The following is a 219,761-nucleotide window of genomic DNA, read 5'->3' as shown; positions in this document are numbered from 1 at the left end:
GATTGGTAATGGCTCTTGACAATTTGTTAACGATGATTTGCACTTGAATGAATGAAAGGAAAGGTATTACATGAAAAATCCATCTTTCCACTTTTCCTTTTGTCCTTCCTCATTCATTCGTTCATTTATCCATTCATTCATTCCCAGTTTCCTTCCCAACAGGAAGGTTAGGCCAGAAAGTTTGGAAAATAAACAGGAGCACCTTGAGATTTTATAGACTCAGAGAAGATGACCAGGGGAATGGATCTCTCCACCATTCTTTGAGTTCTTCTTCTTTCTCATTGTCAATTAATTGCAGGTGTGAATATATTCATTTTCCCAGTCTGTTGTATGTTTAATTTTAAAATAGGAATATTTCCATTTCTGTGAAGGGTAAATATTGATAAAGCTTTACATTTTTTTGAACTTTGAGAATAATCTATTTAAAAACATCTCCAGATTTTACTTTTTTTGAGTTTTTTTCCTTCTTTGCTTTTGCACCTTGGAATCACTCTATTCTTTCCCTTTGCAAAGTTACTCAATCTAGTCTTTTTTATATGCTATTGCTCAAATTAAGATTTGTTTGCCTAAATACAGGAAGTCTACCTAAATACAAAATTATTTATGACTTAATACAAATTAGTCATACATGACTGTAATCTAGTGACTATTTTCTTTTTGGTCAGAAGAATAAGAATGTTTCTATTTTCAATTCTATAGTACCTTTTGGAACTTAATACCGCTACTTAGTAATGATACAAGGAGGACTTAGGAGTACCTATAATGTAGCTATGAAAACAAACTTATTAGAACACAACTTGTGAAATGATTCAATGTCATACTGACCCTCTTTTCTCTTGACCATTCCAAGAGGGTTAAAAAAAACCAGTGATGAACAAATGATACTAGGAAAACTGGATATACAGATGCAAAAGAATAAATTTGGAGCCTCACCTTATACTTTTAACTCAAAATGAATCAGATCTAAACATAAGAGCTAATAAAACTATGAGACCCTCAGAAGAAAACATAGGAGAAAAGTTTCATGACATTGACATTGGATCCAATAATTTCTTAGATATGTCACCAAAAGCACAGGCAACAAAAGGAAAAGTAGATAAAGTGACTTCATCAACATTAAAAACTGTTTGTTCATCAAAGAACACTATCAATAGAGTGAAAAGGCAACTCCCAGAATGGGAGAAAGTATTTGCAAATCATATATCTGATAAAAGATTAATATTTAGAATATATAAAGAACTTCTACAACTCAAAAACAAAAAACCAACCTGATTAACAAATAGGCAAAGGAGTTGAATAGACATTTCTCCAAAAAAGATGTACAAAGGGCCAATAAGGACATGAAAAGATGCTCAACATCATTAATCATTAGGGAAGTGTGAATCAAAACCACAATGAGATATCACTTTACACCTGTTAGGATGGCTATTATACTCAAACCCAAAAAACAAAACCAGAAAATAACAGGTGTTGGCCAGGATGTGGAGAAACTGGAACCCTTGTGCATTAATGGTAGGAATATGAAACGATGCAACTGTTGTGGAAAACAATATGGTGGTTCCTCAAAAAATTAAATATAGAATAAAATATGATTCAGTAACTCCACTTGTGGGTATATACCAAATAGAATTGAAAGCAAGGACTCAAAGAGATATTTGTACTGCCGTGTTCACAGCAGCATTATTCCCAACAGTCAAAAGATGGAAGCAACCCAAGTGTTGACCATTAGAGGAATGGATAAACAAAATGTGATATATATATACACAGTGGAAATTATTCAGCCTTAGAAAGCAATGAAATTCTTGAAGATATTACACTAAGTGAAATAAATCAGATGCAAAAGGACAAGTGTTCTATGATTCCACTTAAATGAGGTACTTAGTCAAATTCATAGAGACAGAAAGTAGAATAGTGATTTCCGGGGGTGGGGAAGTAGGGAATGAGAGTTATTGTTGTACTTAATGCCACTGAACTGTACGCTTAAAAATAGTCAAATGGTAAATTTTATGCAATGTTCATTTTGCCACAATAAAAATAATTACCCCTTAAAAAAAGTTACTGAGCCTACTAATTATTTAGAGGTGAATACTAAGCCACTCTGCTATATACCATTATCTTCCATTTTCAGATTTAATCTTCTTGGCCATCTAATATCACAACAGTTAGAGTCAGATTTGGAGGAATTTATATCAGTGGGCTTGCATATAACAATGGTAACAGCTGCCATTTATTGCTTGTCTTTTAGATGCCAAGGTCATTATATGCATTATCTCAATGAACCAAAGTAACAGTTCTATGAAGGAGATATTATTACCCCTGGGCATGTCTTGGGGCTTAGTAACGTGTCTATTGTTAAATAGCCATACCCTTCTCTTCTCTTGGACCATTTCACTGCTCTTCGCATGGTAGTGGATAATGATCATGAGAAGGGAGTGGAAGGGCCAGGGGGTGGTGGTGGGCAGAAAGATAGATGTTTGTCCTGTGAATTATTTATGTGGGTGTGTGTGTTACCAAACCAGGTTCATTTTTGCCCGCCGCCCAGAAAGCCAAACACCGAGACGGCAAGATTGCAACAGAGAGAGGGTTTAATCACAAAGCAGCCATGAGAGGAAGCGAGAGCATGAGTCTCAAATTCACTTCCCAGAAAATAGGGGCTCAGGGATATTTATGGGATGGGGGGCAAGGTGGTCCGAAATGTGGAGGTAAGTGATTGGAGGTGAGGTAATTGATGATCTGTGCAAGTGTAGTCAGACTCTATGCCTCTTCATAGGACCCATGTTCAGAAAATGGCAGTACTGGCATGATCTGAGGGTGGAGTTTTTAGCCTCTTGATGTCAAAAAGTCGCCTATGGAACATCTCTGTGGGCCCAGTTGATGAGTTGGTGGTCTCGACAGGCCTGAAGTGGACAAGGAGTTCTAATTCCTGAAGAACAGCTCACACACCCCTTACCGTGGTGACCCAGGCTCCAGGAAGGTGTTGTCTATAGGAGGCTAGTGGGACTCAGGTAGCATAGTGCCTAAGCAGCACAGTTAACAATGGGCGGGTTAAACAGCTAAATGCCATAATCAGTAGTTGAAAAGGAAAAAACCTTCAGTACCTAGATACTTAATCACCAATGGCTGTTTGCCCGTTTCATGTGAGAGAGAGAGAGAGAAAGAAGGAGAGAGAGAAGGAGAAAGAAAGAGAGAGGGAGAGAGAAAAAGAGAATGCAAAAGAGAGAGAGAGAGAGGAAGAAAGAGAGAGAGAATCATTTCCTTTTTGTTTTAAATCAACTAAGCTGAGACTAGTCTTTTATTCACCATTCTGGGCTATTTTTCATAAATAATTACTATTGGGAAACTGACTCAGAGGCTGCTGTTATGGGCTGTTGTGTGCAGTGTCTTGCTGTGTACACAATCAAATGACCTTGGGGAGACAATGATGTGAGGCCAGGTGTACACTGGCAGTCAGCAGGCATGTGTTGACTGTCTACCATGTGATCAGCAGAATGAATAAGCAACCTGAGTTTTAAGTATAAAAAAGGAAAAATGTAAAAACGTAGCAATACTGTGAAGCTTCTTTTCCCATTAGGCCCAAGGGAACATGAATGCATGCATTCAGCTTCTCCAGGTCCTTTTGATAACGACTGAGGTTCAGTATAATAATCTGAATGTACAGTCTGAGTGTCTGAGAATTATTTTCCCCACATGTCCCTTTCCTTGAATTGTGATGTGCCCCCTCAGAGAGCACGTGGGGGTGACAGAACACACTCTGTCTGTCGGACTAAGCTACGACTTCCCTTCTCAGGAGCCTGTTTTTTCCAAATCACAATTCAGGCTGAGCCGTGTAATGCCTAGCAACTGGGAGGTACTGATCTCCCCGAAGTTCTGGTGATTCTTCCTCGGTTTAGGTCCAGAGACTTTCCTCTCTGTGCTAACTCCAGTTGGGCAGATCTGGTGTCTCAATGGTGCACCCTGCTGGAAATGCTCTACCAGATACGCCACCTAAGAAGGAAGTTGGAGGATCTCGTCGTCAACTTGCACTCTTGCCCCCAATTCTAGTAGAAAAGACTCTGATAAACATTAAGCCGATCCTGGGGGTTCAGCTCTTTTCTTGTTTGACATTTGTAATTCACAAGCGCGCAAGGAATTCTCAGTAGTTACTAGGATAACTCCTCCTGGATCCACATGCTCTTAGAACATCAAAAACTCTCTCAACAGTGGATTTTCTAAGAGTAGAGTTCAGTATTTGTCTGCATTTAACAAATCCTAGTTCTTTCTGATTCACCCAGACTTCTGGGCGCAGGGAACAGGAATCCTCTTGAGCTCCCAGGGCTATTTTAATATCCTAAATGACCTGGCACTTTTATTTTTAGAGCACCATTTCCATATCATACTTAAAATGCATCTGATATCCAATAATCTTGTTCTTTGCTGTTAAAAATAAACTTGAAAATTATTTTTAAAATTGTGCTTTTGAATTTATTTGCTAATAAGTAATTTATTTACTGTGATTTCTCAGCATTCATGTGCATTCTTGAAAATTTCTGCAAAGTGAGAAAAACACTTAAATGTATTCATAAATGCATGAAATGTTTATTAATAATAAGAATAACAATGAATGAAGCTGACATGATACATGTTGACATTTAATTAAACATTTATTAACTTTGATTTTGCATTTTTCCCTTTGTGTTTTGGCCCCTTTTTTTCCTTTTATTTTCTTTTTATAGAGTTCTCAGACCTTTTCAAAAGCTCTCAGGCCTTAAGTACTATACTATCTAATGGATAAAATTGTGCAGCCAGTTAATCATCTTCCTACGTGGGTAACCTTCCCTTATACAATTCATAAAGCTAGATATTAAGTTGGATCATATGAAATTGCTGGGTTTTTTTGTTGTGGTGGTTAAATATGACTGAATAGAGGGAATTTCACATGATTTAACCTAATACATCTTGGTTACAAATACAAAATGGTTTTTCCCTTGGAGACGTAGAGCTAAAGTGGAGAGCTAAGACTAATGAGCAGAGTGCTGTGCCTGTGGCGGGTGCCCGGTAGTTACTTGCCCAATGAATGCATGCCCGTGTCAACAAAATGACCAAACAAGACACAACTATGTAAACAAGAGAGAAAGTAAATGGCACAGACTGGTGGTAATGGAATTGGCAGAAGATATTAACCATACAAAGCACTTTGGTAATTACTTTAAAGTGTTTTTAACCAACATCCTCTTTTAAACTTAATTTTGTTTTGTTAGCAAGAGATTGGCATTGCCTGTGGGAGAAAGCAGTCCTGGCATATTTCAGCGCTGACGCTCCTTATTAGGGAATTAAAAAATGGAAACATCATAGAAGTTCAAGGAGGAAAAGAAGCATTGTGGATCTAAGAGAGAGGAGACTTCAGACATTGGCAGGATTTTCACGAAGCTTATTGCTTTTCATTTGGCAGCAAGAATTATCTCCAAGGGCAGGGTCTTAACTTGGAAGGTCCTGATGTTTTTCTTTCCATACAATCCCAGGGAAGCAACAGCTCTGTTTTTCTGGTCTGGCCATCCTAGAGAAAACAAAAGATTATCAAGTTTTAGTGATTAATAGGACTTCAACTTTGAGTTCATCCACCTATCCATTTATTCATTGCCTTATCCTGTTGCACTGCCATGTGCCAGATACTGTCTAGGTGCTGGGAATAGAATGAGGTTTAAGATATAAGACACATTTCCAAACTAGAGGGGATATTTATCTTGTGTAGGGAGAGTAAATGCGATCAGTGCTGGAAGAGCAGAGGGAAAAGTGCTCAGGGAGCATAGAGAGAGAACTGATTCCTATAGAAATTGGAGGAGATTTCACTAAAGAGATGTTAATTAGCCTGAGTCCAGAATAGAAATTTTCAACCCTGGGTGTAGATTAGAATAACCAGAGGATTAAAAAGAGAGAAAGAAAAGAGAAAAAGAACCATGCCCAGGCAGGATCCACGACAAAGGTTCTGGTTTTATTGACTTGAGATAATCTGTTTTGTTTTATTTTTGATTTTGTCCTTTTAAAAAAAAATCTAACCAGGTAAATATAATGAGCAACTAGGTTGAGAACCACTGGTCTAGAAGGAGTAGAAACAGAGAAGGTGAATGAAGGAGAGTGAGGTTGAATTGGTTGAGGGAAGAGAAAGTCAGAGTGCATTCCACTTTAAGTAAATAGTATGTAAAAAGAAAGATGATGTGCTAAGGTTTTCAACCTCATGATGGGGGTAGGCCCAGTTTAAGTGGGAAGCTGAAACTGAACATTCTGAAGAAAATTGGATGCCTGTAAGAACTTCCTTAAGGGAAAGATTCAACAAGAAAGATTTCACATGGTCTAGTGTCTCAGTGAGGAACTGGTGGCCCATCATTGGTCAGGTACGACAAGTCTACCAAAAGACACTAGTGGCCTCAAAAATGCTATATATATAGAAGGAGAGAATTTGATTTCCATTATCCATGAAACACAGAATGTGGAACCTGAATCAAGAAATTTACATAAAAAACTGGGTGCAAATGGATGAAAACAGCAAGGCCTCCCAAGAAGCAAACTAACCCTAGAAATACCTTCACTACCCAGAGTCAACAGAGTTCCCACGGGAAACAATTTCTGCTGAAGACCAAGCCTGTGGTCTACTTACAAAAATTACTAAGTACTCAAGGAAGAAAAAATGCCACGAGAATGAGTAAGCAGACTAAACAGACAAAGAATTATAGTGCCGAAACTGTATATTCTGGAGCAATCTGAGAGGGACTTCCATATGAACATGCTTACCATATTCAAAGAGATAAAAGTAGGGGAAAAAAATCCAGTAGGCTAGGAAATAAAAATAGCAGACTTGAGAAAGAACCATAGAAATTTTAGAAAAATAATTTTTTAAAAATTCTCAATAGATTGGTTAAAGGGTAGACTATATGTACCTGAAAAAACAGAACTGGAAAATTCAAAGTTAGAGCTGATGAAATCACAGAGAATGTTGCTGAATATTCCACGCAGAGAGAGATGGGTAGAAAACAGGGGTGCTGAGTGCCAACAGCAGGGAGTTTTGGAGCATGCAAATGCTTTTTGGAATAGAAATCATTAGAGCGACACTTTAGATCGATGAGACGTTAGCTAGAGGAGCATATATTTCTAAGTCAATTATCCCAATATTGAAGACAAATTCTACCATGTATATTGTTACCATATTGCTGAGTTTCTAAGTGTGTTTGCTGAGAGGGCAAAAGACATTCTTGTAATATTAAAATTTTTGTTGTAAGAGTTGAAAGTATGATTGAATGATAAAACCGAGGCTGAGTCCTTATTTGAGGAAACTACATGATTGTCTCAGAAATTTTGTTGTAGAAAACTGTTCAATCAAAAATGTAAGCTATGATTTCTATAGGAAATTAATCTTACTAGTTAATCTTGTGAGAATTAACACTTGAGCTAATCTCCTTTATCTATTAGGATTCTACTTAATTCTACCAGAACGAAAGACTAAGCAGATCCTCTTAGTCTCAGAAATAAGGCTAAAGTCACTCTTCCTTGTAAAAAGCAAAATATGATTTCAGATGATTAGCTTAAAACTGCAGAATCTCAGTTTTCTGAAACACTAGTAAAGATAAAATTGCAAAATTAAAATTCAGTAAATATCATTCACGTAAATTTTAAAAACATCTAAAACAACATCGACTTTTTTTTGTACTTATATATTTAGTACAAGTACAAAAATATGGACTGGTGGGATGCACACTAACAATGAAAGTGATATGTCTGAGGTGTGTGGGAGAGAGGAGTGGCACCCGGGCTTTGGGGGAAGAGGATGTAATGCAAAGTATCAGTAATTGTCTTTCTTATAAAGGGGCTCTGAAGTATTTACGCATATGTATGTGTATGCACACACACACAGTCTGTGTACTATATATGGATATATAAAGTATATTTGGTATACATGTGTTTAGCATTTGTTAATTCTGGATGATGAGTAGCTGGATGTTTGTTATATTTCTGTAAACTTTTCTCTTTATATGAACATTTTGATAATTTAAAAGTAATACAATCATTATAATTTAATATTTGCTTATAATTTTGTTTAAATATAAACATAGAAGTGTTCAAACTGCATGCTAAATGGCACGTAAAAACTGATTTGTCCATTTTCACTATTCATCCCATTTTTATTCTCTGTTTACATAGATAATCTAGCTGTTTAGGACAAATTAATTCAAGAGCTAGTTTTTAAATTAAATAATCCCAGAATGCATATTTTTGTTCTTAATAATTTCAAATAAGTTGTTCTCACCTTAAGAGATCTTTTTCTTTCCGGTTTCACAGGCAATTCCCTCAAATGCGATTGGGCAAGAGCACAAACATTGTCCGTCCATCTGAATCACTGTACCTCCATTTTGGCAAGGATGGCATTTTCTTACACTGAATTCATTGATATAATCTTCAATGGCTCTTTCCAAATTTTGTTTCTTTTGGTGTGCATCTTTCATTTTCACTGGAATCAGATTATATATAGGAGACAGCTGCAAGAAAGCAAAACATTTAATTTGAGGTCTTTTTCTACTGATGGAACTTGTGGAACATCTTCACTTTATTTATTTATTGGTTCATTAATTCAACAAAGGTGTATTGAATGTTGTTGCCAGATATGATGTTAGCTTTTAAGACTGTACTAGTGATGTCAGGAAGATCACATTATGCAGGTAAGAAGACTGATACTAAATAATCTTACAGACAAACTTAAAATGAAAACTGTGATAGTGCTACAAAGGACGGGTATGCGTGTTTCAAAATTGAGCAATCGTGGATTTAAACTTTTGGCAGGATAATTTATTGACATACTTATTGTGAGTTGTTTCTGCTGCCTTCTTCCCTCCTCCCCTCTTCCAGAAGGTAGCCAGGTGCTTGCCATCTCTTGTCTAAAAGGAGGTTTGTGTGCAAGGCCAGGTCCAGAATGCCCCTGAAGGCAAACTTTTAATTAGCTTTTTTCTCTAAAAGCCTAAATTCATTGAAACATTTTCGCTGGGAGGAGTGTGGGTGGAACGCCACGGAGGGAGGTATTCCTCCAGACCAGGGAAGGGGACAGAATGAGTATGTACTGCAAGAAGCAAGAAACCATAACTAAATCTTTAGCAGCTATTTTGGGAAGTCACAAGCCCTGTGGGCTGCCTCTAGGGAAGCTGGATATCAAGGACCAGGGCTCCAGTTCTATCAATGATTCTCATGCACCATCTTGGCATGGAAGGCTTGGAACCACTTGACTCCTAGTGAACACGTGAGCTTGAACAACGAGGTTATCAGGGTGACCCCAACGGACTAAATTCTTACATGTATCATATCCCCATTTCCCAGAAAGAAGCATCAGGATTCTCATACTAATTTAGACAATGAGGAAAGATCTCCCTGAATCCCATCCAATACATAAATGAAGGATAAATTTTCCAGCAACTTGAAGGGGTGGGATCTCAAAGTCAAATTTAATTAGACTTAAAGAAAATGAAGTAAAATGATTTATTTTACACACAAATTCCTGGAGCAAGATACATAGTTGCTAGAACTGAGTCAGGAAAGCTTGGAAAGGCTTTTCTAAGAAAATGACTATTAAACTGAGATTTGAAGGTGTTAAGGCAGAAAGAAGAGTATTTCAGTCATACAATGCAGAATTCAAAAAGTTTTTTAGTGGAGGGACCATAATACATTTAGAAAACTTGCCTCATATATCCTTGTAATTTAGATAAATTCAACTGTGTGACTATAAAGAACTGTTTGAGTAAATAAGTTGTTAGAAATCGAGGGCCTTTGGTAGAATAGCACTTTGAAATAAGAGACCACAAAATTTAAAAGAAATTGGAATCTAAGGACTCAGGAAAGAGGAGATAAAAATATACCACAAATTCCTGCAAAAGACAGGAACTTAATAACAATTAAATAATGTCAACTAATCCTTCTTCTGAGCATAATGAGAAAAGCTGGACCAAAATTAAAAATGTGCATGACAGCCCTGGAGAGCTAACCAGGTAATAAAGAATGACCAGGCTATGATCCGGGAGGAGATGGAAATTCATTGAGGTGAGCCTGGTATTTTTGGGCCACCAGTCCCCTTGACGCATTCCCTAATTCAGGAAGAGGCAGTCAAGAGGCTAAGAAGCAGAAGAGCACATTACTGGACTGGGGAAAAAAGGTGGGAATTCAGGGACAACAAAGGTAAACAAGTTGTGCTTTGGGTTCGACCCAAAGGCCTACAGCCCTAGAAGGAAGAAGGAACCAGAAGTGGGGGAAGCCTGGAAAAGACTGCGGCCTGGTTTGGATTAAAGTGGTCCTGAATCATTAGTACCAGAGAAGCTTTCCAGATGTAAATAAATACTTTCTTTGGAGGAAAATAAAATCATGCCAGGCCTCGAGCTACTCCTCTAACAATTTTTTAAGTATAATATCCAGACCACAATAAAAATAGCCAGGTACAAGAGGAAACAAGGCAATATGAATCAGAACCGGTAGAAATAACAGAACCTAGAAACAGAGCTATATTTGAGTTATCAGATATAGACTTTAAAATAACTACATTTACATAAAAGACAAGATTGACAATTTTAGCAGAGAATTGGAAATTATTTTTAAAAATAGAAAGTTTGTAAAAATGAACAAATAGAAATAGTAGAACTTGGTATTGTAATACACATTTAATGGACTGGTTAAATAACAGATGTGAGACAGCTGAAGCAAAGTTAATGAATTGGAGTATATAGATTAGAAGAAAATATCGACAATGAAGCATGAAAAGATAAAGGTGGGGAAATATAGAAAGAGAGTAGGAAACACAAAAAATAGAATAAGAAGGTAAAAGATCCATATAATTTGAGTTCCAGAAGGAGAGAATATATAAGAGCAATATTTGAAGAGCCAATGGCTAAGAATATTACAAACCTGGTAAAAGACATCAAGATACCCCATTAATGAAAAGAAAGTTAAAAATTTTTCCCTTCGCACCCAGGCACATCAGAGTAAAATTGCTAAAAAACAAAGGCAATGGAGAAAATCTTAAAAGTAGCTTAGTAATTTGAAAGTAGACTGACATTTGGTTTCAAGAGATATAATCAATAATACAATATAAATTGTTCTGGGGCAACGAGATATTCATAAAGAAATTTTCAAAAAAAGGGACCTTCTAACTATTACCCCCCACAAAAAACAACTCAGGGTTGATTGCAGATCAAATGTAAAAGGAACACAATAAAGCTTCTGGAGGAGAATATATAGGAGAGTATCTTCAAGACTTGAGGTAGGGAAAGATTTTAAACTAGGACACAAAAGCACTACCTATAATGAAAAGGAACATACATTTGACTACATCAAAATAAAAAAAAACTCAACATCATTATTCTTGATATGATGCACTGAGAGGGACACACATCACTTCTGCGGTACCCAAAAATGCATAACCTCCCTCTACTAAATTGAGAGACACTTGACACAGTCCCTGGCTCATACTCATCAAAAGTGTCAAGGTCATGAAAGACAAGGAAAGTCTGAAGAACTGTCACAGATTGGAGAAGACAAAGGAGATGACAACTAAATGCAACGGGGGGTCCTGATTGGATCCTAGAACAGAAAAAAGGACATTAGGGGGAACACTGGTGAGATTTTTAAAAGGCCTATGGTTTAGTCAATGTCAGTTTTCCGATTTTGCTAATTGTATTATGGTTAGGTGAGTTGTTAACATAAGGGGCTGCTGGGTGTAGGGTATTTGAGAGCTCTGTAGCATTTGTGCTATTTTACTGTGTGAACCATTTGCGCAGTTTTATAGTAAGTCTAAAATTATTTCAAAATAAAAAATAAAAAAGAGGACTTCTGTTATCAAAAAATACCATTAAAGGGTGCAACTCCCCAAGCGAGAGAAGACATTTACAACACTTTTAAGTGAGAATAGGCTCATCTCCAGAATATATCGAGAACTTCTACAAAGCCAACACAACTGTCCACCAGCGTAGCCCCTTATGAATTAGTATGTAGGATTCAGATTTCAACTATGTCATATTCATTTGGAAGAAAGAAACCTCTTACCAACGTTGCCACATTGGCACAAACAACATAAGCCTGTGGTGGAGTTATTTTGATTTTTAAGAAAAGAAGTTCATCTTATTTTAACTTTCAAAGGAAAGGCAAGGCCAGATAATCTAAGATACAGGAATAGAGGATCATGGGGAAAATACAATTTGGACGAAATGCATAAACAGTGTTCAAAGAGATGAAGAGGAAGGAAATTCAATGGCAGCAGTTTCAGTGGCGCCTCAAACCCTGGAGTCAAAAGTCCCACAAGAAGACAGAGAGCAATTAAAATGTACTTAAGTTTTTCCGAAAAGCCACATCTTTTTCTGGTGAACTCTGGCCTTCTATTAAGTAAGAAAACAGTTTTAATTTTTCTCCTCTCCTGGCTAACTCTTTCTACCATTTGTAGATGCATTTTCAGTGTATGTAATCTATCGTGAAACTTGCTAAAATACAAATGCATTGGCAATATAGTTTAATATAAAGTACATTTAGGTTTCTTACAGGCTTCCAAACTAGTTAAACTATGTGTACCAAATATAGTTTGTTGATAGAATGAGTGTTATTTTTATCTGTATACAAGAGAGTTAGGAATGATTTTCACTATGTTGTTATCACTCTAATGACTGTACCACAGAGCTCTAGTACTACAGCTCTTTATTGTATTTTATTTTATTTTTTGTTTTTTGAGGAAGGTTAGCCCTGAGCTAACATCTGCTGCCAATCCTCATCTTTTTGCTGAGGAAGACTGACCCTGAGCTAATATCCGTGCCCATCTTCCTCTACTTTATACGTGGGATGCCTACCACAGCATGGCTTTTGCCAAGTGATGCCGCGTCCACACCTGGGATCCGAACAGGCTAACATGGGGCCGTGGAGAAGTGGAACGTGTGAACTTATCGCTGCTCCACAGGGCTGGCCCCCACAGCTCTTTAAAATACTGATACTCTTTAACATCTGGTGCATCACTGCTCAGAGTTACACAATATAACAAAAATGGTAGTTTACTTAGTCCATTATTACCAAAGTTGCTGAAGAAAGAGCTTAATATATCTTGACATGTGGGTGGATAAGTTGAGGGAAAAGAGAAACAGGGAACTGAGAATGGAAAAGGCAAGATGAAGGCAAAAGCAACACAAAGCACAAAATTCACACCAGGAAGACCCAGCCAGTTGGGTCACAAATTTGGTTATGTTGTCTAGTGCATTGAGTAAGACAACTGAATTTAGTGATCTCATGAGTATGAGAAAAACTGGATTCCAAAGAGAAACAAAATGATCCTTGAAACTGAGATTAAAGAGTAATCTCTCCCATGGGGCCTCATAAAGGAGATGTTGCACTAGGTAACATCCTTTTCATAAATAAAGCAGGGAGTTACACAACTTTGTTTTTTATAACGCCAAAACCAGACTTCGCAGGAAGCGAATATGGTCTATACTAGCTGTACCAATCTCTGCTGCTATTGTTCTGGAGGAAATCATAAACTTTATACCTCTCAGGCAATCATTAATAAATATAATTTCTCTCAGCTGACGTTTTTATAGCTAGTTTATAGCAGTAAGCTTAAGAAAGAAACCAAAGTTCAGCTATTCTGTTGAGATAAAATGTGGAACCATTTGTGTTAACATTCAGGCAAGCTGGAAAGAGAATCAATCTACTTCCAGGGAAGTTGAAGCCTATGACAAAAGTAAATACTCAGTGAAAGGCCCAGTCTACCTCCTCTGCATGGAGAGGGCTGAGGGAAACTTCCTCCAGCCAACACATTCCTCAAGAAGCAGTTTGGGGTCTGCTGAATCTCACAGACAAGGACAGAATCAAAGCCACAGGGTTCTCCTGAATGGAGCATGGCCATAATTACTTTAGTATGGGAAAAATATATTTATATATTATATCATATCATTATCTTTCATTTCTATTATACTATATCAAATATGATGTATGGAAAAAATATATCCAAGTGTTTTACTTAGAAAATCCCAGTAATATATTTATACAGCCTTTAATTTAGAGTAATATAATCCAGGGCACCCCAGTGGCATAGTGGTTGGGTTCATGCGCCCTGCTTTGGTGGCCTGGGGTTTGCAGGTTCGGATCCCGGATGCGGACCTAGCACTGCTCATCAAGCCACGGTGTGGCGGCATCCCACATAATGTAGAGGAAAATTGGCACAGATGTTAGCTCAGCAACGATCTTCCTCACACACACACACACACAGAGTAATATAACTTCACTGTGTTTCCTCCAAGATAAACTGTTTGCAACATAAATACCTAGATAATTGAATTAATTTGCTACAGAGGATTAAATATAAAGCAGTTAATAGTTTAGTGTGGGTGGGGAGCAGTGTTACCAATTCTTTAAATAATTAGATAGTAGGGCCAATTATTTTAATATTAAGACCATCCCTACTGTTTCCACAAACAATAGAATGATTCAACTCACCAAAGAATGAATTAGTGATCAGAGATTGTATAATTACCTCATGAAAACAGCTTCCCATTAACCAAAGGATCACTTCTACTGAATTTATGTGAGTAAAACAACTTGGCATTTATTTTGAGGTCAAACTATACTATATTTCCTATCTCTTTAGAGATTTAAAAGCTACACAAAGTCAATAAAAAATGTCATGTTTCATCATTTTTCTGAACTTTATCTACAAGAAGATAAATTTAAAAAATGGTTCATGGAGCCAGCCCAGAGGTGCAGTAGTTAAGTTTGGAGGCTCCGCTTTGGCGAGCCAGGATTTGCCAGTTCAGATTCCACGTGTGGACCTATGCACCAATTGTCAAGGCATGTGGTGGCAGGCATCCCACATATAAAGTAGAGAAAGGTGGGCACAGATGTTAACTCAGGGCCAGTCTTCCTCAGCAAAAAGAGGAGGATTGGTGGCAGATGTTAGCTCAGGGCTAATCTTCCTCAAAAAAGCAAAAAAAAAAGGTTCATGGTGAACTATCTATAGCTGTCATTTTCTTATGTAGAACATTGATATGAAATGTCCAGGCTTCCAATGGATGAAGAAAGAAACTTATATAGCTATTTTAGATGGAATGACTACTAATCTAAGAATCTAGAGGTCAATATTTGCCCTTAAAAATAGGATAAACTATATTTTGCATCCAGCCAGTAGGAGTGTATGAGTGGATTGATGAAGGTCTTTGAAGACTTCTAGTAAATTTAGTAGTAAATATTTAGCAGATGATTTATTTACTCGAGATTTTTAAAAATCAGCTCTAGAATATGCTAGACCATTACTGAGACCTTCTCAGAGAACAATCTTGGATTCACTCAAGGACAGTGGAACTTCCTTTGTAGAGATGAGAAGACAAGCCACTTTGGGTGTCCATCTGGATGGAAATATCCACTTAAATCAATTCCTTCCTTATTTAAGACCTTTTGACATAGATTTATTTCAGAGTTCAAGACAATGAATTTAAATATGATTAAAATCTAATAAAATAAAAGAGGTCTCTTCTGATTTTAATTTTATATATGGAAATGCTAATTTAGCAAACTTTTTCTCCCTCTTTGTCCTACTTTTGGGGCAAAATATTTGAAGTCTCATAGATTTATGTGCACATCCATGAATGGCTAAATTTCTGTAACCTAAAGGGAGAGTAGACTACAATATTCTGGCGTCTGAGTGCCCTTCCCATGAATGAGGTAGTTTTGGTGGCTTCATTCACTTTACAAAGACAATAAAATAGAATGAAGGAACAAAATTTTCCAATAATAAGTCCTATCAAAATGGCAACATGTCCATAGCTCAAGTTAATAAAACTGAAGTAGGCCATAGTCAAAGATAAATTTGACCTGAAGGAAGAAAATTGTGAAACATACAGAGAGAACTGAATGCTATAAAATGAAGTAGGAAAAAATAAGGAATAAAGAAAAATATACTCTTTTTAGCTAGTTTGGGGAGAGAACAATGAGGGTAAATAATATCGACATTTATATCTTACAATTACAACACACTTTTTATCCCCTTGGAATAAGTACTAAACTGTGAACTCCCAATAGGTTTATAAATTGAAGACTATTACAATCAACATATAAAAGAAAAAGAAAAGAAAAAGAATTTCCAGACCATAAGAATTACTCACCCTTGGTCTTATTTTCTGAGACCTTATGAACTTGCCTTCCACAAGGGCTCTTAATACAGTCATGTGTAGCCTAACGATGTTTTGGTCAACAATGAACTGCATATATGACAGTGGTCCTATGAGGTTAGTACCATATACCTAGGTGTGTAGGAGGCTGTACCTTCTAGGTTTGTGTAAGTACACTCCATGATGTTCGCACAATGATGAAATCACCTAACGATGCATTTCTCAGAATGTGTCCCCCTCATCAAGCAACTCATGCCTGTAGATCCAACTCTTCTGGATTGGAAGTGGTAGTGTAATGGAAGGCAAGGGATTATTAAATTCTCCAAATAAGCATGGAGCCCTGGAGAATTTAATGGTGCAGAAATCAGAAAATGTTACACATCTAGTGAGAGACGGAGACTCAAACTCAAGCAGGCTGACCTTTCTTCTGTGCAGTGCTTCCCTCCAGGGATGAGAGAGGAGTGCATTTGAAAGTGCACATCTCTTTCAGATGACGTTAACTGTTCATCTGAACCAACAGGGACATTTAATAAGAAAATGACAAACTCTTCTATTTGAAAATAAACATTTCTTACTCTTTGACTTATGAGCACCGGAGCGTCATTTAAGGAAGAGGCCCAATTTACAAAGTCAGCCACATTAACCGTCTTGGCTCCTTTGAGAAGCTTCTCTTTCAGTTCAAATGCATATTTTCTGGTTCCTCCTCTTATGAGTGAAATAACATCATCTATGAGGCTACCATCCATGATGTTTACTGAGGAGAGAAAGAAGATACATTGAGGTATATATAGTTCTGTGATATTTGATAAACATTTATTGAATCCCTTTTGTAAAGTGTATTCTACTATATTTATTCAATTTTAATTATAGATGTTACTTATGTAAGTTTTTCACCCAAATCTCCAAGGGCAATTTTTATTAGTAGCCAATTGTAGACTTCAATCTTTTGAAAAAAATAGTACGATAATTGAGATACATTGATAATTCAAAGTTTATGACCATGTACATGTACACATAGGAACCAAACATGACTTTTGGATGTTCTATATATTTTTTGTTATATACTTAACTTCATAATCATATTTTGTATAGGTTTGCTTTAAACTATTTTAATATTGTAGAAAATCAAAAAGTACAAAAAAGAATAAAGTGAAAAGCAAAATTTCTTTCTACCCCAAATTCCTGTCTGTCTCTCCCTCATTCTCTCCAGACTAAACTAGTTTTAAGAAACTTTTGTGAATCTTTTAGACTTGTGAATTTTTTGAACTGGAAAGGAATTTCAAGATGATTTTTGTTTATCCTTCCTTATTTTCATGGATGTGAAAACTGAGGCTCAGAGAGGTAGAGTGACTAGCCCAAGATTCCACAGTTAGCTTAAGGGCCAAATATTGAAATTATGATATTTGGTGGCAAGTTCAGTTTTCTTTTCACTTCATTAGTGGTTTCCAATCATGGCCACATGTCAGTGGTTGGTATGTTTTTTAAAATATCAAGCTTTCCTTTCTTCTGCCTCCCCACTATCAGTTGACCCTTTAACAAAGTCTCAAGCATTTGTATTTCTAAAAATGCTCTCAGCTATTTCTGATTAGAGTAAAAACTGAGAACTCCAGCATCACCTCAGGCTTGTAAATCTGCTAAAGATTAACAACAGAAGCAATATTTATATTTTTTAAAAGTTATGCACTGCTTTAATATTAAAGGTGTATTAGGGATTTCTTTTTTTCCCTTAGTTTTATTGAGATATAATTGACATAGAACACTATATAAGTCTAAGGTGTACAGCATAATGACTTGACGTACATATATATTGCAAAATGATTACCACAACAAGTTTAGTTAACACACATCACCTCCTGTAGTTACGAGAAGAAATTTTTTTTTTCCTTGTGATGAGAACTTTTAGGGTCTACTCTCTTAACAACTTTCAAATATACCATATGGCAGTGTTAACTGTAGTCATCGTGTCGTACATTGCACTCCCAGTTTTATTTACTTTATAACTGGAAGTTTGTACCAAGTTTGACCAATTAGGTGACGTGGATTAGAGATTTCAAATCAGGTGGAAGGTTGAGTTAGGGAGATGATTTTGGCCCTCTCCTTTCTTAACGGACATGCACAGTACTGCCACTAGCCCATTTGGAAGCTTTGTTAAAACTGAGGGGAAAAAAAGGAATTTTCCTCAAGATATTTTTCTATCATGGTCGCGATAAATATACAAATCTCCAATGACTACAATGTGAATGGCGCTCACTAAAGCTGCGCACTGTACAATTGTGTGATAGTGATAATGATGAGTACAGTCCACGGGTTACTTGTGTTTATAATGGTTTGGAAACTGCTGTAAAGATAAAACAGTGTTTAAGCACTCTTCCTTCTTTTAAAAATAAAGAGAGGGCTCTGAGTGACAGGGCAGCACTCATTGATCCCTCCCTTCTGGTTTTTTTTTTTTTTTGAGGAAGATTAGCCCTGAGCTAACTACTGCCAGTCCTCCTCTTCTTGCTGGGGAAGCCTGGCCCTGAGCTAACATCGTGCCCATCTTCCTCTACTTTATATGTGGGACACCTTCCACAGCATGGTGTGCCAAGCGGTGCCATGTCCGCACCCGGGATCCGAACCGGCGAACCCCGGGCCGCCAAGAAGCCGAACGTGCAAATTTAACCACTGCGCCACAGGGCCGGCCCCAACCTTCTGTTTTTAACCTCATAAGTTAGGCCATACTTACCAATTTCCTTCTCATTCCTCTTTAAACAATCATTTTTATCAATCTTTGCTGTGACTTCATATTTATCCTTCAGAGATAAGTCCAGATTAAACCCAAGGCATCTCTGTATGTCCCTCAGTTCAACACCTGTTTAATGTATTTAGTTGAAAATAATTAGATAATGTTTATTGACATCATAAATAAATTCCAATTTTGCTATTTTTTAAGAGACATACTTACTTGGATTCCTAGACATTATTACCCAACTCAAATGCATTGCGGTCATATTGTCCCTGTTTTGTCTCCCTGTTAGAATTTACTGGCCTCTTTTGGACTTTGCTTGTTAACTTAATGGCAAAGGACATACAAATTTACCCCTTGTTTAGAAGGTCATGGGTCAGAGGAGGGTGGTTATAGTAAAATCCTTTACCTCTAATGCCGTGGAAGGGAGACAATAATGTCTAACACGTATTGAATACTTACTTAGCATATGCCCAGCATCATTCTAAGCATTTTGTATGTGTTAACTAATTTAACCCTCACATTGACCTTTTGAGGTAAGTTCTATTATTATCCTCATTTTATGAATGAGGATACAGAATTACAGAGCAGTTAAGTAACCTGCTGATGGTACTCAGTTAGTAATGAGCCAGGTTGGTATTTGAACCCAGAGCCGTCTGGCTATTTGGCACTTCTCTGCACTGACTTTATAATTTGGTCATGGAATGCATCATCTCCTGATCCTCTTTGGAAGACTCAGTTTGTCATTAAGGTAGGTAGTTCATTGCTTTGTGCAGGTGGCTTGTGTATAGGACAACTTTGTTTCAGTCCTATGAATGCTATTTAGTAGACATCTGTCTTGGAAGCTGATTCATTGTGGTGTGCAGATGCTCCTGTTATTAGAAAGAAAAATCCTAATGTCTACTCAAGTATATAGTTTATTGTCTATTTCCCTGATTTAAGAGAAGGAATGATTCCTTTATTTTAAGAGTATACTGCCCAGGCCTCAGCTCATTGACCACGTCAGTTTTTGCTCTTAGTTTTCATTTTGGATCACATGTGTGTGCACACACACACAAATATGTGGTTGTTTGTCCTGGAAGCCAAAATGCTTTATGAAAAAGAAAAGGGAGAAGTTTTCCCACTTCTCCCACTCCCACTGTGGGAGAAGTTAATCCCTATGGTCCACGGTGAGATTTAGAAGCAGAGATTTGTGGACATTTAGGCATTCGTTCATTCAACAAATATTTTTTGTGCACCCACAATTAGTGAGAACTTGAGAAGTATCAGGTGACATTTCCCATGGGAAAGGAAGGAGAAGGATAAAAATGGAAGACAATGCTAGAAATCCAAAGTACTACATTTCCAACTTTAACCTAAGAAGGATTACTCCGATTCCGAGGATGAGGATGAAAATACATAAGAGACTCCAAAGAGGTAAGATTCTCTGCCTCAGCTGTGGAACTTTCCAAGTCCAGACAGAGTCTGGACATCCCAAACTGAGATGGAGGACATGGCTTGGTCCTCAGGTATTGCCACTGGAGAAGTAAGAAAGATGACTTCCTCTTCAAGGACACCAGGATTGACCTAAGGATCCTTGTCTACTAAGGCTAGAAGGTAAATAGATTTAAGTGGGTAGCTCTGAGTTGTCCAAGCTCTAACATATAAGTCTCCTCCCTAAAAGGAAATTTAGAACATTTCCCTTCCAATACTGAGGAATACTTGGGAAGATAATTGTCATACATATAACTGAATCAGTCTACTGATGAAAAGATAGATCACATAAATTATGTCCTTTGTACTTTCTTTCACCTTTAAATAGTATTTCACAGAAAGCAGCATCACCAAATAACATTAAAGTGCAATACAATATGACTTTGTGCATTTCTCAGTCGTGCTGCCGAGTTTACGCATGACTAAATCATCTTGCTTGAGGTGGAACTCAATTTGCTGTTCGATAGGGTTTTAGATGCCAGTGGTCACGGAGAGAGTTCTCTCAAAGAAGCAGGTTACATGACTCTATTCTAAAGTTTTTAACCACTGAAAGAGGTTAGCAATAGGAATAATTGTAGGTTAAAGCAGCATTAGAAGTAAGAACTTTATCTCTAGGTATACCTTTCTGGTCCATGGACGCTTTATCCAAAACATATATTAGTTCATAGAGGCCTCCTAGAGACCCAGAGCTACTGTAGTGGGTGCCATAGGTTTCCAAAAATGCAAAATATTCTCCCTTTTCATAGGCAGTTGGCAGAGCTTTTATATCATCCAAGAAAGTTGTTGTCAGAACAACATCCCGACTTCTCATCACAAATTTTCCCAGTTGAATTACTCCTTTCACATGCAGAAACATTTTTTCCTTTGTTGTAGAGCAGAAGAAAAATATAAGTTTTATCACCATTACTTTAAGTTAAAAAAATCACAAAATTTAGAATTTCCATGGGCAATAAATTTTTTAGTAGTGACTGTAAGATACCACTGTAACCCCCCAGAATGGCCAACTTAAAATATTATCAAGGCCAACTGTTGATGAAGATGCGCAGCAACTGGAACTCTTGTACGCTGCTCGTAGGAGTGTAAATTGGTATAACCCCTTTGGAGAACGGTTAGGCGGTTTCTTATAAGAATAAACACCCATCCATCCTATAGCCAGCAATTCCACTTTACTTATTTACCTAAGATCAGTGAAAAGAGAGTCCACAAAAAAACCTGTACAAGATTTTTATAGCAGCTTTTGTCAGAAGAGCTTAAAATTGGAAACAACGCAAATGCCCATCAACAGGGGAATTGATAAACAAACTGTAGTATATTCATGCAAAGGAATACTAGTTAGCTACAGAAAAATCCTAAACTACTGATTGATATATGCAACAACATAAATAAATCTCAAAAATATGATGCTGAGTAAAAAAGAGACACAAAAGAGTATATACTGTATGACTGCATTTATATGAAGTTCTAGAACAGGTAGAACTAAGCTATGGTTAGAGAAATCTAGTCAGCTACCTTTCAGGCTGTAGAGAATTGACTGCAAAGGGCATCATGGAATTTTCTTGAGGTCATGGAAATGTTCTGTACCTTATTTGAGGAGGTCGTTGAACAGGTGAATACAGTAGTCAAAACTCATGGAACTATATGCTTAAAATTTTTGCATTAGTTGCATGTAAATTATACCTCACTAAGTTGATTTAAAAATGCTAACAATGGAAGGAAATGTAGACATTAAATATGAGGCCCAACCTTCTTATTTTGCAGATGAGAAAACTCAGATCCAAAGGTATCAAATTATTTGCCTCAAATCACACAAATCGTGTGTGGCAGCAATTTGAACTAAAAACCGAGATCTGGGTTTCCCCCTTCTTCCACTATGTCCTCTCAATCTTTGGTCACAGAGAGAGGACAGACAATATTTTAAGACATGGATCTCAAGTCAGCCCAAACAGCTCAACAGTTAAATGTTCTCAGAGATGATGGCTTAAATTTCCAAGAAAATACTGGGGCAGAGACGAACTATGAGCTTCCATGCCAGAGTCTCTCCTAGCCAAAACTAAACTAAATTGACACCTGTGATTTTGTAGATGGTTCTTTTGAGGTTCTCTTGCTGTAGTTGTGGTTAGCACATGTTGATTGCATGGGAGTTTAAAACACTTTATTATTTTTTTAAGGGTACATCTTAGCAGATATGAACATCACACCAAACTTTCTGTGTTTTAGAAGCACAACCGTTCACACTGCAGACTTAACTTCAGATGATAGTGGATGATTCAGTCTCTAACAAAAGTCTTAAAGGAACTTACTCAATATATAATGTCATATGAGTTCCCTGTCTGATGAATTGCCCAATAATTTTCAATGGAGTCTCAAAGGTGTACAAAACATACTTGGATTCCTTTTCATTGTTGTTAAAATTAGGAGGAATATCTTATCAGAAAGATGATATGTTCTTTGGCTCAGCTCATTTTAGATGTAGATCTTAGATCATTCCCATCTATATATACTGTTGTTTCTTCCATTTTAAAGGAATAAAAGAAATCTCTTGGCCTCACTTGTCTGACCATTTGCTACTCATTTCTTTGCCCTCATTAAAAGCAAAATTCCTTTAAAGAGTTTTCTATACTGGCTGTTTCCAATTCCTCTCCCCATTTTCTCCTAAATCTAATCCAGTTATACTGCTGCCTTCACTACTCCAACAAAGCTTCTCACGTCAAGGTTGCCAGTGAACTTCATAATGTTAACGCCAGTGGTTGCTTCTTGGTCCTCATCTTCTTTGACATATTAGCACATTTCACACAGTTCATCACTGATTTCTCCTTGATAGAGTTTCTTTTCTTGTCTTCTAAGGCAGTTCTTCTCAAAGAATCAAGTGCAAACAAAATCACCTAGAGAATCTTGTTAAAACCAAATTCTGATTCAATAGGTCTAGGGTAGAGTCTGAGGTTCTACTTTCCCAGAGATGTTGTTGTCGCTGGGCCATGGACCACACTTTGAGTAGCGAGGTTCTAGGCCATTACATTGCCTTGCTTTACATTATATTATATTACATTACGTTACGCTTGCTTTCCTTTGCTTGTTCCTCCTCTTTCCCCAGACCTCTTGCTACTCAAGTTCCTTGAGTTAAGTCTTTGATCTTTCTCTCTTTTCTATCTACATTAACTCTGTTAGTTGTCTCACAAAACCTTATGACTTTAAGCATCATCTATGTATCAACAACTCCCAAATTTATAGCTCAAACTCAGACCTCTTTCCCAAACTCTGGACTCATAACACCAATTTCCTACTTGATGTCTCCATTTTAATGACTGATAGACATCTCAGACTTCCTCTAAGACTTAACTACTGGTCTTTTTCTCCAAACCTGCTGTACTTGAACTTTTCTCCATCTCACTTGATAGCAACTCCATCTTTCCAATAGCTCAGGCCACAAACCTTGGAGTCATGTTTGACTTTATACTTGTCCTGTAGAAACTACTATCATCTCTCACTTGGCTTCCTACAACAGTTTTTAACAAATCTTTTTGCTTCTGTTCTCAACTCTCGTAATCTCTTCTCAGCAGAGTACCCAGAGTAATCATTTAAAATATATTAGGGTATGTTAGTCTTCTATTCACAACGTTCCAATGACCTCCCATGTCACTCAGAGAAAAAGCCAAACTCTTAGAATGGGCTGTGAGGACCTTAATGATCTGGTTCAAGGTAACCTGTCTAACCTTTTCTCCTTCTGGTTCACTTATATGTCATCCCAAATATAACTATTTGGCTATGTCTTCTCCTTCAAATCTTTGCTCAAATCTCAGCTCCTTAATGAAGCCTACCTTGAATCAAGGAGTAATTTCGACTCTCAAGTCTTATTATTTAAGAATATATTTCATAAGGCAATAGCTGGCATAGATATTGATTTCTCTGATGGATCTGAGCAAAGTAAATTGAAAATCTTCTGGAAAGGATTCACCATTCTGGATGCCATTGAGAACATTTGTGATCCATGGGAAGAGGTCAAAATATCAACATTAACAGGAGTTTGGATGAAGTTGATTCCAACCCTCATGGATGACTTTGAGGGGTTCAAGATTTCAGTGGAGGAAGTAACTGTAGATGTGGTGGAAACAGCAAGAGAATACGAATTAGAAGTGGAGCCTGAGGATGTGACTGAATTGCTGGAATCTCATGATAAAACTTTAACGGATGAGGATTTTCTTTTTATGGATGACTAAAGAAAGTGGTTTCCTGGGGCTGGCCTGGTGATGCAGCAGTTAAGTTCCCATGTTCTGCTTTAGTGGCCCAGGGTTCACCGGTTCGGATCCTGGGTGTGGACCTATGCACCACTTGTCAAATCATGCTGTGGTAGGCATCCCATATATAAAGTAGAGGAAGATGGGCACGGATATTAGCTCAGGGCTAGTCTTCCTCAGCAAAAAGAAGAGGACTGTTGACAGATGTTAGCTCAGGGCTAATCTTCCTCAAAAAAAAATGTATTAAAAAAATAAAAATAAATCTGAAAAAAAAAAAAGTGGTTTCCTGAGATGGAATCCAGTCCTGGTGAAGATGCTGTGAAGATTGTTGAAGTGACAACAAAGGAGCTCTATTTCTTCTAAATGCTTAAACTTAAAAAAGGGGAGTTGGTTAGTTTGAAAATATCCTGTTATAGTCTCTATATTAAGTGTTTGGCCTTACCTTCTTAGAAGAATATGACAAGAACAGTTGGTAAGTTTCATTTTTGGAGTATGCAAATCGAAATATTCTATTTTCTGAGGCGTCTGTTCCATTAGAGGATTCTTCAGGTTCCTGTTTAGACTTTTTTGCTTCAGTAGGTGTAAATTTTAGTGTGAAATCTGCATTAAAATGTGACCTCCTCTCTTCGATGACACTCCTGAATGCTTGAATCTGTTGTTCATAATGTTCAATTCTAAAATTTTTATCAGCTTTGGTCTAGAAGAGAATAACAAAGTGTTGAAAACGATATACAAGAAGCCACCCAAAATAGACACAGAAAGAAACAAAAATCAAGCAGCTATTTGAAAGGCGGTAGAGCAAAGGAATTAAGAGCAAAGGCACTGGAGTGAGATGGTTGGGCTCCAAATACAGATTCCATGACTTGGAGGACATTACACATTAACCTCCTAGTGTCTTGTCTGATTCCTAGCCTGTAAATGGGGATGCTCAGCATATTATCCCAAAGGTTGCTATAAAGATTCAATGAAATAATGCATATGAAGGGCTTGCAATACAGCAAACTTTCAAAAGTTAATACATTAATAATTAAAAGCAAGTTTTGAAACAGATGCACAATGTACTACCATTTGTGTAAAAAAAAGAAAGGAAAAAAGAAATGATAAAGCTAACACTTATTGAAGGCTTATGGTTCAGGCACTGTCTTGAATATTTTACATATGTTGATTAACTTAAGTAGAAAGGCAAGGACTTGAACCTGAATTGCCTCTTAAACTTTGTACTCTACTGCCTATAAAAAAATAGACGGGGCCAGCCCGGTGGTGGAGTGGTTAGGTTCACATGCTCCGATTTGGCAGCCTGGGTTTTGTGGGTTCAGATCCTAGGTGTGGACCTACATGTGGCTCATGAAGCCATGCTGTGGTAGTGCCCCACATACAAAATAGAGGAAGAGTAGTACAGATGTTAGCTCAGGGTCAATCTTTGTTTTGTGAATTTTTTTTAGACAAACCACAGAGAGTGTTTGTCCTTGAGAAGGAGAACTGTGAAATGGGAATCTCGAGTGGCGGGGAGGCTTGCTTTTGCTTGCATAGTCTTTTGTGCTGTTTAGACTTTTTGAATATTTTTTTACTGCATTTATTTCTGCATTAAAAAAACCTGAACAGCCTACTTAAAAATTAAAACTTTCAATTAAAGCATTTTTTGCTAACTTGGCTATTGTTAGGTATCAGTGAAAAGGGTGTTAATTTCAATGGTTCAGCTCTTTTTCCAGAGGTCCTCTGAAATAGGTTATAACTCTCGTCTGGGGAGGAGACACCCAGCTCTTCAGTTAGTGGCATAGACTGGGTTCAGTAGCATACACTGGGGAATTGTTCTGCACAGGGGATGCTGTGGTCTGAATGTTTATGTCCTCCCCCAAATGCATATGTTATAATCCTAATGCCCAATGAGATAGTATTAGGAGGTGGGCACTTTGGGAGGAACCATCATGAATGAGATTAGTGCTCTTAGAAAAGTGACCCCACAGAGCTTCCTAGCCCCTTCCCCCATGTGAGGACACAATAAGAAGTCTGGGACCTGGAAGAGGTCCTCACCTGACCATGCTAGCACTCTGAGCTCAGACTTCCAGCCTCCTGGACTGGGAGAAATAAATTTCTGTTGTTTCTAAGCTATTAAGTCTCTGGTATTTTGTTATAGCAACCTGCACAGACTAAGACAGGGAACCTAAAGTTATCATCAAATGGGAAAGACTAAAATGCGTATAATTTTCTTTAGAGCAAAGCATGCTTGGAAAAGTGCTCGATGTAAAGGAGAAGAGTAACCTAACCATGTCACTTCCCAGCTTAAAATCGCTCAAAGTCTTTCCTTTGCCTTTAAGGTAAAATCTAAACTAGACTTCTTCCGAGTTAATCTCTTCCTGACTGTACTCCAGCCCTCTGGCCACCTTTCTATTTCCACAGCCCATGCTTCTTTCCACCACGGGGAGCTTTTGTGCTGCTTTTACTTTCTGGAATGTTCTTTAACAACCCCGCTCCCATTCTCCCACAACACAAACATTATACACACTCACACACATACACAGTCTCTCACACACATACCATATCCTCTGGCCTGGTCAATTCCTACTCCTATTTCAAGTCTTAGCTTAAACATCACTTCCTCAGGGAGGACTTTCCTGATCCCACAGATTAACAAATCCATTTTGTATAAGCTCTCCTGGCTCCTCTTTTAAAATAAAACAAAATGAAAAACACTTCCCTTATATAATTGCTTATTTAATAGACCTTCAGACGGTAAGCTCCAAAAAGTCAGGGACCATGTCTGTCTTACCAACCTGCCACTATAGCCTCACCACTTACTAAAGTACCTGGCATATAGTAGATGCTAATAAAAATTTATTAAATTTAATATGCAGATCCAATATAGCTAGCAATAATAATTAATATTCATTGAGTGCTTACTCTGTGCCAGGAGCTCTTAAAAGGGTTTTATGTAGAATAACACATTTAACTTCCTACCTTTAAGGTAATTTCTATAATTATCTCCATTTTGCAGGTAAGGAAATACAGTTTAAGAAATTTGTTCAAGGTCACACAGCTAGGAAGTAGCTCAGCCAGCGTGGAAGAATGATTCCAGGGCTGAGTTGTTAATTCTTATGCTACACTGCCAAAGAGGGCTTGACAAACTCTGACTGGTACAATCAAGAAGGGCTTGTGGAAAAGGCTGCTTTGAACTTGGCCTTGAAAAATGAATAGGATTTCTATTGTCCTTAAATATAAGGTTAACGGAAGCAATTGAAGAAAATTCTACTCAGTCTTCGAGGAGGAAAAGTGCCAAAGTTGAGCAAAATGGCACCCAGAAAACACCTCTCTTTAACTCTCCTGGTAGGCTAGGGTCTTCTTAGCTTACTGTCTTCTAATCGGCTGCAAGATGAGGGGGTGTAATTTGTTGGCACCTGCATTTATACTTGAAATGGCTAGAAAGGAACTGGCACAGGGCAGAGATCAACTTAGCAGTGGCGAGGATCACTTGCAGGCGTAAGAAGATGCTGGTCAGGGCATCAATCAGGATGCTGTTGAATGGTCCTGTCTCACTATGCCAGGTTGGTAGCAGTGAGTAGAGTTTCACTTGCCCTCACAATGAGGGGGGAGTCATCCCAGAAAGCATAGAGACAAGAGCTGGATTGAAAAAGGCAGGAATCTATGCATCCAAACAGAAGTCTGAGCTCAATGATAGGCATTCAGAGGTGGACCAACATTTGGAATCATTATGGAGAGAAGAGCAAAAGTCTTTGAAGAGAGGCCAAAAAAGTAAGATTCTAGGAAGCAGGAAGGTCAAGGATGGAATCAAGTTTCTTTATGAGAACGAAATAGATGTGGAAGGGATTAATCTGATCTGAACTGATAAAACGTTATGTATAGTCTTCATTTCTCCCACTTTGAGTGAACATCGGTTGGTTTTGCTACAGAAATATTAATGTATTTGATAATGGATGCTGCTTCTAACTGCATTGGGGTTGTAAGTAACATACAGGGTAAGGACCACATCACCTTTGTAAAATCCAAAACATTCTGAATGTGGAAACACATCTGTTTCCAGAGTTGTAGATAAGAGAAAACAGCAGTTTACTCTCCAAATGTGGCCTCAAGATCAGTCCCAGGCAACCTCTAGCCCTCACCATCTTGTGTCACACCAGTTACTACCACAAAAAGAAACTAAGGGACTGGTCACAGTGACAAAGACAAGCGAACTGTACAACACAGACTTGAGAACTAAAAACCAAATAAAACAACACAGCAACCACTCTTCTTCCATCAGCAATGGCAAGGGTTACCTTGTCTTTGGTATATTCTTTCTAAGAAAGTAGAACATATAGAATACTTTTTAGAAAGATTATGATCTTCCCCTCAAAAAATATGCTTAAAGAAAAGGTCAATAATCCAAAATGTTACCTGAGATTTGTGGGAAACTGATTCTATTCTGGACTTACAGGTACAAAAATACGACAATGTGGTCACATGTGAAACATACGCCAAATAGTCCAGACATTAAAATCTTTAACACTCAGGGGAGAGCATGATCACTTCAGGCTGCAGTGGAGAGGCACTGATTTACAACATGGTTAGAAATAACAGGACATACTTACATACTTATTTAGCCATATTTATTTAAAAGTAAGTATGTTTTTCAAACTGGTGAGAGTGACCACAATTATAAAGGACTTTGTAATAACTCAGTGAGGCAAAGTTTACGGGTCACAAATGGGACCATTTAAAGAACAGATTATGCAGCTCCTGCTTCAGAATAAGCTAGTTATTATTCTTTATTGTTTTGCTTAGACCAAAGAAGGTATTTCTAAATGTGATAAATATTAATCCTTTGAATGAGGGGTCCAATTTGTGGATGGTTCTAGAGAATTTAGGTGACTTTCAGGAAGGTGGTAAGTTTGGGGTGGCATGGTGTAGAGTAAAAATCACTTTAAGAAATAGTTTCAAAGAGCTGGAAGGGTTTTAGGTGAGTGGAAATAGCCGTCTCATTAGTCAAGCAGGCTTTACAAAGAGGAATATGGAAGGAAACTAAATGTAAAGATGTTTTCCCTGGTAGGCTAGCAAAAACTGAGCTTGAATTGCATGGAAGCAGTGTAATCAGTACTTAAATCAGCACTAGTTTAGCTTTTGGTTGTATCAGAATCTTCCATTATTCTTTTTATGGAGTCTAGGTATCACTAGGTACGTGTTACCGAGGATGAATTGTAGATGACTATGTTTTCTAAAGAGAGCCAAGCTACATCTCCCCTTTAAGTCAATCTTGTATTCACATGAAATTCTTATTCTACTGAGTTTTTTGTGTTATTTAATATTAAACTGACGGAAACAGCTTTCCAACTAAAAGCTGAACAATGCATTTTCTTCTGAGGAGACTTACTTCATAGGCCAAAGAAGCCAGGTTCCAGGGTTTGCGGTAGTAGGTCAAGGTGTTTCCATCCCGAACTCGGTCACAGAGTCCATTGTAGTACTCGTTGTCAAAAGGTGTGCTTAGGGGATCCATCCCTAAGATGTTGATCCTGAGAAGGCACAGAGTGACCTCAGGTATGGAGATGCCAGGAGCTAATGCAAGGCAGCCCTCTGTGGCTGGAGAAAGCGAGAGCCTCGGCTCATGTCCCCATCACCCAATACGTGTGTGACAAAATCAGGAATGGAAGCAAGGGCCTGTTCACCTCTGCTCTGTGTCTCTGACAGAAAGAATCCCTTAGGAAGGCCTTATAAACTCTCTTAGGCAAGTAGGGCACTGTCGAGAGCACAATGAAAGAAATGCTGTCAGCAGAGAGTAAGGGGCCATCTGGCTCCTAGAGTCTTAACTCCTCTCCTGTAACTCTTAGCTAACCTTCCTTGGTGAACTAACAGCCAAAGCTGTAATACCATATATTTAAATTATTTGAGAACAGAGCGTCTCAGGGGGGCAGTATAACATATGTATGTAATTTTTAATCTATGAATCAACATTGGGGCTCTTTCTTCCCCCATTCTCTTTAAACTTAAACCTTTTCCTCCAGCTGTCTCATTGCTTGTCAAGAATCTCATGCCCTCCAGGCTTGTATTATTCCTATTATACTTTCCAAGAGGAACACAAAAATTTCAGCAGCCCGGCAAGGCATTCTCAAAAGTTCTACTGTTTTCTCCCAGCAAAAATATTTTTATTTGGCAAGCTTTAATTCAGAAACAGAAATTTTGTTTAGCTTAAAGAAGTTAAGTTTAATTTGTAGACCTGAAAACAATGTATGAACAAGAAGAAGTTCATTCTTTGTGAAGCATACCTTTGCTAATTGGAGGAACAGGCCTTGCTTTTTAGACTGTATCTGAAATAAATGACCCCACGTCAGGGAGACCAAAATGGAGGTTTGATCTTCACATGTATAACTTAGCTTGGCACAAAAGTATAAATTCTTTCATTGTTCCAGACCACATCCCTAACTCCAATGAGTTGGATTACAAATCTGGATGTTGGTTTCAAGAGCAATTTGTCAAAGGGTGTGGATGGCTTACTGTAAACCCATTGCTAACACAACAAAAATAATTGAAAGAATATCCTATTGCCAGTGGGTTAGCTAAAAACAACATCTTTATATAAACAGCACATTCTTAATAAACTTTGAATCTGCAAAGAAAATGAACATTAGCAAAGAAAATGAACATAAGAGCTCAACTTCAGTGGAAGGCAAGTTAAGGAACTGATTCAGGAGTATCTTTCCTAAGACTGCCCATATAGGTCAAATTAACCACTTCTCACTTTTTGCTCCACTAAAAATACCTTTCTTGAAAAGTGCTGTGGCCCTATACGTCTAAGATAGGGCCAAAAATTAGACCTAGTAACTTGAAAAAGAGAGAGAAAAAAAGAGACTTTATATATTTGGTTTGCTCTCTTGAACATCTTCTTTCTTGTGGTAGAGTAAAATTTGGTTTTAATTTTTCACCTATCCCTGCATCTATAGACATTTGAGCAATAAATACTTTTTTTTTTGTATTAGTAAGGTTTTGATGCAAATACATAGAACACTGGAAACAAATGATTTGTATTTATTTTTTAAACAAGACCTCAAGTACATTTTCCTTGTTCCATAGTGAATTTGTCCTCCATATATCTGCAGCAACAGAGACCATGTACCTCTTCACTTTCAGTGAACAATGATGCTAATCTTTCTTTATAATAATGATGAACTCTTAGGTGACTGTTATATCTATGTGTAGTGTTTGTAATAAATAGTAGGTAATATCAAGACAGTTAATACATAGTCTTTGATCTCATGAAAATTATAACCAATTTAGGAAGCTGGACACACAAATCACCAATTTCCAAAAGTAGTCCAAGGACGAATATGCGTGTGCTAAACGAGTAGTACAGGTAAGTGCTGTCCATGTTCCCAAAAGGAAGAGATCCCCACGGTAGGGTCATAAAAAAGAGTTTTAGAAGAAGTAGGATTTGATGTGGATTTTGAAGCACGGGGCTCAAAGGACAGGAGGAATGGCGTGCAGGAAAGCCTGGAGGTGGAAATGAGCGTGGCACATTTTTATGTAGCACCCTTCAGATTTTCCGCTAGTTTACTCTACAAAAATTTTTGATAAACTATGCCTTCCTGCACAGTTTTAGTTTGACATCTAAAATTTTTCATCTTCAGTTTAAGTAGTTGCAAAGGATATAATTTCCTAGTGTGCTGTAAATATTTACACTTTGAAATATAATTATATCGTCTCTTTTAAAAATAAATCCAATGGAATATAAATGCTATAGTGAAGGTGGGTATCAAATCACTACAGTGCTTATATTTCTTTAATAGCTGGACATTTTATAACACTCCTTTTGATTCTTTTTTTGTAATAGTCTTTATTTTTTAGAACAGTTTTGGGTTCATGGAAAAATGAGTGAAAGGTAAGGAGATTTCCCATATGTCCCCATCTCTTTTCATTCTTTTTTTTTTTTTTGAGGAAGATTAGCCCTGTGCTAACTGCTGTCAATTCTCGTCTTTTTTGCTGAGGAAGACTGGCCCTGAGCTAACATCCATGTCCATCTTCCTCTAATTTATATGTGGGACACATCACAGCACGGCATGCCAAACAGTGCCATGTCCGCACCCGGGATCTGGGCTGGCGAACCCCGGGCCACGAACGTGTGCACTTAACCACTGTTCCACCAGGCCGGCCCCCTCTTTTTATTCTTGAATCCACATTTCTATTCTATTTCCACCACAGAATTTTAATCTAAGGTAATGTTATTTTATGCTTAGAAGTTTTAATTGACCACTTTTTCATAATTTAATGTACAAAAAAGGTACTAATTGAAATTTTTAAATATTAAATATCCTTTGACCATAGAGTCTAAGTACTTAAAAACTTCGTCTGGATTGAGTGATCATTTATTAGTATTATATATGAGTCTACTAAAATTTTTAAAATAGTTAATAGATGTAAGTAAAATTTTATTGGAAAAGCATCTCTCAGTGAAATGAGTGGGGCTTCTTTTTAAATTAATTGATTAGTTCCAGCATCCATGGATGACTATTATTTACTGTTAGAAAAAGACAGGGTTCAGTATCAATTTTATTCCTCCTTTGCATTCTTATAGATGTAGATACTGAGGAACTTTCCTCAAATAAGTAGATAAGAATAGAAGGAATTTTGTCATAGCAATGTCACTCACTCTTTGATCTTCTGAGTTCTACGTAAAAGAAATCACATACTATTCTGTCATCAAAAATTATTTTTACAGTCCATTATCTGACAATTGATTAGGACATCTTGTACTGCTGTTGATGAAAAATTGGAGACTACTTGACTTACGAGGTGTTAGAGTTGAATTGAGTACCAATATTTGAAGTTGTTTCTTGGTTTCTCCACCCCATAGTAAAATGTGAGATGGGTGAAGAGTGTACTTTTCTTCTGGAAAGTGAGAGTTAGGTGATTGTAAAAGGGGAGAAAGGGGAATGGACTTAACAACTTGAATGCCACTGAGCTGTCAAGCTTATCAATTTTATGAAAAATATGTACATATGGAATTGAGAATTTACTATTAGTTAGACAGATTAGTTAAGTACCTAATAGTTGAGGAAACTAATATCTTAAAACTTACCTGTCTCCCCCTTGGAAAGTGTTTTGCACCCCACGGTATGCATTCCCTAGTTTGAAGGTTATTGTTTTACAGAACAGCAAATTGACCAGTTGGCTGGATCCATCTGGAAAGTTACTATGAGGCTGATCCACAGTCTAAAGCACAACTAAGGAAGAAATGTTTCAAAACTTTTGACTTGGTTCCACTACTACAGAGACAGCCAGTCTAGTACAGAATGAGCCAATATTTTTCTGCCAAAAAACATGAAAACTTCTCATGGATGGAATGTCATCGCCTGGGAAATAAAAAACATGTGTTCTTTGGTAGCGCTTACAGATGCCTGCTTTCACACCTGCATCTAGAACCACAGGCAGTTCCCCTCCGCCAGGTGAACTGAAGAGACAGCTCCCTCCACAGAAGTGGTGCTGTGCTCAGATCACACAACAAAGGTAATTTCTTGCATTTTGTACAGCATTTACAGCTGGTTTGGATTTATGTTTTTTCAATGAAGGCAAGATGAATTGGGGATTTCCTTAAACACTTCTAGAGAATCTCAGATGCCTATAAGGCAAGAGGTTGAAATATTTGCGATACAAGTGAATTCCCTTGGCATGAGAATTTAAATGAGTCCTTCAAATGAAAGAAAAAGTATAAATTAATTACGATGAGTACTTGTGATGTTCATGTGCAAAAGAATCTGACTGTATATGACTGCTGATAAGACGTGTTGAGGCTTTCTAGAGGGGATTGTGCAGGAGCAGTTGATAAGCACGTTGCTATGATTAGGACGTTGACTCCAGTTACCTCGATGTCAACATAGTCCATAGCCCCATATAAGAGTAATGGAGATGTTCAGCAAATAAGTATGTATTGCTAAGGGTTTCAAAGAATATCACACGTGTAATAGACCATGCTATTTTGAAACCTCTCCTTAAATACTACTGATTTATACTACTCTTCTATACTCTTGATTCAAATATTCAGGTAATAGATAGCTACTTAAGGAATTTCATTTTATAAGATTAGTTTTACTCTGAAGTTACAGTATTGACTTATGGGCTTTGTCTTGATGTGGGGGAAGCGACGGAAGGGGTGATGGGCATGTGAGGAGAAGGAGAAGGAAAGCTGGCATGGAAGAAAAAACATAGTTTTACATAAACCAGAGAAATTTGGGTCTCAGTTCTACTAGAAAGTAACAAGCCGAGTGGCTTTATTTACTTCTTTCAGTTCTTATCTGTAAAATGAATATAATACCTCCCCTAACAATCTCAGAGGATTATTATGAAAATTTAGAGAGAAGGAACGTTCAAAAAGATTTTGAAAACTTCAAAGTATTATGCAAATGAAGGCTGTCAGAGAATAATAGGCTTTATGAAGCCTAGATTCGTTATACGTTATTGCTCATGGTGATGGGGAATTTAATAAAAGCCGATGATGGACTGATTCTACCAGGACCTACTTCATCGTCCTCCTCTGCAGCTGACCTTTGCCCACAGCTGGGGCCCCAGCCTCTGACTCGGTCCTGAAGGCTGAGCCCTGTGCTGCTGCCCACCACCAACCTAGACTGTGGTAAAGCATGAGGTCTGTAAGGGGTCCTAGCCAGCTCTCTGGGATGCCTCATTATGAAACTCCCTGGCAAATGTTACACAACAAATTTTCTTTTCCGCGAACAAAGGAAACCAGTAGACTACGAACCATTGTTTTTCGGCCAAATGGGCCAAGATTTCTGTATCCTTTTCCTATAAGACAAGATGTAAATTTGCATTGAGTGAGAATATATAACATCTGCAATTCCCTGCTTCAAGCTCGTTTGTTTAGATTAGGGAGAAAACTGTTTCTTGGATCCCAAATAAAGCAAAATAGAGTAGTAATGGGCTTTCACCGTAGACTCACAGTCTCTCACAGTCTCTCTGCGAGGAAAGTAGCAAGGAGAGTCAGAACTCATTGGAGCAGGCAGTGATTGGGTTACAAGGTTGCGGACAATCCCGTACAACATACTGCCAACTGTCAAGAGGGCCTGCTGAGTTTGGGGACAAAGACCATCCAATTGATTCAAGATTCCTACCTTCAGGCTAAGGGCCAAAGGCACTGTGGGTAATATTTGAATGCTGCTAAGACAAGATTTTATCAAGTGAATAAAGGGTGTGTGGAATGATTTATCTGGTACCTGACTCTTGGTAACCTGGAATATTCTCCTTACTGTAATTAAAGAAGTCTCGTCTGCCTTAGAGAGAGGAGACATCTCTATTTTTATTCAAATCAAATACAGAGGTCTTATCGTAGGAACTGCCCAGTTCCTTACTGTGGGGTTTCTCAACCTCTGCCTACTAACATTTTGGGTGTGACTGTCCCGTGGATTGTAGGATGTTTAGCATCATCCAGGGCCTCAATCCACTGGATGTCAGTAGTGCTCCCACAGTGCCACCCTCTCAAGCCCTCCACCCCTATCCCCCACCGTTATGACCGCTAAAATGGTTTCCAGACATCACTAAACGTCCCCTGGAGGGAAAATCACTTCTGATTGAGAGCTACAATCTTAGTCCCTCTATCAGCCTTACTCTTATCATTGCCTCCATCTTCTTTCCTCCCATCGCCATTCCCAGGACTGGAGTCTCGAACCTGAATTTCTTTCCAGGGACCGAGGTTCAATCTTACCTGATGCCAACTGACAGTATTTTAGAAGCACTTATTTTCATTAGTTAACTAATTAATTCACCTGTTTATCTACACACCAGCATTTATTGAGTGGCAACTATGAACCAGGCACTGGGATTATGAGGATGAAGTGATCCATTGCATCATAGGCAATGAAATAAAGCCATGTACCATGTTTAACAATATACTACTGGATGGCGGAACACTTGGTTCTCTGTTGGGGACAATTTGCCAACAAATCCACCGAAAATATTACCGAAAACAGCTCAGAACAACTAGTGGAGACTGTGCTGTGGACATCCCTGGAAGGTTCTCGGACTATGTGGAACAGAAAGGGACAGCACCTCAGGCCTATGCCACTTTCCTAATTCTTACAGCACAGATCTCTGCATAGTGGTCTCTATTCTGTATAACTCTGAGTTCTAAACTGTCCAAGACTTCTCATCTGAGCTTACCTGGTCAGAGCCCCTAAGTTTTGTGTGGAAAAGGAGGGAAGCTTCAGCTCTGCAATGAGAACCAAAATCTCAACACCATACCCACCTGGCATCAGCACTGCTTCCTCTGTCCTGTTCCTCTTGGGTCAACCCCACAATACTGGAGCCCCCTGAGAACTTATAACCAGGTATAAGTCCAGAATTTCCAGTGGAAGATGGCCTTCCTGGCAATTCAAATATTTGAATCGAATCGCCAGACCTACTACTAGCAACTCAATTTCAAATGTTAACATGTCATTTCAACATTGCTGTGGTCTTCCAGAGGTTCACAAGTGAGGTGTTTCATCTCTTACTGGGCTCAAAAGTAATCATCTATCATCCTGATAGGCTCATCCATTCTATAGACCCCTACTGAGGCCAGGCAGTGTGTCCCAATTATCTTGAGATACTTATTCAGCACTTACCTTCTTTCAAGCTCAAATATAATTCAAGTTTTTGCACCAGCTCAGACTCCCACCAATCTAGCACAGCAGGAGAGATGGAGATTGTTTTCACTCATCTTCATCTAGAAACATTCAAGTGAAATACAAACCCGTAGCCTGCAGTCCGCGCCAGCTCGGATTCCTCCACCACTCTCTCCCGGCATGGGGGACGGGGGTCATTTTCACAATCATCCTCATCTGAAAAGTCTCCGCAGTCATTGTCACCGTTACACAGAAGTTGCTTCTTTATGCATCTGCCTGCAATCAAAATCAGGAAAGATGCCATGTGTCTAACGCAAATTTTCTCCCTCTTTCTGAAGTTATCAAATGGACTTTAACGATAGATGGCTGACATATATATTTGAATTCTTTGTATAGAATATATATGTGGCCCTCTTTTGGGCCCCTTTCACTCTTGGAAATATGAGCATCTGGAGCACATTTCTTTCTTTTCCCTTATGAGTGCACACGGAAACCCACAACGAGCAACAGGAACGCCAGGATTACCTGTACCGCACTGAAAGTCATTTCCACAGTCATCCTCAACCTCTTCGCAGGCCTCAGTGGGTACACACTGTCGTCTGTCTCCCACAGCATCCACGCACCTTTGCCCATTAAATTGTCCAAAGACTTCAATGCTTCTTGAGCGAAACTGCACAAAACCAGCTCGAAATGTTAGAATTTCTAATGCCAAAAAGGGATTATAACCTAAAACTGCCTCCATACCACTGCAGCCCTCCAAACCCATGTGAGTCAATGGTTTTAAGATGGAAGGCCTCAACGCAGTCACTAATGTTACTTAAAGTAACACCTCACTTTCCAGGTTGGCAGTCTCTTCTACAGAATGTGGCTCCTCATCACACTGATTTAATATACTGTGCAACATTCGCATTGCTCAGCAAAGTTAGCGTCATCCATTTAGATACTTATCTTTCCCTCTTGGAACTCAGCTGGGGGCCTTCCTGCCTCATAGTCAATCCCTGGAGATGCTGGCAATACAGTTTCCGTTTAGGGACATCAGAGGTGAATGTCAACGAACGCTTACCATTTGTCTGAGGCAAGGGTCACATTCCGACCATCCGCTCCAGGAGCTCATTCTGCAGTCTATGGGCAATGGAGTGCCACTCTGTTGCTCTGGCTCTGGGGCATAACTAAGATAATAGAACATGTCAACTTGCATTGACCATTGTGCCTGCCTTGTTCCAAGAAGTCTTCACAAATCAATTTAATTTATTTACTGATTTTTCCCATTCCAAATTATAGTACTTATCCTTTCACTGTATCTCTCATTTGACATTTGATCACACACTGTTTTGTATTTTCAACTCATCTTTTTGTTTAATTCTTGTACCGTATCGTAACTTAACTTTCAACTTAACAACAACAATAATAATGGTGATGAGAAAAACTAGCAAGTCATCCTCTATGCGTTTTACATTGATCAGTCTTACATTGCCAACTTGCTAATGAACTCATTGAAGGTAGAAACCTTGTTTCCCTTTGCACTCGCCAGAGAGTCTGGGAAAGCGTCCAGTTGCCTGGTTCTCTTGCAGATTTTTTTTTTCTCCCGGAATCCCCCCAGTATGTAGTTGTATATTTTAGTTGTGGGTCCTTCTAGTTGTGGCATCTCTTGCAGATTTAAGTCAGCTGACCCAGTCATTCCTGTAGCAGCACCTCATAAGTCAAGCTTTCCCACCCCTGCATTCTGTGTATCTCGAACTGGAAGCCTTACCACTTCACACTCCACTTCAGGACGTAGTCCTCATTTTTCTGAGTTTTAACATATATATTTTGGCACTTATAGCTTTCTCTCCCACCCCCAGACCCCATCCTGGGCAGTGCCTTTCTGATTTTGATCTTTTCTTTTTCTCTTGGTTCACCATTTGGATCTCTTCTGGTTGCAACTCTACATTGGATTTATTATCTCATTCCATGACAGAAAAAACCTCAAAAAGCAAAAGCCACCAAACAAGAATCTTATAAACTTCCTGCCCCACTTGCCTGAACAGGCACCTATCCTTTGTATGTGCAGCCTCTTGCTCCAGAGGGATGGCTAGGTAATGCCAGTGCCTCCACAAAATCTCCAGAGTCCAGCTCCTCTTTGAGATCTTGAGCAGTTGATTATACCCTCCATTTGAAACTTTCCCTCACTACCAACTCCTTTTCACCTGTAATAGAATGTGTTCAAGTCCTTCTCATCAAACATAAACAAGCAAATGAATGAATAAATAACACACTTTCTGAATTCTACATTTCCTTCCAGCCACCACATCTCCCTCCTGCTTTTCACAATGTCACTTCTTAAAGGAATTGCTGTAAATATATTTGTGCTTCTCTCTCATCCAAAAAAAACAGTTTCATCTTTTCCATCAATTCTACATGCCTCTTTAGCTACCTCTCATCATCTCAGCCAACTTACTCGAAATAGTAGTTTGCACCCTGGTTTCTTGTTCCTTACCTCTCAATCTCTGCTCAACCCTCCAGCCCCAAGGACACTGCTCTTGCCAAAGTCAACGATAACTGCCATGTGGCTCCCTTGGCTCCTTTCAGCCCTTATCTTATTGACTTCTTCACAGCAATCAATGCAGTTGACCACTCTTGCTGTTTAAAACACTCTCCTCCCTTGGACTGAATGACACTGGATTCATTTCTTCTTTCTTCTCTGCCCACTTGTCCTACTCTCCTATGCAGGCTCTTCCTCCTTTGATAGTCTCTGAAGTGCTGTTTTTCCTCACGTTCCTGTCCTTGGATCTCTTTTTTTTATTCTCTACACTTTTTCCAGGGCTTTGGTTTCCATGTGTATGCTAATGACTCTCAGAGATAAGTCTGCACTCCAGATATCTCTCCTGAATTTTAAACTCTTGGATATAACTCCCAGTTGGACGTCTGCACTTGGATGTCTTCATGGCTCATTGAATTCAATGTATCCCAAAATGAATTCATTATTTTTCCTCTTGTCTTAAAGCTGCTCCTCCCCCTGTATTTATAGTCACAGTAAACGTTAGTTTCGTTTATGCAGTCACCCTAGCCAGAGACTTGGGTGTTACTTGTCTTGTTCTGCATGCCCCATTTTCATCTCTCATATCTAATCAACCACTAAAACCTATTGTTTACAGTCTCGTACATGACTCTCAAATCTGTCCATCCTTCATCTCTTTTAGACATTTCTCTGGTCTACGCTAACACTATCTCTCTCTGGGAGAACAATAGTTTACTTCTAATCCAATTTCTATGAATCATCCAAAGGGACCTTTTAAAAATGCAAATTTGATTGTACCATTCCCCTGCTGAAAATCTTTCAGTAGCTTCCCATTACTCTTATGATAAAGTCCAAATTTTCTAACATGGTGTGGTAGACAGAATAACGACTCCCAAAGATGTCCATGTCCTAACTCCAGAATCTGTGAATATGTTACCTTACATGGCAAAAGTGACCTTGCAGATGTGGTTAAGAGATTATCCTGTATTATCTGGGTGGTCCCATTCCAAACATGTGAGCTCTTAAAAGCAGGAGTTCTTCAGAGAAATGTGAAGACAGAAGAAGCAGGAGAAATTCAAAGCGTGAAAAAGGACTCTGCTGGCTGTTGCTGGCTCTGGAGATGGAAGGAGGTCATGAGCCAAGGAATGTAGGCAGCCTCTAGAATCTGGAAGAAGCAAGAAAATAGATTCTTCCCTAGGGCTTCCAGAAAGGAACACAGCCCTGCTGGCGCCTTGATTTTAGCCCAGTGAGACCCATCTCAGACTTCTGACCTATAGAACTATAGGATAATAAATTTGTGTTGTTTTGGGCCACTAATTTGGTAATTTTTTACAGCTGCAATAGGAAACAAAGACACATGGTCTAGAGAGCTCTCCATGGCCTATCTCCTTTCTAATTCCTCAACTTCACTTCTCTACATCTAAGCTCCAGCCACGTTAAACTTGAAATTCCCACAATAAGCAACGTTTTCTAACGTCTTCAGGCTTTGAAACCTCCTGTTCCCTATTTACCATGCTGATCTCATATTAGACATAATTTCTTTTCCCAAGAAACTTCCCTAACCTTGTGTAGTTTACTTTTCTGTGTGCACATTCTTATAGCATCTTGTTCTTCTCCATATCATAAGCTCCTTTGCAATGATTTATGTCAATTAATTTACTTCTTCACTGATTTATCCACTCATTCACCAAATATTTACTAATTGTCTACTCTTTGCTAGGCATGGGGATATAATGGTATGCAAAACAACAAAACAAAATAAAACAAAAACTGAGATCCCCAAATAAACAAAGCTTATATTCCAGACAAAAATATCAGTGAGCTAAGGAACTTTCAGTCTTGTTCAGCTTCCCTATCAAGTACCTGGAATATACCAAATGCTCAGTAAGTGTTTTTTGCATGAATAAATAAGTAAATGCAATGAAGGGGAGGAAGTCCTTGATCATATTGTCTGGGACAGACCTAGGCCTATATTTCTCTAGATTATGGTCTCTTGGTGAGCCATTCACATCATATTTGTGCAAGATTTGCTTGTCATTAAGGATGGTTTCATGACTGGAGACACCACTTTTGTAAGCCTGACTCTTGCCTACACCATCCAGAAAATCAAGAGGCCTCATGAGCTTCAATCTTTGAAAAGTACAGGTTGAAAGTGTACTACACAAGCTGCCAAAACTCCCTTGAAGAACCTGCTTTTCTGGAAGTCTGAGTATTAGTGTATATCTGAAACCACACGGCTGAGAAATTCTCTGCTAGAACTTTTCCATAAAACTAAGGCCTCATCTGGAATAGACAGGCTTCATCAAGAGGCATTGGCAGATGCACCTTTATGATTTATAGCAGTGGGTCTCAATACTGATTGCACATCGTAATCCTCAGACCTTAAAAAGGGGAATTATAAAATTGTGATCCCCATTCCAAACCAACTCAGTTAAGGTTTCTGAGGATAGGCTCCAGGCATCGATGTTTTTAAAAAGTATTCCAGGTGATCTCATGTTCACACGATATTGAGAAACACCGTTTGACAACATCTGGGTGATTATCCATGAACTCTGAAAGGGTGGAATTCAAGTAGATGTCCGGGTGCTCTTTATACCAATATAATCTAAGCTGGAGGCCACTATTGACCTGAAAATGTCACTGAGCTGGCCTTTCATTTGTTTCAGGAATTACTCTAGGCTCTACGTATTAGTATCTATATGGATCTTTTCAATATCTTCTAGTTTCTCCAGTATTAGTCCTGTTGCCTTCAAGTGGATTATCTGCTCCTGTCTATCTTTTTTGTATTCATCACTTACTTAGAAGATCATATTAGCATTTTGTTGTAACATCTCCCTCTAAGAGATTACTTCCTTGGTCTAGAAACCACACCCTATAGACAATAGTATGACATCTTTATCTTTCTCACCAGCCACTGAGACCACCTTCAATGAATAACTAGTTCCGAGGGTACAGTACAGACTGGAGGAGCATGTATGGAAGGTAAAACCCACTGCAAATACTCCAGAATGCATTGCAATCCTTTGCTGGTCAGGCTAGAACCTAGCCAGTGATGGGGGCTGACGAGAAAGGCTGTTCATCTGTCTCACACGTAAGTGACCAGGACCCTGCTCCAGGGGAACTGGCATTGCCTGTAGACTGTTCTCTCACATCTTTTCATTAATAATAGCCCCACATTAACTAGGGGCAAACTAATTCCCTTCTTTCTTAGCTTCTAACTTTAAGGACTCCTTTTCTTTTTTGCAGATTTGACTCATACTTTGGACTTAGTACAGAGCACCAGATCTTTGCCTTTGATCTTTTATTGCCCTCCTAGACCATAATTTGGACTCATCACCTGAATGATCCAACCTGGCCCCATAGGAAGGTCCTCACAGATCACACTCTTGCCCTGGGAGCAAGATTTACACCCTTCTAGATATTAAGCTCAGGGTATTTATTAGTGGGCTAGGGCTGCCATAACAAGGTACCACAGACTGTGTGACTTAAATGTCTGAGTGACTTTTATTTTCTCACAATTCTGAAGGCCAAAAGTCTGAGATCAAGCTGCCTACAGGGTTGGTTTCTTCTGAGGACTCTCTCCTTGACTTGTAGATGGCTGTCTTCTCCCTGTGTCTTCGTATGGTCTTTCCTCTGCACTTGCTTATGTTCAAATTTACTCTTCTTATAAGGACACCAATCATATTGGATTAGAGCCCACCCTAATGACCCCATTTTGACTTAGTTACCCCTTTGAAGACCCTATCTCCAAATATAGTCACACTGTGAGATGTAGGAGGTTAGGACCTCAACATGTGAATTTTGGGGGAGCACAATTCAGCCCATAACACTCAATAACTGTTTTTTGATTAAACAATTCCTTAAATTTTTCCACTATTTTTATTAGACAATTGTCAAAGCTCATTTCCTCATTAAACCTTTATTCTGCCACTGAGGGATAAATTTTGTAGGTGTTATCAATTCTCTTTTACAAATGGAGCACTAAAAACAGGGAATTACACTACTTATCAAAGTTGAACAGTTAATGGTAAAACTGGATTGGGAATCCACGTCTCCCCACCCCAGTGCACTGCAATTTTGCCCTGTCCCCACTGCTGACTTTTTTTTTCCAACTCAGATCTCCTTTGAATAATCTAAAAGGTCATAGCTCATTCAATAATTTTTGGATGTAATAGTGTCATGATTTGTAGACATTTTGAGATACAGGAAGTTAGCAATGATGGATTTATTTTTTTTAATATAGTAGCTTCAGGTAAAGCACATCAATTGGACAACGTGGCTCTCGCCTGGATCTATTTTAAGCTTACACCTAAATGATGTCAAATCAGGCAAAAATAACCTGAAAACTGGCTGTTTTGCCTTCACTGCACCAGGTACCTGGATACTTGGAGGCAAAAAATGGCAAGAGTCTCAGGATCTATTAGGAGTAAATAATAGCTTATGCAAAAGGAATGTGTTATTGAAGTGAATGCACTAAATATATTAAGAAATGAGATGAGTGGTCTTGGATAGCTCCTTCTGAGCCCAAGACCCTCCTCCCAGCTCCTTAGACTCACTGGGCCGATCATCTTTCATAGCTCAAGGACTGGGTGTGTACAACACTCACCACCTGCCTTTCACCCTGCTGAGCTATTAGGCTGAGTGGAGAAGTATTTGTAAAGCACTTTCTGGATTCTTAGATGAAATGTGTGTATCGAGTAAAACGTATCTCTCAGTGTTTCACTCTCAGCTTGAACGTGTCTTCCTAGATCAAAGTGATGCACATCAGCACAGCAGGAAGTCTAACTCTGGGCCAGACAGGCACTAAATGAAGGGCCATTGATGGACACCTGGTTCCATCTCCCTTCCAGGAAAAAAGTTTCCAGCTTTAGAAAAAGAAAACCTTGAGTGCAGCTCACACTCCAGGACACTTTGCAGCAGGCCCAGGCAAGAAAACACCTGCTGTAGGAAGGAAAATTTTGGTCAATAAATAAGACAACATGGCTCCTTTGAGTGGAGAAATATAAGCTAGTTAGCACTGCATTCTTAACACATGGATCTGCCAGGTTGTTTAGTTCACGCAATTCCTCAAGATGAAAAGATAATATAACACCAGTGTCCAACACTTTAGTATTTTTCAGGACCTTTCTTGATTTCCCAAGTCTTAGTTAGGGGCTTATCTCATGTGCTTCCAATGAGCCAACATTCAACTCCCTTTATGGAGGGCCTGCTCTGTGTCAGGAATTGTTCTAGCCACTGGGGCTACAAGATAGTATCCCTTCCGTCATGGAGCCTACCGTCTAGTGATGAGATACAATAAACGAGTATACTAGAAAATATAACATGCAATATCAGTTAAGACCTGTGAACTATGAAGGGAAATAGAGCAGGGTAAGAGGTCAGGGAGAGCCATAAGGGTAGGAGTGGGAGGCTTCACAAGGTAGGGAAAGAACTCTCTCAGAGGAGGTGTGCTGCTTTAAAAATGTGTTCACAAATTCTTTGACTTTCTTCCCATTAAAGGTAGGGTCTCTGCACCCTCCTCTTGAAGCTGGTGGGATCTTTGTTAATGCCTTGATGAATAGAATGAAGTGGAGGTGAGGCTGTGTGACTTTTAAGGCTGGGTTAGCACAGGCCTTCCAAGTTCTGCTGGTTTATATAAAGATTCTTGCTCTGGGAGCCTTTCACCACTAGGTGTGAAGCCAAGTACCCTGGGGTCTACGAAGTGAAGAGCACAGAGAGAAAGAGAGATTCCCAAGGAGACTCAATTGTTCCAGCCGCCTAGCTGTTTGGATCCTTCCAACCCGGGAGACGGATACATAAGTAAAGAAGCCACCTTGATGATCCCAGGCCCAGCCACTGACTACATCCATGTAGGAGACCTATGAAAATGGCTCCACCCAGCCCAGTCAAACCTCAGATTCATAAGCCAAAGAAATAATTGGTCTTGTTTCAAGCTATTGTCTTGGAATGCTTTGTTAGACAGCCAAAAATGACCAGAACAGGAGGTGATATTTGATTAGGCACTTGATTGAATTCAGAAAGAAGCTCTGTGGTTGTCTGGAAAAAGGGTGTTCTAAGCTAGGGAAAAGTAAGTGCAAAGGCCCTGAGGGGACATGCTGGAGGCACAGCAGGTAGGATGACACCGCAGAGTGAGCAAAAAGGAGAATGGCAGATGTGCCTGGAGAAACAGATGGGGTGTCGCTCATGCCTTGTAATCTGTGGGGAGGAGTTTGAATTTGATTCTGAGCTTGATGGGAACCCTTAGAGGAGTATGAGCGTAGGAGTAACACTTGGACTTATGTTTTCAAAAGATTAAAGAGATCTCTGGTTGTTAGATGGAGAACTGTTGGGGAGTGGACAAGAATGAATGCAGCCAGAAATGACAGCGATTTGGGCTAGAGCAGTCGCGGTGGAGATAGTGAGAAGCGGGCAGACTGGGGATATATTTTAAAGATAGTCCAACAAGACTGGCTGGTAGACTGCATGTGAGAATGACTCAGAGGAGTCAAGTATGACTGCCAGATGGTTATCTGAGTAACTTGCAAATAGTGGTGCAGGTTGGGTGACGAGGGATGGAGTAACCAATAGGGATGTTTTGGACGTGATAAGTTTGGGATGCCTGTTAGATTTTCAAGAGGAGATGTTGACTAAGTAATTAGACATTGGGCTCAGGGGAGAGGTGTGAGTGGTGGATATAAATTTGAGAGTTGTCAGAATATAAGCAGTATTTCACACCATAAGGCTGGCTGTGAGCATGTGTGTCTAGAATAAGGCTGAGGACTCAGCCAACATTTAAAGGAAATGTTCCAACATGTCTGTATGCTGATTGGAGTGATTGGGTACAAAGGGAGATATTGACGCAGGAGATGGGGGGCAGAATTAAAGGAGCAAAGTCCTTGATGAGGCTAGAGCAGATGAGGCCAGTGCTCAAGTGGACTAATTAAGCTCATGGGAGCTTGTCTCCCTTATCATCACGGGCTTCGCTCAGAGAACTTGGCTGAGTTGCAATTGCTGTTTACTAGTTTATATTCCTCACTAGACCGTAAGCCCAGTGAGGTCAGGTACCCTTGCAACATGCTCAGTCTTACACTGCAGCTCCTGATGTAATGTCTGGCCCATGTTGCAAACTCAATAAATATTTGCTGTATTAAATGGATGAATAACCAAATGACCATACTTAACCAATAGTGGCTGATAAAGAAATATCTGTTCACTTGTGTTGAATATGGATGTCAAAAACACAAGTGGATATAACCAAAGAAGGAGAAAAGTCTGACATTTTGGTTATCTTCAACCTAATAGTCAAGCCCGACTTCTCTATTAATGGGTGTTTGGGTATTTTTCCAGATTGTTGAAATAAATTTAATTAAAATAACTTGAATAATAATTGCTAACATTTATGAGTGCTTAGTGTACATCAGGAACTCTTCTAAGCCTTTATACTCATTATCTCACGTAATTTTTACATCAGCCCTCTGAGATATCCATTATGAGTGCTATCACACTTTAAAGATAATGAACTGAGCTACAGAGATGGTAAGTAATTTTCCTCAGGTTACACAGCAGAGTGTACTTGGTGGCCGAGTTGGGACTCAAACCCAGGCAGTTTCTCTCCATATGCCTAACCACTCTCAAGACTTCCAGCTCCAGTCTAATACTCCTTCTTAACTATTTGGAAAGGGAAAAATAAAATAAATATGAAAATATAACTGCATTAAAAACATACCACATATACAGTCAAAATATGAATGACAAACTGGGAAAAATGTTTGTAATTCACACTAGAGACAAAGACTATAAGGTGGTCATAGAAATCCATAAGAGAAAAACAAGAGACTCGCTAGGAAAATAAGCAAAGGATAGGGACAGTTCACAAAAAGGAACGTACACATGGCCTTTAAACGTAAGAAAATATGTGCAACATGACTCAATGAGAGAGAGGCACATTAAAACTATTTGAAGATAGCATTTTTTTTTTTTTGAGGAAGATTGGCCCTGAGCTAACATCCACTGCCAACCCTTCTCTTTTTGCTGAGGGAGACTGACACCGAGCTAACATCCATGCCCATCTTCCTCTACTTTATATGCGGGACGCCTGCCTTAGCACGGCTTGATAAGCGGTGTGTAGGTCTGCACCTGGGATCCAAGTTGGCGAACCCTGGGCCACTGAAGTAGAACATGAGAACTTAAATGCTGTGCCACTGGGCCAACCCTGAAGATACCATTTTTTTGCCTATGAGATTGGCAAATATCAAAAAGTTGGCCAGAGCTCCTGTTGGCAATGCTGTGGGGAACAGACATTCTTTACACTGCTGATGATGTGCAAAATAATACAAACCCATGGGGCAAGTGGGCAATTTTAGCAAAGTCACAAAAGTGATTACCTTTGACCTAGTTATATCACTTCTGGGAATTTATCCTCAGGTACAATTATCCACCTGCGAAATGATATATGAATAAGGGTATTCATTGCAACATTGTTTATAGTACAAAAGATTGGAAACCATCCAAATGTTCATCAATAAAAGACAGGTTATCTGACCTGTGTAGCCACACAATGGAGAATTAATCAATCGTGTGGAGAATGAGAAAGTTCCTTCCATACTGACACAAAAAGGTTCCCAGGATGTATTGTAAAGTAAAAAGAAAAAGCAAAGTACAAGATAGCATGTAAAAGAAAGAGGAGAATAAGTTTATATATGTCTCTATGCTTTAATTTACATTAAAAAATACTAGAAGAATGCACCAGAAACTAATAAACGTAGTTACCTATGGGGGTAAGGTAGAGTGGGAGGGGGTAATAATCTAAGCACTGTACATATAATAACACAAATCTCATGAAAAGTTATGAGTGGGGAAATCAAGATTCTCAATATATGCTTTTTTATATGCTTTGATCTTTGAACCATGCAAATATTTTGTTATTTACAAATTAAAAAGAAAAACTAATGATAGCTACCCTCCTAGATTAGTAATTTTTGTGTGTCACTGTGCTAAGCACATTGTATGTTTTATTCAGGGATTTCTCACTGTAGGTCACGTTTTTATTCCCATTTTGCAGGTGAGGGACAAGTTTAGTGAAGTTAAGGAATTTGCCTGGGGTCACAGAGCTAGTAAATTGTACGGACCCTGGAATCCAACTCAGGCCACCTGGCTCCAGGACTGAGTTATGAGCTGTTGCTCTCCTTGCACAGTGGTTTTTAACATTTCTGTTCTACCTTGAGAAACATAAGAGATGATGTCCCCCTCATGACCTGTTCCCATGGGTGCACTCATGTTTGCAAACAAATGATCACTGAAAATCCCCAACAGTTCGCCAGTAGCAATGGCCCACTGTAGCTGTGGCTTAAGATGAAATGTCGACAGCCACATAATATCCCCTGAAGGCTGGTTGAAACTCCATCCCTTCCTGTCCTAAACCAGAGAGCATATCAAAGCGAAAGTAATAGCAAGGTCATTATTTTGAAGAATACTTCACGTTTATTGAGTTCTTACAACGTGCCAAGCACAGACGTTTTAAGGACCTTATATGTATAATGAATTAATGGTCACCAAAAACCTTATTAGGTAGAGGCTATTATTGTCACTGTGATGGGCTGAATTGTATCCCTCCATAAGATACGTTGAAGTTCTAACCCACGTACCTCAGAATGTGACCTTATTTAGAAATAGGATCTTTACAGAGGAATTCAAGTTAAAAGGAGGTCATTAGGGTGGGCCCTAATCTAGTATGACTGGTATCCTTATAAAAAGAGAAAATTTGGAACCAGGCAGACCTGCAGAGAGGGAGGATGAGAGCAGATTGTCATGTGATGACAGAGGCAGAGATCACAATGATGTAGCTGCAAGCCAAGCAATGCCAAGGGTGACCGGCCACCACCAGAAACTAGGAAAGATCCTTCCCAGAGTCTCAGAGGGAGCGTGGCCTTGTTGAAACCAGAGGCTTGAACTTCCAGGCTCCTGAACTGTGAGACAATAAATTTCTGTTGTGTGAAGCCACCTAGGAAGCGGTATCAGGAAACGAATACAACGACCATCTTACAGATGAGGGACCTGAGGTTCAGAGAGGTTGAGTAACTTGCTCAGATTTACATGGTCTGATGGTGAGTAAAGGCACCGTGACCTGAGCTTGGGTGGCTGAGTGCTAGAGAGGTGCTCCATTCTGATCAAATTTGTATTTTAAAAATCATTTGCAAACTTCAATTCTTTGGCTGACCTATGTGTCTCACTTCATGACTGATCTGAACACTCTGTTTTGACCTCAACCCTTAGTAAAGGGCAGAGCACGGAGTGTTTGGAGCAGGGTGACCCTACCAAACTCGCGAGGGCATGGCGGTGGGAGCCCCTGAAGCTGAGTCCAACTCATCAGGGCAGCTACGGGAGCTGGGGGCCAGCCAAGGGGGCTTTCTGGTCCTCCCTGAAACAACTGAGCGAGGCCAGGACCCAGGGGGTACACACTTCCAAGCAGTTGAAACTTCTCCACAGCCTCTCATTTTTGATCAGCAGGAGTCACCATCCAGGAATGTGAGTTGTTTAAATTATTTTTTTAACTTGAGAAAGGGTCGGGATAAGTAGAAGAGGACTAAGGAAACTTTCCGTAGCTGCCGTTCTGAATGTCCTTTGTACCTGATGCTCAGTAAACGAAAATATTTTCTGCATGGAATGATGTTTCTTAGATAATGAGGGATGAAGGAAAGCCTGGAGGAACACTTGACCCAGGGCCCCGTGCTGGTCTGCCCAGCACCTCTGGGTGCCCCCTCCTGGAAGATGCAGCCCTGTGAGTAAACCATGCATCGAGTGGGGCCCAGGCAGAAGGGCAGCCTCCACTGCTGCAAAGATGTGCTTCAGATGGCCATTAAGATCCAAAACAGAACTCGGTTAAACCAAGAGTCAAAGGACCAAGGGGAATTGGATGCAGGTCACAGTTATGTCTGAGCAGAGGGACAGTGTTTGGGCAGATATTTTCCCCCGGCTATACTGTCAAAGCCCAGAATATTTCAATACCTTCACTAGATCGGATCACGCTGTCTCAGATCACACAGGTTTGTGTGTGCTCCAGCAATTCCGGGTACAGTGTACATGCTCGGAAGCACATAGTGTCTGGTTGGTTTATTTCCTGAATCAACTTGCCCTGGGCTTTGTGTTCCCAATTAGGATCAGAACAAAATGAGAGAATATAACTGTGTTTGCTGGATGCACGGCTCACAGGTCTGCATGAGGGCGATTATTCTTAAATGGAAGAAATACAACCGTAAACCTAAGGACAGGACATGCGCCTCTGGGCACAACTTGAGATGTCAAGGAGGAGAAGCAAAATGATTCACCTTTCCTAATGCGGGTGCAAGAGAGTGATGTATCCAGTCATTAAGAATGTTAGACGTGGAGGCAGTGAGGGAAAGCTTAAATCTGCTTAATTTTCAACTTCTCAGATATTAGACCCTGATATATGCAAGTTTATCATACTCTGGTAAAAACCAGCTTTGTTTCATAATTCCAAGTGTTTAGAGTATGTCAGCCTTAACATTTGAAAGCCTTGTTTAAAAGAAACCCTTGGAAACAGCAACAGGATTCCTCAGAACATGCTCAGAGAAACACCCCATGCCTTTTCTCACCTTTTTCAAAGTTTAAATTCTGGGGCTACATATCTCAATGGGGGTTGAAATTTTTTACCCACTTTGCCGTCAGAGGTAGACCTTGAAATATTAAAGCCCACAGTGAAATTCCAGAGACAAACAGAAAAGCGACTCACTTGGGAGTGGGCCCGGCTGTCAGGACACTCACTTCTAGAATGCATATGGCAAAGGCGAACATCCGGCCCGCAGACATCTGCTCTAGTGCGGCAGCCCCCGTGGAACGGCCAGACCGGTCCTGTAGGGCACTGATTTGCAAAGGGCCAGAGGACTGGGGGAACAATTATTGTTTGTTTTCACTTGGGATTTTTGTCGAATTGGGCTTCCTGGATGCAAAGTCCAATCAAAGGAGAGTCATTTCGTAATTCTTGCACTGCTGTTCTCACATCAACAAGTGTATTCAGATAATGAACCTGCGAGTGCTAAATCAGCTGAAATGAGCAGTAGTGCTGTGTTGAAAACAAAAACAAAAACAGGACAAACAAAAAATCCCCAGTGGTTCTCATCTGGGGATCCTCAAGGAGGGAGGCTGAAGGAGTGTGTAATTTGGGAAAAAAAGGCGTATGGATGATTCTCATAGAGGGCTAAACTCAAAACTAGTAAAATAACTACACTGGCTGGAAAGGGAGGCACAGATCTACACGTTCCCACTAAAAGTGAGCTGCGTGGGTTATCGCCACCTGGGCAAGGCCAAGTGTAGGATGCCTTTACAAACCTGGCCTTCTTTATAGGCATAGTGGATCATTTTGAAGAATCTAGGTAAACTCCCTAAGGCATTTGCAATATCCTGCAGGAGGATCTGGTCTTCTTATTCCAGAAACACACCTGTTAGCAGGATAGATTCTGAGAAGGAACAATGTACTCCACCCCATCATAAAGGATTCCCCTGACACGTACACACGCATTTGCACATTCTCTAGGACTTGCGCAAAGGGTAAGTTGTTTTGCAAGTACCAGAGAATGTGGATGTCACAGCTGCTTTCAAAACACTGATTGCACCGTAGAATGATCTGGGGATCTGTGAAAAAAACATTGATCCCTGCCCGCCACCTACCTCCCGATTCTCATTTGACTCATCTGGGATGGGACCCCGCATCACTGTTTGTTAAAGGTTGCCAAGTCATTCAAATGAGTGGCCAGAGTTGAGATTTAGAATGACCACCTCAAGAAGAAAGACAGGAGATGTGATATATCATTGAATTTTTTTTTTGATTTGCTGACACAGGCCTTAAGAAGACTTCATGAGTATTTATTAATTACAAATAGGCAAATTTCAAACATTAGCACACACAAAGACATAAAATGGCGGGTGGGGTTAGGTAGGTAACAAATGCACAGCTGGTTTTTCCACTAGCGCCTTACCGTTCCACTAAGGGTCCTACTTATAGTAAGTCTATCTACTCTCACCACCATGTCTTGCCCCCTCTCATTTTTATGCAGAGAGCTTGAGGTCTCTAATGGGACTGATTTCATTAGTTCCTGAGCTTGCTGTCAATCTACAGACCATGCAGAATTGCCAAGCAATAAGATGATTTGACTGTGTACAGCACACTTGTAACTACATTAATGAATAAATTTATGCCCAAAGATACTTCTTGTGAGACTCGGCTAATGACAAATGGGCTTCATCCAGCTACAGTACGAATCTGTCAAATATGATGGAGCAATGCTGAGGATTCTTACACAGCCTCTCTGAACCCTGCAGGATACCTGCAGAAAGAAGAACTTGGAAGCAGGCAGGATAAGATGACGTTTTATACTAGTTAGACTTGATGCTAATTGATTAGATTTTGTGATGCCTGACTTGATAATTAAGTGCGAAGGGAGATTGAAAACCACCTCTCTCCTTGGAGACTGGCTCACTGGAGGGGGTCTGGGGGAGGCGGGGAATTTCTTAGCAGACTGGTTGGATGCTGAATTGCTCTGTAGAAGTTATATTTATTTTATCCCTCATGGTTCAGGCTAAATGTGATGTAGCAAAGTAATGGGAGCAGTCAAATATAATATTAATAATATATTAATCACATATTAGTAATATGTATTATATAAATAATAGAATATGCCTTATTTTTATAGTGCTTTTAACTCTTCTTTTCCCTTGGCATCTATTATATATCTGACATGTTTTTAAATGAGGTTTATATTTCAGTGTATATCTAGGGGAAATGAAGCATGATGCACTAGACTAGAGAAGTAAAATAATAATATTTTATTTGTATAACACTTAAGGGCTTCCGAAGAACAGAAAGGATAAACATTTGTTGAACTTTTGTAATGTGCCAAGCTATATATATAAGGTGTCATAGTAAGGTATACATATGTATAAAATCTCATTTACTCCTCAAAATAATCCATTTATAGTTGAGAAAACTGAGATGCACTGAGATTACATCGTTTGTCCGGCATCACCCACCTCCAGTGGTGAGTAACTGGAATATGGACCTGGTGAGTCTGTCTCCTCATCTTAGGCTCTTCCTACTGCACTATCAGTTCTCTTGTTGTTATTATTTTAATTATGTCATGTTAAGCAACATGAAGCTATAAGATTCCTCACTAAATCCTCTCAACTCCATAAAATATAAACTTCTAGTCTAGTCTTACAGATGAGGCTCAGAGAAATATAGCCAAGGCTACATGTAAACAAGTGGCAGAGGTGGGATTTGAACAAACCATGTCTTCAAACTGTAATTCCAGGGTTTTGCATTCTGCTGTGGGCAATCAAAGTTTTCACCACTCAGGGGCTTTAGAAAAAAATTTTTTTCCCCCTTGGTTTCAATGTGCTGGGAGCTAAATTATATTTATTGCACAATGATAATACATTTTTCCATTTTTAAAGCAGAGACATCCACATGTGTACATTAGAATGTGTGACCATTGGGCAGAAACACAGTTTTTACTGAGGTGACATAAATGTGTTGAGTGTAATTTCCATTTGGCTTTCTTAAAGTGATAGAAACAGTTTAAAAAAAATTTATTAGTAGTCATTTCATGGACTCCCTTAGCGTCCAAGGATCTCAAGTTGGAAACCACCATCTCATTCCGTATCTGCTTCTAAATGAATCTCAAAAGGTCCTTGGGTCTCAGAACACTACAATGAAATCGTAGGGCTTCCGCTTGCTACACATGCCCTTGCTGGAGATAATTGGAATCACTGAGTAAGGAGAACTGGGAGATGACTGTCGGTTGCACGCCCCTTGGTTTTAGGTGTCTTGCTTTCTGCTATGTCCTAACATCTAGGATTGTGCCTACCACATATTAGGCTTCCATAGATAATGTGAATTACATGTATTAATAGATAAATAAATGAATACAAGTGGGGAAAATGATGTCCAGGAAGGAGAAGTGATGCTCCCAAGGTCACAGGGTCAGAGGCAGGGGGGGCATCAGATTTCAGCTCTCTTCACGGCTGGTTCTGTGCCATTTTCATTACAGTATTTTCAGATGAGCTCTTTTATAATGAAAGAGAAAAATTTCTCTGTCGAGTGGTTCTGGGGCAGTTTGTGGGGGTGACGTAAGTCTGGCTGTCCCTTTAAAGGATTCCTGTGGCTCAGATCTGTTTACAATCACATGGAACTATTTAGGGCCCACTTGATCACATTACAGCACTTCATTGAAGGGAAGATTCCATACAATCCCTTTCTCTTTTGCAGTTCACAAAATCTGTGTATGCCACCTCCTACCATTCTTTTTAACCACACTCTTGACTGTCTACATTCACAGAAGACTTTTGAAACTGCCTTATTATCTCCCTCGCCACTCAAACTCCAGCCCTTACTTTAGTTATTTCAGTATTCCCATAGACACTACCCTGCCTCACTCATTCATGATTTCATCACTTCTATCAACATTTATATGAATTCCATTCAGCCCACTACCCTACCCAGCTTCATACCAACACCCATATGGCTTTACCTTTGAAAATGTCAATATCCTACTCTCTGACTACAACTTCCAATTCTTCCAGCTACCTCACTCTCATACTGTCAATATCTCCTTTCTTTGGCTTTATTGAGACATCCAGCTCCTTGATCTCTCCATTTTCCTCCAGATTAATACCCTCCTGCTGGCCTCTCTTCCTTTTATACTCTGTCTGGACTCCTGCCCATTAATGAACTCCTCTCTCAAGCTCAGCTCCCTCCCACCTCTTCCACCCTTTGTACCAACATGTACAAAGTCTCATGTTGGGATCAGTCCTACCAATTCAGTTTTCCACTGCTTTGCCTAAATCTAGCCAGATGCTCATCTCTGTTTATTTGTCTTTTCTTCAGTCTTTGGTCAAATTCTCCCCCCCTTTCTCTTAATGGCTCCTTCATCTCTTACTCCACCAAGAAACTCAGCTTCTCTGCATCTCAGTCAATTCTCAGAGGAAGAGGGATCCTGCTTTTATTTAGGTAAATCTGGTACTCTCTACTCACACCTTGACTTTCCAGGATTCTGTTGTATTAGTTCCCTCTCTTACATCCTCAGTTTCTCCATTTTGATTTGTTCCTTCTCATCAGCTTGTGAATATGCTCAAGTATCTTTTACCTTTAAAAATTCTACCCTATTCCTTATTTTTTTTAAATTACTACTACCCTTGTTAGCCAAACTTTTGCAGTCTGTATCAACTTTCTTCCTTTCCTGCATGGTTATGTTCAACCTATTGCAGTCTGTATTTTGCCTTTATTACTCCACTGAAGACCTCCTTATTGCTAAGTTTGATGGATGCTTTTTGGCCGTGATCTTTGCCTCAAAGACTCATTTGACCTTATTGGCCATCCCTATGCTTTAAAACTCTCTGTTCCCTTAACTTTTGTGATACAGCATTTCCTGTCTTCTGCTTCTCTTTTGCTAGCTCCTCTCCGTTGCCCATCATACATATGCTGGTATTCCTCACGGGGTCTGTCCTCTGCCATCTTCTCTTCTCAGTCTATACTTTCTTTTCTTACCACTCTTAAGATTAAGCCGAACATTCAGAACCGGAAGTCTCAAAGGGTAGTCTGTTGAAGTTCCTTTACCAGAATATTCTGGATTCTTGTTTTGAAAGTATAGATATTGAGAAGTGATACTTTTCAAAAAGTGCAAAGTTTGAGTGTTACTTTCCAGCCTAACAACTTGAAGTACTTCTAGAAGAAATCTCCAGGTGGACTTTGATTTGTCTGTGGTAAGTTGAACTTGTGATATCTAAAATCAAACACATAATTCTTACCCTGTCTCTGTCAAGGAAGCTCTTCTTTTTTCCTTATTTTCATTAATGAGACACCACCTGCCTGGTCCTTCTGATTTCTGTATCTGAGTGTCATCTTTGCTTTTGATTGTATTAATATGTTGACAGGACACAAAGTGTTAAGCAGGCTCATGATGGTTACTTCAGAGTTCTTTCATAGTTACTGGATGATCAGTTGATTTCATTCAGTTTAGGTATAGTTGGCTTCTGAAACTTGGGACTTTGACAAAAAGAAAGTAGTATTTGAGAATGAATCTATATATAGATTTATCAGTTAATGTGTAAACTCAACTAGATATAGTAGGAGATGATGCTTTGCAAATCTTAAATGTTCTCTTTTAAAATTATGTTTTCTAGATCTTCTGCAACTTTATGGCTGGACCCTGAGCCTTATTGCCTAGGAAAGGACGTGGTGGAATAAAGAAGCAATTATCACCTGTCAATCTCAAAGCAGTGGGGACAACATAGGTTACGATGTAGATAACATAAAAAGACTGCCTCTTTGGCTCAAAGAAATTGTGAGAGGGAGACTAGAGGTGGGAGAGGCAAGCCTGGAGATATGAATTCTGAGTAACTCTTTCAGGCCAAATTTCAGAATGGGGCCAGCATGTTAAGTAGGTTGAGGTCAAAGACAGATGTTTCTGTCCTTGCCATCTGAAAATCTGGGAGAACAACTTCCAGACTTTTCCAGTGTGGGGGAAGCCAAATCAGAATAAAAGTGGTTGTCCCATGTAGTTGGGCAGAGAAGGAGGGACTGAATTCACCTTGCTAGGTTATTTGGCTGTCATGTGCCATAGAGAATACCAAGAAGTTCTTCTCTGCCCTAATAAGGGGTAGAGGGTTTGCTAGCAGGCTTGCTGGGGGGTTTGCTACATCAAGGACAACATGGCCCTAGAGCTGAGGGCAGGGATGGAAAGGCTCTTACGGTCAGACCTCCCAGGAGTCCAGTGTTAGTGAGGAAAGGTGAGGGCCCAGGCAGCAGAGAGAACCACCAGTCTCTGTAGGATCCCCAACTGTGTGGAGAGGAGCAGACACTACATTCTTTGGCCAAAAGCTTTAGCTACAGATACCAACAAAGTATTGACCAGGTAGATGAGGTATATGCCATAGAGGCTGGAAGAACCAGAGGACAGTATAAGACCCTGTCTGAGGAGCTAAGCCCCTTCTCAACGCTCCCCTCTATACCCTCTCCCCTCACAAAACTAAACATTATTATGGAGGAGAGCAGGAAGAAGGGAAGACATTTGAAACACTGGGCACATATCCAAAACAGATAGAGTTACCTATTGAGGGAGTGATAATGACTGGCTGGAGGTTACAGGACCTGACTAAATGTTGGCACCCACAGCCAGTGGAGTGGAGACTCGTGAGGAAGATCAGATTGGTTAAAAAAAGAAAGAAAAAAAACAGAATGTGGATATATTTTTTCTCTGCTCCCAACTGTCGTGTAAGCAAATTTTTGACCCTGTTTAAGAAGTGCATTTGTCTCCTCCAGACATGTTCTACTAATCCTTCTTCTCTAGGGACAGGGCCGGTCGGTAATTATAGATGATTTAAGTCAGGAACTTAGTCCTGTAGCTGGTCCAGCATCGTCTCCTTCAACTTTTTTGCTTTTTACTGATTTGTGCTTTTCCCTGTCTTGGGGTTTTGTGCTTATTGTTGATGGGCTGCCAGGCGTCTCTCTGCTCTGTGTTCACCTGGTCAGTTTCCAATTTCCATAGTTCGAGGGTTTGTGTTTGTCAAATTAAAGGATGAGGAAAGTCATCACCATTGATAGGCTTTTTAAACCCGAAGAACTGAGGAGGAGAAAATTAAAAGGCAAGGTGTGTTATCAATACATAGTTTTGAAGCAGTTCTTTAAGAGCATGATACCATTGGATGTTAGATTTTGATGAAACTATACCATGGTGTTACTGTTATAAAATGCACACGTGTGAACAGCCTTCCTCCTTGACTCTGGAACGTGCACCTAGCCTGCCTTTGAGCAGATGCAGGATGATTTGCTATTTATAATGTAGAAAAAATTGGGAGAACATTACTCACAGCCCATCCTTCATTGTGAGCGGTCTAGGCTTGCATTAAATACACTTACACATGCTGATGGGAAATAACTGAACTAGAATGGACTGAGTGTGAGGTTACATTGATGTGTTGCATTTGTAACAACTAGAAAATTCAAACTTCGAAGTAATGCTTAATTCATCCTGAAGATGAGCTCTGGAAAAGCCAAAGAGGGATCAACTTGTCAACAATCAAAACATTTTTTTCATCCATTTTTGTGATAAGCATATTATTTATAGAAAGTATAAGAGGAGAGAAGCACCATGAATAGAATAAAATCTTGGTGAATGTAAACTACGCCAGCATAAAGGCAATGGAGCCAGTTTTTGGAGGTAATAGAGTGGTTAAGTGGTTAATTTAAGGTTAAGTGCAAGGACACTGGAGCCCAGGTTGGGACTTCACTTCAGCCACTTACCAGCTATGTCACTTTGGGCAGTTCCTTTAGTCTTTTGTGCCTCTGTGTCTTCTTCTATAAAATGGCAGTGGTGGGAGCACCTCATGGATTTGATACGAAAATTAAATTGTTTATTGTAACACACTCAGAATAGTGTCTGTCGGGGGGAAAAGCTTGATAGGTGTTTGCTGTCTCTATTCAATGACTTCTGTGGAGCATCCCTGAATCCAATATTGTTTTTCAAAGCTGGTAGTGTTGAGCTTACAAAGAAGTAAAATGGAGAATTGCAAGGCACATTAGCTAAGAAGAGCTCAGGAGTTTTACAGTCCTCCCCCTAGTATCCTTCCAACTGAAATGGCACATCCGGTTGAGTTCTAATTAGGTTATGTCAACACTAAAGCCTCATAGGCAGTGTCTTTTAGTTCCCTGCCCCCTTCCAACTTTTATTGTCTCTGGTAATCTTCGTGGTGCTAACACAGAGAAACCTGTCCTCTGCATTCTTTAGCTTCCACCTTCTAGTCAACGTACCTCACCATCAGCTTTGCTGGCTATGCTTCCCATGTACGGGCTTCTCTTCTGCCCTGCGGGTGCCGTGGAGTCAAAGACTGCTGTGATCTGCATTTGGAGGAGGGCCAACTTTGGGTTAAATTATCACTCGGGCATGTGCGAAACACATTGGCTAATCCATCAGCCATTTCCAAGGACCTCGTGCCAGGGCTGGCTTCAAGGGCAGGCGACGCATGCAGTAGCCCAGGGCTTAGGCTTCAGAAAAGCCCCACGCATAGTTTAATGCTCTGTTGTTACCATCTTGAAACTCTTAATTTTATCTTTGGACTTTTGTTTTGAAAGCAATGTCTGATGGGAAGATGGAGCATGCACATGAGCAGAGGAAATACGCATTGTGCCCTCACTTCCATGCCACCCCATCTGCACATAATGTTTATATTGTCCTGTGAGCATGAAATTCAGGTGGCTCCATGACGTGTAGGAGTTCAGTGACTTAAAGCAAAAGTGAGTAAAAGGTAGGTGTATTATGTCTATGACTGAGTAAATGACAGCCCTGAGAGGTCACATTGTCCATTTGAACCAGAACTTGCTTTTGACACAAAAAGAAAGACAAATGACCAAGAAACACTATCATATCTTTATTACTAGTGTTACTTACCTGCATTAGCCACCTTATTATGCTGAAAATAATGACATGGAAGGAAAGAAAGAGACAGGCAAAGCATAGTCTCTTTTTTCCCCATCTTTCTTTACTCATCAGTGAACTAAACGTGGAATGTATGTGTGTTGAGAAGTGAATTAAAATAGTTGAGTTAGTTTTGTGCAGTGTTTCCACTGTTCTGGCAAGAATGAAATACATATTCAAATATATATGCATGTATAAAATGCAAATTGTGTTATTTCAGTGATTCCACTTATGAGGTAAAGATGAGTGGTAAAGGGGACCAGCCCTGTGGCCGAGTGGTTAAGTTCGTGCACTCTGCTTCGGCGGCCCAGGGTTTCACTGGTTCGGATCCCGGGCGCAGACCTAGCACTGCTCATCAAGGCATGCTGAGGTGGCGTCCCACACAGCAGAACCAGAAGAACCTACAACTAGAATATTCAACTCTGTACTGGGGGTCTTTGGGAAGAAGAAGAAGAAAAAAAAGATTGGCAACAGATGTTAGCTCAGGTGCCAATCTTTAAAAAAAAAATTAGTGGGAAATTTCAGGCTAATACTATAAAATGTCAATTTTTCTTTACTTAAAACAACATTAAATAGCAAATAAAATGTCATGATAAGGGAAAGCGGTTGCAGAAGAAAAGAAATCAGTTTATACTTTAATGTTTTTAATGGCTCTTTTTCCTCCTTTTTTGAACAATGGATCCTCCATTTTTATTTAGCTGTAGGCCCCAGAAATCACCTAACCAGCCATGCCTCTTCCTTAGTTACCTTCACTATAGAAGTTGGTAAAGCTAAAAGCTGGATTTCCCAGCCTCCTTTGCACCCAGAAGTAGCCATGTGCCCAAATTCTGTCCGATGAGACATAGCTGAAATCTACTAGGAAGCTTTGGGGAAAGCTGAAATGCTGGTACAAGGAGCAGATATTGATTGTGCTGCCTTTCCCTTTCTGCTCTCCTTGAACACTAACATATTTGGAGCTATGCAGCCATCTTGTGACCATTAGCCAATAAACGCGAGAATAGAAAGCCAAGAGGCTAAAAGGTTGGAGTGAAAAGCTGAGTCTGTGTCCTTGAGGGCCTTGTTGAGCTGCTGAGCCAACACCAGCAGCCACCAATCTACAATTTTTATGTGAGAAAAATAAGCCCCTACTGGTTTTAGCCTCTGTGAGCCTTTCCATTACTACAGTCAGTTCATTACTAATGGACATGTGGGCTATGAACTGCCTTCCTGTGCCCAGGGTCTTTCATCTAAAGAAGACAACGCCTCCTGCTTCTAGCCCTATCATCTCCACCATCAAGCCTCTAAACCAGTCTCTCAGACCCATGAGGGAGGCAGCAAAGCAAATGTCACATAACCCTTGTTTTCCTTCTCTTTCCTCTCCATTAGCTCCTGGGTTTCAACACTCCTCTTAGCAGCCCCCAAACAAAAGTTTCTATGATGATCAGTCAGCGTAAGTATGTACTAGGTGGAGGCAGCCTCAGACACACCTCAGAAACATCTGCAACTCAGCCTCAGCCCAGTCTGGTCACCATGTCACTTTTAGAATGGCAATAATTTCCCTTTCTTACAATGAAGGTAAAATGATAGTAAATGAAGTCAACTAAAGGAAAAGAGAATTGACAGAAAACACCATGACAAACATCAAGAGAACTCAGTCATGAAGACTTTCAGAGTCAGGTGTTTTTTCCTTTTTTTATGACCACCTTCTCTGTGGTCCCTGTAGAAGCCCAGTTTCTTGGCCACTGAGTAGCCCACACTGTCGTCTCCCTGGAGACTGGCGCTCACATGATTTCAGCACCCAGTGGAGGCTTAGTAATTAAGTAAGTAATTCCAGAGGAGCAAGGGCAAATGAGGGGCTCAGTCCCTCATTAGGTGAGATGACACATGGCTGGCCCTTGTCCATCAGCATTGCTGTAATTAGGACATGTTAACAGGACTGTTGCCGTCTCACAGCCCTGTGTGTGTCCACATTTGGCTTGTGGAACATGAGTCTTAGTTATTTTTAATAGAGGAGAGTTAAAACAATATTTCCCAGCAAGAATCAGGTGTTTTATTTTCTAGCAACCTTCTCCAGCAGTAATAGCTTAAATATTTACCAGGGATTTGGGGGTAGCTCCTATCTTTCACGAGAAGACTTTGTAATGAACCTGTTCCGGGAATATGGGTCAGAGTCCTCACTCATCAGTTTATTGCAGGGTCAACCAAACTCCTGAGTTAGCGACATCCTCTGTTCTTTCCCCTCCCTGCTTTCAGCACAGGAAAGACACAGAATCATACTTGGTGTGGCTTTCTCTAGACACTATGGTTGGCCTTTTCATGGAGGAGTTTGAAATCACTGACTGAAAAGATCTCCCTACTACTACGCACCAATTTTACAACAAAATACCATGGAAACCACTCATTTAAGAGTTGAAGCAGACTGCAGCCATTTTAAAGCACGGATGCCATTCTTTGTTGAGATGGAGCAGTAACAGATCCCAGCTCACAGGATTACTGTATCAATAGAATGAGTTATGTTGTGTAAATGGTAAAGCACTTCACAAATGCAAGATCATCTTGAGAAAAGCAATACCTTCTCCCTTTGTATTGTCTTTATGTGAGAAGTTTGGGAGCATGCTGGCTGTTAAAGTTCAGCTTTTAGGTTAGATCTATCTGGTGTCTAAAAGAAACCCTCTTGCAGGAATAATAGGGTTGCCATAAAAGCTGAACTTGTGGCATACAGGTGTGAATATCACTGCTACTAAAGAGACAATAATAAAGAAGCGGTCTGTTCCCACTTTGCTAGGACACTTCAGTAAGCACCTCCCTCTGCTTGGTCAACAGTAGATCCTACTGCACTGACGTGAAAGTCCTCCCCTTGTACACATGAGCAAGGGTTAACCTCCAGCAAGATCTTGCAGATTAAGCCACATAGAAATAGCATACGGTCTCAATGGTTTAGACACACTGTAGAGCATCTGGATAAGCCAGATAATTTGTGCAACATGTTCTTATCAGCAGCCTTCACCATCTCATCTGTGGCTTACCGGAAGCTGCTTTGGTGTGGAGTCTGTTTCTCTACGTTCTACTTATTGTCAGAACGAGACCACATGTTTCAGTTAAGGAGAAAGGTAAAGCAGTAAAACTGAACATCCCATAACAACAAACACCAGTCAATGACATCCACCCTCCCAAGTTTGTGTTACTCCTCAGAGAAGTCAAGTTTAACACCAAGACTTCTATACTCAAGTAAGGCCTGCCTTGGCGTTATCTTCCCTGTAGAACCAGGTCTTGAAAAGAACGAGAGTCTTGAACTTTTATACTAGGGAAGAGTGTTTAAGATTGTCCTAGTGCTAGATGTCTGATTATTGGCTGCCCATCTCACCCAGAAGCTCTCCTGAGTGGCTTATACCAGCCTGGAGCGGTCCACACTGTTGTGTCTTGGTGAGGTTAAACATGGCTAAACAAAGAATAATGGGAGGCAAAGGGTAAAAGACGTGAACCAAGAATTCACTAATAAATGCTTTTTATACTAGACATCACTTGAAGTTTTTCTCGTACACATCTTAACCATTGGACTCCCATTAAACTCTCAGGAAGGGAGTGTGTGTAGATCTGAGAAAGGAGAATAAGACATTGAAAGATATCAGATAATAATTTACTCATGATCCTATTTCATGGACTTCCACTTTCTCTTCATCTTTGTGACAATCCAGAATGTACTATAACTAACATTCGCTCACTTTAGACTGGTATATTTTATACCTTGACCCTAACACATCAACCCAAAGCAGGGGTCAAATATTAGAATAAACTGATGGTAAACACATGAGATTTTGCCATTTCAGTTTATTGAAATGAGTAAATTTATAGCCTTATCTGCATACAGAAAAGTGCACAAGAAAAGAAGTATGTACAAAACAGTTGTGTGGCTGATCATTACTTTCAAAATTTTTTCTACTTTCAAAAATTCAACTACCTAGAAATAATTACCTCCAGTTTAGCACATTTAGGTATTTGAACACATAAAATACTATTTCAAGTCTGTGTTTATGACGACTGAGTAGGAAGTCAGATGGAAAATTACACCATCCATGATCAGCTATTACCATTGAACATAAAACCACAGGACTTTAGCTAGGACTTCAGCTAGGACTTCTTGGGGCTAATCAATAGAGGTTCATGAGGCCGCCATCTTGTTCAGATCCTGAGCAGTCATCCTCTTCTTCCATGTAAAGGTAACATTGTATGTGGTTGATTAATATCCACACAAACCTGAGCATTAGGGGTCAAGAGACAACATTAAAAACCCCAACATAGAACAAAACTCATTTTGGCAAGAACAAATCCTTCAGAACTGTGCTAATGATAGGACTGAAAATGAACCGGGAAAGTTTCCAAGGTTATGAGGAGAAAAATATTGCAGACATTAGGTTTTTGATAACACCAAATACTTGTTCTACAGCTTTTTTTTCTCTTTTTTTCCATTTATCCTCCTACTAACTATGAGACTGTGGCTTCAAGAAAGTTTTCCAGTTACTTGATAAAGGTCTAGTATGACCCCAAATAAGCACCTAATATGTTTGGCACAATCACGTTTAACTTTGTGATGTGTTGCTCTTCAGAATACAGTCCTTCACTGCTGAGTTGAGTTCAGTTTTTCTTCAACATGTACTGCTCTGCTGGAACTTCAGCTCAAAAGGATGGCCCCCTATTCCACAGAAAGGATAAAGGTTGCGCCCATTTGCAATTCTTGTTACTGGGATTAGCCATTACTGAGAAGGCAGAGAGGTTTCAGATGTGTGAATCATTAGAATTTTTTGCTCCATAAAACTCTGTTGCTTATAAAAAAGAGGTCAACCTGGGAGCAAAACTGACTGAAAAGAGAATCAGAGGGAAAAGGAGAGGAGAGACAAATAATGCTTTTCCTCAATTCGATAGCTAGCAAGAGATTGGAAAAGGATAATCTTGTCCTTGAGAGAAAAATAATCTTCAGAAGGTGAGAAGTTTTATCTTTAAAAAGGTTCTTAGGTGTGTCAGATTCCAAAATGTCTAAGAAGAAGTTAGACTTGCTTCAATTTTACTTTAAAAATTTTCTATAAGTGATGGTCTGAAGCAGGAGTTAAGATTCTGCCCTGTTCTACTACAATCTTCAGGTTTTATGCTCTAAAACAGAACCCCCAAACGATTTTGAACAGTAAGGATTTTCAAATTTATTTAGAATGGTATGATCTAAAGGGTTGTTGTGGCTGCATCTCCCAACCAGAGGGTACATTGGGGAGTGTTCTAGAAGGTTCTAGGGACACAAAAGGCAAGGATTCAAGTAGGAATACTACTTCATTTACATTTAAGCTAGAGAGTTTAGGTTCTTAATTTATTTAAAACCATAGATTCAGTTTAGCTTTAAACAGAAAGTAAAAGGCATTTTACCAGTGGAAGAGGCAGCAAGAAATAAGGCAACAGATAATACGTCAAAGCTAGAACAGGGGCAGCGGGCAAGACTTGTCTGGCTATTAGTTTTGTCCTTGACTACTACGGCCAACCTTTTTGTTCCTCTGGAAAGTCAGCATGCCAAGTTCCTAGAGGAGGAGGAGAAGAAAAAAACCTGCGGTTAGAATTTTTGGATTGAATGTCAAGGTATTAAATATGAAGTCATTATTTCAAGTGTCAGAAATAGGATCTCCTAGGGCTGATATGAGAGGATTGAATAAAATAATAAACGTAGAACCTGTACTAAAGTGATTGACACAAGCGCTCGATGATGTCAGCTATTTTCTCCCATGACAGCTCTCTTGCCCTGCCCCAATCTATATGTTTAGCAGGTTGACCAACATTATTCTCCCTTCATGACCTAAAGAAGAAAGGGCCTCCAAGGAGAATTCCAGTCACTTCAATTCAGTGCAAACAATCCTCCTAAACTCCTAGTGTAGTTTATTCCTTTCTATTCCTTCGCAGATGCCTCCCCTGGAGAGGAAGGTGAGAATGAGGCTCTGTTAAGACTTCTAGCCCTTCAATAGATTACGCTGCTTTATTAACATTAGAAATCATCTGGCTGCTTGTTAAAATGAAGCTTTTCCTCAGCACTGGAGGGGGATTCCTTAGAGCTGGGATGGGGACCAGGAATTTGCCTTTTCAATAAAGTCACCCAGTTCTCTGAAGCAGATTTTATGGAAAAGCACTTGAAGAAACACTGTAATTGTAGAAGTGGGATGAGGGGGAAGGGTCCAAATTGCAAATAAACTCAACCTTATTGTCGGATGTCAGATTTAAGATTGTTATCTATTTAAAATAGTGAAATTCCAGATGGGGCAAGACATGGTTTAGCAGCATTACTTGGGTGGGGCAAGACTGAGAAAAATGGGTTTGGGTTCTTTTCGTTCTTTCTGTTGTTCTCTCCTACCAGCTACATTCTCCCTCCTCTAAACTGCAGACAAGGTTCCTTTCCTCTACTCACTTCGGTCTTTCAAAATCAAAGTTGCTTCCACTCACTGTTGAGAAAGGGTCACACTGAGCCTTTCTAGGGTCTCAGTCTAAGGTGAGTATGCTTAATAACTCACCCAGGGTAAAATCCACTAGAGGGAAGAATCAACTTACAGACTCATCTGAACTTATACCTACTGCTTTAGCAGGAGACATTGGCGGCTGTCATCTTTTGGAATTAATACCATCAGACTATTTCAGACTAACTTTGAGCCTCCTCTCAAGGAAATAAATACTGTTTGGGGAGGCCAAAGAGTTGTGTTAGCTGACCTGTTTGGTGGCTTCAGAAGGTCTTCAGATTTTGAAGGTTTTGTACAAAACCAAGTAATTACTAAGATGTTTTGCAATCACTTCAATATAAAGGTAAAACATCTAGAGAACTATAATGTGTTAGAAGTCCACTTCCATACCGAACTGAAATATCACAAGCACAGGATATGATAGAAATCCATATCCCTATGGATATATAACGGTCTTTTGATATGGATAAGAATTCTTTTCTTAAATGCCCAGCCGAGCCATTATTGAATTAGTTAAGTATAGATTTCCATGTCTATTACTTCTGGATTACAGAGCTTTAATCTCTTCCCAATTCTAAAATTAAAATCTCACCCTCACCCCCTGTGCTACCCTTTTTCACCAAACCTAAGCTTCAGAGGATCTTCTACTCACAGATGTTAGGCAAAAGGATTTCCGAAAGGATCCTTATAAACGTCAGGTGATGTGGGTTGAGGAGAAGCCATCTATGGAGAGAAAACAATCCAGTCAATAAATATAATCATAGTTATAAGAAAAAACCTATAATTAAGACTTCTCAAATTCCTTTAAAAATCACTTAGAAAATCACAGATGAATCAGATATTGTTGGGTCTTCAATGACTTGTGTTTGCCTGCTTGTAATTGATGATGTATATTTATTATTTCCATGAAAACCAAGGTTCAGGTGAATTATGTTTGCCTCCCCAAAATGAGAAGTATCATTTTTATGAGCTAAAGAATCATGGGTGGGAAATCAGGAACTTAAATCTTTGAAAGATTTTTTTTCTTTTTTTTTTTTAAAGATTTTATTTTTTCCTTTTTCTCCCCAACGCCCCCCGGTACATAGTTGTGTATTCTTCGTTGTGGGTTCTTCTAGTTGTGGCATGTGGGACGCTGCCCCAGTGTGGTCTGATGAGCAGTGCCATGTCCGCGCCCAGGATTCGAACCAACGAAACACTGGGCCGCCTGCAGCGGAGTGTGCGAACTTAACCACTCGGCCACGGGGCCAGCCCCCTGAAAGATTTTTTTAAGATAGTATTTCGGCTCAATTTTCTCCCAAGACACTTTCACGAGCCAGGCTATGAGAGATACAAAGGACTTTTTCTATATGATATTCATTGCTCAAGGTCAGGATAGTAGTCCCTGCGAAAATAATCTTTCCCCAGTTTGAGTTGATGTTTACGCTGTGATGGTTCTTAATGATAGACCTTATTCAGATGTTCTTTATTGTCAACAAGTTATTATGCAAACAAGGTTAATTCAGGAGGCGCCACGTACTTTGGAGCAATAGCTTCTAATAGTGGATACTTACAGAGGCTTGTGATGAACTGAAAGAATCTTTAGAGAAAGGGTTCTCAAACCCATTGTCAGCAGATTTGGTAACTGGCAGGGCACTTTGTCTGGGAGCTGGCTTTGGTGGTTCTAGAACGTGAAAAACCCCGCATAGTCAGTAGACAAGCTTTCCCCAAATATGGGCACATATCCCCGAGTCAGGCTTATCTTAGAAATTATTTTCCATGCTTTTGAAATTTACGTCAATGGAACAAAAATCACCGCCAAATACTGGGACTCCTTATGATTATTATAGGCAAATTCATCCCCTCTCAGAAGAGGAAGCCATGCATATTTACCTGAACTAGGAGAGAATCAGACTTCCCTCACTCATGGCCATGAGATTATGGCTGAGGCCTTACTACACAGCCCTCCAGGGCCATGACCCATGGAATTTCAACAGCTCTTAGCAGCCCTTTCAAGAATTGTCACAAGAGGGCAGCATTGAGCCAGCCCTTAGAAACAGCTAACTAAGGTAAATAACTCCAGAGGGTAAATGGTTAAGTTGTCTCCATAACCTCTGATTACCAAAAAACCAGAAGTAAGGCTATTGGTGGGGTGGAGGAGGGTACTTCTGAGGGACTCTGTGGGCCCATATGACAGTGGAAATACTTGTTGGTACAGTAGACAGAGAAGTGGGTAACTTACCATTGATCTTTTTCAACAGTTGATTAGCATCAAAGTCATCATGGTCTGCATTCTCCTGAGGAATGCCAACCTTGCTGTTGAAATAATTGGAGAAGGCACTTGAAGTCCCAGAGGAAGTCTGCTCTCCCTTCCTTGCGGGCACAGCAGGTGGCTGCCGTAATTGGAAGTCCTTAAACATTTCTTTCACTTCCTTGACTTCTTTATCCCCAAGTGGGTCCAAGGCAGTGAAGGCGTCACTGGAGATATCCTTTGGAGGGCCAGTTCTGGGAGGTGGTTGAGGAGGAGTGTCCAGAAGAGAGGAGAGCTGGCCAGAGGAAGCAGGAGCTGGAAAAATATTGCTCTGAAAAGGATTCCCCAAAGGGCTTGTTGATGACCAAGTATTGGGTGCTACAGATGCTGATGGGCCCCAAACAACAGGGGCTGGAGGGGGAGTTGAGGCTGCAAAGGATGAAGGCTGGTTCCAACTTGCAACAGCTGGGCTTGTGGTAAAAATGACTGGTTGACAGAATCCTGAAAGCTGACCACCCATCACGGCTCCTGGGACCATTGAAGTGGACTGACTGAAGACTAAAGATGTTGGGCTCCATGGTCCTGCCTGAGAGGGTGTAACTGATACGCCACCTGAAGGAAGCAGGAGAAAGGACTTATCAGGTGACAAGCTTGAAGAGGAAATCTTGAGTTTCAGAAAGCACAATGCTTTGGGGAGCATTTGTAGAGCATCTATGTGACACAAACCTCATTAAGTCTTGAAGCTGACATGGAAGTAAAGGCTCCGAGAGATCAAATCACTCTAAAGATTAATTAGCTAACACAGTATAGCTAGCATTCTGATACTGGTTGCATTTCGAAGCCCTTTCTTTCTACCACATCTTTTTCACTTTCCTCATTAGAAGGGTAATACAGTCGACAAGTAACTAGTAATGAAAAAATGAGCCCTTATCATACACACACTGATATATTTCAAACAGCTAGAACAGAGCCTGTCAATAGCACAAATTTATTTGTTGAGGGAATACATTTACATAGACAAACCATGCTGATTATGAAGTAGTTAATTAAGATAATCCATTGGGCACTCTTCATCATTGATTCGATCTTTTCATTTGGCAGCTGGCTCACGTCTGGAGTCTTACGGAAACCAGCTATGACGCTTGTGCATTAGCCCTCAACATGCTTGCATCCCAAAGAAACCATTTCAAAGTTTCTTTGCTTTTAAATGCTGCCAAGGTTGACACAGCTATATAAAAGGATGATAAAATTTGGTCGATGCTAAGATAGTAAAACTACTTACACTTTTATATATAAAACTTGAGGAAAGGCTGGTTATCCTGGGAGAGCTGTTTCAAATAAAAGGGCTTCCTGCTGTGTGTCACTCACTAAACCTTGCCAGAAGTTGGAACAGAGTATTTAAGAGGAAGGGAAGGAGAGAAAACAATGTCAAGCAAAAAAAAACCTTCCAAGGTACTAACTGCCTGTGTCTGAGCATCTGATCTTTGCGGGGGCAGTGGCTCCATCTCCTGCATCCTTGCCATGTTGATTAGGAATTAGTTAGATCACTAAAATCCATGTCTCTCCACTGTTTGCCCCTCTCATTCCTCACATCTTGTTCTGATACGCAGGGCATCTTCTCTCCTGCCTCTTCCCAAGTGTATTAATGACCTAGTCAAGCCATCACCACTAACAGAAAACCTAAATACAGCCTCAAACCTATTCACGAATGATGCTCTGCTCTCAAAACCTACTTGCTTTGAGCTTTGGAGCAGAGGATTCTTTAGTTATAAAAGTTTTCTAACCAAACTGTAAAAAGGCCTTCCAACTTAGGTTAGGAATGTTTTTGTTTCCAGAGTGAGAAACATTTTGAAAATGATCTTCAGGGGCTGATGTAGCAAGATAGTCTATCTTGCATTTTCTTAGTATTGGAGATAGATGTTGCTTAACTCAACTCTATCAACACGAATGCTAGCCATCTGGCCATGAACACATTTGTGTGCTCACGGAGAGTGGTGGGTTTCAGAAAAGGTCATCTTATCAAATTAACATGCTTATGTTTGAGGGGAGGGAACTAGCTACAAGAATATTAATTATTAAAAGTGGGGAAGTCACAGTCTGCTGTTGTAGAGAGTAAAACTCAGGCACACTGGCTCCGAATCTAGCACCCTATCCTCCTGTTCTGTCTCCTTGGCATCAAGGGACAGGACTGTTTTTATTTTAATGTAATGTTAATACAAATACTTCTTTTACAGACACAGAAAATAGGCTGCATTTACACTAAAAATTATGCATATTCCTTTCACAACTAATCAAGGGAAAAGTTCTCTTAGATTCTGTAATACAGGCTTCTAAAAGTGGGTTAGTTTGAACAAAGTTATTGCTAGCCTTTTAAAACAAATTTACTTAAATGTTATTAACGAAAGCCAGAGTCACTCACTAATAATTTACACCAATTGGATGTGCAAATTGAGAAGACTTTTGTCATCTTTCACGTTGGATGACTTGCCTTCCCTCAGGAAAATGTGTGGCTTTAGCCATAGATGGTATTAGTGGGAATGGTGGTAAAAGAGAAAAATATTATATTTGTCAGGAATTAAAGGCTTTCCAGGCATATACTTATGCCAGCCTTCATTCCCATCCACCAGATTCCATGCATGTATTTCTAAGATATTTAAGGCCCTACTGAAGAAAGTAGAGGCAAGAGGTAAGGAAAAAGAGAGTGTGGGCATAAAAAGTTAATTTTATTACTTTCTGATGCTACATTAAAACACAGGGTAGCTAGTCAAAGCTGAAGGCTCAGCTTTCTACAATACCATCTCCCCACCCCCAGTTCTCCAGAGGAAACTGTCCTCCAGCTGGGTCTAGCGGAAGCCAGACCTACAACCTTCCATGGTTTGGCTGAGGATGCCTGCAACTGGACAGGGCCTATACTGTAGAGCTCAGTTTGAGTCCCATGTCCAAACTTGGAAGAATCATCAGTATTCCGCAGTTGTATACCCCAAGGCCTCAACGGGGGCACCTCGCCAAAAAGCTTCACTTCGTCTGAATAAATTAACAGTTATAGGGTCCAGCTGTATTTTCAGGCTGACTTGTTAAATATTGGCTGAAAAAATTCTTCGGGGCATTGATATTAGACTACAAAGCTCTGTAATGTGATCTAGTTGCAGGCACTGCATGCAAGCTCTCTGTCCTTCTGCAAGGAAAAGCCCCAACTTGCTCCACTTGGGAGTGCAGCAAAAATGGCCACGCAGAGAGGGGAAGCCCCCAGAGCCACGAAGTGCTTGGGAGAGTCTCTTGATGGTATAAGTGCAAGCAGAGACCTGGAACAATTTGGCTTCTCACACCTGCATGGATTTCAGCTAGTCAGCAGTTGGGTAACAACCCCACTCTTGCCACCGTACTCCAGATAACGATTAAACAGATTTAATAGGACAGAATCAAAATATTTTCTTTTGCAGGATAACAGCAAAGAAAAAAAAAAAAGAGTCCTGATAACTGACTCAGCACGAGACAGGGAAAGCCAAGATGCCTGGTCAAATTTTACACAATTGGGAAGAGAGTCCCTCTTCATCAATAGCACCCCCAACTTCCTCCCAAGATGGAGTCTATTTGGAGCTTGTAGAATTGCCAAGAAGCAGAAAAACAAAGCAAATCCCCAGCAGAACAGCAAAGACTATTGTCGAGGTTTCTGAAGACTGTGCCATGGAGGCAGAAAAGAACTGGAGGCAGTGGGTGAAGAGTGGCAGGGCCAGCCCTCAGCCAGTGGCCATCCCCACTGTCCTGCCACAGAGTGGCTCAGTGGTCCACAAGATCTAATGATAGATTTATGAACGACAGCACCAGCACATCCTGGGTATCTGATAAAATTTCTCTCTTTATCTCTCTGCTCTTTCCAACTTTAGGTTTCTAGTTCTTATCTTCTAACCTATTAAGACACTCAGCTAGCCAAAATATTGGCAAGGAGTTGCTAAGGCTTAAGTACTCAGATACCGATCAGGATGCCTGTCCCCTACTCACTATGTGCCTAGGAACAGAGCTGGGCTCAGAACCCAGGACTTTTCATTCTATGACTTACACTTGCTTTAGACTTAACTTATATCCCTCTTGGGGTATATATCCCTTCCAAGAGGGATATCAGTTAACAGATGACAGAGCTTCAATCTAGTAATGGCAAATCACATGGAAGACCTGCATATTGCTACTTTTTCCAATAGAGATGATAGACAAGCCTCTCTCATCTCAACCTGTTTCTCTAATGAAGCTGGTCTGAGCTTCAGAATTCCTTACAACTGTTTTCAGTAAGCCATTACCAGTTGGCTCAGGTAAGTGCAATATTGAAAATGGATTTCTTCACACATGCCAACTCAAGGAGCCAAATCTGAGTTCCAAGTCAAGAGTATCAAATGAGGCTGGGCTTGTACAGAAGTAAGAAGTGGGTGAAAGACCTCCCAGGATGCTCAGATCTTATGTGGCTGGGACCTCTATGGATATGAAGTGCCCTCCTGCTATGCATTATCATCTTATGAGTGAAAGTAGCAGAGCCAAACCTAACTTGATCTCTAGGGACCTACCTAGACCCGCAAGGGGCCCCACTGGGGTAGAAGCACTTCTTTTGAAGAGATCCAGAGGATTGGTCTGGGTTGCAGATTGTCCGGTAGGTGATGTCTGGCCTGGAGGTTCTGAGACGGGAGGAGCAAAGATGTCTGATGCAAGCAAATCTTTTGCTGGAGACTAACAGGGCAGAGAGGGAGATGGAAGAGTTACTCAGAAACAGTGCAACCCAGCATTAGTCTGTCTCCTACTCTGTACCTCAAATTCAGGAAGCACAGAAAGAAAAACTTTTTCCTAGTACTGATAAACGACTACAAAAACCCAAAAAAACACACGCACAAAGATACAGATCCCTCAATGGACACAATATTGGGTCTTGATGACTGATGCAACAGAGGACTCAAAGTAAAATCTGTTTTGTTTTTTTTACACATTTGTATTTGTCTGGTCTCCTTATCAGCTGAAAGCTTGAAGCTGGGAAAGAAAGGACAACTATAAATAAGTAGCCTAAATAATTTTGATCATTCTACTGGATTTAAATCAGTCTGTATAAAGATGATACAGTTGTCTAATCATTATGCTAGCCTGCATATTCCAATTATATTTTTTAAAAGATACTTATAGATACCACAGTTTAATTGTTTTTGAATGAAGTGGTAACAGTAAATATATGCTTCTTTTAAGACAATGGATTATTTAGTCAGAATTTAATACAGGCGACAAACTCAAGAATTTTACACCACCACCTTGGACATTAACACAATATGAAGGGCATGTGGAGGTGTGTGTTAGTGTGGGGAAGGTACAAAAGGAATCATAAGAACCCTTGCCCTCCCCTCCCAGAACATGATGATCAAACTTACCAGAGGTACAGAAGCATAGCAGCATTAAAAATGGAAAAACTTGTGTTTAGTTAACAATAAGTGACAAGACATGCAAAAGGAAAGCACAGTGTGACAAACACTGCTGAGCGCGAAGCTTAAAAAGGGTGGTGATTAGAGAACGGTATTCCTGGAGAACGATGTGCCTTATCCCACCTTCTATTTTACAGCCACACGGGAAACTACGAGAGCAGCAGGAAAGAGAGCTTACATCACACCACCCTTTGGTACCGAACATGCATTCTGCCAATGGATATGTGGAGAAGACAATTCACCTTAGCAGTCCTTCTGCCTCTTCCTGGTTTGGCACTTTGTGGAGGTGGGATAATGGCTATGGAGTCAGGTGGTGAGGACTGGACAGAGCTTTCCAAGTCCTGCTTTACGCCATTCGGTACAGACAGTCCTTTGGGAGGGCTTCCCACAAAAGGGTTCGGGGAGGATTTGAAATGGAAGCCGTTCTGTTCTCTTTCAGAAACCCCATTTTGAGTTCTCACTGCTGGTTGTGTTTGCGTACTTGAAAGGGGCCATGGGTCTGCCTGAGCTTCCTGTTTGCCAGTCCGGTTAGAGATTTGGTCAAATTGCTGACCAAAGTAATCAACATCCCCATTCAGGGACCCATTACTCAGTGGAGTAGACAAGCTACTCAAATTCTCTTTCTTCTGATCTGGAGATTTGAGAGAATCAAACGAAGAAGGTGTCGATTGATCTGGCTGTGCAAAAGGATCGTCACGGAAAGGATCAGGATTAGGGGTGGGAAAGAAGTTGAGATTGGCAGAAAAGGTATTTTCAGGCAAGAAAGATGCCTGAGGCTTTGGTCGAGGAAGAGAGCAGGAGGTGATGCCATTTGTTAAGAATGAATCATCTCTTAAAGATTTCTGATTGTTGTCGATTTCAGAGTTTAGATCCACTAACAGGATATCTTTGCTTTCCTATCACATTTGGAAAGAAAAAAAAAAAAAAAGAAAGTGTTAGTCCATGTTGTGACTTCAAATGAGAAAGCTAACACAAAATGATCAGGATTATCAAAATTGCCATTAGATTTTGGTCTTGACAAACTGGTTGACCATTACCTCCTCCCATCACCTCCCTGAGTGCATTTACCAGTTGTAGAAAAGGTTCTCCCCGTCCCTCCCCCACCCCGTTTCCTTTTATTTAAGTCTCAACTTTATTGGCACTTCATTAAATGAAATCGTACTGTTGTTTATTGTATTCAGATGTCCACTCACCCTTACAGACTGACTGAGTTCCTGATCATCAGTTTCGATTTATGCCTTTGAGAGTCTTAACGGGAATTGATTGCAAGTCATTCTAAGTGATTACCTAAGTATATTGAGCTCAAAAGTAAGAAATGACCTAACTCAGCTTCCTACCTGACTGATGTACAGTCCTTTCTACTATGCCCCCAGAGTTATATAGCATCACCTCTCTAAATAAGTGAATTCATTCACTACTACTTTCATATTTTATAGTTCTGGTTGTAATGAAGTTTCAGGTCAAATATATTTCCCTATAACTGGTCTTTTCTCTGAGGTAGCGGGGAGGCATTTTCCCCTTACATCACAGCCTGTCAGGTACGCCTCTTTAAATATTTAAGGATCTTGTTGATGATGCTAGTCAAGTTGGATCTCTCATCCTCATCATCCTACTCTCTCCTCTGGACATATCCTTTTGTCCATGTCCTTCTAAGAAAGTGATACTTGAAACACTGATATAATCTAACACGAAATATCCCATTAACCTCTCGTATTTGTACATCTTTTCATAACTTAACTTAGAGTTGTCTGTATTGTGACAACAATCATCTATTTAGTGGATAAAGTCAACTAATCTTTAATTTATGTATAAATATAATCTTTATGTGTAAGGTGGAGATGTGGATTTAAGAGTCAATTTGAAAGACAAATCAAATGCATAACTCTACAAATTCTATTCCTTCTCTATCATTTTTCTGGGATGTTAATTACTTGGGTTCTCAGTTGTTAGATAAGACATCCTTCTTAGCATAAAAGCAGCAAATTTGATAAATCTGACATGTCTCTATTCAGGTCAATGACATAACTAACAAGGACTCCCCCTGGGATAGAGCTCTGGCAGACGTTCCTTATGACCACCTTTGATTCATTAATTACTTAACTATGCTAGCCATTATATATATTACAATAAGAAACAATATAAACAATATATATAAACAATAAGAAACGCCTAGCTGAAATGGGAGAAGTGTAGCATTATCTTGAGCAGATTACTAAATATTGTTGATCATTGGGATGAAGCAACCTCAAGGGAACATGAAATTCGCAAACTAGTAAGTAAAAAGGGGGCCTGAATGGGCCTCCTTGGCTGTAAGAAAAAAGAACAAATTCTTGGAAAGTTTAGGTACTAAATCAGACCTAAATAGTATTCTGTCTCTTGGCTTCCTTTACAGTAAGGTATAAAAACACAATTTTTAAAAGCTAGGTTTTCACTTTATAACCAGAAGAATTTGTCAGAAGAAAGAGCTTATAATTAAAAAAAAAGATTTTTTTAAATCAAAGAAATGGATTGGAAGATCTCAATGTAGGGATCTTTAACAATCAAAAAGGAGGACAAAATGTATTACAAAAGCTTGTGATTTCAATATTTATTTATTTATTATGAGCCACCTCTGGGTTAGAACAGTTGGGTATTCACAGCTGGTAGTGTTCTCCTTTTCAAATACTTCAGAAGGAGTTCTTAGGACACCAAACAGGAGCCACAATGTTAGACTTCTGAATAGTCACCCTATAAGTAAAATGTATAAGGCTCGCCTCAGGTTGGGTTTGTTGTTAATCCAAAATTAAGAGTCGAGTTCATAGACTACAATTGAAAGATTTACCCCCTAGGTCAGAGCTTCATTAATTCTTTGTTGGAACGTCAACACTGCATCCACTCAGCCATCATTTGAGCACCTGAGAGACACAGCACTGGCAACAGGAAAGTGAAACACAGTCTCTGCTCTTAGGAGCTCCAGGAAGAGGGGCGGGCAAGCAATGAAAAAGGTGTCTGTACAAAGACGAGGTTTAAATACTGAGTTCCATGGCCTAGCTCTTCTCCAGGGAGCTAATCTCACCTGGCCATTCCAGCCTGCCAGATCCTGGACTGTCCTACCCAAAGCCGCTGGTGGCTTCTTGCTACTCCCTATATTAAAATAAGCTTTGTTAGCCAGATTTTCAAAATGATCCACAACAGGACCCAGTTTATTTCTATCCTAACTACTCTCCATCTTCCTAAACACTTCAAAGACCCAACTAAAGTTCAGATTCTTTACATAGCCTTTTCCCATTGACCCTTCTGTTTCAGTCACCTGTGCCCACTCATGGCATCCTATGTATTCATGATACTGTGTCTTGTGCCCTGATCCCCTCCCTATACCAGATTTAACCTCCTTGATGGGGCCCACAGCTTATGTTCTTCTCATACTGACTGTACTTTCAAATGGCCACATTTTTAAAGTTAGACAGCATGTCTTTTTGTTTGTTTGTTTTTCCTTTTCTTTTCTTTTTCTTTTTTTTTGAGACACAGCATGGAAGAATATTGCTCAAGTGGTTTTCCAATAAAAATTACATTCTAAGGGGTGCCATTTCGTTTTCAAGGTGAGTTTTATTCGAAATGCATGAAACTACTCCCAGATAAGTCAGGGAACCACTAATAAAGTCTAGGTAATTGAAATTTCTTCCTCTTTTCCTGTCTTCCACAGCAATTGTTGTAAGATTTGAATATTGTTAAAGAAGTAGAGATAAACCTATTTTTTGACCTATGAACATGGAGTCAATATGTAAGAACACGTTGGCAAAGTCTAATCAGCACATAATTAGCGCTGCTGGCATTCTCTTACTTATCAGATGCTATCTACTTTGATGGTATTTGTTACTTTATTGTCAGTTTAAATAAAACTTGCATTTTATTTCTACAAATCAAAAATTCTTAGAATGCAGGGAGTCTAACATAAATGGGACTCAGGATTACTCAAGTTGTTTTTCATTTTCTTCTTGAGAACCTTCTAGAAGTTTACAGAGCAGATTAAACGGTCAGTGCTTCCTTGCTTATCCCACTGGAATTCTACTTCCTAGCTTGAGTGCTTTGATCTCTTTCAATATCCTTGTTTGAATGGTACTTAAACTTGGAAAGTAGGTTGCTCAGCTATCAATTTACTTTGGGAAGGGAGCTACTATGGAGGAAGGGCTAAGTTGCCTCGGAATCAAAAGGACCTTAGAGTTAGGATGGACCTTTCAGGATGATCTAATCCAGTATTTCAATAAGTTTATCCTTAGAAGGGTAACAAAAATTGGGAAGAATGAAAGGTTCTATAGACAAGTGAGTTAGGACCCCCTGCTTAAAAGAAGATTAAACAGGCTTCTCCAGTGCAGCCTTTCTAGGGCCTCTGGAAGGCTGTTATGTGTTGTGAACGTTAGAGTGCTGGGGACAGAGAACAATGTATGCAGCCCCTGCTCCTCCCCATCTCAATGGGCCTGGGCATTTTATGTGAAATTTCACAGACCTGGAGTTCTCTGCAATACTCTGGCAAGTGAGACTCTTACCTAGTCCTCAATCTGCTTCTGCTTTAATTCCTAAGTCCTTCCTGGTCATATAGGCTTGCTCTATAATTCCCTGATATAAGGACTCCTACATAGACATTCTCTCCATTATTCTAGACTTATGCCCCTTTTGTCTAGTTATTGCTTTCTCATTTTTTATGTTCAAGTCCAGGAACTCACATACTCAGAGGCATTATCTGAGCCTCCAAACGAGATAAATACTCCACAATTAACATCAACTAACAGACATTGTGATTAGTTTTAAAGTTGCTCTCACTGCTAGACGGTAAACTCCATGATGTCATTGACATTGTGCACCTGACTTTCTTCTGTGCCCTGCAGAGAGCAGGTACTCAAGAAATTGTTAAACAAATAGTAGAAATTTTAGGAAGTCATTCAAAATTACATGAGTAATTTCACTTGAGGCTTGTTTCGGAAAGTCTGAGACCTAGGCTTAAGTCTTGAATCTGGACCTCTTTCTGGGTAAATGAGTTTTGCTTCTGAAGCACCATTTCCTTCTCTGTAAAGGAAAATATTGCTCCATTCTCAGAGTTGTTATGATTAATCAATATGAAGAAGACTTGATACACCTCAATATCCCGTAAAGAATGAGCAACTTTTTCCACAACAGGCCTTGATTAAACATAACTGTGCCTCTTGCTTGTTTTAAGTCTTACTTTACACCAATTATGCCGGTAAATTGCAATAGAAAGAATAGAAAAAAACATGGAGAGGCCAGGAGGCTTTGCAATTAATCATGTAACAAGCAGACTTTCTTCAAGTAGGCTTGCGCCAAGGATTATATTCAGCTCCTCCTGATCCTAAGCAATACCAAGGACTACATTGCCTGACCCATTGCTCAGATTTAACCTTTAAGCAATATTAATATATCTCAATTTGTGCTTATAGAGGTTCCCATGATGACTTAAGATGCAAATTTTTTCTAGTAGCCATTTATACTTTATGCAGAAAAATCAGCAGTCACCTTCCAAGTTTCAATGTGATGCTCAAGATTTCTGATCAATTGCCAATTTGATTTATACATGTCATTTCCATTACATTGCAAATTTAAAAACAGACACTTACTGTTGGACTATTTAGGTCAGGAGGTGTAGACATGTCCCCAAACAAATCCATCTGGTCAACACCCTTAAAAAAGTATTTGAATTAGATTCAGATGTGTCTTCTAAAAAAGATTACTTTGTATATTGTCGTAATCATTTCCTAAACTACAGTTTAGGAAAATATTTGTCACAATTGGATTTTCATTCAATTAATATAGATTCGATATTAGGCTATTTAGGTCAGGAAGTGTAGACATATCCCCAAACAAATCCATCTGGTCCACACTCTTATAAAATATTTGGATTGGATTCAGATGTGTTTACTAAAAAGATCATTGTATATTGACATAAATGTTATACTAATGTTTATAGAAGTAGTTCCTGAAATTGGTTTTTCATAGATTTGGTATTAGTAACATCTATAGGAAGTAAAACCCATGTTTAGGTAAGTAAGAATTATAACAAATCACATACATACCAATTTCAGTTTGTTAGCTTGGTCATCAAGACTCATTAGGGACTCGCTCCCATTCTGGAAAGATGGCAAATATTTAAGAGTTTAGTTGGTGAGTTTTCTCTACAAAATTTAATTTCCTACTGTATTGGCTGGCTCTTCAGTTATGATTTTGGCACTAATCATTCAACTGTACATCTTCTATGACCAGAGGGGTCATGAACATCTAGTAATATGCTAGGGGGGGAACATGTTTGGGTCGGTAGCAAACAAGGACTTAAACATATCACACACACAATTCACAAGAAGCAAAGATATGGTTTTTAACAACCTAAATGTCCATTGACAGATGAATGGATAAAGAAGATGTGCGATGTATATACAATGAAATACTACTCAGCTATAAAAAATGATGAAATCTTGCCATTTGCAGCAACGTGCATGGACCTGGAGGGTATTACGCTAAGTGAAATAAGTCAGACAGAGAAAGACAAATATATGATTTCACTCATGTGGAAGATAAACAAACAAACAAACACATAGATACAGAGAACGGACTGGGGGTTACCAGAGGGGAAGGAGAGGGGCAAAGGAGGAGTGAAAGGGGTAAAGGGGCACATGTATACAGTGATGGATGGAAATGGGACTCTTGGAGGGGAACACAACGTATCTATACGGAAGGTGAAATATAATGGTGTACACCTGAAATTTATACAGTGTTACTCTAATAAAAAATGAATAATAATAAAGATGAAGTTTTACCTCTACTGCTTTGTTGGCTTCTTCCATCTAAAAAGAGAGACAGAAATTCAGTGATCTTAGCAATTATAGTTAAAAGGAGTTAAACATAAGAACAAATACACCTATGGGCCCACAGACATAAAGCAAGAGAGAATCTTGCATATTATTTCTGCTCTACATTTCCCTTCCCTTTACATATCAATACTGGATTTGAATAGAGTTACCGGACTTAAACTTGGCAGTCCTGCTTAGTCTTTGGAGTCAACATGAAGTTTGCAGGGAGAAAAGACAAGAGTCAGGGACTAGAAGTCAGAAGGGCCTAACTATAACATCCATCCATTGGCCTATTGGGAAGAACAGACAATACATTTCTATACTTTCTGTACTTTGAAGAGCCACATAGAAGCCAACTCTCCAGACAGGCCATATGTTTACATAATGTTCAACCAGAGTCCTGAATATAGTCTTAAGTTTAATAGAGCCTGTACTGGGCAGTACTTGCCTTTTTCTTTTCTTCTTCCTTTTTCTTTACATTATAGATTACTTGAAAAAGGTCTTTAAGATCAACGACTAATGGCTCGGCCTAAAGCAAGAGAAAGCATCTTTATCAGTATTTTAATCTTACTGTTTTCTTCCCTCTGCCCCCCATTAGTTCTGATTAGTATAATTTTCTCCCTTTCTCTTAAAGCACCTTACTACCCTCCCTGGTTTATGGGGGATCACCACCACCCCCATCCCCACCCCAAGGTATATAAAGTACAGCAGGGTTAATAAGTATTTAGACAAAACAAGAAATATCATGATAATTTTCCAAATCCCTTCAAGATTTCTGGGAATAATTCACTATTGTTCTAAAATCAGCATTGACGTTAAGAGAAAGTCCATTCTAACAATCCTTGTACTGCACACTACATGGGTATCAGTGACATTTAAAAAAGCTTCCTTAGACCAATAAAGGTAGTCATCTTTTGAATCATTGTCTAGTCCTTCTACAACCAATTGTTTCCAGCAAGATCTCTAGTTGAGTGACAGACACTCTTAGGCTCAACTGAGGATAAGTCCCCCCTCCGGTATACCTCAAGGCTTAGAGCTTACCTGTTGCCCTGTTTTTATGGCAAAAAACTGATGCTGGCCTTCTCCTCCACACACATAACCAAATGCCCGGTTGTCTGTCACATCACGCGCAATGAAAGAAATCTTATTTACTGGATGTTCGTGCTCTATTACCTGCAAAAGGAACATACAAAATGATTTATTGAGCAAACTAGAATCTACCTGCTGGCTGGCAAGACTAAGCATCGGATACCTCGGCATATATAAAGAGGCTAAAATATTTGAAGAAAGAATTTTTTGCCTCTGGTTGAAGGCTAGAGCTACATTTATCTTTGCTAGGAAGGGCTCCAGACTAGAAAGCAAAAGTGGGAAGAATGCTCCTTCTTTAGATATTGATACTTGATCCTCTCTATCCCAAAGATGTGATGCCATGAAGGACTGAGGATTAGGAGGCCAAGAATTTCCAAAGCACAGATGGGGCATATAATCCCTAAGCCATTCTAAGTAGGTTTATTTTCCCAATCTAAAGACAAACTCAAGTGAACATCATAACTAAGCTAGAGGTGTGTTCATGGGGATCCTTGGACGGTGGCTCAGAGTGGCCAGAGAAACACTCCAAGTATTATTGGAACAAGAACACCCAGTACATTCTGGAAGTTAACACATGCTGTCATCAAGTCCTCCTCCACCTCACACAGATGTCCACGTCTTCATGCAGGAGTTCCATGTGGCGGGGGGTTACTGGTCTAGTTGCGCCTTCGCTCTATGCCTCTGCCCTCTCTCTTTTGGTCTTTTCAAGCAGATAGCAGGGCTCAACTCTTCAGGGATATTTGTAGGGGTCAGAATGAATCTTAGCTTTTGTTTCCAAATGCCTAAGGCTACTGAAAAGTTTATATCGGGGAGCGTAGAAGGTTTGGGGAGCAAGAGCATGCTTGTGAGGGAAACGTCACCATTCTCTGATGGGCTTGGGAAAATAAGACTTGAGAGGTGAGGGAGAATGGAGATAGCAGTGCATGAGGGCCAGCAGGGTGAGTGAGCATGGACCAGGGTTCCAGGGCCCTCAGTTTGATCAATGGATGTTGCATATTAGATAATGGGTATGTCTAGGAAGGCATGAATAGCAACTGGAGGTCTTCCCATAGCACCTTGGTACAAAAGAGTGTTCCACAGCAATGAAAATGAGTTGCAGAGGACCTTTTAAGTGGATGAATATTATGATGTTATGTTAAGTACAGAAAAAAAAGTCCCAGAAGACTTGAAGTAAATAACGCTTTGATAAGGCTCAAAAAAAAAAAAAAAACCCTAAAATAAGCAAGACTGCTCATATGGGATAGAGCAACAGCAACCACAAAAAAAAGCGGAGTTATATCTGTGGGGGGAGGAGGAAGGGAAAAGAGAGAAGACAAAAAATGGTAGATGTGTTCCGGGTGATATTCTAGCTTTGGGTGAGCCAGGGAGTTTGCACGTGATCAATATATTAAAATAAGACCCATGCACAGATCTATGGTAACATCACAAACCAGGGGTTGAGATTAATCTAGTTCTGTGTACCTGGGGTCCAAAAAAATACCCAAGAGGTATTTACAGCATATTTGGATTTCTAGAGTTGAGGTTCGCTTCTATTATAGGAAGTGAATTTCAAAATAAAGTATCTTGACTCACCTCCTACCCTGTCTGTTTTCTGCCTGTTACTTGTGGAGAAATAACAAATGCTGTTTTTTATTTTTCCTACAGCATTCCAAAAAGGAAGAAAGGGAGCTGAAATTTAAGTCACAAATTGTTTGTCAGACTCGGGTGGTCAGAAAAGTATTAGTGAAAGTGAATTCTTACCCCAGTTTTCTCATCAATTATTTTTATCCCAGAAAGGGAAATGTTGACCCAGATCCTTTGTTTGTGTTGACCCTGAGATCGACCAGCTGCCGCCATTCCCTGATGACGTTGGGAAAAGAAGAAAAATCGAGTTAAAAGTACGCTACAATGCTCCTGATACTAAAAGTTTAAGAGACAGTTGGCTTTATTTTCAGCTTGGTTTACCATCTATGAAAGGATTAGGCACCTTTCATAAGAGACAGCAGGATAGAATAGATGACATTGAGCTAGGACATCGTTAGTTAGCTATGTGAACTTGGACAAGTCATTCTAATTCTCTTGGCCTCAGTCATTGGTAAAGACAAGAAGACCGGACTAGAAGATCTTCAAAGATGTTCCTTCAAAAATGATCCTTCAAAGATGCCTTATTTAACAAGTATAATTTATTTAATTAGTTTCACATAACATAGCGACAGTGCTAGAATTTAAAAATTCAAAAAACTAAAGGGCTAACACTAAATAACATCAGTTTCCAAGGAGAGCCCTGAATTTTACCTGAATATTTCCAGTGTCTAAAGTTTGATCTGCCCCCAGGGAAAAGCATCTAGAGTCTTGCTATATTTGATTAAATCAGGTCTCTAGAACAGCACTCAAAATACGTAGACTCGGGGCTGGCCCCGTGGCCGAGTGGTTAAGTTCGTGCGCTCCGCTGCAGGCGGCCCAGTGTTTCATTAGTTCGAATCCTGGGCGCGGACATGGCACTGCTCATCGGACCACGCTGGGGCAGCGTCCCATATGCCACAACTAGAAAACCCACAACGAAGAATACACAACTATGTACCTGGGGGCTTTGGGGAGAAAAAGGAAAAAAATAAAATCTTAAAAAAAAAAAAAAAAAGCTTTAAAAAAAAAAATACGTAGACTCATGGCTTCTCATAAAATGAGGCATCGCCAGATCAAATTTGTGATTAGAAAAGTTTCTCTTTCAAATAATTGAGATATGGGCAAATACAAACTCCTAACACAATTTTCTGTGTTGGACATTTGCTTAAGATAGAGACAAACCATGCTGTCCCCTTTTACCTTGAGTTTCATCATAGAATCTTGGCTCATTTTATCCCCTCTTGCATCTGGCACATCATCAATGCCAATTAGCTTGGCCTTGTATTTTACACCATCACCTTTGAATCTGGCCAAGAGATACTCATCTGTCTTTTCAGAGCCTGAGAAAAGGAAGAAATATAGGATAAAATTTATAAATGTATTTAAGTATCAGCCCAAATGACCAAATTTGCTCCCGAATCTCAAAATCTGTGTAGTATAAATCTTGATTATCCTACAATTGATCAAATATGCAATATTCTATCTTTATTCTTACTTCCTTTCAGTTAAATCATGCTCTATAATACTGTGTACGGCATTGGGGTGGAGAGAAACTCTTAAAGGTGCAAAGTGGACTGAAGTATTGGAAACATGGGAATATGTAAAGTGAGATTTGGGAATAGTCTTCATTATAGTTTTTAAAATTTTTAAAAATATTTGAAAAGATCTTGATTTTTGAAAAACAGCTACATCAGTAAAGCAAAGTAGTTAATAGGTTACTGAAAGATAAGCATATAATAATTGACAGTTGCATTTATCAACTGCACAAGATGCAATGAAAGCTTCCCAGCAGGCCCCAAGTTGGTGCAACCACAGGATTCAGGGACATGTCTTATGATACATGGAGTGAACTCATCTCCTCTGCCAAGTCTAACTTTCCTGTTTAGGAGAACTTAATATTAGGCTGAGGTTGAAACTAGGCAAGCGCCAGCTCTTACTTTACCCCGAACTTCATATTTCTTCAGAGGTAACCACCACTAGCTCCCCTCCTTGGCCTCAAGAGGATGTCTCCATACCTTTCTTCTTTTCCTTCTTTGACGGTGCTTTTGGTGCGGCCTGTTGGTCAGGCTGACCATTAGTTGTGCTCGTTTCTACTTCGTTAGACATGGCAGGAAGGCAGACAGCAAACTCCAGCACCAGCAGACACTTAGGACACCAGGCGATCCCCGATGGAGAAGTCTCAAATGAACATAACCCACTACAGACACCTGTAGGCAGAGTTAGAGGCGTAATGAGATCATAACACAGAGAACTCAGACTTTATGCCATAACAGCCCTACAATGAGTGATTCCAGAGTATAGTTCTTCAGACTCATTTTGTTCTTTCTCCTCTATTAGACTGAACTCTGAAAGCAGGGGAGTGGGTAGGACTGTTTCCTTTGTAGTTTCCAAAATGGACAGACAGCATTTACCAGATTCTTCTTTAAGCAATTGATATCTGGTAACATTTAATGATTTTCTAGCTGAGTGGCTTGTATTGGAAATTTGGCATAAAAATCTACTTTTAAAGATGGGGATCAAAATGTGTCATGCACAGAAAAATAAAGTTTCATTGCAAAATAGAAGTAAATTGAATGTTAAGCCTGAGAAGATTGCAGCTGGCACCTAAAATTGGGCATTATAAATTTTGGTTCTTCAAAAAATCATTTGACTATAAAGGCGGTAATAAGAGTAGAGTTATGAATTTTATCTTATTCTTACTGAGAAATATTTTTTAAAATGTTAGGATTCTATGTATGATCTCCAGGGCTATCTTAGCACTATACTTTAAAAGATGTCCATTTTTGTCATTAACACATATATCAGGGAAAGAATGACTTTACAGAGTGTCTATTGTGCAGCTCATTGAGCGTAAATACTTTTATGACATTATTTAGCATTATTGTCCTTAAAACAGTTGTGGTATGTGCTCTCATAAAGCTCCCCATGTATCACAGTAGATAAAACTGAGAAACCCAGAGTCAGTGTAAGCACACAGAAGTGAACTAACATTTCCAAAGCTTCTTCCACCTCCCAGGAAAAGTTTGTACACAGCTCCTGAGAGAGCTAGAGAAAGGTTACCTTTCTACATGGACTGAAGACCAAAGGCAAAGAAAAGCTGTTCATAGTTTTGTAATCCTGTTAAGACCACCCATGGGCTGGTAGACTCCTCCCACTAAAAAGCCCTCTTAATTCTGTGTCTATAGAACCCAGTTAGCCAGCCCTAGTGGTCTAGTGGTTAAGATTTGGTGCTCTCACTGCTGTGGCCCTGGTTCGTTTCCCGGTCAGGGAGCCACACTGCCCGTTTGTCCATTGTCATATTGTGGTAGTTGCATGTTACTGTGATGCTGAAAGCTATGCCACACGTATTTCAAACACCCGCAGGGTCACCCATGGCGGACAGGTTTCAGTGGAGCTTCCAGACTAAGACAGACTAGGAAGAAGGACCTGGCTACCCACTTCTGAAAAAAATTGGCCATGAAAACCCTATGGATAGCAGTGGAACATTGTCTGATACAGCACCAGAAGGTGAGAGGATGGCTCAAAAAGACCAGGCAGGTTTCCGCCTGCTGTACACAGGGTCACTAGGAGTCGGAATGGACTCAATGGCACTAAAAAAGTGCCCATTGATTTTAACTTATAATTCAAGGACCAAGTCCACCACTTGGGAATATACTCTATTTGTTAGATATTTAAAGGAAAAAAGGTAAGTCTCAAGTTTTTGCTCAATCAACTTAAATTGCACTTAGCTTGCTTCATAAGTGTCAACATGTTTTCCTGAAGGTCAGTACTTAATCTCTCCCCCATGTGTCTTTAAATTGTCTTTATAGTCTTAATCATCAAAAAATGATGATACACAAAGCTAGTTATGATTAATGCTAACTGAATTATTTCATTTGGAGATATAGTAGCTAATTTTGCTCAAAGACACCTGACTGTAGGCAGCCAGGGAGACGGTCTCTTTACAGGTGAACATCTTACACAGTAGAAGATTCAAAACCCTACTTACTCAAGACTTTGGAGACCAGGCACCAGTAGCCTTTTACCTGTATTAACTCCAAAAAATTCATAGTAATCCTATGAGTGTTAAGATACATAATTATTTCACTTTTGCAGAGGGAAAGCCAAGGCACAGAAGTTTTAAATTACACAGCTGCTAAGTGGTAGAACTTGGGTCTAACCAGGCTGTCTGGCCCTAGCCAGAGTTCCTCAAATGATATACTGATGGATCTCATCTGAGAGGCCTCATATCAGCCATAGAGATGTTTGTTACATGCCTGTAGTGGCCCTCAGAAAGATATGTCCAAATTCTACCCCCTGAACCTTTGAATGTGGCCTTATTTGGGAAAAGGGTATTTGCAATTGTAACTAAGTCTCTTGAATTGTGATGTCCTGGATTTAGGGAGGGCCCTAAATTCCATAACAGACGTCCTTATAAAAGAAAGGTAAAGGGAGATTTGAGACATAAGAGATTTGACACAAAGGAGAAGGTGACACAAAGACAGAGGAGGAGATTGGATTGACGTATCTAAAAGCAGGAACATCAAGGATTGCCGATGTCCCTTGCCGACATCTTGATTTTGGGCTTCTGGCCTCCAGGACTGTGAGAGAATAAATTTCCATGGTTTTAAGCCACCTAGTTTTTGGGAATTTGTTATGGCAGCTGTAGGAAACTAATACAACACCTCTATTTTTCATGCCTTGATTGGTTTCAGTGGTTCCCAAGATTTGTTTCCTGGTGACATGATAAATCTCCTAGTCACATGCACGCTCTTCCAATTTCAGGATTCCAGTAATTATTTTCTCAATTTCAGAGAGTTTATTCCAATTCAAGAAGATATTTACTCACATTAACAACATCAGGAGGGAGACTAAGCTCTGATCTAAGGAGATACATTGACATTCATTCTCCTGCATCCTTACCTTCTCTGCAGTGGGCCCTTTCTTTTGTAAGTTGCTTGAATCTCACCTTACAAATAAGGAAAACACTTCCCTGTGACCCTGTAGTCCTCTGATCATCGTCTCATGATCTTTTCATGATTAAACATCTAATACTGATGGTCTCCTAGCCTCTGCCTTTTCACATTCTCTTCCCTTCAAAGGACTGTTCATCTCAACTCTAGTCTTAGAAAGTCAACTTCAACTGCTGATGGGTCTCTTGACCAAATCTAATTACTTTTCTTTTTATCCTTTGGGTGTATCTGACTGCAGGCATCCGACGCCTACACCTTTTTATGAGCCTTTTTTCCCCATGTTTTTTGCTCCCATGGCAACCTTGAAGCTCCAGTTCATGGCATGTGTTTGCTGAATTGGGATGATCTTTTTTTTTTTTTTAATGATCAAGTTCCTCTAGATTTTAGGATAATGTTGGAAGCTTTCCTGCTTAGTCTTGTGGTGGCTCCCCTTGCATTTAGGACAAAGATTTAGACTTTTTTGTCTTGTTTGTGAGACTCTTAAATATTTTGCCCCTCCTTGTCTTCAATCTCTTTGCCTTTCACTCTTGTATACCAACCCCTGTTACTTATTTCTTTTAGAGCACGTTTTGTTTTTTGACTCCTTGCCTTTTCAAGTTTCTGAGTATGAGAGTTTGTCGACCATCTTTGAAGTCTGATATTGTACTTTTTTGCAGAATATTATTTCTGACAAGAAAAGATTTAGCTCATTAAATTTGGCAAATTTTATTCTAAAGAGAGAATATTTTAAAGGAATTTAAAGGGCTTTGAGGGGTTTGGCAGAGGGAATGGTGGTATGTGGTTTAGTCGTAAAAGTGACACAAGACACAACCTCACAACTCAAGACTAGGTATCAAATCTACTGTTGGCAGACTGGGCCTAAATGGAAGGGATCTAAAGTGAGTGGTGCCACCTTGGTTTTATAGCTAAAACTTTTCTTTTCAGACACTTATGTACAACTTTTCACGGCACTGGAATGTTTTAAAGGTATTTGGCATCCTGTGACTATTCCATTCACTGTTTGGAGGTGAGCAGTTACAAGAGGCAAGAGAGACAAAGTTCGTTAGTATAAATTCCCTGAAGAAAAGGTCTGTGTATGTCGGGTTGCAATAGCCAAGGGTAGGTCTCCAGTGTAGGCCATACAATTTAAAATGTATCTATGCTCCTTAAAATGACCAGAAAGTAGATTCTGCCCATAGACCCCAAGACTCAAAGATAAACTCCTTTATAAAGGAATGTCGCAGATTTCTTGAAAGAAAGTGTACATTCAGTTTGCATAAACCAGAGTGACAAACGTTCATCTTCCTCCCAAGTTTTCAAGAGCAAATCCCCCATCACAGACTTTCCAAATGCCCAAGTGACATTACCATTTGGCATGTGGTAGATGGAAGAAGTCTTGCTTCCAGATTTACATCCCTCTGTAGAGAATATTCAACTTAAACCCAACATTTAAAGTTCAATTGTGTAATCCTTCCAACGTTACAGAATTGACAATTGTGTTCATAATACCCTCAGCAGTTTTTATAATAAATTGACTGTTGGAAAGGATTTGAACCTGGAAAAGGGATCGTGGGCCAAAAGATGCCCTAGTTATTTCCTTTGATTACTGCCCCAAACTAGGGCATTGTTAAAAAAAAATTGTCTAGATTGCATTAAGCTATAAGGTCTGTTTTAAAGCTCCAGTAAGGTAAAAGATTTTTTATAAAGAGGAACAAGTGGGTGGAGGAAAACCAAGAAGGATACAATCTTCTCTCCAAGGGACTCATCTGACCAAAGAGCATGAAATTAATCAGGAAACACACACGAGGGGTATTATCATAAGGCAGAGGTTACAAATTAAAGCTCAAGGACGCATACACAGGGTTACATGAACAGCTCCCCATCTAAACCTAGTTGGTTCTAGTTCTTAGTGATTGATTGACTATTTCCTTCATGAGAAGCTTGAGAAGAGAAATAAGATACATCTGGAACCAGATGAGGATCCAAAGTTATTGTATCTTCTTGACTCCTTCTTAAGGCCTAATATAGAACAAAAAGTTGTAAAGGAAACTTTGCTAAGTCAATAAAATTAGCTTCCTTTGAATGAAGATAATCTAACTTGGATTTTGGATATAATACAAACCTCCCTAAAGAATGTGGGGACTTCCCCTTTCCATGGCACAAGAATCAGATGACTAGGAGAGATTCTGGAGCTTGCAACATCTTTTTTGGTTTCTGAGAAGGCTCTGAGAAATGTATACCAGAAGACTGCATTAGTCATCTTAGGAAAACTATGTCCTTTGCACTAGATAAAATCTGCTCGTTTGTTTAGCCCTTAAAGTGATTCATGTAAGACATCTAGCATGTAGAACCCTGGAACACCCAGCATAGGGACAAATTTGTGTACAGAGAAATTTGGCTTGTGCCTTCTTGCTCCTGCTTACCTTTCCATCAGCAGGAATGTGTTGGCATCAGCACTGATACTACTTAATGATTCCAGGATTCTAAAGCAATATCATGACACAAGCTTGCTGCCTCCCTCCCAGTCTACCTCCTTACCCAATTATATAGAGCAGAGAGGAATTTGCTTGATCAGTCTCAAAATGCTGGTAAAAGGAATAACTTGAGCTAAGAACTTATTTCACGGTAGCCCCATTCCACAAATGGTAGAGAATCTGTTTTTAATATTGAGGAGAATGGGACAAACACCCAACCTGCCAAGCACTTAAAACATTTATCCTGCCAGCCTTATGAAATAGAATGTGTCTCTATTTTATGAATAATGAAATGGACTCAGTAACACAAGATCAATCGCTAATAAGACGCTGGGCTCAAAACTGAACATGATCTGTGATCCCTTTTGTACTACATATGCTGCTACTTATTTTTTTTTTAAATCCCATAGATTGTAACCTGTATTTTTATAAGCTGCTTTCAAAGTCATAATCCCACTGCTTTAACATACCAGTTAACTTTTCAGAAAGAGCTGCGTAAAATAGACACGGGAAAGGGAGTTAAGGAGAGTCTAGAATAAAGCAACATAAACATCTTGCCTAGAGGGTCCAGTACTTTGTACTGGCCAGAGAATGTGCTTCCTTGTTCTTTGGAACTTTCTGCCTGTCTCAGCTGAGGGACTGAATTAGGACATGTGAAATATTAACCTCTAAGGCAGATCTTGGGGTCCAAGAGGGCAGCAAAAAGCCTTCACCACTGTCTGTAAAGTAGTCTTTTCAGAATAAGGGACGTTGCCAGAAATGATGCAGTGAAGTTAGGCTATTTCTGAGACTCGATATAAAGCATTTGTCCATTTCATTGCTTGGTTTCTTATGATTTTAGGAAGGCTTACTCTACTCTGAAAAAGCCAAGTTGAGCAGACAAAAAGATTTTTGCAGCCTACTTAACTGGGGAAATGGGACTATGTTATTGAACAGTGAAAAAAGAAGTCCTTAGAAGATTTTCTTGTCAGTGCTGACACTGCTGTAGGGGCCTCCATAACAAAACACGCCTGAGCTAAGGAGGTATACCCAAGTTAAGTATTTACAGAGAGTGTGTATCAGTGCTTTTAACCTTTGGAAATGATGCTGCAGGACTTTGAGGACATATAAAGCCCTGAACTAAGAAGCTTTTCCCTATCTTGCAACCAAGTCAGTTCAGAGTGAAGAGTTCCCCATATGGTTAATTTTGGGTAGAGGTGAGACAGCATAGCAGCTAAGAGTTCGGGCTTGGGAGTCTTACACACTTTCACCATTTTCTAGCTCTGAGGCTTGAGGCAACTTATGTAATATTCATTTCTTCAACTGCAAAATGGGAATATAGTTTGCAGAGTTGTTATGAGAAATCAATAAGAGCTTACGTAGAGACCTCAGCGCTTAACATATAGAAAGTGCTCAACAAACGGTAGCTATGATGAAATCAAAGCTAAGTTTCAGAGACACTCTGCGTTGTGTAGTTTTGGGTTGCATCCAACATTGCTTTTCTGCAGGGAGTGTTTAAACAATTTTAGAACAACTGGGACCAGCAAGTAAACAGCTAGTAAGTAGAAACATGGAGGGATGTAGTGCTTTCATTAGCAAGGCCCAAGTGAAAAAGTGCCAGGGTCTGCCGAGGTTAGAGCCACGTCCTGTTGAGCTCTGGCTACTGAGCCTACAGAAGGTAGATTCTGATGGGAACAGGACTCTGGAAACAAAATCTACTCTAAGTTACCCAGAGAGGTCAGTTCTAATGGATCCTGAGTTGAATCCAAGCCTCCATCATTACCACTGGGAGTTTAGAAGGTCTAGCTCATATCACCTGGGAAAATTTTACTTAGGAGCTCCTAAAACATCCATGCCCATGCCACAGCCAGATCAATTAAATCAGAATCTCTGAGGGAAGAGATGCAGGTGTCAATATATTTTAAAGATTCCCAGATAATTCTAATTTATTGACAAGTTTGAGATCCAATGGTCTACGTCCACATTGCTTTGTCCCCCTAAAGAAATACCAAGTAAGTCAGACTATTGAGCTGGAAGAAACCTAGGGAATAATTTGATCACACTCTTTCATTATAAAGATTAGGGAATGAGGGCAATAAAGAGTGTATGACTTGTTTAATTGTTAAACAGCTGGTTGGAGATAGAGCTGGTACTAGGAGAAATCCAGATCCTAACATGAGACTCTATTGTCTTATTCCTGGAGGGTATATGTGTCAGTTTTTCAAAATTAGTTTTTAAGAAGGCTGTACAAAACCCATGACATAGTGACTGAACCAAAAATACCTTCCATTTAGTAGATATACCAAGCAAAGAACAAGAAGATTGCCTAACAGAATAGTTTGAATGTGGAATTTCATACGTTTTCTGAACCAAAACAGAAAAAGGATTTTAAGTGGTCTGATTAAACATTGTTGCCAGATTTTTTTGCCTAGAGAGCTGGAGTCCTACTTGGTCAAACTGGCTCATTAACGCTGACTTGGCTGCTTGGAAGAAAGTATTTGGCTATGTTTGAGATGCAACTCATAGATCAAAGAATTCAAATTTATTTCAGTACATTCTCTACTATTCAGTGCTTGACCTTTTAGTTTTTTTTAAAGCATGATAAGAAGTTTGAGTTCTTGAGTTGGCAACTTTTAATATTCTTGACTTATTACGCCCTCTCCTAATTTTGTACCTACTCCCACCATTTCGTTTTTAGAATAAGTTTTTATTATGAATATTTCCTACTAGAGCCTGAAGAATAGTCATCATAGTAAAGAATGTTTAGGAGATCTTAAGCTTTAAAGGAGCTTAATACTATCCAAATGAGGGCCCATTCTCTAGACTGGGAAATACAATCAATTCACTAGAAATGTCTGAAAATTGTTCACAAGTTGAACTGAAGTATTAAGTTTATGATCAATTATACAATCATATTTCTCAGTTGTTTCAGTCCAATGACTATTAGTTTGAACACTTTACTCAAGTTAGAAAAAGTAGAAAGTGTCAATTCATAATCCACTGTGCTCTAGCCTCTTGGCAAAGCTCGGCACAAGTTAATATGCTTATATGAACAAAGACATGCATAGAAGATTGAGTCTAGAATCCCTCATTACACTTATTCAGACTCGAAGAAAGAAGGTAGTGTTGGGATATCCCTGTGGTCTTTTGACCATGTGGAATTTTTTGTGAAGATGGACACATGAGGCTTAGGGTTGGATTAATCGACATTAGAGCGTATACCCATCTCAACTTTAACATCCCAGCCGATCACTCCACCCCAGTTCTCGAGTCTGACCTCCTGTGGCTTACACTTAACAGAACAGGAAAACTGGAATCCAACCTTATCCTTTAGCTTACTTCTACAAAGGGAAGGAGGTAACATTGACATTCTGGAGGTTCAAAAATCATGTTTCCGTCATTGCTTTACATCGCTGGCACTGGATCATTTGGGCTATGCTCTGCCATGGTACCCCTGACACCAGGGACCATCTGGATGTGGCTCAACCAGACTGTGGTTCATGTGCTCTGTACATCTCAGGTGAGCTGGGCAGGGCAATGAAGCAGGCACAACTTAACACGGAAAAGAGAATGGGGGATTTCTAGTATACAGTGTGTTCAACCCAGACTTACCAGAGCTCTGCTTTTGGGGCTTATTGGGCCCAAATCCCCCTAACGATGTGTATTTGTTTTCTTATTTGCTGTTGTTCCTTTTGTACTTGTCTCTCAGGAGCCATGTGGGGAAGAGAGATTGGCAAGGTAATGACTACATCCTTGAGTCAAATTTATAACATTAAGTATCACGCTGAACAACTGTATTGCTGCTTCTCTTTCTATTAGAGAGATATTAAGTCATCTGTGGAAGGAAACATGAGTGATTTCCATTAATTCTGAGGAAAGGCTACTAGGAATCCATTGTTCTGGGAGAAATGATAATATGGCTTTTTAGGGGTTGTGAGGAGTTTCGCAAAGGCTACCATTTCCCATACACCTCGGGCTTTAGGATCAAAGGTAGCTGGCCACATGGGGGGTAAATTTGTACAGCAAGTCAAGATATTTTTTGGAAATGGCCAGTGGATTGAAGTGGTCCAACACGGCAGGCATGTCTGGAGAGGAGGGGGGACAATGGAAAACTTCTTATGGCTGAGGAATGGGTAGACGGTAAGAAGTCTAGAATAAAGACTTGGGCTCAAATGTCAGGGTTCCCATCTAACCTAGGCAAGAAGATACTTTTACCCCCACCCTGAGACACTACTGCAGGACCAGTGATGGCACTCCCTGCCTCAGTCACTGGAGCACTTGCTTTGGAGGATAAAACCCATTCTGTTTTAGTGGTAGCACAATAGCCTGCACTGGGATGCTGTCATAAGGCTGGGGGCACCATGCTGCAGTGACAGTGACAGAAGGGGGCTGTCACAGAGTTTGACATTTCCAGTATTGAAATGATAGTAATCAGAGATTATAACAAAAAAGCACGTGGAAGGAATTAGATTTTAAAAAGCTACGGTGTCCATGGGTAACTGAGATGAGTGAATGGAATAAACCAGTTTTAAAATTTGCATTTAGAAGAACTCTATTTTGTACTATTAGATGGTAAAGTAGGATACTGTACTTGATTCTGCTTCTCTCCCATCCTAAATCCAAGGGAAGAGAGTTTTCTAGAGAATGAACAATATACCTGAACAATTTCAGGGTTTTAAATTTAAGAAATATACTACTACTACCATGGAAGCCTCTAGAATGTTTCTATTGCAAGCCCTTGGGGCAGTGATTTGAGAAGCAGCATATGGAACAGTACAAAAACAGTGTAAATATATGATTTTTCCTTTGCATTTGGCGTCTACAATGGCTATTATGCTTGACCCTTGCAAGAAAAGGTTAAAAAGCTACTGAATCAAGGTGAGAGAAAAGGACTGTCCTTGTACTATTTGATTCCTCAGCCAATACACCAACACTATTCACATCTTTTCAACAACTTTCCCTCATATCTACATATACTTACCCAAACTTACAAGCAGATATTTCATTGTTTTCATGTCTATCTTTCCCAAGTTAGGTTAGATACTTCTACTCAAAGTAACTCCTCTTCCTAGCTCCAAGCTAGTTTTTAAATAAATCATATAAATGAATCTCAGCAGTTGGTTTCCTAGAGTACATAAGATCAAGTTGTGCTTTCTGGTTCCCACATGAACTAATCCCGAATTAAGTCAACATGGATGTGCCGCATATCCGGCATGTGAACTTCAGGGGAGAATGGTTTATTCATTTGAGGCTTTCTGTGAATTCATCTACAATACTTGTGCACATAAACCTTAATTGTTAAACACGTTCCACTTTCTACTCAAGTGCCATTACCAAGTCATCTTGAAAGTCTATGCGGATGTGAGAAAAGTTAAAGAAAGCATGATATTTAGAAGCGTTTGCATTTCAAACGTTAAGCTATAAACGAAGAGCCACATACACTAGCAGAATTATTTTATGATATACCACATCGGGGCACTTCAAAATCAGGCAGGTAATCTTAAACTTTTCCTCTTCCAAAAACCAGGGCAAGAAACACAGCCTGATGTTTGGTTTCTTCTTTAATAGCCTGGCTGAATTATATTAAATCCCAGTGTGGTTTCCCTTTCCAGGCAGAGCCCCACATTTTTATAATCCTCAAAGCCATAGCTCGAGTGTTTCTGCCCCTTTCTGCACTCATGTTTCAGAGACATGCTGTGTTGCGGAGGGTTTAAAGGAAGAAGCATCCAGCTGCCTTGTAACATCAGCACAGAGTAGTAAAACTGAGGTGTACATAGTAATTGTATATAGACAGGTGGAACTTCTTTTTTGTTACATTTCTGTACACAGACCAAAACCATGCAAAAAAGTTTTTACAGTTAAGATCAGCATAAGTTATCTGATTCTACTATGTTGTCTCTGGGTTCTACATGGACTTTTCAGTAGAATATGTCCTGTGTTTTAGTGTTCACTCTGAGAAGACTTAGAATACCCCTTAAGAGTTAGCATTAATCTTCCACGAGAGATTTACCATTGGCTCACATTTCCACATCTGATATGATCTATTCTGGTTGGGCAAGAAATCCACAGCCAAGAGGGCATTAGAGCTTCATCTCCAAGAATAATGGTAACCCTGTTATCCCCCACAGTTAAGAATAATTTTTTTTTTTTTCTGAGGAAGATTAGGCCTGAACTAACATCTGTGCCAATCTTCCTCCACTTTATATGTGGGTCGCTGCCACAACACGGCTGACGAGTGGTGTAGGTCTGCATCCAGGATCTGAATGCATGAACCTGGGTCACTGAAGTGGAGCACACTGAACTTAACCACTATGCCACAGGGCTGGCCCCCTAATTTGTTTTTTAAACCACTTATTGGTTACTACTATCTGTGCTTGATATATCAATTATCACTTTAAAGGATCTTTTGTCATGGTTTAGCTGATTTCCCTTAGAGAACAGTTGGTTGTTTTTAAATAAGATGAAGGAAAAAGGAGTCACTTAAAAACAAAAAGGGACTTAGTATTTATTTGTCAAATTTCAGGCTTACAGAGAACCAGCAACCTGATAACCAGCCCTCTCCCCTCCTAATACCAGTATTCTACCATGAGGAAGGCTAGGAAGTATCCAGAATGCTACCTAAAAGGCCAGGGGAACTCTTCCAGAAGAATAAGAATATAGGGTCACTTGCTTACTTGTTGGTTGCTGGTCAAATTATATAGGTTAACAAATAAAAAATCACTAGGTAATTTCAGGTTCGGGTATATAAGCAGAAAGGTAAATCTGCCAATTTGTTTTCTTGCTCTTTGAGGTGATATAATTAATGCTACTCAGGCATTGAAAATTTAGGAGACAGGATCCAAAAAAGGTCCTGAAATAGCTAGTCCACCTGCTTTGAACTTGTGTGTACACAAATACTCTAAGAAGCTGCTGCACAGCACGTACGAGATGGACAAAGTGGCAGAAATGCACAAGCGTCCTTGAGCTAAAGGTCACACTGTCATTATTCTTTCATCTTTTGGGAAATGGTATTGGACCAAATAAGTATGTGGGAGCAAATAAATGCATTTTAAATGGAAGAATGGAAGAATACTAAAGGGCAACATGTTAACCCATGCTAAATGAAACAGATTTGGGATTGCCTTTTTTTTTGAGGAAGATTAGCCCTGAGCTAACATCTGCTGCCAATCCTCCCCTTTTTGCTGAAAAAGACTGGCCCTGAGCTAACATCCATGCCTAGCTTCCTCTACCTTATATGTGGGACACCTGCCGTGGCATGGCTTGATAAGTGGTGTGTAGGTCCGTGCCTGGGATCCTAACCGGCAAATCCTGGGCCACCGAAGTGGAGCACGCAAACTTAACCACCATGCCACCAGGCTGGTCCCCAGATTTAGGATTTTAATTACTACAGGATTGAAGCAGCTACATTGAAGGATAAAGTGTTCTAATGTATGGAAATATCTGTACACTGTTCATTCACTGCAAACCTTCAATGAGTACAGGAAGTTCCAACTACAATAAAAAAGCCTATCACTTAATATCAGACTTTTGCTTACAAAACATAAGTAGATGTGACAGGTTTTGTTTCATGAATTCTATATATAAATCCAAGTTAATGTAACCAAAATTGTACTTGTTAGAATCATGTAAGTCATCACCACTAATTGGTCCCCCCTTCCACAATCACCATTAATTTATCCCCCCTCCCTTCGTACCTTAGGAATCATGAAGCACAATCAGCAAGATTGGAGGAGTAATTCAAAGAACCTTGTAACTGCTAGAGCCTTCCAGAAAAAGCCACCCCTATGTGACCTCAAACATTAAATATTGTTCTTGATCTAATGAAGCTTTCAGGAAGTCAATTTCTACACTACCTTTGGCAAGTCATTTAAGTGACAAATAAGTTTAAAATAGATGGTAGTGTTTCAGAGAACTAAGTTAAGAGTCCTTAGGAAATGAAGGCACTACTTACTGGTCATCTTTCTTGGATGTAATAATAATCAAAGAAAACAAGGAAAGACCTCAAGTATCACCTCAGTCTGTACAGATTTCTGCACAGATGGCAGAGTGCATTGTTTCCTTTGTCTCTCCCCTCTAAGTTATAAAAAGCTTATTCTGGGATTTAAAGAGCGACTTTGAAGATTTTCTAATAGATATATTCCACTGGATTGTTTTCTTAAGTCATCTCTTCTAACATAAAAATCATTCCAGGGCTGAGGGAAGGAAAAAAAATCCAATTTTTACCGGTTGTGTAAAACCAAGATGTCTACGAAAATTGTCCTAGTTATGTCATTAGACAATATTTTCAAAGGCTCAAGTCTTGAATATTTCATTTCCTTTTTTTCCTTTTAAGATACACTCCTGAAGTAGCATTAATCAATGACTGTAAGGAGCCTAGAAAAATGCTATTTTTCTTCCCCCAACCCAACACAATTTTGGTCTTTTTACTTTTGATCTAGATATTATTCTACAAGTTTGAATAAGTAGTGTCTTAACTTTACATGAAGTAATATTCAATGCAATGTGCTGTTTCTTATAAACCTATACTGCTAGCCCAATAAACAACTCAGTTTGGATATTTTAAAAGGCAATAAGTGCATTAACTCAAGAAATCATCCATTCATACGGTGCCAAAAGAATTGCTGCTTCCCAAAGGGTTTAACTTATGTGAAATGATAAATTTATATACTAGGACAATCTAGTGTTTCTGGTTTTCTAGTCTATAAAGACCCGTTTATTGGATCTATGTCTGTGTCTTTTAAGTGTTGTTCAAAATCATCTCCAGCTGCAGACAGCTTTAGTATGAATAATGCTGGGTAACCCTCTGCTCCTTTCAAGTTAAACGAGTTTGATTTAAGTTAAGAGTGAGATTACTGTATTGTCTAACAGTTGTGCTAAAAACCTATGAAGTATATTCTGTTTTCTATTTCTCAGAGCTTTTGCTAGAAATTGGGTTGAGTATTTGTCCTTTGCATTAAGTTATTATTTACAAACCTGCCTAGCACTCCGAGTCACATGTACCACTTAATGGACAAGGCTTGGCTTTAGGGCAAGAGGTTGGTCAAAAATCTGACTTACCAGAGGGAGACTTTCCCAGAATAAGCAGATGGGATGACTGGTCTTCCTTCTCCCAGGCCTGTGGAATAGACACCATCCCTATTGGGTTTCATTACTTTTTCAGATGACAAATCATGAGGATATCTAGTGGGTCTATTGTTCTAGCATGAGATGAACTAGTAAGAATGGTTCCTTATCAAATGCCATTTTGCTGGGCTTCCATTGAGACCTCCTGGCCCACTATGAGATATTCATATTTATACTGAACTACAAAAAGGCTTCTGGTTAGACTACACAGGAGTGTCCACATCAATGACTCATTACAAAGGAAATTTCCTTGGTTCACAAAAATGTAATATTTAAGCAAGATGTTTCATTATCTTTTAGAGCAATCTCGTCTGTTCTCTGAACCATTAATGACCTGTTGCAAAATTCCGTGCCTGCAGAGTAATTGATACTTAAATACTTAAGAAAAACATGGGATGGATATAAGTGCTTAGATAGGGGCTCCATTTGTAGCCTCTCTTTATCATCCCTATTATGGTCATTAAATAAAAGTAATTGGAGTTGGTCCCTGAAGCTTTAGACAGATTCACTCCATGGTGGCATCTGCTCTTTTCTAGTCTTATTATGTAGGCATTTTTAGCATCAGAGAATGCAATTAGATCATTCATTTCCTTAGCTGAACTCTATAGCCCTGTGCAAAGACAAGTCTTCTCTGAAAGCCACTATTAAGTTCCTAATCCAATCTTTATTAAAAAGACTCAAGATTGTAGACAAGGAGGTTAAGACAAATCCTCAAAAAAAGAATGATCAAGCCCTTCTATACCCCGGAGATGCCTTCTAGTGCAGCAAAATTTGAAATTACAAATATGTTTATAGTTGTAATGTTTTTAAAAAATAGAATATACTCCTTAACAAACTATAGAAGCACGTAGATAATGAGTTCCAGCAAAGAAACTAGAGAAAGAAACAACACTAAGAAATTTTCTTAGTCCCTATAAAATAAGCAAAGTTCTACTTTTAGGGCTAATTATCAGAAGAGGGATGTGAATAAAATTTCTTTCTCAAGGTCAGTCTCTCCAGTGCTGAGGTTCCCTGCCCTAAATTCCACTCTGCATTTGTACCTCCATCTAAGAAATTCCCTTACGAGGGTAAAAACAAATGCCATCCCTTTTGACTCTTAGGAGCAGGCCATCCATTTCACAGTGTCCCAGCCAGAGTGGTTACACAAATGGTAAGTTACTGGCTACCCCAGATTTTGCGCTGAATCCATGCTATTAGAAAATTAAAAGGGCCTTCAAATACTGACAGCTTTTTTTTTTGTTCAGAGCATATGGGGTTTGGTGATTGATCCCTGCTCAAAGCCCCTACAATTTAGAAACTGGAAACAAAGTTTGCCCCTGAATGCCAGTATCAGCACTGCCAAGTTAATTCATGTAATAAACCTATGTTCCTACTATGTGCCAAACACTCTTCTACAGCTTGGGATACATCAGTAAGCAAAATAAAGATCTCTTCCCTTATAGCGTTTGCACTCTAGCAGGGGAAACACATAAATGGATAATAGTCTTTCAGAAGAAGATAAATGCCCTGGGAAAAAGAAAGCAGAGCGAAGGGGATTGGGAGTGCAGAGTTGGGGATGGCTTAAACAGGTTTAGAAACACAGAAGCAACACCATATTTTTTAAAGCTAAATTTATTGAATGTTTATTATAGACCAGGTGTGATGCTAAGACTCTCTCATTTAATCCTATGGGGAAGGTATCATCATCTCTATCTGAGAAGAGAGAAGCTGAATTACAGAAGTTAACCAACCCACTGAAAGTCACACAGATCTAATAGTATGCTCTTAACTTCTTTGTTTTAGAAAAATACAGGCGAAGAGAGAGAATTAAGCTAGTTCTTCAGAGACGTGGAATGTGTTTTAGCCAGAAAATACATTCAGGAAAGATGAATTGATAGCAACGCGTAAAAAACATTTATGTCAGCTTGGCTAGAATACAGGACCCGTGCTGAGTTATAAGAGAGAAAAGGTTGAAAGGTGGGTCAAACTGGATTAGGGTGGGTTTACAGAACTATATTTTGTCTAGACAGTACTGGGAAGACTTTGAGGGTTTGAGCAATGGTGTAGAGGTTGGGGTGGTGACAAATCTGAGTATAGAGTCACAGTATCAAAGAGATAGCTTTGTAGTATGATAGTTGTGTGAACTTGCCACTTTGAGTGATTCAACACTGCTGGTTTCTTTCATTTAAATACTCGGCTAATCTTTTTGAAACAAAGCCTTTTATTTATTTTATTTTATTTATTTGAGTTCATAATAGTTTATATCATAGTCAAAGCCTTTTAATTGAAAGGTTAAGGTCTAACAATCTCAAATGCCAGATTCGAGGTTATCTCATCTTGCCAAGCTATGATGCTCGGTGACCCTCAAACTTCAAATAAACAAAGTGTCCTAGGGTGGCCTTAAAAAAAAAAAAATCAAAGGCTGTTATGTCTTACAACCTTCATTCTAAAATCCATTTCATCTTTAGAAAAAATTCCCATAATGTGAGTTTTTTTAAAACATAGAAGTAAAATTATATTTTGAAATGTGAGTATCTAAAAGAACATCTTTTGAAAAAGGCAGCTATTAACGAAAATAGTCATGTCATTATAGCTCTTCATTTAAAGCAGAACATATAGCATTTTTCCATTTTATATGTGTTTCTCCATATAACTATTGAAAGGCTAGAAAGATCAGTAACACCAAGGAGATGCTGGTTAAGAAAGGTGGTACTTAATAGGGTGAGAGGCAGAGTTCTACATCTCGTATATTTAAAATAGTGATATTAGAGTGACACATGCCTTTTTGTATTTTTAAAATTAAATTCCTCAGAGATGTGCTAATTTGTCAGATAGCAACATTTAAAATGTAGGTAAATCAACAACCTAACTTTGGGTAAGGACAGAATCGTGAAGATACTCTAGGTTCAGTCACACGACATGAAACTCAAAAGCTAAACCTACAGAGTGAACATGGGCACATCTGAAAGCATAGAGGACGCTGTCCACAGTAAGCTTCCGACGCCACTGACCTAGACGTCATTAACTGATACCTACCTGCCCAAAGTTGTTGAGAAAAGCTCCTGATATATTAAAAAATGAATGTAAGTTTTGAATCAAATGGTCACTAGGGTTTCAAAAACCTCTGTTACACTAAGATTTTGAAAGTTAGTCAGGGTATCGTCGATTGTTGGTTTCCAGACTAGTATTCTTGGACCCAATGGGGTCTGTGTAGATAGTACAAGTTGGCAACCTAAATTAAGCATTTTGAAGGGCCAAACAGATGTCACATCTTTACCCATAATACAGTTGCACACAAATTAAAAAACCAGGTTTTATTGATTTGAGCAGAAATTGTAAGCCAAAGGGATAAGCTTAATTATTCAGTGCTGAGCCAAAGGTTTCATCTATTCTCTCAATTTTTATTAGTTCTTCAGTAAAACATGTGGTAGTCACTTTTAAAAGGAGAAACAGAAGGAGAATAAGAAGTTGGCCTTGGTTGAAATATCAGATTGAAAACTGTTCACCACTACGATTATTATTAGCCAGGTGACGACATCCATCGGGTCAGATAGGCAGATGCGCCATGATGAATACTCCATTGGTAGAAGTTAAACCAAGGACTTGAAAAGACCACGCCATCTGGAGAATTTCAGTCGCAGCTTGTCTGCCTTTCTGAGGCCCTGAGCAGATATAAACTAGAGGAACATATGGAAATTGCTCCTTATAAATAACCTTAAAGTTTAAAAAAAGGGACTCAGAACTGTTTTACTTATGCCAGCAGATGATAAGGCAAGCTGAAGTTCCCCAGTTTGCTAACTCTATAATAAATTATAATTAACGTTGCAGACGGGAGTAGCTTGAGTCACTCATTCACCTGGCCATCTGGTTATTGTTTATTGAACACCTACTATGTGCTATGCACTGTATTATGCTGTGTATACAGTGACAAAAATAGACATGGTCTCTATTCTCGGGGGGCTTACAGTATAGGCATGGGAGAGAGAATAAGCAAATAACAGCTACAACTGATGCTAAGAGTTCTAGAGGAAATGTTTCTGATTAGGGTAGAAAGCTTTACTGCTATTAATAATGTTTAGTAAGAGAAAACAAAATTAGTACTACTTCAATTCTGTATAAATTGCTGACTTATTAAGATCAACCATGGAAAAATGCAACTTTTGTTTTAAAGTCTTAATTATCCTCTTCAGTAGACAGTTTCAAAATTATGCCATTTACTTAAAACATTAATTAGATGGGGGATATTTGCATTTACTGTTTGGGAGTCTCCTATAACCATACCACAATCTGGAAGGGTGTCTGTGCGACAGAGCCAGTGGGAGGGAAGAATCTTGTGATATGCTAGGTTATTAAAGAATGTCAATGAAGTTTCTTGCAAAATTATCTTCAAATCCAAAGTTCTGAATCAACACTATTTTCATAAACACCAGAAAGAAACACTATGCTCATTTGGCATTCAGTTTTGTCACTTCAGAAGTGCAAGCAATTCAGAGATGACACAAACCTCTATACTCTAGAACCAAACATGTTCTGTGGCACTCTTAATTATCCGAATTTCTAGGAGTACAGTAGTGTCACTTTCAGATCAGGTCAAACTACTGAATCACAGATTTAAATGAAGCAATTATGAAAATGTAACCAGGGGCTCTGACAAGTGGCTTTGGTTATTTAAGGAGCACTACCTAGTTACAAGAGCATTAGCAAAAGAATATCACATAACACTTGGTTAATGTCAGCCTTCATCAAGAAAATGGACTTTTTACCACCCCAAATAGTAAGCCCTCAACAAGTGTTGTTGGCACGAAATCTAACAGTCCAGCTCTTAAGACAGAATGTGGTTGTATCCATAGTTTCTATTAAAAAGCTCTTGCATAGAAAGCCGAACATGTGTGTCTCTATACACTATCTGGAAACAGAGGTGCAGAATTTATTGTGATCATGGACATACCTAAAAAATACACAACAGTATTGTCTGTAGCTTAGCATGAAGCAAATATTTTATCTTAGACTGTTCACATGTCTCCTGAATCTGGCAAACCTTTGACTCTCTCTTTTCCATAATTACCATTTATTTCCATACCTCTCCTCCCTCCCACCAAAATTTTTTTTTTACTTAGTTCCAGCATTCCTCCCCAATCTTGCCTCATCACCATCCCAAGTTGCCGCTTCCAAAAAAGCTATTCTGCCCTGTATCACGTACCTTGCTCCTCACAATTAGTCAACTCACATTACAGTGCTATCTTGATATTGTCTATACACATCGCATAGGTATTAGAATATTTTAAGTAAAGAAACTTTGTGGGATGAACTCTTCCTTCCATCTTCTCCAAAGGGACTAATGAGAATCTAAGTTGTAAGAGATTCTAGTCATAACCGACCAACTTTCATGGCTGAATTCTTGCAGTAGCGCCCTATCAGACCTCATGACCTTCCTGATTTGTATTAATCAGCTATCACTGTTCAAGTCCTCCATTCACAGTCAACCTTCATAACTAGAATGCACAGTAGATATACACATAGCACCTGTTCCCTGGAGAGGTTGATCTCTTCCATTTACCTTGGACACACACACACACACACACACACACACACAAACCCTGTGCCTTCTCATGTTGCCTATAATACTTACAGCCTTCACCTACTTGAATTCCTACCTGTCATTCAGAGTTCACTCAAGATGTGTCGTCTCAGGGAAGTCTTCACTGACCTCTCACCAGCCCTATATTTTCCTATACCTGCCACGACCTTTTGTCGCCCTTCGAGTTGTGTAGAACTCTTCCTCTAACTCAAAGAAGTTTTGAGGTCAGGGAATCATTTTTCCTACTTTTCTAGGCCCCACACAGCCTGGTAAAAGAGCAGTATATTGAAAATATTAGAGGTAACACATATTTTCCACTTGCTCCTTAATATTCAGTTAGGCACATCTTTTCTCTACTTTGGTGATTTTTCGTGAAATAGTTTTTTCTTCAACTGCTATGCAATCTCTACTCAAACCCATTCTGCCAGTACAGCCAGGTTAATTCATCTGAGTCAGCATTTTGTTTTCCTGATTTCATAGAGTCCTACTGCTTAGCAAATAAAGATCTACGTTCTTGTCCTAACAGCCAAAGCTCAGTGCAATCCATCTCTCCTTTCCAAATGATACCACCTCTTACCTCTCTGCCACATGTGCTTTCTCTTGGCCAAACTGCCAGTCAGTATTCTTTGGACATACATCTGCATGATTTGCTTATGAGCTTCTGCCTAGAATGCATTTTTCTTCCTACCTTTGCTGATCTGACTTCCACCACTCCTTTAAAGGCCACGTTCCTTATCACACCTTAGTCCTTTGTTTTCTTCAGACCCTACTCTGTACCGCTTCATTATAATAAAACCATATGTTTGTTGAACAGCTGTCATTTTGTCTAAATTTCTTGTAGGCAGCAATTGTTGACATCTATGTGTCCTTTAGCAGGTGTTAGGCAAATATTTTCATCCAACTTTCAATTACAACCAAATTTTAGTCACTGAGAACTTTAGACCAGCTGGACAAATCAGAAACCCCAAAGGACAAGTTATCAGGCAGCTAAGCAAGCATCTATGCATGAAGATTTCTTTCAGAAGACAGCTTAGACATTGAATGAAACTATCATTTCAATTCAAGTACATGTATGTTTCTGAAAAGCTTCAGCTATAGTTGAACCTTTGTCCAGACAGAAATCAATACTAAATCTCCTTCTTATCAACCAGCTATGGATGGAAGAGCCTGTTCTATCAGTTACATGTTTGTCTTCTATTTCAAAAATGAGATTGCATTTAAGATGTTAGACTTTAAGGCAAAGGTTAAAAAAAAGAAAGCCCAAACAAAAACAAAGAAAATAATACCACCACCCAATGTTCATTTAATTAAAGCACAGCTGAGACCCTCCTTTAAAAGACAGATATTTGAGCACCTACTATGTGTACAGTTCCAATTTGTGATCCTGGGATCTAGAGGTCAATTATATGTTTCCCATCTGGATTAACATTGTGCCCCAAAGCCAAACTGGCTCAGCATTCTTCATATGACTGTGCCAGCCCTCTGACAAATGTCCAAACACATTTGGCTTATTTCTGCTGCACTAAATGGTAACAAAAAAGCATGCTAGCATCTGCATTATATATTATAGAAGATTAGAAGGTCTTGGCCTTTTAATAGGGCACTCAAAATATGAAAAATAAGTGAGGTCATTTGGGTAAAATGTTTACAACAAGGAGGCAGCTGTGTTCAATATGGACACATTTAGTGAAATTATTCTTCACTTGCCAGTTATTTGGGTATGAATTAACTCTAGACCTTGGGAGGACTCAACTGTCCTGCCCAGAGGAGATTTAAGCGGTACCTTAAGAGTCAACATTTGTGTACCTGTACTGGTTGATGAAGCATCTCCACACTCTCCTACTTGACCCTCACACTGAACAGTTTCAAGGTATGTAGGAAAGACAGTCACCTAATTTTCAGTCCAAATGTGTTCATCTCTAGATTTTAGCTCACTTAAAGCTCACAAGCAGTGAGAACAAGACCATTTTCAATAACAGCTTAGCTACTGCATTGAAAATTATAGTTCTAGAACAGGTACATTTCTGAAGCAACAGCTCTGAGGAAGTATTTCTTATGCCTCCTCCTTTAATTTTAATTTTGAGGCAACTCATTTTACTGATGGAGAAAATGAAGCTCAGATAACATATCTCTTGTCTGAAATGACAAAGCTGGGTTGTAGACAGAGTCAGTTTTAGTTCAGAGCACAAGCTCCTAACCACTAACCTATGTTGCCTCCTCAAAACCAGAGTCCCAATTGTCTACTTCTAGATTACACCCTTGTATTTTTCAGTCTAAGGTGTGATCTCTGCTAAAAATCAGTCTCTGATTAACATCAGTTATTCTTAGGACTGTTTTGCAAGGTGCGTGAGGCAAAGGGTTAGAGACGTTAGGTAGCATGCCTAAGAAATAGCAGAGCTGCGATTCCACCACAGGTAGAGTCTACGTCCTTTGCTTCACATCATGTAGACTTTCTTCTAGATTTCTACTCAGTGGGAGTTCTTCCACTGCCAACCTAGCAACACGCTTCACACAAGCGGTACTCACTAAATATTCAGATATACACCAAGATTCGAACTGCAAAGCTTCATGCTTGAATCCTGGCTCTACCACTTAATGATATGACCTTGGGCAAGCTGATAACTACTGATCACATTGGAGCTAAAAAATGGAGATATTTTTTCTTTCTTAAGTTACTTAAAGTGAAAGTCAAATGGGAGAAAGGAACAGTACTTCATAAACCATAAAGCTCTATAAAAACTAAGTACAGTAGGTTCATTTACCAATTTGGAGAGGCCTTCATCTACACTCTGGGCATGGCATGAAAAACAAAATAAAAAGTTTTATAGGTTAGAGAAAACCATCTGGTTCAAGGGTAATGATTTCGTTTACTGGAATCATTTTTAAAAGAAGTAACTGGGACCGTTTCCTAATAAATGGAGATTAATTATGCTCTTTAAAACTTCAAAGGAAGGGAAAGGATTTGGAAGTGAGGTGATAATATAAAACTAAAGAGCATATCAAGAAAGCAACACTAGAGAGAATAGGAAAAATGTCAAGGTCCATGTTTTTCATCTTTCTACATCCTAAGATTCAGTTGAACTGAGCTGTGTTTAAATGTTTTGCTTTATTATTTCCATGACTGTAGGAATTCAGCTACTTTGCTATGTTTTCCACTGAGCAACTGAATTATGAAAGTTACTCTGACATCATGTGGAGGATCTGTTGAAATATAGCAGGATAGGCCCTACTGCTAGAATTTGGTTCAGTGAATCCGGGATGGTAACCAAGAATTTGCATTTCTAACAAGTTTCCAGAAGATGCTGATGTTGCTGGTCTGGGGAACAGACTCTGAGAACCACTGTCTTAGATGAGTTTTCCTTATCTGTGAAATTGACACCAAGCTAACTAAGCGTCCAATCTTGAAAGACTGAATGAATTTGATAGTTAATTGAGAACTTACAGCAGTTCACCTGTCATATAAAAGGTCTAAGTCTGTTTCAGAGTAACACTTTGCATCACATTGCAAGGGAGAAATAGGCAGCTTTTTAACCAGAGAAAAGGTTAAATCACGTATTCCTCACCCAAATTGCTTCCAGGTTGAACAGTGTTTCCAACCCTGCTTCTCCAGGATTGTTACTTCTTATTTTTTACTCTGTGTTCCCTAAGCGACAGCCCTCACGCATTCTGCCTCCTGGTAACTTCCCTATAGCTGAACACTGACTCAGCCTACCTCATTCCCTCAGAATTCATACCATTTAAGGCGGTCAAAGGTCACTTGCCCTTAGCCAGCTTGTATAAATTCTGGCAGCAGAGAAAAATTGCCAGGCTTCTTCTACATTGAGGCAATAGCTCTTACGTTCCTGAAATTTCATAAGCCTTAATGTTTTGCTTTCTTGATGACGTAAAATTTAGCAAGAGTTAGACAATTAAGTATTAGGATTAAAATAAGTTTAGAAGAAGAAGAAAAGGATGAAGTAGGAAGAGAGGAGAGTCTACCTTACTTCTTAAAAAAGTAACTTCCATTTTTAGACCAGGAAGCAATTTGTTCAGATTTTGCTTACCCTAGAGTGGCAGGCTTCCTTCCAGGACAGGAGAAGGATGCGGGAAGGGAGTAACCATGGCAACCTGCCCAGCTATGTGGGCAAGGATAGTATGGGGCCACACGCACACACACGGAAGACTTCATTTCTAGCCTAGTCACCCAGGTTAGTACTGGTGGTCCTTCCCTTCCCACTTCCTCCTGCTATAATGCTGACCGCAGGGGGAAGGATTGCTCCCTCTTGGTAGGGAGGCTGGGGGAGGGTGGAGAAGACTTCCATGAGACCAGAGGAGGTCGGCATGACCAAACCAAACTGCAGGCTTCCAGGCGGAGAACAGAGAGTAACTCCCTGTCTGTTCTAGCATGAGCACGGCACATGTGCTGGCTTTGTTAATATTAAGTGCCTGAATGATTAACATTTTTCAGGTAGACAAGCAGTGTCCAATTTTGACAAAGAAATTCTCCATTCCAACTTCACTTTTCACAAAGATATATAATTCAGTTGTTCAGGGGGTAAAAACAAAACAAAACATAATTTTCTGAGTCAGAGAGAATAAAGTATTCTAAGCATATTAGATTAACAATCTTTCCAACAAACCTGCGGGTAAGTACTATTTCTCTCTTCAGATAAGAAAGCTTAAGTAGAGAGAGGTTAAGCAAGCTGCCCAAGGTCACGTAAGCAGCAGTGGTGTAGCTGGGGTTTGAACCGAGGCAATGGAGCTCCAGAACCCATGCTCTCAACCACTGATTGTGCCAGGTGGGAGGCAGCAACTGGCACAAACGCTAGCCCTTTGTGTCCACACTCAGTATCATTTGCTCCCCTCATCAGAAATTAGTGTGTTTTTTGTAGGAGACTTGATGGCCTGCTTTCTTTCTCATTCACACAATTAATCCAATCAGGATACATTACCATGAATTAGGTTTCCATGAAACACACATTTCTGACGTCACAGCTATTTCATCCAACTGTGATTCTGGCCTACCTCTGTGCAATACAGTGGCACAACTTCAACTTTAGAATTACTCAGCAGCACCAGGAAGAATTTTAAAATACCACATCTTGTTCCTCAGGTGTTACACATTGCCAGGGTAGTTTTTATTCTGGTTCTGTTTGGAGGACCAGAATAAGACTGAACCTTATGTGTTCAGTCAGTTACCAAAACCTCTCCAGCCAGTCTGTTGTCAAGTCTTGCCCCCTGGGGAGGCAGGTTCTGCTGGACATTAGGGCAACTTGACACCCTGGGGAGCTCAGTCTTCAGCAGCCTTCTCAAATAGTTCAGCATCTTAGCTTCGTCTTTAACAAAAGCATTAATTACATCGTCAAGTCAGGAGAGACTGAGGAAGAGAAACACATGGAGCCTTCAAAACTATCCAGGTAGAAAATATGGGTGGCAGCCAGCTTAGGCTTACGGACATATGAGGGTAGAATTAGAAATGAAGCAGCACATACTCGCTGGACCACAAGAGCCCAGGTTTCCTCAAAGCCTCTTGCCAGCCAGGAGCCACTCAGCAAGGCATATGTCTTCCTGCTCTCTTAATCTTCAGATAACTGAGGCATGGCCGAGGAGGCCAATAAATACCACCCCCAACCAGCTGGTCAGCAGCCTCCAGAGGTCCCTATACCACCTTTGTGCCAACTAGTATCTTAAAGGCAATTCCCTTCAACCCAAACAGTGACAAAAATCAATTCAATCTTTTGAGCAAGGCAACAAATAAGCCTCATACATAGGAATTTGGACTTTTAGTTGAATCTAAAACTATAAAAGTCTTGAGTGAAAATGCAGACTCTGGATTCTGTCCTTAACAAATTAAGCAAGGCTTTTAAAGTGCTGTGGCTCCCTTCCCTCTCTTACACACTCAGGTGAAGGTTAACGGTGCCCAAGATCACCAGAACGGCAACTGCATGTGTGTCATCGCTCAAAGCTGAAGACTTTCCTTTAACATCTGCTTGTTCTGGTCACACGTTAAAATGGAGGAGCGTATAGGTTCAGAAGAAGTGGTTTCTAGGGCAGTCATTTGGATAAGAAGAGACGAGTTGGGAGCGGGAAGGGAAGGGGGAATTAAGTTAATTCACCAACGACAGGCAAAAGAATCCAGTCTGTCTTAGAAGGAAACTGATTAGGAATTTAGAAGAAGTAATTTGTCCCAGAAACACACATTGGAAAAGACCACGAGGCCTCCTTTGTGCTCCTTCTAGGAGACTGTCCACATTGCACACTCCATGTTGTATAAGTGTGACATTGTTGACTGCCATATACTCAGCACTTCACCAAAAGGTCCTTCCCCAAAGATTAAGGAGAGTTCCATCCCAAATACTCCTGAATTCTCAAGGCAATAAACTCTCTTCCAGTGTCATTGAGGCCTATCTCCCTTCAACGAGGTAGAGACAGAACCTGGGGTGAGTGGGGCACCTGTCCCGAAGCAGAGCAGCCTGATCAAGATCTGGCTGCCGGTGTAAGAAGCAAGAATGGAGAGTGTCATAGAGCATGGAAACAAGCCATTTGGTATCTGCAATGCTCCCCCTTTCCCAGCTAGCTCCTCCCTCCCCAATAGACAGTAGATGCTCCTGTGTGGGGAGCCAACCTCAAGCCTGTAGGAAAATCTATTATATCCCCCATCAACGCCATTCCCAGAGCCTTATCAGACGTCTTGAAGGCATTTTTGTAGCTGCCTTTCTTCCTCAGCCGTTACTTCTGTTTGAATTAGTTCTGTCTTACCTCCGTCTCCCGCACTCCTTTTCTTTGCCTGATTAGGGCCAGAAATTCTTTCATTAAGTCACTTTATAGTGCAATAACAACATTTACTATTCATGAAGTCGCCCCTCCATAATTTTTAAGTCTTTCCATGTGTCTGGAAGCTTATTTCTGCTCTTCTCATTTTACAGAGTGCCTCTCTTCCTTCCCAACACAAACTAAAAAGAAAGAGGAAAAAGTGGGGGGTGGATGGGGTGGAGATAACATCCAGATTCTTTAAGTGTTTTTAATCCAGTAAAATTTCCCTTTGGACTCAAACAGCTCCCTGGTGAAACTGACTGCGGACCTGAATTCCAGACTAAAAATTAAGAGCAAAGGACGGCAGAAACAAATAACAGAGTCAGCTCTATGCCATGAAAACCGCTATGTTGACTGGGGCTCCATGGTTTTAACCCGTTCATTTTTTCCCCCTTTTCTAGAATTCTTGCTTAATCTTTCCAGCCAGTTTCCAGCAAGCAGGCAAACACCATCTAAACGCTCAGGGCTTTGGGGTTTTAAAACAAGTTAGTTCAGTCTTTTGGGCAGATACTTTCTTAAGAATGCGGGTGTGAGACAAAGTTCACATTTTAATGCCATCCGTTGTCAGTCACCAGGAAAAAACTTCTCCAGGGCACAGACCAGGTCCCTAGCCTTTGTCACAAGGCGAAAGAAACACCCTTCGAGGAGTTAATGAGGCGGTTAGCAGCCACACCGGCGTCCTACCACGGCTGCCCGCAGAGCTTTTAAACAAGCACACAGACACACACACACACACACACAAAAGGGAGGCGCTTGTTAAATGTCACAAGCTGGACATCTGGAGGCCTACCCCAAAGGTAAGATGCATTCCGTGGACGCATTCCTCGGATGTCAGGCCACAAACCCGCTTGTTTCCCCAAGCACAGTGTTATTTCTAAGATTCACCAACAGTCCCAGGTCTGCACCCTAAGCGGGGAGAGAGCAAAGGAAGGAAGAAGGTCGGAAAAAATGGAGCCAAAGGGAAGAAGGATTTGAAAGCTACTCACAGGCTGGCTAGCGCCTCCGCGAAGCGAGCATGACTCCCGGTGCCCGAGCCTCCAGGCTGCCGCGCAGCCGACCGGGCGGCCGCGCTTAAATAGCCGCCGGCCGGGAGGGAGCCTCGGAGCCGCGCGGCCACTCCCGGCAGATATGGTTCTAATCAGATGCTGGCAGCTGAGGACTCCCCAGGAATGCGCCGGGATGTTTTTGCTGCCTGGGCTTGGTAACTCCCCCTCAACGTGTCTGCTGAGTCTTCCAAACTTAACTGTTTATTAACTCGGGCTGCAGTCACGCAGAGGACCCGGATCCCCTCGGCTCGGCAGCCCCGCCAGCTGGGGGCGATCGCAGGGAACCGACGCGAAGGGGAGGAGAAAGGAGTAAGGGCTCAGTCCACAGCCCCAGGCTCGTGGGGCTGGGGACACGGGACAGGGGAGGGTGCAAATAAGGACAGGAAAGGGAAACTCCGCGGGAAAGGGGTGGGATCCACCCGACCTTCATTTCACAAATTCCTTCTCTGGATTGCCACTTGGAGTGATGTGGCACACGAAGTCGTCCTGACCCGTAGGGGCCCCTTTGAACAAAGGGCTGCGTTTACTCCTAACTTTGCTGGCAAGAGGCAGTGGATCCCAGCTCAGGTCTGCTGTTTCCACAGTTGAACGTGGATTGCCCCCTTTAAAGGAATTCGTGTCTCTTTCATTGCAGATGTGGGTGCACTTAAATCGGTGGGAAATCTGTGTGTGTATATGTGAAACATACTGTATTTATGTATGAAATATAATCCTGTATATACAGATATAAAAACAATTCTCTTTCTATGAAATCGATATAAACAAAAATGTTCACGTCTATATAACCTATGTAAATAAGCTATATATCTGATATAAACAAAGATTGTATACTGGCTTCCCTCACAGTGTGTCCATCCACGTGTAGACACAACAAGACTTTATTCCCCACTGATTTCCATAGTGTCTCCTGTACCTCCATGAAAAATATAAAATATAAGAAAGGAAATAATTTGAAAATGTCGACATACAGTGTTGAGCAGATCTTAGTGAACCTTAACAAGCTGGGAATTCATTTTCTCCATATTTTAAAGTCATGAACAATTGTAAAGCATCCCCACAAGCTCTGTTACTTTTTAAGAATTATGAAATTACTCTTATGAAAAGCATGCCTATGTTCCCTTTTATTTATTTATTTTTAAGTGGGAGATAGTGTGTTAAATGTGAAAGAGCCAAATTGTGACTTGGAGGGGAAGGGGTTATCGATTTTATTGAGTAAGCAACACACAGTGGATTTGCATTTTACCTCTGGAAACTGGGGGTTCAAATTGGGCACATGGGACACCAAGGATGTATTTTGTGGTCCCAGCCTAGCCCCGACTGCAAAGCCACTGTGTAATTTGGGGCGATTGAATGTGAGTGGCAGTCCCTGCTCTCAAGTAGGTCAGGCTTGGAACAACCAGGCACCCAGGGGCCCAGAGCAGCACGACCGGTGACAATGAGAATATTACCTCTCTTGGCCTCTACTATTTCTATCATCTGCCTCTCCTCACACATGGGGATGTAGGGATGGGGAAGGTGGTGCTGATAGTTTTCAATATTTCTCTGAGCTAATTTGCTATTATTAAAAAAAAATGACTTCGTATGAATGACAAGAGATATATAAACTTTAGTCTTAGGATGGTATTTATAACATTTGTGCAGAGAACTTGAATTCTGGTACATCTTAGGATGTAGTGCTTTATTTCTGAGATCCTGAAGTCCAGAGGGATGGTTTCAATTCCAAAGGCCAAATAGCTGGAAAAATGACAACTGATTTCAGGCAAATAGAGGCTTTGACAATTCGAAAGAAATGAATCCCTCTCTTATCCTTAATATGTAACACTTTCTCAACTCAGAAGTGACAACCCAGACGTATTTTTTAAAGACTCTGACCAAGAAATGTTAATTTATGTTTACTCTTCCCCACCAAACGGAAGGGATTTGTCTAAGAAGCCAGAGGAAGAAAATATTTCATCTACCATGAGCTGTAGTTTCAAGAGAAGACTTTGAGGAAAAGAGTTCGGTTATGAGCAGTGGGCTCACACCTACAGCTTAAAATGGACAGCTCTGTCATTATACACAGAAAGCTTAGGGGTCGACAGTGGAGAACTCTGATTTGAAGTGCATTTTTATTTCTCTGGGATGCTGATATTGCTTCTGGCAATAATTCAGTGTCCTGCTCACATTAAGGAAAAAAAAAAAGAAGAATGAAAGTAAATTTAACCCTTTTTATCCCTGGTGAAACGTAGTCTTCTGTCTCCCTGAAGTTGTTCACTTTTCAGTAGGTCTAACATGAGCACCATTGCTGCTGGAGTGTCAGACCCAAGCCCACTCAGACGTGAACCCTGCCTAAACCATGATGTTTTCTTCTCACCGCTGAAATTCACGTTTAGAAAATTCAGGTGAGGAAAATTCAATGCAATGTTTGAAAAACTAGGATCCTTGCATGACTCTTCTCCTTGTACAAAACCTGCCTGTGAGGAAGAAGGAAAAAAAGTAAAAAACTGACGGCTGTGCTCCCCGCCGAGGAGAGGGGTAGTTAATCCCGTGATGGCTTGCTGAAGAATGCATGGTTTATTATTAAAGTAATCTCTTAAGATTTTCCTGGAATGTGCTTCCACAGCAACTCTGCCTGTGTGAGCTATCCTATGTGTCTGTCTTTTCTTCTATAATTAAGCTGTTTCTTTTTCCCCCCTTAGCTCACGGACCTACTGCTTTCTCTGTCCCTTCACCAGCTCTTCTTCTATCCCCTTCTCTACTGCTCTTGTTTCCCTTAAACATCCCATTGAGTCCTGCCATTTCCCATGAACTGGAAGTGGCACTTGGGACTCCACCAGAGGTTAACCGTCTCTGCACCTTGACGCCTTGCTGGACATTTCCAGATGTTCTGATCAAACAAGGGCTGGTTGAAGTCTGTGGATCTAGCCAGGTCACAGCTCTTTTTCTTCCTCTTCAGTGTCATAAAAAAATGAAGAGAATAGCTATTGTTCCCAGAATATGTTCTTTGACCTTGGCTGGTCGGGCATATTTATAGATGCATAAAAACTGGCCTTATCAGATTTGGCTGTTGGCAAGGTAGGACAAATATTAGAGGTTTTTTCTATCAGCCATCTATCTATCTATCTATCATTTTTCTAAAATATTTAGAAGGTAGTCTCATTGAAGGCAAACTGTTTTTGTTTTTTGGTTGCTTTTCTTTGTTTTCTTGATTATACCTGTTTAGCACTTCAGAGCTCAATACTTATCGACTTGTGATGTGAAATATTTGCAAAACTCAAATGGAATTTCAAAAGTTGGCATGTTGTAAGGTGAAGGACATTTAAAAATTCAGTATAATCGATTTATGTAACTAATTACATTTTGCTACCAATATAAATTTTTATAACAAGAAGATGTAAAGGGGAAAAGAGCGCTCCTGTGAATTACTGGTTACAATATTACCTTATTTGGAAAACAAGTTGGAAAGAGTTACTAAAAATAAAAATATATATTATCCTCCAAAATACTGATATTAATTATTATTGTAGCAAACAGTTATACAGTTCTCGATCCTATGAATAAGAATCTGTCCTCTGGAAAGAAAGCATACATATACAATACAAAGATATTAATTGCTGCATTGTCCATAGCAGCAGGAACCTGGGAACAAATTACATCTGTCAATAGGGGAATGATTGAATAAGTTATGATTCATCTGTGCTGTGAAATCGTATGCAATCATTGGAAAGATTAAGTTAGAGTTAAACCTTGTAACATGGAAGGATTTCTATTAGATATTGTTGAGTGAGAAAAGCAAGATACACAAAAAATGTAAAATATTTTTCTATTTTAGTAATGCAAAAAACAACATCTATCCATATAGCTTTGAGGATATGTGTTTGTGTGAGCATGTGTGATTATACAGGAGATAAGAGACTGGATTGCAGTATAGATTACTGAGGAGCTGATGGAGATGAGAGTAGGCAGGGGAGAAAAAGGTGGGGAGAGCTGTGCAAAAAGGGAAAAGAAATTCAAATAGCCTGTACACAGATATGGATATAGATCACATTTGCGCATCTAACAGAATGATATATGCACAGATTTGCATAATTTAAAAAAATACACCAAATGATTTTAACATAAGGAAAGAGAAGAATTTTAAAAGAAATTCCATAAAATAGCTTTCATTGAGTGTTTTCCTCAAGGTCTTTCAAAAGTGACTATGGTCACGTGTCGTTTCAGTGATACATTCTGAGAACTGCATCATTAGGAGGGTTTGTTGTTGTGCAAACATCATAGACTGTACCTACACAAACCCACATGGTATAGCCTACTACACACCTAGGCTATACGGTGTTAATCTTATGGGATCACTGTCATATATGCGGTCCATGGTTGACCAAAACATTGTAATGTGGCACATGACTGTATTCCTCAGGGTTCTCCTGACCTAATTCAGCCTCTAGAGCAATACTTTCTAAACTTTAATGCTCACAAAAGACATCCTGGAAGCTTGCTACCAGGGCAAATTCCTGTGTCTAGCCCCAGAAACCTAAACTGGAAAGATGTGTGGGTGGGTTGCTGAGGAGTGTGAAGCGCCTGGGAATCTGCATGTTTAACCAGCACTTCTGGGTGATGTAGATGTTTTAGTCTTGGGGACCACACTCTGAGAAGCACTGTGTTTCCTGTGGTCAAGAGGATACTCATTTTGTCCTTCTCTGAGCAATGAGAACCGTGTGGAGGGGGAGAATTGCCAAGATGAAGGAGGCAAGTGCCGTTGGTTTTTAGACACTGACCTTTCTCTCTCCCCTTGGCTCTCTGCAGCCTCAGACAGTGTCCTGGTTCAGCTGATGACTTCTCTCCCTGCCCTCTCCCCTGTTAAGACTTATTTTCAGAGAAAATTTTGATATCAGCCATTTGCATTGACCTATCAGCAGATATTCACGTTTCCGGTCCTCTCTCTTTCTGTGGAGCGCAAGGCACTGCTCATTGTTAAAGGGATCTCAGGCATCAGGAAGAACAGGGACAGATTTTTTTTCCTATTTTGGAGCATGTAGAGGCGAAGTCAACTCTACCCTACACCCAGGTTAAGGTCACCCAGAAAGAGAGAAGATTATAGGATTTCCAATTCCTGGGACAACCAGCTGCTACCCCTGAAGTCATACTACATCTTGGATTCAGGGAGGCCATTTGAAAATTGAAACTCTGTTTTATGTACATGATTTCCTTTATTATATAGCAAAGGAAAGTGGGTTTTAGGATCTGATCCGAGTTAAAGTCCTGGCTCCACCTCTTACTAACTGCAAGGTTTAAGGCAGTCTCAAGGACTCAATTTCCTTATCTATAAAACAGGCATTTTCTGTCTTCCCCTCCCATTTTGGCTTTTGGTGGGAAGCAAAGGAAATCATATTAATGAGAGGACTTTGGAAAGTTTGAGACTATACAAATACTATAAATTATGTAAAAATTATGCAAAAAGTACATTATTACTAGAAAGGTGCCCTTGTCCCAAATTATTTCCATCACCATTATCAGAATTTCCATTATTAGTAAATCATGTGCTTCGATAACTATGCTCCTCTGACTGTAGTGAACTTTCCTAAGGCTGACTCCACACGTGGGATAGTCCCAGACCCTGATTTTCTCACATATTAGTGAGGATTACTTTAATGGATCAATTTCATCTTGTCAAAGTGAGATGAGTGAATTTTTCCTGAAATGGGGATATTACAAGGGGAGAGGGGCCAGCCCGGTGGTATAGTGGTTAGGTTTGTGTGCTCCACTTCGGCAGCCTGGGGTTCACAGGTTCACATCCCAGGCATGGACCTAGCACTGCTCATCAAGCCACTCTGTGGAGGCATCTCACATAAAATAGAGGAAGATTGGCACAGATGTTAGCTCAGGGCCAATCTCCCTCACAAGAAGAAAAGGGGGAGAAAAGGCAAAAAATGAGAAAATGGACACTAAAGACCAACTTCTTTTACTTCAGAGATATTGCTACAGAGAAAGGGTGGCTCACCATCCATAGACATTCAATTCAATCCAAAAAAATTTCTACTCCACTCCAAGTATGGCCACACGATGTCCTGGAGTTCCTGAACCAGCTTAATAGCCTCAGTTCTAAACTGGAACAGCTACTTGTGAATCAAGAAAGAATACTGTTTGCTGTACTCATGTAATACTCAGGCTCCAAATCACTTCTTATTAGAGAATGGAGAGAAACCATATCTGAACTCCAGGGTAATTTAAGTCCTTAATAATTGTGAAGCTTATGTATATGTGTGTGACCATGCTTACGTGCATTTTCTGAGGAAGTGCACCATAGATTTCATTGGCTTATCAAAGGAGCCCCTGACATAAAGCAAGATTAAATTCCATCGCATTATGAGTATATAGCCACATTCTTCCTATGCATTCTTATCTGAGGATTTTATTTGAGTCTTGTGTACCAATCTGATATTTGTCCTCACAACATCATTGTCAAACAGGTTAGGGCAAGGATTCCTTTTTCTAAAGGTTAAGAAATGTAAGCACCGAAATCTTGATTTACTTCTGTTTACAGAGTAACAGCCAGAACTAGAACTATTACTCAACTCTCCTGAGTGACCTGGAACAAATGGCTCCTGCAGTCATGGCCCAACTGTAATCAGAGTGCTCAGTGACAACTCATAGGGTTCACTGTATGTTGTATCGTTCTGTCCACTCCTGGAAAAGAATATCTGTTGTGGATACCCCTTCATGCGAAAGACATTGGCAAATGGAAGGTGTCCAAAGCAGGGCCACTTGGACAGTGAGGGAACTTTCCTGGGAACTGAGAACCACCGGGGGCTCTGCCAGTGTGGACTGACTGAATTGGGCAAGTGTAGCCAGGGCGAGAGATACCTTGGGCAGGTGAGGTGGGGTAGGGAGGGGAGATCTGTGGGCAGGAGAGCTCTTGCCAACCATCTGAAGGCTTGTCATGTGGAAAGTCAATTAGAATCCTCTCTTTGGTCACAGATGGTGGGAGGGGATCCTGTCCTGGATTGAATAGTGACCTCCAAGGTTCACGTCTACCTGGAGCCTCAGAATGGGTCTCATTTGGAAATAAGGAAATGCAGGTGTGTAATTAAGATGAGGTCATTCTGAATTATATGAAATCTCACCTCCTTCAATGAATCTTTTTATCTGCCTAGTGGTACTTTTTGGTTAGAATAACTTGACTTTTTATTAATCCTATTTTGCATTTAGCACAACTCTGGAAGCGCTGTGTCTCGGTGTGAATCCCAGCTCTAGAGTTCACCAGCTGTGTGATCTGAGAAAAACTGCTGAACTTCTCTTCTATAAAGAGAAGGAAATAATAGAACCTCTTTTGCAGAGTTGTTATGAGGATTAAATAAATTAATCTGTCGAAAGGATTTGCAGTAATTTTCAGCCCATAGCTGAGGATAAGGTGAATTGGTCTGAATATTTTAAAAGAACAAGTATAAAAATATTAAGTAAATTTGAAAATAAGTTTACTCTAAACCTCAGAAATTTCACTTCTAAGTCAACTTAGAAGAACTCCAACTCATTTGCCAAGAAATATGTCTAAGAATGCTTAGAACAGCAAAAAGTAGAAGCAACTTACATGTTCATCAACAGGAGAGCAGACAAATAAATTGTGGTGCATGCATCCATTGGGAATACTCCAGCAGTAATAGGAATGACAAGGATGTACGACCCAGAGCTGCTTGTAGCAACACAGATGAATCGATTAAGCAGAACAAGTCACAGATGAATACATAAAGCACGATACCATTTATATATGCTTTAAAATGTGAAAAATAAAATTGCTCATACTTAGAGACATAACTATTCATATAAATGAATATAAAGATGCATGAGAAGGATAAATCACAAATTCAAGATGGTGGCTTCCTTTGGGGGAAGGCAGAGGGAAAAATAAGAGAGAGCTCCGGCCATTCTCGTCACTTTTTTTCCTAAGGCTTGATGCGGGGTACCTGGGTGCATATTGTTATACTTTTATGTCTTTTTATATAGAAGCTTTTCTAAGCCCTTAGCAGATGTGAATCAAAACCTCTTATTATCTCCATTTTACAGATGGAGAAACTGAGGGAAGTGATTAAGGTCACAGAGCTAGTAACAGGCAAAGCCAGGCTTTGAACCTAGGTGGTCTAGTTCCAGGAGCTGTGACTTAACTGCTACGCAAAGTTGACTTTCATTTAGTATTTTATAAAGAAATGAAAAGGCGGTAAGTGACGTTGACTCTTCAACACAACTTTGGAACACACGCTGATCACGTTCACTGGCTTGTTGCTCTGACCGCTCCTCACCTTCAGTTCTCCAGCCCCCTGGTCCTTCTCTGTCCCACTTTGGCTTTGTACCTCAGCTGCTGTTGCTCCTCTCTCCTCCCTGGATCAATGGCCTCATTTGGATTCATTTTTCTGGCTTTCATCAAGACCTAGGCACCCTTTCCAGGCCATCTGTGATGTTTGGACTTTGACCAAAGAAAGAAACTTCTGTCCTGACCCTCAGCCCGGGTCTGGCCCTGACTGGACAATGGTCAGTGAGAGGGAGATGAGAAGATGGGAAGTTATACACTACAGCTGAGCACTGCAATGAAGAGCCACTGAAAATGAGTATTTCTTTGAGAAAAGTTTTAAAAGAGATTGGGTAAAAGTGGAGGTGGTAGCATGTGTGTGTGTGTTGGTTCAAGATATAAGCTGCAGTTTTTTAGAAGAAATATTGGTGGGAGATACAAGTTTTGGGGATGATTCAAAATAACCAATATCCCTCAATCAAATTCTACCTGACTTTCAGCCGTAATCACTCCATCTAAATGGAGTTACCCTGAATTTTTCCCCATGGCAAGGAACCATACTTATTTTGGTTAATATTCAGACCAACCCTCCTCCTCAGTCTCTCCTTGGTGAAAGAACCTTTCTCCAGGCTAGCCTAGGGAAGGAAACCTCATCGCTTGCTTCTACTGGGAGAGGAGCCACAGCTCCTGAAACCCATGCCACTGTCCTCTGCCCACACAGCTCTTGCTTCAGTTGTCTGTGAAAGAACTGAGCTCACCAAAAGTGCATTTGCTAAAGAAGCACCACCTGTGAAGGCTAGGCTAGGTGCGGGTTTGGGTGGACGGAAAACCAGCCTAGAGCTCTGTAGTTATTGCTGAAAATGCTTAAGTCCTGTAGACATTTTGCTGAAGCCCACCAGGAAATGTATAATCATAAACTTTATATGTGTTTATCTCTCAGGTGAACACTCTCTATTGTTTTGGCTTGTATTGAGACAGTTTTTACACTAATATTAGACATTCACTACATCTAGTAATTTAAAAATGCTCTTCTCTCTCTCTCTTTATCTCTCTCTAATACACACACACACACACACACACACACACAACCACCGTTTACATTTTACTGTGATTGAGTTTGAGTTATAGGCAATACTATGTTGGTAAACCATGTTTCTAAATAAAAAAGCTCTGATTTATTGTGTTTGCTGATTTCCACGGGGTCACTCCCCCCACCATGGCTTATTTCAAGGTATCATGTGATGTCACTGAATGTAGAGATGGAAACAGATGTGCACAATCAGCTCTTAGAGCGTTGGCACCGACCCCAGCACATCTCTGGTTATAAGGGATGCATCAGCTTCTTTCTCTCCTAATGTGTTAACTACTGAAGGGGCTTTTTTCCAACATTCTTGGCCAATAATAATCAGTCAAATTGATTAATCAACTACCTATAGATGAAGAATATCAAATGAAGTCTTTCTGGAACATGATGTCTAAAGATCTGGACCACAGTGACTAGCTATTTAAATAGAATAATGACTTTTGTTTTCCTAATCCACACTGTGGTACAGTGAAAATCACATGGGACTGAAATTAAGCACATATAAATTAAAATCCTGGCTCTGTCATTAACTGTGACTGGAGAAATTGCTTAACTTCTCTGAACCTTAAATTTCTTATGTGTAAAATGGAAAATAATGCCTATGGTGCAGGTTTATCTTGAGAATTAAATGATATAATAATGGATGTAAAATAACAAATTCCTGGCAAATAGCAGGCTCTGTGGTAGCTATCATTGTTAATTGCAGAAAAAAGGAAATGCTCAGATTCTTCTTATTTTAAGATTTTCTCATAAAAAGAATTAAACTTTTGGTGCTTGCCTCCATTGTCTAAAAATGAATACTAACAGGTGACAAAATACTTGATAATACAGTAGATAAGTATCAATGGAAAAAAATTTGGAACATTTTTATATATTATTCTTGTCACCTGGTAGCTTCTAACTACCTCCACTGCTACCACTGTGGTCCAAACCATCACCATTTCTCACATGGAAATAATCTCTAACTACTTTGGCTCTTATCCCTCCCACAGTCTATTGTCAACATAGTAGCCAGAGATTCACATGAAAAATGTCCAATAATATTACACTGTTGTTTAGAATCCTTCAATAACTCCCATCTCCAAAAGAGTCAAAGCCAAAGTCCTTAGAAACAGCCTCCAAGGCTGTATTGATGTGCTCTCCACCCCCATTACCTTTGTAACTGCCACTCTTACCCATCTTTCTTTCATTTGCTTCACACATCAGGCCCATTCACATCTCAGACCTTCACACTTGCTATTCTTTGCCTGTATTATCTTTCTCCACACTTACGTCTGGTTAGCTCCCTATCTACTTTAGATAGCTGCTCACATGTTGCCTTCTCATGGAGAGTAGCTTTGACCATTGTACTGGTTGAACAGTGTCCTCCAAAAATTCATGTCCATCTGGAATTTGTGAAGGTGACTTTATTTAGAACTAGGGTTTTTGCAGACGTAATCAAGATGAGGTTATACTGGCTTAGGCTGGGCCCCAAATTCAACAACTGGTGTCCTTATATGAAAAGGGAAATTTGGACACAGACACATAGGGAAGGCAATGTGAAGATGGAGGTAAAGGTTGGAATGACGCAGCTGCAAGCCAAGGTACACGAAGGATCGAGGCTGTTAACAGAAGCTAGGAGAGAAATACGAACCAGATTCTTCCCTAGAGCCTTCGGAAGGAGGAGGGCCCCGATGCCTCCTTGATTTCAAACTTCTAACCCCTAAAACTGTGAGATAGTAAGTTTGTCTTGTTTTAAGCCACCTAGATTTTAGTAATTTGTTACAGCAGCCCTAGAAAGCTAACAAAAACCATTTGATTTCAAATTGCTGCCCTACTATCTTATAACCTTTTCTCTGATTTACATTTTCTCCATAGCAACTATCACTAACCGACAGAGCCCGATGATTTCCAAAGGTTCCTTAAGCAATACATTTTACTGACTATAGCTATCAGCAAATCATTGCAGTCTCCAAACAAGATTTAGCTGTCCCTTCTCACCTACTCTTCCAAACTGGAAATGTCTATTCTTAACGTGCATGACATTCCTTCTCTAGTAAGGAGAATGCCTGCTAAACTTGTCTGACTTCTTCTACTGTTCCTCTTGTCCCAGGTTCAAGAAAATAGCTGCACGTGGTAAGTTACTGCACCAATACAGATCCATTAAAATAAATAAAACCACAAAGAGAGAGTATAAATTGTGTAATTTGAGGATCTGATTTCCACTAGGTCTAGACTACGGGTCTGCTATATTCTATACTTGGCATATGGACAGATCAAATTGATTCCTGCCATTTGGTATTTGAAAGACCACTTCTATGAGATGCTGCAAGTACACAGCAAACTGTGAACTTTATTTGCAGTAGCTTGAATCTAATCAAGCCTCTTCATATATCTACCAATTTAGGGGAAATACACAAAGGGAGAATCTAATTAAATGGCAGCACCAAGCATGACAGTCAAATCCAGAATGTGGCACATTCTGCAGGACAAATGACCTGCTTTCTTCCATGTGTCAATGATGGGAACACAAAGGAGTGGGGTGGGATGGGGAAGATTGCTCTAGATTTATGGAGACTTAAAAGAAAATAAAACTATGTAATTTCATGAGTCTTGTTTGGATTCTGATTCTAAGAAACAAAACATTAAAAGATATTTTTGAGACAGAAATTAGAATTTAGAAGATGTTAAGGAATTATTGTTAATTTTGTCAAGTGTGTGAAGGTATTGTCCTTATGTGTTAGAGATGTGAAGTGAAGTATTTAGGGTGAAATGATATATCTTGGATTTTCTTTAAAATAACCTATTCCATCCCCCAAAGTGAGAAGGAAGACAAAACAAGATTGTTGAAGCAGACTGACGGCTATATGGGGGTTCAGTATACAGTTCTCTCTATTTTTGTTTACATTTGAAAATTTCTGTAATAAAAAAATTAAAGATCACTGCTACCATTAGGTGTTCCATGAAGTTCATTCATTCATTCATTCACCATTTTCCACGTGATAGTTACTGCTGGGTTGCCAGTTGGGTGCTATAGATAAACAAGCCATAGCTTCATTCTCTAAGACTTCCAAGATTTACCTCAGAGAGCTTCCCACATGGAGTTATTTTATAGGAAAACTAATATTCTTTCAGCATTTAGAAACTCAGAATTCAGACTCTGAATATCATAGTACCTCTTGACCAAGAAAGTGGCTTTGTTTCCCTAATTCTCCTCCACAGGGGACCCAGACATCTGTGTGTGCTGGAGGAGCACCTTTTGGGATCAAGGATCAGTTGAGTCACATTAACCACTTTCTGCTCAACATTAGGTCTTCTCAGAAGGCCCAGGCCTGCCCCGCTTTTTGATGCCCCTGTGCTCCCAAGTGCTTTTTCTCTGGGTTACTGATTTCAGACTGGAGTCAGATGATTTGCAAAATGACTTCGTCTTTCCTGTCTGCTTCACACCACGGGGCAAGGAGAACAAATAGGTACAAAGTCTGTTTGGCTTCTAAGCCCCAGAAAGAGGCCTGTATTGCTGTCATGTGCTTGTCTGATGAGATGTCCCAGAGTTTGCTTTTTCTTTTTCCTGGCTTCCTAAAGTCAGGATATTAATCTACAAAGCTTCAAGTAGATTTCCTTTCAGGGGCATCTTTGGTAGTCAGGATATGGCTCCATAAGGCAATTCTACGAAGGTATAGCGGATATTTGGGGGATGGGGGCCTTCACTTCTCTTCCTTATGCTTTGTTCTTGAGCATTAATGACACCTCTACTAGGGAACAAAAAAGGAATAGAACTAGGAAATTAGTTTGACCTTGATGAAGATGATGCTGATTATGTGTTTTTTGCAGGCAAGTTTATAGTTTAATAAATTTTCAAATATATTCTCATTTGATCCTCATATCTGTCTTGCAAGTTAGACCAGTATAATTGTCTCCATTTTAAAAACGATCAAATTGGGTCTCAGAGAAGTCAGGGAACTTCTTCAAGTGTGTGTAGATTCCTGGTGAAGGTGCCAAGATTCAAACCAATTCTTCTGACTCTTGTTACCCTTCCTGGGGGCCTTTCAACGCCTCTGAATGATCTCTTAAATGTTTGATGAAGGAGAAGGAAGAAAGACATAGATATCCATAACATCTCCATTAGCACAGATGCTGTGAACTTAGCTATGTTCTATTTTTATTTTTTTGCTAAATGCATACTGTTTTTCATCTCCAAGTATCTCTGAGCATTATAATGTAAAATCTTAGTGTCTTCTATTTCTATTTTGCCTAAAATATTTTAATTGGATCAGAAAATTATTTCATTACTATATGTAATATAGGGTACAATTCAGGGCTTTCTCCAAACAGGTTGTTCTCCACACAAGGTGATTTCTTGCTGTGTAAAGATAGGCTTCTTCTGGTTTATGCCCGCCATCAAGATCGGACAACTGTCCTTTGTTATTTGGCTTAGTGTGAGTCTCAGAGTAGTGATAAGTCAGCACACTTGTCCCCTGTGAAGAAAGATTGCCCAGAGGACATGCGAGGGGAACAGGAATGGCTCTTCATGGCCATCTGGTTCTTCTTAGCTGAGGAATGCTCACCGGTTATGTCAGCCCTGAGCAAAACTCATAGAAAGAGACGTAGCCTTCCATCCAAGCGGGGAAAGCAATGTGAGAGACTAGCGGTAAGGTCGGGAATGAGGTGCTGTTCACACAAAAAAGTCAAACCTGACATGAATCAGATGGGAAACTTACTCTTTGGATTGGGAAATATTTTGGGCTGAAATCATCTTTTTGAAGAATTTGTCTTATTCATTATTATTGAACAGTCTCCAAGCTGAACAGCCATGTAAGTCTGGACACAATAAATATTCAGGGATTTTTAAAAAAGCCATAAAAGGAATACTTTAACTGAAGAAGTAAGTAAGGATACTTATTGTTTATCTGAATGGATCTTCTTAAAATATAATAGAAGATACTTGTTCTAAAGAACACAAATGCTAATGATGACACAAAATCATAGGATAATTTATTCATAACAAGGAAGGCTGAAGTTTGAGATTCCTTAGTAGAAGACATACTTTTTCCAGTCCCACAGAGGGTGCACTGGGCTGGGATATAGCTGACCTCGTGGCTAATACTGACACAGCCACTGCTTTGTGTCTTATGGCAAATGACTAATTTCTATGTGTGGCATTCTTCAATTTGAAAAATACTTGTCCTTAATATCATGATAAAAGAGAGAAAATCAATCATGACAGAAATGTTATATAAAATACTTGTATTATTGAAAGAGCTATCATTAGACATTTTTGTTGTGAAAGGAGAATTAAACATATCAAGTTTTTGCTTTCAATTGATTTACGTAAATCCTAAAAAATTTTAAAATGCAAATAATTTGACAATGCTCCGAGTTAGAGGTCATCTTATTTTTTACGGGACTGTGCAGCTAAGCATACAATGTGCTTAGTTAGCAAGGTTCATGTTTATTAACCCTTCTCCAAATTACAAATGAAAGACCAGGCAGCAAAAGATGTAATGCGCACTGAGTGTGCGATATGTCTACAGAGTCTGAATAAATACACGCCCCAAAGCAACTGGCCTTGCAAAATTGAAAGTGGATTATGACCCTCTTAATAATAATAATGATATTAGATGCTTCATATTTGTCTCCTAGCAACTAAGTAATATGGATGGGGAAAGAAATTTTCTGAATATGCCTTTAATCATTATTATTATTATAACATATGTAACTAGAGTATTTTAAAAATGTATCCACCTATATAACCTCCTTTCAGTTATAACATGAATATTATGCAGACCCAACTACTGGATTATATGGCAATGAAGACAGATATTCTAATTCAACCTTCTGGAAAGTAATTAAATGGAATAGTATTTTCTCTCATTAAGTCTACAGGCAGATATGAAATATTGAGTAAGCTTTTTAACTCTTCTAATAGCTGTAGAAGTCCTCACAAAAAATTTTCTCTGACATGAGTCCCAGTTTTGCTCTTTCATACTCTCCTCTCTCTGTCAATAGAAGTTGAATTTTCTAATTAAAAAAACAGAGTTTCTCTTAAAATTATTAGATTTTATCATACCACATTATATAAAACTGATTTAGTAGAATTAGAAACATTCTTCTTCTTGGGGATACTTTTTAGGACTTACTAAATACTAATAATCAGTCTGTCAGGAATTTTTGGTCTAAATATCATGATTTACTTTCTCTTCAGCTTAATGTTTTTTGGGAGGTGGAGTGGAGTGGATTGGGGTGGAGAAAGAATATCCCTTTAAGAGTTACTATAGCAATACAACTTGCTGTTGAAACTGTAAACATTGATGAAGGCTCGGAAGGTGACACCCTACAAAAAATATCTCAGTCATTCTGAATAAGACCTGAAACAACATTTCTACAAAATTTAACTATGCGTAAAAGCAAGACTCTCTGGCATCCAAATAAAAATAATTCTACCTCTATTAGAAAGCAAGCCTAAATGAAATGGAAATCATATTTACTCTCACTTCCCTCTCGCCACACTCTGAAAAGAAGAAAGAGACTGAGACAGAGAGAGGAAGGAAGGAAGAAAAGCAAGCTGAATCAAACAAAAACTATCTGGACATATTTTAGGAATGTTGCATGCATATGTGTGTGTTTATGATTGTGTGGGGATGTGTATGCTGGATTTCAGCTAACGAGTATTTTCTGCATCTCCACAATTTCTACACCAGCTTGAAACCAAATAATATTTAATCAGTTCCATAAAAATGCCAAAATCAGAAAAACATGCATGAAAAAGGCAGCAATGAGAAGAAGGCATGCTATATATGTTATAGCTGACCACAAACGTCATTCACAAAACAAGCAAGTGGCCTACCCAGGAATTTTCCAAATGCTTTTTTTGGGAGAAGTTAACTCCCATACAGAGAGCTTCAAAATAGAAGAGGAAAATGACAGGTTAGTGCAGACCCTTTTTACTAATTTATCCCTAAAATAAAGACAGCATCTTGAATTAAAATGCAAGTCCCCAGAGGGTGCTTATGAGAAAGCATCATAAATACAAATAACAATTTAGCATGCCAACCCTTTTCACAGAAACAAAAGCCCCACCCCAGCCAGGAGGAGACCTCTGTGTAAGAGCTCATCCTGCTCTTCCAGCCGGGCCCTGCCTCCCCCGCCTTTGGAAGCTTTTCCACTTCTGACTCTGCTCACTTCTCCTTTTGGTGTTTTTAGAGAATGACAGAGTTTATCCAACAGGAAATACTGGAATAGTTTTTGCAAGACCTCCGTTTCTCTACCACTGGCTTGAACAAGAATAAGGACTACCATGTGGTGTTGCTGAACTTTGCTAAGAGCGCTTTGGGACATTACACATAACATTGGTTTAACTTTAGTTACATTGGGGAAAAATTGAAATGATCTGAGTCTGCATAGCTCCTAGAACCATAGACTTTCAGGATCTTAGAGAATCCCAGGGGTCATCTAGTCCAGTCTCCCACCCAGGACTTCAATTCCTTCTATCATTCTGCTTCTGCCTGCCCCAAGAGGTTATTCAACTTAACCTCACAACACTTTCAGCAAAGGGGATTTCCTGAGGCAGTCTCCTGTGTCCTTACCTAGGCTAAATACCTTTTCTATCTGGTCCTCATCAAAAGCAGATACACTGTACTATTCAGCTACTTTTAGCAAGCTACGGGCTTTGCTTGCATTTTTTTAAGGCTCAGAGACATTGCATAAAACTAACCCAGATGTCAGCTGATGGATTATGAACTCAGAGTGGGAACCTTGAGTTCCTTCCTGTCTCTGTGGATTCTTGAGAGGAGATGATTTACAGTTTTCCTGGTCACTGCTGGCTTGGAGCTCTTGTTTCTGCTACCTTTTTTTTCAGTTCATGGTTCACTCTGCTGTTCGTTGCCTGCCGTCTCTGTTTTGTACCACATCAAACTCAACAGTGTTCCTGGACCAGTTCACCCTACCCTCCATATGAAACCTGCCTAAATCAAAACCTTTGTGCATACAGCAGTCTTTTCTGAAGGTGTGTGGAAATGAATGGGATTTATTTTGACACACATGCATACAAATTAAATATATGTCATATTATACATTTTAATGTATATTAAAATACATATATATTTATTTTGACATAGGCACATACACACATAATATTTGAATATTAGACGTCCCTATGATTAAAAGTCTTCTTCTTTGCTCTTTGCAGAGCCATATTCGTTTCCCTTCCTCAAATTCCTATTCTTTTCATATGAAAAGTGATTTAGAAATCCCTTTTGTTTGCTCCCTCCTGTCTTTGCAGGCTTCTGAACTCTTGTTGGTGACATGCTGACCTATCTTTCTTTCACCTGCAGCCTTTTCATGCCTTTAGGTTCCTAGCATCCACCCCAAAGGTTTATCAAGACATTTTAAATAAAACCTGCTCCCTCCTGAGGAGGATACAAATGAGGATATTTAAAAATTTTGGTGTTTGAGCATCTTTCCAGGTTTTGCCCCATTTAGAGTGCACTCCTTGAGAAGCTTACAAGGGAAAAGGCAGAATTCAAGTAATTGAGCAAAAGCAGAGTGAGTACTAGATTTAAGTAACGGAGCCAACTGCAAAGTACACATTTCTAAAACCTTCGTTGTTGGGTCTGTTATACTGTGCCAAACATGAAAAAGAAAAATGATATGTCTTTCTGAAGTAAAAGAGAAAAAGTTGGCCCTTATCTAGATTACAAATTTGTCGAAGTCTGAAATTGTGTGTATAAATTCTTTGAAGTACTGGTGAAAGTTCTCTGGGGGAACACAGTGAGAAAGTTGGGGTTGGTGGTGAGAGTGGCCTGGGTTCAAGTTTTTCTGACATATTACTATTCCATTTTGGCTTATGACTTAAGAAAATTTAATTAAGGCCATAAATCGTATAAAATAGAAGAAAGCAGACAGTAGGTGTTAGCTCAGAGCTAAGACTGCACACTTAAAAGTTTTCAGGATCATTCTGACTTAGAATGTTCTGTCTTTATGTCTGTCATAATGTTCATATCATGCTTATTAATTTATGGTTCAGAAAATGTTTATTCCGTACAGAAGCCTAAGGAATTATTTGAGCTAAAACGTTCCAAATCTAAATTGCAAATACAATATTCAGTTAAAGAAGGCAGATTGAATTCACATGTTTACCCTCCTTCTCTCCTCAGTCCCCACTACACTGTTATTAAATGAATAAAAGGCTATAAATTCAGAAAGATGAAGAGAACAGAAAAGGGCTTCAGCAGGAAAGCTATTTGAACAAATCATTGAATGCTGGAAAGTGGATGAAGGTGTAGACATTGATTTATTAGGGCAAAGGAATCCAGACCTCATGTACATGCAGGTAGCACAATAACTCTAGTAGAAACAGTCCACACTGCAGAATCCTTGAGAAGCTTAGCTCACAGCAGTAGCTGGTATGATAGATGGAGGGCTGAGGCATGAAACTGGACCAGGAAGCAGATGATAAGGTTATCTAAGTTCATCCTCTCCCCAAGGAATGGAACACTAACAACCAAGTCCTTCCAACTCCCCCATGCCCACCATGAACAGAACACTGATGCTTACAACACCCCCCCACTTTGCCCATCATTACCACAGGAGACCAGAGCTTTATTTATGAATGGGAGAAATTGAATGGGAGTGGCTGGTGAGGCATGGTGGAGGGTGAGTGAAGGTAAGAGTCACGGCTCAACGCGAGGGAACTAATAAAAGTCTGCTCTTATTAGAAACTTCGAGAATAGTTTGATCCCCCAGTTCCCTTTTCCTTCCTAAGCACGCTGCACTACAACCAGGAAGCTGCCTCCAAAACAAGAGATTAGAAGGTTATTTTTCTAGAAAAATGGAATCACTCAGAAGAAAGACCCTTACAGACTAGTGGTTGCAAAACCCTAACGGAACGGCCAGCTCCCTACAAGATTTCCCTGAAGGCAAGTCAGCTAACCTTGTCCGCGTGCACTGAGCTTCCACTTGGCTTCTAAGGCTCCACTCTTAAATGTGAATGAGAAACCTTGGATCACCAGAAAGTTAAGGAAAACCCTCATCATGGAGAGAAGGAGCAAAGTAAACGAGGTAAAAATAGGGCAAGAGAAGAAAATGGATACAATGCAGGGATCATACAGATCCTAAAACTGTTTACTTATATTCCTGGGGACACTTGAAAAGCTATTAAATCCATATGCAATAACAAATTGCTGTAAAAAAATCCAACAATAGAGTTCTTATAAATTAAAAATATAGTGTTGTTCCTCCCCCCAAAAATGAGTAGTAGGGTTGGAAGATAAATTCTAAGAATGTTCCCAGAAGTGGAACCATGATGAGGAGATAGAAAATTTGAATAACATAAGAATCATGGAAGATTAGTCTAGGGAGCCGAATATCAGACTAGTAGGAATTTCAGAAAGAGATATTGGAGGGAGAAAATTATAAAGTACTAAAAAAAATTTATCAAAATGGATAGATGGGCATCTTCAGAAGGAAAAGACAAAACTGAGTATCCAGTACAATCATAGAGTGACTTCAGAAACCAAGGGTAGAGAGAAGAGCCAAATTATTATTCCTGATTAATTTGATTTTTACAAAGTAAAGTAAGGAAAATTAAAATAAAGGGCTAAACTTATCTTGTCACTTTATGCTAAAGCCCTTCACTGGTTCCCCAATTTCCTCAGAATCAATTTTCATCTGCTTTCCACAGCAGACAAGGCCATTCATGAGTAGTCCTAGCTCACATCACTTCTTCCTGTTCTGCAGTCTTGTGGAACCCTATGTGTTCGCCAGAACACAATGCCAAAATTCCTCTTACTGCCTAATATTTTCTTTATCTGAATATCTATCCTTCCTTTCCTCCTCTGCCTTGGCCCTTTAAATGGCTAACTCTTCTTATTCATCTTTGAGATCTTGGCTCAGGCGCTGCCTTACTAGAGTATTCTCCATAATCTCTGCAAGACTGAGTTAGGTCACCTTTCACTCTGTCCAGTGCTTCTGTCTATCTAGTACAGCGATAATCACTCTACTGTAATTCTCCAGCCGCCTTTTGCATCCACTTCCCAAGCAAAAAGCACCTTAAACACAAAGACAGTCTCTTGTTTATTGTGTGTCCCCAGCACCTACCACAAGACCTGCACATAGCAGGCATCGAATATTTTTTTGTAATGAAGAAATCAAGTGGGGGAAGAGATAGGCAGGGCTATAGACAATCAGTAATCAAAATGGGAGAAAGGCAGTGGTTCTGTTAATGCCTTTAAGGATATTTAAAGCTACTCTCTTTTCTTCTTGCCTCAAATTACCACAGTTCACCAATTCTAAGATAAATATTTTTTACATTTTAATATTTCTGAGATTAGAATGTCACACATCTGATGGCATGCATAGATTTTTACACTGGCAGCATTTTTCATTCTTTTTAGTAATAAATAATGGTGCTTGTGATAAAGGATTAATTATAAATATTAATTAAATTTAATAAAAATATTAATTAAAATAATGATGCATCTTATAATCAAAGGAGTTGTAGAGTTAATGAATTATGGTAAATATAAATTGTGTATATAGAACACATATACCAGGTTTGTGAAGGAATAGAATGGAATTGGAATCCTGAGTTAGACTATAGAGCGTGAGGCACAAGTTTCTTGGCATGGAGAGAAAAGAGGGAACAGAGCCGTGAGAGGAGAATGGAAAGCAGGATAGGAAAGTCATGGGGGTTTTTCCACGTAAACAAGAGAGGCTGCAGGTTGACAAAGCTCCTTACTCTAATACACTCACCCAGGTCTATGACAAAGTAAGTGGTAAAGGCAAAAGGCTAGTTTGACTTATTGTTTGGAAGTGTTGAAATAACATGTTTTCACTGGCCACCCTGCCAGAAAGGGGAAAAAATTGTTGAAAAGAAAAACAGGGATTCTTGTTTCAGGATGCGTCACCAGTCAGTTAAGAAAACTTGGAAAGTCGAAGCCCTCCACGTTCTTATAGGCCATGACGCCAAAACCAAAACCCAAATTAGTCATTGTTGGGTAAAACCCCTGATTTTGCAAAAACCAGTCCCAAACCAGCTCTGGCTGGGTACAGTCAAGTGAGGAACAATATTTAGAAAGCATTTTTTAGAAGAATAGCAGAATGTTTGGTCCAAGAGGGAAAAAAACCTACCATTGAACCACAAGTTAAAATCAGTGAGGGCAGGTTGCAACAATATTAAAAACTTGATGGTGCTAAAACGTAGTTGTTTTGGCAACTTGTGAGCAAATTAATGGTATATATTTCCAAATAAGCAGCACTTCCATCGCTGACCCTTTGCAATGTAGTACATGGGACATATCAATGAACGTAACTCGAAATGGAATTTACTTGATATCCTGACTCGTACGCCCCCTCCTCTCACCACTACCTTATTAAGGATTCTAATCTTTTGCATTTTCTCTGGGTTTTATTTAGTTCTAAGTGTACAGCTGTGAGTAATTCTACAAAAATCACTAAAGGGAAAAACTGGTAACTAACAAACCATTTTTAAAGTATAAATTCTAGAAAGAGCTAAATAATAACGCCTTTTTTTAATGCTGAGTAAGTTGATCTTTGGCAATAAACTGGTCACCCCTGGGAACCAAATCAACTGTTTCCTGGTAAGAAAATCCTGTTTAAGTATGCCCTAAGAAGCGTGTGACTGTGTATTGCTTATCCAAAGAAATATATCATTAACATGCTTGCAGATTGTATAACCAATAGTATCACGAGTCAGTCATAGATATATTGTAGAATTAAAGTGGAATTTTTATCTAAGTGATCTCTTTTTTTTCCTGCTGTGAAGTTATTATTTCCAGGCCTTAATTATCGTGAGAAATTTTCTTTAAATTATAGGATTGATGAAGAAATGTTATTCTTTACACTTAATGGAAGAAAGAGGGTGAATTTGGACCCTCACTTTTCTGAGCTACCTCACTGAACAATTGGGTGGTAAAATGACTTTTTTGTTGTTGTTGTTTTGCTGAGGAAGATTTGCCCTGAACTAACATCCGTGCTAACAGATTTGTGTAGGTCCCTGCCCAGGAACTGGACTTGGGCTGCTGAAGCCGAACACACTGAACTTAATCACTAGGCAACTGGGGCTGACACTGGCAAAATTGCTTTGATATTGAGCTCAATTTGTCTTATTAGAACTTCATCTTTGTAATACATTAGGTTCGATTTTCTGACAGTTGCTGAAAGTCCAAGAGACTTATGATTGCACTTTCCTGCAGCACTTCCGGGAGCTCTGGAGATATTTCGTATTTCCAAAGAGGCATCATTGTTGTTTTCACCCAGGTATAAAGAGTTTTGTGTGAAATGGTGCTCCAAGCAAACAGCGTGTATCTACAAATTGACTAGTGTTTCTTAGACAAAGATGGCCATTGTAGCCTCAAACAAGCCTATTTATTTGGGTGAAGGGAGTATTTTGTGAAGGAATGACAGGCTGACATATATTTACTAATGTCTCTCATACTGTGTGACAAAATCTGGCAGGGTAACGTTGAATGGAACAATTTGTTACAATTTTATAGAACCCTTTCACACACAGAATTCATGCCTTTGTTCAAGCTGCCTAAAGTGTTTAAGTTTTCTAAAAGATTTTTTGGGCAAAAGTTCCGCAAAACTTCCCCTATTATTTTCAAGGATTTCAGCTCTTCCTTATACATATGAAATGACTTTCTTGTTTTAAACATTTTCCCCAGGAGAATATATCTCATTAGGAACATTCTGGAAGTAAGACTTGAGTCTTCAAAGAAAAGTTGTAGAACTTATATTTTTATTAGGTATTTTTTAATAAAAATGTTAACAAATTACATCATGAGAGTTTTCTTCTGACAAATGTATTTGAAAAAAATCAATGTCAATGAAAATGCAGCCACTTATTGTTTTTTAGATAGCTGATTGCTATTATTTCTTAATGGTTGTGCTATCCAGTGCTTCCATTTTGGCTTCTCCAGGGCTCACTACTCTTCCCTTATCTGATTAATACTTCTGAAATTTTGATTTTAGATGTTTACCTCTAAGAAGTTGGGTTACAACTGCCACTAGGATAAAACATGGAATAGAACCCAAAGATGTCCCCAAATATTTTAATAGTTGTAATTTAAGTATATGTATATATTTTTTTCAGCTTTTTTTTCCCAAATCCCCCCAGTACATAGTTGTATATTTTTTAGTTGTGGGTCCTTCTAGTTGTGGCATGTGGGACGCCGCCTCAGTGTGGCCTGATGAGCGGTGCCATGTCCGCGCCCAGGATCCGAACTTGTGAAACACTGGGCCACAGAAGTGGAATGCAAGAACTTAACCACTTGGCCATGGAGCCGGTCCTTTAAGTATATTTTTAATATCTTCAGAAATATATTTTATAAGATATAAATTTATGCATAAATTATATATATTTCATTTAAAATATAAGATATACAGTGTAAATACTTTTCCAAAGCTCAGACAGCCGACCAAAGAAAAAATGGTGAAAATTTTAGGGAGGTGGAATTTGACTCAGTAGCTGCTTTCTAACCATCAGGACTTTCTTGCCTCAGAAAAAGCTGCTTCCGGGAGCACCTCATTCTAGAGGTGTTCAAGCAGAGATTGGGCCTCTTGCTGAAAGTACTGTCAAGCACTGCAGGCACGAAAGGTCTCTAAAGGCCTGTTCCCCTCTGAGACTCTATGAAATAGAAACAAAATTTGAGGGAAATTTAATTTTAACTTCATGCTCTTTTCAACAAAAAGGAAGTCTTCTGAGTGGGGGAAAGAAATATCGTTAAAATTAATTGAATGCCAAATGTTGGGTTTTGGACAATCTGTTTATACAGTGTGGGATTTCATGTCCAAATGTTTATCTTAGAAGGGATCAAGACCATAAATAGCACTTAATCATGCCTGCATCACTTAACTGGTAGTCTTTTCTTATTAATCAATTTTTAGGTTTTTCTCTAAGTCCAGATGGCCATATCCTTCTATTATGGGTTGAATTGTGTCTCCCCAAAAGATTTGTTGAGGTCCTAACCCCCTAATACCTCAGAATGTGACCTTATTTGGAAATAGGGTTGTTGCAGACGTAATTGGTTAAGATGAAATCTCACTGGAGTATCATGGGCCCCTACGCCAATGCAACTATTGTCCTTATGAGAGAAAGGCCATGTGAAGACATGGAAACACAGGGAGAGTGTCATGTGAAGACAAAGGCAGAGATGGGAGTGGTGCATCTATAAGGCAAGGAACATCCAGGATTCCCAGCTTTCACCAGAAGCTAAGAGAAAGACGTGGAACAAATTCTCTTTCACAGCCCTCAGAAGAAGTCGGCTCTGTCAATGCCTTGATTTCTCACTTCTGGTCTACAGAACTGTGAGAGAATACATTTCTGCTGTATTAAACAACCCAGTTTGTGGCACTTTGTTACAGCAGCCCCTGGAAACTAATATATTTTCCTTATAGTCAATCACCTTTAAGAGCCAGCTATGTATTTATATTCTTCCAGAAATTTTCTATGCGTATGCACACATATATATCTTTTTTCTTTCCAGTATGTATTGGAAGTATATCATAAAACTGCTCTGCTCTTGGCTTTATTATTTATTTTTTAATTAACAAGATTGAAGCTTTTTCTATATCAACACATGAAGAGCTGCTTTGTTTTTTTGGTGAGGAAGATTGGCTCTGAGCTAAGATCTGGTGCCAATCTTCCTCTTTTGTTTTCCTTCTCCCCAAAGCCCCAGTACATAGTTGTCTATCCTAGTTGTAGATCATTCTAGTTCTTCTATGTGGGATGCCACCACAGCATGGCTTGATAAACAGTGTGTAGGTCCATGCCCAGGATCCGAACCCACAAACCCCAGGCCAGCAAAGCAGAGCACATGAACTTAACCCCTGAGCCATGGGGCCGGCCCTTACTTTGTTCTTTTGAACGGCTGTATCCTAAGCCACTGCATGGATTTAATAATATATTTACCCTGTCCTCTACTGATAGTCATTCCAATTTTTAAAATACAAACAGTGCTGCAGTGGACATTCTTGGCTAAACGCCTTGGTGAACACATTCAAATATGTGTACGTGATAAATTCCTCCAAGTGGAAATATCAAGTCCAAGGAGATATGCACTTTAAAACATGGTAGTTTTTGGCAAATTGTCTTCCAAAAGAGCATTTCTAGTTTCTGTTCTTATCTAGGTACTAGAATACCAGTACCTGAGCGCTCTCACCCACACTGTACAGGACCACACTTTGGACTTTTTTTCTGTCTTTAACTTAGTGAGGTTAGGTATGTTCTCACATTTTTTTTGGTTGGTTGTATTTCATTTCCTTCAAAATGAGCTAATTTTTCTAATAATTGTTCTTATTTATGTGTAAGAGCTCCTTTTTAAAAATTTGTTTCTTAACCTTGTTGATTTGAGGAGGATAATACAGGTAGTAATTTTTAAATATGAATACTTTTGTCTTAAAAGTGGCTTTTGTATGTAGAAAAGACTACTCAGATGTTTACCTTTGCTTAAAAATTTAGCATTCAGTTTACGAAAGTTAAAAATTAAAAGCTCTGGTCCTTACCAAAGCTTTTAAATTCAGTGTACAGATCTATTATTTGATTTGTAAATCTAGATAATTTTAGAAACTATTTTTAGGGGAGTTTTCAATGTGCATAATCACATTTAAGCACTTAGTGAACTGAATTCCTCCATATATTTTTTAACCAATTTTGTAAATTTAATCTGCCCTACTTCCTTTTTAAGTATGTCAATACTTTCCCAAGTACTTAATACTTTTTAAAATCTTAAAAGAATATAAGCACATAAACATAGTGAAGTTTAATCCTCTTTCATATACAGAAGCCTTTGTAAACATTTTATGTGGGTTAAAATCACAAGTCTACATCAACTATTTCATTTTTTTTTATCAACTACTTTTTAAATCGGAATTATCCACCTCATCTTTTAATATGCCACATTCCCTTTAACGTTACTAACACATTACAGTTACCAAACAAAAAATATCATTAACTAAAAACATTAGTAAGGTTGTTTTGATTCTCTTAAACATTTCTATACTTAATTCTAAATTTTTCTAGGGTTGAAGGATACTTAGCTACTAAAGGAATTATGTCATGGAATATTATTTTTGGAGTTGCCTTCTCAGCTTGCTTGAGGTTGCATAACAAGCAGAAATTTAGGTCAAGACATTCACTGAATTCTGATAGAACATTCTGAGTTGTATTTAAGAGTTTATGACAGAGACTTCACAATTTAAGGCTAATATTTTAGTCTTCTTACCTCGTGTGGCAGAGGTCCAAGTTCTAAAGAAAGGAACACTTATCTCCTATTGAATTAATTACCTGAGAGGTTTAGCCATTTTTTGGAGTTTTAAGATAGAAATTGTTTTTCCTATCTAACTCTATGAGTAGCAAAAATTGATAGGAACCTGAGTTTTAAAAATATATTTCCAAACAAAATACTATCAACTGAACTTGTATATTTTCTCATGGCTTTCCTTTACAATTCAGTTGCAATGTCAAGGACGTTCTACTGACAAGAAGAATGGCTGGGCATTGGTTACAGTCCACGTGAATCTCAACTACCTTTGGCTGATCACTTGTGATTTGCTTGAAAGGCCTCACATATCTTGATAATATGGTCATATACATACCATACACACATATTCAAATGTATCCATAATGTCCATGGCAGGGTTGTTTGTATTAAAAAGATTAGAATCAACCTAAAGGCCCATTAATAGAGGACAGGTTATGTCACCCATTAAAAGGCACTTAGGATTCTGCTTCACATTTCACAGGACTGGAGATGACATCTTTTTGGGCTCTAATGCTTTAGTTTCTGGCAAGCTCAGCACCAAACCCTCCTGACTCCTGACCCCATCATCCTTGGCTTGAAAGGAAACAAGCCGAACTGCTGATGCCATAGTACAGAGTAAGTAGGGAGTACATCTGGATGGAAAGAGTCATAGTGATAATTCATTGCCCTGCTACCAGTATAGCCATCTGATCTACTTTTCCATGGTGTGATGTTTGTGCTGAAAGATTATACAGTATTTGGAAAGGAGTAGATTTTAACATCCTTTTCCAGCAATGAGTAATGTCTGGGACTATAGTCATAGTCTGCTTTCCTGTATATGTACTTTAAAAATATGACTACTTGGGCACTAGGCAAGGCTTTTGACTTCAGAAATTTATGATTAGAAGAAGGAATATTTATCTAATCTGATGATGCTTTATGTTGTGGGTAGTAAAATATCAGAGCCAGAAGAAACCTTAAAGTTAATTGTCAAACTTCCTCATTGCATAAATAAGGTACAACCCGGAGAGGCTAAGCGATGTGCTGCAGGGTCCACAAACAGTGGTAGAATTCTGTGAGGAGGGACCCAAGAATCTTGGAATCTAAGTAAGAATAGTCCATCCATTCTTCTGTCATACTCAGACTGAGGATGAGGATGAATTCCAAATTTTTCTGAACCGTAGGTCAGAATTCAACCAATACTGACTTTCATTAACGCCAGAGATGTTTGAACGAAAATCTAGAACTTGTAGCAAAATGACTTTAAAAAAGCAATATTTTTTCATTTTTAAAAAAAATCAGTTTGTGAATTTGGAATGGATGAGGTAGGATTTCAGCAGGTAACTGGCAAGAACACCTTGGCTTGGTTCCATGGTTTAGGGCAGGCAGGCCAATGTGCTGTATTTCCCAAGTCTTTAAAAGCACACCCAATACAGCTAGGATACTTAGGTGAAGCCCTGACATTTTATGCAGCCTTCGCATTTAAATGAATTTCTTTCCTCTAGATAGAAGAGCTATGGTTTTGAAAAGATTCTCAAAGGTCCGTGGAACTAGAAACAGTTAGGTACCTGTAATTATTTCCTCCTAGGCACTATGACTAAAATTCTCTGCTTAGTGGAAAGTATGCCAGCAAGAGGTACCTCCTTCCAGACATGGGTTCCTGAGTGCCCCAATATTTTGTTCGTAATCCAGTCAATGCTTTATTTTTTTTTCTGTAGAGATTGTAGCTCTTTAATGAAAAATAGATTTCAATAAAGATAATTATAAATTACTGTTTTGCAAGCTATAAACATACAGATATAACATAATACCAGACATGAAAACAGCTGCATTGGAAATTAAATAATTTCTCCCAATGAATTTAACTATTGTTAATCAACATTTATGTAATCCAAATATCAGGGATGAGGAGCAGGGAGGGTTATCTTCTCTTTAAGATTTAAATAAGAAGTGGCTCTATCCCTCATTCCATGTTCTTATTGCTCCTCCAAATATATCCAGAAATTGGTGGTATGGTGGGGAGAGGCTTTTGTTCTCCCTCTTGTCTCATCAACTTTATAAAGCTCCTCTTTTCTACCTGCTCCAGGCCATTCCAAGCTCGAATTAAAGCCTGTTACTTTGGTATTTTCTAAAACTTTGGGCACCTACCTGTGTGTGTGGCAGACTATACTGAAGGTTTAAGCCAATGCAGGAGATTTCTACCACAGCGCTACAGAGAACTTGAAATTGAGCATCCATGGACACTTCTGTTCACAGGGGACCCGCAGCCCGTGACCCCGGGGCTTTCTCCTGCAGCCCTGCTTCAACACCCTCTGCTGCCGGCCATGTTTCTTAGCTCCTCTTTTCTTCTCTGAGTTGCTTCTCTTTTTTTCTCTTCTTCCTCACCCAATCACTGAATAACTGTTAGCTGTTTGTGAAGAACAGCTTATCTAATCTTTTAAAAAAATTGTCATTCTACACACCATGTTTTTGAGGGATCTCATTTTTTTCCACCCAAAGCAACCTTTCAAGGTATTTTCCTAGACGAAGACAATTTGTCACCTTAGGAGAAGTTCTGGTGCCAACTACTAAAATTATACAAGTATATACAAATTTAATAATAAATACAATACATAATACAGTTATTTTAATTTTTTTCCATCACGCTACTCTTAACTTCCCTTTTTACTACTGGGAACCTCTTATTTCTCCTCACCTGGTGTGTATCCAGCTGCCCTGGGTGGGGTATAAACATTTCCTTGTGTTTTTCTGATGCTTGTTTTGAGAATCCTTGATGACTTCCTCCTACTATTTCTCACTTCTCAAAATTTGTATCTCTCTTTCAGAAATAGAGTTGTCTGATGATCTTTGGGAAGGCTTATATTGACCTCTTCTCCACACTTAGAATGCCTTTATTTTTTTCCTTTTTCCTACCATCATCAGAAAAATAGAGGGAAAAAATCCCACTCCCTGTATTGCTAAAGGCATTCTCCAACCCAGAGATGCTTTCTTTTCAATTAGGAGAAAGCAGCCAATAAATACACTACTAACTCATTCAGTTTACTTCCCTTCTCCCTACGTTTTACCAACACTCAATTTGCCATGCAGCCTCTTTTATAATTCTGAACCTTTAAAATAAACATTAGTCTTTATTTAGGAACTTCGTCTTTTATTCTTGGAATGTTTAAAAACACATTTTGAACAAAGCATAGCAAACATATTTTACCCTGACTCCTATGGTATCCTATTGACACAAGCAGCAAGCAATGTTTTGGAGATGTCCGAGAGGCTGGGATGTCAGGTAACACAGCTGGGATGCTCTTTTGGAGGACTAGAGACACAGAAGATGTAATTAGGAATGGATTAGAGAGCCATTCTCAGATTTGCAGGTAATAGGACAAGACACTACCTTGGGGATGGCAGTGAGAGCACACTTAAAGGAGATGGTGTTGGGAATGGGTAGCCCCGAAAGACAAAAATGGTCCAGATGAGAAAGGCTGAGCACCACAAGATTGGAAGTATAGCAGTAGGATTAAAAAAGAGCATACAAGCTACAGAAAGTGGATGTTATGTTTGGTCAACTGACTAAACACGGAATGCTAAAGACAGTAAGAAGTTGAAGATTTCTCAGTGTCTACACTCAGAATAGCTGTAAGAGGATACATTACTTGCTCTGGTAGGAATGTAGGAAATGAAAGATAAATTGTTAAAGCCTTGTAATATTCAGGGTCCGTTGATATTTGTAGACTCATTTCAGACAGTGTATCAAATATGACTGATTTCCTGGGAAAATTTATGTCTCCGAAAGAAAAGGGTTTCTAGTTAACATCTACTTTGCTTAGACCATGGAAATGGCAAAGACCATTCAGGCAATCTGTCATGCATCCTAAATTATTTGAAAAGCTGTCTACATTAATCAAATTAATTGTGGAGAGCTAACCTTCGGGTTCTCAGACTATTTTTTAACACACATACAAAATGCTTCTACTTGTTCCTGAAAAAGTCTATTTTTTTTAACATAGTTGTGTCTAACGACTTTTTTTCTCTTCAAAATCCTGTGTTTGGAACAATCACTGATGGCTTGTAATAAATCACTTCCAATTTCACTCTCTTCTTAGGAAATGTTATCTAAATCTGTGGTTTTAAAAACCATTTAAATGGCAACAATTCCTAAATTTATATCTCCAGCTCTAACCTCTCCCCCAAACTCCAGACTCATATACCCACTGCCTCTTATGCATCTCTACTTGGAAGTCTAAGAGGCATTTCAACCTAACAGGACCAAAAAAGAACTCTTAATTCTCTCTGTTTCCCATCCCTAAATTTGCTTCTTCCTCATTCTGCCTCTCAATAGATGATGCCGGCATCCACTTGGTTGCTCAGATAAAAATTTACAAAGTCACCCTTGGTTCTTCCTTTTCTGTCATCCTCAACATTGACATGACTAGTGAGTTGGGTCAACTCTATCTATAAAATTCTTTGTGACTCTGCCCACTTTTCACTACTCCTTAGCTACTACATTGGACTATCTTCCCTTCTTGAATCCATTATCTACAAAGTAGTCAGAGTAATCTTTGAAAAACTCAAATCAAAGCACATCTGTCCATCTCTCTTGTACTTAAAATAAGAACCCGTATCCACCTACCTCTCTGGTCTTAACTGATCACTCTCCTTTCTCACATGATAGTACGGCCACACTGGCTTGCTTTATGCTCCCTGAAGACTCCAAGGTTATTTGTGCTTTACGGACTTTCATGTTTATCAGCCTGGATGTCCTCCTTCCAGAACGTCATATGTCTGGATCCTTTTAGTTTTCTAATTCTTATCTTACATCTCACTTCTTTAGTTTAGCCTTACCTGATACCCTGTCACAGTCAGAGTCCACCCAGGAAAATGAGACCACTCTTAAGTATTTAAAACAGGAAATCTATCACATAGTATTGGTTACACATGTATGGAAGAGCTGAGAAGCCAAATGGGATGGTCAAACAACCTGGAGATTAGCAACAGCAGAAAGCCACTACCAACTCTAGGCTGGAGGGACAAACAGAGGAGGTAGGTTTACTGAAGTCCAGGACCATAGCAGAAGCTAGAATCACGTCAGGTATGACTGGTGAGAGCCAGGGAGAAGATGTAGCCTCTGCTGAAGACATCACTCAAGGCAGGGAGAGAAGGGAGAAACACGCCAGTTTCTCCCTTCTTCCAACTCTCCAATCTCACATCAGTGGTTCCATTGGTTAAACCCAGCCATAATGTAGCTAACATAGGAGCCTATGGATTGCAACCTGCTGAAGCAAGCCCCACTGTGGTACAGGGGAGAAATTAATCTGAACAGAATCGGATCAAGGACAGGTACATTACCCAACTTAAAGTAGACTCCTTGCCCAGAGACGTCCTACTCCATCATTCTATTTTCATCACAACACATAGCATTATCACACAGTTATTTGTTTATTTCATGTTATCTGTTTCTCTCTGGGTCATGTCCAACACAGCATCTGCATATTTTATGTGTTCAATAAATGATTGTTAAATGAATACAAGGAGGAGAAATTTTTCTCTCTAAAGTCACAGTAGAAAAGATACATACAGAATTTCTTTAATCATTTTCCAACTTTGTGCACTAGTCAATTTCTAGTGTAACTAGAAATCAAACCTGAGTTATTCATTAAATCAGTAGCAGATATACATTCCTTATGGATTCTCTACCTTAGTGGGGAGAGCCATGTCCCTACTACTATCTTTTTCTGAAGAGATGATTATAATACTTTTTAAAACAAACATCTGTTGATTCAGTCTTAGAGTTTAGTTTTTGTTTCCTTAGCTAACATTTTTCTTCAAGGAAAACTAATGAAATAGTTATAAGAGGTTTAAAAAATATCATAGAATGTTTTTGGTTACAGGTAAATATTTCTAAAATTAAGAAATGCTGAGAAAGACTTAAATATCTAAAAATTTCAGAGTGCCTCCTTTTTCCTCAAGTCACCAATTTCTCCAATTAGTAATAAATACATTGAGTCCATGCTGTTCATAACGCCCTTAGCACAAGATCTCAGAGCGTTGTAGAAGCAGTTTAACATTACCGTTCTCTTAATTTTAGCTGAGAAGCATGAGATTTAGGAATACCAAGAGGTTTCTCTCAGAATTATAGCATCAGAGGAGCAAAGGAACCTTAACAAGATAATCAAATCTGCTCCTTTGGCCTCCAAGGTATGCATTGAATTATTGAGCTAAAACAGGATTATATCTAAATCCACCTTGGTTAAGGGCTCTTGCAGAAGGAGATTATAGCAAACTCATTTTAATAGCATTTACTGTTCATAAATGCTTCCTGATATTTATTCTATATCCCTCACATTGCAATTTAAACCTATTTGATCTCATTCCTTCCTGACCTCCCATAATACTCTGAATTTTGTATTTTTAAAAAGTTTTTCATACACAAAATTCTCATCTCTATAACAAGATCGTCAATAAGAATTACATTGCTTTACACTGCTTCAGTTCGCCCCGGAGTACTGGTTCAGGGAGGCGTCAGCTAACTGATAGACTAGTTGATGGGCCATTTGTAAATTTCGAAGATTCGTAAAGGCGGAGCAGCAAAAGCACTTAAAAATGTCAAATTTCATTCAGTTTGAAACTTCAGGTTTGTCGATTGCATCAGGTACTAAAGGACTTCTATTATTTCTCATTTCTCAGCAAGACTTTGTTTCCAAATAGTCCCAAAGGTTAAGACTGAATGGTAAATGGTGTTGTAGCACTCTCTCATGCTTGGTATTGCCATTCATATTGACACAGAAGTAAAACTACATCAAAATACTCAAATACTTAGACAAATGATAAAACTTATAATGTTAGAATCTATTTTGAGTAGAGAAACTTAATTAGTGAGCGAGTGATGTATGCATGTAAACCACATGGTACTGGGGCATAAAGAGGCATATATAATATATATATTATACAAATAATAATGTCAGCAATAGAACAACCCTTATGGAGTACTTGTTATATGCCAAGCACTCTTCTAAATCCCTTTACATATATTAACTTAGTTAATCTTCACAATGACTCTATGGCTTGGTACTATTATTATTTCATTCTGAAAAAAAGGAAAGTGATGTGTAGAAATGTTAAAGGTCCAAGAGCATGTAGTTGGTAAGTTTCAATGCTGATGTTCAATTCTAAGAACCTATGCCCCTAACCACTAAAGTGCAGCTTTTGCTGGTTAAGAGAAGGGGACTTTAATAGGAAGGGTCCAGGAAATGGCATATGGTGGTTCTAGTTTCAGTTCTCACTGTAAGAAGAAGTGACTGTTGCTTGCCACAGCAGACAGAAGACTACTGTTCTCCCAGAGGAAACACAGCTGCCAGGCAGAAGACACAGACAGACACAAATGTAGTGCAGGAAAGCCATGGTCAGCCTTTGAGGAACCTAGTGGAGGGAAGCAGAGCTTTATGTAGAACTCAGTCTATAGAGATGAGACTTTGAGCTAGTCATGGCATGAGTAGTGACCTAGACTTAGAAATAAGGACCCTAAAGCAAGAAATGGACATTCCAGACCAAATCCTACATCATATTGTACAGGCCACTGCATACACACAGAAGAACATCAGACAAGATCAGATCTGTTCCATAGCCCCTAGCCACATAGATAAAAAGTCTTATGACTAGCTGCTTAGTAGAACACATTGATGGTCTTCTATAGATCACTGTTTCTAGTTGGAAAATGAAAGTGCATAACATTTTTGTTTGAGAGTGTGGATGCAATCATTCTCAGTAAATCCTTTCATCACTTACAAAGGCTCTAAGTCAAAAGAGTCCTTCTATGTGTTGCTAAATATCAAGTTCCTGGATGGCTCAGTAGGGTAAACACACTCTGACTCCAGAATGCTTTCAGTGTTGACAAAGTTTAGGTGCTACATGCTACAGATACAATATACATATGTTAGCATTGTCGCCTGATGCTGTATTGAAAATGGGAGTTTCAGCAATTTAAATACTCATACACACACACACATATAACCACATATACATTCATACACTTATTCCTCCAAAGCATTACCCTCTCCCATTCCAGTCTCCTCAACTGATTGTCAAAATCTTCCCATGATCCTTCCCCACCATACCAAGTGGATATTCCTTTCCAATTTTTCATTATTTTCTGCAGACACAAAATCATGCCATGTTCATTCACCCCCACCCCCACCTCCAAGCTTGTACTTGTTACTTCTGCCAAGAATGACCTTCCAACTTCTGGATTTATCCAAATCCAATTATTCTCTGAGGCCCAAATCAAGTCCTATTTCCTCAGATGGTTTTCTCCACCAACCCTGATTACTCCCATCTCTATCCTCCTTTGGTACCTCCTGTGAATGCTTCTTGGGCAATCAGTCACATGGTGGCTTGCACATCACTGTGTTTCATGTGTGTATGACTTGTTTGACAAATCAATTGTGTACTTCTTGGGCTGAGAAACTGACTCTTAAACTTCTTGCCCTTGCACGACTCCTAAGACAGTGGCAGACATATAGCTGACTCTCAAAGCACAATTGTTTGCGATAAAAAAATGAATTGAAAGCACTTAATTGTTTCACTTCAGACTTACTGACGTCAATTAGTAAATTATTTTTGAAGGACTTTTTCCACCCTTGGGTTCCAGAAGGACCTGTGGGGCACGCTGTATATCAGAAAGGTCAGAGTTCCCTTTAAATCCACTGCATGTTCAATGAGATTGATTATGTGCTCTTCTCTCCATGTGCTTTTTAATCTGGATAATTTATGCATCTCTAATGTGGGACAAAAAAGCATTTCTTTGGGAGAGAAATGGAGGGGGAAAGTCCTATTATTATAGAAGCATGCAATTATTTGAGCATAAACATATTTTATGATAGTCCTGCAGATAAATTTTCTCACATGAAGTTGATGCCTATGTCAGTTTAGGTCCTCTGTATCCAGAAAGTGGTACTATTCAGTTTTATTGGCATTGGTATTTGGGCAGGCAGCTGTTGGAAGGGCTAATAAGAAGCAATAAACCTATAATACAAGATTTACCTAGTGGATTAAATTCAATAATCATATACCATAGTTATGCCTCAGCCTCAAACATTCTAATCCATCTTGATAGCTACAATACTTGTGGATCCGTCAACTATGAAGTTCCCCAAAACCTTCACAACTAGTTTGCCCTTTTAGTCTCAACCACTTCCTGAAATGATAACGTTAATAATACTAATAATACTAGCAGCTAACACTTAGAAAATACTTATTATAGGCCCATAATTATCTCAATGAATCCTCACAACAACTCCGTGAAAAAGGTCCTATTATTACTCTCTACTAGAGAAGAGGAAATTGAGGCTTAGTGAGAGTGAGTTGCTTCCCCGAAGGGACACAGTTCCTAGGTGGTGGAACCAGGACTCAGAGTTCTTCTGACTCTCTGAGGCCCGCTAGCCTACTCCATTGCTATGCTCAGCAGCAGGATCACCCGGGAGCTTGTTAGAGATGCACAAGTTCAGGCTCCACCCAGACCTACTGAACTATCATCTGCATTTTAACAATTTCCCAGCCAATTCAAATGCACGTTAGTTTTAGAAGGGCTGTTCTAACCCACCAGGTTATTGTGCTTCCCTTCCTTACTCCCTTCTGCCCGGTCTATACCTTCGTCTCTTATTTGTTGTAAATTTATCTCTCCAAACTTCGGGGGGTGTCACGATCTAACTTATAAATATATCTTCAGTTGTTCTTTGGACTTTTTTCTTTCCTCAGCTTTCAGTATTTTGAGTGAACTTTTAGGGAATTTCCTCTACAGTCTATTACAGGATATTATTTCAGTTGCATTTCTGTGGTCCTTTTCTAGTTCTCTATGGGTGTCCTAAAAAGAGATGATGCTAAAAGGAGAATGATGCTAAACACACATTGTTTAGATAGAGACACAGTTTGTCTTTGTATAGGGAAGGTGTAATCACTCCTAGAACTATTTCTCACATGCCCAGCATTGTGTTGGCTTCCCCACCTGCCTAGATTTGTTGAGATATAATTGACATACAGCTTGGTATTAGTTTAAGGTGTGCAACATAATGATTTGATATATGTACATATTGCAAAATAACTACCACAGTAAGTTTAGTTAACATTCATCTCCATACATAGTTACAGATTTTTTTCTTGTGGCTTTTTAAAAAAAAAATTTGGAGACACACTGACCAACGTCCTTAGGGAGCAGTGACTACCACAGCCTTGGTAAAATAGATGTTCACTAATTATATATGAAATGGGAAAGAATAGGGCAAATGGATATTTTCTGTTTCTCTTTCCTGAGCCCGAATTGTTCCCTCGCAACCATTCATTCCATATGTCTCAGGAAATTCATGAGTCCCTGCGCCACCCGGATCTCATATTGTTTCCTAACTCAGCACATGACACAACGTCCTTTGAGTTCTGCAAGCCAGAAATCCAGAAGCCTTCCTTGATACTCTCTTTTCTTTATCTCTCTGTCTTTCTACTTATGGTTTCACCTTCTGTCCACTCCCCGACAAAGGCAATAATCCCAGTCGCCATCACCTCTTAGCTACTCTATTGCAATAGCTTCCCTGGGAGTCCACCTGTATCTTCTTTTACTCCTCCCTCCCCTCCCCAATTCAATAGGGAGAATAATAATTTTAAACACAATTCTGATTGAGTTACCCTTCTTTCTGACTTAAAATACTCCGTGGTTTCATTTTGACCTTAAGATAAAAAACAAAACTTCTTGACTGGTCTTAGAGGACCTGTCTCCCCACCTGCGTAGATCCTTGCCCCATCTTACAGGGATGACTCTGTTCTCTGTGACCACCACATCAGTCTTCCTGCCTCTCCTCACATGTGCCATGCTTCCTTCTTTGACAGATGTTCCCTGGCATAGTCTTTCCTCCCTTCTTTACTCAATGAGCATCCTTTAGCAGTCAGCTTCATTTAGGGATCCTCTTCCCTGACAACTCTGAATAGGTCATATCCTCCTACTGTACCCTTTTGCTCATTCATTCACTTATACATTCATTCAAATAACTCAACAAGTATCTATTGAACCACTCCTCTGTGCCAGGCACTGGGTTGCAACAGTGAGCAAAGCATGAGTGGTTCCTGACCTCCTTGTCCAAAGTAGAAATCAGAGCACAAGTCCCTCTCCTTTCACAGGACTTATTGCAGGCACCTTGTGAAACATTTTTATGATTATTAGGTTGACATCTGTTTCCTATATAGACTGTAAGCTCCATGCAGCTAAGGATTTTTTCCTACCATTTTGTTTCTAGAACCCAGCACGCTACCTAGCATATAGTAAGTGCTCAATAAATATATAATGATTGAATGAATTTTAGATATTTAGACCTAAATGTTCACATCAAAATTTATCTGCCGTATATAGACTTACTAGATGTTAAAATATTTATTTTCTTCTTAGTCTTGTCGTTTTATAAATCATGGTTTAACGTGAATCACAAACGTGGATTGTCTGTTAACTTATTCCATATTTATTTACTGCTTACTGATCATGCTAGCTCGTCTCTCTCTGTAATCTCTCCTGTGTTTGGAGAGAATCTCAAAGTCTCTGGGAACATTATGCCCTGCATGGTAGTGCCCGCTTATTAACCACATTGAGTTTTCTGTTTTTAAGCCCTCTGCAAAATTTCTTATTTTCATCAAACATTGCACCCAATCCCATAGTGACTAAAATTCTAAAACAGATTTTATAATGTTTTTCAAAATCTAAATATATTATTCATACTTGTTACTTTCTTTCCCTTTCTTGAGAAAATAGTATTTCTCAATTTGTGTTCAGAGTGTCCCATGCTCAAATACTCCTGAGAAATAATGGTTTAAACACAGCAAATTCCTTGCTGCAGCCTTTTTAGAGACCTTAATTTGTTATTTCATATTGTGAATCTCCAAGTGTGTGTGTGTGTGTGTGTGTGTGTGTGTGTAGGGGGGGCGTGTATTACATATTCAGGATGTCAGCTTTTTCAAACACATTTGATAGTGGGGCTCCCTTCTCCAAGAGCACTTCTCAGAACACTTGGAAATACTGCTTTTAAATCAGCCTGACTCTAGACGTGGGATAAAGTGTCAATAGATCACAGTTTTGATTGTTATTAAAAAATGAACTGTTTTAGACTTCTCTGGAATGAACTGACTTCTGAAAGAACATGTGCCCAATTCAACTCAACTAACGGTTATTAAATATCGGTTGTCTGACCATCTATCTAGTGCTGGCAGCTCTCTTGACCAGGAAGACTACATTGACATCTGTGCTCCGAGGAGTGGAGAAGAGAAGATAGTGGAACTGAGTCCCTTTTATGTTCCAGGCCTACTGCAATATCAATGCACAGCGTCCCTAAATGTAGAAACAATCGTTCCTGATAGTAAGACAAGGGGATGCTCAGGGTCCCAGTTAGCAAGTGCGAGTTCTGGGAATAAAAGCAAGGCCTCTTCACCTCCATAGCCTGTCTCCCTTTCCCTGACTATATCATCCCTAATTCGCGTATAATCCTGTGTGAGAAATTCACAAAAATAACATGAATATTGTATGAATAAATGAGTAAAGTCCTATAGAGACTATCAGGGCTGTTATGCTGTTTCCAAGGGATGATATTCCTTTCCTTCCCTCAACTGGGTCTTCACTCAGAACCCATTTCGGAGAGTGTGTCTTGGAGAACATGAAGCCAGCAAGCCCTCGGCCTCCACCGCTTGGTCTCCGTTGAGTGAGTTGTGAAATTTCCATGAATGCAGAAGTAGAACTACTTCTCAGCAGAAATTCATAACTTGTGTTTGTGGTTTATGTTGGTGACAGATGTGATTTCCTTCATAAAATCTTAGAACTGGAAGGAAGTAAGATCGTCATAAGGTCCCACTCATGCACAGTCAGGGTAGTTGAAGCCTGGAAAGAGTTAATGATTTGTCCAGACTCACATCAAGAAATAATACTACAAGTAAATATTAATGAAGATGCCAAAACCATAACTCCTGTGTATTGACAATCTACCAGATAATATGGCTATTATAATGTACTTATTGTATATTATATATTATCCCTATTTTCAGATGGCGTGTCTGAAGCTCAGACAAGTTGAGTGACTTATCCAAGGCCACAGAGCTAATAGGTGGTACATTCTGAGTTCAAACAGTCTGACTCTGAGGCTTAGGCCCTTTCCACCATGCTGCTTCCTGTCTCTACACTGTGGGCACATCAAGATAAGCCATAAGGGGTGATTCAGTCTGATCTCCCTCAACAGCAAATTAGATGGGAAATTGGGGGGCCCAAAAGAGCCTTGAAATCATATCATTTACATGAGGTATGACTGAAGAACAATGGACTTGGATTTTTAAAAATTATGTCAGAGATCTTTGATCCCATAGTGAGGGGTATTCCCTTCATGTTCTTATCCTAAGGGGATGAATTTATTTCAGTGGTGATGCCACAGCCTGAAACCATTTTGGAATTCCTTTTTATGCAATTACTTTTGTAACCTGCAGCATGCTTTTTTGAATAAGCCCATTAGTGGTAGAACATTTTCCACTGACAGCAGATTTAAATTTCCCACAGTTTGGAATCCAGCTTGGTGAAAAAGTAGGGATCAGGCTGGGTGATAATGGTCGATATCACGTAATGAGACCAGTTTTCTTGAGTGACTTGATACACAGACTCAGAAGGTCTTGTCTAGAGCTAAGCTTGATCTTTGCGATCAACAGTGGTGTCAATGGAATCCAAGACTCAGATCTGTGCGGAATCTGAGAGAGCTTCCAGATGTGGCCTATAAGTGCCGTATGGAGATAAAGTAATTCAAAATAGCTACATATGAATAAACAACTTCTTTATTATTCTTTAGTTCAAACGAGTGTGAAATTCTGATGATAGTTATCACTTAATTTATTTTTCATGTACAATTAATTCCCTACTTTGAAATCTTACCTAGTCCTGGAGGTCCAGCTGAATCCCACTTGGTTCAAAACAATGCCCTATCAAAGAGTCCCTGGACATTACAACATTTGCTCTTTCCTCCAATTTCTTAGAATCTAAACAAGCACTACACTGTACCTTTATTTCACCTTTCATGCTATCTGTTATCTTCCTACAAAGGCTATAATATTTTTAAGGAAATAAAAAAAAATTAATTTTTTTTTTGCTTAGCTCTATGATGGATGCACTGTAAAATGTATGCTTTTAAGATGCAATGCTTCCCTCAGCCACTTTCTCATTTTTGTATATCTGGTCTCTATGAGTGTCAACTAAATTCCTGGAAGATTGTCGGTGTGCAATGTCTTCTTCCTTTTGAACTTATTCACTCTGATCTTCATTTTCCCTGAGATGTTCCACTTGCAACATTTCTTTTTTATGTGAAGAAACTACATTGACTATGGTTATGCTAAGTGGTTGACTGAAGGATAAAGTTGAGCTATTTTCAAGTGCTTTTGGTCAATGTAGGCAGCCTTCATCAGCAATTTGGGCCTAATCTTCTATAGAAAGTTTGGATATTCAGAACTAGAAAAGATGGATACTTTTTCTGGGATAAATAAAATTGCTATTCTACTAGGTTAAGAAGCAAGTCTTTCTTGAATTTTTGGCCTAAGAACTGTCTGCCATAAAGGTCTGTTGTTACCATTTGATAAGACTGAGGTCAAGTCAAAGGCATGCATTGAAGTGTGTTTATAAAACACCTACTCTCTGCCCTGCCCTTGCCCTTGCAGGGTTTCTACTTTCAGCAGTGGCAGGTTGACTCATAGCTATAATTCCTTTCTGGGAGAGCCTCAGAACAAAATGAGGCAGCATGGGTCAGCACCCAAATCCTAGAGTTTACAATTATTAGCTCCAGGAAGAAGAAGTCAGTGGTGAGTGGGAAGTGGACTTTTCTGCCAGTGGATAAGTCTCCTTACTGAAAAGGAAGTGTACTTGATCTCAGAAGGACTGGAGAAAAATGAAGAGGGGGGAGGCCTGTCTGCTTTTTCCATCATAAAGGAAGAGTGAACTGAGAGGCCTGCAAAACCACAAAGAATAAAATATTGCTGGCCAATGGAAATAGACACATTTGGAAATAAGGAAGTCAATTTGCTGCTCCAGAAGTGGTGTCAGGAATGACATCCTAGCCTTGGAGGTCCTTTGGGAGAGGGGAGAGTTTTTTAATGCTTACTAATGGGAAACCTTCAGAGGTAGTCCACGGGGAGAGACTAGAAAGGTGGGATGATAAATTACGGTAGGGCTTGAGAATTCCATCTATAATGGAGCTCACTTTTTAACAATCTGATATCTTTGTATTCTTCCTGGTTCTCAGTAACGCATGGCATGAGCATTCACAGAGCATACCAGCGAGAATTTCCAAAAATCCCAACACTCAGATTTATCCAAGCGGTTGCTTTATCTTGCAAATTTGACAGAGTTAAGGCATCTTGAAAATAAACTTGAATTGTTTCTCATCAAGCAAAGTCAAAGTAATATTCTCAATCAGAATGAAAACAGTCTGAACCAAGTGGTATGACTGAGTAGATTACCCGTTTTAGCAAACCAAAACACAAAGTACCAGAACTATTCCTAGGAGTCTGCACGGCCAAATGAAGTGATTTCCCATAAGGTACTCTTAAAATAGATTTCTACTCTTTATCCCCATGTCACCACCAACAACCCCCTACTTCCCCACTCCCCACCAAACACTCTGATTCAATCCCTCTGTATTTAGGAATCCGTTTTCAACAGCAGTTAAACAGCCACATTTGGGAAACTCTGGTCAAGGGAAACAACCAATCAGGATAATTTCTGCCAGTGGTTTTCCAATCTGACTGCATATTGAATCACTTAGGGAACTTTCAACAATGCCAGTGTTGAGGGTTCCTCTCCCAGACATTCTGATCTAACTTACCTGAAGTGTAAATTCCTTAAAAGGCCCTCCAGTCAGTCCTAATGTGTAGCCAGGATAGTGAACCACTGACTTAAGGCAAATCATACCTCAAATTTTCCATTCTGACTTGCATTCATTTGACTTTTGAAATAGTGACATCCAATTTTAAAAAATTTCATATATCATTATTTCTATTCTTGATCAAAAATCTCAAACTATTATAAAGCTTGCATTTATCTTTTAACATTAAAATTAATTTTGTCTTCGTGACTGTTGACCTTCCTCAGGGTATTTCTTGGCTGCAGTAGAAGCAGAAATGGGAGTCTGACATACAAGCCCTATTCCCCCAAATGTTGGAATTTCTGTTGTAAATCCTGTTTTTTTTTTTTTTTTAAGAGAGTACACCTGCCAAAAGATAGAGACAGGGAGGAGATCTCTGCAGAATGATGGAAGATCTCCAAACCCAAAAGGCTGGCCAGGAGTAAGAAGACTGAGCAGGGGTGCCTCTGTTGTCCCAGGCAGCATAAGATTTCTGGAAGCTACAGTACAGTTCTTGCCTGGAGCCATCCTGCTGCTCCAGGGCAGGCTTTGATTCCTGACTCATTTGACTGAAATCCTCTATGCTGCCCTGTAGACTATCCAGACACCACATCCCAATTAAATCTGCATTTAAATTGAATCTGCAATTAAAGTATTTGTGTCTCTGTATTGCATATGAGTCCTCGAGATCCTGGGTACTACCCACTTTCCCATCATTCTATTTAACTCATCAGAATTCATGTTGATGACCTGAAGAGTGTAACCTCTGCCTACACCACAGGACCAAGACACAACAAAGTACAATGAACATTCTGGATTGTCCCTATGCGGTTACGTCATTCTCTTTACTTAAGTCATCTGGGCCATGGTATTGACTAGATGGGAACTATTATCCATCACGCAGTAAGGCCTTTTTGTTAAGAGTTCTAGGATACAGCTATTTTAGAGTATATGAGGGAATTCTTGTTCTCAGAAGCTTGTAGAACGCATGTTGTGAATGAGACTTTTTTTGACCAACAAAACCTCCAAAAGTGTTTCAGGAAAGGGAGGGTATGAGAAGGGAAGACGATATTCAACCATCCCAAAATAGCTGGTTTATTACTACAGGAAAAAGATAAGATGGAGACAGATTAGTCACATTTCCTTATTTGTTATTGTACCAAAATTATCCAGTGAATTGCAATGTCATTTCACATTGCTATCGAGACTTCTTAAATGCAACAAATTACTGAGGCTGGAGTAGAAGGAAAAAAATCACCTAAATCAAAGTACTAGTCTTCATATAGGTGGTGACTAGGTCATTAATTTATATTTGCTTTTTTGGGGGGAAGAGGTCCAGTACTATCCCTTTAAGCTATCTTGCTTCACTCCAGGGGTGCACAAGTGACAGTAAAACCAAATCTTGGCCATCTTAGTTAGCTCTGCTTTAGAGCTTCTTGGCCTACAATTGGGACTCTCATTTATTAGTATATTCATTCAACATATATTTATTAATCATGTATCTTTTCCCATGCACCACTCTCTGATTTGTCATCTTGGCTTATAACACTTCACAACATTTGAGTGACTCACATCCAGTAATGATATCTCCAGCTTCCATTTTGTTTCTCTGTTTGCCCATAATAATAAAAGTAACAACAGCCAATACCATATGGCATTTAGTTTGTGCAAGGCACTGTTTCAAGTGCTTTTTATATGTTAACTTTTTTCTTTTTGCTGGGAAAGACTCGCCCTGAGCTAACATCTTTTGCCAATCTTCTCTCTCTTTTTTTTCCTCCCCAAAGCCCCAGTACATAGTTGTATATTTAGATGTAAGTCCGTCTAGTTCTATGTGAGCTGCCACCACTGCATGGCTACTGACAGACAAACGGTGTGGTTCTGTGCCCCGGAACTGAACCCAGGCCACCAAAGCAGAGCACATGGAACTTTGACCACTAAGCCATCAGGCCTGGCTCGATATGTTAACTTTTTTGATCTGCTTGAGAACCCCATGAAGAAAGTTTCACTTTTATCTGCAGTTGTCAGAAAACTGAGGTTTAGTTTAGATGTTAAATAATTAAATAATTTCTCTGAGGATAGCACAACTAGTAGAAATTGGTTTTGAACCTGGGTGGTCTGGAACCAGAGGCTGTGTCCTTAATCATTATGGAATGGCTGGTTGTGTCTGTAAGCCCTCATTAGTGGGCAAGTCTCTGGCCTCTTCTTTGACCTAACTCTCCATGGAAATGCTTACACCTGACTCATTTCAGGCTCTCAAGCAGGATTCAGAAAGGACATTTGGAACTGAAGATCTGCCCACTGGATACTTTTAGCCTTAGTTATAAAGACAGTTCCTGCAGATAAAGAAAAGTTTTTTCTAAGCTGATCATTTTTTTGAATAGTGTTGATTAGAATATTTGCTTTTCCCTAAATGGAGTCTGTGTTTTCTTTATTATAAAGATATCATATGTTCTCATCTCAGTTAATTCAAGATTATTTGTTTCTCTAGCGTCAAGTGTCAAGTACTTTTTAAAGATGGGCTCTTTCTGTGTACTTGATTTTTCTTGGCTAATGTTTAGCATGATCGTTTACACATTAAAAGAGGTAAAAGTTTTCATTCGGAATCAAAGCCTTTGGGTATACATTACAGTTAGACAGTCCCCTTTGTGGCAGAAGTCATGTTGTTCACCTCATAATCCAAAGATGGCACATGAGCCAGTATCAAGTGGCACATGAGCCATTTGTCATCACCACTCATTTCTTTCCCGACACTTCCCTGATTTTCCATGGACCTTCTCTTGGCTTCACCAAGATTCCTCATCTTCCACTCATGAAATTATCCTGATTCACAGTCTCTGTTTTCTATCTTTTGACTTGAGAGATTTACTGGGATATGAATAAATAATCAATAAGTTCTAAATAGAAAAATATATTAAATAGAAAGTCCTTCCCAACATCTTATAGCAACAATAGTTTCACAATATCCAGAAAAATGGTCACACAAACGATCTATAAAGAGAAAGAAAACAAAGGCTTTAGACTTAATGAAGGTAATAATGATTGCTTTTGTGGTGTGTGTTTTAGTAGAGAATGTTTTTAAAGACCGTAAGAATTCCTGAGACTTTGTTGGGAAATAACAGGATGGGAGGAACTAGGATCCCCCATTTAACACCTCCCCCCATTACACACACCCAGTATTGACATACCATGAGTTGCCAGGGAAACGCTACACATACACACCCCACCCCCCCCCACACACACCCCACTCACATATGTCTGCCTTACGTGTCTTCTTTCACTTCAGCAAGGTCTGCCACCTCCTTCCGTTTCCAAAATAGGCAGAGGAAGAGGCACTCAATTTCAACTGACAAACTTACTAAAGACACCTCTTGATGTGCTAATTTGACAAAATGCCTTCACTTGGAAATAAATTAGGGTCCAGACAGGAAGTCAGGAGGTAACATTGTGGTCCCAACTTCAGTTCATTGATCTCTGGAGAGAGATAAGTTGAAATTCCAACTGGAAAAAAAAGATGACTCTGAGAGCTGAGTCATCCAGTTTGTATCTCTCATTGATCCAGTTAACTGGACAAATGCCAAATCGCATTTTATTTTATGCCATGAACGCCTTTCTGTTGGTATGTGTGATGAAAGTACTTGGTGCTTCCTGGGGGACAGGCACCCTGTGGTACTATCAGCAGTTTTTCTCCTTCTAACTTGTTATGATAACAACTTTTATTTTTACAGTCAACACTTAGAAATTCAGGGTAATGGGAAACCCTCTAAGCTTATGACCCAATTTTTCTAGAACTATGCTAATTTGAAATATTTTATCTTACCACCCCCAGAAAACCGCTGTCTTAGAAAAGTGAAGCTGTTACAAATGCTGTTTTTGAATTTGGTTGGACTGAAATTTGAATCACAGCTCTGCCACCTCCTCGGCTATGTGAACTTTGGTAAGATGTTTTATGCTTTGAAGCCTCAATTTGCTTTATAGGTTCCTCCTTCTTAAAGTTTAAGTGAGGATAAAATAAGATTATGCATGCAAAACTGCAACATAATGGCTGATATCTAGAAAGTGGTTATAAATATTAGCCATTATTATTAGTTAATTCAAATATTTTTGTGTCATACTACTTATTCTTGACTGTCTTTCATATCCAGAAACTCCTCAAAATTATTTTTGAATTCCAATATAGTTTACTTGTAAAATATAATGGCTCTACCTAAAGAGAGCAGAGAGTATATTGAGCAGACAATCTCCATGTCTGTTTTAAGTTAATATCTTGAACTTTCTTCTCCTTAGTTACAAAGAAATGAGTAAGTAACAGAATGGACTTACGTGAAATTTACTCTTATTCCTTTTTTGGCTATTGATGTTTTACGAAATTGCTAAGTGAAATAGTGTAGGGAAAGAGAAGGAGAGGCAAATGACATAAATAGCCAATTGCATAATTGTTTCCTGAGTCTTTAGATAAGACAGAACATTTCATCCAGAGTGTTAAACTAAATCCCTATTTGTTCTAATTGCAACCTTGTGACCTGGTGAAAGCGAAGAATGATTAGCCAATTTTATGGAGAAGGAGACTGAATATGGAAGTTTAGGGAGTAAGTTCCCAGAATACCTTGGCCCAATTGTTCATGGCTTACTAATGCTGCTTCCTCCAATCACTGAATCATACTGTCTGTGGGCTGATTCATTCACTTCTTTCTATTGAGCAAATATCTGTTGAGCATCTGCTGTGTGCTAGGCACTGTTCTAGATGTTGGGGATAGAGAAGCAAGCAAAGTAGACCAAAATCCCTGCCCTGGTGGAGCTGACAAAATAAAAAATTAAACTACATATTATATTATATGGTGATATATACTACAGAGCAAATTAAAGCTGGAAAGAAAGATGGGGAGTACGGTTACAATTTTAATGAGAGTGTGATTAGCAAGGTGTTCGCTGATAAGGTGACATTCAAGTCAAGATTTGAAGGAGGCGAGGGAGAGAGCCATGTGGGGAGCTGGGGGATTTGCTTTCCAGGCAGAGGGAACAGCATGTGCAAAGATTCTAGGCAGGAGGATACATGCAAATGGAGGAGCAAGGTGGGGGGCTATCAGGAATTGTAGGATCTTGCAGATCATTCTGATGACTTTGGCTTTGATTGGGACTCACTTGCAAGAGTACCTGGAAGTTTCTAAACAGAGGAATGGCATGATCCAACTTAAGTTTAATTGGGATCACTCTGTGCTGTGTGGAGAGTAAATGATGGGGATGAAGGCTTGACGCAGGAAACCAGCTAGGACGCTATTGGGATCATCGGCGCAGCTTTAGCAGAGGAGGTGGTGAGAAGCCGTCACTGCTGAAGCAAGAGCCGACAGACTTGGCTGAACTCACTGGATGAGGTTTGCGAGAGAAAGAAAAGAGCTGAGAATGACTGGAGGGTTTTTGGCCTGAGAAACTGGAAGGGTTGAGTGGACACCATTATGTGGTTATCCGAGAAATGCAATGTCTTGGTTCCAGAAATAAAGCTGCAAATTCAATCAATGGTAAAATTATTTTATTTGCATTGTACTCATTTAAAATGTGTAAATTTAATTTACCAGGGGCCGAGGTGACATCTACCATTACTTTTTCTGGAAATAATCAATTATCTAAAGAAATAAATCATAGAAACAAGACTTCAGAAAAAGATCCTTGGACAAGAATATGTATCAAAACTTACCAATTAGATTTTTAAGCAAGCATACTTTCCTGGCTCCATTGCAGACTTAAGCAAAGATAATGGCCAGGGTGGGTCCCAGGTTTGGGTATTTTTTTTTTTTTGAGGAAGATTAGCCCTGAGCTAACATCTGCCACCAATCCTCCTCTTTTCGCTGGGGAAGATTGGCCCTGAGCTAACATCTCTGTCCATCTTCCTCTACTTAATATGTGGGAGGCCTGCCACAGTATGACTTGATAAGCAGTGCATAGGTCCACACCTGGGATCCAAACCCACGAACCCAGGCCACCAAAGTGGAGCTCAAAAACTTAACCTCTATGCCACCAGGCTGCCCCAGTTTGGGTATTTCTGAAACATCTCCCTAGATGATTCCAATGCACAGGTCCTTAACCCCCAGCCTCAGCCTTCTCACTGCTAGCCCTTCTCAGTCTGGTGAGAACTGTTGTATTTTATGAAACTAGCTGATGTTTTAATTGCATGCAAAGCAATTGGAAATGGATTGTAAATTATAAACCACACTCTGGTTACATCTTTCATTCTTTAAAGTGGGTTCCTTCAGAATCTCTACCAGCGTACTGGAATTACAGTGCTCCAAGAAACTTTGAACTCGTCTAGTCCCATAAACAGACTTAATGGTGTGTGCTGAGGCTGACAAATTGACGAATGTTCATTGGAGCTCTGTGTTAAGAAATATACATTCTGAGGGTGCTTCTGGGGCTAATAGAAAGTTTACTGAGACACATGAGCAAAGCTGGCCATGAGAGCAGGATGGAGAGAGACTTTGCACATACCATGTATCTGCCAATCCTGTCCTAGTCTCAACCTTTCATTTCAGGGAACTTTGCCTGAGGCCTCATAGTTTGTCAATGGTCCCAGTGCTCCTTCCAGCACGCTCCACACATTAGGCCATCTCTGTCACTCTAGAAAATAAACACCTCGATACAAACATGCACACATATTTCTATGTATGATAAGAACTTGAATATTGAAACTCCATAGCTCACAATCCAGACTTTTCACTAATCTAGCCAGATCTGTATTACTGAGTTTTTACTATGTATGAGGGGCAATTTCCTTAAAGGAGACTTTCTGTTGTTTTTATTTGTTTCTTCCTTTCATTTTATTTTATTTTTAAAAATTTTATGATTTGGCACAAAGTAGAAACAAGGAAATAAAAACTATATTTTATAGACTACAGTGGAGTGAATTTACAGCTAACGCTATGATCCTCAAAAACTGGCATAAAGAATTTTTTCTTTCTGTCTCCAGGGGCATGGAATGTAAAGGAAATGGCTGAGCAGCAGCTGCAAACAATTACTAAGCATTTTCAACGGTCTTGTGAAATGCCATGAATTGAGAGCATCACTTCAGAAGCCTAGATTGCATCCTTTTGAAGAAATGCATCACCGTCCACCAGACCTAACTTCTGTCTGTCCTTGGCAAGGTTTACAGATTAGACTTTTACTGAGGCTCTGTCTTGTGACACCTTGAAATAAAGGTGTCTGTCTTTTTCTTCTTGACCTCTCTCTCCTTGCTTTGCTTTCCTTCTATCTTCCAGAATATATTTCTTACCATTCCTTTCGTTTTAGCACACCACAATTCGTCAGTGCAGAAACTGGCTGCTAGAGAACCAGAGCTCCATTCTGCACATGCAGGAGGAAATTTTCCTTTAGTCCTGTCCAACACAAGTGAGCTAATCATGAAATGCTGTCTGTATGAACTTTCCTATTATTGCGCTGGGGATTCCTGAGTTTTAGTGGACTAGAAGAGAGATTTTTCTGAAGAAACTTAACTCTTTAGACTAACATGTGAAATCTACAACAGAAAACACAACTAAAACATGCATAATAAGCAACGGTTGCCATAGTCAACTGACCTGTGTTCAGAGAGCAAATGCTTCGTGGGGGATGGGTAGCAGCAACAGGAGATGGAGGCCTGAAAGGAACTTCAGTGACTTAAGAGAAGACGGGATGGAAGACTGGATGGATTGATGGTACTCCAGGCCCATTTGTAGCTATCACACTAGGCTCTTGGTTACATAGTGGCCCCAAGTCACATCACAGATATCTGAGAAGGTCAGCAGTTATGGACTTACCCAGTCTTTTGTTAACAATTTACCTTTCTGTCATTGCCACAGTGAAAGAATAACTTTGCCCTGTAATTATTCAACCAAACGTGGACAGAATCTGGATGAGCATAAAACTGGCAGAGGCATTAGAAAAGACACTTTGATCTCTTGTCTTCTATATTTTAAAGGAGTAAATAATTGGATGAAATATAGACATTTTTCTGCCTGCCATATACTCAGGTGTCCTACAAGCAGGAAATAAGTCTGATAAGGGCCAGCTTTGTTGATTTCTAGAAGAAAGGGACTGGCTTTAAGTGTCAGGTTATAGCAACAGTGCCCTACTCCAAAGTTACAGCATGAGGAGTGGGAGAAAGAAGAGAGCAGAAGGTCTCCCTCTACCGGCCTCCTCCCTGCCTCCCTCCTCTCTGCCCACATCTTGCCCGCTTGGCATCAGACATTCTAACCCAACTTCAGAAACAGGCTGAAGGGGAGGAGAGTAGAGAGCAAAGCTTTGGAATCCTTGTCACTTCAACAGTGGGTGATTTCAGGTCTCAGGGTGAATTCCATGTTAAGGGAAATGATCCCTGTGCATTTCCTCCTCTTTGTACGACCAAAGCAAAATAAAATTTTCTGATGGTCCGTCCTCAAGTATGGAAAATATCCACGAGAATGTCATGTATTAAGTTTGAGCAAAGGAGTATTTGATTGTGAAAAGTCAAAAGTTGAACTTCAGGATACAACTGAGAAAGTGGAATGAAAGTGTTTAAATCGGATAATGAAAAACATGTAGTTATAAGTCTAAATTTAGGATTAGAAAAAAGTATTCCTATAACTTTGGGATGAATTATTAGGAAACATAAACATCCTAAACTGCAAACATCTGAAGCAAGGTTTTAGTTGCTGTTTGTCCTCTCTTTCAGCTCTCCCCTGTATTTTTACTAAAGAAAAGATATTTTTGTGCACACAGGGTGTCGCTTTCCAGTGGGCCACACGACAAAATCATCACCTTCATATGCTGGGTGGCCAGCAGTCTGCACAAAAACATGAATCCATTCTCACTTGAGGATTTTGGGTAAGGAATGATCTCTGGACTCATTTTTTCAAGTAGTCCACATTTTTAAATTTAATGGGCGATCCTTGTAAGAAGAAAATAAACATCTGCCCTATGGTTGTAGATGTTGTAAAGATTGGCAGAAAATGAACAAAAAAATAATTGGAGAAGTACAAGAAGTCCTACAACTGCTGAGATTTCTAGGGAGCCTGCCAAAAACTAGAACTGTTTACACTCAAGTAGCTAAGGCTGAGGATACTGCATTCTGATTGAAAGAAACCAAAGTCCCACATATGTCTAAGTCCTGTCCATTTCCGTCTTCTGTGGAGCCAGATCAGATGAAATACACACGCAGAGGGATTAGGTAAACTCTGCAACCTAATAGATTGCTGATAAAAACAAGAAAATAAGAAAGAATGAACGAGGGTTGTACGTAAGTAGTCAGATGAGTGAGTCACATGTAGAGATTGAGAAGCGTGAGTCCCTCACTTTTCAAAGACGCATTCCACTGCTTCTCTGGCATTATTCCTGGCTTTATAGACATTTTCAGAGAAGTTACCTATTATGTTAATATTTACAACTTGGTTAACCATGTTAACCAAGATGACTAGTTACTCTCAATATAGTTTTACATGTAGAGCCAGTTTAGATCTCTGAATTCCTTCCCAAGGAAAGTAACAGTGGAAGTAAATATGACGACCAATTTTGGCTGAGTTTGCCTTGTTCTGGGAAATAATTATGCTCCTAATCTTAGTAGTAAGTTTCCTAATTTTGGAATTTTCCTACATCAGATTTTTTTTCCCCCAAAGATTGGCACCTGAGTTAACATCTGTTGCCAATCCTTTTTTTTTTTCCCCCTTCTTCTTCTCTCCAAAGCCCCCCAGTACATAGTTGTATATTCTAGTTGTAAGTGCCTCTGGTTGTGCCATGTGGGACACCACCTCAGCTTGGCCTGATTAGCAGTGCCATCTCTGTGCCCTGGATCCAAACCAGTGAAACGCTGGGCCACTGAAGAAGAGAGCACAAACTTAATCACTTGGCCACGAGCCTGGCCCTCACATCAGATCTTTGATTCCTAAATGTCTTTCATTCCCATTCAATCACCAAGGATTTGATTCCCCCTTATGGATTCTAATTTTCACACATCAACTTGCTAGTCTTTTTAATTTTAAATTTCTTTCTTTTAAATGTTGAATTTTAAAATTGTAAAATAGGATGTACGTTCAGAAAAGAACAGAAAATCTAAAACTAGAGTTTAACCAAGTGATTATAAAGAGAACATCCATGCTACTATCACCCAGATCGGAAATACAAAACATACCCCACCTCAAAACCCCTTTCTTCTGCTCTTTCCTCATCATACATCTTATCACTCTACCTGTCATAACTTTTATGACATTCACTTATTTGATTTTCTTTATAGTTTTACTACCAGTATATGCATCCTCAAATAATATAGTTTTATTTGTCCTATTTTTGAACTTTATATCAAGGGAGCCATACTATAAATAGCCATTTTGTCTGGCTTCTTTTACTCAATACTGTGACTCACATTGTTGGTTAACTGTAGCCTCTCCATTTGTTTTGCTGTCTAGTATTCCAAGTATAAAGACAACCTGTGCTACGGTTGGTTAAGATTTGTGTTGTTTCCAGATTGGGGCTATTATGAGCTTGCTATGAGCATTCTTTTTCATGTGCCTGGAACACATGTCATGCATTTTTCTAAGGTATGTCCTTGCTAAGTGCTGGGTCAGACTGCTGTATCATAGCATACATAGCATACACGATGTTAGACTATTTTCCAAAGTCATACAAATTTATCTTCCCACCTACAGTGCGTGCATGTTTCTTCTGCTGCACATCCTGACCATCACTTGACATTGTGACACATTTTAGCTTTGCTCATCTATGTACTACCTCATCGTGGTTTTAATTTGCATTTTCCTGATTACCAAGGAGGTTGAGCTTCTTTTCATATGTTTACTGGCCATTTCATTCCCCTTTCTTTGTGATATGCCTCTTCAAGTCTTTTACCATTTTTCTATAAGGTTGTCTTTTTTCCTTATTGATTTGTAGGAGTTCTTTACATATTTTGAAATCTAGTGCTTTGTTGGAAATTATATGTGTATATATATGTATACATAATTACATATAAATTGGAGATTTTGTATATATAATTTGAGATCATATATTATATATAATTGGAAATCTATCTATCATCTATCTACCTATTTATCTATCTATATAAAATCTCCAATCTTTTCTTCAGTGAGGTTTAAGAACAGGAGGGTGAGTTGTATACCAATGTAATGATTGATATGGATTTAGAAGACAAAACAGTGTTAAGATCTGCACTGGCTTGATGTTAAAATTGTCTGCTTTCTTATTTACTATCATACTTGCAAATTCAGAGCATATGAAATCATTAGCGGAATAGCATTGTGCCTCGGAAGAATAAAAGGAGATTCTAAATCTAGAAGGGACCCTAAAGGTAAATATATCCCATCAAAAAATTCATGTTGCTGATTTAAAAATGTGGCTCAGCAGTGGTTCATAAAGTGCCCAAGGACTCACAAAAATGAAACACACGTCTTGACTCCTTCTCCAGTGCTCTTAAGAGTTGTTAAGTGTTAGGAAGAAATCTTCCTCCTACAATCACAGTTAGTATGAGTCTCCTCTTTGTGGATTACTCTGTAGAAACTGTTTTTAATATTAAAAAAAATCAGAGCCTCGAGGAGATGGAAGCAAATATAGTTGTTCTGTTGCTTCTTCTTTAAAACAGGAAATACTTGGGGAGAAAATGTCCCTTTTTTATTTCCAACAGAATGCTGGTTTTTCAAGCTTTCCGGATCAGGCTTCCTGCCTAGAGGGCTGGGGATCTTAATTCCAGAAATCTGCATTGTCGCTCCGATCCCGAAGCCATCTGTGGTCCACGGCTGCTGGCGGCCCGGTGCCCCCGATCATCCAAGCGTCCTCCCTTCTTGACTCCCAGGGCTTCAGGCCACAGGTTTACTCAGGGCTTCAGCGTTTGTGTTTGCTGGGCAGTCAGTCAAATGGAATCTTTCATGGCCACTCTGAATGCTCAGTGCCAGTGTCAGAGCTGGGCCCCAGAGGAGAGATGTAGGAAAGGACTAGGACTTGGTAGAGAGGAAGAAAGCTTAGAGAAACTGCAATTTTTCATTTTTCTTTTCATTTTGTTCTTTCAGGAGTTATTGGGTTTTCATGATGGCATTGATAGAAGGATTTGCTGTCTTAGGCTTGAGTCTTTACAAACAATGATTTATATGACGTTGAAAATGAAATAGAGTAATAAAATTAAATTTCAACTTGCTATATTTCCTAGAGCTTTGGATCTGGCAAAATGTAAGGGAAGCCCAAACTGACCATGACGAAATAATAAAGCAGTGTCGTTTTATAAAGCAAGCTTGCTATTGGGACATATAAATAGACAGAAATTGGCAGTTCTCTAAGTGTGGTCTAATGACCACTGTGGGCCACAAGGATCCTCCAGGTGGCATTTGGGCTGAGCTCTTGTAATTTAAGCATTTAAATACAAGCACATTTATACTTTGTAGTCCAGAATAGATCAGTTTATAACCCTCATTAACATCTCTTTAAAAACAGCATATCTCAATAATTTGGGTCAAGATATGTAGTCTATGATGCACTGTGTGGTATGGAAATGATCTGAAGGCCAGAAATGTGTAAGAAGCCCTTGAATCACGTGGATGGACCCTTTAGGTATCGGTTAACATCTATTACATGCACAACGTGTGCTAGGAACTGTCCCAGCTAGTCCTAGAAAATGATTTATTGCCCCCCCCCGCCCCCCGCAACTTATGATGGAAGGGAATGAGTTCTAGAAGGGTTAGGAATTTAGACTTTAATTCTTTTATTTTATGATCTTCTGAGTGTTTCACTTTTTTTTTCAGAAAACATGCATTTGTTTATTACATGTAAAATCTTTTAAAAATATAATGCTATCTAAAATTGAGTGTTTAGCCAGTATCCAACACCATTCTAAAGCCTTCCATAAACTAGCTCATTTATTATAATTAACAAAAAATACTAAGTTTAGTGCTGTTTTCCCCCCATTTTATAGCTGAGAAAACTGAGGCACATGGACGTTTCTGAGAGTCACACAATTAGTAAGTGATAGAGTCAGGATTTGATCTCAATTGGTCTGACTCCAGTGCCCTGCACTCATCTGAGACTTATACAGAGTTGGTTCCCTAAAGACTCTATATTTGGGGAAAAAAATCAGCAATACAGAAATTTAAAAAACGACAGCAAATGTAAGTCTACCATAATCAACGATGGATTCAGGAATGTTTGTGCAGACTCTAATTGGAAATAGAGAACAATGATCTTACACTCTCACAGGTCCATTTGGACACAGGACTGTGTCCAAAGGCTTATATCTGCATGTCACCCTGACATGGTTACGTCAAAGTGCCTTCCTGAGGGGAGCACACTGCTGAGACTCCAGTTCACTACCCAGAGCTGAGCAGCATTTCAGTGCCTCTCGGAGGCCTTGGATTCAAGTCATGAGCACAGGAAACAGTGAGTAACAGGTGCAGCAGAAGGATGAGCAGAACTCCTGAGCATACAGGCAGCCACACAGGGTGAAAGGCTGGCTGGTCAAGGCCGCCCCTGATGCTAAGCTCCATGAGGCAGCAAGGCCTCCCATGAAGCACTGCGGCTTCATCAGAGAAGGCTGTTGCAGGTGCAGAGTTTATCATGGGGATTGCTCATTCCTTGGGGTTCTCCTCTCTCCCCACCACTTCTCAGGTGGCTAGTAATCCACGTATGTCAGTCCTCTGGCTTGATATCTGAGAAACAATTTTTAAGAGTAACCTAGGAACCTAGGAGCATCTACCCACCCTCCTTAGAGGAAATCCCTAATGTACATTTTCTTGTTCATACATGAATAACGGAACAAAACAGCATGGGGTCTATTAAAAGCTTTCATAACATGGAAGAAGAGCATTGAAATCAAGGTGCTGTGGGAACTATAAGCACTTGCAGAAATGAGAATTCATTTTACAAGCACCTGCTTTGATTCTTAATGAAAATCAAGAGCATATGGACTCTATGAGCTAAGAGATTAAATATGAGATGATATGACAGCAGACTGGGATTTAAAAACAAAACAAAACTCTTCTGGCTGAGAGGCAGGCAGAAATAAATAGGGAACTGTAAATGCGAGAGGGAAGGATTGAGAGAAAACCACGCTGTGATCACAGGGTTACACTTACATTAGAAGAGAACTGGCACAGTGGAAACTGTAGGAAATAAATGGGGTGAGTTGGAGGACACAGCTGAGAATGTGTTCCAGAATCTGAAGGGCAAAGAGACAAAAATGATTTCAGAAGAGAATAGATATGAAAAACATAGAAGGAATCTCCAAATATGAATAATGGATGTCCCAGAGAAAGACAGCCGAATAGATGAGAGGGAGCAATGACAAATATAGTAGAAGAAAAAATGTGCCGAAGACAAATCTGATCCTGCAGGTTGACTGTCTTTTCCCATTTCTGGTAAACTCAGCTCAGACACCAATACTTCAAAGGGTTTCTCTTGTTCCTGCTGCTCAGGATCCATCTGCCTCCTTGAATTCTTCTGAAACTGGGAGGAGCTCTTAGTAGCATTAAGGGAGTGGAATTTAGATAAACAATAGAAAATAGAGGTGAGCTCTCAGACATGGGTTGTGCTCTAGAAAACTAAAGAGGGATACAATTAACATATAACATAGGGCCGGCCTGGTGGCACAGTACTTAAGTTTGTACATTTTGCTTTGGCAGCCCAGGGTTTGCCAGTTCGGATCCCAGGTGAGGACCTATGCACCACTTGTCAAGCCATGCTGTGGCAGGGGTCCCCCTACAAAAAATAGAGGAAGACAGGCAAGGATGTTAGCTCACAGCCAATCTTCCTCAGCAAAAAGAAGAGGATTGGCAGTGGATGTTAGCTCAGGGCTAATCTTCCTCAAAAAAAAAAAAGAACCATATAAAATAGATGGGCCCCTAGATGTTTGTGGATATATTAATAATCTAAGCACAAAAATTAATTGGAATCTTCCTTTTAGCTAAGAGAAGGGCGCAGGCCACACACTCAGAGGATTGGAGCGTGTGGTCCTGAGCCCGCCCCTGACTAAATGCACAGCCACACACTACAATTCAACCTCTCTTTGTCTCACTTGCTTCCCATATGAAACTAGAAGACAACTAGTAGCTGTCTCACCTACTGCAAATGGGGTTATGAGCATGTGAATGAAACCACACACATAAAAATTTCCCACAAGTGTAGATGTTCTTAGGAGCACAGGGACCAAGATGTCAAACCCAGTGACTGGACTACATCCGCATGTTGAAGGAACCACACCAGCTGATTTTCTGAGTAGCCTAAGTTTAAAAGCGAGATCTCTGCTTTGTGCATAAAACAATCTTCACTTGCTAAGAAAGAAGCAGACACTAACCTAAGCAATTGCGTTTCCACAGTTCCCACCGCATCAGATAAAAGTCATTAAACAGACATCGATCACGTAGAATAATAGAAACAGTCACAATAGTGGAAAGTGACTACAGGATCTTTGACTCCTGCTTTGAAAATAAACTTGTCAGATTTGCTTCATCATTTATTTTCCGTAATGTTTTCACTTCGCTTGATCAGCATTCACATACCAGCAGGAGACTATTACCTCAAAAGAAATAATAATGTGTTCCTCAAGATCTTCTCTTCATTGTACTTTATAATTTTATACTTCTCATAGGAGTACCTCACAGCAAAACTCAATACAAGAACAAAGAAATGGTGTTATAGAGAATATGTCTTTAAGTTACACTCAAGTGTTGCCTAGAACATTCCTAGAAGTCTCATAGACACACAGCTGCAAGAAGAGAGGTGGGCATGCTGTCATCTTTCTGGGTTCCAGGTCTATTACTCTTGGACAAGGGAGTCTATTATTGGAAGTCCATGTCTTCATGGACATAGTAACACTTTCAAAGAACTTTGGCTCTTGGGGCCATGGCCAAGGGCGGACAGCGGTTGTCCAATTCCTGAGAGTAACTCGGCTGACTAGGGCCAGGAGTAGGGCAAGGCCAGGGAGCCACTTGCCTCGGAAGTAAAATTTACAGAGTTCCAAAGAAACCTCAGTCACCCAGATAACTAATATTCGAATGCAACATTTTAGAGAATAAAAATTAAGGCAAACAATCCATAAGGAACAAAATCTGGAGGGAATCCGTCTCAACATTTCAAATAAAGAAAAGATCATAACATTATTTTATGGAGCTGAAATCAGATTGCCATGAACACAAGGTCTGTCTTGAAGGGCGGATAAAGTTAGGAAAGGACAGATGGAGGAGAGTGTGTAAGGAGGGCAGGAAAACACTACTTCTGACTGAGTGAGAGTGAATGGGGTTTTCAGATTGATTATTGGCATAAGCACCTCAGGAATTTTTTTTTTAATCTGTGGCTAAACAGAGCCACTGTCCAGTTACCAACCACTCTTTCCCAAAGCCTGGAATTTAGGAGGAGGTGGAGGGGGCACCGAGCTTCCTTGGCCTTCAAAGCATTTTAAACAGATTTGTTTGGAGCCAGCCATGTGCCTTCATGTCTGAGAGACTGGGGTTGATATTTAAGTGGATGCTAACCCAAGAGGATAAACGTTTATTCAAAAGGAAGAAACCAACCCTTAGCCACTCTTTTCCAATCCCTGATAGATGCTGGCCAGTGAACGTGGGTGGAGCAATGTTCCTCTCAAGAGGGAACAGTGAGCTCTTCTGGGGGTAGCTCTGCCGTCCTCATGCGTGGTTGCTGGCTGTGCAGCAGGCCATTTGGATAATATATGGGTGGCACACTGCCACGGCCCAGCAGGTCAGCTGCCAGGGCAGGGGGAAGAAGCCATTCTCCCACCTACTTCCAACCTAAAACAGTTATGATCGCCCTAGGCGTTCACTCCCTCTCCTTCCCTCAGCAAAGATGAGGGAGGTTGAGAGGAATACGATTAGTAAAAAACTACATTTCAAGCTGAGAAGTGAATAGATGATTCAACAGTCTTCCACATTCTTTCTACTGCCCTGCTACAAGTAACTGGCAGGGGTTTATTTTTCTTCTCCTGTTAAATTTAAGTGTGGGTTATATGGCTTTCTGGGTGGGCAGTTTATTCTTTGGTCCAGGTTCAGCTTTAGTTCATGTCTTAACACTGGAAAACATATGTGTGCTCCTAAATTAACATCTATTGTAAATATCCACTCAGACCAAAAGGTTTAGGATCAAACTTAGTGACAAGAGCCACAGTGATGTGCAAATCACTCTTTTAATAGGTGAAGAAGGAATGGTGGAATTGGAACTTGTACTTTGGCCTTGAGCAAGGGGAAGTCTGTGCTGGCCTTCCCATGTGCTGGAAGCCCCACTGCCTCCAAGCCTCAGATGAAACAACAAACTTGAATGTACATTCAATCACTGAAACTCATTCGATCACTCCCTCCTTCCCTTTCAACATGATAACACAGATCTGTCAGAATTGAATGACCCTCTACAGTAGATTGGGAAAAAGAATTTTTATAATCTTAAGCTAGGAAGGGCTTGTGGCTACTGTTCCTCACTCTCCATCTGGCACTCCTCTCTTCAAAGAAGCTTTGCCTGCCATAGTTGATGTATATTTCACGTGGCACTTTTATACTGCCTTGTATCCCAATTACTTGTGAATATGTTAACTATATGAATACATGTATATGAATTTCTAGAGGAGATCATTGAATTCTATTCATCCTGGAATTCCTTGCATAGTGCCTTGAATATAGTAAGTCCTTGTTAAAAGTGTGTTGAATGAATGAATAAAACTATAGTTTCATCAACTCAGGTTGGTCAACATATACTTAGGAAAATACAGTTTTTTAAAATTTGAGGCTTGTAGATTGTAATACTCCTCAAATTGACTTACATATTCAGTGCAATCCCTATCAAAATCCAATATAGCTTTTGCAGAAACTGACAAAGTGGTCATAAAACTTATATTGAGATGCAAGGTAGCCACATAGCTAAAACAATCTTGAAAGGAAACAAAGTTATGGGACTCACACTTCCCAATTTCAAAACTTACCACAAAACTACAGCAACCAAGACTATGTGGTACTGCCAAAAATATCGACATATAGATCAATGGAATAGAATTGATAATCCAGAAAGAAACCTTCACATTTACAGTCAATTGATTTTTGACAAAGGTACCAGACAATTCAATAGAGGAAAGAACAGTCTTTTCAACAAATGGAGTCGGGACAATTGGGTATCCACTGGTAAAAGACTGAAATTGGACTCCTACCTCACACCATATATAAAATTACCAAGTGGAGCAATGCTCTAAATGTGAGAGCTAAAACTATAAAATTCTTAGAAGAAAATGTAGGACTAAATCTTCCTGACGTTGGATTAAGCACTGTTTTTTTAGATATGATATCAAAAACATAAAGCAACAAAAGAAAAAGATAAATTAGATGTCTTCAGAATTAAAAACTTTCGTGCTTGATGTGCTTTACCACCAAGAAAGTGAAAAGACAAACCACAGAATGGTTTTTCAAGTCTTCTCACAAAGAAATGATTCTTGAAGCAAAACATCCTCTTCCAACTACAATGAAAATATTTCAACAGTGATACGATCCAGATTTGATGACAGTGTGGGGATGTAAGCGCTTTCATTCTCTGCTGCCATTTAACACAGTGCTCTGGCAGTGCTGATCAAAACTCTAGATGTTCCTTCTTTTTCTTTCAGAAAGTCTACCTCCATGAATCTACTCTACTAAAATGCTCACAAAAACATAAAAAGATTAATGTCCAAGGATGGCTCTTGAAGGATCATTTATGAGAGCAAATAAATGGAAACAACCCAAAGCCTATCAGAGGGAGAGGTCTAATAAATCATGGTATAGTCATCATTTCTAGGATAACTGTTTTCTTATTTCCATAGAAATGAAGTAAATCTGTATCAACTGACATCCAAAATTGTTTGCAATAAATAAAGACAAGTGAAAAAATTCATGATGCATGACAATATGTACAATGCCTTATTTTATAATAAACATAAAATAAAGCTGTGGTGTCCATTATTTCTCAAGAGATACTGAAATATTATTAATTAAATAAACACCTGCTGAAATTAATCTTGGCTCATGCTGTAGATCAGTGCTCATATGAGAAGCAGCTTAATCCCAAATAAAAATACGTGAAATTCAAATATTTGCCCTATTCTTGTTTGATTTGGCGCACATACTTGAAGCTGCTCTTTGCTTATTCTACCTAAGATGTCTTCAAACTTATACTCCGAATTTGGTGAATATTCATCCAGCCAATTGCATGGGATATGGTAATAGACTAATAGGCAGAAATATGGTTCAAATTTATAGATACGCACATATAATAACCTGGAAATGTCTATACCAAACGATTTTCAGTGGCTACCTCTTAGAGTATGGATAGAAACAAATGAAGAAATGAATGGGGGATAAAATTTTACCTTTTACTCTATCCTCTTCTATATTTGAATTTAATATTATACTTTCATAATTAAAAAGTAAAAAAAGTGTGGTAAATTTTACCTATATTAAAATAACTAAGGGATAAAAATGCAACTACATTTGGAAGATACATTTTTTTCAAAAAGAGTGTTGTTTGCTTTTTGAAACAATTTTACTTTTTTTCTTTCTATTCTGGAAGCACTCAAAAATTGGCCAATTCCTTGAACTCAGTTTTTGTCTCTATAGATTTCTTTCTTCCTAGTTAAGTAGGCTTGAGACAAACTAGTTTAAATTCCTCATATTTAAAAGCCTCCCATCTTGAAGTCTCTTACGTGCCTCATATTCTGCCTCTCTACCAGGATAGCATCTCATTTGTGTTCAACTTTTATACTCACTTTTCATTATTCTGTTGGTTGGCTAATAGAATTTCGTTTAAGATTACATGAAAAGATGTGCCAAATGGCGTGACCCATTCTTGGAAGTCTGGAGTGCTCCAACTTTTGAGACTTGCATCAAGTGTTTTCAGTATCACTTACTGTTTTATGTGTATGCTTGTCAAAAGCAATTACTCCTGATTCAGCAAAATTCAATGCTTTCTAACAAATGATCAGGAGGGTAAACAACTCATTTACATGGGGAGGTTTATATTTTCAGAATGCCTCAAGGGAACCTTTCCAAGAGGCCAGAGAGGAATTCAGCAAAAAGGAAACAGCAGGAGGATCCTGTATTTCTCTGCAATTCAGCAAGACTGGTTGCCAATACCAACATCATAACATTTTAGAGCTCAATTTTCCATATTTTGAAACTTCATACAGAGATTCCGTCAAGCAAGTCAGTCCGCTCTCAAACTCGACTTTGTCTGTTAGTTGCTGAACTTACTTCTTCATGGCACCTGAGCTCAGCTGCAAGTTTTATATGCTGAGAATAAATCGGAAACGATGGGGACTTGCCTTAACTCAGTGGTTCTTAGGCTTTGGCTCGCATCAGAATTGTCTGGAGGGTCTGTTAAAATGCAGTTTGCTGGGCCCAACCACAGAGCTTTTGATTCAGTGAGTCTGGGAGAGAGCCTGAGAATTTGCATTTCCAGCAAATTCTTAGGGGATGCTGCTGTGATTCTGGGCATCACATTTTGACAACCTTTGTATTAACTCTTTAGGCTACGAGGGCCCCAATGAAGAACTGAGTACTTTAGCTCACTGAAAGGTATCCTCCTGGCTCTCCAATGCTAAGGAACCTAAATACAAGTGACACAGTCTCTGAATCTGATTATTTTAAGAGGAGTAGAGAATGGTACATGTGGCTGCTGCTTTTCTAAAAGAACACATCTGAGTGCTGATGAAAATAACTCATTGGTGCCGAGGTGCTGATTCTCTTTTACACAGATGCTGATGATTTTGGTGTAAGCAACTTCTCTGACCTTTATTTGACACTATTGAATTAACCGGGGGGAGTGGAGACTCTAGACTTAAATGTGCTTCAGGATTTCACGATTCTAACACTCTAAAGCTAGTGGCTTCTAACTCTGTGCCAGTCCTTACTGAAATTGTCCATGGTCCCCCGGGAGAGAGTATAAACCAGAGGCAGATGCTTCTAAATCACTTCATTAGGCTTCTGATCAGATAGAGAGTTTTTTGGTCTTCAAAGCAAAATCTATCTAGTTCTGATTTATAATTCAGCAAAACTACTATACTCCAGATTGGTTTCTTCTGGTCTGGCAACTCTGCTAGTTAATTAGTAATCCTATTATTAATTAAAAATGAAAACTATTATTATTACAGCATAAACTGGAGCTGGGCCAGGAAAACTGGGACCATATAAATATCCAACTTAGTCAGCAATCCAGTGTGCCAGATGCAGAGTTAATTGTTTTACATATGCTTAAATGTTCTCTTTTTACTATGTTTTCTTGAAATAGGCAGAACTTTTATTTTATCACCAATTTTAGTCAAATTGATTTTCAACTGAATCATCCTTGTTGGCATGGTTTTCTAGAAAGCTGAGGTTTGCCTTATGAGAAGCCAAAAGCAACTCCAATTTTTGCTTAAAACATCACTTAGAGTTGGAGGAGACTGTATGAGCCTTCTCTCCATACATGCTTGGGTTACAAGAGGAATACCAATTCATTTTAGCTGGGAATTTGGGAAATTATAAAATTGGAGCATATTATTAAATTAATAATGGTATTTAGTATTTATAAATGTTTTCATAGCCTTTAATAGCTTTTTGATCATTTAAGCATTCCTGTAAAAACCCAATTGTCATTCCCATTTTACAGTTAAGATAGATGAAACATCAAGAAGTAAAGGAGTTTCCTTAGGCCCCAAAACAGCTACCTTGTAATAGAGAAAGAGAGAGAAAGCGGAATGGGAGAGAAGGGGATGGAGGGAGAGACAGCTGGGACTGGAGTTGAGGTTCTCTCACTCTTCCTTGGTTGGTAATAACACGGTGGAAAGAATGCACTTTCTAGTCAAATACAGCTGGTTTGGATTCTAGCTCTTATCCTTACTAGCCACGTGACACTAAGCAAATTACTTAATCTCTCTGAGCCTCAGTTTAGTTATCTGTAAAATGGGGCTGTTGTCTTCTCCTTACTTCACACAGTTACTGCAAAGATTAGAGGTAATTTATGTAAAGAACCAAGTACATAAGTACTCAAAGACCCCGATTGCTATTAGCGCATATCGAATAATGGGGTTACAGGCTATAGGTTCTGTGGGGCCAAAAAGCACATCTCCCTTGCTGACTGTATCCCCAGAATCTAGCATGGTGCCTAGCACAGACAAGACGGTCATTGAATATGCGTTGAATGATTAATGCACCACAAATAGGACCTACTTGTCATTTAATTAGTCTCATGACTTGACATGACCATCCTTATCTGGATTTTAAAATGCACAAGAGGCCATTCCTGTGGCCTGATCATATCTGCTTGGAAGTGAAACCAGGGGATCCTGATAGAGATCATTTACCAGATGTCATGCTCTCTCCCAAAAACAGAGAATAATAAATTGCAAAAAAAATAATAAAAATAAAAATAAAAAATAATAAAAAAATAATAATAAATAAATTTTACTTGGAAACCTGGTGGAGATGGAAGTAGAAAAGCTTGTGGGTACAATCCTGAGCTATTCCAGAAAACCCAAATAGATCCCCAGTTCTGGGATGGGAATGCATGGCCCAATGTTCACTGATGTGGAACAGACCCTGTGTCAAGATTTCTGAAGCCCAGTCCAGTAAGAGCAAGTCATGTCTTCAGCTTGTGTGCAAGTGTTTGTATTCACTCATAGATGCACATGAAGTATTCAGAGTAGTACATGGGGAGGAACCTCTCTCTAAGATAGATTTCGGAATGTGCCTGGTGCCCATCCCTCAACTGGTAGCCAAAAATTATCAAGTATGAAGTAAATATATGGGCTTTAGTGCTGGACAAGTCTGGATTTGAAATCCAGCTCTGGTACTTCTATCTCTTTTTCCTGTGCAAGTTACCTAACCTTCCTAAGCCTCAATGTACTCATCCATTAAAGGGGGAAATAATAGAACATAGACACCTAATAGGGTTGTGGGTGTTAAATGTGATAACACATGTAAAACACCTGGCATAGATGAAACACTTGATAAGTACTGACTATTTTTATTATTATGTAGGAAATTGGAAATGGTCCTGAGCATGCTGCACTGATCAGGGAGGCCTGCTTAGAGCTCAGGGTAGAGGACCTTCAGGTGGGTGGACAAAGGGGAATTGGTGAGTGTCAAAAAGCAGAGAGAGATAAGGGCTACCCAAACTCATTTTCATCTATTTAACAATTTTGCTTGAGGATAACTCTGAAGGTGATGAATATCAGTGAAAACTACCATAGTTATTCAACGTGACCAATTGGTATTATCTAGTTTTTTACTGCTCTGCAAAATCAGGATTGGCTTGAAATGTGTGTTTCTTTGCATACCTTTGCAATGACAACGTAAGAAAAATGCCAGAATGGGCTCAAAAATAATCCTCCTTCTGGGTTCTTGCTGACGAAGTTTACCATCACCATCCATCTTGCTGATGATGTTGCAACTTGTGTTTTTTCACTTTCTCTCTCTTGACCACAGACAAACATAGAGTTTATCAGTTCTGATCCCTCTGGCTTCTAGACATCTAGCGATCCCCACATGACATTCTTTCCCCTCATCCAGGAAAAGTGGGCTGATAGCCTCGCCCACACAAAGGTGTTAGTGATGAGTATACTATTTCTCTCAAAGGATTTTCAATTTGAAAAAAAAAAAATGCCTGGGGATACTATTTCTCTCAAAGGATTTTCAATTTGAAAAAAAAAAAATGCCTGGGAAGACTAGTCCTTATCTCAAAGGGATGAATATTTAATGATGAAATTTCAGGCTTTGTAGTACACAGGAACGAGCGTGCACTGAGGTAAGAACAAGATATAAGCTGGGGAAAAAAACTAGCATGGTTTCTCCTCATTCCTACTACTTTCCCCCATCTCTATACATCTCTGCCATCCCCTATTCTAGATGTCACATTCAACTATTGGAAGGAAAATTCACAAATGCACAGAGTTTGGAATGGGCGTATGGATAAATATATTTAAGAAACATTGACATGCAATTGTTTGATTCAATATATTAAAATTAAAAGATTAGGGTAGAGCACAGGCAGGATCATTTTATATGGTTGTGATGTATTTCTGTGCAGATTCTAATAAGTAAATGACAACACACTTAACTCCAAAATAGACACTTTGAATTAAGATCCCAAACAGTCATTTTCTTAGCCATTAGACGTGGGCATCAATTCTCAGGCAGGACTTTCAAGGGAATTAAGGTACTATACAGTATAGTCTATGAGGGTGGAGACCTCACATGTTTCCTGTAGAGACTATAATACCGGACATGGTACCTGACACATGGTACAACCTCAATAAAGATTTGTTCAATAACAAATGTTTTGCACAAACTTTGGTTATGCTGATGCTTATATCGACAGAGAGTGGTGGACCTTAAAATGTCTTGCTCATGTCAACTGCTGGAGCGAGCATAACTGACTGAGGGTCTCAGGTGCTGTCCCTCTGGATCCATCACCGTGTTTGTGTTGAGGTTACACTTCCTAAGACCTGCTCCTAGCCGACGACTGAGCACAGGGTGTGTGTTGGGGGGTGGGGGGTGCAATACAGGCCAATTGCTGTGACGCACAGGACTTTCCACCAGGCCCAAGGAGTTCCCATTGACGGGGCCAAACTTTTCTTGGAACTGTACTGCCATCTGCAACTCTTCTACCCAATCTTCCTTTTTTTCCTCTCTCCTTCCACTGATAGCACACCTGCATCCCCATCTTAAGGATCTCCTTGCCTTTTTCTACTTCCTCCCCCAGTAAATCTCTTGCACCTCTAATTCTGTCTTGGCATCTACTTCTAAGCAATCCTGAAAACAATTGAAGATATACAGGGGCTAAGTTACAAAGAGACATGGAAAGGTCTACTCTATGAACAGTTCAAATTTAGTCTGTGTAAATCCAGCCCTGCAGTTTGTTTTTTAAAAAATGACTAAGTAAATACATTTTTACTATATCAAAATTATCATTAGTCTCACTCAAGTTTACTTGGTGGCAATCTTTTTTCTTAGAAACATCTTCTCTTCCATTATCATAAGAAGGTCACCCAATAGATTTGAAATGAGAAAACTATTGATCTGAATACACGTTGGGAAGCAACAAATGCATTTATAGCACCCCTACAATATCAGATTTAAATAAAAACCCATCCACTGTGAGTTAAAAAAGTGTTAAGCTTTTTGCCTAATTTCCTGTCACAGAATCCAGTATCATCTGATGTGCTGGGCATGTGAACTAAAGCTTAGTTTTACAGTTGGGCTTAACATCCCCACTTTGGGTGGTTTCTGACATAGTGATATGACTAATATACTATAAAAATGGGAAAATCATTTGCAATTTGAATGTCTACCTAATTTTGACACTTAATTGTATAACCAATCTTACATGAACCAAGACTTGTTGGCCACGTGAAAGGTCTTATATTTCCTACAGAATGCTTATTTCCAGATAAACTTTGTTCAGTGCAGAGCACAAGGTAGGCATTAAATATCTACTTGTAGATGATTACATGAAAAAATCGATTACTAAGATATAGAAACAGATTCAAATGGACATTTTAGTATTTAGGTCAAGATGTCTTCAGTAGACACAGTTTGTTAATAAAAACCAACAACTGAAATGCAAAAGACGATATTTGCTCTTAAACTTAAAAATGATCCTTTCCAGCAGGCAGGGAGGGCCATTACCCCGAGGGCTCGTCCTGCCAAGTCCACGTCGTTCCCAGGGATCTCACGGCAGCCAGCTAGCACAGTCATGAAGTGGAATAACATTTCCTGGAATGGGATGGAAAGGCCTCCTTTTGGATGACTGGAGGGTGATTCACAGGACCAATTTATAAAATTTTCACAGGATCTCAAACTCTTCCTTGTTTTGAAAAACATACATATTTTTACACACAGGGCAAAAAAAGACAAAGGGGGGACATGGATGATTCCAGTTGTCCCTAGTGATTTCAAGGCAGACCCTGTGGTTGCTGTTTTTTTTAATGTAGTCCGAAGGCTAAAGGAAGCAAAATCCACCAGCTGTGAAAATGACTAAGTGCTCACTGTGTGCAAAGGTATTAACCATGTGACTCCTGCACTTTGCTGGTTAAAGAAAACAATGTGGGTTTTTTCTTCATGTCCATGTGTGTGCACGTGTGTGTCTTGCGCTTGGTCGGGTTTGCTCTTGGCCTAGGTCTGCCGCAGCTCCGGTTTCAGTTCTAGGCAGCCATGGACAATTTGCCTTTGTATTCTGCTTGGAAGCTCTGCCGATAAAGGTGTTTAAAGGGCTCAGGTGCTGACAAGCTGGGTGCTGTCAGTATCTGGGATTACAGGAAATCCATCAAATTACAGAGCTGCTTTCACTCCACAATGTGTAGCAAGGAAATGAACGTAAATCATTGTCCTCTTTCCTTGTCCTTCTGTCACTGGCAGTCCAAGCCCCTTCTTGAAACTGATTCAGTATTAATTCTATATGCTAACGTTTATCAAATACTTAGTGCTATTACTATACATGACAAATAATTTGAATTTGTTTTTCCTTTAAATGTTACAAATTTAAGGTCTTACTTTTAAAATTATAAACTCCCTTCCCTCTGCGTCCTGACCCCAGCACAAACACATAACCACACCCAGGCTACGAAAGCCTGAGATATAACCTGGATCTTTATTATACTCCCATCAGTAATGATTCTCCCATTTTGGTGTATATTAGAATCATGGAGTGAGGTGAGTGTTGTTAAAAATATAGACTCCTAGGTCCCTACTCCAAAAGTCCTAAATCAGGATGTTTAGGAGCAGATATCTGTATCTTCTACACCAAAGTCTGAGAATGATGGACATGTTAATTCTCTAACGTGGTCTCTATCCAAATACAATAGACTTCCGTCTCTCTTTTAAAGCCCTTCCTCCTATCACTCTGCCCTCTGTCACCAGCTATTTCGTGAGCAGTCATCTTAGCTAGCCTGTGGCTCTGTGGTGTTTCTCCTGCTTCCCTTAGGTCCCTTTGAGCGTGTCTGGTTGAGGCCTTTGTTGTAAACACATTCTATGACTGGTATCTATACTCATACCTGTGCCCAGAGTGCTCATTTACTCTCCTATTGCTGACTCCCATTGCTGTCAAAGCCCCTGCTGCGGGTTCCTCTCTCTGTAGAACCTGCTGACACATGAGTCCAGAAAAATCTTACCAAGTAAAGTGATAACTGCTGTCCCGATCTGCTGGCTCTTCAAATTGCCAGCTCTGTGATGATGATGAAATTGCTGATCTGTTTCCCTATCTATATAACACATACATTTCTAAAATTCTTTCCTACTCTAAAATTCTGTGCTTCTGGACAGCTAGTAATTGTCTGTACTTTACCCCATTGGATTATCAGACTATCCCACAGCAGCTGTTTGGGCTCATATGATTTCCCAATCTGTCTGTTGGCCGCCTGTTTGGGAGGTGTCCCTGTCCCCTGGGACAGAACTCAGCAGAAATAGCATCTGGGGGTGTGGCTAGTTAGCTACAGGAGGTCAGAGAGAAGGATACACTACCCAGAGATGGGAGAGTGAAGCCCAAATGACAAATGGGGTAATGGAATGAACATTTGGGTAGTCTGGACTAGAGGAGGCATAGGCAGGTCTAAATCCAAAAAGCAAACACCCTTTAAGAATGAAAAGAACTTCAAATATTATGAACAAATATTGGGGGTGGTGTTTACAAGAGAGACGTTTGGGGAGTCCAGGTCACTGGCAGGTATACTCAGATCTAAATCCCAAAAACCAAGCTCATTTGAGAACCAAAGGGATGTCACAAACAAAATTTGAGGGGTGGTTGCAAGAGAGTATCAGTAAAAGTAATGCAAATTCAGAGTTGGCGGGCAATGGCCTCTGATTCAGGCTTCTCCCTAAGACACTAACTGTGCTTGCTACCTTTCCCTACAGGCAAAGCAGAGTTCAGCCTATGTTCTCAGCCCACTCAGGCCTTGGACTAGTCTGGCCAAAGCATTCAGTGTAACAGGAGGTTTGGGCCCACCGGTGGATAGTGCGTGAGATCAGGCTTGCTCTGGTTCCAGCTCCTGGGGTTTGTGGTTGGGAAGTGAGATGGCTTGGATGAGGTGCAGCCATCCTCTCCTTACTTCTGCTATATCTGCCTAGTTCCCCTGACTGCCCTTCTGCTTTGGTCCCTGATATTTACCTCAGTTCCTGGAGAACTCCCAGGAGTTCTCCTGGAGTTTGCCAGTTGACTTGATTGGAGATTTGTACTAGTTTCCGAGGCCTTCCCTAACAATGTCCCACAAAACTAGTGGCTTCAACAATGGAAATTGGTTGGCTTACTGTTTTGGAGGCTGGAAGTCTGAGGTCAAGGTTTTAGTAGGGTTGTTTACTTCTGTGGACTATGAGAGAGAAATCTGTTCCACACCTCTCTCCTACCTTCTGGTGATGTGTTGGCAACCTTTAGTGTTCCTTGGTTTCTGCTACCTTACTCCCATCTCTGCCTTTGTTCTCACATAGCATTCTCCCCGTGTGTGTGTGTGTGTGTGTGTGTGTGTGTCCAAATTTCCCCTTTTCATAAAGATGCCAGTCATACTGGATTAGGGGCTCTACTCCAGTAGTGCTCATTTTAACTTCGCAGTTACATCTGCAATGACCTTACTTCAAAATAAGGCCACAGTCTCAGATACTGGGGGTAGGACTTCAATATGTGAATGAAGGGGGGCACAATTCAACCCGTAACAGGCTTTTTACCTAGTCTTTACTAACCTATTCTTCTTGTAGCTGCATCTTCCTACCTTCATCCCTGGCTGTTGACAGGACCTGAGTTTAAACCAGATAGACCACCTGGAATCATGATACTGATTGCTGGTCACCTGACTTCAGAAAACACCCCATTCTAGAATCCTGACGCCATGCTCTGTTTACCAAATCAGACCCCCATAGATAGCAATGCTGACCCAGGAAAAGGTGGAGTGTACCTGGAAACTTGGAATCCGTGCTTTTACCTGTTTCCTCTCCCCTGTTTTGAGGCCCGTCCTGTGGACAGGTTAGCACTCTCCACCTTCCTATGTTTCTCAGTGCCTTCTTCTCCACCTAGCCATATACTCTTTTCTAGACAGCTCTGTGCAGGCAATATCTTGGGAACCTCCCAGCTGGCCTCTCTAAGCAGAAATGGTGCTTCCACAGGCTAAATGCATTAGTAGTTAAATTAATGTCATGTAGGTTAAAGCAACACTGTTGTGCTTTAGAATTCACAAAGTGCTACCAAGAATAAGGCCAAGAAGTCACATATGGGTCATAGGTACGTCAACCATGAGTAATCTACAGGAAATCTATAGGTAATGTGACTGCAGTGATGGGTTGAATTATCAGAAAGTTACCAGATAGCTACTTATCTATTTTACTTTTACATTTAACTCCCTGGAATCTTCCTGAATTCTCATGAATCATTCATTTGGCAAAAATTCTGTTTTGAACATTAGCTCTGCACTGACTACTACACTAGATTTTGGGGGTACAGAGATGAAGGAGAGGTAGTTTCTGATGTGGAGTTCATCAGCACCCCCTCATCTCCCCTTTCACAGGATTATTCAAAGGACAAAGAATTTGACTGGATGATAGAAGTTACCAAACTAGTCAAGCCCATAAGAAGAGTGTGAAAAGATTGATTCCTTATATTTGGGAGTGAAATGAGGGGGAGAGTTTGGCCTGCGACTTTGGTTCAGACACCAAGACCATCACATTCTCTGGAGATGGTTTGTTATTAGGGGTTAATTAGTTCTCTTGGAGTGAACTTGGACAATCTCCTGCTTCTGACATAACTGTGAATCCTCTCCTGGGGGCTCGTAAGATTCTAGCATATCAGGACCAATTCCTGTGGTTGGTTGACATGTAAAAGAACGTCTCCAAGAAAAACAACGAGTCTAGAAAAGGAGCAGGGGTGGGGATGGGTGGCAGGAGTGTGAGGGTGGGAAGCTGTAAGGGGGGGGGTTAAAATAAAGAAGATGGAGAAGCTGCTAGATTTTCCTAAAAACACAGTAGCAATAGATTCTGCCAACACAGCTGCCCTGAGCTCTGTCCTGTTTACGGTAAAATGGCAATGAAGGAAAATTGTAGATGGATACTACCCAAGGAACAAGTTTTCTTGGAAGCATAAGTTCATGCAAATAAATCGGTATTAAGGCAAGTTAAGAGACGAGGAAATGAGAAAAGTTCTTAGATGGAACACAAGGCAATTTTCTATCAGATCTGGCTATTCAGCTGGATCCACCTCATCTGCCTGGGTGGACTGCTCAACATTTGCTCCACTACCTGAAGGCTTGGGTGGTCCATAGCTACAAGCTTCCCATATGACACTACAGAGTGTGTTGTGTAGCAAATCATTAGGCCACCAACAGCATCTCAGCCCAGCCGTGTTACTAGGCGAGAGGCAGAGACTGTGAACCAATGTGGCCAAACCAGCTCCATAGGCTAGACATAGATTTTGGAAGTCTCTCCTACTGAATTACCTTGTTCTGGGTAACTCTGAGTACTGTATTCTACTCTTAATCCAAACTCTAAAGCTGAGCTTCCTGTAGTATTTTAATTGAGCTGAGCTGATCTTCCCTCAGCTTCATAAAGAGTTCTAGTCTTCTGAATTGATTTGTTTTCCTCTTTCTCTGATTCTTTATCTTCCTCCTCTTTACTTTCCCTCATGTTCCACTTTAACTCCTCATCGTTTTTGCTCTCTTAATGATTCTTTCCTCTGTGCTCCTGTGGGTCTTCATAACTAGTACTATTATTGCATTTCTTGCCTTTAGGAGAGACATACTCATGCACTCTTCCTCTACCCATCTCTCATCCTCCCTGTCACTGCCTGGACTTTCCTGGTGCCAGAGGCTATGTCTCGGTCACCCAATACTCTTGCACAATGCCTGGCAAGGAAGGCTATTTGTCCTAATCTGGAATAGGCAGAAGGGCAATTCTGATTTCCTCACAAACTTTTCCTGGTGACACCACTGGCATTTCACATCAAATCAAATTTTATCTCTTAATCGAGTGTCTGTAGCATGAAAGACACCATATGCAAGAGAGTATACAAAGGACATTGTCATGACTCCTGACCTCAGTGAACCTTTGAGCCAGTTCGAGTGGCCAGGCCCAGATAAATGAAAGGTCCTATTACAACTCAAAGACAGAGGAGGTGGATGATGTGGGTAAGTGCACGGAGCTTGAGGTCAAGAAACCCAAAGACTAATCTCAGCTTTGTCGGGAGTAAGTTATAAACCCATTTTCTCTGGGCTTCATTTTTTTTTTTTTTTTTGTGAGGAAGATTGTCACTGAGCTAACATCTGTGCCAATCTTCCTGTATTTTATGTGGGATGTCACCACAGCATGGCTTGACAAGGAGTGCTATGTCCACACCTGGGATCCAAACCTGTGAATCCCGGGCTACTGGAGTGAAGCATGTGAACTTAACCACTACACCAGTGGACCAGCCCCAGGGGTCTCAATTTTTGAACAAACTGAAGGGAATAAACTCCAACAGTGTTTCTCAAAGTATGAGACACAAATCTTTTAGGTAACATACAGACTCAGAATTAAATAAGATTAAATCACGTGATGAGAAAGTAATTTTCTTTCTAACTCTCTTTTTTGTCACAAAGAAATTGGGCAAGGAGAAGTCTTAAGCTCAGAGTCTTTGCCTACTGCAGCAGCTAGGATGGAATAATGTTTTGTTTTCATTTTATTTATCTTCAGGCAATTACTTTTACAAGTTTCCCTTCATTTATGCTAATTAGATTTACTTTTAAAATAATGTACTTTGGTAAAATAAATGAGTTGATTTAGAGAAATACATTAAGAAAATAGACCATGGTATGTGAATATAATAAAAAATTGTGAATGTGGTGCTGAAATATTTAAATTTTAGGAAATACCAAATAAGTCAGCTCTGAGATACTTTTCACCTTACGTTTCTTTTGATTTTGGAATATTTCCAAGGGAATGGCGTGGCTAATAGAAAACAATAAATGTATTGAGATGATTTACTGACAACACAACATGGCAAATGGTCCATTTATAAACAATCTGTAATATAGGTAGACATAGAGATAGATAATAGAGATGTAGATATATATAAATAGAGATACAGATAATAGATATACACATGTATATATAGATGCAGATAAGTAGATATTGATAATATCTCTAAATATAAATAATTATCTGTGATATAAAAAAACAAGTGAGATATGTTAAAATTAGGTATATTCTTCTCAAGGTGAGACACAAGCCTTTGAATTCTTCAGTCTGGACTTCTCTTAATTTAGGGAAAACATTATTTTTTCAAGTTTTAACCTGTCGAGGTGTTTAATCTGTCTTGTCTAAAATGATGAGAGTTCCTGAGAACTTAAAGGGGAGGGGACTCACCTCAAGAAGGCAGTTGGATGGTGGGGACAGGAGAAAGAGAGAGTTACAACTCTCTTTCTCTCAAATTTGGCAGACTCTCAGGTTGGGTGATCTGTATTAAAAAACCTGGCATTAAGAGCCATCCCTGATGGCCTAGTTGTTAAAAAGTTTGGTGCTCACCACTTCGGCCGCCCAGGTTCACTTCCTGGTCACAGAATCACACCACCTGTCTGTCAGTAGCCCTGCTGTGGCAGCAGCTCACATAGAAGAACTAGGACAACCCACAACTAGGATATATAACTATGTACTGGAGCTTTGGAGAGCGGAAAAGAAAAAGAGGAAGATTGGCAGCAGATGTTAACTCAGGGAGACGCTTTCCCTGCAAAAAAACAAAAACAAAAATTTGGTGTTAGGAGCAAGGGTCCCCTTGATTCCCATGGACCTTGTCCCCCACCATCCAACTGTGGCCTGGGCAAGCACATGGGCAAGTGACCATGGTGTGAGACCCACAAAAGAGGAACACGCCCGACTAGCTCCAGGGTCTTGGAAGGAAAAGTCATAGGATGATGGATGGCCATGGAAAGTCCTCTTTTCTGGACATCTATGCAATCGATCAAACTTTTCATCCACCTTTCCTAGAGAGGCACTGAAATTAGACTGTTTTAAATAAAAAGTAATGTGACATTTGTGCCTTAATTTGAGGAAAACTTCATTCACTTTATAGAAGAAGGGGGAATGGAAGAATCTGGAAAAGCACAGGTTCTCTTCCCTTCCTTTCTACCCCCTTCCCTCCCTCCCTCTCTTTCTTTTCTTTCTTTCTACCTACCAATCACATAAACATACATATAAATTAAATGTGATTTTATATAATATGAACAATATAATATAATAAATCATATACCATTTTTTACATATATAAAAGATTTTAAAAGAATTACCTCTGAGACATAATATTTTAGAAACAAAAGAGACAGTTTATTTCACATCCAACACTTGGAAGTGACGTGGCCACAGTACACTGATGGAATGCCATGAGCATGTGCTGTGAGGGTCATCATCATCAACTTAGGAACACATATTTAATTAAACCCAGTCTGGGGCTGTACTCTCACAGTTTAGGTCATTTCTGTGTTAATCTCCAGAAGCATTGTGCACATCCATTTGACTGTGTCACATGAGTATAATTTGTAATTGTACATAATTGCTTTTCAAAAGCTTCCCCATAGCACCTAGCAGAGTCCCACGTAGATAATAACTATTTGTGGAATAGATGGATGGATGGATACCAAATAAATATTTTAGTCTGATTTTCTCCACAGTCAAAAATTTCCACCCCATAAAAACTTGAGGAAGCCTTTCCCCTGACGTTTACCTTCCAGCTTTGTGAAGTGGAAAACCATGATGCATATGACAGTTCATTGCACCATATTATGCAGTTAGCCCTTCTCCAAAGACTGTGACTTTTAGAAACACGGTATCGTTTTCGGACATACAGCCGAGTATAGCGAGTGTGAGTTAAAGACTGTGGAAAGAGAAAGACCCTCAGAAACGTGTCTAGCCAGGAGAAAAAGGGGAAATGGGCTCTTTTACCTCACTGTCTGGTCATTGAGCTTTGTGGCTGGACAGCACATTAGCCCTCCTTTATTTCTGAGGATAAAATGGGAATATTTAGAGTTGCCAAGAGGAAGAATCCACAATTATTTCCATGAGAATTCTAGCCAAGCGGACATTTTGATAAAATGGATTCAGAGATCCTAGTTCTTGCCTGGTTTCTATTAAATATTCTAGCCTTTCCTGTGAGGAATGGGGAGCGATTTCATGCTTTCATTATTCAAACTGATCTGGTTTCACTAGACACTCCATGGCTACAGTCAATTCCAAAAGATGAAATACGTTTCCTCAATTTTACATGCAATTAGGAGGGAAACCTGCTGGGTATTAGACCCACAATGGTGGCCATGCTAAGGGGTACTTGGTGGCAGAAAGAGGTGACAACAGTAGCTCGAAGATTATTTAGAGACATTGAGAGTACTGAACTTTACCTTAATTTTGTCCATTTGGTGAAATAAATTTTATCCAGTTGAGAATACTTGCTTAAAAGGCCTCAGATTCAATTTCCCCCATGCCCCTACAGCATGTACAGTTATAGTACAAGGATTTATTTATACTAAAAATGAACAACGTCATCACCATTCTAATTTTTCTGCCCCATTTCCACCGAGTGTTCCCCGGAAACTCATGTCCGAGACTTCAAGCCAATCCCTGCCTCCTGTTATTCTCTCAAGGCCTCTTGCTGGGTCCTCTCAGGATTAATGAACAACGACTATGATTTTGTTCCGACTGAAAGCCAGAATTAAGAATAAAGTCAGGTTATAAATGCTTCTAGAATGAGAGAATTCTGGATTCTTCCTGTGGAAAACAACATTAACCCAGTATCCTTAGATAATGTGTGGAATGAGCCGCCTAAGCCACTGTTTCACCATCTTTAAAATGGAAATAATAATACTTTCCTCATGAGGCTGTTTGGAGAATGAAATGAGCTCTATGTAGAGCTCACAGTACACTGTACGTGACACAAAGTGTCTTTCATAAGTGAGAGTTATTATTATCTTTTGTTGACAACAATAGTTACTCCATGCATTCTCTTAAACCTACTCTCCTGTGTACTTCTTACCTAAGAATCATTTGAAGGGTCTTTGGTAAAAAAGAATCAAAAATTAAAACTATTCTTTCAAAGATGCTGAGAGCCAGACTGATGAGTCATAGGTAAGTGTATCTGAGGAAAAGAGAGGCCATTGGCTAAGAGCAGGAGAAGGATATTCTAATGTAGAATTTATTCCTTCTCTTGGGTCTATTTTGATGGCCTCCTAATAAGTTCTGCACGACCAGCTTGCCCTCCTGCTCCAGTCCTTCCTATAAATTCCTGCTGGATGAATACTGTTTTGCCAGATTATGACAATCCTCGGTCAGAAATTTACAATGACTTCCTGTTTTTTACTGAATTATATCCCAAACCACATGATCAGTTTCAAAATTCCTTTAAAATCTCATCTTTCCTAGCTCTTCTTCATACACTCCAGCCAGATTGGACATGTTTTCATCTCACAGCATGCCTCATTCTTTCCTGCCCCAGGACTTTTATGAATGTGGTTTCTTTCTCTATAAATCTCACAAGGAGCCCAATTCAAAATATGATTTTCTCCCTAATGGTCTTCCCTGATCCTACCCGTAAGAAGAAATCTCTTAGATTTTTGAATTTCTAAATCCTTTTTATGTACATCTGTAACATTCATTAAAAAGTTCTATAATGTATTGTGGTTATTTTTCTGAGTTTTATCTCAGAGACTGGATTAACAGCTACTTACGGTACTAATGACATGTTAATTATATTCTGCGCATGACCTAACACATAGTTGGTGTTCAATAAATGTTTGCTAATGAATTAATCAATGGCAGTGATTCTACTAAAATTTCTCAGTGTGATTGAGAAGCAAGAGGAAGGCCTAAAAATAAATAGCAATGAAATCACAGGTGGTGCTAGTACCTAGGGATCTGAGTAACTGGTTCAAAATTTCAGAGAAGAAATAAGTAATGAAATTGACAGGGAGATTTAGTCCTGACCACTAAGATTTTAGTGGTCTCTCACAGGATATTAACAGTTGAGAATAATGCCAAGACCTTTTCATTAACCACAAAGTAAATTAAAACCAAATAAGGGGATAGTTTTGCTCCATATACCAAAAATTGCTGTATTTTCTGTGTATAAATATGATTGTGTAAAATAGAGAAAAAAATTTTTTTTCCCTTGGGACAAAGAAACATTCTAGAACTCACATGTGGAATTTATATACTGTCTTTGCTCAAGATGAGCTCCCTCTTTTGGGCCTGATTTGGGTTATAAAATCTATAACTTCTCCTTCACAAGAAGAAATCTGTAGCAATGGTTTAAGGCTTAGTGGTTTCCACAATGAATAACATGATGATGTTTGAATGAGTTATAAACACATGGATTAAATTTTCTCTTATGAAAATCATTAACATTAAAATAATGAGAGTTTTTCACATATCTGGATTGTGCTGAAACTTTAGAAAAACAGATTCAAGAACTGAATGAATGATCCCATAAAACAGGAGTGGGAATGTTCTTATTTGCAATTATAATGTTTTGATTTGAGATTATAAGGGAATGAGGAAGATTAAGGAAAGGGACAAGGATCTTTCCTATCATGGCCTAAGTCAAAAGTCAAGTTTCGGGGACGCAAACGTGGACGTTGATAACTCCTAGAGATTTGAGAGCTTAAGGCCCATCTTTCCTCCACGGCATGCCCGTTCCATATCAGTAGCACTATCTGAAGACACACTCAGCAAGCTCCTGGAACCACAGGGCAGGTTGAAAGCCAGCACAGTAAGTGCTCCAGGCCCACGAAAGGGGAACATACTCAGGATGTCTCTGCAGAGCAGCCCAATGCACTAGTCTCCTGGTGAGGGTGAGTCGCCCCAGTCTGCCTGAAACTTGCCTGGTTTCAGCACTGAAATCCCACATCCCAAGCAGTCTTCCATCCTGAGTGAACCAGGACCATTAGCCATCCTACCTCCAGTCCAGTGTGTCATTGAAAGCAGGACTTCTCAGACTTCAGTGTGTATGTCCAACACCTGCAAATCTTGTTAAAATGTAGATTTGTACTTAGTAAGTCCAGGGTGGGACCTAAGATTCTGTTTCTAACAAGATCTCAAATGATGCTGTCGCTCGTCTGGGGACCACAGCTTGAATAGAGGGTTTAGGAATATTCCTTGTGGACTCAGAGGTGGATTGAGACCTTGCTTTGCCATTTACTAATTGTGTATCCTTGGTGGTAGATCTCAGTTTCCTCACTAAGCCTCAATTTCCTCATCTCCAATAGAGATCAATAGTAGTATCTCCCTCGCAGGGCTGTTGTAAGGATTTATTGAGATAAGGGCACAGAACAAGCACTAAATAAATATTAACTGCTTTGATTACTGTCGGCATTTATGTTGTGTATCAGTGAGGTAATCTTCTAAGAGGTGGTCGAGACTGAAAACACAAATACGTTGAAGGAGTTTTCAGGTAAACACATGGTTGAAGGATTCATAAGCTCAAGGTGAATTAGAATGTTTGAGGCAGAAGCATATCACCAGGTGGATGGGAAATAGGTTTGACCCAATAGGTAACTCTTAAAACTTATGCTCACTATAAAATACTAGTCTTCTACAATTTGCTATACAATCTACCTCCCTATTCTGAGTTCTCTGCAACAGTAAGCATGTTGCAAAAATCTGACTATCTGACTCACACAGAGGAAATTGGACCCACTGAGCAGTTGTGTCCAAGGCTCAACCTAATGGCCTGTGCTGCCACTTACTCTGTGGACTTGGAGAAGGTACATAATCTCTTTGAACTTCAACGTCCTTACTACCAACAAGAATAATAATGCCCACCTCATAGACCCATATAAGAATCAAATATAAGGTGCCCATATAGACCTAACCCATGTTAGGTGCTCAATAAATACTAGCTCGTGTTCTAATTATCCTATTGGTATAACAACAGGACTACTTCTGCTTAATATTCATTGAGAAAGGAGAGCCACTGGATCGACCACATCTTGGATGTACTGGTTCTCAAAATGTGGTTATGCCTTCAGACCTTTATCGCCAGATCTTGCTGGTACCTGACCACGAAGTGAGGAGCCATCAAACCTTAATTCCCTGCTCTATCATGTGAGCCCTTGGAGCATAAGCCATCTTTATTCTTACTCACTGGAGCAGGGGTAGAGTTTGATTATTTTGTCTATAAAAATAACCATCAGTGGGCCAGTGGGCTGTCATTTTCTATGCATTAGCTGATTTGACCTGTTTTGTTATAGGAGCTGAAAATTTGGATTTTAGAAGTGAAAATTTATCAAACTAATGTTAGGGAACAGCAATCCCTGATGGGTCAGGAAAGATGTGGGAAATTTTTAGATTTGAGAGCTTTGAGGCAGCGATGGCCATCAGCAGTTGGGACACATACTTATTTATATTTCAATTCTCACTGTATGCACGAGACATTTTTTCTGGAACTCGGTTTCACTTCTGATATTGCAAGAAAGTGGAGGAAAAAAAAATTAATCCCAGGTCTAAGAACCAATACTATTGTTCTATGTGAAACTTGGCAAGCCTTTTAGTTTGCCACTTGTCTCAAAAAAATAGAACGGCAATTCTTTGGAATTTGAAAAATAAAACAGCAATTCTTTGGAATTACTTGACCAAACCTATGAATGTTATCTTGCTTCTCATACCTGGGTGCCCTCACTGGATATAAAACCAGGTTAAGCACTCAAGCCTCAATTTAGTGGGAGGAGCTTTGACTTAGAATTTGTTCAAATTCTGGCTGCTCCACTGAGTAACTACGCCATTTTGAAGAAATTATTTAACTTCTCTGTTCCTCATTTTGCTTCTTTAAGAAATAGCTGTAATCCCTTCTTCAAAGGACTTTGGGAAACTTAAATGATATCACGTTCAAAGTGACTCCCACAGAGCTCAGCTCATAGAAAGTATTTAATAAATATTCATTTTCTTCCTCTCTTTCCCTGTGCTTTGCACCTTAATGTGTGTTTGCTTGTTCCTGACATTGCTGTCTGCCATCTGCTCCACCTTTGAGACACAGACAAAGTCTAATGCCTACCTGTAGATGTTCATGATCTGATCCTGGGCATCCCTAGTTTCCATGACCTTCAGGTCACTACTGAGCATTAGGTACCATAGGCCCTTGATCCAGCCACCCTGGAGGATGACATCATCAGCATTCCTTATCTATTACTGATTTGCATTAGTGAGTTTCAAACCCAGACTCCTGTATATCACTCTCTGGTGGCTAGGACACGTTGACATGGCACTGGTGGCATTGGTAGGTCGGAGATCTTTGGTTCTACCACTCATCAGCTGAGACAGTGGGAAACTCTGTTGGATTTTGAAAGTATATTTCTCAGTTTGGAAAAAAATCGAGGTCTCAGTTTCGAAATCGTCATGCTCCTCTTTAAGTAGATATCATGCCCTCTGGCTATAACCTCATGGAAGAAGTTAGCACGTAATTGCCATAGTCTCTTGCAGTTTTAAAAATAGATAAATCTAGGAGTCTGGTCATAGCCTGAGGACCAAAACCTGAACTCCTGTTTATCCCAAATCCCTTTAAATTTTTGCAAAGTAGGGCATACAACTTTCCTGTAACTTAGTCTTTCATTTTTCATATTTTAGAACTACTAATGAGGATTATTTGGTTTTAGATGAATATTCCATATAATGCATTCATATAATAATGATTGAATGAAAGCTTTAATTTATTTTTCCTGTAATCTCTATAAGAATCCAATTTTGATCATACACAGCAAACGTATAAGTCCCTGTGTGTTTATATCTAGAAAAATTACGAGCCAGGGAATTAAGTAATTTGGATTCTAGTTAGAACCTTATCTTTTTGATTAAGTGATTGTGTGAAAGTGTATCTGACTTCTTTGGGTTTAATTTTCTTCATCTTTATAATGATGGTTTGGACATCAATCTTCCATCCTGAAATTTTACAATTCTGTGAGAAATTTTTGTTTTTTACCTAGGATGGTCCAATTGCTAATTTTGCTGTCTATTGTTCTTCATTTAGAGAAGCATATATAAATTATCCTTAAGAATATGTATGTCATTGTTCATTGTATTAGAAAGCAACATTCTTTATAGTAGATTGCAACGTCATTGTAATTGAGTGGGCCATGACTTAAAAGACTGGGTTAATCAGCTAGAAAACTGAACAACCATCAATGACCTAGTATAATTACTTGTGAAAAGAGATGAATGTTGATCATGACATCCTAAATAAATATTTTATGATGTCTTCTTTCACTGACAAGTTGTTGGGCACATTCATTATTCTAGTTTTTTTTAAAAAAAAATCCATCTGTATTTTTCCTAGTAAAAAACTATTAGATACAAGATGTGATTTTCAAAATATGTAACAATATGAATGGCACAGTCTCACACCCACCACAAAGAAAGACCACCCTGGATACAAGCCTTGAAAAACTAAACCAAACCAAAGAAAATACAACTTGAACGTACTTTCCCTGTTCCATCCTCAAATGAGAATAATTTCTTTTTAATCATTTAAAATATAAATATGATGATCTCCAGTTTAAAAAGAAACAACCAAATGGGAAAGCATGCATCTGATCCCTGCCTACTTCCTCTTCCTTCTCACCCCACCTCACCCTCACCCTCTACTCTCCATTGACATGGGCCTTCTTTCCACCTCTGCCCGGAATGCTCTCCCCTCATCCTTGAACAACAGGTTCCTATTCATCATCCACTCTTCGGAGAGCATCACACCACCTCCTTGAATAGGCTGTCTTGGGCATCTCAGCTAATGTCCACTCCTTCTAGTTACTCCCAGAACATTACTCTGTTTTCTTCCCAGTATTTAATGATGCCTGAAATTCTGCTTTCTTTGCGTTTAATTATTGTTTATTTTCTGTCTGCTCCACTAGGTTCTCCGTGGAACAGGGGACTTGGACCATCCTGTACCTGCCTGGCCAATAGTAGGCCATCAATTAATATCTCAATAATAATGATATTAATAATAATGTTACCTAAAAATTTATGGACATCTACTACACATCAGACCATATGTAGATTATCTTCCTAAATTTCAAATTAGCTCTATGAGGTGAGTCTTTCACAGATGAGGATAAAGAGGCTTCCAAGAGATAAGAGAAGATAGGCTCAAGATCTCAATGTTCTTAAGGGTATACCTGGGATTTCAATTTAGGCATCTGACTGTTTTCCTTACTATATTGCCTCCTTGTGAATTTCATTTTGAACACTCAGATCACTGTATATAATACTTCCTTCAAACAGACGTGCTACAGATTGAGTATCTGTGTCCCTCCAAAATTCATATGCTGAAATCTATTTCCTCAATATGATGGTATTTGGAGGTGGGGCCTTTGAAAGGTGATTAGGTCATGAGAATGGAGCCCTCATGAATAGCATTAGTATCTTATAAAAGAGACCCCAGAGAGCTCCCTTGCCCCTTCTTCCATGTGAGGATACAGCTAGAAGGCACCAACTATGAACCAGAATGTGAGCCTTCACCAAACACTGAATCTGCTGGTACCTTGATTTTGGACTTCCCAGACTCTGGAACTGCAAGAAATAAATTTCTGTTGTTTACAAATCATCCAGTCTACAGTATTTTTGTCATACATAGACTAAGACAAAACAGATATTGGAACAATGAGAGAGACCAGATGCAGAAATAGTAATAAGATTTTAACAAAAAGATAGATTGTATGAGAGTAATTCAGAAACCAATAAGTTAAAAGAAAATAATTAGGAATAGTAGATTTAGTGGCTATACACAGATATAGTCTTCATATTTGGCTTTTGGAAATGTTTCCTAAAATTTCCTAAAGATTTCATCCTAGGTCCTGAGAAAGATTTGAGATAATTCTTAAAAATAGAAATTTCAAATGAGATGAGTAACACAGGATGTATAGAATGATAACATTAGGCGGCAGAAGACTTTATGAAATTCTTGACTTGGAGAAAGCAGCATTGAAACCTATTGTGTACTCACTATTGTATTTTTATCACTTTCTATTGCTTCTCATATGTATATTTAAGATCACAATTCAATAACTACTTTAGGTGAAAAATTTAAAAGTTGAAACATTCAAAATTCCCATTATCAAATCTTTTTGTTCATTTAGTGACTCTAAGGGCCTGTTCCTTTCTTTTACTTATAATGTACACACACGCATACACACACACACACACGAATTCACACAATTCCATAGCAGCAAAGAAATCTGCGCATTCCAAATATGTCTTAGCGAAGCACGATGGTTAAGAATTCTCAATATTTTAATGTTACTTAAGAGTGCCAGTAGGTAGGTTACCCTGGCCCCATTCCCAGAATTTAACAGTAGGGGCCTTGTGAAATGCTAAACGATGTGTATAACAGTATTCAGGCTCTCCAAGAGCCAATCCGTCAAAACATTTGCTGCTTTGAAAATGTGTTCTTCAAAAAAATGGGCATATGGAACTTATTACTCTGCTTGGTGGAGTTCAGGCAGCAGGGTCCAAAATAAACATATAAACCTTTTGAGGACACAATCCTACCTTAAGGTAACAGGGTCTCTAAAACTGTCCTTCTCTGACCTAAGAGGTATAGAATTCTCACAGGAAATAACGGAGTTCCAAATATTTTCCTGGGATCCAAGCGTTAGAATTGCACAGAAGGAGGTAGAAGCTTTGAAAAGACCAAATAAGTAACATTTAAATAAGAGTCTGTAAATTATTTGACCTATTTGGGTAATGATCCCTCATTTGGTATCTCTTTATCATCCATTTCTAGCACAATCATTGGCCCGTGATTAATAAATACTTGTAAAAAAATAAATCTGACATCTTACTGCTATATGTTCAAGTAGAGATTAAAATGCATAGCTACATACTTGTGCAAATTTGATAGATAAAAGAGAAAGCAAATTCTTTAAGCTCCATGGAAGTAAAAGAAACATTTTCGCAGAGAAGAAAACAATCAAAAGCAGGACCATGACTAGCTTACTCTGATTTTTTTCCCTCCCTGCTGTTATCAATGCCACCTGGATTTAAGAGGGTAGTTATTTTTAACTTACAAGTCCTTATTTAATTGAAATATTGAAATATCAAAGGAAGCTAATTCATAGAACTCATGAAGGATTAACTTACTTTTCTTTGAACCTGCATAACACGTGCTGTACTAGATATTAAAAGAAAACTCGTATTTCATTTTTATTAGTAGCAAGAACAGAAAATGCTGTTATCAGTCATTGCAGACAACAAGAACAGAATTTAGTTTTTGAAGCTAAAAAGCCTCAAACTCCTTGCTGTGCTTTATTATGCATAACTGAAATTCTTCACAGTTACAAGAGAGTAAACTCCTCTTGATTGCATCAATATGTACTTGGAGCAGGGATGTGTGGACCACTCATGGTGAAGGAACTCTGTAGCAACATTCAGATTTGCTTTGAAGGAAGAAAAGTCAATCTACAAAGTGTGCCTTTTTTGTAAAAGCCATGCAGGCATTTCGGTTCCAACTGCTTGAGACTCATAAGGTGGATTCATTTGCTTTGTTATGAAATCTCCCTCCCTTGAAATTTCCTGGTGGTTAGAGATATTCCCTTCCTGGCACATTGGATCACTCTGTGTAGACCACTCTTTGATAGTTTATATTCTCTCAACGCAATGCTCACCTCTGCTTGTTACCTTATTTTTCACTATTTCATGATTTGTCTTTTGTATTTTATGACTGCTTCCTTTGGGATTTTTCTTTCTGAAAAAATGACAAGAATGATCCACATGAGTCCATAAGAGAGGTTGTAAAATAAACATTATACCATGTGTGGGGTAAAAAAAAAATAAAATAACTGCAAATGGCTCTTCTCACTTGCTGGCATTTACACACATGGCCATCTGTTTGAGGGCTGTTTTACTTGGCTCTTTTCCAACATTTATGTAACTGGCCAATTGAAAGGAAATGACATCATCAAGTTTCCTGAAGACTATCACTGGAGCCACAAAATAGTTAGGAAACAAATTGCTTCGTAAAGAGAAAGATGTTTTTCAAATGTTTCTTTCCTTTTCCACTTCTTTCTTTCTTTCTTTTCCTAGCATTTCTAACAATTTCTTCCCTACCTCTGCACATACCGTGTTAACACTTGTTAATATTTTCACTGTCTGCTTTGAGCTTTCTCCTCTGTGAGTTATGCGAGAATTAGAGAGAAAAACAGGCTCTTTTTTGGATCTGCACAATATGATCATAATGTGTTGAAAGGCAGGGTGTTTTGGGACATAGCTGACATCCAGGGACAGACTTGATTGACTTCTTCGCCCAAGTGACACCAGATTTTGAACCTGTAGATCTAGGCCTTGAAAATATCTGAAGTAATTCTCATAAGACTTAAATTGTTCTGCTCCCAGAGGGATGTCTTAACCATCCCTTACAGCTCAGCTCATACAGCATAACTGAATGAAGAGGAACATTTGGAAAGTATATCATACTTGCTAGCAACACAAGGACATCAAAGCTAGAATTGGTGGAGGTTTTTATAGGATTGTTTATAGATCCTCTTACCTCAGCATCTCAGTAATTTTCACCACTGGACGAAGGAGTCCTTTCATCCACTTCCAAAATTAGGCCATCTCTAGGGAAAAACTAGCAGTTTTTTTTAGAGCTTACAATTGTATGGAAAAAGTATTGGTGTTAGAAGAAATTAAGTACACCTGCTGTTCAACCTTTCTCAGGAGTTCAGAGCAAATAGACTGCCCCTCTAAAAAGGAATGTTTTTAAGCTCCTGTGTTAAAAAGTTTGTGGAACTTTAAATGCCTTCATATAATTCCAATCTGCTGGTGGTCTCCTATAATCCTGGACTGTTGCAGTTGCATTGCCCTGAATCAGCATTCTTCCAAGTTGGGATGGGAGCATCACTTAAAAAATGTGTCCTTTTCACACTACCTGGATTTGTTTGAAATTCTCTCCTCCTCCCCCCATTTCCCTCTCCTCCTCTCTTCTATCATCACGATGGGTAGTAGATTCTGTTGGTGCCCCATCCAGATTTCCTTTGCCAGCTGGTGCATCCATCAGCCCCTTAGGTGTTTTGAGCTCTTCCTGAAGAGCTGCCATTAGCTAATGGGAACCACATGCTGGGGAGGTGACAGTGTCACTAGTCTCCCCCTACCCTCACTGAGTGGCCAGTGATTGACAGGATTAGGATTACAAAAGCCTAGGCACATATCCTCAAGGTGAAACAAGCCTGTGGTGTAGTTTATGCTCCTGTCTCCCATGTACCAAACAAGGCTCCACTTTACCTGAGTCTCTGTCTTTCCTTGGCTCCTTCCCTTTTACCCTCCAGCTTAATCTAATTTCTTTCAGGTTTTTCCTAAAGATGACTCCCTTAATAAATCATATATATCTGAAGCCCATTCTTAAGCTCTGTTTTTAGGGGCTCTCTCACCCAAGACACTATGAATATCAACAATGATATCTGAATGATGAGGCTACAAAGAGCCAATATGCAGGAGTCTAAAGCATGAGGAGGGCCCTTATCAGAGTTAACACAGCCAAGCAAGGGGGCAGATGGGAGATTGTCAGCCAGCAGCAGTATCTTAGGAAAAATATTTTAAGGTGATGATGTAAGAAAGAAGGTGCTAGCTTACTTAAAAGAATTTAATGAGGTTGGTGGAGATTGTAGAGGTAGATGAAAAAATGTTGATTGGATTAAAAGAAAAATTAACACTTGAGTAAAGAAAATTTGGAAAACACAGAAAAGTAGAAAAATGATATCAAAATCGTCTGTAATCCTACTATCAAAATATATCTACCATTTTGGTTTATTTCATTCCAATTTCTTTTTTCTTTATTTCTTTCATCTATCTATAATCATCTTTGTGTTTTATTCATTTACATTTATTTACATACATTTATACATTGGGTATTGCTACATATATAAGTTAATATCCTGCGTTTTCTTTATGAACATCACGTACATTTTTACGTCATGTAGTAGTCTTTGAAAATCTGATTTTCAATATCCAGATAATATTAATTCTAGAGTTATCAAAATTTAAATATACTCCAATTGTCAGAATTTACGTTGCTGCCACTCTTGCTGTTTAGAACATTGCTGTAAAGAATAATAGACTTCTACATAAATCTTGGTGTTTACCTTAGATTTACACTTTAGACTAGATGTATAGTGATAGAATTACTAGGTGAGGTGCAAAATTTTAAATAAATTGCCAACTTATGTTCAATTTTTTCCAAAACATTGGCAGTCATTTTCCAAAAAAGATGTGTCAATGTATTATTGCTCCAATAAGAACATCATTTTATAGCACCATTGCCAACATTCCATACTATCATTTAAGTAAATTAAAGTAAATTCAGTAAGTTAAAGCAAATTTTATAGTTAAAATTCTATTCCTTTTCTTTGTCTTTTTGTGTGTGCATGTTGCTGGGAGCTTGCTCACTCTTACTTAAAAATGAAAACTGTTTTTGTTAACTTTCAAATAAGCATGCTCTTGATTGCCTTTTTCCTTTTTAATGTGCCTCATTCAGATCGAGAGAAAGACACCCTAAAGAAACCTTTGGTTTCAAAAACATAAAACAAACTAAATTGTTGGAGGAGGAGAGAAGAATAAGCTGGTCAATCAACCTATTGTTTTGGGGGCAGGAGGCCAAACAATCAGTTGAATTTCTTCACTCCGCTAGAGTAAATTGATTCTTTATTCCAGTTGAATTGTCTCAATATGTTGATATATTTCATCACAAACACAAGTACTGTGTACTTTGTCTTAGGGACATTTCATCCCAAATGAACAATACTACATACCTGAGTGAGCGAGGAATTATGAGCAATATCAATAGGACTTTGTAACAGTGAGAGCACAAAAGTCAATATGGTATAAGCAAATTGAAAATAATGTGAAAAGATCACATGGCAAGAAGGAGCATGAAACGACTGAATGATGGCTAGCGAGACTGAAAGGGGAGAGTGTGAAGGTGAGGGGTCTGAAGAAGTGCTCATGGGTAGCCATGTGGGGCCACGCAGGCCGTGGGGAAAGGGAATGAATCACCCTTAGATTTCTCCTCTCTCTCTCCAAATGCTTCTGATGGAATTGGGTCTGGTATGTTCCTTATTTTATAATGCACCAAATGACATGCCAGGTAAATATGTAATGTACTATTTGTTAATTCATTCATCTAACAAGTATGCTATTATAGATAGCCAGAAAATTCTTTATTTATTTGATTCACAATAGTGAGCAAATTGTACATGTGTGTGTTTGCTATATGTCTACATTTGGATTTGTGGGCATAATAAAATATCATTTGCAATTTTCGAAGGCATTATAGGTTTTATCAACAGCATGGAGACTAGAAGAAAAAGAAGAACAAAAGGGAAACATGTAAGGGAAACAAATAGGGGAGAGGGATCCCCAGAATGATTAGGAAGGAGTGGAAAAGTGGAGGAAGGGTCAGAACACACGCCTGCCGCAACTCGGCAGCAGTGAACACTTAGATATGAGGCAGATTCAAAGCCACTGTAAGCAAACAGGTCACATCCCACTCGCTGCTTCTTGGACACGCAGCTCCTCGTGGTGGTCTTCTCCCATGAGGCACTTCTACCAGCCCCCCGATTCTTGGTTCCTTCCTTTGTTTTCTTTTAAGTATAGTGCTTTTAAGTATTGGTGCTCCTAAACGCCACAAAAGATACATTTTATCCCACAAATTTAATAAAATACTTTCAAAAAACAAAATACAATTTGTGGAGTTGCAAGCTTTGCCTGCATATCAAAAGTCATTTGATGAAATTTTATTTTTAAGAGACTACCAGGGGCTGGCCCCGTGGCCGAGTGGTTAAGTTCGACGGCTCCGCTTTGGCGGCCCAGGGTTATGACGGTTCGGATCCTGGGCGCAGACATGGCACCTCTCATCAGGCCATGATGAGGCGGCATCCCACAGGCCACAACTAGAAGGACCCACAATTAAAATATACAACTGTGTACTGGGGGGATTTGGGGATAAAAATAAAAAAAAAAAAAAAGATTGGCAACAGTTGTTAGCTCAGGTGCCAATCTGAAAAAAAAAAGAAACTGTCAAATTCAGTCAAGTAATATTGGCTTTTGACTAAACTATGTCATTTCAGGGTGTGCTCTGGTACGGTGTAGAGCCTTATTTCTCCCTGCCCTTTGATCTTGTCCTTTCCTGTCTACCTGTGAGTTAAAATCTGAACCCCACAAAATATTTAGCTCCGTGGATAGTCACTGCTGTGTCAGATTGAGCCATGTTGGCTTTCATATTCTCTCACTTGTAGTTGAGCAATTTGCTATGCCTTAAACCTGAATTTGGGACTAATGGTTAACGACTTACACCATACTTTATCAATTCCCTAAGACTTATTTTCTACAGATGGAACTTCTGTGTCAAGGGTCACCTTTAGGTGATAATCCTTAAGGCTATTTCTGACTTGTACATGAACTCTTTAAAGCCATTGGGCTACTGAATTATTTAGTGCACGGAGTGATACAAAGATGGTGTCTGAGACAGGCATCGTGATTCCAAAAGTCCCTGACTTTCCACTTCTTCCTCTCGCGGTGTCGTAATGGGTATGACTGCTCAAAATGACGGAGAAACGAGAAGTAAGTCTATGGCTATTTTAAACATTCTTGTGGAAAGATTTTAATGAGTTGTCCAGGAAACAATTCAGCTGAGATAGTTTTATATTACGTGGCATGATGACTTAAAAATCCACATCCAATAAACACACAAAAGACACTATGTGTGATTATTTATATATATGTATGTGTATATACATGTATATATAATTTCAACACACCTTACCTTAACTATGTGATAATATCTGTGTGTTGTACGTATGATTTAGAGACCCTACTTTAGCTATATGCTAGTTTTTTCCCTCTGATCATATAATTCTATTTTAAATTTGAGGTAAGATGACTTAAAAATATTAATTATAGAAGCCAAGCTTCTCTGAGTCATGCATGACCTTCCTCCATCCTACTGCCACCCCACCACCTCCCACTGTTATTTTTGTGCATTTGGCATAACCAGTTTACTTATAATGAAACAGATTTCCTTTCCAAGAAGTGAGTGCAAGTTCCAGGCTGAAAAGATGAAAATGCTAATGGGTGGCGTCTAGTTTAGCCAAGCTGATTTCTCCATGTGTGTGTTACATATGTGCTATGATTTTGCCACTAGCCTAAGAGACAATTCTTTCAGCAGAATTGTCTCCTATCTCTATGGGAACAAGAATGATGATCATTAAGAAAAAAATACATATGAAATTATACAGCTGAAAACTTTTATGCTTTCCCCCCCCCTTTTGGTAGTGGAAGGACCTTTGTCGTGCAAAGGCAAACCTAGCAAGAACTTTATATTTTTGGCTTAAACATGAAACAGAAATATATCCATTTAAAATTTTTGCCCTAAATGAGTATGTTTGGGTTTAGCCGCAGGAAATGTTGGAATGTGTTTCCTCTAAGTATGAAGTGAGTCAAAGGTGCTGTTTTGTCATTTCATGACAGAGGTTTGGTCTAGAGGAAGCAAGAGGCTTTATTTCTGAGTCTAAAGAATTAAATGAGGATGAAATTGGGATTACAGTATCTGATACTGGACTTCTGATTGTTCGTGTCACAATTTAAATCATTTGTTCACAGTTGGTCACAAGATCTCAGTCTTTACTGCATGTTAGAGTGTATTCTTTCAAATAACAGGAAGCGACGCTTTAAGTAACAGAAATTTACAATGACTACCAGGCTGATCCCTGGTCTTTGTCACTGCTTTCCGGTTTCAGTCTGGAGGAAGCGACAGAGAGAGAAGAGAGAAGGTGGGGGAAGCGACTCCATTACAGTGACGGGTTATCCCGAGCCTGGCTTCGCCTTAGTGGAAGGGTGATGAAAACACTTTAAACAGTTGCCAACAGCTCAGTAGAAAGTATTTGACATCTCACCTACATCAACAAGCAAGAGTTAAAGGTTAAATCACACACACTCAAGTGCTGGGGAAAAGGATATGTTTATGTCATCAACTTTCTTTGTTCTAGGACCGCCCTATGTCAACAAGGAGACACATTCCCCAGTTGGAGCCCCCAGGACAATAGAGACTGAACCACAATTTGTGCATGAGTGATGGGTCGAATCTCCTTCTAAGCATTTGTAGTTTGCTTCTAGTTTCATGGGCTTCTTCATAGTTCTTTACGTGCTTCCAAGTAGCTACCTATTTAGAACAATGTGATGATGGCCTTTCCGTTTCCTTCATCCAGACTCCTGAGCTCCCAAGCACGAAGTTGAGTCTAGAAGGAGGAAAACCCGAGAAGGGGGAGGTTTTTGCTTTTTAGACACTTCCTGTGTTGACTTCAAACTCAGTGAGCACCCACCCTAAATCCTGCAGGTGGCAGTGGGGCCAGGGAGAGGCACTTTACATAACTGGTGCTCACACTCTAGAAGGACTTTTCTGGAAAGGCGTTTAGTGTCTTTTGCAAGGATATGAGGAAATTTTGGGCACGAGATTTCTTGACAAGGTCAAGAAAGATTCAAACTGAAATTTGTGAAATAAAAAAATATACCCAGGAAAGCAATGCAAAACTATTGCCATGGAGATGAACAGGTGTGCCCTGGAAGGAAAAAAAAAATAGCGTAGGAAAATGTTTCTTATTTTTTGGTGAGTTAAGATCCCTTTTGAGAATCCAGTGAGAGCTGTGCATTATCTGCTTACACTCTAGTTTGTACCCACGTTCAGAAGGATCAGAGACTCCTTGATGACTGTCCCTAGACGTCTTAAAGGTCCATGGACCCCAATCAAGTGCCTCTGATGTGGAAGGTCCCTGGAGTATAAGGATATCAGCCAAGGCAGCCCCCGTGCCTCCTCACCATGTTTGGAGAGTTAAACTAAAAATCAGCACACAATAGGTAAGAATAGCTATAGTCAAAAGCACCTTTACATCTGAATGTTTTATAAAAACAAGATTCTGGATTCTTCCCCCAGATAGTGCTGGATGAGCAGACTAGCTCTTTCTACTTTCACATTTTCTGTTCCTATAGGTTTTGTATACCCATCAGTTGCTAGGTTCTTTTCATATGTTAATACTGTCATTCAAGTTACAACAAAGTTGCTTGCTGATTTATTTCTAGCCTAGAAAACATCTGCCCTGGTCTATGGTCTTGTTTTTTTTCAGGTCCCTGTGTTAGGAATATGTCTAATTTGGAGATGAATACCTTAAGTTGTCATCATCTGATGCCATGAAATATTGACATCATTTAAAGAGAATCTTTTATCTTGCTTTAGGGTTTGCCAACAATTTGATCAATTTTCATGTAGCATTAGAGTTATTGCAGATATCGCAAAATACAATTTACTCATCATTGCTTCACAGCTATAATAGTTTTCAGGTGTTATTATTCAATGCTTTCCAAGACAAGCACATATTTTTATTACATTATTTTTGATAACCCCATTCCAATATAATTGGCTTTCTGTGAAATGTCTTTTTTTTTTTTTAATGCATTTAAAAACATTGTTCTGAGAAGTAATGCACGGGTTTCATCTGACTGCCAAACGGGTCTATGGCCTCAAAAGTTTAAGAACTCCTGACAAAGAGATGATAGAAATAAGTATTCATTGGTGTTTGACTGGCATTCAAAGTTGGTACATTTGCTGAAAATGTTATAAAAGTACCATCATCCTTGCATGAGTGGGAAGTGGCCCAGCAAGGGTGCAGATGTCCTGCCACTCAACAGAGGATTCGGGACCTGGGCAGACTAGAAGGCTGGTCAGTTTGGCTGCTAGAATATGGCTACATCTGCTTTGAGTAAACCATTCTTGCAAGGTGCTTGCCGGAGTGCTTGAGGCAGAAGCTGAGACTTTACCAAAGTTATAAGGTCACATGACAGTGTTTTTTCTGCCTGGTTGTTACTAAATGTTGAAAGGAGTGTCAGAATTCAGACTGAGACCCGCTTTCATCACAGCGTACCATGGTGGCATGGTGTGGCTGTTGTGGGAGAGAACCTGTGGCTCTTATCTACCTCTGAGCATCAGAGGATATAAAGAACTCGACAGTTTTGAGCAGCCAAATTGGCTTATGTCAGTTTGCCCTCATTTTTTTATTGATCTTAGCATTAAGCATTGCAGTATTGTCCATGGGCAACTGGTTTGTTTTTACTTTCTGACACTGTGAATTTTGTAACTGTTTTCTTTGCTCTTTGTGTTGGTTGTTTGACAGTTAAGACTTAAATCTGCTGACCGCCTGTAGCAAGTATATAAAACTTCATGGCATAACTTTTGTACTTCTGTTTGATTCTTAGGAGGCACCATAGTGAGCGCTTAAGACCGTGAGCCCTGGAGACAGACAGCTTGGGTTCAGATCTACTAGTCACCAGCCAAGTGACCTTGGACATGTTAACCTTTCAGTTTCCTTATCAGTCCTCATAGGGGCGTCTGTGATTGAACGAGATAAACATGCAAAGGACTTAGAGCAGTGTCAGGATCCTAGTAAGAACGAATAATTGTTAGATATTATTCCTGGCTTCACCTTATTTTCCTGGATTATGTTTTATTTGCCATATGGTTTATTACTTCTTTTGTTCATTGCAGCCTTGCTACTATATAGGACACGTGTTTTGTAAACCTCCTTCATTCTTTTTGGCATCCTGATAGCAGTGTGGAGATGGATTTGAAGAGAATGGGATTAGAAGTATCAAGTCATTTAGAAGAATACAGAATAATCCATTTGATAGAAGATAGCTCAAATAGTAGCAGTAGGGATGCAGAGGAAGCAAGATATTTGAGATATTTATGAGCTTTAATTGACAGGAACTGGCGACCCATTTTATGTGAAAGGTAAATAATAGGAAATCTGAAATGGTACCCAGTTTTCTAGTTTAGCAAACTAGCAGTGGTGGTTTGCCGGGCAAATGATGAAGCCATCAATCAAGATCAGGAATATAGGAAGCTTCATGTATGGGGGTAAGGGTAATGATAAATAATAAGTTAAGCTTGGCCCTGTTGAGTGTCAGGGTTTTTGTGGGATAATTAAGTGAAGTTTAGTAAGCCATTGAAAATAAGCTTCTAGAGTTCAGGGGAGATTATAAAGCTGGACACATTGGTTTAAGATTTAGCAGAGCATACATTTTTAGTAAAGATTATAGGTAAAATTGCCCAGTGATAAGTGAAGACCAAGGGACTTTTAGGAAATGGGCTTGAAGACAAAGGTTGGGACTCATACACCTTTGTATTTCCAGCCAGGACTCCTACCCAGGCTCTGACACAGAGGAGAAGCTCAATAAACATTTATTTCACGACTTACCAAATGAATGAGTGAAGGAGTAAATAGAAGAAAGCCTAAGAGGAGACTGAGAATGAGCAGTTAGAAAGATGACGGGAGACAGTGATTTCTTAAAAGATAAGGGAGGAGAGTTTTAAGAATGAGGGTACAGTCGACACCGGGGTATTGCATGACATACAACTGAGACGGAGAGTTAGGACACTGGATGACTGCACCAGGACGCAAAGAGATCTCAAGCACGTGGACATTGGCGTCAATTCTCATTGTTATTTACCAGGAATAAGTGTAAAATCCTAACCTAGGTTCAGAAAATCCAATGCATAATAAGTACTGGAAGCAGATGACCTGGTTTAATTGCATCCCTGGAGTTTCACAGTGTGTTGAAAATTTAATATGCATTAATACTACAGCCTGACTGCCACGATATGTAACTAGGCAATGTTAATAGAAATATCCAGTATGGAAAGATGGGGACAATAATACCGTAGTATATGTCACAGGTACAGTGTAGGACAGTGCATTTCAAGAGGAAAAATTATAAAACTATAACATATACAAAGAACCTCAAGCAGAACGAGCAAGAGTCTGTAAGTCATGTCATGCCCTTAAGATTGGTTAAGGGATGACAGGAGGGACACGGTATGTCCCAACTTCATGCTGAGGAGAGACTAACCTTATTGTGTGTAGTCAGACTTAGATCAAAGGGCAAAACCAGAGAAGCGATAGACTGAGAGAATCCAATTCACTTTGAGAAAGAATTTTCTACAATTACACCTGTCTCTTAATGGAATCAGCTATCAGCAGGAAAAACCGTGAACTCTCTCCTTTGTTTATCGATCTACTATTTTGGGGGCATCTGCTAATGTTCCTAAAATACACGACCCTGGGCAGTAGGAATACAACTGTAAACCAGTGACATACCGCTCCTGCCCTACTGGAGCTTACATTTTAGACTCACTCATTTATCAAGTATTTACTGGGTTCACGCTGCTCTTAGACTTGTCCTATGCTTCAGGGATATAGTAAGAAAGGTCTCTGTTCTCATGGTCTTTACCATCTGTGGAGGAAGAAGACATGAAACAAATATATACATATTCATAAAATCACAGATCAGATGATCTTTTGTGCTATGTAGCAGGATGGATTCTAAAAAGGAGAAAATAATCAGGAGAACTGATGTAGTTTGGTGAGGTCTAGAAAGGTCTCTCTAAGGATGAGTGGATTCAGGGTAAATATGGAGGGCACAGTATGTGCAAGGACATGTTAAAGGAATGGAGAGGAGGCCAGAGTCACAGGAGCAAGGTTTCAGGGGGATGCGTTTGGTGAGGTGGGCAATCATCAGCCTAGGCAGGTCTTGTGCGCCTTTGGAAGAAGTGGTTTTATTCTAAGTGCAACGGGAAGCCACTGATCAATTTTAATGAGAATAGTAATATAGTAAAATAAAATACATTAAAGAAAAAGGAGTTCTCTGGATTCTGCGTGGAGAATGCATTAGAGAAGGGAAAATTGGATGTGAAGAAAACAAGAACCTCATTGCCTCAGTGTGGGTGAGAGGGAATGCTGCTTTGGAAGAGGACGGAGGCAGTAGAGACGGAGAAGAGTGGATGAATTCAAAGCATATTTCAGAGCAGGTTTAACAGTCATTACGGACCCGACTTGAATTGTACTGATGTGATTTGAGAAGTTGGGATGAGGAGGATTTTGGGAAAATTCTCAAGACTCTAGCTCCTGTAACTGGATGCACCACAAGAGGAATTCTTGGAGGAGCTCCACATTTGGGGGAAGTCGGGAGATTGATCATGAATGTGAGTTCCTTTTGGACAGATGAAGTTTCTTGGGAGGACTGTAGACATCCAAGTGATATTACTTAGAATTGAATCAATGTCAGAGTGTCCATGACATGCCCCCTATGGATAGGTCAATTATATTCCTGGTGTTCAAGTGCCCCTTTGACTCTGCTCTGTCTCCCTCCCACTTCCCTCTTTCTATCAGGAATGGAGAAAGAATTTGAAGCTCAAATATTTTGCCTTCATTTTGTCCACCGATAACTGTGTGGCACTGACTTTTCAAGACTTATTTTTTAGAAGGAATTCAGATAGAAACCTTGTTACTTGTGTTGATTCAAAGCAGTTTTAAAAATGCCTGTTTTCAGATGATTTGTGTCTTTTACTTATATTTAAATTCCTCATTCTTTGTTAGTACTGAAGATGACCTCAGAAGCCTCCTCCTATAGTTAAGATGTCTTCTAGAAGTTTGTTTGGTTGCTAGCAATCACAGAATTCATTGAAATATATGTTGCAGATATTTCTCTCGTTGAATTACATGAGTTTCATACGATAAATTGAGAAATTGCCTAGAAGTCACTAAACATCAATTTTTTTGATAAGATTGGTGATAGATATGAAAGAGAAGATCAGTAAGTCAGGGAAGATAAGATAAGCATTCCTCAGAATTAAAGTATGCTTCAGCAACTATTCTCAAGTGCCAAGAAAGTCTTTCAAATAAACACTTAAATAAGGAGAGAAGGACTAGCCATCGAATAGGATGATGCCGAGTCTCATCCTCTCCTCCAGCCCAACAAGTTATTTTTCTTTATATATCTCTTAATCCACCACTTCTACACTCAATCTAACAATTTAGTCTGCTGCTTTATTTCAACTCATCATCTGATATACAATGGCTATGGAAATGGGGTCCTGCTTTTGGTCCTATCTTCTGCCCTCCTGAATACTACCATCAAAGTAAATTCTCTAAAATGCTTCTTTCATAATGCCTCTCTTGTATTCAAAATCCACCACTCAGTCCACCTGATAGGACAGTAAAAAATTCCATCTCCTTCTGCTGGTAGGTAAGAACCTTTATAGGACCCAACCAATCCTACTAATTGTATTTTCCCCCACTCACTGTCCTGCAAACGCACTGACTTGTTTCTACCCCAGCTTTTGCTTCTGTTGTTCCCCCTCCTGGAATGCAGAACTCCTCCCTGAGTTTACCCTACTTTCAAGGTCAAGACCGAGCTCTGCCTCTGGGACACTCTAGGACACTCGATCCTTACAGATTTTGCATCACTTATCACTTGCTTCTTTGTATCACTATGAACTGTCTATGTTTATATACCCAGGATTTTGCATCTTGCATCTACTGCAAGAGAACTCCCCTTACGATGCTTTCCCATCCCAGTTCTCAGCAACTCCCTCCAGAGTGCCTGGATGCATGACCTGAGGTCAATGGGATCTTAGAGGTCATCTATATCTAGATTGAAGGCATTTTCCAGTAAGGAAAGAACACAGGCTAATTTGAAAGCCTAGTTTTGGAAGTAGGAATGAAGAAAGACAGCTTTTGAAAAATGCTGTAGAAAATATACTGTGCAATAAAATGTCAAGCATTTCTCTCTCTCTCTCTTTTTCTCTGTCTCAATTTTTTTTTTTTTGGTGGGGGAGGAAGATTGGCCCTGAGCTAACATCTTTTGCTAATCTTTCTCTTTTTGCTTGAGGAAGATTATCCCTGAGCTAACATCTGTGCCAATCTTCCTCTGTTTTGCACGTGGGATGCTGCCACAGCATGGCTTGATGAGTGGTGTGTGGGTCCATGCCCAGGATCCCAACTCTGAACCCCGGGCCAACAAAGTGGCTGGTGAATTCAACCACCACATCACCTGGCCAGCCCCTCATGTCACAATTTTTAAGACCAATTTCCCCATTTCTTGTACTAAATCATATTTTCTAGTTCTTTCCAGTATCTGCTTTCTCCTTCAGTCTTTTCATCCTAAGCATATGTCCTGAGTCATCTAAGACTCTTTTTCCTTCCCAAATGATCTGAACAATAGTCATTTCATTGTCTAACTTTTTCTCTCTTTTCAATTATAATGCTGGATTTCCTTTTTATTTATTTATTTCTTAAGCTTCATTTTTATTCATTCATATTTTCTTGCTGGATCAGGAGAGACGGCCTCCTTTCTTTTCCTTCCCCCCAAATCGTTCACCACTATTTGACATTTTTACATAGAACATGTCTTACATTCAGATTACCACAGGCAGAAAGCTTCTTTTTATTCCTCATGTTCTTGGCCAGCCAGTTATAATTTTGCGTACATTTTAGATATTATCTGAATGTTTATTTGGAATTGAAGATAAGGTTTTATAATAAGTTAGTTTAGAGTACTCTGGTCTGCAGTAAAATCTTCTATCTTACCTACCACATTACTTACTATTTACATACTAGGTTGATTTCTGCTTTTAATGACCTTGAGCTATCCGATAATCAATGAATGTTTTTGTTTGTTTCTGCCTTTATAGTCTTACCATTTAAATCCCTTGTATTAAAAGGAAAATGATGCAGTAGCTGTCCACATGACATGTAGTGAACAGCATTGTCAGATACATATAAAGGATGGGGACTGTTGTCATTTTTAACATAAATAAATACCTTTAGCTCTTTCTCAGATGAAGCGGTAGTTTCCTTCTTTTTAATTAAGACGTGTTTTTGTCCTAACAGTCCTAATCTCATGGACTGTACTTACTCAGCACTATAATAGGGAGGGATATATTTAGAACAGTTGCCCAAATGTGAACTCTATCTGTCCTGGGAGAAGAAGGTGGAAATGAGCGCATAAAATTTAGGTGAATATTTTTCTTATCAATACTTAATTGGTTCTTCTCCATGCTGGGAGTAATTTATCCATGACTGGGACCAGAAAAGTCAAAACCCTTCTACCCTGAAAAATTCCCAGGCTGCAATGAAAAATTCATTAATATGAAAAACACTTTTTTCATTATTTTTTTTTCCTGAGGAAGATTGTCACTGAGCTAACATCTATGCCAATTTTCCTGTATTTTATATGGGATGCTGCCACAGCATGGCTTGACGAGTGGGGCTATGTCTGAGCCCAGGATGTGGACCTGTGAACACAAGGCCACTGAAGTGGAGTGTGCAAACTTAACCACTACACCAACAGGCCGTCCCCAGAACACTTTTGTTTTTTAAGACATGGTTTGAAACTGTGCTTCTATTTTAATTAACTTATATTTTTGCCCATCCTGGTCAGTGTTCACTCTACTTAGATTTTGGATGTATACTGCTGCAGCTTGTGAGGATTTTGGCTTTCTTTGGCTGAGTAGCCTGGGCTGTCATTTGAAATGTGAAAGGCTTGAAGGTTTCCATAGATTTTTATGTTCCATATTGTACCTTGTCTCAGTTTGCTGTATTTTCAGGAATTGAGTACAATGAAAATAATAACAATACAAATAATAGCCTATATTTATCAAGCACTTAATGTATCTAAGGGACTGTTCCAACTATTCTATATAAATTATCTTAAATCATCTTGACAATAATTCTATGATGTAGGCACTATTGTTATAATACCTATTCTAAGATCAGAAAACTGAGACACAAACTATTAAGCAATTTGCCCGAGGTGGCCCAGATCCACCTGAGGAAACCAGGAGTAAAATTAGACCCTACTTCTCATTATTTTAGTCGCTACTTCATAACAAAATCATAGCGATAGAAAAGATAAGAATATTTATAACTAGTGGCAAGGATGGCTTGACTAGACAGAGGATAGAATTGATTCTCCAAATTTAGTTAGTTCAATTTCTGGAGTCCCCAGCATGTTTGGTGAAGTCGGGAAGTGGAATATTTATTGGATGCTAAAATTCTATGCCCCAATTTTACCCAAGAACCTCAGGACTTTGTTGGAGATAAAATGCAGATACTCCAGAGCAGTGCAATTCTTTTACATTAGTGAGAATACAGCATCCAAAAGAGAATCCAGTGGTGAGGTAATAGGGAGTCAGTAGGAAAGTTTGTTGTGAGAAGGGGAGTTTTGGAGAGGGAACAATGAAGCGTTTTATATTAAGCCCATGGTGAAACGCTCATACGATTCCAGTGTAGTTGGTTACCAATATTCAGTTGAAACAACTCTTGAAACGTAGAAGTCATCTCATTGCTTGCTTGTGATATTTGCCATTATTTCATAGGTTTGAAAATGCAAACTTTGGAAATTCAAGCCCTATATAAATTACATGTTTCTTGTTAGGATCATACGTATTTTTTTTTTTTAAGGAAGATTAGCCCCGAGCTAACATCCACCACCAAACCTCCTCTTTTTGCTGAGGAAGATTGGCCTTGCACTAACATCCACACCCAACTTCCTCTACTTTATATGTCGGACGGCTGCCACAGCATGGCTTGCCAAGCAGTGCGTAGTTCTGCACCCGAGATCCAAACCAGCGAACCCTGGGCCACGGAAGTGGAGTGCGAGAACTTAGCCGCTGTGTCACCGGGCCGGCCGCAGGAGCATATGTATTTTAATGACAGCTGCAATGAAGTGCGTAGTGGTGTCTGTTAACGGAATCATATTACCAAGGACAAGGTCATTCGCCTGTGTGAATAATGGAGAGGAATGGGAAAAAATAATAACAGCATGCGGGCTTTTAATACAGAATAGCCTTGCTCAAAGAGAACGTAAATTTTGTGCTCTAAATTATGCACTAAACAAGAAACGTGACTTTCCTTCAGAACCTAAAGAATGAGAATACAGAAAGCAATATTTAAAACCAAGATTTAAAAACTCTTAAATGTCTTCTTTCAATTGTCATAATTACTGCTTAATAGAATTCTGCTATTTTCCTTAACCCATATCATCCTACTCTTTTCTTACAGATAGAAATTTCCAGACTTTGCTCACTCCCTGAGAAAGCTTTATGTTCAATGGCTCTTTAGCGGTGTGTTGAACAAAGGCTCCTTCCTATATCCTTCACATTGATTATGTTATTGAATACTCGCAGTGCCCCTACATTGTAAGTGGGGCTTAGAAAGTTAAATAATTGGCCCCAGGCCACACAACTGTGGAGCCATTTGAATTCTGGCAGGTCTATTCCCGAGCCCTGCCTTTGAATGCTATCAGGCGGCTCCTTTAATTCTATTAGCTAGTTCTCAAGCAGAATTCCAATGATCTTAGTATAAGAGTGTCAAGAACAAACTCTCATCCGTCCACAGAACTAAAAGCAAAGATAATACACCATCTTGTAATAAGATTTCACTAAAAAGGTCACTAGTACATTCCAGACAATAAGTCAGGTGGCTTGTAAGTCAGGCAAGTTAGACCCTCCAGCCACCTCCTCCAGCTTTATCAATAACAAATCACAGCTGGATCACTTTTATGACCTGTTCTTAAGGGGAGGGGAGACATTTCAGACATATTTGAGCAGAGGAATTTTTAAGCAGGTATGATTGCCTCATTTGATAGAAAAGAATGAGGGAAATTAAATGTTTTGAGTGTCTCTTAAAAGTATCAGAATGCCAGCAGGGGCTAGCATATCCTTTATTTCATTTACTCTTGCCACAAAATGCGTGAAGTAGTCACTGTTATACTCATTTGGCAGATGAGAAAACTGAGATTCAAGAAAGCTTGCTAACTTTCCTAAGACCATGAAAGGCAGAGCTAGCATATAAACCCACGTCTTTTGATATTCAGAATCTACATCTATCATTTTAGGTGCTCTATTGGACACAGAATAGGGTTTCTAATTTTAAAGATAAATTTGCATTAAGCCATCCACACTCTTATATTCAAAATGCAGACTTTAGTCTTGGGAAAGAAGCCTTCTCCCAAGGATCTCTGTAAGGAAGTGAATATGGCCAACGAGTGAAGATGTGGAGATTTCTAGGATGGTGTCTGGGTGGATGGTGGTGATTCACTGAGGATACAATTTGCTTGAAAACTCAACTGCAAAAGAATTTAATGAGTCCAATTTGATACATGTTAAATTTGAAGTGACATTGGAACATATCGATGGAGCTGGCTGGTAGGCAGTTGGGAACAGAGCTCAGGAGTGAAGTTCGGGCTAAATTTGGGAATACAGAGTGCTATAAAAGGCTATTTGAGTCAGCGAGTGGATGAGACTTTCCAGGGTTGAATGTGTAGGAAGAGCCAGGGACCAGAGATAGAAATTCTATGAATTGCCAAAGGGCTGGGAGCTGAGGAGGAAGAGCCAGTGAAGGAAGCCATAGAACATTCATGGAAGAAGGAGATGTTTAGAGGGACGAGAGTCTTTGAAGACAAAGCAGAAGAGACTTTCAAGTAGAGGGGAGCTGTCAATCATGTGCAGGATTAAAGAGAATTCAAAAGGATGAAAGCTGAGAAGGAGCCACATGATAAAAACATATATAGCATATATAGTAAGTCATTGGGGGACATAGTAAAAAGAAATATAAATGTGTTTCATTAATGAAGTTTCTAGACAAGGTTCTCAAGTCACAGACAAGCTAAGTTTTCACTGTAGACCAACTATTGCAAGCATTAGAAACCATACTGAAAAGAGGAAACTTGCTAGTAGGTAATTAAGCATATGTCACAGAATCATTTGAAATGAGTCAAGTCTCCTGGCAAGCTTGAGGAACAGTAAGGAAGCCTGCGTGCTTGAAGCAGGGTGAATGAAGAGGAGAGCTGTAGGAGATGGGGTCAGAGAGAGAACCATGAGGGTAGAGAGCAAAGGTCCTGAGAGATTATTATATGGACTAAGATTCCACTCTGAATGAGATGGGAAAACTTTTAGGGGATTTTGACCAGAAGAATGATATGATCTGACTCATGTTTGAACACGAGCACATCCAGATGCTATGTTGGAAATAAAGTATGGGGAGATCGAGGAAAAAGCAGAAGACCAGTTCAGAGGCTACTGGGATCCAAAGGGGCAATGACTGGCTTGGGCCAGTGGTAGTGGTACACGTGGAGATAAGAAGTCAGAGAGCAGACATACTTTGAAGACAAAGCCCATAGAGAAAATACTAGAATAGGAATTGAAAACTGCATACACACAATCTTTTTTTCTAGGATTTCTTTTCTGTAAGAAGTAGACGGGTGGAGGTGGAAGTAGTGTTGAGATGACTTGTTTTCCAGACTGGGAGAAATCACAGCATATTTGTGTGATGATGAAAACGCTGTAGTGTAAGGAGAAAGTTAAAATGGGTGAATCGCCAGGATGATGTCCTTGAATAGACAAGAGGGGAAGGGAGCTATGCCAAGTGGAAAGAATGGTCCGCTTCTACTCATTACTCTGTACTCTGACCTGGTCCTTCCCAAACTTTTCATATATGGATCTCTTTTGTGTGTGTGTGTAAGGAAGATTGGCCCTGAGCTAACATCTGTTGCCAATCTTCCATTTTTGCTTGAGAAAGATTCATCCTGAGCTAACATCTGTGCCAATCGTTCTCTATTTTGTATATGGGACACTGCCACAGAATGGCTTGATGTACCATGTGTAGGTCCATGCCTGGGATCCAAACCCACGAACCCCAGGTCACCAAAATGTAGCATGCAAACTTAACCACTACGCCACCAGGCAGGGCCCTAGATCTCCTTTTGATGCTAACAATTTTCAAGAACTCCCTATGTTAGCAATTAAACTTTGAGTACTCACTGGTGAGGAAAACACAGAATTGTGACTGTATTATTAATTACAACAGCAATAAAGTTTCATTTAATAAAAAGTACAGTTATTTGAGAGGCATTTTTCTTGTTGTTCAGTCTATACCTAATATTTGGTGCACCTGTAGACTACCACATCCCTTGAAACCCTAAAGATTCATGCCTACAGCCAACAGTTTGGAAACATGCTTTACCAGAACTGCATCAGCACTTGTTTTCTGAACAGACCTCAGTGCCTTTGCACGTGCTGTTTCCTCCAGGACACCCTTTTGTCTTATACATCCTTCAGGGCATAGTACAACTCCTTCTCCACAAATTCTTTTCAATCACAGACTTCACTTCTTCATTGATGTTCCAATAATTGCTTGTTTTTGTACTTTGAACTACCCATATTCTGTTTGTGTGATAATTGAATGCACAACTTACACCTCTGGACCCCGAAACACTTTAAATATGTGTCCTGTGGAGATACATATTTGTATACATATCTTCTCTCCTCTACTACCTCAGATTATCTCAGCCTAAAATGATGTCTTGTTCATTTTTGTTTTCCAACAATGGACATTTTAGTATCAAATGGAAGGGAAATCCTTAAAAAACTCGATTTTGTTGATGTTCCACAGGACAGAATGAGAATTAGTGGATGAAATTAAGAATGAGATAGATTTTGGCTTAATCAAAGGAAAGATATTATCACATTTTGAGATCTCAAAAACGGGAACGATTATTATTCAAAATAATGAGTTCCAGGTAACTGAAAATACACAAGTCATTTTTTTCTCCCAACTATCATTTAGGCTGAGCACTATACCAAGTATGTAAAATATAGTACCACACTTAGTCTTTATAATTGTCCCACAAAGAAGGCACTTTGATTATCTGCATTTTACTTGTGGTTAAGCAACTTGCCTCAGTACACAGCTAGGAGTAGATACATCTCTGAGGTTATAAAGGAACATACAATGCTAGGAAAATGTGAGTTATCTAGCAACATCCTAGGGTTTCATTATAGTTTAGCAGGCCTGCTTTCCAGAA

At 39.4% G+C, this 219,761-nt stretch overlaps 2 protein-coding genes and 1 long non-coding RNA gene across 15 annotated transcripts; 1 reads left to right on the top strand and 2 right to left on the bottom strand.

The window, feature by feature from the left end:
• Nucleotides 1–4,551: 4,551 nt before the first annotated feature.
• Nucleotides 4,552–51,552, bottom strand: C9 (complement C9). Of its 2 annotated transcripts, none has more exons than XM_014831263.3 (11): nt 51,379–51,552; nt 38,217–38,322; nt 37,679–37,823; nt 37,282–37,429; nt 29,926–30,064; nt 25,006–25,260; nt 20,953–21,193; nt 18,859–18,984; nt 16,712–16,890; nt 8,276–8,504; nt 4,552–5,533 (listed from the first exon to the last, which is right to left on the bottom strand). In XM_014831263.3, the coding sequence occupies exons 1-10, from the start codon at nt 51,453–51,455 to the stop codon at nt 8,277–8,279; spliced, it is 1,644 nt and encodes a 547-aa protein (XP_014686749.3). In that variant the 5' UTR covers nt 51,456–51,552; the 3' UTR covers nt 4,552–5,533; nt 8,276. The 2 variants fall into 2 exon arrangements, with proteins under 2 accessions (XP_014686749.3, XP_070375837.1); XM_070519736.1 differs by having other exon boundaries at nt 51,411–51,544.
• Nucleotides 51,553–63,904: 12,352 nt separating this feature from the next.
• DAB2 (DAB adaptor protein 2) lies at nt 63,905–163,899 on the bottom strand. Of its 11 annotated transcripts, none has more exons than XM_070519732.1 (16): nt 163,689–163,871; nt 100,210–100,267; nt 85,784–85,975; nt 84,969–85,108; nt 83,907–84,005; nt 82,119–82,250; nt 81,526–81,606; nt 81,045–81,071; nt 80,307–80,360; nt 79,851–79,913; nt 74,487–75,140; nt 73,351–73,510; nt 68,789–69,409; nt 68,121–68,230; nt 67,223–67,293; nt 63,905–65,649 (listed from the first exon to the last, which is right to left on the bottom strand). In XM_070519732.1, exons 3-15 carry the CDS (start codon nt 85,872–85,874, stop codon nt 67,228–67,230), a joined length of 2,298 nt encoding a protein of 765 aa, XP_070375833.1. In that variant the 5' UTR covers nt 85,875–85,975; nt 100,210–100,267; nt 163,689–163,871; the 3' UTR covers nt 63,905–65,649; nt 67,223–67,227. The 11 variants fall into 11 exon arrangements, with proteins under 11 accessions (XP_070375833.1, XP_044635316.1, XP_044635315.1 ...); XM_044779381.2 differs by lacking the exons at nt 100,210–100,267; nt 163,689–163,871 and adding exons at nt 94,765–94,987; nt 113,611–113,786; XM_044779380.2 differs by lacking the exon at nt 163,689–163,871 and adding an exon at nt 113,611–113,780.
• LOC139046429 (uncharacterized) lies at nt 113,315–163,690 on the top strand. 2 transcript variants are annotated; one of them, XR_011506495.1, is made up of 4 exons: nt 113,315–113,421; nt 115,932–116,051; nt 159,953–160,060; nt 163,082–163,690. It is a non-coding gene; the product is annotated as an uncharacterized lncRNA (long non-coding RNA). The 2 variants fall into 2 exon arrangements; XR_011506496.1 differs by having other exon boundaries at nt 113,357–113,421; nt 115,935–116,051.
• Nucleotides 163,900–219,761: the final 55,862 nt, after the last annotated feature.

Source organism: Equus asinus, chromosome 10 (assembly GCF_041296235.1).
Source record: "Equus asinus isolate D_3611 breed Donkey chromosome 10, EquAss-T2T_v2, whole genome shotgun sequence".
NCBI classification, from domain to species: domain Eukaryota; kingdom Metazoa; phylum Chordata; class Mammalia; order Perissodactyla; family Equidae; genus Equus; species Equus asinus.
This window is presented reverse-complemented; position numbering and strand designations above follow the sequence as displayed.

Bases quoted from the DNA above. Each gene is read 5' to 3' on its own strand.
- C9 (XM_014831263.3), bottom strand. From the start codon at position 51,455: ATGTCTGCGGGCCGGATGTTCGCCTTTGCCATATGCATTCTAGAAGTG. The intron at 37,824-38,216 runs GTAAGCGTTCGT...GGTTTTGTGCAG, and splicing joins ACCCTTGCCTCAGACAAATG to TTTCGCTCAAGAAGCATTGA. The intron at 37,430-37,678 runs GTAATCCTGGCG...TTTTGATTGCAG, and splicing joins TGACTTTCAGTGCGGTACAG to GCAGATGCATAAAGAAGCAA.
- DAB2 (XM_070519729.1), bottom strand. From the start codon at position 113,445: ATGCGTCCACGGAATGCATCTTACCTTTGGG. The intron at 82,251-83,906 runs GTAAGAATTCAC...TTCCTTTTGCAG, and splicing joins TAATTGATGAGAAAACTGGG to GTAATAGAGCACGAACATCC. The intron at 80,361-81,044 runs GTAAAACTTCAT...CCATCTTTCCAG, and splicing joins AAGCCAACAAAGCAGTAGAG to AATGGGAGCGAGTCCCTAAT.